This window comes from Labeo rohita, chromosome 16, assembly GCF_022985175.1.
Source record: "Labeo rohita strain BAU-BD-2019 chromosome 16, IGBB_LRoh.1.0, whole genome shotgun sequence".
Lineage (NCBI taxonomy): Eukaryota > Metazoa > Chordata > Actinopteri > Cypriniformes > Cyprinidae > Labeo > Labeo rohita.
The window spans coordinates 5,372,481-5,596,614 of record NC_066884.1 but is presented as its reverse complement, the minus strand read 5'-3'; the positions used below and the strand labels follow the sequence as shown (position 1 = coordinate 5,596,614).

The 224,134-nt window shown below is 36.8% G+C and overlaps 15 protein-coding genes and 3 long non-coding RNA genes across 29 annotated transcripts; 10 read left to right on the top strand and 8 right to left on the bottom strand.

Moving 5' to 3' along the window:
* Window positions 1–21,385: 21,385 nt before the first annotated feature.
* Window positions 21,386–48,990, bottom strand: LOC127179156 (uncharacterized). The gene is made up of 5 exons (XR_007829485.1): window positions 48,649–48,990; window positions 40,483–40,682; window positions 37,363–37,474; window positions 25,245–25,375; window positions 21,386–22,192 (listed from the first exon to the last, which is right to left on the bottom strand). It is a non-coding gene; the product is annotated as an uncharacterized LOC127179156 (long non-coding RNA).
* rpz (rapunzel) lies at window positions 24,916–35,271 on the top strand. Of its 3 annotated transcripts, none has more exons than XM_051132469.1 (3): window positions 24,916–24,985; window positions 27,840–27,889; window positions 30,687–31,829. In XM_051132469.1, the coding sequence occupies exon 3, from the start codon at window positions 30,742–30,744 to the stop codon at window positions 31,420–31,422; it is 681 nt and encodes a 226-aa protein (XP_050988426.1). In that variant the 5' UTR covers window positions 24,916–24,985; window positions 27,840–27,889; window positions 30,687–30,741; the 3' UTR covers window positions 31,423–31,829. The 3 variants fall into 3 exon arrangements, with proteins under 3 accessions (XP_050988426.1, XP_050988423.1, XP_050988424.1); XM_051132466.1 differs by lacking the exon at window positions 30,687–31,829 and adding an exon at window positions 33,601–35,271 and having other exon boundaries at window positions 24,922–24,985; XM_051132467.1 differs by lacking the exons at window positions 24,916–24,985; window positions 27,840–27,889 and adding an exon at window positions 27,911–28,801.
* rpz6 (rapunzel 6) lies at window positions 38,660–43,478 on the top strand. Its single transcript, XM_051132464.1, has 2 exons — window positions 38,660–38,799; window positions 39,545–43,478. Exon 2 carries the CDS (start codon window positions 39,547–39,549, stop codon window positions 40,726–40,728), a length of 1,182 nt encoding a protein of 393 aa, XP_050988421.1. The 5' UTR covers window positions 38,660–38,799; window positions 39,545–39,546; the 3' UTR covers window positions 40,729–43,478.
* Window positions 48,991–49,326: 336 nt separating the features above from the next.
* Window positions 49,327–52,797, top strand: LOC127179155 (protein rapunzel). Of its 2 annotated transcripts, XM_051132470.1 has the most exons (3): window positions 49,338–49,404; window positions 50,100–50,175; window positions 51,569–52,797. In XM_051132470.1, exon 3 carries the CDS (start codon window positions 51,606–51,608, stop codon window positions 52,284–52,286), a length of 681 nt encoding a protein of 226 aa, XP_050988427.1. In that variant the 5' UTR covers window positions 49,338–49,404; window positions 50,100–50,175; window positions 51,569–51,605; the 3' UTR covers window positions 52,287–52,797. The 2 variants fall into 2 exon arrangements, with proteins under 2 accessions (XP_050988428.1, XP_050988427.1); XM_051132471.1 differs by lacking the exon at window positions 50,100–50,175 and having other exon boundaries at window positions 49,327–49,404.
* On the bottom strand, window positions 52,146–55,241 carry LOC127179157 (uncharacterized). Its single transcript, XR_007829486.1, has 4 exons — window positions 55,205–55,241; window positions 54,962–55,124; window positions 53,690–53,772; window positions 52,146–52,211 (listed from the first exon to the last, which is right to left on the bottom strand). It is a non-coding gene; the product is annotated as an uncharacterized LOC127179157 (long non-coding RNA).
* A 13-nt stretch (window positions 55,242–55,254) lies between these two features.
* Window positions 55,255–57,784, top strand: LOC127179153 (protein rapunzel). The gene is made up of 2 exons (XM_051132465.1): window positions 55,255–55,386; window positions 56,496–57,784. Exon 2 carries the CDS (start codon window positions 56,513–56,515, stop codon window positions 57,692–57,694), a length of 1,182 nt encoding a protein of 393 aa, XP_050988422.1. The 5' UTR covers window positions 55,255–55,386; window positions 56,496–56,512; the 3' UTR covers window positions 57,695–57,784.
* An 11,920-nt stretch (window positions 57,785–69,704) lies between these two features.
* On the top strand, window positions 69,705–79,980 carry LOC127179150 (protein rapunzel). 4 transcript variants are annotated; one of them, XR_007829484.1, is made up of 4 exons: window positions 69,731–69,918; window positions 70,428–70,534; window positions 71,528–73,902; window positions 75,878–75,938. XR_007829484.1 is itself a non-coding variant. In XM_051132462.1 (3 exons), exon 3 carries the CDS (start codon window positions 77,157–77,159, stop codon window positions 78,330–78,332), a length of 1,176 nt encoding a protein of 391 aa, XP_050988419.1. In that variant the 5' UTR covers window positions 69,705–69,918; window positions 75,878–75,938; window positions 77,130–77,156; the 3' UTR covers window positions 78,333–79,980. The 4 variants fall into 4 exon arrangements, 2 of the variants coding, with proteins under 2 accessions (XP_050988419.1, XP_050988418.1); XM_051132462.1 differs by lacking the exons at window positions 70,428–70,534; window positions 71,528–73,902 and adding an exon at window positions 77,130–79,980 and having other exon boundaries at window positions 69,705–69,918; XR_007829483.1 differs by lacking the exon at window positions 70,428–70,534 and having other exon boundaries at window positions 69,735–69,918.
* Window positions 79,981–87,354: 7,374 nt separating this feature from the next.
* On the bottom strand, window positions 87,355–93,187 carry tmem176l.1 (transmembrane protein 176l.1). Its single transcript, XM_051132037.1, has 7 exons — window positions 92,933–93,187; window positions 91,350–91,567; window positions 91,125–91,238; window positions 90,347–90,403; window positions 90,052–90,252; window positions 87,995–88,114; window positions 87,355–87,894 (listed from the first exon to the last, which is right to left on the bottom strand). Exons 2-7 carry the CDS (start codon window positions 91,521–91,523, stop codon window positions 87,829–87,831), a joined length of 732 nt encoding a protein of 243 aa, XP_050987994.1. The 5' UTR covers window positions 91,524–91,567; window positions 92,933–93,187; the 3' UTR covers window positions 87,355–87,828.
* A 1,517-nt stretch (window positions 93,188–94,704) lies between these two features.
* On the bottom strand, window positions 94,705–98,415 carry LOC127178961 (1-phosphatidylinositol phosphodiesterase-like). Its single transcript, XM_051132170.1, has 3 exons — window positions 98,378–98,415; window positions 98,189–98,241; window positions 94,705–95,545 (listed from the first exon to the last, which is right to left on the bottom strand). The coding sequence occupies exons 2-3, from the start codon at window positions 98,236–98,238 to the stop codon at window positions 94,705–94,707; spliced, it is 891 nt and encodes a 296-aa protein (XP_050988127.1). The 5' UTR covers window positions 98,239–98,241; window positions 98,378–98,415.
* Window positions 98,416–112,868: 14,453 nt separating this feature from the next.
* tmem176l.3a (transmembrane protein 176l.3a) lies at window positions 112,869–157,557 on the bottom strand. Of its 3 annotated transcripts, none has more exons than XR_007829418.1 (12): window positions 157,247–157,524; window positions 156,800–156,974; window positions 156,582–156,671; window positions 155,548–155,640; window positions 153,739–153,831; window positions 152,293–152,355; window positions 152,114–152,194; window positions 150,487–150,543; window positions 150,195–150,398; window positions 149,987–150,106; window positions 149,725–149,876; window positions 112,869–112,959 (listed from the first exon to the last, which is right to left on the bottom strand). XR_007829418.1 is itself a non-coding variant. In XM_051131686.1 (12 exons), the coding sequence occupies exons 3-12, from the start codon at window positions 156,971–156,973 to the stop codon at window positions 149,820–149,822; spliced, it is 1,032 nt and encodes a 343-aa protein (XP_050987643.1). In that variant the 5' UTR covers window position 156,974; window positions 157,247–157,383; window positions 157,468–157,557; the 3' UTR covers window positions 148,947–149,819. The 3 variants fall into 3 exon arrangements, 2 of the variants coding, with proteins under 2 accessions (XP_050987643.1, XP_050987645.1); XM_051131686.1 differs by lacking the exon at window positions 112,869–112,959 and having other exon boundaries at window positions 148,947–149,876; window positions 157,247–157,383; window positions 157,468–157,557; XM_051131688.1 differs by lacking the exon at window positions 112,869–112,959 and having other exon boundaries at window positions 148,949–149,876; window positions 152,293–152,334.
* A 6,908-nt stretch (window positions 157,558–164,465) lies between these two features.
* Window positions 164,466–165,764, top strand: LOC127178674 (uncharacterized). Of its 2 annotated transcripts, XR_007829420.1 has the most exons (4): window positions 164,466–164,647; window positions 164,741–164,900; window positions 165,305–165,367; window positions 165,459–165,764. It is a non-coding gene; the product is annotated as an uncharacterized LOC127178674 (long non-coding RNA). The 2 variants fall into 2 exon arrangements; XR_007829419.1 differs by having other exon boundaries at window positions 164,466–164,900.
* A 4,189-nt stretch (window positions 165,765–169,953) lies between these two features.
* Window positions 169,954–172,695, bottom strand: LOC127178672 (uncharacterized). The gene is made up of 6 exons (XM_051131689.1): window positions 172,492–172,695; window positions 171,096–171,212; window positions 170,894–170,950; window positions 170,587–170,811; window positions 170,329–170,448; window positions 169,954–170,228 (listed from the first exon to the last, which is right to left on the bottom strand). The coding sequence occupies exons 1-6, from the start codon at window positions 172,666–172,668 to the stop codon at window positions 170,166–170,168; spliced, it is 759 nt and encodes a 252-aa protein (XP_050987646.1). The 5' UTR covers window positions 172,669–172,695; the 3' UTR covers window positions 169,954–170,165.
* Window positions 172,696–178,585: 5,890 nt separating this feature from the next.
* LOC127178564 (uncharacterized) lies at window positions 178,586–180,651 on the bottom strand. Its single transcript, XM_051131521.1, has 7 exons — window positions 180,625–180,651; window positions 180,077–180,297; window positions 179,648–179,758; window positions 179,454–179,510; window positions 179,122–179,322; window positions 178,815–178,871; window positions 178,586–178,651 (listed from the first exon to the last, which is right to left on the bottom strand). Exons 2-7 carry the CDS (start codon window positions 180,248–180,250, stop codon window positions 178,586–178,588), a joined length of 666 nt encoding a protein of 221 aa, XP_050987478.1. The 5' UTR covers window positions 180,251–180,297; window positions 180,625–180,651.
* Window positions 180,652–183,937: 3,286 nt separating this feature from the next.
* tmem176l.4 (transmembrane protein 176l.4) lies at window positions 183,938–187,363 on the bottom strand. Of its 3 annotated transcripts, XM_051131691.1 has the most exons (8): window positions 187,270–187,363; window positions 187,048–187,168; window positions 186,397–186,624; window positions 185,191–185,307; window positions 185,012–185,068; window positions 184,738–184,932; window positions 184,379–184,498; window positions 183,938–184,275 (listed from the first exon to the last, which is right to left on the bottom strand). In XM_051131691.1, the coding sequence occupies exons 3-8, from the start codon at window positions 186,568–186,570 to the stop codon at window positions 184,213–184,215; spliced, it is 726 nt and encodes a 241-aa protein (XP_050987648.1). In that variant the 5' UTR covers window positions 186,571–186,624; window positions 187,048–187,168; window positions 187,270–187,363; the 3' UTR covers window positions 183,938–184,212. The 3 variants fall into 3 exon arrangements, with proteins under 3 accessions (XP_050987648.1, XP_050987647.1, XP_050987649.1); XM_051131690.1 differs by having other exon boundaries at window positions 187,048–187,320; XM_051131692.1 differs by lacking the exons at window positions 187,048–187,168; window positions 187,270–187,363 and adding an exon at window positions 186,893–187,022.
* A 4,109-nt stretch (window positions 187,364–191,472) lies between these two features.
* ubqln4 (ubiquilin 4) lies at window positions 191,473–198,352 on the top strand. The gene is made up of 11 exons (XM_051131289.1): window positions 191,473–191,648; window positions 192,191–192,342; window positions 192,467–192,627; window positions 193,784–194,046; window positions 194,242–194,400; window positions 194,584–194,806; window positions 195,126–195,265; window positions 195,372–195,455; window positions 195,553–195,668; window positions 196,712–196,910; window positions 197,659–198,352. The coding sequence occupies exons 1-11, from the start codon at window positions 191,502–191,504 to the stop codon at window positions 197,809–197,811; spliced, it is 1,797 nt and encodes a 598-aa protein (XP_050987246.1). The 5' UTR covers window positions 191,473–191,501; the 3' UTR covers window positions 197,812–198,352.
* Window positions 198,353–200,252: 1,900 nt separating this feature from the next.
* On the top strand, window positions 200,253–202,108 carry lamtor2 (late endosomal/lysosomal adaptor, MAPK and MTOR activator 2). Its single transcript, XM_051131291.1, has 4 exons — window positions 200,253–200,438; window positions 200,999–201,161; window positions 201,566–201,655; window positions 201,774–202,108. The coding sequence occupies exons 1-4, from the start codon at window positions 200,371–200,373 to the stop codon at window positions 201,828–201,830; spliced, it is 378 nt and encodes a 125-aa protein (XP_050987248.1). The 5' UTR covers window positions 200,253–200,370; the 3' UTR covers window positions 201,831–202,108.
* A 145-nt stretch (window positions 202,109–202,253) lies between these two features.
* rab25b (RAB25, member RAS oncogene family b) lies at window positions 202,254–208,756 on the top strand. Its single transcript, XM_051131290.1, has 6 exons — window positions 202,254–203,109; window positions 203,239–203,401; window positions 205,199–205,394; window positions 206,496–206,689; window positions 207,722–207,802; window positions 207,950–208,756. Exons 2-6 carry the CDS (start codon window positions 203,353–203,355, stop codon window positions 208,075–208,077), a joined length of 648 nt encoding a protein of 215 aa, XP_050987247.1. The 5' UTR covers window positions 202,254–203,109; window positions 203,239–203,352; the 3' UTR covers window positions 208,078–208,756.
* Window positions 208,757–210,427: 1,671 nt separating this feature from the next.
* Window positions 210,428–222,304, top strand: rab11al (RAB11a, member RAS oncogene family, like). Its single transcript, XM_051131145.1, has 5 exons — window positions 210,428–210,827; window positions 213,039–213,234; window positions 215,741–215,934; window positions 217,477–217,557; window positions 219,345–222,304. Exons 1-5 carry the CDS (start codon window positions 210,788–210,790, stop codon window positions 219,482–219,484), a joined length of 651 nt encoding a protein of 216 aa, XP_050987102.1. The 5' UTR covers window positions 210,428–210,787; the 3' UTR covers window positions 219,485–222,304.
* Window positions 222,305–224,134: the final 1,830 nt, after the last annotated feature.

The window sequence follows — 224,134 nt, the reverse complement described above, 5'->3', positions numbered from 1 at the left end:
GCAGCAGACCGACTACAACAGTGAGTAACTTAAGCCATTTTAGGATAATATCAGTTGAAATGGCTGAAAAATCATAAATACAACCAATCGTAATAAAATTTAATGGCTTATCACTTTTGACCAACAGGTGGTGCTGTTTTCAAATTGATGTGACGTGTTCTGTGTGAAATGACAATGACACACACAAAGTTTGCCGTCATTATGTCAAAGCTTTGCAGAGATACAGCCTCAGATGTAGTTTGGCATCTTTCCAGCAAATTTGTTGATGCGCTAAACGAAAACGGTTTCGTATATCGACACGAAATTCATAACTTTTTGCCAGCATAGTCTGAAGATGATCTGAGTCAAATTTGGTGAAGATCGGACTAACAGTCTGGGAGGAGTTCGAAAAAGTAGGTTTTGTACATTAATCAAAATGGCGGACAGGAAGTTTGGCCAATTTCGGCATAATGGGTATCAATGTTCTCGACTTGACCCAAGGAATCTGGCATCAGTTTCATTCCAATAGGCTAATGTAAACAGAAGTTATTAGCATTTTTGTAAATTTCATTATTAATGTTTAGTGAATGGCGTATTACTTCTGACCCATAGGTGGCACTGTTACCAAATTGATGTGGCTTGGTCAGAGTGTGGTGACAATAGCACATATAAAATTTGGTGTCAATATGTCAAAGCTTTGCAGAGATACAGACTCGGATGCAATTTGGCATCTTTCCAGTAAATTCGTTGATGCGCTAAACGAAAACGGTTTCGTGTATCGACACAAAATCCATAACTTTTTGTCAGCATGGTCTGAAGATGATCTGAGTCAAATTTGGTGAAAATTGGACTAACGGTCTAGGAGGAGTTCGAAAAAGTAGGTTTTCAACATGAATCAAAATGGCGGACAGGAAGTTCAGCCAAAATTGGCAAAATTGGTATCGGTGTTCTCAGCATGACCGAAGGAATCTATCAAAATCAGTTTCATTTCAATAGGCTAATGTACGCAAAAGTTATTAGCATTTTTTGAAATTTCGTTATAACTTTTGACCACAAGGTGGCGCTGGCCCCAAAATTTTTATGTACATTCAGGGCATGGTGCCGAACATTTTTGTAATTAATGTCGAAACGATACGCTAATCCGTTCTCAAGATACAGCATTTTAAAGCTAAATTCAAAATGGCCGACACCCAAAATGGCTGACATGGGAAAATTGGATATGGTTCGACTCGGTATGACACACCGAATCTAAAGAGACCAGTTTTGTGATTTTTGGACAAATCATTCAGACGTTATAAAGAAAAATAGCCATTTTTCGTATCTCCTGACCACTACTAGGGGGCACTGCACCGAAACACTGCAGGTAGGCTCAGGTCATGCTTGTTATAACACACACCAAGTTTGGTGTCAATATGACAAACTGTTACGGAGATATAGCCTCACATTGATTTTTGCTAGCTTTTCGTAGAATTCTTTCGCGTGTTATTCGTGAACGGCTGGACGAATCGACTTGAATTCCATAACTTTTTGCCAGCATGGTCTGAAGATGATCTGGATCAATTTTTGTGACAATCGGTGCAACGGCCTAGGACGAGTTCGAAAAAGTAGGTTTTACGAACAATTGAGAATAGCGAAAAAACTAAACCTTACGATTTTTGAATTTTGGTGTCCATTCGACTCGGCATAAGCCAAGGAATCAGAGGAAAAAAGAATTTTTGTTGTGTGGCTTACGGTTCAAACGTTATTAGCATAAATCTTTTGAAAGTTTGGACAAGTGGTGGCGCTAGAGAGTTTGAGTTAGAGACTCCAAACTTGCTATGGTTAATGTTGGGACTGTCCTCTATCAGTGTGCAAAATTATACAACTTTCCCGCAAGCGGTTCTATGGGCTGCCATAGACTTGCGGAAAGAAGAAGAAGAAGAAGAAGAAGAAGAAGAAGAAGAAGAATAATAATAACGGATACAATAGGTGCCACCGCATGTGCTTGCAGCAAGGTGCCAACGGGCAGGTGCCAGGCAGAATCTGGTGCTTGGCCCCTAAATATAGCTGCAAGCAGCAATTGCGGGGCCAAGCACAAAAGAGGCAGAATGAGGAGTTAAGCACGGCAAGGAGCAGCAGACCGACTACAACAGTGAGTAACTTAAGCCATTTTAGGATAATATCAGTTGAAATGGCTGAAAAATCATAAATACAACCAATCGTAATAAAATTTAATGGCTTATCACTTTTGACCAACAGGTGGTGCTGTTTTCAAATTGATGTGACGTGTTCTGTGTGAAATGACAATGACACACACAAAGTTTGCCGTCATTATGTCAAAGCTTTGCAGAGATACAGCCTCAGATGTAGTTTGGCATCTTTCCAGCAAATTTGTTGATGCGCTAAACGAAAACGGTTTCGTATATCGACACGAAATTCATAACTTTTTGCCAGCATAGTCTGAAGATGATCTGAGTCAAATTTGGTGAAGATCGGACTAACAGTCTGGGAGGAGTTCGAAAGTAGGTTTTGTACATTAATCAAAATGGCGGACAGGAAGTTTGGCCAATTTCGGCATAATGGGTATCAATGTTCTCGACTTGACCCAAGGAATCTATTGGCATCAGTTTCATTCCAATAGGCTAATGTAAACAGAAGTTATTAGCATTTTTGTAAATTTCATTATTAATGTTTAGTGAATGGCGTATTACTTCTGACCCATAGGTGGCACTGTTACCAAATTGATGTGGCTTGGTCAGAGTGTGGTGACAATAGCACATATAAAATTTGGTGTCAATATGTCAAAGCTTTGCAGAGATACAGACTCGGATGCAATTTGGCATCTTTCCAGTAAATTCGTTGATGCGCTAAACGAAAACGGTTTCGTGTATCGACACAAAATCCATAACTTTTTGTCAGCATGGTCTGAAGATGATCTGAGTCAAATTTGGTGAAAATTGGACTAACGGTCTAGGAGGAGTTCGAAAAAGTAGGTTTTCAACATGAATCAAAATGGCGGACAGGAAGTTCAGCCAAAATTGGCAAAATTGGTATCGGTGTTCTCAGCATGACCGAAGGAATCTATCAAAATCAGTTTCATTTCAATAGGCTAATGTACGCAAAAGTTATTAGCATTTTTTGAAATTTCGTTATAACTTTTGACCACAAGGTGGCGCTGGCCCCAAAATTTTTATGTACATTCAGGGCATGGTGCCGAACATTTTTGTAATTAATGTCGAAACGATACGCTAATCCGTTCTCAAGATACAGCATTTTAAAGCTAAATTCAAAATGGCCGACACCCAAAATGGCTGACATGGGAAAATTGGATATGGTTCGACTCGGTATGACACACCGAATCTAAAGAGACCAGTTTTGTGATTTTTGGACAAATCATTCAGACGTTATAAAGAAAAATAGCCATTTTTCGTATCTCCTGACCACTAGGGGCACTGCACCGAAACACTGCAGGTAGGCTCAGGTCATGCTTGTTATAACACACACCAAGTTTGGTGTCAATATGACAAACTGTTACGGAGATATAGCCTCACATTGATTTTTGCTAGCTTTTCGTAAACGGCTGGACGAATCGACTTGAATTCCATAACTTTTTGCCAGCATGGTCTGAAGATGATCTGGATCAATTTTTGTGACAATCGGTGCAACGGCCTAGGACGAGTTCGAAAAAGTAGGTTTTACGAACAATTGAGAATAGCGAAAAAAACTAAACCTTACGATTTTTGAATTTTGGTGTCCATTCAACTCGGCATAAGCCAAGGAATCAGAGGAAAAAAGAATTTTTGTTGTGTGGCTTACGGTTCAAACGTTATTAGCATAAATCTTTTGAAAGTTTGGACAAGTGGTGGCGCTAGAGAGTTTGAGTTAGAGACTCCAAACTTGCTATGGTTAATGTTGGGACTGTCCTCTATCAGTGTGCAAAATTATACAACTTTCCCGCAAGCGGTTCTATGAGGAAGAAGAAGAAGAAGAAGAAGAAGAAGAAGAAGAAGCGGAATAATAATAACGCCAACGGATAAGTACAATAACCTCACATGAAACCTCAATCACTCCGTCTTAATAACCAGCTCTTAAATACGTATTTAATTTGACGCATTTTGCACGATTGTAGCATGCAATTCCACACTGAGAGGATCGAGGGGCCCGCCTGCTCATCATAAATTACACATGCACTGAATTCATTAGTCTGTGTGCTGTTTTGTCTTGTGCCCTTAGCGTTTTTCATCGCAGACACGCAGCGATTCCAAGCCGGTGCCACAGAGATTCATTGTGTCTCTGCCAGCCCGTCACAGAAGCCCCATCCAACTTCTCACCTGCAGCATTCTGCTCTGTAGATCTCACTCAAGGGTAATTGGGAACTCACATTCTGGGACCAGCTCTGCCTTTGTTCCCCTGCTCGGATGCACTGACCCGGATGTGTGAGGTCGCAGTCATGTTAATTGGCGCGGGGTGTTGCAGCTGCATGATTCGCTGTGTTTTTCCACGAGTCTGTGTGTGTGGAAATTGCTCATCGGAGTGAATAAATCTGTTTCCAGAGGACAGAGGAACAGTATTAGACACAAACACATGCTGATTTAACACATTTAGGAGTATTTATGAGCAATTACACTTTGGTAGCGCCATCTATTATATGTGTGTTGTGCAAAAGGTTTCTCTGTCATCCTCTTGGAGTGTAAAGCACAAACCTCCGGGCCGTTCGAGGGCTCCCCCACCTGTCCATCTGTCATTAGTCTCTGTGGATCCGCAGTCAGCCGGCTCTGTTCCGGACAGGAATAGTACAGCTGTCCCGGCGGACTCTGGCCTGTCCCGTAGCACCTGTTCTGACCTCAGGGACAGTTGTCTCACCATTTGTTTTTTGCCTTGGCAAGGTGTCCTTGGCTCTGGGCTGCCCTGCTATACAGTAAGAACATAATGATTTCTGAGTTATCAAAGCTTTTTATGGCCGGTGTGATCTGCGTATTGTTTTCTCATATGCACCTGCCATGGCTTTCAAAAAACTATTCAAATATTTACTTTCATCAACACAAAATGGCATTCATAACACATAATTTACATAATGTTATGCATTTTTACAGGGAATTTACAGAAACTGCTTAGTGGTGAGTTTTGTACAGGTGAGCACCACTTGTTTAGTACAATGTCCTGTTGTAGTGCAGGTGATTTTCACTGTAAAGAACACTATTTATGTCACTACTTTACTTCATCAGACATTTTACATGTTTTATATTTTTTAAACTGTGCAGTCATATATATATTTGAAAATGTAAGACAGTAAGGACAGTAAGATTTTTAATGTTTTTTCAAGAAGTTTCTTCTGCACACCAAGCCTGCATTTATTTGATCCAAAGTACAGCAAAAACAGTACAATTTTGAAATATTTTTACTATTTAAAATAACGGTTTTCTATTTGAATATATTTTAAAATGTAATTTATTCCTGTGATTGCAAAGCTGAATTTTTAGCATCATTACTCCAGTCACATGATCCTACAGAAATCATTCTAATATTCTGATTTGCTGCTTAAAAACATGTATTATTATTATTATTATTATTATTATTATGTTGAAAACAGCTGAGTAGAATTTTTTCAGGTTTCTTTGATGAATAGAAAGTTCATAAGAACAGCATTCATCTGAACTAGAATTTTTTTTGTAACATTGTAAATGCCTTTATCATCATTTTTGATCGATTTAAAGCATCCTTGCAAAATAAAAGTATTAATTTCTACAATTTCTTTACTAATTTCTTTATAAATAAATAAATAAATTATACTGACTTCAAGCTTTTGAATGGTATAGTGTATGAAGTTATGAAAGCTTTTTTATTTCAGATAAATGCTGATCTTTGTATCTTTCTATTCATCAAAGAATCCTGAAAAAATGTACTCAACTGTTTTAAAAATTGATAAAAATAATAGAAAATTTTTCTTGAACAGCAAATCAGCATATTAGAATGATTTCTGAAGGATCATGTGATACTGAAGACCGGAGTAATGATGCTGAAAATTTAGCTTCGATCACAGGAATAAATTACATGTTAAAACATATTCAAATAGAAAACAGTTATTTAAAACAGTAAAAATATTTCACATTACTACTTTTGCTCAAATAACCAACTACTTTTTAAAACACACACACATATATATATATATATATATATTTTTCCAATTTTTAAATCTTCCTTCAATCTGCAAATTGCAGATTTTTTTAAATGGTTTAAAAAAAATCTTTATATAACTACAAATAACTAAAAAAAAACTAAAAAAATACAAAAAAAAAAAAAAAAAATTAATTCAGTTCACAGTAGTCAACATTTGAAGTGGATAAAAAAGTTCATCAAATGTGTCCTAAGACCACAACAGGTATTGTTTTGGTTTTAGGACAACTTTGATGAAAGGTTTTGATCCACTTAAAATGTTGACTACTGTATACCTAAAAGGTTTGAAATCCTGACATGGGCAAATTTGACCAAGGAAGACAAAAAAAACAAAACAAAAAAAAACTTAACATTTTAGAATCTCTTTTATTAAAGACAAAATTAATACTGGAATAATCTGATCAAAAGTGACAGTACAGACTTTTATTGTTTTATAAAAAATCTATTTCAAATAAATGTTGTTCTTTTGAACTTTCTATTCATCAAGAAATCCGGAAAAAAATTACAATTGTTTCCACAACAATATTAAGCAATATTAATGTTTCTTGAGCATCAAATCAGCATATTATAATGATTTATGAAGGATCATGTGATACTGAATAAAGTAATGATGCTTTGACATTACAGAAATAACAATATATTAAAAAATAGAAAACAATTATTTTTGAATTATAATAATATTTCATGTTTTACTGTATTTTAATCAAATCAATGCTGCCTTGGTGAGCATAAGAGAAATCTTATTTTGAATAAGCCAAAGGTTAAATCAGTTGAGTCAAGTTATGTAACACCTGAGCTTTCTATGTTAAGCACACTTGTCAGTACTCTTGTACTTGTACTCTGTCCAGTATGTACAGTACATCTCCTATAGGTCTCTGTTCACCCCTGCTTGACACCCTCCAGCTCACATTTGCCCCACTTCACAACACAATGCTGTTACTAATGGGACTCTTACCAGTAATTCAGCTTTCACCTCGGAAAGTGTAGTTTGCGCTGCCTAGCGTCGCAAGTCCCTCCCTTGTGACATTTGCAACAGAATGCCAAACAGAGACAGGAATGGTATGTTCGACACTGACCTGTCCGTGACCCCTGTGCCGCATTTTGCAATTGCCCCGCTGGGCGTGTCGTGTTGGGATGGTTGCGTATGTTGCTGGCATGCATGCACACTATTGCATAGTGTTGCAGGAGATTTAAAGCATGAACTCTGAATGCATCTACCAACATGAATATACACACAGTGAAAAAAATGGTTATTGCTGATTTTCAGCTCTGCCGTTTTGTGTACGGCTGCGGCGAAGGTGTGAGAAAGCAGAAAAAGTGTGTGCGAGATGTGTGTATTAAGTGCTGGTGTGTTGGTCCCAGGGTTGGCTGCCCGTGTTTGTATCTCCCAGGGAGATCTGTGACCGACGCTCCTCAAGTTGAAGGTTCATCCTCAGTTCAGAGGAAGGTTCACCCAGCGGTCAACAGGCTATTCTGCTACCAGGGCACTCTCGCTCTTTCTCACTCTCGTCTCTCCCTCCCTCTCTGGCCTTTTTCTCTTATTTTTCTGGCTGTAAGCAATCAGGCAACACTAACTACTCTATGTATTAAACACTGAGCCTGGGTGGTTTTTACCTTTATTGCTACAATACCAGTAAGAAGGCTTGTTTCAGGTGCTTTTTTTCTGCTTGAGCTGAATGATTGCCATCTCTGAAGTATCATTTAAGTGGCCTTTGCAGGCGGACAGACCTTTTGAACATACTGGTTTGGCATTGCTGTGCAATTTTACAGTCCCTTTGTCTCTCATCAAAATGCAATGACCTATTTCAAGGCTTAATTCACAAACAATGAACTGATATGTTTAAGCACGTCAGCTGCAGCCCCATTCTTTCATATGATGAAAAGGGTGAATAAAACTATTGATGTAACAAATAACAATGTAGAAAATCACAGTGGTCCTCATTTAAATCCTGGGTTGCATAAACTTGAGTAGTGCATTATGAAAAATGTACTATTTAAAACAAACTGACTACTACTCCTAATAATAATAATACAATACATTTTTAATAAATGCATTTACTGAAAACAATAATATTTTATTTTAATAAATTGTGTTAATTTTGCAATATTAAATAGAACATATATATAATATTATATAATAACAATTATAGGAATAATAATAACAAATACGTTTATTTTTAATAAAATAATAAAATTAGTTTAGAATGTAAATGCATTCGCTGAAAACAATACAATTTTACTTGAATAAATTGTATTAATTATATAATGTTATGTAGAACATTTGTAATAAATTGTTGATTATTTTAATAAAATAATAAAATTAGTTTCTAATGTTATTTAAAATATTTTTAATAAAATAATATATATATATATATATATATATATATATATATATATATATACACTTTATATATATCATTTTTAAACATTCAATTTTATTTCTCTCGTTTTTCACTTTTTTCCATTTTATTTTTTTTGTTGCATTTAATAATTATAGTTATGTATTTAACCATGTCCTTTCGTCAATATGTAAATTAATTGAAATATAATAATAAGTATTATTATTGTAAAAATAAAAATAATGATAATAATTATTATTATTATTTAAAAAAAAAAAAAAAAAAAACATTTGTCAGTACAAATGATCTCAACGTTTCTCTGTATATTTTATGTCCAGTAGAAGGAAGAAACTCATACAGGTTTGGAACAACATGAGGGTATAAGTCAATTTTTACATTATTTTCATTAACTCACTAATGAATGCAATGAAACAATGAACCACATAATTCTATTCTATCATAAAATTATGTGAGTTTTGTGTGTAGAGGCCGTTCCATCTTGATTGATTCATTACTATGACTATTTTGACTTAACTGCAAATCATGACTAAACAAACAAATAATCTATAACAAACTGTATCATTTGCAAGTTAGTGGCGATATAATGGTAACTGAACCGTGACTGCTGACACAAAGGTCGAAGGTTCTGTCTCAAACAAATGTGACCCAGCAACCAGAAGCTTATCAGGATCTCAGTTTTACTGTGATCACTGTGGCCTTCAGCACAGCACTTAACCTGCACTGCTGGAGAGGGCGAGTCTCTGCTATCGCTTTGAATGCAAACTACCTGATGACCAAATGACAACTGACAAGTAAATATAAAGATGGATTAACAAAGGAAAGAAATGTGTATTTAATTTGCAGCAAGATTCAGTCAAGAAGGGCTGTTTCATCACTTGTTTGGACAGCTTATATCCCATATTGCTCATATATAAATTTAAAAACAGGATGCATGACTATGAAGAAGGTTATTTTAATACAGTAAGTTACTGTCATTTCTTGAAAAAACTGTTGTTAGGCATGACGCAACACGAAGTGCCTAAAACCCCCTTAGCTGTTATAAATTCACTGTAAACCACGGCTTCACTGGGCTTTATTGCTTTTATAAAACGGTTATTCCATATATGTATTAAGGTTACACAAAATAAAACAGAGCAAATAAAATGTAATGATATTAATAAAAACATTATTCTTCCACCAAACAATTTAGTTCTTCAGAATCGGTTGTGGTTGCAACAAAGTGGTTGCCAAGAAACACACAGACGTAAACAAAGTTGTATGTTTGTAGAGTAATTTACAACAACTTCGAACATGGCTCAACCAATCAGAACCAAGGACCAGAAATATCCATTTTATAATAGCATATTTACTATTTTGCATTTAATCATATGTAAATATGTAAACTATAGTTTTCATATTAACTATATATATACACAATGCTGTTCAAAAGTTTGGGATCAGTAAGATTTTATGTTTTTTAAAAAATTCTCTTACGCTCATCAAGGCTGCATTTACTTGAACAAAAACACAGAAAAACTGTAATATTGTGAAATGTTATTACAGTTTAAAATAATTTTTTCCTATTTTAATATATTTTAAAATATAATTTATTTCTGTGATGCAAAGCTGAATTTTCATCAGACATTACTCCAGTCTTCAGTGTCACATGATCCTTCAGAAATCATTCTAATATACTGATTTATTATCAATGTTGAAAACAACTGTGCTGCTTAATATTTTTTTGGAACCTGGGACTTTTTTGCCACTTTTTGCCAATTTAACAAATCCTTGTTACATAAATAAACATAATTTCTTTTTAAAAAAGGTTTAAAAATTTACTCACCACAAACTTTTAAATGGTATTTTATATTGTTACAAAAGGTTTCTATTTTAAATAAATGGTGTTCTTTTTAACTTTTTATTTATTAAAGAATCCTGAAAAAAGTATCACAGATTCCAACAAAATATTAAGCAGTACAAGTGTTTACAACATTGATAATAAATCAGCATATTATAATGATTTCTGAAGGATCATGTGACACTGAAGACTGGAGTAATCATGCTGAAAAATTCACATTTACATCACAGGAATAAATTAGATTTTATAAGATATTCACATAGAAAACAGTAATTTTACATTGAAATAATATTCTACAAAATTACTGTTTTTTTTTTCTGTATTTTTGATCAAATAAATGCAGCCTTGATGAGCATAAGAAACCTCTTTATATATGTATATATATATATATATATATATATATATTTATATATATAATATATATATTATTATATATAATATTATATTATATTATATTTATTTATTTGTTTCATTTAATCATGCCTGCTGGTCAATATATACATTCTATAAAACTTTTTTTTTTAATATTAACATTTTTTTTAATTTGTTTGTTTGTTTTTTCCATCCAGCTCTGGAGTTAGATGTGAAGTTAAAATAGTTCAGCTTTGACTAATAGTAACACATGGCATATTAAACCATGATAATACACCGTTCAGTTATTCAGCATTACAATTTCTGAGTATTTATAAATACTAATTGCATACACACATTTTTTCTATGAATTCACTAACTTTACCTGAGCTTATTAGTGGTGCAACAGTGATGAAAAAATCCCAAATAAAGAGTAAAATTAGATATGAATATCAAAATTAGATGCAGAGAAATTTCAGTAGTGTTTCTCTCATGCAAAAAAATTGAATCAGTGCCAGAAAACCCAAACTGGTTGACAGTATAAATGTGACCCGTGTATGAACGTTAACACTGCAAGTTGACTGTAATGCATCAAAAATGTCTTATTTGAATAGCAGGCTGCATTGCTGGCTCTCCGCCTGACTGTCTTTGTGTATTGCTGAGTTTCATTTCGCGCAAGAGATCGAAGCTCTTCTTTATGGCTTGAGTGCGACCTTTGTCAACCCCTGTGAATTAGCTAGAAGCGTATCAGCTGCGCCGGGCTTTTTCTCGACCGTCCTATTAGCTGAGTAAAGCAAAGCGGGGGTCACCTTTAAGTAACCTTATCTTGTAATTGGGTTCAAGGTTAAGTGACCTGGGAGCGGAGAGGTCCAGGGTTAAGGTTGGGGTGACGGGGAGGGAGGCAACATTTAATCACATATGGGGGAAGAAATCAAGGAGCAGGATTCAACTGTCTGGGTCAGACCCGATCCGACCGCGGGGGTGAAGGGAAGCTGTCGAGCAGCCCATATTCAAGGCAAGGTCCTCGAAGCTTTTAACCTTAGCGCAAATCGATGTGGCCAGCGACGGGCTAATATTTATCTTACAGATGGGAGTATTAAACGAGGGCTTTGCCAGAGCTTCCCTTGGCGGAGCGGTAGCATCCCGAAGCTCCTCTAATTGAAATGTATGCGGGAAAACGGGCCATGAATGAAAAACAGCCCTGACAGCTTTTCGCTTCAGCGACTGCCCCACATTAGCTGCCCCGCACAGAGATGAATGACCAGCCGCGCGGGTTCAGCCCAAGCGACCCATAGACCCGTCCACTGCCAAGGGCAAGGAAATTGACCAGATTAAAGAGCTTGTAAATAACAAGACATAAACATCTGCCTTATAAGCTTGTCCGGCCACGCGGGTCTCGAAGTGATCATCGAGCTCTGGGATACATTTTTTGGATAAGCTGTACAGCATTACCATAAGGAGAAAAATACATAAATGTATTTTTTTTTTCATATCATGACGTTGAATGTGTTACAGTATATGTTGAATTTTTCAGTTAAACAACTATTTTTTAGTGCTAAAACGACTTTATTAATGATAGTTTCATACTGATTTTTGTTGCCAGTATAAAATTTTGAATATTGCAGTCATCTAAATGTGATTTACAGTAAGTGGATTTTTTCTTCTTTCAAACATTTTAATGATTTTTTTCCTGCAAAGTTTATATAATACACTCATAGCAATACACATAAGTGCCATTTTTAGTTTTACAAAAATATAGGTAAGTTAATACTGCTTTTATGGTTATGTATTGTTATATTGGTACTAGAAGTGCTAGAAAAATACATAGACGAGGTCAATTAATCCCCCTTTTCTTGGCCTTTTATAATAACTGTGCCAGCTGATCAATTTGCACATGCAATAATATATAATATAATATAATATAATATAATATAATATAATATAATATAACAATATTTTAAAATAAAAGTTCAAATATTTTAGTGAATTTTAGGTAAAAGGTTTCTTTGATTTTAAGCAATTTTGTGCCTTAATATTAAATTATATAATGCATATAACAGCATTAAATACCTACTAACTAATATATAAATAACTTAACTCCTATAATAACCAGGATTATTATAGTTAACTACAACTACAACTATAAAACGTTTTCATTACTTGAAATAAAATAAACATTAACTGACATAAAATAAAATATATAAATATAAATAAATATACATATACATAGATATTAATAAATTCTAAGATATAATATTTTTTAATATTATTTCAGCTAGTTGCCAAAGCAACATTTATGAATGACAACCTATGAAATCGGTTTTATTTTTTCCCAAATTTCTTTTTTTTTTCATTTTTTTTTATAAGAATCTGTTTTAATGGTTATGTTAAAAAAAATTATCTTTATATATTAAAAATTAATATTAAACATATTAATTAAAAATCGTGTCTAATTAATTGAAATCATGAAACGTACACAATTTAACTACAATTTATTTTATTACAAGTTTAACAAAAATGTAATTTTTAAGGCCCTATGAAAATTGTTTTTCATTTTTTTCCCCTCAAATTCAGTTTTATTTTTACCAAATTCCATTCATTCATTTTCCATTCATTTTAATGTTTTTATTAGATAATTTAATAATTAAAATCATGTCTAATTAATTTTATTAAATTTATTATTATTTATTTATTTCAGAAATACTTTGTTGTGTATTGTTCTATTATTATTAGTAGTACTATCATTACATTAAGTAATATATTTCTGTCACAGTTTCTTCAAGTTAAACTGAACTTTTATTTTGACGGGCTGCTGACCTTTAAATTAAACAGTAAATTTCATTTTTATATGACTGGACCGCAATTCTGTCTGCGTTTTCCAAATTGTGGAAATCATAGGGCTCTGAACATTTAGCATTTCCATTTATGTACTAAAATATCTAAAATAAAATTAACAAAAAAACTACATAGACATATTTAAACAATAAAAAATACAACAAATTAGTAAAACTAAAATTAAAAGGAAAATATAAAATTAAACACTAATTGAAAATAACAATAAAAACTATAATAGTATATCAATGGTCCTAAAATAACACTGCTATACCATTTAATAAAAAACAGCCAATGCAAACCATGTCTTGATTGTACTTTTGCATTGAACATTTGAAGCAATAATGTTGGTTTGGTCTAAATTACAAATGATTTTACATGTAAATCATTACTGATTTTACAGTATAATATACATGTGTTTGTCGCACCTAATGTCAAGGGATGATATGCATGTCTGGTGTGCTTACTTTGTGTATAAATATATTATACTCACATAGCTGTTGCAAGGCATGCAAAACTGAACGCAAGCTAAGAGCTTTAAGAAAACACTTATTGATTTTATTGAAATTCACACTATTTTAAAGACACATTCCCTATGCGACAGCAATCCTAAATTAATGCACATCTGCAATGCATGTTTACTATGATGCAAAGTTATTGATTGTTGTGTTTAACACACACTTAATTGTAAACTCAATTACATGCTCTAGTTTAATAATTCAGAGCTGTTGTTATGTTTGTGCAAACGCAATACTGTCGATTATTCTGTCCTCTGACAATTTGCTTTAAACATCCTCTCCCTTCTTTTTCCCCTTCAATTTATTGGCTGCCATCTCTGACCCGAAGAGTGACCCCTATCTTAAACACATTTCAATGCAGCCAACAAAATTAATCTGACAAATAAATCACAGTCTTACAAATGGCGAGGACGACAAGGTCAAAGTCACAGAGGGAATATAAAATTAAGCTACAATCAGGGTAGCATTATAAAATCTACTCCATCTAAAAATATCTGAGGCTAAGAAATGAAGATACAGATATTCTGGACTGGTAGTACCGGTTCGCGGTCTGCTGTCCCTGTGCTGTTAATAGGATGGCTCATTTTAAACAGCTAGTACAGCTAGCAGCTGATTTGATTTGTATGACAAGTCAAGCAATCGAGCATATTTTCAATGACCTCTGAACTCCAAGCTTTCCAGTTGGCTGCGTGGGGATGCCACCTTCACTTGACCCTTCACCCAACACAGTCACTTCATGCTCATGTGAGAAAACAGGGCCCACACAGCATGTCAAAAAGAGACTGTGTTTATCTTTAAACCTGCTTATATTCTTTAATACATTTGGCATACACTGTAAAAAAAAAAAAAAAAAAGTGGTACTAGTGAAAATTATTTCATAGTATTTTAGCATTGAATTTTTATTCATACATTAAGAATATTTTTTATTTTTATATTTTCTACTTTCTTTTTAATTGAGGTTTTACTAATTTTTTATGTTTTTTAAAATACGTCTATTTCATTTTTATTATTTTATCAGTTTTTTAGTATTAGTTTTATTTTATTACCAGTTTAGCTTCTATTGTTTATTTTTATTTCATTTTTTGTTTAAGTATAATCAAGTTAAACTACATTAAAACATTGCAACTTTTTATCTCAATTCTGACTCTATAATTTGCAGTTGCAAATTATATATCATGCAATTCAGACTTTTTTCTCACAATTGCGAATATATATCATGCAATTCTGACTTTTTCTTGCAACTGCAATTTTTTATCTCGCAATTCTGAGTTTTTCTCACAAATGTGAATTTATATCAGGCAATTCTGACTTTTTTCTCGCAATTACAACTTTTTTTATCTCAATTCTGACTTTTTTCTTGCAATTGCGACTTTTTAATCTCACAATTCCAATTTTTTAACTTGCAGTTGCGACTTTATATCTCACAACTCTGAGAAAAAAAGTCAGAACTGAGATAAGTGACTTTTTTTTTTACATTTTTTATTGAGTGGAGGAAACAGGCTTCCATAGTGTACATATGTTTATTGCACTAAATATGTAGAAAAATCCTACATCATTTTTTGGTATGCAAAAGGTGAATGCTATCTTCGTTTCATTTGCATTATAAGAGTATTTTGTACAACAATGCTTTTGTGTTTAGAGGTCATATTTTTAGAAATCAAATTTTGAATAAAATTTCACTCTATTTTTTGACAAAGCCATCTTATCTTCATTTTAAGTGAACTACTCCAAGTCTATAAGGTGATGTGCAATGATTAGACAGGACTGTGTGCAGCTACTGTTCAGCAACCCAAGGAATATCCTCCTCACTTTACAGCTGGAGGGATTAAAGGGGCTTCCTGTCCCATGACTGACCTTAAAAGCCAATCCAGATGTCCTACAGCCCTCGAGACAAAGAACTCAGGTGACATGTCTTATCTTGAGGGCACTTGAGCTCCTCTTCTAAAGAGGCGGTTCTTTTAAGTGCTCCGTCATCCTGGCAAATGCCTTTTCAATTATTGCACAAGTTTCTCGCTCGCTTGTCTGCAAACACCATAATTGTTCAGGAGACAGCATTATGCATTCAGAACGGCTTCAGAGGTTTTTCTGGGGTTAAAAGTGACACATCTCTGAATATTAGACAGGCCACACAACTGGAAGCTCAAAGAGCGGTTAATGCTCATGAAGAGATTGAGGGATTAGGTGATCCTCAGGCTCAGATTTTATGCTGAGCTCATAGTGTAGTTCCTAAACCAGCAGAAGACTCATGGCAAAAAAGATAAATATTTAGAAACAAATCTGCAGTCTTTTGGACATCTGATATGTTGCCGTTCAAAGGTTTGTAGTTATTAAGATTTCTGAATGTTTTTGAATGAAGGGGGGATAGAATTGTGAGAAAAAGTACGATTTGCAGGATATAAACTGAGAATTGTGAGAAAAAACTGAAGATTTGTGGGATAACAACTTACAATTGTGAGAAAAAAATCCAGAAGAAAAGTTAGATTTGCGGGATATAAACTCAGAATTGTGAGGAAAAAAAAATGAAGATTTGTGGGATAAAAACTTAGAATTGTGAGATATAAACTCAGGATAGCAAGAAAAAATCCAGAAAAAAAGGAAGATTTGTTGGATAAAAACAGAATTGTGAGAAAAAAAGTCAAGATTTCCAATTAATTCTGTTTTAATATATTTTAAAATGTAATTTATTCCTGTGATACAAAGCTGAATTTTCAGCATCATTACTCCAGTCTTCAATCTCACATGATCCTTCAGAAATCATTCTAATATGCTCATTTGCTGGTCAAACAGCATTTATTAGAAACAGAAACTTTTAGCAACAGTATAAATGTCTTTATTGCACTTTTAATCAGTTTAATGAATCCTTGCTGAATAAACCTATTAATTTCTTTAAAAAAAAAAATCTACTGACCCCAAACTTTTGAACTTTTTTTCCTTTTTAGGTCATTTCCTAGATCAGTGGTTCTAGATGCATGCTTAATGTAAATAATTAAATGCATCTAACCACAGTTCACATATTTTTATTGGATCCGTCAAAAGATGTATGTTCAATTCAATTGATTTTTTATGTGTAAACTCATGGGATATTAACAAGAACAGGTTGTGTGGTTTACCCTTAAAAAACAATCAAACAAAACTAATCAAGAAAAAATACAACCCAAATTACATTAACTTGCAGTGAGGCTAAACAAGTTTGATGCCGACCGCAAGGTTTGTTTAAAGAAACACTTAGAAACCAAAACAGTGTTTTACTCTTCAGTTTATGTTAATGCTATATTTTAATATTTAAATATATATTGTCACAGTTATACTCATATTAGATTTTTTGTTTCAGTGAACAATTTCATTGCTGTTTCGAGTCGCCACTTTGGTTCGAAAGCAAAACAAGTTGACAAGACACTGTAATAGTTACTGTAGTGCTCCCCATCCCACATATTTCCATTTTCCCCGGTCCTTCAAATTCCCCTTGTTCAGTTCATAACATCATTCTACCCCTCCATTTTTCCTCGCTTCTCTTCCTTTCTCAGTATAAGGCTGTCAGAGTTTTTTTGGGATCCAGTGAGCTGTGAAATCGCACAAATTGCTGTTGCTTTACGTCTGGCCCGGTGACAGAAAGAGAAAGAGGAGGAGGAGAGAGAAGAGAGATTTTCTGCTCCAACACTTCTGAACCTTTCCTGCCCCCCGTAATCACACACAGACACAGAAGCACACGCACAGCTGCAAAACTGCATCACCCATAACCCCCCCCCCCCACCTCCATCTCTAATCCACTCTCATCATATAAGCCCCCCTCCACCCCTGTTCCCACTCCACAACACCTCCACCACTTTGCTTTAGAATCCGGGTCACTTCACTGAACAACCACGCAAAGCCTCGAGAGTGATAAAACCTTCTGACATGCTACTGCATCCTCTGATAAAACCAACACTTTCACCAACTACAAGTGTCACTAGCACTAACATTGGGGAAAGTGTGATGTGTCATACTAGCATTTGCGCAAACATTTGTAAATAACGAGACTTCTGGTGTGTTTTGAAACTATATAAGAAATAATTCATTAAATAATAATAAAAAAAAACAATTCTGATATTATTTTATGACAGTCAGGTTGTTTCAAACCAATATAACGTTATACACTACTAGTCAAAAGTTTTTGAACAGTAAATTTTTTTTTAAAGAATTCTCTTCTGCTCACCAAGCCTGCATTTATGTGAAATATTTTTACTATTTAAAATAACTGCTTTCTATTTGAATATATTTTAAAATGTATTTTTTTTCCTAAATGTTCAGCTTCATTACTCCAGTCTTCAGTGTCACATGATCCTTCAGAAATCATTCCAATATGCTGATTTGCTGTTCAAGAAACATTTATTATTATTATTATGTTATAAATATTTAAAACAACTGATTATGTATCTGAAATAAAAAGCTTTTGTAACATTATACACTATACCATTCAAAAATACTTTTATTTAGCAATGATGCTTTAAATTGAGCGCTGATAAAGATGATAAATAATGTTACAAAAGATTTCTATTTCAGATAAATGCTGTTCTTCTGAACTTTCTATTCATCAAAGTAACTGGGAAAAAATCTGATGTTTTCAACATAATAATAATAATAATTAATGTTTTTGAGCAGCAAATCAGAATATTAGAATGATTTCTGAAAGAACATGTGGCTGGAGTAATGATGCTAAAAATTCAGCTTTGAAATCACAGGAATAAATTATATTTTAAAACATATTCAAATAGAAAACAGTCATTTTAAATAGTAAACATATTTCAGAATGTTACTGTTTTGTTGTACTCTGGATCAAATAAATGTAAGCTGGGTGAGCAGAAGAGACTTATTTAAGAAACATTAAAAGTCTTACTGTTCAAAAACGTTTGACTGGTAGTGTACTTCTGCCAAAAAACAAAAATATATGTTTAAAAGTACTATGACATGTTCTTTTGCACAAGACTATAAGACTGCCATAGTGAAGCTGTTAGATATGAGTTCCAATGCAAAAGCCTCTAAAACCCATCTTGGTCAAAAATGAGATAATGATACTGAGTGAATGCTCTCCATAAACAGTATATGTTCATCAAGTACTTTCACTTCAAATGCACTAAATCCCAGCCTCAACCCATTCAGAAATACCACTACTTACATAGAAACCTAGAAAATCTGGCTGAAATAAATGCTAATTTTAAAGAAAAATATCAGACGTACTTAGAGGCTTTTTCAGGTATATTAGAATTACTTATTACCTGCTACAGTAACATACCGCATAATGTACTGGCAAAGTATTTATATCTTTTGTGTGTGTTTGAGTATGTGTTTGGCCTAAGGCAATGCCACACAATCTGAAAGTAATCTGCTTTGACAGCTGTTTCGACGATGCTATCGACACATACACACTCGCACATACGAAATAATCAATATTTGCGAAGGAGGAGGAATGAAGAGTTCAAACCTGAAACAGCTGAATGTCCAATGGTCAGCTTCGTGTTGTTTGGTCAGATGTATACTTCCCTCTTGTGGTGGATTGGCGATACTGCAATTTCACTTTTTATACATTTCCAATAGAATAATTCTGTAGGCTTTTGTTGTTGTTGTTGTTGTTTTTACTTCATTTCTGATTTCTCTTTTGTTGTTGTTTTTTAAAGGACGTGTAGAACACAAGGGTACCGTCACTTAAGCCCACTTATGTACACTTAAGACCGTACATAAGCCCTTTTATGAAAATTAACCACAAATAAAACCAAAAAAACATGGTTACTATAGTTTACTATACTATACTATGGTTTGACTACATTAGCCATAGGTTAACTATAGTAAAACTGTACAAATGGTAATTAATATGCCAAAAAACATGGCTACTGCATTGTTTAATTTTACTTAAAAGATGGTAGTTTTGCTAACTAAGATTTAAATACGTTTTAGATACTCTTATCGTTGTAAATCCACTGTGACGTCTCTCGTTGCTTGTAAGTTTTCGTTAGCATCTTTTTTGAACGATTCCCCTCACCTCAAAAATCGCGGGAACATCTTGGCGCGCAACGGTTTTCACTCTGTTTGAATGTTTATCTACATTTGACGTAGAAATAATCAACTTTAACCGTTCATATTCGTGTGTTTTAATTTACTACTGAAGTTTAAAATATCCAAATGAAGTGATCCTGTCTGGTTGTCGACCGTACAGTACTGTTCTCCACTGGGAGGCGCTGTCTTGTGGACGTAACACTTCATGCGGCTGATCAACGGAAGAAGAGAGAAGTAAGAATACACCATTGAAACGACGAAATCGTAGAAATATACGATTCAGGTTGTTTGTTTGAATACTGCTGCTAATAAAACCACGTATGGAACGAATTACAGCTGTTGGTTATAAACACGGACCACGTAACCTACCGACAAAACCCGCGTTCAAGATTAGTTCGAGTAGATATGCTTCAAGTTGGCGCCTTGTTACCATGAAAACACTTTTAGCTTGATGTGCTACTGGATTTATTTACTTAAAATGGCTTTTTCTTCTTATTCAGGTCCCGGAGAAACAGAGGACGAAACTTTAAGACACAGTTTAAAGTTTGTTAAAGAACACTAAGAAACGTCAGGTGAAAGCTAAGTAGCTAATTAAAAATCAAAACTCAACTTATGCTACAAAAATGTATTCATCCTGATATTTTCTTAAATTAATTAATTTTGTGAAGAGCTCAGAGTTCGTGGGCACTGTTTTGTTCACTAGGTTTCGTCAAAGATTAAGTTCAAGATGTTTTGTTCTTCACTTTTCCATTGTTGCATTGAAAATGTTTTGTCTGTCCAAACATATAATTGTGTTTATCATATAACAGAATGATGGAAAATACAGTAAAACGTGTCTGTGTATACATGAGCTTTGCACTTGTGCATGTTGGCCAGTACTTGATAAAGATGGCTTTTCACTGCAGGTTGGTTCATTTAATTTTTCAGTGAATCTTGTGTGAGGATAAAATAATCAAACTGTAACTTGTTAAGTAGTCTAACAAATATAAAGAAAAACAAACTACATAAACTACTACATCCCCACAAATCCAAGAGAAAAAGATGGAAGTCTCAGAAATCCTACAGCACCATGGACAGTACCCAACACAGAGAAAACTCCCATGATCCGTCTGGAATTTTTCAATTAAGTCACATGCTTCAAGTGTATTATTATACTGTATGAGTGAGTGCTGAAGAAGTCTTTAAAGGCTTTCTACTCTGTTTGAGTAATGTTCGTTACATTCAGCCTCAAAGCACTGAATGGGACATATCATGAGAAGTCAAATGTTCCTTGATATTTTTCCATTGCAGTTATGGTGCAGTCCTGAAAAGTAGGATATATACTTTTTTCTTAAATACCACAAAAACATTATTACTCCAGTTTCTATGTAATATTGCCAAAAGACATATATGGGTAAAGTACACCAAGGGTTTTGATGGAACAGGCATCAACACATATACACTTCTCATATGTGTGATAATTAATGTTACATTTACAACCAACAATATGGCAATTTGTATGTGATTTTATTTTTCATTTCAATGTGGTTATATTTTGTAATCACAACCAGATTAACTTGGACACATTCAATATAGGCGAAGACGAAAACTGCACATAAGGTGAAACAGGTTTTATTTGGCATTTTACAGTACAGTATGTCATTTGTCATAATATATTAAATATATATTTTAACTCAGCATTATATTGACAGTGTTACACAGAGATACATTTTACTCACCTCTATGATTGTTCCTCTAATCTGGTGTTGAAGAAAAAAATTTTATTGACAAGATGGTGTGGGAGAAAAAAATGTCAATTTCAGTGAAGAACTTTGAAGGGTATTCAAAATATTTTCAAAGCCAAGGATTAATAAATTGTTAGACTTGATACTTCACAGAAAAACATTTTAAGACATCTTAATATCTTGCATATCACCCACTGGGATTGTTAATGCACCCTTATATTTTGTTTATCTAGTAATGTCAATACTGTACTTTCGGCAAAACAAAGACAAAATGCACATTAGTCTGCCCAGTATAACGTTTTTGAATTGTTCAAAAATTATTGCACATTCTGTAATAAGGAGAAGCTGTTACAAAAATAAAACATACCTTGAAGAAACCATCAGGATTTCCATTAAATGAAAACACAAAACCTACAAAACAAAGAAATGACTCATAAACAATAAAAAAAAAAAAAAAAAAAAACACCCAATATTGAATGTTATTACGTAGATATACTTCATTCTACTCTTAATTTAAGTTGTAAGCAGTAAAATAATCTTTTATGCAAAACTCTTTTAAATCTACTTACTTGCCTGGACCTGAGGTAGGTCATTTTTATTACATTTATGTGTAAGATTTAACTAATGTCTGACTGATTAAAGTTTCTGTATATTAGGCAAATACACCCAATTCATTATATAAATATTACAGAATAATGACACTATATAATATAGAACACTTTACACCATGTTTACAAAAAAGGACGAGGTTTTGGGAGATTTTGTCAGGTTTTGCTCACTTCTGTATACAACTGATCCCAAAATATGGTAGGTAGCCCACACATAAATGCGTATGAAATTTTCGTATTGCTGCGCTGAAGTCTACCAAAATGACTGACAGACGCGACACAAAACAGAATCTCTGAAAGCAATATATGAACATCAAAACTGTTCGTAAGTCTCGGTTTGACATTTATATTTTTGTCATACCATCCTCGCATCATATCAGAATCAATAAGCATTTCCAGACGATTTTGCAATGTTTGCATTTGATCAGCTAGCTGTTTCCCAGGCCGCGTTGTAACCTACCTGTATTGATGGCGCACTATTGTTTGTTTGGGACATCAACACATGGCGTCGGGCCGTTAACGGATGCCTGTCTAAAAATAATCCTAAACTCGAATGCTGGATAATGTTCACCCTGACACTTGCGCATTTTAAACGTTTTAATGGCATTGTAAATGTTCCCAATTGTTGTTTTTTCAAAACATCTCACCGCCGCTATCTAGTTTGGTTTGGCGCACCTGACATTTTTTCCTTCAGCTTTTGCGCGACGCCGGTAAGTGTTTTTATTATTTAGTTAATTCAGTTTTGTTTCTAAACATGCTTGAAGGTACAATGCACACTGTGCAACTGCACCAATGAATGCTGTAACCACACCAATTTACCCAGTTAAAAACCAGAAACAGGGTAAAATCACTATCACAGGACCACCACCACCCGAACATATGTCATCAGTTTACAGGTTCTTTTGTTTTATTTTGATATATAAAACCCACATAAGGCTTTACACGCTAAAAAATTATGATGACTGAGCAGATTGGAAGGGTTAAGACTTACTAATGTACTTCTTCTAGACTCTAAAATGCAGGACATGAGACAATGTGTAAGTATAGACTTAATATGACTAAATTGTGAGAATGACTACACACTAGTCAGAGCCTTTTTATTTGCTCTACTGAACTGAAATGTATTCTATGTTTAACATTACGAACTAAATTTGTGATGGAATAATAATTATTTTAAAGCAGTACATGCATGCCTACCACAAATGATGTATGCACAAAATTTATTTCAAATACAAACCAACCTGCTATTGGACTAGAATTATAGCACAATCAGTCTCTGTTTTTAACATAATTCAAACTGTCAATTTATAAACTGTATTAATTAGCAGATGTATATGCAAATATTATATTACATGTGGGACACCAAAAAAAAAAAAGTAGGCATATACATATGCCTTTTAATACCCAGATGTCTTTTTTTCTAACAGCTGTGACCTTACATACTCATCCTGTGGCTTCACACCTTTGTGCACTCACAGAAGTTTACTTCTGCTGGAGTTATTTTTAGTTTTAGCAGACATTTTATCTTGAGAGGTCAGAATATTCTAGCCATCACAGTTAAAACACATATCCAGTGTTTGCACCATTTTACAGACAAAATGACCTGCATTTGTCTGTCTGTATGTCTAGAACAAATGCAAAGTCCAGTAGTTACAAGTTACAGCACAATATGATGCATAATCCCTAGAAATTCAACTGATTGTTTATACTTTCTCATTTTATTGGATGGTTATTGTTATTGTATGCTGATTCATGCATTAAAAAAATAATTAAACAGCTAATTTTAGAGCATATTTGTTGTGTTTAAAGGAACAGTAGCTTGGGAATGTCTACCATCAGAAATAATGATACAGACATATTTCATATTGTTATTAAACAATGATTCAACACTGGTTGGACTCAAATCCATACGTATACACCTGTTGATCACTGTACTTTAAAATACATGTTTAATTCCACTGCTAAGACTCATTATAGCTTTTTTAGTAATGCTAGAAACAGGTGTCCTATTTTGAAACACTTTGGCACCATTGGAAAGGTGTCCTTTTTAACTCTTTGCCAGCGTATGCAATAGATGGCTCATATTTCAATCCCCCATTTTAATACGTTTGGTTCATTCTAACCTTTAATTAATTATTTAAAGCTTTATTTTAATAAAAAGTCCCTTATGAATAGCTTCTATCAACTGTAACCAATGGCAGAACTTGGCAGCTGGCCTGTTTGGGAAGTATCTGCGCCCTCAGCTGCCTCCAGAAGTGACAGTCGGCTCTCTGTATAGACTATCTGACTGTTGGAAGCCTGAAATATTTGAATGTCACTGGGGGAGGTCATCTGTGGCTTGAGGAGGGGGCTGGTCAATAAGGGTTCATATATGCCTCTGCAATGGTGCAAGTGGAGACTTGCATTATATGGTGGCCAAAGGGCCCTTTTTGAGGCTCCAGGGCCATCTGTACACCATTTTAAATGGTATAGTCCAATTTGAACACCCCTCCATATTGAGCTAAAATGGAAGAGCCTCTTTTGCAGTGTTTGCTGGGAAGAAGAAGAAGTACAGTCGGGATTGGGACTTTGGAGAGGAAGGTAGCAATCTGAAGAGGTAAGAGGAGCTATGTTCTCCAATGGCCAGGCCACTAATGGATGGATGGGCTCATTGGGATGTACACTGGTCCCAATGCATGCCAGTTATGGATTTTTACAGGCCTTAGCATGGTGTCTGTATAGGGTGAGAATGGATATCATGGCTAGCATAACAAGGAAATATGGAGGGAGCTGCTAGGGGGAGCTATAACAGGGCAGACAGCAGCTGGCTAAAGTGAGCTACTGCAAATGGGCTTCAGACTCTTTAAAATACTCACACTGGCTAAGAAAACTCAGGAAGATGTTGTATTGTTGTGTTTTGGCTTGATAAAGATGGTCTGCAATTGTTGTGTCTTGATCACTTGGCTGCCTGTCCAAGGGAAGTGGCCAATTTGCCACACAGGCAATGCTGTGCAAAAAGAGAGGAAGCATGTTAATAATGGTGCTTGATGAATAAAACACACTTAAATGTGCTATAAGCATGTAAATTATATATATTACTGCGTATTTATGTGATTTTGCAAGATTTTTTTGACAAATTAGCTTCTCTGAGTAAACTGTTAGAGAGCTTTAAAGATGGCCGCTCCTTAGAGTAGTGAATGCTGTTGGGACGGGTTACTTCCTGACTCACTTGACACTCTGTGTTGCTTATCACTGTATTCAAGCATGTATAACTGTTTTCAAATAAAACTGAAGGGAAAATAATTATCTTTACAGTTAAGTAATTAAAAATCAAAGTTATGGTTAGTATTGCTGACTTGAAGGAGCCTTTAAGAGATGAGATGCTGGTCTGAACTAAGTGAGTGTGGAGTGTAAACACTCTAATTGAACTGCTTTTCTAGTTAAGCAAAGAGTGAGGGACTAGTTAAGTGTATAGTATAGACTAGTCACTGATTAGTCTCTTAAGAGGGCCCTCGTTTAAGTTTTGATACGGACTAGTTATTGCAAAGCACAGCTTTTGATTATTTATCCATCCATATAAAACTATATAGATTATAAAACCATAACAACATTTTGCAGTTAAGACTGGTGTTGGTGCAGATGACCTATTAACCCTTTCAGTTATCCTCAAAATAATCAATAATGATTCACCTTTTGATTTGATGTCTCATTCCTGTTGAAAATGGAGGGAAGTTGTGTTATATGTGCACAAGTGAGTAATTTAGTTATATAAATGAACCTAATCGTATTTTTTTTTAACTTAAGATAAAATATAGAGGTATCCTAAAAGGGTTAAATACTGAAAGAATGGAGGATGTAGGTACAACTTTAAACTTTAAATCCTAAAACCATCCAGCATTCAAAGGGTTAAATTTTAGTCCTCTTGGGGGCATCAGAGTCAGTGACACCCTTTTACTTTGTCACTGTCTGTTGTTTTTATCAGAAATCTAAAAAATGTAAATTACTGCCCCCTCTGGATGGATCAGGAACAAGGGTCTGTGTCTATAATGAGAAAATGAGAACGGTAAACATGTGCACTCAATCTCTCATTTAGAGTTGCAACCCTTTTACTTTTGCTTAAAAAAATTGTTCCTCCAAGCTCTCAGTACAGTCCTATCATAACTAACAGTTGGACACTGAATGAGTTTTAATCCCTAAAGGCAACTGCATTATAGCTATCACATTGTAAGACATAATTGTTGTGTTAAGTTTAATTCACACCCTCTTTTCTCATAAACTAGAACCTTTAGAACAGAACTACTATGAAATTTCATCCCATGCATAAGTGTAAATATTAAACTTCTCTGGTTGAGGATAATTGTTCAAGCGAGTGCATGAATTTAACAAATCTTCACACAGAAGTCTCAATGCTGGCCTGTTAAAAAGAAAGTGTTTTTTTTTTTAAGATTTAACATAAATTAACTTTTATGTGTTTATAGGCACTGTACAGTAGCTTCACTTCTGAAGAATTATGACATAATATTCCTGTGAAGTCATATTATTTATTGTTTTATAATGTATGGGCTTTAAAAAAACATTCATGGACATGTGTCCGTTTAATTGCTTTAAGTTGTAGTTCAGACTTGCCGCTTCCTCAAAAAAAAAAAAAAAAAAAAAAAAAAAAAAAAAATCGTACTGTTTTTGTTTTCTGCAGAGTTGTAATGCCATTCTGTTGAACAGATATATCTTTATTATGCCATTAAGTGATATAAAAACTTTGATAACCTGTTGAATTGATACAGTATCTTGTCTTTGTAGCAGAGGATTTTATGTCACACACACAAAATCTTTTCCTGTAAATGCTAGTTTTTTCAGATTTTAAGTAGTTATCCATGTCAGTGGAACTCTTTCACTTGATGACAGATTTATTTTAGATTTCAAAAATCTAAAAATGAAAATCACTGCCCCTTCTGGATAGATAAGGAAAAAAAATATAGGGTAGATGTCTATAGACTTAGTCAAAATTGGGAAATGTGAATCTGAAGTTGCACAGAAGTGGAAATGGCTTCCAGCCTCCATAATACTAACCTGTTGCCTTCCTGAAAGTGTTTTTTGAATTTTAACAAAAATAAACTATAACTCATACTGTTTAGCTTCTAATCATGCCATAATATTCTGATAATATTATTATTAAAAGTCATATAATTTAATAAGCCCGAATGTACTTTGACATCAAAAAACATTGATTATTTGCTGATGTGTCACTGTTTACTGCTCACTGCTCTCACCAAAAAGAAAAGTAAAAAAAAATGCACATCTTTTCTGATAAACGATAGCATTAGGTGTGAAACATCTGATAAAATTCTAACTAATACTACCAAGATAATCGCTAGTCATTCTTACCATTTCAACAGATAACTGACCTGAAACTTTCTAAATATGCTAAGCGAAAAGTTTCTGACTTCTTTCTTTTTTTTTCTCTGTTCTGCCAGGCTCTTGGAAAGAAAAGAAAACAAGATCTCCATTTGGGACTTCCTGCAACGTAAGAGTTCATTTTCCTGTCTTAACTGATTACAGGTGACACTCATTCTCTGTTAAACACTAAAAATGTGACCTTTTCCTCCAAGCATACAATGCATATTATTTTGTTAGCTATTGAAATAAATCTGCCACTCTATTTACCAAACGAACCCACACAAAGCAGCTCACACCACACATCTGTCATGAACTTGACTCTCTTACAGCTGTTTAAATGGCAGCTGACATGCACAGTTGCTCGACAGCCTCTCCTTTCACCGTATATTCTTTCTTTGTTTATGCTTCAGTGGGTTTTTCTTACTTAACCAGAAAAGCCACAACAGGACATACCTGCTTCCTAAATTTTTACACACTAACCGTCTCGTTCATGAAGCACGAGAGGAATGAATAAAACATTCTTATGTAATTGTTGCATTTAATTGACTGTAAAAGTAGTTTTACAATCTATACACAGTGTGTTTGATATCTGAGGCCCATAAACTGTTTTTTTTTTTTCACATACACGTACTATATATTTGTGACTCATGCATTAATATTAGACTAGTCAAAATCAGAATTTCCTCTTTTCTATACAGACAAACCAAATGTTCTCTAATTTACTCATCTGCTCACCCTAGTTATTCATGCTTGTCTACAAGTGACAAGATCCATAACTGAACTTGGCAAAACGCATTGCAGCCATTTTCCATCCAGGGTGTGTGTGCGTTCTTCAGAAAGGGGATTGCGGAAAAGCTGCATACTTTTTTTCCCTCCTAAACCAATCAGCATTGCTTAGGTATGAGTCACTCCCACACCCTACCCTTATATGACAAAGAGGGGAGGGGCTGTTTCTCAGACCGGACAGTGAAATGGTGGCTGCTTGTACAAAACAGCAGCAGCACCATTAGGAACTGAGCAGCTACAGACGCATTTACAGGTAAGATCAGTAGCTTAGAACATTGTCCTGCTTCTCGGGTTTACTAAACATGCATCCTGTTACATGGATATGAAATATAATCGCTGCTTTTTGTTACTGAACAATGCTGTTTGTGTAACCTCCCTCTTGAGCTAATTGTGTTAGCCTGTTTACAAGCCATCCTGTCATTCATTCAGCCTAGAAACCTATTTTACCCAACCGACAAAGATAAACTGAATGTTATAGAATAAACTCTTGCATTTAGATTATATTTTTGTTTACAGTTAGGAAAACTTGAGTAAAATCACAAGTATGACATCATTCATTATGCCATGTGGTTTAATGGGTATGTCAAGCTCAACATGCTTATCAGCTGCATTGTTTTAGTTGTAGAATTACTAGTTTTGTTTGTTTTCCTGTGCATACCGGTTTACTATTAAATAATCTGTCGTTTTGTGAGAATTTGAGTCGATACTTCCTATTAACTTCAATTCTGACAGCACAAAAACTTGTAAATAAAATGAAACGCTGTATATAGGTTTAAATCTTTTACAGTATATAACTTTGTGTAGTTTAACAGTAGTTAGTAATAGTTTCATATCTATTAGGTAAAAAGATACAGTTGAAAATTACCATTCAGGACAGCGCAGATTCAGAACTGGACAGCAACCTTTTACGCTCCAAGAAAGAAAATATAGTCCTATTAGAAAACATACAGCTGTCCTTTAAGGTAAAATCTAACGGTCATTGAACCTCACAAGTGAGCGATTTGGGAAAATCTACATAGGCGACTCAAATAAAACCACACAAGTGACATTTCTCAGATTGACATTAGTATGTTGCTAAGCTAACAGCATGATACTCTTAAAATGCAAAAAAAAAAATACAAAATGTGTGCAAATACACTAGCAGTCAAAAGTTTTTTTTAATGTTTTTTTTTTTTTTTTAAAGAAGTCTCTTCTGCTCATCAAGCCTACACTTATTTGATCTAAAGTACAGCAAAAACTTAAAATAAAAAAAATATATTTTTACTGTTTAAAATAACTGTTTTCTATTTGAATGTTTTTTAAAATGTAATTTATTTCTGTGATTTCAAAGCTGAATTTTTGGCATCATTACTCCAGTCACATGATCTTCCAGAAATCATTCTAATATTTGGATTTGCTGCTCAAAAAACATTTATTATTATTATGTTTTAAATGTCTTTGACATCACTTTTGATCAATTTAAAGCATCCTTGGTAAACAAAAATATTAATTTCTAAAATTAATCTAAAATTAATAAAACAGTACTCAACTGTTTTAAATATTAATAACAATATAATATTTCTTGAACAGCAAACCAGCATATTAGAATTATTATGTATTTTATGTATTTATGTATTATGTAAAATTGTCAGTTTTGAATTGAATTGCACGGAACTGTTTTATAATGTAACACTAAATGAAATGAAAGTTTGCATTTAAATTTATAAATATAAACTTATACTCAATATAATGTATCAGTATAAATTTATACTCAAACAGGGAAAGCAATTCCACAATGCATTTTTCTATTTAGACACTGAAAGTTCAGTGTCAAAACAGTGAATTGCATTGTGGAATTGCCATTTCTGTAATGTCTACATGCAATCCTGAAGGATACTTAGTATCTACATTATAAAACATGATTTTTTTTCAAAGTAGGAATAGATTGCACAAGAAAATACTATTTCATTGTTTAATTTAATGTGTTGCCTGCCACATTTGTGAAGTGTACTATCAATTTCTCAATGAAAATTGTTCTCAAGGAAGCATGCCAGTTTCAAACTTGAATGTTGTTCAGGACAGAAGTGTTAAAGTATCATTATGGTCTGTGCTGTTTTCATAAGATTCGTTAATAAGAACATGTTTTCCTTTCATTTCAGAATCAGCCAAGACTGAAAGCCTAGAAGAACCAAAGTCCAAGATTCAGACCCATCTATGGCAGAAAAACAGCAGATCAAAGAGACTGCGGCCAAAGTGCTGTGCTATGTGGAGAAAATCTCTTCCTTCGCCTCCAGCATAGATCCCCTCTTTGGGATTGTGACTTCAGTAGTCGGGGTGGTCAGGAAAGGCCTCGTGGAGGAGGAGGACAATGAGATGGCAAAGGACTTTAAACAGATCCATGAGAAACTGGAAACCATCTCAGAGAAGAACAAGCAGACCCTGCGACAGATCCGCATCGACGAAATCAACGAGAACTACGGTAAACACGAGGAAATCATCAAGCATCAATACAACGCTTTCAACACCATGGTGGAAAGAGTAAAACTGGACCCTGCGAACTCGGAACGTCACGTGGACGAGTTTGTGAAGATCTACGAGAAGGATGGACAGGACATGAGCTTAGATACATATTACCGCGGTCTGAAAGGTACCACTATGTTTGGGAAGCCCATCCTGCAGGTTTACCTGGAGAACTGCCAAAGAAACAAAAAGGTGATGGAGGCCCGCTGTTCTCACATCGCCCACCTGTTCTACATCGGCCTAATGGCGCTGATGGCCTACTACGCCGCCAGTGAAGATGACGAGGATGAAGTGAGAGACAAATGGGGCCCGAGGGTCATTGAAATTCAAGCCAAGATGCAAGAAGTTCTGGACCAATGCACTGAGGAAAACTAAAGTAGGAACGTTGCACTGAACGATTGCTGAGACAATTCATTTCATATGCTGAAAGTTTAAATGTCGTGAGCAATCTTGAAATAGAAAGTTTAAATAAATCGTGTGGGGTGGAAAATGGGTCATTTTGTTTCCTGCTTGCCAATGGTCTTTTCAATGCAATACCAATGTACTGCAAAGCTCTTAATACTGTATATGGCCGTTTTTCCTTTTTAAATATAAATATATTAAGCATGTTTGGTCATTATTTTGACTGAATATATTGTGAAAAAATATTTCCAATATCATATGAGCCTTTGATGTGAGTTATACGTTATTACAAATTATTATATAATTGTTTGCTTATGTTTTATGTTTTGTGGAACATCTCTGTTTGTTTGCACAATAAATGAATCTATTTTTTCTCTCAATATTATCGCAGTTAGTCTCTTTATTTGTCATTTTATATGAGCAAATGTGATTTCTGCCAAGTCGTTCATGATGTGAACAAACTAAAGGCTTGCAGAATGCAAGTGAATATGGAAATTGCATTGATTTGCATTAAATGCAAACTTGTTGACGTTTCAGAGGCAGACAGCTGTGGTTGGTCAGTCTAATCTGAAAAATATATTAAAAGAAGAATACCAGCTTCAGTACGAGTTAAGCTCAGTCAACAGCATTTATGCCATTGTGTTGATTTGCAATTTCCACTTCTTTCTTTCTTGGTTACATTGAGGCATTTAGTGTACAATGGAAGTGAATGAGGCCAATCCTTAAACATTTGCAGTATATACAATACAGTATAGTATAGCTGCAATACATAACAACATGCATGTTAGCATGATTTTAGTTATATCTATTTGTTTTACTACTTGGTCATCATGAAAAAAAGCCTAAAAACTTAAAATATATGACTTACAATATGTATGTACAAATAATTTACAGAATCAATGTAAGAGCTAAATAAAAAAAAACTTGAAATTTCTGCTTTTAAATAGTTCAAATATTGACCTCATTCACCTCAGTATAAGTGCTTGACTGTAACCTCATTTTTTTTTTTAAGAAAACAAGGAACAAAATTTTTCTTATGATAATCAACATCATGATAGAAATGCTGATTGAGTTTAACCTGTATTAAACCCTGTGTTATCTTAGTATTTTTAATTTTTAATATTTTGAATCAGTTTTCATTTTTATATTTTTGGTTTTCAAATTCATGCAGATTAAGGTTTTAGTCTTTTTTTATTTTATTTTATTTTTTGTCTGTATAGTATTTATTAATTTTTATTTCATATTTTAGTTTCAATACACGAAGTTAAATTAAATTAAAATTAGAAACTAGCTAATATATATATAATATATATTTCAATTAAGTCATTTTTGATGGTTTTAGATTTAGTTTCAGTTTTAAATAAAAAATTGTTTTTTTTTACACTTTTTAGTTTTTTTTCTATACAATCTTTACACAAACTTATAATAAATTAAAATAAATTAAATAAATTGGTGTATAACTATTATTTATACTAAATTAAAAGTTATACACCAACTTGTACTAAATTTTTTATTTATATATATATATATATATATATTTCAGTTTACTTTTATTTTATTTCAGTGGCTTTAGATTTAGTTTCAGTTTTCAAATTTATTTATTTAAATTAAAATTTGTCTGCGTTGTCTATATAGTCTTTATTCATTTTTAGATTTTAGTTATTTTAATACACCAACATAAACTAAATTTATATTTGAAACTAGCTAAAATAAAAAATATATTTTTATTATATTTCAGTTTGTTTATTTTATTTCAAGAAAGTCATTTTTAATAGTTTTATTTTTTAAAATGATTTAAATTAAAGTTTTAGTCATTTTGTGTTTTGACATTTGTTGGTCTATATAGTCTTTATTCTTTTTTATTTCAGAAAAGCTAAAAAAAAAAAAAAGATATATATATTAGGTTAAACTAAATTAAAATTAAAACTAGCTCAAATAAAAATATATTTTATTATATTTCAGTTAACATTTATTTTATTTCAATTAAGTAATTTTTTTATTATTATTATTATTTTTTAGATTTAGTTTAGTTTAGTTTAACTTTAGTAATCCTGATTGAACCCGGAATGTTTGTGTAACAGTGACACATTGTAAATATGTATTTTTCATAGAAATTCTAACTTCAAGATTGTGATCTGTTTCCTTCTTCAGGTGAACTAACCCATAAGACTATCCTACAGTCTTTCTCCGGACACAATGGCTGATAATGAGATATTCGATGACCCAGAAAAGCTGAAGAGGGGTCTAGTGAAGGTTCTTGAATGTGTGGCCACCATCTCTTCTGCAGCAGCGGTGGTCAATCCCATCTTTGGCGTGGCTGGTTCTCTCATCCGGGTGGTGCTGCACCACGTGGACGATGAAGACATCCAGAAACTCAAACGCGAGTTCGGCAGCGTGAATCGAGCCCTGGACGAGATTTCACAGCAGAACCGCCAAGCCCTGCTGCAAATCAGGAAGGAAACGCTGGACAAACAGTACCACGAGGTGGAAGAAAACATTCGCAATCAGTTCCGCAAATTCATGGAGATCGTGGAGGCCAAACCGGAGCACGTGCAACGCAAGAAGGATGATTTTGTGGAGAGTTTCATCAATGATAAAGACGACCAGAACATGTACACGCTTTACGACGGCGTGATGGGCAAGCGCAAGCTCTTCAGCCAGCCCATCCTGGACGTCTACATGAAGCATTCGCAGGGTGACCGGCGCGTCATGGAAAACCTCTGCACCCGACTCGCATACCTGTTCTGCATCGGTTTCATCGCTCTGATGGGCTACTACGGCATCCTGGGGGATGACTTGGAATCACGAAACGAAGAGTGGGAGGAGAACATGAGGAACGTGCAGGAGAAAATGCAGGAGGTGCTGAGGAGATGCAAGTGATCGTGAAAGCTTTCTAGACAACCGACGCTCTTTATTGCCTTCGTGCTTTGCCTTTTCCCCTTATTCTAATAGACTTCATCGACCTGCAGTATCTAATACAGCTTTATCTTCCTGATGACCGCAGGTCATGCTGAAGTGTACACACTCATTTCCTGTAATCTAGTTCTTGTTTTTTTGTTTTTTAATCACACAATCACATTTCTTCATGCCTTGCCTCAGTTTAACACTACATGACCAAAATATTTCACACTAATCTACAGAATGCTGGTTGTGGTTATATAAATACCATACATACCATAAGCATACATAAGCAGTGTCACCTTGAAAATCGTTTTTCAAGACTACATAAACAACTTGTTTCCTGAATAAATACAAAGTATATACAAATATAAAATATATATAATATTAATCTACCTAGCTATATATCATCTATAAACATTGCAAAATAAAGAGCATAAAATGTACTGTCTGTGCATACGAAGATTGAAATTTCATGTTTATGCATCTTTTTGGCACTTTAGTGAAATGTGCATTTAATTGTATCCTGTCTGTCTTAAATTTTTTTTAGAACCATTAGAACAGATTATCAGAGCATATATTTTAATGTGAGAGGTGACATCTGAACTGAAGATTATTTTTTGAATTCCTTTCAGTTTTTTTTCACAGTGTACAGTGCTGTACATTTAGTTTGACACAGCTGAAGTTCATCTAGATAATCGTGTTTGTTTCACGTTTGTTTATCCATAAAGCACTGGAATATACATAAATGTTCCTAAATTCTGTGTTGATGTAGTTTTTGAATGTCAAAGATTGGAACATGTTACCTTCCTAATCATAATTAAAATATTTTCTTTTTAAACTCAAGTCTTTGGAATGCTGTTGCACTTATAACGTTGTACAATATTGTTAAATTTTTCAATAAAGTACAAGAAATGAAAATAACTATTAGAAGTTGCTTTGACTTACAACCACTAAAATTCATACTGTATTTTAATACAATAAATAACTAATCATCTATCTATCTATCTATCTATCTATCTATCTATCTATCTATCTATCTATATATATGATTTCATTTAAAGATATATTTAAAATATAAATATGCCTAAAGGCTTACACATTGACGTAAACAATTTACAGTAGCTGTGGGACTTTTTTTAGATATATTTCTGCCACCAGATGGCAGTAAGAACCATTAATTCAGTTCAGCCTTTAGATCTACAAACATAAACACAAGCATGCTGCTACTGCTTAATGTCCTGTATACTGTGTGAACAGAACCACTAGTTTTAATATATGTAAAAACAACATGCACTATGCAGCTATAATTAGTTTAAACTGCCATATGATCTCACTACGTTCGCATTTGACAACTAAATCTAGTTATATTGCATTTTTAAATGCATTTCATTCATTTTGTGTAAAAAATGTACATACAACCTGATATTGTACTGTACATTTAAAGCATATATGCATCAAATGCAGCAGACAGGAAATATATATACAGTTGAGGTCAAAAGTTTACATACACCTTGCAGAATCTGCAAAATGTTATTTATTTTACCAAAATAAAAAGGATCATACAAACTGCATGTTATTTTTAGTTAGTCCTGACCTGAATAAGATATTTCACATAAAAGATGTTTACATATAGTCCACAAGAGAAAATTCAAATAGTTCAATTTATAAAAATGACCCTGTTTAAACGTTTACATACACTTGATTCTTAAAACTGTGTTGTTATCTGAATGATCCGCAGCTGTTTTTGTTGTTGTTTAGTGACAGTTGTTCCTGATTCTCTTGTTTGTCCTGAACAGTTAAACTGCCTGCTGTTCTTTAGAAAAAGTCCCACAAATTGTTTGTTTTTTCAGCATTTTTGTGTATTTGAACCCTTTCCATACAATGTATGTTTTTGAGATCCATCTTTTCACACTGAGGACAACTAAGGAATCTTCATTCTGTTCAAAAGTTTACACCCTGGGCTCTAAATGGATCACTTTTCCTTCTGGAATATCAGTGAGTGTTTGAACCTTATGTAATAGTTACATATGAGTCCCTCAGTTGTCCTCAGTGTGTAAAGATGGATCTCAAAATCATACAGTCGTTGTTGGAAAGGGTCTAAATAACCAAAAAAAAAAAAAAAAAAAAAAAACTGAAAAACCGAAGAATTTGTGGGACCTGTAGGATTTTTCTGAAGAACAGCAGGCATAACTGTTCAGGACAAACAATTGACTCATGAATAACTATCACTAAACAAACAAACAAAAACACAGCTGTGGATCATTCAGGTAACAACACAGTATTAAAACTCAAGTGTAAGATTGATGTAAACTTCTGAATAGGGTAATTTTTATAAATTCAGCCATTATTTTCTATTGTGGACTATATGTAAATGTCTTTTATGTAAAATGTATTATTCAGGTCAGTAATAAATAAAAAATAACATGCCTTTTGTATGACCCCTCCTATTTTGGTAAAATAACATTTTGCAGATTCTGCAAGGTTTATGTAAACTTTCAGTTAAGTTCAGTCAAATTCAGACTTTTAAATCCTGCACTGTTAGAAAAAAAATGTTTAACTTTTAATGAAAGTCAAAAACGACTTTTTCCTACACAGTAGATTTTAATCAGACGCCATATCGAATTTAAGACGGATGAAAACGAGCCTGTGAGGGATAGTCTTTACAATGGCACACAGTGTATAAAAGGCCTAGATCATGTAATTATCACAACTTTCATAACTGTTATATGAGGTTTTTGTCTACTGCTCTTTTTCCCGGAAAATGATTCGTACAATCAATGGTGTAATTACAGCATCTACCAGCAGGGGCTACCTGGACCACTTGCAAACCTCTCTTTGAATTGTGCAAATCAATGATAATTCACACAGATAATAACTATCTCTACCAAAATGTTTAGGAGTAAACCTAAGTAGTTTAATGGAAAATATTACTTTCTCCTCATTTTCCTGTTGTACTGAACACTATTTTCATTTACGAGTATGCTACATAAATATTAATACGCTTTGCTTTACCTTGTCTGACATCACAGAAGACTTCTTGTTCTGCGTCATTTCACGTCAGCCGCCACAAACGTTTGCAGAGACTCTTACGTCAAGTCGAAGAAGCAATCATATGGACAGGATTCTGCAAGAAAGAAAGAGAAAGAGAAAGTTGTTAATGCTTTTCAGGTGTAGTTATAGCCACAAAAAAAGGAAAGAAACAGCCAAAATGGAAAAGAAAACTGCAATAGTTTAGCATTTTAATCGACGAAAAAGAAAAATGTAATTAATTGGCAAAAATGATGATAGATAGATAGATAGATAGATAGATAGATAGATAGATAGATAGATAGATAGAGTTTGGTTTTATTTGCTATTCTTGTGTGTTTTTTGTAGTATTAGAGGGTTTATGTGATTAAAAGAAAAAAACAATTTATATTAGACTTTTAGACTCAAAACATCAACTGAAATACAACAACTTCGCCATATGATAATCTCTGGTCTCCCCAGTAAAATAATCATAATCAGAAAATGATGTATTAACAATGGGCCTTTTACAATGAAATTACAATTAAATATTTCAGTTGCTCATTTCCTACGTGCCAAACAGTAGGTTGCACGACTGAAAAAAAAACATTAAAATGCAAACACCTCTGTCCTCTGTTGGGTCTCATGGGAATAAGTCATCATGTTCAGCAGTGTCAGCCGTCCATGACGCATTTTCAGACACAAGGTCACACCTGACGTATTTTCAAACGCTTATTTGTAGATTGTTAGAAAATAAATGTATATGCACTAATTAAGTAGCATATGTGTACAAAGATGCATGTGATTTCGTTTTTCCATCCTTTTTATCCGCGTACGACTTCATAATGCATTTGGACCCTCCTTCATCAGCACCCGCTCAGAGAAAAGAACATTAAGCACAGAATAGCTATTAATTACATTTCCCCCTAAAGGAAGGTGGTGTATAAAATGTTATTTTAATATAATATAACATAATACAATATAAAACTCGTTAAGTACTTAAATACACCCGTGGTGTGCGAAATACCTGCTATCCCTGTGTGGAAAATATCTGCGCATGTTTCTTGTGATCCACTGGAGCTGCTCCATGTCGCGCATTGCGCGCAATTTTCCTCTTGATGAACAAACATTACGCGCTATTTTATCTCTAGAAACAGTTCAGAACACTTCTATCTGTTGTCATACTACGAATAAAACGCAAGGTACAGCTAACCACCTCAAAAACAAGACATTTATCCGGCCATTGGCAATGGCTTTCCAAACCAAAATCTTCCTAACGCATTCTCAGTGCGCGCAACTCCCTCTCTGTCGCGCGCGCGCGCTGCCTCTCTGTTCATTTTACACTCACTCAGACCATCACAAATATCCTCCCCGAGCCAATACCTGAGGGAAACCTGAATTTTGGACAGGTGTTTCGGACAGCAGATCGTCAACCTGCCAGACGTGAGAAACCTGTTTGAAATATTTTCTGCTGGGGTAAACTGTGATGCGCATGTAGGATACTTATGAGGGAGACTGCGCTTTAAAATGCTTTTCGAGGTGTGTCCTTTACGGAATAGATGATGGCACATACATGATGCCATATCTACGTAACACGATTCTAAGCGCAAATCGCTTCATTTCTGCTCTGAATGTAATTGTTTAGATGTTTAAAATGTGTCTGGGCTTGGCTTAACATGATTTTTCTCATTAACATGCATGCAGATTTAAAATGGAAGAAAATGCTGATGGCACAGTTGCCTATCGTGTAAAATTAGCAACGTGAGGAGAGATTTATGTATGCTTAATGCTTTTGCTGTGATGGAATCATGCGTAATTATTTAGGTTTGAAAAGGTTTCTAAGAAAAAATATCTTGCATATTTACATCAAAAACATTATAATATATCTGACCGAATGCACTTCAGCATTTTTGTCACTCACAGGCTATTTTGGGCTGTATTGTCTGAGAAAAGTATGACAGGTTTTCTGAGATTTATTTACAACGTCATTGTCTCAACAATGAGAGTACAGAACTAATGGAGACCTTCATGTTTTCTTAAGCAAAAAGTATTCTGAGCTGTCAAAGAATAGCTTCTGAGCAATTAACTTTAATTTTACATTATGCAACTTGAATTAAAACAGACCCATTGTGTTTGAGAATTTGTATCTGATTTTAATCTTTTTATTAATATTTTTGTTTGTTTTTAGAAATGGCCAGTCCACTAGAGCGGGTTGTAGCCCAAAAAAAGGAGGCCATTGAAGCCGTAATGGAGATGTTTGAGAGAGGAGCTGAGGTGCTGGCCAGCGCTGTTGGGGAGCTGTGTCCTCTTTTTGAAGCTTCTGCACCGGTTCTGAGGCTGGTTTTGGACAATGTGGAAAGCAAGGAGGTCACATATGTCAAAGATCAGTTTTTAGTTGTGAGGAGCAAATTGGATGTCCTCTCATCTCAAATAGAAGACATCAACTGTGAGATTAAAAAGGGACGGTTGGATTCTCAATTCTTCTCTGTGGAGGAAAATATATGTAACCAGTTTAGAAAATACATAGACATTCTGGAGGCCAAACCTGAGTACAAAGAGGTTAGAAAACGCTTGTTCTTGCAACATTTTCCCAAAACGGGAGGAGAGAAGAACCTTTACACGCTTTATGACGCTGTGATGGGGAACAGCATATTTGGGGAGCCAATCCTTGATGTTGTGGAACAATACGAGGCTAGAAACAGAAGGGTCTTGGAAGACTTCTGCGTCAGGCTGAAGGAGCTGCTGTGCTTGGGAATCATCTCTCTTCTGGGATATTGTTTCCTTACTCACGGTGAGGAATCAGAGCAGGAGAAGATTCAAGAGTGGAGCACGAAAATCCAAGAAATTGAGACGAAAATGAAGGAAACAATAGAGAAATGTGTGGATTCGTTTTCAGAGCAAGCTGAATTGGACATCAAGAGGCTTGTGAAGGAAAAAGAAGATGGGAACCTTCAGGAAACAGCTAGGGAGCTGTTGGACTTCCTGGTGAAGAAGTACGACTGGGTGAGCTGGTCCATCAGAGTCATTAGTAACTTAGGCAAAATTAGCAACTTGAGAGCCGGACAAAACTTTCAATGTGTGGCCGGACAGAACTATTTTGAAGTATCTCAAGGAAATGACACCAACCTGGTGGTCTCGTTCAGCAGCGACCCTCAGCCTGTGCCTGAAGAGAGCATCAAACAGATGATGGAAGGTCCTGCGAGGAAGGGAGATGCCAAAGCTGTCGTGGAGCTTCTGGAGAATCAGTTAGCCGGGTTTCTGATTCACGCCGTCAGTCGTCACAAGGACAGCTTTGTTCTGTCGAGTTTTCCTGAAGAAAGTCACTACTGGGAGAAACATAAGAACGTGAATGTGTGTGTGCATTCAGAGTAGATTTAGAAAGGCTAATCAGGATCATTATTTAACAGCATTTTAAATTACACTAAATACAAAATATTCTATAACAGCACTTTACTGTATTTATCCATGATCTATGCCTTGAAAAACAGTATTTATGTGGCATTGTTTATTGTCAGCTTACTGTCTCTAACAAAAAGTTATTGCATTTATTGTAATTCTTCTTTTCATTGTTCTAAACTGAAACCAAAGTGATCTTGTTAAGAATAACCAGTTTAACTGCACTTTTATATCCAATTACACCCAATTTATATTATTTTATGGTATAATTATGTATGTATCTGGCTAAAATCATGCCTTTAAACCAGGAATTCTCAACCAGGAAACTGGAAACCACTGGGGGCCTCAGCAAATTTACTCAAAATGACTTAAAATGTTTTAAAATAAGACAAAACAAGCATTAAAAGAAGCTCAAACAATTAAAAATCAACATGTTGTTTATTTTATTTACCCCCTCAACAACTTGAAGAGTTGTCTCTTCATTGAAGTACCAGGATTCCCAAAGAAAAAAGTTATATATATATATTTATATTCATTCTCCGTATATATATATATATATATATATATATATATATATATGTTTTAAGTGTGATTTCTAGACCTTCTATACCTTCTAGACTTTTAGTATTAATATGTTAGCCTTAAGGTTATCTATAAGGTAGTGTGCTCCAAAACAATGTCAAAATTCACATTTAAAATATATAAGCATTCAAAACTCACAGTCTCTAACTTCCACCAGTATAAATCAACAACTGTGATGACATAACTCTGCATTTCATCTTCTCCTCAAACTTTCGGTCCAATCAAATGCTCTCTAGAATCCAAAACGTCCCAAAATGCTATTGGCTATTTAAAAAAAGGGGGCGGGACTGCTTGATATGTCTTCCTGTATCAGTTGAAATGACGTCAACTGCGTGTTTCAAAGCACCTTAGTGGACCTTTAGAATTGCATACAAATAAATTGGAGCAACTCAAATGGCATAAAATTTATTTTAACAGGAGTAAAAAAGATTTTTTAATCAGTCCTAATGTTGTGGACACTGAGGGGGCTTGAAGACACAAATGGTATGGGAACTGCTGCTTTTAACAACATCATGCATAAATTAATGTTTTTGTGAAATGGTTAAAAGCAGGAAAAATGGCTTTTGGACCAAGTACACTGTATTTTACTTGTGCCAGGACTGGCAAGTTGGCCTTTGTGAGAATGACCTACATAAAGCTGACAGAATAAAAATGCCCTACCAACCATGAAAAGAGGCAATGAACACATCTCAGTCTTTTTTGTCTTGTCTCAGCAGCCCATACAAACTGAGCTTTCAGTAAAAGTAAAACAAGGATCTTTTGCATAAGAAATAGTTTCAATATCTGACACCCATTGCTGTGATATACCACCCAAAGCCACATTTAATTAAATTACTGTTTGTGCACACAAGTCAGCATTTTCTCGTGAAGGCCTGCAGAAACATGGTAACATTTCACTTTGTTAATATAAAGCCGACGAGCTCCGAAGTGCTGTGATCAGCTCTCCGGATCCAGTCATTAAAATCACTGAGGTGCCAAGTGAAGGAACAATTCATCATTTAACACTCAGGAGGGAGGATTCATTTCCACTGTATCCTTTTACTCTATTCTGTGTGTTTATTTTAATTAATGCTAAAAATGTGATTGTAAATGCATAATTACAGTTGAGGTAAAAATGTACATACACCTTGCAGAATCTGCAAAATGTTAATTATTTTACCAAAATTAGAGGGATGCTTCAGAAGGAAACACAATGCATTACATTTTTTAATTTAAAGATTAGGGTACATTTCACCTATTTTGTCTTCTCTTGCAAGTATCTTCTGTAGTTTCTATAGGACAGTACTAAATGAAAAAAAATATTATATTTAGGTAAAATAAGAAAAATGTACAAATCTTCATTCTGTTCAAAAGTTTACACCCCTGGCTCTTAATGCGTTGCTTTTTCTTCTGGAGCATCAGTGAGCGTTTAAACCTTCTGTAATAGTTGCATATGAGTCCCTCAGTTGTCCTCAGTGTGAAAAGATGGACCTCAAAATCATACAGTCATTGTTGGAAAGGGTTCAATTACACAAAAATGCTAAAGAAAAACAAAGAATTTGTGGGACCTGAAGGAGTTTTCTGAAGAACAGCAGGCAGCTTAACTGTTCAGGACAAACAAGGGATTCAACTATCACAAAAAAAAAAAAAAAAAAAAAACATTCAGGTAACAACACAGTATTAAAAATCAAGTGTATGTAAACATTTGAATGGGGTCATTTATATAAATTCAACTATTATTTTCTCTTGTGGACTATATGTATAAACCTTTTATGTGAAATATCTTATTCAGGTCAGTACTAAATAAATGCACACATGCATTTTGTATGATCCATCTTATTTTGGCAAAATAATTAACATTTAGTAGATTCTGCAAAGTATATGTAAACTTTTGACCTCAACTGTATATTTAAAACCACAGGAAATCAAAATAATATTTTAAAAACTACATTATTAGAGGACCATTTTGACCCACTGGTGCAAGATCATTAAAAGCCATTTATAACCATTCAAGTTGTGACCTTACAATCAATCTGCCATGGGTGGTGACCTTTGACCCCTACACACATAATCCAGTATGACCGTCCTCTTTATATGTCAATAAGTTTTTGATTAATGACAAAGCAAATCATTATAGTATCTTTTATAGGTTCATAAAAATTGCAGTTGTTGAAAGTTAATGGTTTAAAAAAAAAAGCATTACCAAAGCAATCGTCTCTCATTAAAAAAAACACCATTCTGAAAAAAAAATTACAAAGATTAGATGGTTTTTTCTTGTTCGGAAGCAAAAAGAAATATTATTTCCTCCATATTTTTCCTTTGTGATTAATCATGCATTATTTTTTATCATGCATTATGTTTGTTTATGAAGGTGGCGAGCATCTTATACAAATACTTGTGCATCCTGTAATATTTAAAATTTTTAAAGCAGTTGATCATGCTCCGGTTTCAGAATCTGAATGGAAGTGCATGGCTCAGCCTGTATTTATTAGCGGTTGAGGCTTCTGTCCTGGTTGGAGCTATTGATCCATGTGGCTTTTGTCTCTGAAAAAGGGCTGAACCTTAAACCTGTCTGTTACTTGACCAAAACAAACATCTATCATTCCAGTCTGACACAGCAACATGTTTTGCTGGACTGCTTTAAAACTTTTAAATACAGGCAAATGAAACCGCAACCATCTCCAGAAAAGGGCATCAGTCAATATCAATATTTAATAAATAAATGAGTGATTTCATGAATCTTAACATCGCAGTAGTGCCAAGGCGGTCGATCAGTCTCAGGATACCTCACTCTAGCTGCATCTGCCAATCACAGCCTGGGCTAATGACATTACCTTTTCGTCAGAGTAGACCATCGACCGGCTTCCTGGCCTTAAGTGGCCTGATCTGATAAAAAGCATTAAAACATTTGTACCGTGACACACACCAGCTCACCCTCAGCTTCCACACTGGATTCATCTGTCTGATGTGTCTTATTGTGCCTATAAAACCTTTGCGAAAAGATCTTACTGTTGTTCTCCACAAAATGATGCTGCAAATAAACTTTTTGCACAAACTAAAGACCAGCTTACATTCAATACTCATAAAAAAAATTCTGCATAACATCATGATGATCTGAAATAAAATAACATCACAACTCAAAACTGCATCACACAGAACTGTAAACAAAGCTATAATCATTATTAATTATCAGCAGCAACTAATTAGTCATTATTTTGCCTAGGACACCATAATTAAATATTCATGAGATTATGGCCACACCCCTCAAACACAATGCACAGACAGAACCTTGTTTTTTTCTCATTGTTTTTAATTAATTTAAATATGTTTGTTGAAATTGTGTACATCAGGGTTATTATAGTTAACTAACACTAAAATTAAAACTATAGAAAAAACTACTTTAACTGAAATATAAAAAAACTAACTTTTTATATTAAATTATTTTTTACATGTATTTAATTTTATTTCAGCTAGTTAAAGCATCATTTCTCTTTTTTATTTAACTTGATGTATCAAAATAACTACTAGTACATAGTAGTAAACATAGTACAAAAAAAAAAATAAACTAATAAAAATGACAAAAAGACAGCAGTTTACTAAAATGTTAACTAATTAATTGAAATATGTTTGTTGAAATTGTGTACATCAGGGTTATTTTAGTTAACTAAAACTGAAACTATAGAAAAAACAACTTTAATTGAAATATAAATATAAAAAACTAGATTTTATTTAATTTTATTTCACCTAGTTAAAGCAGCATTTCTCTTTGTCATTTAACTTGATGTATTGAAATAACTATAGACATATTTAAAACAAAAAAAATAAAACTAATATAAATGACAAAGACACAAAATTTTACTGAAATGTTAACTAGAAATGTTATTTTAAATTTATTCAATTTTATTTCAGCTAGTTAAAGCAACATTTCTGTTTTTCATTTAACTTAATCTATTAAAATACCTATAGACATATTTTTTAAAAAACTAAAACTAATAAAAATGGCAAAAAGACATGACAGTTCACTAAAATGTTAACTAATATTAAAATGAAAACAGAAAATATAAAACTATAAAACTAAATATTAATAAAAATATAATAGTATCTTAATAAAACTTGTGTATATACATTAAAACTGTTATTTATGTATGTATTTATTTATTTGTTTGTTAAATACAATTAATTTAATTATGCAGAATTTTTATTTATTTATTTATTTTTCACTATTTTTCAGTTATGAAAGCAGCAACATGCCAAAAAAACTACATGTATTTTAAGATTATGCACACAAAGCAATTATTCATTTAATTATAAAATAATTATTCAATTTTAAATGATTTCATCAGGCAAAGTTTATGTTTAGGTCATATTTGTTGGGGATCCATGGAAACCTCATTTCAATAAAGGGAAGTTGATTTAAAGAAAATAAAGTGTCAGTTTCAGTCTTTGGAAGCAGGAGGTAAATGACGCTCTGATTGCGCTCATGGGTTTATTTCTGTCCACTCGTTCGCCAAACCATTAGCGTATTAAGGTTCTAATCGGTATATTGATCTTGTTTTGGCTCCATCTGCACTCGCTCTAATTTCACACAATGTGTGAGAGCTGAGTAGTGCAATGCTGTTCTCTGTGTTTGTCTCTCCTCTGACCTTTCTGAAGGTCAACAGCATGTGTTTGTGCATATATAGCAGTAATATTGTGATGACAGCAGTGATAGAATCAGCTTGTACCTTTTTTTTCTTTTTTTGCATGTCACACAAAATTCCAGAAAGATTTGTTTGTGTATTCAGATTCAGTGTTTCTTACATGCAAACTAAAACTGATATTATTGACTGTATTGACTGATGATGTCAGCAATTTTCTGATTTAGACAACTAATTTGTATATCCAAATTGACGTCATGATTGTAAGAGAAAATAAAAAACAAAATATCTATGTATTTTAGTAAATTCAGAAGCATTACTAAAATTAATTAGCCCAAATTCTCTTTTCCTTTACTTTTTCCTTTTTTTAAAAAAATAAAAAATTACATCTGAACAAACTTTTAAAAATGCTGTATGTATTGTTTCTACATATTTAAATCTACATATGGCATGTATATATGTTTCTACCTTATTTTCTGACCATTTTCAGTCTAGTACATGGCATTTGTATTCTATTATAATTTTTATCAATATTTTAATTACTTTTTATATTTTCACATTTCATTTTGATTTAATCTTAACTTGTAGTAATTTTGTTCTGCATGTTTCAGTTTTCGTATTAATTTCAGTTCAGTAATATCATTTTTTTTTATTATTATTTCAAATTTACATTTTATTTAAATTTCAAGCTTCAAATTTGGATTTCAAATGTATTTATTTAGTTGCCAAAGCAACATTTCTAATTTTAATTTATTTCAAGTTATTCATTTGATATTTATTATTTCAGCTTTGTTTTAATTAACAAAATGTTTTTAATAGTTTTATTTAATGATAATAGCCCTGGTTTAGAACTAAAGCAACATGACAAACTGGATAAAACATGCTCAACCAAACATAAAGTCAAAGCAGCCACACAGCACAAAGAAAAACTGGAGAGCGCTGGTGTTCACTGTTAATCAGAGACTTGTGGTGCAGGGTTTGGGAATTGAGGTTTCATCTGTCGTTTTTAAGAGCATCAAAAAACACGCTTAGGTAAAATGGACTGCAATCCATATAAAGCCTCCAACAAGCCACTAAACATTTGCCTGCTTCCTGTGATCTAGACGTCTATCGATCGCTTGAGTCTAAAGAATGATCTTAATGTGCAGAGAGCGGCAGGTTGCCTAGTGTCTAGTACTTGGATTAAACAGATCAGGGCTGGAAACAACAATACTTAAGCACAAAAACAGCTAGTGCTATATAAAACAAATAATTATTAGTATTATTACTTTAATTACTAAGAAGTCAAATTGCAAAATATGGCTGCAGGCTGGTCATGTGATCTCAGCATGGAGGCCACTGCAGTGAATTTATTTGAAATATCTGTTTTGGGAACAACGAATTTGACTTCATTAATTCAATTCACCTCCTCCTCTGAAAATCTGCCATGTCAGTCAAGTGCTACTACAAAATAAAACCCAATCTGCCATGATATTTATGAAACAAATGATACAGACACAAAACAAGCTTAGTTAACTGAAAATGTTTTTGTTTCAGTTAACAGGACAAACTAGTCTGATTTTCCATGACCTTACAGGTCCTCATCACACATATTCAGAAATCATGCTGATCATTGTATATTTATTTACTATGAACATCACAGCATTAATTATGAGCTGAAGTGACATCTTGTGGCTACAGGCATACATAAACCATAATAATAAATCAGACCATAAAAAAAAAAAAAAAAAAACTGTATGGAAAATGATTTCATATTAATACAGTACATTATGTCATATTTTAAGGATTTTTTTTAGTGTAGTTTTATATTTAGAATTCGTTTTCATTTTTAGATTTTGTGTTTTTACTTTAATTTTAATGGTATTTTAATGATTTTGTTGTGTTTCTGTCATTTTTATTAGCTTTTGTTTTTAAAAATGTCCATATAGTCTTTATAAGCAGTATTTTTATTTATTTATTTCACTTTAATTTTAATGACATTTTTAGTGATTTTGTTGTGTTTTTGTCATTTTTATTAGTTTTTATTAGTTCATTTAGTGTTAGTTATTTTAGTACTTACATTGACAATCAGCTGAGTGTAGTTTTATATTTAGAATTCGATTTTGTGTTTTCTCTTTAATTTTTATGACATTTTTAGTGATTTTGTTGTGTTGCTGTCATTTTTATTAGTTTTTGTTTTTAAAAATGTCTATATAGTATTTATTAGCAGTATTTTTATTTATTTTTTATTAGTTTTAGTTCATTTAGTGTTAGTTGTTTCAGTACTTCAATGAAATAAGAAATTTTACATTTGCAATCAGCTGAGTGTAGTTTTATATCTGATTTTATTTTTCGATTTTGTGTTTTCACTTTAATTTTGATGACATTTTTAGTGATTTTGTTGTGTTTTTGTCAATTTTATTATTATTATTTTTTTAAATGTCTATATAGTATTTATTAGTAGTATTTTGATTTATTTATGGATTAGTTTTAGTTCATTTAGTGTTAGTACTTACATACATATACATGAAAATGAGACATTTTACATTGACAACCAGCTGAAATAAAATAAGTTTAATGTCAAAACTGAAACTTACTTATCACAATTACAGTGATTGGTTGCATTCTAGACTATTATTAAACAGACTTACTTACTTACTTATATTTATCTTACTCATGGTGTCAAATGAATGAACTAAATGTCAGAAAAATCTCTTACTTTTCAGTCCTTGTCTGTGTCTTTGATGTATAGCCACTTTGGATAGCCATTTACACTTCTTTTCATCAGTTTTAGGAATAATTTCACTCATTGTGGAGAGAATCATCTCACAATAACAGCAGAGAATCAGCATGACTCCAGCATGACAAACTGCTCTTATACAGCGTTGTCTGACCAAATAACAGGAAAAAGATGATGTCTGTCTAACTTTAACTATGCAGTCTGTGTCATAGGGCTGCCAACCACTTCCTCATCATGTCTGTGTTTTGGTGCACAAGTGGGAAAACAGGAACTTTAAGTTTTAGGAACTGGCTACGTGCATTTTGCATTACTCCACCTTTAGAGGATCATACATTACCAGCAATGCAACTGTATAACGTCTAAAGCAGGTCTGCATCCTTTCAGTGTGAAGGATCACATGACACATCTGGAGTCCTGCAGCACCACGGACAGCATCTACACCTCCCATGGATGGATGGATAGATGCATCTGATAGACAGATGCAATGAAATACTGATAATTTTCTGACCAGTACATTCATATTCATAACTGCGACATGTCATTAGTAAACAAATTGATTGCATCAAGAACATTTGAAGGGCAGTGAAAGAGCAAATCTGTTTCATTTACCAGGACCCTGTAAGATAATGGTACAGTCCATCTGTACACCCCTTCACACTGAGCTCAGATGAAACTGCCCATCCTGCAGTGACTGCTGGGAAGACGCGCAGTCAAGGGAGGTACCAAACTGAAGAGGTAAGAATAGAAATATCAGGCAACAAAAAGAGGCAAATGTCAATGGGTAGATTTTTTTTTTAGGTATTGTTTGTTAAAGTTTGAGAATGGTAGAAAGAGGATATGATTCTTAGCATGAACAAGAAATATGAAGCAGCAGCTAGGGGGAGCTATAACAGACTCCAGCAGCTAGATGAAGTCATCTACTCTAGATGCGATGAAGATCTTCCCAATACTCACATTGCTTGAGAAAACTGAGAGATGTTGTATTGTTGTGTTTTGGCTAGACAAAGTTGTAAATATTCTGTCTTGATCCCAATAATGAAAATAAACATCCAGCACTCTGTAAAATGAGAAAGCTTTATACAAGAAAAATTGACCTGAAATATTCAAATAAAATAATAACTTAAGTCCTAAATCTCACTAAAAAGTGTTTAGATGGTTCACAGTCTGTAAAGTGGTGTTAGATCTCTTTGATACTGAAACTAAGGTCTGTAGCAGGTCATTTTTAAACATTTCCAATATTTTCATCTATAGTTTTCTAATATATAACATCAACATATATTGCAAATATAAGCTTGGTTATAATTCATGTGTAGCCTATTTATGCAATAGTGTAACTAAAAATTTGAACTGTTTTTAAACAATTCAGATCAGAATTGTAAACATTACACACTTTAAATGAATGTATATCACAGAATTGTATTTTATCTCAGTTCTAGCAGACTCTTGAAAATACATCTATTTATGATATCAGAAGCAAATCGCCTTCATCCCAGAAGACATTTCAAAGTAAGACCTCATTTTAGCATATTAAGTGTGATACTTAAGGAGCATTTCAATAAAATAAATAAATTAAAATAAAAAACATATGTAATTATTTACTTACCTTTGTGTCTTTCTAAATCTGCATTACTGTTTTTGCAGTTGTTTTTTTCTTCCCCCCCTGTGGAACACAAAAGAAGATTTTAAGAATTCTTCAGCTCTTTTTACATCCTCAATACATTCTCAAAAAACATAGAAAGTTATAAAATGTTCTAAATATATATGTTCCAAACGAGAAAGTGACTAATTCTGCAAGTTACAGAGATATGTAGATATGTCAGTAGGTGGTGACAAGTGACTGTTTTTATGAGTGAATCATTTAGTCAACCGATTCATTCAAAACTGTTTCATTCAAAAAGTAAATAAACAACCGTTCTAAAGAGTGAGACATTAAACTTCCAAATTGCAGTTTCAATGCAGCTTAATTTTCTACAAAAAACACAAATTTATTTACTTTTTAGCCACAAGTACTCATCTTGCACTAGCTTGACCTCAAGCATTACGTAATCGCAAATGTGTGACGTAGGCGGAAGTACCGAACCAGTGTTCACTGAGCGAATGTGCAAATAAAGTCTAACGCCCTTTACAAAATAAGGTAAAACAACAAGTTTTTTGCCCTACTCTACCATTTTGAAATGAAGTACACAAAGAACTAACCATGCATGACTTTTCCAACATAATTATGAAATGTGTGAAGGCGCTCACGCGCATCGCAGAGTTAGTGAAAAATTAGCATTTGTGGTTAACAAGTATATACATTTTTCTTGTTTGTAATAAAATCACTAATCCTTTAAACGTTTCATTCAAAAATGCTTATTTAAAATAAAATGTTTGACTTTTCTGGAACTAAATGTCTTTATGAGTGAGTCATGGAATCATACATTAAAAAAACGCAAATTAATTTCTGAAGGAAACAAGAGAATGATTCATTCAGTCAATTTGTTCAAAAACAACACTCCACTTTTTTTGAAAATAGGCTCATTGTCCAACTCCCCTAGAGTTAAACAGTTGAGTTTTGCCCTTTTTTCGAATCCATTCAGCCGATCTCTGGGTCTGGCGGTAGCACTTTTAGCATAGCTTAGCATAGATCATTGAATCTGATTAGACCGATAGCATCTCGTTCAAAAATGACCATATATAATGGCGATATTTTTCCTATTTAAAACTTGACTCTTCTGTAGTTACATCGTGTACTAAGACGGACGGAAAATGAAAAGTTGTGATTTTCTAGGCTGATATGGCTAGGAACTATACTCTTACTCCGGCGTAATAATCAAGGAAGTTTGCTGCCGTTTAATTTAAAAAAGATGTAATTACCGCATCTTTTGCTCTATTATTATTTTGTATGTTTCTTCTTCAGGTAAACATCACTGGGAAGGGCTCTTCTTCCAGACACAATGGCTGAAAATGATATTTCGGAAGACCAAGACAAGCTGAAGAGGGGTCTAGTAAAGGTTCTCGAATGTGTGGCCACCATCTCATCAGCAGCAGCGGTGGTCAATCCCATCTTCGGCATGGCTGGTTCTCTCATCCGGGTAGTGCTGCATCACGTGGACGATGAAGACATTCAGAAACTCAAACGTGAGTTTGGCAGCGTGAATCGAGCCCTGGACGAAATTTCACAGCAGAACCAGAACGTATTGCTTCAGATCAGGAAGGAGACTGTGGATGGCCTGTACTGTCGTGTAGAAGAAAACATTCGTAATCAGTTTTCCAAATTCATGGACACTGTGGAGGTATCGGCAGCACATGAACAGCGCAAGAAAGAATTTGAAATGAGCTTTGTGATCAATCAGTGTGATCAGAACTTGCACACGCTGTATGGTGGCGTGATGGGCGAATCAAAGCTCTTCAGCCAGCCCATCCTAGAGGTCTACATGAAACATTCACAGGGCGACCAGCGGGTCATGGAAAACCTCTGCACTCGACTCACATACCTGTTCTGCATCGGCCTTATTGCTCTGATGAGTTATGCTGGCATTGTCGGGGATGATGAGGAAGCCCTGCGCATCGAGTGGGAAGAGAAGATGAAAGATGTGGCCAAAAAGATGTCAGAAGTGTTAAACAGTTATGAGTGATTCTACACCATGTGACCCCTTTCCCCTTTCTTTCTGTTTTCTCTATTTTATCTGTCATTGCCTTAGCAACTGCTGTATGTCTATCCATCTAGTTGTCTGTATCACTTAAAACACTGTAGCAGCTACCTTGCAGCTATCCTGAACAACCTATTAACCCATTCCTACTGTTTTTTTGCAAATACTCTGCACTTCTGAAACAAGTTATATTGAACTGTCATAAACTGATGTTTATTTTTTTAAAGTAATGTATTCGTCTTTCTGTACAGTGCACTCATACTGAATCTGCCCAAGCCAAAATCCAAATAATTATTTATCTTTAATGCAAAATAATGTTACAAATCTCTCATTCTAATGATATATAGCCTTAAAATACTTTTCTCATAAATCTCTGTCTCTCTAGAATGTCATTTAATTGTTTTGTTGTTGTTGTTATTGTTGTTTTGGGGTTTTTTTGGCATTGTGTAATGTACTCTACAGTTTTATGAATAAACAAAGATATGATATATACACATATTTTTGATTTCATTTTAAAGACACACAGTTAGTTTAAGCCAGCCACGGTGAGCAATTTTTTGTATTTATTTATTATTTATATAATTATTTATTTACTTATTTAAAAAAAAAAAAATATATATATATATATATATATATATATATATATATATATATATATATATATATATATATATTATATATTACATCCATAGTACATTTTATGACTATTTTAATTATTAAATTATTATTTATTTATTAAATGATATTTAGCTATTTTTTAATGCATAACTGATAAAACTTCATATGTGACCGTGGACCACAAAAGCAGTCATAAGGCTCACTTTTTTTTTTTTTTTTTAACTGAAATTTCTTTCATCTGAATAAATAAGCTTTCCAGTATGGTTTGTTCAGATAGTTAGATAGGTCAATATTTGGTCAAGATACAACTATTTGAAAATCTGGAATCTGAGGGTGCAAAGTTGTCCAAATGAAGTTCTTAGCAATGCATTACTAATCATGAATGTAAATTATTTTTTTGATATATTTATGGTAGGAAATTTACAAACATCTCCAACATGATCTTTACTTAATATCTTAATGATTTTTGGTCTAAAAGAAAAATTGACCATTTTAACCCATACAATGTATTTTTGGCGATTGCTACTATATACCTGTGCTACTTATGACTGGTTTTGTGCTCCAGGGTCGCATATGTCAAGGATATGAAAGATTTTGTCTGTATGCAACTTCTCATCCTGACACTAGATGTCCCAGATTGCATAAGATTTAGCTCAACTAGCTATTCTTCACATAATCACAAATATACACTCTAAAAACAATTATGATCAAGCTAATAATAATAGAAGCTTATTTTTCATTATGATAAAGGAAAAAAAAAAGTACTTTACCCATTGCGACTTTCTTTCAGACAACTCTGCCAAATCCTGAGCCATAACTGGCCAGAGAGAGAGTCCTCCAGCTGGATACACGACTATGAGAAAAAAAAGTATATATATATATATATATATATATAGGACAATGTGCCAAGGTGCAGAAATGCCATTTAAGATTAATGCATTACATTCAACATAATTTTTCCATTTCTAAGTACCAGAGACCAGAACAAGTTGTCATAAAGGCTTTATATAATGACATGAAGCATAATATTGAGTAAAAAATACAATTGTATACATGTTTTATCTAGGAGTGGTTATCTATGTTTTCAAATAATAAGCTCTAAAATCAGGACATTTTTTACTTAAAATTAAAATTACACTATTATAATGTTTTATTGGGTAAACAAGCTGCGAAACAAAAAAGCCATGCTGAAATACATTCAGCCATATAACGAAGCTAGATTTAACTGGCTGTTCTCAAGGTCAGTTTGCACCTTGGGGCAAGTTGTCACATTGATACTCTCTGTATTTCTTAATTTTACTCATATAAACAATTTCTTCTATGTTGCTGCTTTATACGGTATAATTTTATACAGCCATTTTTGTTGGTCAAACCAATTTCATTAATTGTGTTTCTGTCCTTTAAATCAATTAAAATAATTGCAAATGAAAGAAAATTATATTTATAACATATATAAATTATATATAATTCATATATATACGAATACAAATATATTATCATTTATAATTACATAGCAAAATAAAGTATTAAGTATTAAAGTATTAAAGTATTAGCATATTGTAACAATTTACAGCATAAACTCTGCCAGAAGTATAATTTTTCCTGGACAATTATGGTCGAAACGTCAACATTTTTAAAAGTATTTCTCTAAAAACATTCTTTTAAAAACAACCTACTAAAAAAAAAAAAAAAAAAAAAAAAAAAAAAAAAAAAATCTCTAGATGAAAAACTATGACAACTATCTCCAGTCTAATACGTGAATTATATAAGCCTACAAGCTAGTGATGATTAACCTCAACAATAAAAATAAATAAATAAATAAAAATCCAATAAACATTCATATAACAACAGGCTAATTATTAAATATTTTAGCTTCGAAAGTGGCATCTATATAACCTCTGAGCTATCCATTAACACACTTACGCACAACCTATCTATTAGACACACGAGTATCACGTTATCTGTCAAATACAACAAATGTAATATAATGATATTATACTAACTAATATACAATGTGTGATATAAAATAATCTATGAAATACCTTCTTTGTGATAGTGAGATGCGAAAATCCCAAATCTGCGCACGTTCGTGTTAATCCAGTGGCGCGTAAGATGTTGCGCACGACGCAAAATAAACTGCAATTAAACAGTCTCGTGTAAAAATTGATCCCTGAGCTGCACATCACACATCCATCTGTAAACAAACTATAAAAATACACCGCAGTCAAATATAAAACATTGATCCGACAGTCACCAACAGCTTTCCAAAACCACCCCAAACCTACCAGTGCGCGCAACTCTCTCTCACACCGTCTGTCTCTCTCTCTCTATCACACACACACACTCACGCACATCTTTTCCATACAGAGCATATGATCACGACATTCTGCTTTGAAGTCGAACCTGAAACTGTCGGAATAATTTGGAAACTTGGAGGTCACACCAGCAGCTCTTCATCCTGAGAGGCGTGAGAAACCTGTTTTACTATTTTTGCTAGGGATGATGATGTGATGTCAAGGATGCGCATAATTAGGACACGTCCATGAAGCAGACTGCGTTAGAGCTTTAGACAGATTAGCAAGGTGTGTCCTGAACTCTGGATTTACGAATAAAGCCTAAATGATTCATTTTGTGTTTTATTGAACAACATTATTTTAAAATCATCTAACTCCTCAGTTATTTATCCTTACTGTGCATGGCTGATCTTTTACAGCTTTAACCATTTAAGGGTAATGTTAGATTCAAATCTTAAACATGTTCTCATAATTTTTTTTAGAACTGTCCTTTGTACTTTATATGTCATTGTGTTTTTAATTTATGATAACACCTATACCTACTATAAAATACTTATAGATAGATAGATAGATAGACAGATAGACATATATGCATTAAAAGGGTTCATTGGGCCTTTTTAAATGTCTTATGATGCTGCAGTCCCATCGTTTAATTTGAAGAAAACTGAACAAAACTATTTGTCTGCATACTAGACTGTTTTTTTCTCTAACTCAGTTAAATCACATGACCTTTTGCATTTTTGTGAACATAAACCAAACTAAATCAAATAATTTGCATTTGTCATGTACCTGATTCAGTGCATTATGAAGTCAAATGTAGCCTAATGCAAATGTAGCCTAAATAATTCATTATGTATTTGTGTATTTTATTTTTAACATTTAAGGCAGTAAAGGGTCCATTTGGCTATTTTAAAAGTCTCAGTCCCATCAATTAATTTGAAGAAGAGAGCTAAACAAAAACTTGACTATCAAATTGAATTAAAACACATCCATTTATGTGAACATAAAACAATGATTCAGTGCATTTTGAAATCAAAAAGAACAAAATGTACATGCAAAATGCATACGTGTTATGAAAACTAGTGGGCTGTACTAAGATATAAGAAATTAAGATAGAATATACTGCATCACATGCTTATAACTACATCCCTGTTGTGTTTTCTTAAAATATGTTTAAAACATAATTAAATATAATTTAATGCAAACTGCATACATCATTTAAAAATTTACCTCAAGTGCATTTTAAATCAAATTACTGTTGCTTTTCTTTGTGTGTGTTGAGGTTTTGCTTTTAAAGAAATGTCCAGTCCACTAGAGCGGGTTGTAGCCCAGAAGAAGGAGGCCATTGAAGCCGTAATGGAGATGTTTGAGAGAGGAGCCGAGGTGCTGGCCAGCGCTGTTGGGGAGCTGTGTCCTCTTTTTGAAGCTTCTGCACCGGTTTTGAGGCTGGTTTTGGACAATGTGGAAAGCAAGGAGGTCACATACGTCAAAGATCAGTTTCTAGTTGTGCGGAGCAAATTGGACGTCCTCTCATGCCAGCTACAGGACATTGACTCTGAGATCAGAAGGAGGCGTTTGGATTCCCAGTTCTTTTCTGTGGAGGAAAATGTGCGGAACCAGTTCAGAAAATACATAGACATTCTGGAGGCCAAACCTGAGTATAAAGAGGTCAAAAAACGCTTGTTCTTAGAGCATTTCTTCATAACCGGTGGGGAGAAAAACCTTTGTGCACTATATGACGCTGTGATGGGGAACAGCACATTTGGGGAGCCAATCTTGGATGTTGTGGAACAATACGAGGCTAGAAACAGAAGGGTTCTGGAAGACTTCTGCGTCAGGCTGAAGGAGCTGCTGTGCTTGGGAATCATCGCTCTGCTGGGATATTGTTTCCTTACTCAGGGAGAGGAATCGGAACAGGAGAAGATTCGCGAGTGGAGCACGAAAATCCAAGAAATCGAGACGAAAATGAAGGAAATGATAGAGAGATGTGTGGATTCATTTCCAGAGCAAGCTGAAATGGACATCAAGAGGCTTGTGAAGGAAAAAGAAAATGGGAACCTTCAGGAAATGGCCAGGGAGCTGCTGGACTTCCTGGTGAAGAAGTACGACTGGGTGAGCTGGTCCATCAGAGTCATTAGTAACTTGGGCAAAATCAGGAACTTGAGAGCCGGACAAAACTTTCAGTGTGTGGCCGGGCAGAATTATTTCGAAGTATCTCAAGGAAATGACACCAACCTGCTGGTCTCGTTCAGCAGCAATCCTCAGCCTGTGCCCGACGAGAGTGTCAAACAGATGATGGAAGGTCCTGCGAGGAAGGGAGACGCCAAAGCCGTCGTGGAGCTTCTGGAGAAGCAGTTAGCCGGGTTTCTGGTTCATGCCATCAGTCGTCACAAGGACAGCTTTGCTCTGTCGAGTTTTCCTGCAGAAAGTCACTACTGGGAGAAACATAAGAACGTGAATGTGTGTGTGCATTCAGAGTAGATTTAGACATAAACATACAATTACTATTATTATATATTTGACATTTTGCAACTGTAGCACTTTACTTTATTAAAGGAGAGGTCCATTTCCAGAACAAAAATGTACAGATAATGTACTCACCCCCTTGTCATCCAAGATGTTCATGTCTTTCTTTCTGTGGTCGTAAAGAAATAGTTTTTTGAGGAAAACATTTCAGCATTTTTTCCATATAGTGGACTTTTATGGTGCCCTGAGTTTGAACTTCCAAAATGCAGTTTAAATGCGGCTTCAAACAATCCCAAATGCAGTTGTAAATGACCCCAGCCGAGGAAGAACGGTCTTATCTAGCAAAACAATTGGTTATTTTCATTAAAAAAATATGATTTACATACTTCTTAATCTTAAACGCTCGTCTTGTCTTACTCTGCCTGAACTATGCCTATTCTGGTTCAAGACAGTTATGGTATGTCGAAAATCTCCCATCGTATTTTCTTTAAAATACGATAATTTTACGAGTATTTTCTGTAAAATCATTTCAAAATCATCCTACATCGCTGCAGAAGTACCAACCCAGTCTTTGCAAAGTGAACATGTAAAGAAGATCTAACACGCTTAACAGAAAAGGTAAAACAGCGATATAGGACGATTTTGAAGTTGAGGGAGAACATGAGATGGGAGTTTTTCGACATACCCTAACAGTCATGAACTGGAAAAAAACAGTTCAGGCAGAGTAAGACAAGACGAGCATTTGAAATTGTATTATTTTTATGAAAATAACTGATCGTTTCGCTAGATAAGACACTTCTTCCTCGGCTGGGATTGTTTGAAGCCACATTTAAACTGCATTTTGGAAGTTCAAACTCAGGGCACCATAGAAGTCCACTATATGGACAAAAATGCTGAAATGTTTTCCTAAAAAAACATAACTTCTTTATGACTGAAGAAAGAAAGACATGAACATCTTGAATGACAAGGGGGTGAGTACATCATCTGTACATTTTTGTTCTGGAAGTAAACTTCTTTAATGATCTATATGCCTTGATAAAAATATAATTTTAACAATTTCTTTTTACTCTATAAAATAAAATGAATACACTGTGCATTTTAAAGGAATAGTTCACCTAAAAATCCTAGATGTTCCATGAAAAAAGGTATTTGTTTAGAACTGTTTTGGCTTAAAAAAGGTGCTTGATCTGTGCATATTTCTCTCCTGATTCAGACAAGATGACTGAAAAAAAGAAGAAAGCAATGTTAGACTCATATTTTAACTGGAAGCAATGGTTTGAAGTCAAAAACATCTTAATGATAAATTTGTTTTCTACAAAAACACACTTTTTGGGTTTAAAGGACATTCATTGATGGACTGGAGTGCTGTGGATTACTTGTGGATTATTGTGATGTTTTTATCAGCTCACTCTCATTTTGATGGCACCCATTCACTGCAGAGGATCTACCTGTGAGCAGTGATGTAATGTTAAATTTATCCAAAGAATTTCTCCAAGAAACTCATCTAAATATTGGACGACTTTTGGGTGAACTATTCCTTTGAACATATTAAACACTACCATGTAAATTCAACTGCCATATGGCTGAATATTTGTGCTTTGTTACTGGGCATGTTTGCTTCATAATGTTAAATGCACTAGGCAGAAAACATATTAATGCTGTGGTGTTATGTAAACAAATGCTTTGTAGTAATAAAAACTGAAGCAATGAGACTGGACAGTACTGGCAAAGAAAAGTGCTTCCCCATTTAGCCTGCATGATAATAACATGAGCTGACAGTATCTGTTCCTCATCAGCCATAAAAAAAACCTACGGCAAGACGTCTCAGGAAACTAATGCATGTCATGCACAGCAGAGAGCACATGATGGACTAAAATGCACCCTTTAAAAATTCATGTTGGTTCAAAGTTGAATTTATACATTGGCAAGAAACAACAGAGGTTCAGTTGTTTACTGATTTAGCTTTTTTCTAAATTATAGGCAATAATAAATCTAATTTCAGTTTTCTGTTCCGTATGGCATGTTTCACATTAACATGACTTACAAGCTATTGTTGACATTCATTGCTATTAACTCTCTGAAGTGGACACATATAGCACTCAAAGCCACATCTAATTAAATTACTGCTTTTGTACATAAGTCAGCAGTTTCTGGCCAGGGGCTGCAGAAATAAAGGGTGAGTAACCTTTCGCTGTTAATATACCGACGACGAGCTCCAGAGTGCTGTGATCAGCTGTCCAGATCCACTCATTAAGATCACTGAAGTGCGGAAACAAGGAACAATCCATCATTTTACACTCAGGAGGGCCTTAAGCTAGTATGTGATCATATTATATGCTGCTGTTATAAGAAATTGTGCTTTTTAAAGCAGATCAGCTGTTAGTGACTTAACATCAAGACTGAAAAATAGCATTAATAATTCATTGTGAAAATACATGACGTTTTTTTCTGACATTTGTTAGTATTTTTCCCCACTCATTTTTACCATACAGAAAATAAATGAGAAAAAAACAGTTCAATATCATGATCCAAAACAGCTGTGAGATGATTGAAAACATTACAAACTTTACAAAACAGTATAGCTACAAGTTAAATTGTAATTGTAAATTGTTAAATTTATTAAGAACTTCTCATCCCATGAAGCACTGCAAAATAGCGTGAATCAAAAACAACGACATAACATTAAAATTTTGATTTACACCAGTGTTTTTAGTATATAAATATAGTATTATATTTTTGTTGATATTTTGAATTAGATTTTTTATATTTTCTGCTTTCATTTTAATTTTAGTACCTTGTGTTTTTGTCATTATTAGTTTTTTAATCTTTTTATTGTTTTTTATTATCTTTATATTTTATATTAAATTATTAATTTTATTTTAGCTATTTTAGAACCTCATCTTAAGCTAAATAAAAATGTTGGTTTGGCAACTAGCTGAAATAAAAGAAGTTTGCAGTTTTTTAATATTTCATTTTATTTCAAGTAATAGGATTTTTAATGGTTGATTTATGATGATAACCCTGATTTGCACTGACTGGTTGTTAAAACTATACATTTTTAGGTCATTGCAAAATATTTAATACATTAGTACATATGTACTTAATATTTAAAGAACTACTATAGTAAAGTTTAAAAGGCACTTTTACGTCACTTGGATTTTGAATTTAACAGATTTTAAACTTGAATGTGCGTGGCTTCCGGTGTCAGTTGCTTTCAGTTATTTTAGACGTACAGACAGACCATGTTGCTTGATACTGCAGTATTTGTTATCATGTTATTTCAATTGATGAACATAAATCATATTGATTTGTAGCGCAAATACCTTTACCATTTACTGCACTTCGTTATTCTTCTAGTCAATTAATGGATCTGAATGTTAGCGCATTAAAGGAAAACAGTTTACCCTGCAATTATTTACTTACGTTGCAAAAAAAGGTGGGTAGAAACTCCTGTAGCCTATTTATTAGCGGCTGAGGCTTCTGTCCTGGTTGGAGCTATTGATCCATGTGGCTTCCATCTCTGCTAAAGTTTTTTAGTTACACCAGCCTGTTACTGAATCAAAACAAATGTATTTTAATTTGGTATGACATAGTGATCCTGCTTTATTTAGCCAATCACACTTGAAATACAGCCCTTGTTTACACTAAATAAAAAGAAGTATTGTGTGTCCTTATGCACATTCTGCTGGCAGGTGGCGCTAAAAACACACTGGAACTAATTGTTGATGTTCAGTATCACCAAACATGTCGCTATAATGATGACTGAATAGTGAACCACAGAAAAAAAAAGAGAAAAAAACCTTCAAAATGTTGGTATTTAGTGTTTAAAACAGTTCAGATATATACTTTAACATATATTTTACCACAAACTGCTTCTGACTTTGTTGTCATATATTGAAAATAAAAGCCTGACCTACTCTAGGAAAGTCAATATCAATATTTAATAAACCAATAAGTGATTTTATGAAGCTCAACATCATAGTACTGCCAGGGGTGGTGCGTCAATCCCAAGATACCTCACTCTAGCTGCATCTGCCAATCACAGCCTGAGCTAATGACATTACCTATTCATCAGAGTGGACCATCGACCAGCCTTCTGCCTTTAAGTGGCCTGATCTGATAAAAAGCATTAAAACATTTGTACTGTGACACACAGCAGCCCACCCTCAGCCTCTGCACTGGACTCACCCTTCTGATGTGTCTGACTGTGCCTACAAAACACAGAATGGTAATGGTAACTGAGGAATTACATGCATTCCTTCTCCACAGAACCTGCATGTAAATGCTTAGTAATTTCAAGCTCATTGCTGTACAGCACATCACTCACTGTCTGTCTCTAGAGACACGTCAGCACTCTGGAATCTCTCTCTGTCTCAGTGATTTCTCTCTGGTGGTGAGATAAGCTCAACTCCTCCGCTTTGTTGACTCTAAGCAGTGTGAGTGTCTCCTCAGCACTGCAGTCTATCAGACTGTCAATAAACCTCCCTCCTTTCTGCCTGATTCATTCCCACAACACTTTGACAGTAAGTATCTGCTTCGCTTCCATGACAGAGTGTCACTTTCATGCCAGTAATAATAATAAAAAAAGTGTTACAATCTATTTGAATGAACTGCACTGTAGATATAGACCATTTTTGATGAAACCATTTCTGATTAGCTGTTGATACTCGCACTTTTTAACTATGGATTATTGGTTATTTAAAATGAGTTCTGCAGATTGATGCCACCTAGTGGGTTTTTACAGAAAAACACCCAAGGACAGCTTTCCACAATCAGTCTAAAAAGTTCAGTTAATTTATATGATATAATTAATTATGATTATATTCATAGTTTTTGGACAGTTAATGTTTTTAAAAAACTATATTCTGCTCACCAAGCCTGGATTTCTGAAGGATCATGTGACTGGAGTAATGATGCTAAAAATTCAGCTCTGAAATCACAGAAATTACATTTTACAATATATTCAAATAGAAAACAGTTATTTTAAATAGTAAAAATATTTCTTATTTATTTTTTTAAAAGATTTATTATTTGGATCAAATAAATGCAGGCTTGGTGAGCAGAAGAGACTTCTTTAAAAACATTAAAAATCATACTGTTCAAAAACTTTTGACTGGTAGTGTAAATCATTAAACCGGGATCTGGAAATCAGTCCAGGATAAACTGCATGGTAATCATATAACACATAAAAGCCTTTAATAAACCATTTACAGTCCAGAGATAAAGTTTGCTGCACTGTAAAATCTAATTAGTTGGGCTTACTTAAAAAAAGTAATGTGAAATAGGAATAGTATGTTGTATTGACAAATGCTTAGTATAGTTTACTTACATGAGAGTTCTAGTAACTAAAAAAGAACTGTAGGGGGTACTCAATCATTTACTTTAGGCTTACGCTTGACTTAGTATAGCTACTCACTGACTCCCAGAGTACATTGCGGCATGAATAAATTATGCAATTGCTTTGTTTTACTGTTGTTGTTTTTATTTGCTAATTTTATTTACTGACTTGTGTCAGTAGTAGCACAACAAAAAGAGAAAATAAAATAATATAATGGTTATTGTCACAATTAATAAAAATAAACAAAATTGAATTGTTACCATTGTTGTGATTCACGTGCTGAATGTTGAAGTCTGTGACTTCAGCACATTACCATAAATATTAAAGGATTGTTTCAACCCAAGAAAGTTTCTCAAGGTGTTTATGAAAAAACAATGAAATTGTAAAAGATCATTAATAAACATAAAGAATGCATCACCTAAAAAATTAAAAAGTCTAGCTAATTAGAAGATCAGAATTAGAAGGTTACTTTCTAATAGCAACCTACTTATTACTTTCCTTTCCTTGATATCAAAAAGACTTCATGTTGCATTGCTGCATCAATAGGAAGAAAATTATAAAAAGAAAAACAAAGCTCCAAGTGCCCACACAAACGACATTTTATGAAAATCAACATCAATTTATGAAGTCAACTTATGTGATGTTCTCTCAAATATATAGTTGTATTGAAACAACTTTCAAAATGACTTCAGGAAATGAGTGAATGTAACTAGTGAAAAATAACTGCAGATTAACAATTAATTACTTTGCAAATTAGCAACATATTAGTGCACTGCTGCCTCTCACTCGTTTATTAATGTCATTGGTTCCTTTGTGGCTACTTGAATATTTTAAGTAAACATCACTCAAAGCAGTAAGTAAATTGTTTTACTTGCTTGAAAGTAGCTGTAACTTAATAAAACCTAGTAAGTATAGCAATTAAGTAAAGATAACTAATTATATCTAAGTAAGGTAAACTATTGGATTTTACAGTGTGGAATCCACACCATATCTGTCCTCACCTCCCATATGACTCTGTTTGTTTGGCCAAAAACATTACATAAAAAATACAAAAATAAAATTAATGCTATTTTGAATGCTTTTAATTTAACGGTGTATTATAAACAGAGTATTCTAAACTCTAAACCAACTCTTTCTCCTGTTTCAGAGACTTCAGTTTTAATTTATTTATTATTATTATTTTATTTATGCAAAGAAGCAGTAATATGTACACAACCTTTTTTTGTTTGTTTGTTTGTTTGTTTTTTGCGGGGAAAAAAAAAATCACTATATACTAAGCAGGCCTCTGACTTAGTTGGGGACACTTTATCTTCACACAATATTGTATTTTATTTTATTGTATTTGATTAACTACCTTTACCTGAAAATTGCCCTTGGCATTGTTAATGTACTATTTCCTATTTAATACTGTACAGCCGCCTTGATACAATTCTGTATGGTTAAAGGCGGTATATAAATAAAGGTGACTTGAATTGACTTATGTGCACAATAACTTTAATAATTGTAATCAGAATAATTTTTGGCATAAATTAATTTATGTAACAGCAAATCATGTCCAATAAATGTTCTGCATATTGGTTATACAGCATTAGCTGTAAAAAAAAAAAAAAAAAAAAAAAAAAGAAAAAAAAAAAAGATCTTTCTTGCAGTCCTCAAACTGCTGAAAAAAAGAGAAACAAATCATCTCATGAGATGTGATTAATCTTTGTTGTGCTCTCTGTGGTTATTTATTTTGGGATGTGAGTTTAGTTTCATCTGAATGTGACGGGGTCAAGAGCGTGAGAAAGTAGAGGAAAGAAATAAACATCAATGCAAACTGAAACATGCAGGAGGAAATTGCTGGGATTAACAAATGGCAGAATAAAATGAACTTTATAAGTAACTCCCTGTGCACTGCAAAGTTACTTTGCAAAAATACTTTGTGAAAGCATCCACAAAAATGGCTGGTGCATTGAAACTGTAAATGGCGTGTTGATCTTTCTTTATGAGTGCAGACAGCTGAATGTTTTCTTATGGATTTCATAACTTTTTTTTACCCAGTTCATATAAACACTGTACTGGACAGCATTTCACAATACGTACAGATGTCTCATACAAAATATCCCTATGATGCACTTAATATTTGTCTTTCAAACTACCACAAACATACTGTATGTGAAATTTGAAACCAACGACCCTTTTGGCTAAAGCACACAGTGAAAACTTGTCTGACAGGAACTGGCCAAACACACATGGGAGTCATATGGGAGGTGAGGGCAGATCTGGTGTGGATTCCAGCGAACTTTATCTCTGGACTGTAAATGGCTTATTAAAGACTTTTATCTGTCAAGTGATTACCATGCAATTAATCCTGGACTGTCTTCCAGATCCCAGATGCTATTCATCTCTTTGTTTAAGGTTTAATGATTTATACACTTATTCAAATCTGTAAATAAAACAAGCATCATTGGAATATGTTTTACAAGAAAATACTTGTTTACATGTTTAATTCAAAGTGTTACTTGACATTTTTTCCTTATACACAAGATGTATTTTTTAAGTGTACTAAAGTAATATTTTAACGGGTAACAGGGCGGGGAATTTTAGACCTGACATTTAAACGTTAAGTAATATTTAATCAGCTGGCAATGAACAACCTGCTTTTTTTAGCTTCTTTCCTGACAAAACCACAAGAGTCATCTGTAATGCACAGCCTTCCTCTAGTTTTCTATCTGTCTGTTGCAGTGCTGACAGTCTAACGTTCATGCCGATGCGTTTTATCTCTGAGTTCTTGGTGGAGCACCACATGATCACCAAAGTGACCTTGTACTGTGATAAAACCCAAACAAAGTGGATGACAATAAACATCCTTCAGGCAATAACATTGGATTCACATAACAATTTCTGTACAAATAGTTAGACGTCATATTTTAAATTCACAGCTATGAATCATATCTGTTTCATGAGGACAAGCAGAATGAGATGACAAACTAAGGTTAAATAAGAAATGATCATAAATTAACTCCAATGGCCTTCACAGGACAAAACAGCCACGCATTAATGAAGAACCGCAAAGCGGTGACCTTCTCTTTTTCATTGCCGTCTGGGCTGTAATCGCATTTCCCATTTGCATAAGGTAGAGGTTTTTAAAGGGCAGAGAGATGCTTTAAGAAATGCAAATCAATACAGACATACATAAAGTCAGTCAAAACACTGCTAAACAACCTGGGATCCCATGGTCAAGTAGTTTAGCCTGGTTTAATGCATCCTGCTTTATTTAGCCATATTGTTATTATAGCTGATGTAAAATAAAATAAAATAAAATAAAATAAAAACAAAAGCTGTGTTTTAAAGAAAAATATCTATTTTATGTGGAATAAAGTGGCATTATATGAGATTTTTACTGCAGTCACTGCCATTTCCTATGAAACTTGTCCTGACCAGAGGAAGCAGAGATATTCAGGTCTGTCTTTAAAGCAGTGTTCATCCTTTGCCTTAAGCGAAATGACAGTAAATTTTTTCCATAATTCACTGAAAGCTCTCTGCTCATGTCCTGTGATCCGGAAGCAGCTGTTCCCTGACACTGCTTGTTAAAGAAGGAAAGGATGGACAAAGAATTAAACCAAAAAAAAAAAATTAGTCTGTCAAAAAAAAAAAAAGAGAGAGAGAGAAATAAATAAATAAATAAATAAGTATTACAGACGGTTCAATTGCTTACTTCATTAGGAAACACAATATACTAAGAGCCAGTGGGTGAAAACTTTTTAAATTTGAAGATCAGGGTAAATTTAGCTTATTTTTTCTTCTGGGAAACATGTAAGTATCTTCTGTAGCTTCTGAAGGTCATTATTAAGTGAAATAAGTATGATATTTAGGCAAAAATGTGCACATCTTCATATGGTTCAAAAGTTTTCACCCCATGGCTCTTCATGCATTGTTTGCTTCTGAAGCATCAGTGAGTGTTTGAACCTTCAGTAATAGTTGCATATGAGTCCCTCAGTTGCCCTCAGTGTGAAAAGATGGATCTCAAAATCATACAGTCGTTGGAAAGGCACACAAGGTACACAAAAAGGCTGAAAAAACAAAGAATTTGTGGGAGTTTTCTGAAGAAGGAAAGGAAAGGAAGGAAAGGATGTGACGTGTGGCCAAGTGCACACACACAGTAGTGAGAAGTGATCAAACACGCACACACACACCGTGAACACACACCCGGAACAGCGGGCAGTTTAACTGTGGATCATTCAGGTAAGAACACAGTATTAAGAATCAAGTGCATGTAAACTTTTGAACAGGGTCATTTTTATAAATTCAACTATTATTTTCTCTTACAGACTATATGTAAATGTCTTTTGTGTAAAATATCTTAGTCAGGTCAGTACTAAATAAAAAATAACATGCATTTTGTATGATCCCTCTTATTTCAACAAAAATGACAGCTGTTGTGAAGAGACCAGTGCTAAAAAATTTAACACAACACAATAATATACAGGAGCTCGTTTGCATTAGATATTTCCTCTTTTGTAAATACAGTACATCTTGTTTGTCTCACATGACAGACGTTGGCACATTTACAACGAAGTACGCACTGAATCTATTCCAACAAAACATTCAGAATGCACTTCAGTTTGGTAGCCAAGACAAACCACGATTACGTTTTGATGATACTTGGAAGACCAACCTCAATGATCCTTTAGTTTCAGTTAAGAAGACAAACCTGTCTGAATAATTTCTGCTTAACAGTTAGTCAACATGGCCTGCAGCTAATTCCCACATAAAATAATTCCCACAATTTACTCTTACACCTTCCCAACAGGCATGCTAATACTTGTTTACTCCTAGAAAAAAAATCTGCATCACTGTCTACTAGTACAGATTCATAAAATGAAAATGAAAAAGCCAAATATTTTTAATACTAAATCAGATTTTGCTTAATGCAAACAAGATCTATGTGAACCAAAGTGACATCTTGTGGCTGCATACATAAGCACTAGTCATAGTAACACATATTCTGAAAACAAGATGCACTATCATTACCGGTTTTATATTTAAGATCAGGATAAGAAAAAAAAACGTCATATGCCATAATAAAGCTAATGCTGTGGCGAATGCTGAGGCAAGCAACACCAGTACTATTGCTCATATTTGTTTTTCAAAACCCCTAAGCGTAAGCAATAAACTTGTGTCGCTCATAAATCACATCTAAGTTTTTCCATTTACTTTAATTAAACGCTAATAATAAATATTATCGATGATAAATTCATGCACTGAACTATACTCCCCCTTTCTGCACATTTTGCATAACTGTCAAATTGACAGATTTGTTGTTGTTGTTCTGACCAAAGTAAAAACTTAATCCACTTTTTTAAAACTTGACATCATGACTCATGATAAATTTGAAAAAAAAAAAAAAAAAAAAGCATGGGCAGGGATGTCAAATACTGAGAATGGCTATTCAGAAGACACGCCTAACAAGATATTAAAGCTGTTTTCAATCATTTCTTCAGTATTTCAGACCATCTTTGCCTTATAGTGTATGAACAACTCATGTGTTTTAGACAAAGAGACCACTGACAATTCAAACTATATTGTGTTTAAAAAATGTAAGCCTATGTAAACCACCAAGTGGTTTCTAAGTCATAGGTGAAAAATAATAGTACTCTTGTCAACAAGCAATGTAATCTGAGGTGTCATTCATGCCTGTAGGACAAACATTATACTTCTACTGGAAAGAATAGATCCTAAATCTGCCACAGCACACTCCAGGCCCTTTCTACCGTTTCTCATGCATGTGCACCAGCGGTCACACCCTGCATTACTGTTTACGTCACTGTTTATGAGCACAACTGATTTGCATAGTGCGAGATCTAACAGTGACATGCAGATTTGAAATGCTAAAGGCAGACCCTCTGTGATCCACAACAGCCCCCTACTGTTCTTCTACAGACGAGTCAATGCATGCCAGCGTGTCCCAGCGACCGCTTCAGCACAAAGGCTATGGGTTTGTCCGCCTGGCATGCTGAAAACAGTAGAGTCTTTCTTTGGCATGTAAAGCAGGGTGAAGGAAGTGACCTAGAAGCATCGGGCCCGCAAGGGCTGTTTTCACGCAAATTTCAGATTGCCTTGCTCGTCAAAGTTTCTACAGACTACAGCTTATTGATTTGCATAAAAAACAATGAATTTAACCCTTGATGCATGTGTCCGCTACAGTTTGAGCTATTCTGAGTGTGATATTACATGCAAATTTATTATCTTTGACATACATGCAATTCTGGTACATTTTTATGTCATTATGATTTTTATGACAGCATAAATTGCATTGGACAAATATGTAATGGAAATAAGTATATTCATATTTTGATGAAAGAAAAAACAATATATGCATGAGAGGGTTTATATTATATATAAAGTTATATAAATTCTAATGCTTTTTATAGTCTTTCATGCTCACCAAGGCTGTATTTTTTTGTTTCAAAAAACAGTAAAAATAGTAATATTCTATTAATTCTATTAATTCAAAAAACTGTTTGTTTCAGTTTATTTTAAGATTAATTTATTCAGTTTAGCATATTGTCGCACACAGAAGCCACAGTAAGTGTCTGTACCCATGACAACCCACGTAGAAGGGCAGAGCATGCAGGATGTTTGAAATGGAAAGACGCTTCTAAGCATTTCTGGCACTATAACACTGCATGCTGAATTTTCTCAAAGAAGGCATGTTTACAGGATGTTATCTGTCTGTGTGCCTGTCCCTCGTCTCTTCTAGTGGGCTCAGAGGAATGCTGGCAGGGGATGGAGTTAATCTGAAGGGGGAGTGCCGCAGGAGAGAGTCTATATATACATGTGGACCCTGGGAGGCTGGTGCTTTCAGTTGGACTCTGTTGGAACACTAGAGAACACCTCTGTACATTTCACCAGACTAACGGTGAGTTTTCTTTTTTTTTGGTCTTTGTCCATTTCCATTTATCATCCTTAGCTTTTTTCTTTTTTCATCTTTTGTTATTTTATTGGTGTAACTTCAAAAACTTGCTAGAGCATTGAGTAAAAAGTCATATAGATAAAAAAAAACTGACCTTTAAAATAGCTGGCCTGTGATCTATGGTTTTTGTTACGAACATTTGGAGAAAACACTGTGGGAATCTTTGTGATGTAGATGTCAGTCAATATTGACTTAAGGACAACATCCTGCCATATTATGACCAAATAATACTGGATGTTGTGCTTAAGTCAATATACTGAGTGCCACGAAGCTCTAAGCAGCATTTGGATAGAAATAAGGGATGTGGCTCTGAACTTGAACAGTTCCTCTTTTTTAGAATCAGTTGGTTGGTTCCTTTCCTTTTTTTACACGGAGTAGAAGCATCAAAAACTGTGTTTTCTTTTACAAATTATTAGATTGAACTTCTTTTATACTTTTTTCCCTACATTTTGAAGTCATTTTCCTTTTCAAATCGGACACATCCTGGAGTTTTAATTTCAAAGCCATCTTAATTATTCTTACAAAGGAGGACTTGAAACAATCAGGATCATTGTATTGTTCAGTAAGTATTGTTTTGCTCCTAATTCCATTGAGATCTGAATGCTCTTCTAAAAGATGCATTGTTGAGTCATAAATTCCAAATACGAGTTCTACATGCTTATCATTCATAATAATAGCTACTGAATTACCATGATTGTTCACCTAATCCACTAAATCATTACGTGAGGCATAATGCCAGATTAAGTCTTTGATCTTTGAAATATGTTTATCAAATGTCAAGTTTAGTCTTGTATTTTTATTTGTGTTTACTTTGCATGTAAAAATCTGAGTCATATGGTATAGAATATGGTTTCACCGCAGGACAAGTGTATTGGTTACAGATTTTCTCAGATCTGGGTGTGCCTTTTTTTCTGTATATTGAGTCTTGGGAAATTAGATACGAGTGTGAGATCATCTCCCTTGTGTAATCGAAGTGCCCAGAAATGTCCTGAAATGCTTAACAGCTAAAGCCGTCAAATATATTTTCCCAGCAACCCCTGCTGAAAACATCTGCTTTGCTATACATCTGGGTTTAAATGCTGAATTATTCCCCAAAGAAGGGGAGTGAACAGCTCTCCAATTCATGACGACTGTGTGCTCATAGTACTATAATAAAGTGTGCTTTGAAACACAAAAAACTTTGTTTGCTCATGTTTGCTTTTAATTCCAGTCAAAATTCTTACACCTGATCTCACTGATCTGTCTTTATTGTTGTATAATTTGCTGAGACTTAGCTGGCGGGGTGTAAGGTGGAACAGGACATGCCCGAACAAGACCAGAAATTTTTCTTTTTCTTTTTTTCAAATGGCTCGAGCCCATGGAAAACATGTATAAATGTACAAACACTCTGGTATTTCTGCCCCTGTGGTCTGGCTGTCCAATTCATCTCAGGTTGCTGTTAAGGTCCCATCCTGAGCAAACAAATATGACCCTTAGAAATGTCTCCATTGATTTTAGTATTGATTTTTATGTTGTGGCTTCCACTTTATGATACATATGCCTTGATCTGTTACAGACAAGGGTAAGAAGGATAAGACGGCCTCTCTGCTTTGAACCACAATGAATCGGGTGGAAGAATGGGTTTTGGAGAACAAGGACAAGATCGAGAAAGGAGTGGAAATCATGGGCCAAGGCTGCGAGGTTTTAGCAGCCACTGTGGGACAGTTCCACCCCATCCTGGAGGCCGTGTTTTTGGCCTCGGCTGAGCTCCTCGGTAACCCAGAAGGCAAAGAGGCCAAGTTCCTTGCTGAGCAGTTTGAAAAGATCAACCAGAAACTTGAAGGTATTCAAGATGAAATCGACCAAATCGCTTTGGAGTTGCAGCGGACGACCATGAACAAGCAGAACTTTGACCGTGAGGCGAAGATAATCAGTCAGTACGAGAAGTTTCAAGACTTTGTCAATGCTAAGCCCAAGTTCAAGGAGAAGAAGAAGGAGAAGTTTATAACCCAGTATGAGAACACTGGTGGTGATCTGAACATTGACTCCTTGTACAATGCTGTAACTGGAGAGAACATCTCTGGAGATGCCATGTTGGACACGGTGGTGACCACAGAGCAAAGGAGCAGGAAGCCAGTGGAGGAGTTCTGTGCCAGACTGAAGAAGCTATTTGTCATGGGAATTATAGCAGTCATGGGTCACGCCGCCCTAAAAGAGGGAGCGGTAGGCGAGGCCATGGTGAAGAAATGGCAAGATCGCATGGAAGATGTAGAGACACGCATGAAAGCGGCGGTGGATGACTGCATTCAGAATTTCCCTCTGCAGGCCAAGACGGATGTGGAGCATGAGCTTCTGGAGCACCAAGCCAACGTTGACCCAGAATTCACGGGATTTATACTGGATATCCTTGCGAAGAAATACTACTGGGTTTCCTGGTCCGTCCGGGTCTTCAACCACAGTGGCATATTCTTCTGGAATTGGCTCGCTGGCAAGAAGTACCATGGAAGTGGTGGAGGTGGCAACTTTTTTGATCTTCTGACCCCGAACAACATCAGAATCGTTGTGTCTTTCAGTGCCAACCCAAAACCGATTAACAAGAGCCAGATTGTAGATCAGATAGAGATGCAAAAGTTGAAGGGGAACATGCAGTCTGTCGCTCAGACGCTGTATAAGACGCTTCCCGATACTGTGGTCCATGCCATTAGCTGCTATAAGAAAGTAGAAGAGAAAAACAACTTCCAGCCAGAATGTTTCTACTTTGGGAGGCACAAACGGGCATACCTGTGCATTCATTCTGAATAGACATGCGAAACACTAAATTGGCAATCTACGTATACTTCTGTTTTAGAAATTGTGATTGTATTACATAGTTGAGCATTATAAAGCAAACGCTGACTGAATTCTTACTGCGCACCTACAAATGAGAAAGTATATTATCGCTGGTTCACTTTATTTTTGCATGTCAATGCATAAAAGGACCATATGTGTGTGACCAAACATAAATGCGTACATTTTAGATAAAAAATTATATGTTTTGTAGTTTAGAATACATTTGAAAGAGCCGTCGTGTGGATAAATCTTCAACGATCAACAGACTCATGGGGGTTTTATTGTTAGTCGTGGTGTTTACAATCAAACAGCATTTCATTTAAACTTTAGATTGTAGTAAAATTCCTCACTGGAAATTTTTTTTTATTTTCAAATGAAATATAATGAGCTTTCAAGTAACTAGCTATATATACTCTGTAACCCAAAAATCATGTCCATTTCTTGTTTATGATGATATGTATTCACAAATAAAACAAGTATAATCTAGAAATGTGTTTCAAAGTATCAACAGCCATTCAGATGCGTTTAAGTTATGGATCTTATTCAACATACTTTTTAACTGTAATTTGATGTATGTCAATCCATCACAGCCTTGCAAGGTTAATATAAGGTTCATATCTTAAAGGAAAAGTATAAGAGGCTAAGAGATATTTTAGAGAGATGATTTCCCGTTACAAAACATATTATGGTAACCATTAATGTAAATAATTAAAGGGCAAGACTTACATTCTTGAACATGCACTATGGTATTTTTGTGAAAACTGTGGTTACTACGGTAAATAAGAGGTAGAGGACAATACCTAAGTCATTCTCCTTCACAATAGCAACAAAAGATGTACTATGATAATTTGGTGCAAACCATCGTACATTTTGTACTTTTTATACTTAAATATTTATTTTACACCAGACACATAAACCATACTATCCTATTCAGGTGGAAACTGTTACAGTTGTACATTCTGTAATGGATAAAGGTCAATACTTAAAATTCCTTCAGAGTGTAGTAGAAGGGTGTGCCACACGCTTTAGAGAAGAACCAGCGCATGATCAGACGTTGTGCGAGACAGATCAGCGTGAACTTTTGCTTTATTTTATTCAAAGCCATTCGTGATCGATTGGAAGGTGAGTTTGGTTCATAACAGAACGTATTTGCTCTCTAAACGTCAGTAACATGACGATTTCGTTGGTCTGTGCACTGTAGTTTCAGTTTTTACTCATGAAAACTTTTTGGGCGTTTCTCTTCACAGTCTGATGTCCTCCTGTGACATTTTCTTCAGCTCGCAACGTCGATGTGTTTTAAACACGAGTGAGCTGCATACCGGATCGATTTTTCACGCTAAAATGAACTTCTTTGTAATTTAATTGCATTTGTTATCGTTCTGAAGAACACTGAGGGTTTGTTTAACTATTATCGGTGGGGTGCAGTCTCAACCAGGAAGTGTTTATGTCAACAGGCATTGTAATAACTTTTCCAGCCTGATATGTAAACTAAATCCTATCTGAAGGGAACATTTATTCGCTTCACTTTCTTAAGTGTCGGTGGATATGTTGTTATGAACTAATCTGTATGCTGAGGAAACCAAGGACTGATTAACCTACCTCTGCGTCAGTGGGGTGCAGGTACGGGGCAACGTAGAGTCAGTCGGTCGTTATCGTAAAATAAACCGGTCTTTTGTCTCTCTGAAGCTGTTTGTTTTGCAAAAATTACCAACGGACATTTTGACTGTATGATGTCCCACGTATTATACAACGACTGCTTAACAAACAAACACAAAATTAAATAAAAAACACACATATTTACATGTGAAAGAGTATTCAGTTTAAATAATTTGTAAAAACCGCGAAGGTTTTTAAAAAAAGTTTTCTGGACTAACGGTCAGTTGCCCTGGACAACGGTTATGGAAATATTTGACGCCCGCCTGAGATTGACCAATCAGATTCAAGTATTCGAGACAGCTTCTTTAATGCCGTTAAATTACCATGAATTTATCCCAGTTACATCATATATGTTTGGATATTTACTTGTTCAGCAACATTAACTATAGCTAAAATTGTAACCACATAATTTTATTTGAAATTGTGCTATGTTGGATTGTAACCCATAGGAGAGCTGACGTCTTAATATGTGTTTGTTATGAATTCAGGCTATAAGCTAATGGGTCCACTTAGTGTATTAAATGAGTCATTCATTTTGCATGATCCATGCCAACAGATCTTTACAATGGTCAGCATTTCAAATATGCATTCAGGTCTATTTTGGCTGAGTGGTGAACACTGCAAAATTAGTGAGATTTCATCTTGTAACAGTGGAATGTAGCTACTGCCCAGTGAAAAAAGCATAATGTGAGTGTCTGGAGAGAAGCTGACATGGTGTTTTCCTTGTCTAGTTTCCATGGTTACTGAGGTGCTTTGGAAAAAAAGGTTCTTGCTCAGCTAGTTGAACTAGCCTGCTAATCATTTCCACACCTGTGTTGGCACCAGCTAGAAACGTTAATGGAAAATCATCAGTTGTTTAGGTGAATGTTATCATGATTGTATATGGTATATTGTAAGCATTTATTCAGACATCTTACGTAAGAGTATAGAATCTCATTCTATTTAATATTACACTACCAGTCAAAAGTTTGCACACGCCTACACAAAACTTTATCGTAAGACATTAATGTCTAGATCACAAGATGTTAAGTCAGTCATATGTCCAAACTTTGGTCTGGTAGTGCATATGACCTTCTAGGAAGTTTTAAAAAGACCCAGCACACTATTTTGTTCTCTTAACAAAAAAAGCAAAGCTTTGTTTAGGCCTACTGTGTGTTGCATCATTAACATTTGTAAAAGGGGAAATCCATGTAAACCATTAAAATTGAAATGTCTTGTTTTATTTTACTGTGTGACTAAGTGTTCAAACATGATTTGACAATTCTTTTAGTGAATGTTTGAATTGAATGAATGCATCTGGCCCATTTCTTTCATGAATGTGTAGGTGTGGTTTTCAGGACGAGCGAGCCTCTGTTAGCATGTGCACATACACCTGGTGTATATTGTTTCTGCTTTTATGGTTTTGAAAAACACATTTCTCATTTCCTTTATCTTTTTACAGCAAGCCCACCCTGACTCACACTGACCACTCAAAGGTTGAGAGGAAACAAGGACTGACACATGTAAGTTTCTTTCATATACCACTCTCAGAAGACAAAGGCCTCATTTACTAAAGGATAGCTGACTGGATAGCTATTTTGTGTATTTTTACAAAATTAAGTATGCTGAAATGCACTAACATTTGGTATTACAACATGTAAAAGCCTCCTTTAAATATGGGTGTGGTTTTGGTTATTTTGTAGTAAATCACCTGCAATATGGCCTTGAAGCCCTATGCAATTTGTTAGATTGCACAAGCAAATTAGTAGCCTTAGTAAATCAGAGCCTTAGAGAAATAGTTCACTGAAAAAAAAATGCTGGAAATGTACTTAGCCTCAGGCCTTTCAATGAGTTTATTGCTTTTGAGAAATGTAGCATTACATCACTTGCTCATCAATGGATCCTCTGCAGTGAATGGGTGCCGTCAGAATGAGTGTCCAAACAGTTGATTACAACATCACAATAATCCACAAGTAATCCACATGACTCCAGTCTATCAGTTAATGTCTTGTGAAGCAAAAAGCTGCATATTTGTAAACGATTCCATTAATAACATGTTTTTACTTCAAACTGTTGTTTCTGGTTTGTTGTTGTTTTTATCAGCTTTATGTTATTTATATTTATATTATTTAGCAGTTTGTCATTGCATGCTGGTTTCTGGTTTGCTGGATCTCAGCATGGGATGCTGGTTTGCTGGATCCCAGCATTTGATGATGGTTGCTGGTCCACCAGCTAGACCAGCTCTATACCAGCACTAATCAGCATAAACTAGCACTATATCAGCATAAATCAGCCTGGACCAGCATTATTCCAGCACTATACCAGCATAAACCAGCCTGGACCAGCACTAACTAGCATAAACTAGCACTATATCAGCATAAATCAGCCTGGACCAGCATTATTCCAGCACTATACAAGCATGAACTAGCACTATACCAGCATAAACCAGCCTGGACCAGCACTAACTGGTTTATGCTGGATTTTTCAGCAGGGTGGTCTCTCATTCTGACAACACCCATTCACTGCAGAGGATCCATTGATGTAATGCTAAATTTCTCCAAATCTGTTCCGATGAAGAAATGAACTCATTTACATTTTGGTTAGCCTGAGGGTGAGTACATTTTTAGCAAATTGGCATTTTTGAGTGAACTATTCCTTTAAATGATGGTGTTTTTTAAGTATTTTTAATAATGTAATGATCTTATTTTACACAGAGATATTTTTGCTGTTGAAACTGAAAGATGGCCGAACAACTGCAGAAACTTGTTGCACAGAAGAAGGATGTTGTCGAGACGGTCATGGAAGTGTTTGAGCAGGGGGCGGAAGTGGTGGCCAGCATCGCTGGAGATCTGTTCCCCGTGTTCTCCATCGCAGCTCCGATCGTAAAGCTGGCTCTGGATAACGTGGAAAGCAAAGAGGCGGAGTACATGAAGGAGCAGTTCCAGAAAGTCCGAGATCGTCTAGAAGTCGTCTCTGAAGAAGTCCAGCAAATAAACCAGGAGATCAAGAAGAGCGGTGTAGATGCCACCTATTTCTCCGTGGAGGAAAATCTGACCAACCAATTCCGCAAATTCATGGACGTCCTGAATGCGAAACCTAAATTCAGGGAGGTCAGAAAGAAAACGTTCCTGGATCACTTCAACAGGACAGGCAGTGATAAAAATCTGCACACTTTATATAATGCCGTAACCGGAGATAACTTCTCAGGAGAGTCTGTGCTGGAAATCACTCTGAACTATGAGCAAAAGAGCCGTAGGGCAGTGGAGGAGTTTTGTGCTACCCTCAAAAAGTTGTTCTGCGTCGGTTTGATTGCTTTACTGGGACATGCAGCGTTGAAAGGCAATGATGATGAGGAGAAGCTGCTTCAAGAGTGGAGCGAGAAGATGAAAGTGGTGCAGGATAAAATGAATGTCGTGATCGAAGACTGCATCAATAGCTTTCCGACGCAGGCCGAGCTGGATGCCAAACGCATAGTGAGAGACCAAAGCGACAAAAGCAACCAGCAACTGGCCGACTTGCTGGTAGAGCACCTGAAAAAGAAGTACGACTGGGTTTGCTGGTCAGTCCGCGTCTTTAGCTCCCCCACCGGCTTGTTCACCAACAAGAAAGACTTCCACGGTTTAACGGGAAAGAGTCGCTTTCAAGTGCCGTCGTCAGATGACAAGCTAAACGTTGTGGTCTCCTACAGCGCCTCACCTGAACCTGTTGATAAAGCCCGGATACAGAGCCTGATTTTGGAGCAGAAGAAGATCATGATGACGCCGTTGGCTGAACTGCTTTTTGAGACAATCCCTGTCAGTGTGGTTCACACAATCAAGACCTCATGCAAAGAGCTGGGCTTCTCCAGCAGCTTCTCGGACGAGCTGCACTTCTTTGAGGAGTTCAAGAACTACTGTGTCTTTCTTCATTCTGCTTAAACAAAGAGGGGAAATAGGAATAGTATGATTAACAGAAATACTATGATTAAATCACTATAATTAGACTATGACCAAAATCAACTATTGTACTCTACACTCTTTCTTTTTTCATCTTTTTTCCTAGTTTTTTGACCTTTATCTCTGCTTGTTTTAAAGCTGTAAATGAACACTTTATTATATCATATTTGTGTTTTAATATACCAAGTGTGTCATACTCCCTTATTAGTGTATTTTTTGGGTGATAGTAGGGTTTTAGGGACAAGGCTGGTAAAATAGGTCAGGCAGCTCACCAACAGACCGTCCACGTTCACTGATTGTATGCAAAATGTTTACACAGTTGTGGTTAAAAGTTAAGAGGAAAAGTTTTCACATTTTTAACATTTAACATTTTTGACAGAAATATTTCTAGGTCTTTAGATATTCTCAAGCAAAAGTTTTTCCCCCCTTTTTTTTAAATAGTTACTATTTTACTATTATACTATTTAAAATAGTTTAAAAAGTTCTTACCTTAATATATGCATAAAGTAAGGAGTAAGAATAAATAAATAAATAATACATAAAACCAACAAAATTAAAGAACAAAGCATAGCAAAGCATAGAAAATAGGTCTCATTTTTTTTTTCGCTTTATTAGTTTGTCTGACCTATTAATACTTTTAATATTTGGATGGACTTTTGATTACAAAGTCTGTGCACATTTTTCAACTGTGTTTTCTGTGTGTTAGCAGGGATTGCTGCATCTTTTTTCTGCGCCAATCTATTATTGTGCTTTAATCTATATCAGATTTTACTTGCCCATAAATGGCATGGCAAAACAACACTTTACCAGTCAGTCAGGTCTCTTTCTGTCTAAGTAGGCAGTTCTTGCCTGTAATTTACAAGTAAACTAGACTGTCTGGTAAGATTACTCTAGAACAAATTTCACTACCATCAAAGGTTTAGACAAAAAACCTGCACAAGTGACCACTATAGATTCTGACTGAGCACTCTGAGTACTCTATTGTTCCTTAATTAAATACATGCATTTAGCAAGGATGCAATAAACTGATCAAAACTGACAGTTTAGACATTTATAATGTTATAAAAGATTTCTATTTCAAATAAATATTCATTTAAAAATCAACAGTGGTAATAAATGTTTCTTGAGCAGCAAATCAGCATATTAGAATGATTTCTGAATGATCATGCGATACTGGAGATAAATAACGATGCTGAAAATTCAGCTTTGCATCACAGGAATAAATTACATGTTAAAATAGATTCAAATGTAAAACAGTTATTTTAAATTGCAATAATATTTACAATATTACTGTTTTTACTGTACTTTTGTGTCAAATATGCAGCCTTAGTGATCATAAGAAATTTTCAGAAACATTAAAAAATCATACCAACCTCAAACGTTTGAATGGTTGAATGTTAAGTAATCATATTAGCACATTCCTGAAGTGTATTAAAGTCCCTTCTACACATCATAGATGACACAACATCGAAATTTACGCTATTTACTTTACTAAAGGATCATTCTAAGTGAAACTATCAAAGTAGAATCTGTCAAATCTGCCTGTTATTATCAGACATACAGATGTGGTAAAGAAGTATGCAACCTACATTTTCTCTTGCTATTGTTTAATAAAACAATCCATAAATCAGTCTAACGTTTCTTATATATACATATACATGTTTTTGTGTCTGTGTTTAACATTATCACTGTTCAAGCGCTCATGGTAGAGATATAGAATCCCCTACCACCACATTATTGGATTTAGACACTTCAAAGATTCTGTTACAGACTGTTTCAGATGAAATCTGATAACTTGAGCTCTCGGGGAAAACATTTCCACACATGATCTGTTCTGCACTTCTTACAGTCTTTGAAAGGCAGGACTGCACTGATATGACTTAAACATTTTAAGGGTTTGTTCTGATCATTTAAGCCTTAAAGTCTTGCACAGAATGTTCAGCATTAAAAATGTAACCAACAGAGTCATCATGACATTTGCATATATATGCATACTGAAAAGAGATTGGTATTGTCTTCCATGCATACTATTTATATCCATCCTTACACTGCACACTGACCGTTGATTCTCGTGTGCAGCTGACTGATGATGTGAAACGATTTGGCATTTCATTTACACAGAGCCAAGGCTGAAATGCAAGCTTACCGAAAATGTCATCACTATTCTTTTGCTGCCTTGCAAGCAGTGATATTTCCTTCATAAAATAACAATCCAATAATTTCATCACTTGTTATATATGGTGCAAAATATGAACAAAACTTCATTTTTTCCATTATGGAGTTCTTCCTAAAGCATCTTTAGACAACAAACTAGTTGTTGCTGGACAGCTGTAATGTTGTACCTTCTCCTACACTCCATGTTTCACTGGGTGTAGAAATAGATTTACTGCGAAACACCCATCAAACCCTGTAATTATGCACAAGAGCCACAAACGGATCTATTATTATCTTAGGATTTGTCCCACCCAATGACAGTGGCCAAAAACAAACCTAGAATAGAAAACAAAAATGCCAGCACTTTACATTTAAAAGCAAAGACAACAATATTATAATTGAACACTACAGATTCATATAAAATCACTGCTATACTGTATAAAAAATTCGTAAAAACAGGGCGAAATGTACTGTAAGAAAATGTGATTAATGTGTTTTACCTGTATTTTAATTTTTGAAATGTGGACAAAAATGCTTAAAAATTACTATATTTCTTGCTTAAAATGAACCCAAAATAGGTTGGAAATTAACATTTATTAGTAGTAATTATGTGTCTGATTTACAACCTATTTTAGGTTCATTTTAAGCCAGCCATATAGTAATTTTTAAACAATAGTTGAGTTACATAAAACTACCCAGAATGCAGGGTTAAACATTTAACCCAACCGCTGGGTAAAAACAAACCAGTCGCTGGGTTTGTCCATATTTCACCCAGCACTGGGTTGTTTTTAACCTAGAATATTTAGAGTGTACTTTTAAAAAACTTAATGTTTAATATGTGCTATTTGTCATTTCTTTATAATTAATAACTAGCAATTTCTGAGTGGAAACTGTTTCTACACTTTTTTTCAGTGTAGATGGGAATGTTCTAAAATACATTATTAATTGTAGAATGATGATTGCAAAGCAAATCATGACAAAGCATAAGCTATAAACAAATGAATTTAGATGAAGAGAACTTAAATTAAGGCAATAATTATGATGATCTTCATCTATTATGCACATTATATTGGTGAAGTCTCATTCAAAAGATGACGGCCCTTCCCTATTGCACAATTGCTTCATCGGTCACTAAGGAAGAAAACTGGCATTTTGGTACTTTCCACATCCAGCAGCTCCTCATCAGTGCATCTGTACAGAGTAAATACTGCAGCAGCTGTGCCTGTCTGTAGTATATTATAGCCAAAAGCCTTTAGCTTACGTCACAGCCCAGCAAAACCACATCTGACAGGACAAAAGCTATGAAGACACTTTCAAAATCAATAAATTCAATCCATTTCCTTTACAGCAAACTAACTGATGGTTGGGAAAGTGCCACTAAAATGCACCAACAAACCATGATTTGCCATTTATAATTGCTTGCCAGAAACAAGTCACTAAAGCTCATCAATGACAAATCTGAAAGATTCTGGATTTGAGGATACAACTCCACAGCACTCTGTACTTCCTCACAACTGAATTCAGTGGAGTTTAGGTGTGATCACGCCATGTTGTAATTACCGTAATTACAAGATTCCAACTTGTAAAAAGCGTTACTCGTAATTACACCTGATAAACTAGGAATTCTCTGAAAGGTACGAGTTATTATGCTGCGTTCACGCCATACTGTAATTACCGTAATTTCAAGATGACAACATGTGACGTTCTACTCAGAGCTGTTCACGTCCTCAGACTCAGAATTACGCTTTTCTATGGCAACACTATCAATGCTTAAACCAGGGGTCACCAAACTTGTTCCTGGAGGGACGGTGTCATGCAGAGTTTACCTCCAACCTCCAACACACCTGCTTGGAAGTTTCAAGTATACCTAGTAAGACCTTGATTAGCTGGTTCAGGTGTGTTTGATTAGGGTTGGAGCTAATCTCTGCAGGGACACCGGCCCTCCAGGTCCGGGTCTGGTGACCCCTAGCCTAAAGAGAGCCTACGTTGTTCAGGTGGTACAGTGGTCATGTGGTACAAGTCGTAGGTAGTGCTGCGTTCACGGCATATCGTAATTATCATAATTTCGAGACGGCAACATGTGACGTTCTACTCTGAGCTGTTCTATGGCAACGCTATCAATGCCTAAACAGGGTCTACGTTGGTCAGGTGGTACAGCAGTCATGTGGTACAATTCATAGCTCTCAGAAGACTCCCAGTTCACAAGTTGTAATTAGAGTTCTATGAGGACGTGAACGCTTTTTACAAGTTGGAATTTCGTAATTACTGGAATTCCGATATGGCGTGAACGCACCTTTCACCTACAAATTGTATCAAAGACTGTAGAATACCCTATAAAGTATGTATAGAATATATACTTTGACTTGTATCACCTGACTGCCGCAGATTCTGCCTATTTAGGCGATGACATAAACAGCACGAGTAGAACATCATGTTGTCATCTTGAAATTACGGTAATTACAACATGGCATGAATGTGGCATTTAACACTAGCATGTTGCTATAAGCTATCATTATTACTCTAGTAAGCATACAAATACATAGCCCACAAACAAATACTGGGCAGTTTAATAGGACTGATGTTATCTGTCCTGTTTTAGTACTGAATGGAATGTAAACGTAAAGAAGTTCAGTTCCAGAACAAAAATTTACAGATAATTTACTCACCCCCTTGTCATGCAAGATGTTCATGTCTTTCCTTCTTATGTTGTAAAGAAATTGTTTTTTGATGGAAAAAAAACCTCTTTCCATATAGTGGACTTAAATGTTGCCCACGTGAACTTCCAAAATGCAGTTTTAACGCAGCTTTTTAAGGGCTCTAAATGATCCCAGCTGAGGAAGAAGGATCTTATATAGCAAAGTGATTGGTCATTTTCTAAAAAAATATAATTTATATACCTTTTAACCTCAAATGCTTATCTTGTCTAGCTCTGCGTGAACTCTGTGTATTTAGGTTCAAGATAGAGTAGGTAAAAAAACTCCCATCTCATTTTCTTCCCCAACTTAAAAATCTACATCACTGTTTTACCTTTTTTTGTAAAGGGCATTTGATTATCTTTGCATGTTCACTTTGTAAACTCTGGGTTTGTACTTTTGCAGCAATTTTGAAGTTGGATAAGAAAATGAGATGGGAGTTTTTCGACATACCCTAACTGTCTTGAGCCGAAATACACCGGAGTACAAGCAGAGCTAGACAAGACGAGCACTTGAGGTTAAAATGTATATAAATTTTCAATTTTAGTTCAGAAAATAACTGATTGTTTTGCTAGATAAGACCCTTTTTGGCTGGGATCGTTTAAAGCAGTGGTTTCCAACCACGTTCCTGGAGGCCCCCCAATGCTGCATGTTTTCCATGTCTCCTTAATCAAACACACCTGATTCAGATCATTAGTAGAGGCTTCAAGACCTGAAATGGGCGTGTCAGACAAAAGGAGAGATGTTCCAGAAACGTGGTTGGGAACCATTGGTTTAGAGCATTTTGAAGCTGCATTTAAACTGCATTTTGAAATTTCAAATTTGCAGGCACCATAGAAGTCCACTATATGGAGAGAAATCCTGAAATGTTTTCCTCAAAAAACACAATTTATTTACGACTGAAGAAAGAAAGACATCTTGGATGTCAATGGGGTGAGTACATTATCTTAAATTTTTGTTCTGGAAGTGAACGTCTCCTTTAAAATCAACATTATAATTCTTTGACCTTTTTGGGTTTCATTTTGAATTTTCTGTAAAGGTTCTCTCAAAGTTCTGAAAAGTAATATTGACACAATGTTCATTCAAAGTTATCTGGTCTTTAATAACATTATTAAAGTGTTTGCACAAAAACGTAATTTATACATTGTTCATGGAATGCTTTTCTGAAACATTTTGGTCTAATGTTACTAGTTACTACTTGTTTCGGATGATCCAGAGAACATTCAAAAGTAAGGTTTTCATGTTTTCAAAATTATAAAACGATGTTTTCTCTGCAGTCACTTAACCAAGAATAAAAATATTCAGAAATCATTTTAAAAAAAAAAATTGTGCATTTTTATGTTGTCTAGTTAGCTGAGAAGGTCTTAGAATAGAGCTACAGTTTTGTACATCTCTGTATTTAAAATGAATTTGTGTGCAGTTTTTTCACGGAGAAAATGTGACATTTAAGATTTTTGCCTTCAACGTCCTTTCACTTCTCATCTGAAGGCTTTATGTGGGATCTCCAAGGGACTTTTGGCTGTCTGGATTTATTTCTGTGCAGTCTTGCATCATGATGCAGGCTTAGTAAGCGTGACTTGCTTTGTTTCCAGGCTTACCATTGGCGAAGCCACAGGGCCTCAAAATGACCTAATGCTACAGAATGGCAGCAGACAACAGTATAAAAAGTTACATTCAGGATTTATTTGAGTCAAATAAGTGAGATGTAATATAGAATTTGGGACTTTAAATGACAATTTACCTATTAGCAAAGTTCTCTCCTCTAGAAATGTTCCCAACTAATCACACAGAAACTGCACTCTGCTCAACTTCGGGACGAGCACAAACTTAGTCTGCTTGTAAATAGCTTAAGAGATTCTTTTAATCAGACTAAAATGACTTTTCCATGAATATGATTTGGCCACAGTGGCTCACATTGAGTCCGGCCCCATCAGGTGACCTTAGGAACGCAGAAAAACATCACGTGCGTCAGGACGGTTTCGCTTGAGATGCAAAAATACATTGTGCAGCCATTTATTGCCTCAATGTTACCTTGGTTCTTCCTTAATGCAGTCTCCATTGAAATAATTTCATTTTGGGCCAATTTCAGCCTGAAAAAGATCCAATAAATGTTTATTAAGTGAGTGGCTCCAGTAACGCACAAGCTCACCCAACCGGATTGGATGCTGATGTGTAAAATCCTCAGTATCCTGAGGTTCTTCCTGGTCTAACAAGCTGAATACAAAAAGTATAACTGTCTACATAAAGAGTAAATTTGTTTTTTCTTGAGAGGAACATATGGCTCTTGATCAGAAGATCTGGAAATGACCAAACTTAAGAGGTAATATAGCATATGCATGACAAAAAGCAAACAGATTTGCCACATAATTAAAAAAAAAAAATCAATAATGGCTAATGTCAGTGGTTTCATTTATTTTACTATGGAATATCAAGTTTACCGTCAGTAGGCCCACAGTCAATAACTAATCCATCCACACAAAATCTTAAAGGGATAGTTCACCCAAAATTAAAATGCTGGTATTATTTACACGCTCATTTTGTTCTAAATGGAACATTTTATAGGTTTCCATCCAGATATGAGAACATTTTTCATGAGCACCGTGCTGTTAAAAATATATTTTACTTTGTAAATTCATATTTACTTATTTTTTTATAGTATATAAACATGCTAATTGCTTCGAAACTCACAGTACATGCTATTCTGCGTCCTTTTAACTGTAATTATGTCATTCTGTGTTTATAATTTCTGTGTTTCCAAGTGATGACGTTTCTGGCACCAACGGCAGAAGCTGATTCTGATTAACCGAGAGGAAAAACGCCTATTAAAACACAAGAAAAACTATTAGTTTCTTGATGCAAAACTTCAACAACTTCAAATCCATCTGGACTGTGTAAATAAGATCACAGAGCACATAGACAGTGTAAATCATCACATAAATATCAAGCATCAGGCAGCTGTGAATGAACTAAGCACGAAACTCCATCACAGCAAGGATAAATGCCTTTGTATGCATATGAAGATAGTACAATTTGAAGCTCTGACTCTTGCTGATGGTTCCAGCTGCTTTAAATTACTGAATCTCCTGCAAGGAACAAAAGTGGCACCCAGTGATTCAGCATCACTGTAATCCCACTGAAGTTCGACCACAGACATACCTGTGGTATGAAATCTAAAAACAGCTACCTTGATATGTTTGTTCCTGATCAAGACAACTGACCTCCCAGAAACAGTAATTAATGACTGTGAAAGGAAGCATGGGTAACTGAGCTGGTTTACAGTTTCATGCATTTTATATCATTTCACATTATCTTCTCACAAAAATAATTTCAACTCAGATCAGTTTTTTTTTTTTTTTGTCTTTATTTAATAAATTCTCTCGTGATAGTGACAGTGGGACAGTCATTACAGCAAAATTAATGTCAGTGTATTTTGTAATGCTATATATAAGGTGCTGTGATACAATAAAAATTATTTTTTGGCATATTAATCTTGTCAGTATCAGAAGTGGTAGCAAAGGTTGAGAAATGTAAGCCCGGCCATCAAGGAATGCTTACATTTACACATGGTAACACCACAGAAATTTAGACAGAAAGAGAAATAATGGGCACATGTATAGAAAATTAGATCCTATGTTGTGAAATGTTTTTTTAATTCAATATTTAGAGTTTTGAGTGTGAATGGAGGAATTTCTCCTACTTCTGATAAAGTTTAACTCTGAATTCTGTCTGGTAGCCTTGGCAAAGTTATATATCTTTCAAAGGCAAATGATTTGCATAAAACTCAAGCTTCTTTACACCACCTGGTGGTGAAATCGTGCAAACAGCCACAAAAAGATAATACTAGTGAAGTCGTTATGAAATGTTTTTTTAGTCAAAATGATTTTTGATGATATTTTCACTATATTAAGGCTCAGTTTTATAAAGGCAGATTCTGAATTGTAGAACTGTGTTCTTAGGACGCACTTTACTCAAAGGAACAGTTCACTCAAAAATGAAAATTTCCTTAAATTGAATCACCCTATTAGGCCATTTAAGATGTAGGCCTTAATGATGGGTATGTTTCTGACAAACATGCAGTTTTTCACTTCACAAGATATTAATTGATGGACTGGAGTGTGTGCATTACTTGTGGATTATTGTGATGTTTTTATCAGCTGTTTGGACTCATTCTGACGGCACCCATTCACTGCAGAGGATCCATTGGTGAGCAAGTGATGTAATGCTCAATTTCTCTATTGCTAAAAAAAAAACTGTTCATATGAAGAAACAAACTCATCTACATCTTGGATAGCCTGAGGGTGAGTAAATGTTCAGTAAATGTCAGATTGGTGTGAAAACATTGTTCATTTAAGATCAGTTTTGAACGGAGACAAATAATATAAATGTGTACACAAACTTAATACAAAAAATACTATAGTCAGAAGGTGCTATCTTTATATATGTACATAAAAAGGGATAGTGCCAAAAAGTGCTCAAGACATTCATTTCAAAAAGCAGCCCTCATATTCTAGCAGTAACCAAAAGTTTAAGGAAAACACCTGATTAGAATAAACATATTGGAAATCATCTCATTACTATATAGAGTGGTGTTGTATGTACTGTATATATTTGTTGCTTTATATCTCGTCTCTCTAACATGCAGGACCAGCAGTGGCATCTTCCATAAGGGGCTTGTGAAGTTCTGGATCCTCCACCAACTGCAAACAAACATAAAGACACAGAACAGTTCTCTGAAACTCTCTTAATGATGGTGGGTTTGACTAATTGATTGTTGTAATAGTGCTGATAATACAGTACCTTGGCATCGTCATCCTTCTTGCACAAAGCTTTCCCAGTCAAAACACAGAAACTGATCGTCACACAGAGCAGAAGGACCGACAGGACTATCATCATGATATCTAGTCCTCCGAGGATCATCTAGAGGTGGGTAAAGATCAGAGTGTCATTTGAGGAAAGTAATGGTCGATAAGGCCTATAAGAAATACAGTACGAACTTCAGCTCTAATTCAATCTGAAATAATATAATTCAAGAAGCCTCAATGTTTTTGATTGAGGTTAAGGTCAAAAGTTCACATACACCTTGCAGAATCTGCTAAATGTTAATTATTTTACCAAAATAAGAGGGATCATACAAAATGCTTTTTTTTTTTTTTTTTTACTTAGTACTGACCTGAATAAGATATTTCACATAAAAGACATTTACATATAAATGTAAATGAGTCCTTTGGTTGTCCTGAACACTTAAACTGCATTATAATCTTCAGAAAAATCCTTCAGGTCCCACAATTCTTTGGTTTTTCAGCATTTATGTATATTTTAACCCTTTCCAACAATGACTGTATGATTGTGAGATCCATCTTTTCACACTGAAGACAACTGAGGGCCTCATATGCAACTATTACAGAAGGTTCAAACACTCACTAATGCTTCAGAAGGAAAAACGATGCATTAAGAGCCAGGGGTGTAAACTTTTGAACAGAATGTGCACACTTGTCTTATTTTGTCTAAATATCATATTTTTTCATTTAGTACTGCTCTTCAGAAGCTACAGAAGATACGTACATGTTTCCTAGAGGACAAAATAAGTTAAATTTACCCTGATCTTTAAATTCCAAAAGTTTTCACCCCCCGACTTAATGTACTTAATGCATCATTGAAAGGGTTCAAATACACAAAAATGCTGAAAAAGAATTTGTGGGACCTGAAGGACTTTTCTAAAGAACAGCTGGCAATTTAATTGGAACTCATAAACAACTATCACCCATTTTTATTTATATAAATTCAACTATTATTTTCTCTTGTGGACTACATATAAATATCTATTATGTGAAATATCTTATTCAGGCCAGTACTAAGTAAAAAATAACATGCAATTTCTATGATCCCTCTTATTTTGATAAAATAATTAACAATTTGCAGATTCTACAAGGTATAGACCAATTATTTGTTTGTAAACATTCGGGATGCACACGCATCATGGTTGCAGAAAACCCGGGAGAGATAGCCTTTATGGCTAGAGAATTAAAATGGATATGGTACAAAATGATAGATTATATTGATTAGATGTCATTTTCAAAATGTTCTGCCCATATTACAAGAGCTTGTCACCCAGCAATACGCATGGTTATTCAACGAAATTGACCTTAAATAGTGGGACAGTCTTACAGATCCGAAATAGGGATGATGGGTTTGTGGGCGGTTCAAGTAGCAGTCTATGGAGCCAGGAAATAAAAGGGAATAATAATATTTCATGCTGTAACTGTAGGGATAATACAATACGTTCCCTATGAACAGTACATGTTAATATTATGTAGACCTATTGTTTAAATCCAATTTATGCTTTAAAAGTAGAGTAATGATAGCAGATTTCATCCATAGTCTGTTTAAACATCTGCGTTTAGCTTCAAATGGCGTCTTTGACGGCAGTATTCTATAAAAATGATCTGCATTCCAATTTTGACATCAAAAGGCACAAAAATATATTTTTTTCCTTTATTCCATGGATTTTACCCATTTGCCTGGTAACCACTTGTTACCAGTGTTTTTCTGCAACAACTATGCACACATCTGCATGTGACGTAACTGTGACGTCTATTCCAAATTGGTCTATATGTAAACTTTTGACCTCAACTGTATATAAACCTGTAGTTACATATTTTTCAAATTTGTTACCTCCTAACCCACTTTAAGTATGATACTTTTACAAAAGATTAGATTTATGCAATAACTCTGAATTACAGATAGCTTGTGAAACCACAAACTAAACTAAACTAAACTAAACTAAAATAGCTTCACCAACTTTGGTCTTTTACTCATACACAATCTAATAAATAAAACGAAAAAAAAAAAATTACCTTATTTAGATACTTGTACTGCATACAGAGCTCGGTGTTCCTCATCTGTTCAGGGGAAGGTGTTACCTCATAGCCGTAAGGCGAGTAATAACTTCTGTCGCAGTATAAGCTATTTCCAAGTGCCAGGTCCACTGAATACAGTACAATAGCAGTGATAGCCAGTGCAGCACTGGCTACATTCAGAACCACTGTGATGACCAGCTGTCAAACACAAACAATATAAACTGGTGATACTCAACATAACTTCTAAAAACACAGATAAATTGTACATAATATGGCGTTGATAGACACGTACCAGAAAAGGACTGGGAAACTTAGCTGCAAGAATAGTCATGATTCCAATTACAAGGACCTAAAAAGAAAACAATTAAAAACCTCTGTGCATCCAAACATAGTCATTGAAAAGAAAAGTGTAAGTTAGGTTTTGTATCCCATCAGATCTTCATGTCCTAAACAAAATGATCAAAACGCATGGCATCCATCACAACTGATGACATACAACACTAGCAAATCAATTTCAATGAAAATACATGAATAAAAAGTCATAAACGCTACCCGCCCCCCCCCAAAATAAAAGCAATTTATCGGTCAATAACGCAACACTAATTTATTAATAGGATCTATGTTCTTTATAAGTAAAATTCATTTTGATGCTTTTGTGCTACTTGCTCAGGTGGTGTAAATAAAGGAAAAAATAACCTTATTAAAAATGCCTCCCCAAACCATTACACTAAGAAAACATTATTTTTAAAAAAATGTTTTTTTTTTTTGTTTTTTTTTTAAAATATTGTTAATGTTTGGTGAAGAAACGTTCACTACTAATATGTGTGCGTGCATTTTACTCTCTCTCTCTTTTTTTAAAATGATTATGTCATGTAAGGAAAGTGTTAATTAAATTAACCAATTTGAATATAAACATGACAAATTTGCATATGCAATTTACAGAAGATTTCTCCCTTCTCATCCTCTCAAACATATTTATTTGTTACTGATAAATTTAAATTATAGACTCATGCATTACTCATAAAATGGTTGAGAAAAATAAGAACAGGCAGAATGAGACAATTTCTTACCGTACCACCGATCCAGAAAGCAACCCCATAATCTGTAATGTTGTTGAATATCCAAGTGCTTTTAAGCAAAATCCCCAACACAATATTGATGACTCCAACTATTATCTGCATAGTCTATGCAATAAAAAACAAGATTTTTGTTCATACACCTCAAAAATGGAAAAGCAACTTAAAATGTTAGAAGTCTTTTAATGAAAGCATTAAAAAGAGAGTTGTTTAATTTACCCCAAGAGCTGTGTGGATGTTCGTCATCTTCTTTTTCTTATTCAGAGACACAGAACACACTGGACTGCAGCAGAGAATACCCAGAATCTGACACAGTGCGGGCCATTTGCTCTTTGGGTTTGAGGCGATGGTGATGACCGTCAAACCCTCACCTCGAGACACTGTCAGAGACATGCTGCAGACCTCAGCCTTCCAACAGGTGATAAAGGCCAAACGTCCTGTGTAAAGACAAGTAAATTATCATTCCAGTACATCACAATTTCTTTAAATATAGTAAGTCATTAAATCTAGCTTTAGAGGAGAAACAAACAAAGCTTGTGTACCAAAAAGCCTTGACACTGCTATTGCCAAGGACGAAAAGATACAGTTCAGTTAACAAATGATGACAGCAGGGCATGCCACAATGATATTTACAGACACTTTTAAATACTCTGTTAAAAAAGACATATTTTACTACATATTTGTCTTTTTCAAGCAAAATGTAAACAAAAAAAAAAGATATGCTACAATTCAGTCAACTGCAAAAATGAAACAGGTACTTTGTCCAACATTTCTTTTTATTTATAAGCTACATTACTAGTCAAAAGTTTCTGAACAGTAAGATTTTTTGCTTTTTAAAGAAGTCTCTTCTGCCACCAAACCTGCATTTATTTCATCTGAAGTCCAGCAAAAGCAGTAACATTTTGAAATATTTTTACTATTTAAAATAACTGTTTTCAATTTGAATATATTTTAAAATGTAATTTATTCCTGTGATTTCAAAGCTGAATTTTTAGCATAATTACTCCAGTTATATGATCCTTCAGAAATCATTCTAATATTCTAATTTGCTGCTCAAAAAACATTTATTATTATGATTATATTGAAAACAAATGAGTACTTTTTTCATTAAAAGTCTGAAATAGAAATTTCTGTAACATTATAAATGTCTTTATCATCACTTTTGATCAATTTAAAGCATCCTTGCTAAATAAAAGTATTAATTTCTATAATTATTCTATAATTTCTACTTTTGACAGGTAGTGTATTTCACTACATATTTGTTTTTGGAAAAAAAATTGTTTGAAAAAAAAAAAAGCAAAAGTTCTTATAAAACTCAGTCAAATGCAAAAATTAAATTGTTAACCACTACTTGTCTTAAAAAGGTCAAACCTTTTTTTAATTTATAAATTATATTCAGTTACAACATTTAAAGCACATATGACAACCTGCTAGAAACGAAAAGAATTTGGGTGATTATATTTTTTAATTCAAATGTGACAATTTGACCCAGTCTTAATACAAATCCTTCACGAACATTCTAGGTTAAATTTGAAAACTGACAGGTTATTGATGGCGGAAGTTGTACGTTCGACCAAAATAGAAAGAAAACTGCGCCTGCATCCCAATGTGCATAATATTCATCCTAAGTTCTGTGTGATAGTAGTCATTTTCAATACTATTTAGGGCAGACAGGGTAGATAGTATGCACATTGGGACGCATAGGTGCGTATAAACATCCACAGGTGACGTCGAATTTATACTTTGCTCTTTTACATATTTCAAAAAAGCTCTTAAACTCTTAAGAAACAACTCAGACTTACCCTGTGACTAACAGTCCAGAATGCAGTCACTAGATTTTAGGAAAACGTCGAACTTTGGGAACAAAACACCGATGTTAGTTAATAAATTGTTCTTTTGTTCCGGATATTTTCAAAGAATCTTCTGATCCAGTTCACAAAATGGCCAAAGATTCATTCACGAATCAGACTGAATCGTCTCAAGCGTTTCTCACAAAAGTGACTCACTGAACCTAAACCGTTTCCTTCAGATAGTCTGATTAGTCATATTATTTTAACAACAAACGAAGCTTTTTAGCCAAGAGATGTACATTAATTTTAACATTGTGAATGCATATATTTATGCAGGATGTCACGAACTTTGGTGACGTATTGCGCGATGACGTAAAGCAATCACTGAATCGATTTTGTGAACCGGTGCTTTAAAATGAATTGTTCAAAAGGAATGAATCAACTTCTCCATTCGATCCGGAAAGCCTCGTTTTCCCGTCAAGAGGGGGAGTTGTTTTCCTGGCAGTGTTGTTAAACAGATACCCTTCTTGCTTATACAGAGGTGGTCTAGTCTACACTAACATTAAAAGCACAATATTGGTAACAACAAACATTACACCTGAAAATAATAATAAAACAATTAGAGCACATAATGTTTTATGTGGATTTTAAAGGATTCTTAGAAACCCACTTACCTTTACCTGCCTTTGAACACTTTAGCTCAAGCTTCTGTGTGGCAGCACTTTAATTTATTAAGCATTTTAATTAATTAAGCATTTATCTGGTGGCTTTGTTCTGCTTTTACACTTTCGACAGCAGCTGACTTGTATGTGATTGGCTACATGCCATCTGGTGGTGAAATCATGAAAACTTCTTTAGACATTATTTATTTATTTATTTTTAGATTGACTCTTATTTAAACTTAAAAACATAAGAAGAAGATCCTTGATTTTCATGTCCATTTTAAAAAATAAAACAAAAACAAAAACTAGAAATAGTAACAAATTAATCAGAGTATTTAAACATTTTGTTAATTGAAATAAAGTTAAAATAAAATTACAAAAAGAAAAAATAAAACAATCAAATTAAAATATTATGTTAGACTAAATAAAATAAGCTTAAGTTGAAGCACTAAAATGAGCTGTAGCCTAATAGAAAAAAACAAACAAAACTGAATTAAAACTGAAATAAAAATTAATCAAACCTTATTAGTAGTATAAAAAATAATTAAAAAAAAGATAATACAAAATGTATAATATAATAAGACGTATAAAAGTATATAAATAATACTAAGATTAGACTGGGAGGTTATCTAGTCTATTCTACACAGTGTGTCCAAAAAGGTAGACAGTACAGAAAAAAAAAAAAAAAACTTGAAAGCCAGTGATGCCAGTAAAGCCATGTATTGGCACAAGCCAAAAGTTATTTATTTTTATTTATTTATTTTTTATTTTTTTGCATTTTACAATTTGATTTAAAGGAAAAGACAAGAATAAAGATGTAATTATGGTATTACAGTTACAGATGATGGCATAATTTCACTTTAAAAATGAGAGACAAAATCCCATTCCTTTGCCAGGAAAAAGAATATCTGTGAATATATTTTATGTTTATCTTGTTCAGCATACAGGACCAGCAGTAGCATATGTTGTGACAAAACCATAAACAAACATGAACAGAGCATCTCTATAAAAGCTCAGATCAGTTGCACATCTTGATTTATAACTAAATTAAAAAGTATGTAAGGAACAGAATCAGTCAGAAGCTGGGCATATTAATTTGATAATAACAGCCTGAAACATCTGCTAATTAAATTCGGTGACCTTTCTAATCAAATCCAAGCCTGGAAAGTCCATAGCTATCACCCCAAAACAAGGCTTGGGATTGGTTTTCTTAGATTCGTTATTGAGATATTCATATAGCCAAGGGTTGATATTCTTTGCCAGACTTTTGGGGTTTCTATGAAGCATCAATCTAGGTATGCCTGTGCCACTTGAATAGTTCAAAACAATATGATTAAGTCTATTCTTTTTGTCTGCAGAGTACTTTAGATGGGAAATAATTTTTTCTTTTTTATTTTTAACACTAACTACTATATAGTCATTAGGCTTATCAGTTCCATGTGAAGAGATACCCAGCTTAAAGGCATCTTTCTGAACAAATACAGTCTTTCCTCGTACTTCACCAATCTTTGGTATTTTATCTGAAACCCAGCAATCAGGGACCTTTTTAATCTCCTCTGCAACTAAATTTGGGACTTTATCTTTCGATTTACCCCCAGGCTTAACTCTGACCAACACTGTCTCTGATTTATATTCAGATAAAAATTTCCTAATTGTGTTGAAAGCAATAGGGAAAGTTGTACGTTGGTCAAACGGTCCATGCTTAATTTTCAATTCGGCCCCAAACACTCTCAAGTCGAAGTAGCGTATCCCGGCCTTTAGCTGGTCCTCTAGTGACCATGCCTGACATTTTGCTAAGAATCCTCCATAAAGGGCCAAGCTGTCATGGGTACCAGGAATAGTGATGTCAGAAATAAGTTTGTTGTCATCCAGAGATTCCATCCAGCCAATTTTATAATTTGCAGGGAGACTGAGTGTTTTTATATCATTAAACACTTGCTGTTGCTGAATACTGTTGTGCAGTCTGTGGAACAGAATCAGAATATCAGGTCAACAAAAATGTATTGCTTGAATGCACTGTTGCTTTGAATAAATGTCTGCCAAATGAATAAATGCAATGAAAAATGGGAATGCAATGGGAATTTAGTTTGGTAGGCAGGCACTTCCAAAACTTTTATTAAATGGACATCAGTGGAGAAAGCAGGCAGAAATTCTGACTTTTATGTGCAATCCTGATATTTTTACAACATTTTTTTTCAACACATAGGGAAGTGTGCACATATAAATGGAGTGAACCTCAGCTGTACAGGGTAAGGACATCATAACATCATCACCCTGCCCACAGGACAAACACAAATGGATTAAACTAACAACATTGTTTATGTGTTGTTATGACTTTGTAAAAGAGCATAAAAGGACCCCTTTAAACATATATTTTTTAATTATGCCTTCTTTCCTCAAAACTCTAAACACAAATCTCACCCAATTTTCCAAACTTCCTATTTTCAGATCAAAATAAAACTCTCCACTCAAAACCATTCAATCTGGCTGAAAACAACAACAACAACAACAACAACAACAACAAACTTTGCCCTCAAACATGACACACAAGCCCTCAAAAACACACACACTACAACATAGTCTTACACACCGGTAAGCAGGCAGGAAAACTTTGAGTTATTGGTAAACCAGTCACAAAACACCATGTGCACTTGTCTAGTCTTATGTGTCGTTTTTGTTGTCTTTTTGTTTTCATTTTGAGCCCATTAAAGACCCATTGCTCTCTGGGTTTGAGTCCTTGCCTCATCCATCAAACCACACTTGACCCTGAAGTTATATCCTGTGTGAACGTATATGTCAGCTTATAGGGTGTGTGTATGTGCTAAACAAACTGTGTGACATATGGTCCCCAAAGATTTTTCTAAATCATTCATTCTTTTCTTTCTGTAATTTTACAAAACCTACTTGTCATTCTAGTCTAGTGACCACACGGTCTTAGCATGTATTTTTCGACCACTATGATTCACTAATACAGTGAATCACAAAGCGTGTGGCTTCTTTCCTTCTTTAACTTCTGTTACAGGCAGCGTAACACATAGAAACCCCATAAGGCTGTTTCTCTTGAATTACGGGAAGTCAAGTGTCAATAACACACTGAAAATAATTCTAGCAAATAAATGGTTTACTTTCATTCTTAAGTTTATGGAGTTCCATATAAAGGCAATAAGAAAGTAGGAAAGCAGTGAGTCAATCACAAAGCAAGTGATTCCTTCCCTATAGTTAAAGGCAGTTTTTTTTTTAGGAAAGTCATTACCAAGTTGAATTTAAGTTAATCATTCTCCCCAGAGACTGTGGCTATAGCAGAGAATAAAGCAATACAAATGGTAAAGGTTTTAGCTGTAACTTTTAAAAATACTGTACATTCAAGTGAAAACAGTCAATTATAAGTTCACTCTATACTCAAATCTTTAGTTCAGCTGGAATGTGATTATACAGTAATTGACGAACAAATGTATTTGTTCTGTGTGTTGGTAATGTTTTGTTGAACAAAATGTGACCCTGGACCACAAAACCAGTCATAAGTGTAAATTTTTCAAAATTGAGATTTATACATCACTTGAAAGCTGAATAAATAAGCTTTCCATTGATGTATGGTTACATTGTTAGGAAAGGACAATATCGGGTCGAGATACAACTATTTGAAAATCTGGAATCTGAGGGTGCCAAAAAATCAAAATATTGAGAAAATTGCCTTTAAAGATGTCCAAATGAAGTTCATAGCAATGTATATTACTAATCAAAAATTACGTTTTGGTATATTTACAGTAGGAAATTTACAAAATATCTTCATAGAACATGATCTTTACTTAATATCCTAATGATTTTTGGCATAAAAGAAAAATCTATAAATTTGACCCATCCAATGTATTTTTGGCTATTGCTACAAATATACCCGTGCAACAAAAGAATGGTTTTGTGGTCCAGGGTCATAAATATATCTGTAAAAACAGTTAATTATAGAGAAAAAAAAATTAAATGAATATCTCATGAATCCTGATAGACATCCAGAAACCACTTTTTGTTAGCTGAATGCAGAACTGTTTTTAGTTCTGATATCACTGAAGAGAAAGGCATTTTATAGTACATTTAGAGAAGCTTGCACACATTCTATATTTTGTGAAGGTTAATTATATTGGAGATACTGAATCTGCTTCAGCTGTGAGCTGTACATTTGTAGGGCCATTCTGTGATTTATTTAAAGTAAATCATTTTAGATTTATTAATTGCCAAATATACACTCTTAAAAATGCTGGGTTCAGCCTGTAGGGTCATTTTACCTTGGTACTGCCATTTGATAATTATCAAGCATTTATCTGGTGGCTCTGTTTTGCCTTCACACTTTCCACAGCAGCTGACTTATATGTGATACATGCCACCTCTTGGTGAAATTACCAGGGCTGCATTTCCCAAATGCATCTAAATCTAAGTTGATCCAAGCTCCACTGGTGACAGTGGTTCTACATTCAATAAAGGCGTAAATATATAGCTTTATATTAAATTCCTTATTCAGAGATCAGTAGCAGTTTTTTTTATCCAAAGCCCAATAACCCAAGCAATTCTGGCATGAATTAATTTCATGCCATTAATTTAATGATTTCATACTCACAGCAGCATCAGGACACACAGAATTTTCCCAGGAACTCCCATCTTCTTCATTGTCTAAAAGTAGCACAGTATATTTCATTATTATATTTAAGCTTTTTCAACATTTTTTATGACATTTAGTTGACATCATTACATTTTGTTGACCTTTTTAAACAATTCTGACTGGTACAAAAAAAGATTTAAAAAACACCTCAAACTACACCTCAAACTTTCTGATGGACATCCAAGTGTCGATCACAGCAGTGTTTTTAGTTCTGGTTCTGTCTGGGAGCTATAAAAACTCATTGGTAGCATGTGATTGGCTATTAGCTTGATGTGTATTTGCATATAATACAGTTAAACCACACTTTATATTATATGAATTTCTATGGAGCCTCGGAAGGGACATGATGGTGGAAAAATTTGGGGTGGGAGGAAAAAATATTTTTTTCAGATTTTTTTGCATTCAATCACAAAAGTTTTGCATTCCCTCAAGAGACTTTGTGTTCTTTGTGTTATGTCACTTAATGTAAAACACTGGAGGACCAAATTCAGTACACACCTTATTAATAAAGCATACAGACAAGCAGAATAGCCCAGTATATGAATGTAAGCCGCTCCCCCATAAAAAGAAAACAATTAATGAACTAATACAGTGGTGTAAAAAGGCTGAATTCTGTATACAGTTTATTAATACATTTTAAATACAGGAAAGCAGGTAAGCCCCAAATACGAACAGAAAGCACTAAATTGCATGTTAAGCGTTTTCCTTCCACACTGTAAAATCTAATTAGTCGGGCTTACTTAAAAAAGGATGCAAACCAATTGTCTTAAAAAAAACTAAGTAAAGTGAAATAGGAATAGTATGTTGTACTGACAAATGCTTAGTATAGTTTACTTACACAAGAGTTCTAGTAACTAAAAAAGAACTACAGGGGGTACTTGATCCTTTACTTTAGGTTTACTCTTGACTTAGTATAGCTACTTACTGACTCCCAGAGTGCACTGCGGCATGAATAAATTAAGTAATTGCTTTGTTTTACTGTTGTTGTTTTTATTTGGCAATTTTATTTGCTGTCTTGTGTCAGTAGTAGCATAACAAAAAAAGCTAATAAAATGGTTATCGTTACAGTTAATAAAAGTAAAATTGAGTTGTCACCATTGTTGTGATTCACTTGCTGAATGTTTAAGTCTGTGTGTGACTCAAGCATGTTACCCAAAATATTAAAGGATTATAACTATCCAATTAAAAGCTTCTCAAGGCGTCTATGAAAAAACAATAAAATTGTTAAATAATCAACCTGAAAAATTCTGGTATTTTAAACATGAAAAACACTAACTCGCACATGTTAGTGTAGAAATAGAATGTTAGTGTATAATAGAAAGTTTTTATATTTTAGCTATTTGATCGTGTCAGCGCCTCATGCGCACATATTCATTGCGAACAGCGCAGCCTGTTCATTATTAAAATAAAACACAGATTCACCCAGATAAAAAGTTACACTAGTCAGTTTAAATGATGTTTGATAACAAAGTTCGGGAGGAGCGCGATCAGATAATCAACTAATTTGGCACAGGTGCAACTCGTCTAGCCAATCATCCAAACTAGCACAAGTCAGATACATGCACACAGCTGACTTACCTCCGTCATTCGACTGTTTTTCGGCATCCCCCCTCCACCCCAACTCCTCACTCTTAATCTATCCTCATCCTATACTTGGGATGGGGGAGGTTCTCTGGGTTCGGGCCATATTCCGGGCTCGGAGCCCTCCCCCAGGACAGCACGCCAAAATATGCTTACTGTTTATTCAACCAGATTAGATGTAAGGGTGAACTTGTGAAATAGTCTGTATTAGTCTGTGCCGTACAGTGTGATCACCGGTCCACTACACTGCGGCACTTTTTTGTTTACTATGACTTATTTCCGTCGATATTGGAACGTACAAAGCCCAGTTAATTTCATAAATAATGGTTTAGCTTTAAATACATTGCGACTATGGAAACATTTGGATTTGGGCAGAATGAGAGCGATATGTGAGCCCATACTTTCAGTTTCGCTTTAAATTGTTGTGCCTTGTTTATAGCTGTGCTTATATTATTATATAATATACTGCATTATATTATATTTGGTCCTTAGAAATAAATAAGTTATAGATTTTTTTTTATCTTTGGTCTTTTTTGAATACGGTTAAATTTAAAGGATTTATTGTGGAGTGCGGGGAACTAAAAAAGGCTATGTGTGTTTATAATGTTGGTATTATAACACGTTGTAGGCCTGTGTAACGCGGTCAGTGACTGATCCGGAGACGTGGGATCCATGTGCGACAACTTTATTGGACAAAATAGAAGTACAACAGGCAGAGTTAAATCCACAGCAGACAGGGGCAACACAGGTAATCCACAGAGTAAACGATAGTCCAGGCGAAAGGTCGGGGCAGGCAGCAATGAATCAAACAAACAGTCCGGTAGGCAACAGGTAGGCAAACACAAGAAAAACGCTCAGGATTGAATAGTCAGACTAACCAAAACTTCGCAAAGAGTCCCGCCAACCTGGCGGTCTATAAATGGCCGACAAGGGGAAGTGAACCCGGGGTTGTGGGAGATGTAGTGACTTAAAAGTCCGGTGATGGTTCCCGCTGACGGCAGTCGGAGGGAGCCACAGAGACTGCGTTTGTGACAGAGCCCCCCTAATTTTTGCAGGGCAGGCGTAATCTGAGGTCCCGGGTCGAAAGCCACACCCATTGTCCGGGCTCGTCAGGGGGGTTGGGTCGCGCCTGCGGTTGGCCTGGTCTCAGTGCAACGTATGGCAACGTATGTCTTCTCACTCTGTTGGAACCAGGAGTTGACCGCTGGAAGTTCTGAGGGTTCCCCTGACCAGGGGAACAGGGGCGGCTGGAAACCTAAAACACCAGAACCCGGGGGCGGAGAGAGAGAGGAACGTAGATGAGGTTATCTGGGCAGTCAGCTGGGGGCGGATCCTGGGTCTGGGCCTCGGATATCTCGGTCATAATGTCCCATGAGACGGGTGCCACAATCATGGAGGTGGGCAGAATGGTTTCAGAGGAGCTGGGAGGAAGGTCGGGCTCATGCATGCGTGAGAGTTGGTGAGCGATTACGCGTTGCAGCACGGCTCGGACATGTTTAACGTGTTCAGTGTATGAGTTGGAATAAATGAGAATATCGTCGATGTAAACGATTACCCAACGGTTCAGCATGTCTCGAAATACCTCGTTGATGAAGGCCTGGAAGAAGGACGGACTGTTGGCCAGACCGAAGGGCATCACCCGGTATTCATAGCGACCCGAGGTGGTGGAGAAAGCGGTCTTCCACTCGTCCCCTGAGCGAATCCTGATGAGGTTGTAGGCAGAGCGCAGGTTCAGCTTGGTAAATATCTTGGCCGTGCGTAGTTGCTCCAGGGCGGAAGGTACTAGCGGGAGTGGGTAGCGATACTTGACTGTGATTTCATTGAATCCACGGTAGTCGATGCACGGACGAAAGCCGCCGTCCTTTTGCTTAACGAAGAAGAAACCTGCCGACGTCGGTGAGGTGGAAGGCCGGATGAAGCCCTTGGCCAGCTCCTCCTGAATGTAGGTGTTCATGGCCGCTGACTCAGCTTGGGACAGTGGGAAAACGCGCCCCCTGGGTGGAGTGGCCCCAGGGATAAGGTCGATAGCGCAGTCTCCTGGACGATGCGGCGGTAACTGGGTGGCTTTAAGGTGGCTGAAGGCCTCGAGCAGGTCCTGATATTCGGTGGGTATGACATTCTTGGTTGAGTGGATCATGGGAGGGGCTTCTGACCTGATCTTGGGTTGGAGACAGTGTTCTTGGCAGCGGGAAGACCAGCGAGTGATGGTGCAGTCAGCCCAGGCGATGGTTGGTCCATGTAGATTGAGCCACGGGTAGCCCAAGATGATGGGTGAGTGAGGTGATGAGATGACAAAGAACCGGATAGTCTCGAGATGGCAGGGTCCGATCCGGAGGGTGAGGTCGTTGGTGGTATGGCGAATCTTTCCTGATCCTAGCGGTCGCCCGTCGAGGGCGGCCACTGTGACATGTGAAGAACAAGAAACAACAGGCAAGCGATTAGCAGTGACGAAGTCCACGTCAATAAAGTTCCCAGCCGCGCCAGAGTCAATTAAAGCAGTAGCTTCGACCAATACATCCCCTGAGCCCAAAATTACTGGTATTTCACATCGATTGGAAGAAAATTCGTCACAACTCACCGACGTTGACGGGCATGGTGGTCGAGTAGGGCAGTTAGCCCTGATGTGTCCTGGTTGACCACAGTACAGGCACAGGTTGCCCCGGAGCCTTCTCTCTCTCCTCCATGGATAACTTAGTGGTACCGATCTGCATCGGCTCGGGCGCTGCTTCGGAGGTGGGTGTGGTCTGAGGCACAGAAGTGAGCAGCCGACTAGACTTGCGGGCTCGCAAGACGTTATCTACCCGGATGGAGAGGTCGATATACTGTTCCAGAGTGAGGCCCTCATCCCGGCAGGCCAGCTCCACCTGTAGATCCGGGTTCAGCCCCTTGCGAAAGTGGAGCTTGAGAGGTCCGTCGTTCCATCCACTCTGGGCTGCTAGCGTGCAAAAACTGAGTGCGTAATCCGCGGCGGTCCTCCTGCCCTGCCGCAAGGCCATAATCTGTTCTCCCGCCTCACCGTTTTCCGTGCTGGGCTGAAATACCTCCTTAAAGCGTTGTTGGAAAGCAGGAAATGGTGGGACGATCTAAACGCTAGACCGCGGTGGCCCACTCTAACGCTCTCCCGGAGAGAAGTGAACACACAAACGCAATCTTGCATTCATCCGTGGGGTACAGATGTGGTTGTTGGTTAACGAAAAGCGAGCATTGTAGGAGAAACCCCTTACATTTGGCTGGCGAACCGTTGAATTTCTCCGGGAATGCGAGCCGTGGGCTGGCGGCAACAGATGCAGCTCCCGGCGGTGGCGTGGTCGCGGGAGGCGGTGCGGCTGGAGGAGTTAGCTGTAAGCCTTGCAACACCCTCACTAGCTGTCCCGTGAGATCGGTAAGACGATCCAGTTGTTGCTGGTGCATCAGAAGCGTTGAGGCTTGTGCGGACTACTCCGATGTTATCTGGAGTACCGTCGTGGGTTCCGTCGCGGAAGATGCCGGAGTTGTCGCTGGATCCGAAGGTGGCGAAGTTTTCTGTAACGCGGTCAGTGACTGATCCGGAGACGTGGGATCCATGTGCGATAACTTTATTGGACAAAATAGAAGTACAACAGGCAGAGTTAAATCCACAGCAGACAGGGGCAACACAGGTAATCCACAGAGTAAACGATAGTCCAGGCGAAAGGTCGGGGCAGGCAGCAATGAATCAAACACGATAAACAAACAGTCCGGTAGGCAACAGGTAGGCAAACACAAGAAAAACGCTCAGGATTGAATAGTCAGACTAACCAAAACTTCGCAAAGAGTCCCGCCAACCTGGCGGTCTACAAATGGCCGACAAGGGGAAGTGAACCCGGGGGGGGACCCGGAAGTGGAGATCCCAGGTACGGGGTTGTGGGAGATGTAGTGACTTAAAAGTCCGGTGATGGTTCCCACTGACGGGGGTCGGAGGGAGCCACAGAGACCGCGTTTGTGACAGCCTGCTGGTAGTATTATTTCTGAACGTAATAAAATGCAACTAGGCTATGTTACTTATTTGTTTTATTTTTCCTTTCAAAAACTTAAATGTATGTTTATGTTTTAAAACATGCAGCAAACAAATTAACCATGGTTTTACTAGGCCTACAAATAAAACAAAAAAAAATCCATGGTTACTGTACTTAGAACATGGTAACTACATCTTCGTCCATTAGCCTCCCTTAAGCGTTTTCTGTAGTCTAACAGTTTTCTATGGGGAAGAAAAAGCTTAACGTTCATTAGCACATTGCATTCATGGCTATCTGCTTTATTGAGAGTAATGCTATTAATAAGAGTATTAATATAAAAATTGTTATTAGTATTAATAGTATTTATTAATACCGAATTGGACCGCCACTGTCACTGTTTTAGCCACATTAAGTGTTTTAGAATGTTCCAAAACTGTGCCTTAAACTACAAGCAAAGCACTGTGTTTCTATACTAGGGGCTACTTGAGTCCAAGTTCAAAATAAAACTCTATTAACCGCTCCATTGTGAACATACGGAGCTGTATGAACCACTAACTTACAAGCTGTAAAGTAAACAGGAAGTGTTTGTCCGAACTCAATTCAAATATCTTTGCGAGAGAATACGCAAAAGTTTTGCGGGGGAACGCAAAGTTTCTCGAGGGAACTAAAAAGTTTTGCAAGAGAAGCCAATTTTTTCCCCCACCACCAAGGCTCCGTATGATGCAGACACACAATGCATGAGCAGAAAAGAAAAAAAGATTGTATTTCCATATTTCACATGGTTAATTTGTAATCATGATTAAGATAATCATGGTTATTTTTGATGTTTTAATATTTTAATGATTGATACGGCAGAGGGAATGTGTGTCAGTCAGTAATTATCTGGGCTTCTCATTAAAGCTGTTTAATGGTTTAGATAAGTGCACAAATTGTATGGCATATTTTTACAGTGAATTATGACAATTTACATATTTGAGTAATCAATATATTGCAATATAGATCACTACACTTTACTACAGTCTGCAAAGAACGTTAGTAAGAATCAATAGATCCAATACAAGAACAATACTCCACTGTGTTACAGTGTCAGACTTTTTATCATGTCACTGACTATTCATCTGCTTTCCAAATTATATGCAAAAATGAAGGCAATAAAATGTTTTATAATACTACAGAAGAGAAATGTCGTTGGACATGCTCAGATAACATTCAGTATTTACAAAAAAGTGTTCTACAGTCATGTACACCCCAAAAACATGTTTTTGAATTACATATAAAATTTCCATTTGGATTACAGTTTTAACATAAACAAAGAAATAAACCTAATGTGATGAACATGTCAGCCATACATGAAACAGGTAAGAAACAGCCCTGTTCCCTTTCGAGGAACTCAAACTGCGTCCTCCAAGGGTCACTATGGGGAACGCTTCTCTGTGACTCATATCTGAAGCCTACATACAAAAACGGAGGATCAACAGCAACAGCCTATAAAGTCACCTCCGACATGACTTGTTGCTGCCAGTGGGTCACTACCGGTGTGATCACAGTATAAAAGGACACCAGTAGAACACAACATTCTCTTCTTCGTCTTCACTGACCTTATGTCTGTAACTAAGCACGAATTGAGTGCATGTTCCCTCACCAGAAGTTTTAAGAATGGCTCAAGTGTGACAATGTGTGGTAAAGAGCAAGCACTTTCTGCTCCTGAGGGAGTTTATTGTGCTCATTATATTCTTTACTTGTCTTTTGTGAGAGGCAAGCACGCTCTGATACCCGCAGCTTTCATACGACTCATGGACTGTACATGTATGGTGAGGAATAAGCGAAAATCAGCTCTCGAGGAAGTTGAATGAGATTGTTGCATTCATTGCTCGTTTCTTGCGAGAGACAGGCATGCTCTCATACCCGCTTTCACAAGCTTGCGGGCTGTGTGTGTGTGGTGAAGAGCAGCGTGTTCAGCTCTTGGTGCTGATTGCGGTGCATTCGCAAAGAAGATGGGTGAGTCTTCACTGTATACCCGAATTTGCCGAGTTCGGGGCCGGCGTTGCTGCTGGGATGCGTGTGGTGGTCGCGTCCCATTGTTTGCATAGCCCTAGTTCTAGCTAAGTCCCTTGTTTGGTGTTCTTAATAGCAGCTTCCTGGAGCCTGCCCAGAAGGTGCTGTCTTCTCTTATCGGGTTTATAGTTTAACAGCCCACTGTTGGTGGTCTCGGCAGTTGCATAGTCCCCTTTCCTAGAGCCAGCTATCTAAAGATAGCCATGTGCTAGCTCTGTGATCATTCCCCTTCCTAGGGTTTTTAGGTAGCCCTTGAGCCCTCACCTAGACAATGTTGTCACCCCTCTTTGGAATATAGGTAGACAGCCTACTCTCTGTAGTCTGGGTGGTTTCATTCAGTTCTACCTCTGGTAGCCCTTCTTACACACATAGGTATCCAAGGATATCTATGTACCAGCTCAGTGATTGCTCCCCTTCCTAGGGTTTCTAAATAGCGGTCTCTTTGAGCTCTTACCCAGACAGTGCTGTCTCCCCTGATAGGGTTGTAAGTAGACAGCCTACTCTTTGTGGTCAGGTTAATCTCAGCTTGTTCCCTTCTGGTAGCCTTCCTAGGCACATTGACTATCTGAAGATACCCTTTGGCTAACTCTGTTTTGGCTGACAATGGGCTTCCGGTCCCGTGTTGCAGAGTGGTATGCGTTTGTAGCTCCCTGGAGTTTCGTTTTTCTGTAGAAATCTCTATTTTACTATTACTTTCTGTTGTTTAAAGTGATAAAATATAGCTTTTTCCCACCAGATTTCTGAAATTATCCATCAAACTAATCCGATCGTTCGCTTTTATTCTATAACCGTGAGTGCAACGCCATGCTGTGCGTTAGCATTCCGTTTGCTGGTTAGCCTGCCATTCGCGTTCCCACTCACGTCTCTATTCACGTCTACTACCGCTTTCCTTTTTTGCCTCGCTCTTGTTGATCGCTTGTTTTTATTCTACAACCGCGAGTGCAGCGTGCCTGCAGTGTGTTAGCCGGTTAGCTTGCCATTCACTTTTACTTTTTCTATCCGCCTCTACAACCGTTGTTGCTTTCTCCCCCTGCTTTCTCTTCACAAGTTCATCAAACAACAGTGGTGAGTTGAAATCGTTCTACAACTATGGTAAGTAATGGCTTCTCCTTTTCTGGTAACCTGCAGCACCTGTCATATGCATAGCTTATCAATCTCTATCGGCAGTGAGGGATTCACATGTGATAAATGCAGGGAAATAGTTAGGCTGACAGAGAAGATTTCAGAACTAGAGACACGCATCCAAACTTTAATCGAGGATAGTAAGAATGTGAGGGCCTCAGATACGGCTTTGGATGCGACTAGCTCAGGAAGTCCCGTACATTGTTCGGTTCCGGTAACTTCGCCTTTGCAGCAGGGCAACTGGGTGACTGTGAGACGCGGGTCAAAACACCGCTCTTCCGTTCTGATCAGAACATCAAACAGGTTCTCCCCACTCAGTGACGCACCCACTGAGAAACCTGATGAAAGTGCTCTAGTTATTGGCGATTCTATTGTACAGAACGTGAAAATAGAGACACCAGCCACCATAGTCCAATGTTTACCGGGAGCCAGAGCGCCTGACATCTTGGCAAATTTAAAAGTGCTGGCTAATGCTAAACGTAAATTCAGTAAGATCGTTATTCACGTCGGCACAAATGATGTTCGACTTCGCCAGTCGGAGATCACTAAAAATAATGTTAAAGAGGTGTGTGAACTTGCAAGTATGATGTCAGACACTGTAATTTGCTCTGGCCCCCTCCCTGCGCATCGTGGTGATGAGATACATAGCAGACTGTCGTCACTAAATGGCTGGATGTCTAAGTGGTGCCCGCAGAATAACATAGGTTTCATAGACAATTGGAAAAAAAGTTTTTGGGGCAGACCTGACCTGTTGAAAAGAGATGGTCTTCATCCCTCCAGGGGTGGTGCCGCTCTTCTCTCTAGTAATATGGCATATAGTCTTAGAGTTTGCACTTGACTAACTGGGGCCCAGGTCAGGAAGCAGACAGACTGGCAAATCCGACCGTCTGCTAGCTGCCTCGCGTCACCAAAAGCCAAAACCAAAAGAGACCCTTTCACCTAGATATCATGCTATAGAGACTGTGTCTGTTCCCCGAGCTAGACAATACAAAAGACGTCCAAACCAATTTAAGAATAACAATCTAATCAACGTTCAACAAATAAAAAATGTACATAATACAGAGAAACAAATGATAAAACTTGGCCTTTTGAATATCACGTCCCTCTCTACAAAAGCGCTTTTTGTAAATGATATGATTATTGATCATAACCTAGATGTGCTATGTTTGACAGAAACCTGGCTAAAACCAGATGATTACATTATCTTAAACGAGTCTACCCCTCATGATTACTGTTATAAACATGAGCCATGTCTAAAAGGTAAAGGGGGAGGTGTTTCTACAATTTATAGCAATATTTTCAGTGTTTTTTTTAGAGAGCGGGCTTCAAGTATAACTCGTTTGAAGTAATGGTGCTTTATGTAACATTATCCAGAGAGACAAGTGTTAGCGGTAAATCCCCCATGACGTTTGTACTTGCTACTGTATACAGGCCACCAGGGCACCATACAGATTTTCTTAAAGAATTTGCTGATTTTATATCTGAGCTGGTGTTAGCTACAGATAAGGTCATAATAGTAGGTGACTTTAACATCCATGTTGATAATGAAAACGATGCACTGGCAGCAGCATTTACAGACATTCTAAATTCTATTGGAGTTAGACAACAGGTGTCCGGTCCCACTTATTGTCGAAATCATACTCTAGACTTAATACTGTCACATGGAATTGATGTCAATGCCATTGAGATTCTGCAGCAAAGTGATGATATCTCTGATCATTATCTAGTCTCGTGTATACTCCAGATAACTAAAACTGTAAATTCAACTCTTTATTACAAGTATGGTAGAACCATCACTTCTACTACAAAATATTGCTTTCCAAGTAATCTTCCTGACTTATCCGAGTTCCTCAGCATGTCCAATAGCTCAGAAAATCTTGATGATGTAACAGAAACTATTGACTCTCTCTTTTCCAGGACTCTAGATACGGTCGCTCCTCTGCGCCTAAGGAAGATTAAGGAAAACAGTCTGACCCCGTGGTATAACGAGCACACTCGCGCCCTAAAGAGAGCAGTCCGGAAAATGGAGCGTAGCTGGAGAAAAACAAAATTAGAGGTTTTTCGTACTGCTTGGCGTGAATGTACCCTATTGTATAGAAAAGCATTAAAATCTGCAAGATCTGATTACTTTTTGACTCTTTAAGAAGATAACAAACATAACTCTAGGTATTTATTCAATACAGTGGCTAAGTTAACAAAAAATAAAGAACCAACAGATACTGACTATGCCCATCAGCATAGCAGTAATGACTTTATGATCCAAGATCGATACTATTAGAAACAAAATTGTCACCATGCAGCCGTCAATTATAGTATTGCATCAGATAGTGCACTATAGATCTCCTGGGGAGATCCACAATTCCACTCATTCTCTACTATAGGTCAGGATGAATTGTATAAACTTGTTAAAGCATCTAAACCAACAACTTGTATGCTAGACCCCATTCCATCCAAGCTACTAAAAGACTTGCTTCCAGATCTCATAGATCCTCTGCTAAATATTATTAATTCATCACTGTCATTAGGATATGTCCCCAAAACCTTCAAACTGGCTGCTATTAAGCCTCTCATTAAAAAACCACAACTTGACCCCAACGAATTAATTAATTACAGATCTCAAATCTCCCATTTCTGTCAAAAATATTAGAAAAGGTTGTATCCTCACAATTATCTTCCTTCCTACAGAAAAATGATATCTGTGAGGATTTCCAGTCAGGTTTTAGACTGTACCATAGTACTGAGACTGCTCTTATTAGAGTTACAAATGATCTACTCTTGTCATCCGATCGTGGTTGTATCTCTCTGTTAGTGCAACTGGATCTTAGTGCTGCGTTCGATACTGTTGACCACAACATTCTCTTGAACAGACTTGAAAATTATGTTGGCATTAGGGGTAGTGCGTTGACATGGTTCAAATCATACTTATCTGACCGCTATCAATTTGTGGCAGTAAATGAAGAGGTATCATATCGGTCACAAGTGCAGTATGGAGTACTGCAAGGCTCAGTGCTAGGGCCATTACTTTTTATGCTTTACATGTTACTCTTGGGTGATATCATCAGGAAATATGGTGTTAGCTTTCACTGTTACGCTGATGATACTCAGCTCTATATTTCTTTGCGGCCCAGCGAAACATACCAATTTGAAAAACTAACGGATTGTGTAGTTGAGTTAAAAAATTTCTATGACAAGTAATTTCTTACTGCTAAATTTTGAAAAAACAGAGGTGTTAATTATTGGACCTAAGACCTCAGCGTGCAATAACCTAAAACACTGTCTAATACTTGATGGCTGCTCTGTCAATTCTTCGTCATCAGTTAGGAACCTAGGTGTGCTATTTGATGGCAATCTTTCCTTTGAAAACCACATCTCTGGTGTTTGCAAAACTGCATTTTTCCATCTCAAAAATATATCTAAATTACGACCTATGCTCTCAATGTCAAATGCTAAAACATTAATTCATGCGTTTATGACCTCAAGATTAGATTATTGTAATGCTTTATTGGGTGGTTGTTCTGCTCGCTTAATAAACAAACTCCAGCTGTTCCAAAATGCAGCAGCTACAGTTCTTACTAGAACCAAAAAGTATGATCATATTAGCCCAGTTCTGTCAACACTGCACTGGCTCCCTGAATGGTTTAGCTCCTCAGTACCTCCATTATAGTACCTCACGTCCACTGCGTTCTCAAAACTCTGGCAATTTGATAATACCTAGAATATCAAAATCAACCGCGGGCGGCAGATCATTTTCTTATTTAGCACCCAAACTTTGGAACAATCTACCCAACACTGTTCGGGACGCAGACACACTTTGTCAGTTTAAATCTAGATTAAAGACCCATCTCTTTAACCTGGCTTACACATAACACATTAACACATTTCTATAATTCAAATCCGTTAAAGGATTGTTAGGCTGAATTAATTAGGTCAACCGGAACCTGGAACACTTCCCATAACACCCGATGTACTCAGTGCATTGTCAGAAGAATGGCATCTACGCTAATATTAGTCTGTTTCTTTCTTATTCCGAGGCCACCTTAACCACCAGATCCAGTCCGTATCCAGATCAGATGGTCACTGCAGTCCCCCGGATCCAGTCCGTACCCAGCCCAGATGGTGGATGAGCACCTAGAGACGACCTGTACAGCACTGAATGTCAGCGGAGACCACATCGACTAGATGAGCCCCAGAGACGGATCCCCAGTGAAGACCTCGTCACCTAGACAGGACCACGGGAACCTGGTGAGTCCTCTGTGTCTGGCCAGAGGAGAACTGGCCCCCCGACTGAGCCTCGTTTCTCCCAAGGTTTTTTTCTCCATTTGTCACAGATGGAGTTTTGGTTCCTTGCCGCTGTCACCTCTGGCTTGCTTAGTTGGGGCACTTTATCTTCACACAATATTGTATTTTATTTTATTGTATGTGATTAACTACCTTTACCTGAAAATTGAGTGTTTACTGTTGCCCTTGGCATTGTTGATGTACTATTTCCTATTTAATACTGTACAGCTGCCTTGTCACAATTCTGTATTGTTAAAGGCGGTATATAAATAAAGGTGACTTGACTTGACTTGACTCTGTGATTGCTCCCCTTCTTAGGGTTTTTAAGCAGCGGTCTCCCTGTGCCCCTACCTAAATTATGCTATCTCCCCTGCTAGGGTTGTAAGTAGATGGCCCACTATGGTGGTCTGGGCAGCTTCACAAGAAGGTCTCCCTGGCCTAACTGGAGTCATGCGCAGGAACCACGATGTATGAGTACGACCCTGTTATTATCTAGGCCTTTGTTCTTGAGGTTCTGCAGGCCTTGCAAGAATGGGGCGCATGCTTTCTATTGAGATAGTAAACAGAGGTCTGCTTGGGTTGGTAGTGGCTTATGCCCCCTCAAGAGAATACCCACAACACAGCCCGAGGGCTGGGTATGCTGCTGCTCTCTACACAGCCATACTGAGTTGATGGATTCGTCTCTGCTATATATCTGATATCCTGTGATCAGATCACATTCCAAGGCCTCTTTGGCAGGGCATGACGATGCTCCCCTCACTGCAGGAGGGTCTCTTAGAGCTTGTCACCCCTGGGCGGATCAGGTGTTCCTCCTGTCTCTCGGGAGTTAGAAGCCTGTCCCGAAGCACTGACTTCTGACGTTGGTCAAGTGTACTTGCTCCATGGCAGTATTATCAGACAGCTAGCTGCAGCTAATTGTCTGTTTAACGATGCTCCCCTCACTTTGAGGGTTGGTTCTGAGCATTGTCCCAACCGGGAAACTGAGGTTTGCCCTTACTGCCTTCCCCTTGGAGCCTTATTTGAAATGCCTAGCAGTGCCCCCCTCATCCTGAGGGTCATCTACTAGCACACTGCTTCTAATAAGCGGTATTTCTTAAATCCATGTTATGGTAAGTGCCCACACGAACCTTTGGGCACTTTCTTAAATCCATGTTTATGGTAAGTGCACACGCAAGTCTTTGGGCACTTTTCTTAAATCTACACTGGTATGGAATGCACCTACGTTTTGTTTCCATTCTAGAATCCTATATGGTAGGGATTCACGCGCTTCGGCCCGTACCCTTCTTGAGTTGCTTCAGACCCTGGCCACCTTGGGTCCCACTCCCTGAATGTATCCTTCCCGATACCCTGTGAGCATCTGCTAGGCTAAATCCCCAAGTAACGGTAATACACGCGCTAGTCCCTGCGCACTCTCTATATATGGGTTACACGCTCAATCTCATGCCCGTTCTCTGAGTTGGTTGTCCCTGGTCACTTTGGGCCCCACGCTACTTACGCATCCTTGAGCAGGGGGTAGCTACCGATGTTCTGTAGGATGGTTCCTGAGGGAACCTAAGAGAGCCCGCAGTAGCCCCCTGAGTGACAGGCCAAACCTAGGCAAAACCCTAGGCACTTGGCCAAATCCCAAGATTTTCAAGATGCATTATGCTCTTGAAAACAGCCCTTTTCTTTCTAAAAGTAACAAAACATTTATGAAAAGACTACATGTAACTTATTTACCTGTATATATGGTGTTGCAGATGGCAACATAAATCACCTTCTATTACCAAAACAAAGAAAATGTGTTAAAACAGAACTATGTTTTTAAGTGTTCATCTTGTCATGCAGCACCAGCAGTGTCATCTTCCAAGAGGGGCTAGTAAAGTTCTGAATCCTCCACCAAGCGCAAAACCACAAATAACCTTGTACACACAGTGCAGCTCTCTGAAACTGCTTTTTTCTTCTGCTACTAATTTATGGTGTTCTTTGTCTGTTTGATTATGTCATTAATTGATCTTTACCATACATCTCTGCCATATGTACATCAACTTGACATAGTCACCACTAGTAAGCTACTACTACATATATTGTAAAAACGTTAATTTGGTGTAAAGTTGCTTTGCAACGATATGTATCGTGAAAAGTGCTATACAAATAAATTTGAATTGAATTGAAACTCTTATGATCACAGCGAATTGTTGTGATGATACAGTGCTGATGATACAGTACCATTTCATCTTCATCCTTCTTGCACAAAGCTTTCCCAGTCAAAACGCAGAAAGTGATGGTCACACAGAGCTGAAGGACCGACAGCAATATCATCATGATATCAAATCCTCAGAGGATCATCTAGAGGTGGAAAAACATCAGTGTATTATTAAATAATAATAAAATACACAAATATGCTTTTACAAAACAGTATCCAAATCAAATCATTACCTCACTTAGATTTTTGTAGTAAAAACAGGACTCAAAGTTGCTGTTTTTACGGTTAGGCCTTATAAAGTCATTATCAGATGAATAATAATAAGGTTCTCTGTAACAGCTTAAACTGCTTCCCACTGCCAGGTCCCTTTAATACAGCACAGCAGCTGTGTTTGCCAGTGCAGCACTGACTACATTCAGAATCACTCTGATGGCCAACTGTAAAATGTAAATAATATAAATGCACATACATACATAAAAAATAAAATAAAAATGATTGATTCATACCTACCAGCTTAGGATGTGGAAACTGCACTGCAACAGCACATATAATTCCAACAACAAGGAACTAAAAGGCAAAGCAAAAAAATAAAAACATTTGTTCATCCAAACACGCTTGTTCAAACTAAAAGTGTAAATACAAACCACTAGATTACACATTATTCCACATCATTCTGATTTTGTTAAATGTGACTTTGGACTAATTAGTTTTCTGGAATTTGAGGGAAAAAAAAATCTAAATATTAAGAAAATCATTTAAAGTTGTCCAAATGAAGTTCTTAGCAATGCATATTACTAATCAAAACATAAGTTTTGATATATTTACAGTAGGAAATTTACAAAATATTGCCATGGAACGTCATCTGTAGTTTATATCCTAATAATTTTTGGCATAAAAGTTATAAAAAATTTAATAAATTTTTTTTACCATACAACATGCAGTGTATTGTTGGCTATTGCTACAAATATACCTGTGCTACTTACGACTGGTTTTGTGGTCCAGGGTCACAAATTATATAACATATGAAAATAAATACAGGGTATTCTAATAGGGTATTCTCAAAGCCAGATCAATGTCATAAATAATTTACTCATTCATTGTAATGCATGAAATCATTTAGAAACATAATGATGAGAATAAGTAACAACTCTTACCACACCACCAATCCAAAAAGCAAAGGCAAAGCCAAAAGAACCCATTGTGATATTCATGACACCAACCATTATTTGTACAGTCTATGAAATAAGAAAACAATAGTAAGAGAACACCTAGTAAAAATGTAAAGCTGATAATATCAAAAAGTATCCAACTCACACATAAGCAAGTAAGTATTACTTGCTCACCAATGGATCCTCTGTAGTAAATGGGTGCTGTCAGAGAGTCCAAACAGATGATAAAAACATCATAATAACTGATATGACTCCAGTCCATCAACTCATGTCTTGTGAAGCGAAAAGCTGCATGTTTAAACTTTTGGCCAAAATACCAGTCGACAAATCCATAAACATTCTTTCACCAGTGAAAAAAACTCTCACATCAAAATGAAGCTTAATGATGATAATATCTTAATGATGTTAATAATGGATTTGTTTCTTGCAAACATGCAGCTTTTCACTTCATATGACGCTAACTGATGGACTGGAGTGGTGTGGATTACTTGTGGATTTTTGTGATGTTTTTATCAGCTGACTCTCATTCTGACGGCACCCATTCACTGCAGTGGATCCATTGGTGGGCAAGTGCTGTTAAATTTCTCCAAATCTATTCTGATGAAGAAACAAACTCATCTACATCTTGGATGGCCTCAAGGTGAGTATATTTTTAGAAAATTCTAATTTTTGGGTGATGACACTGAACTGCAACATCAAAAACAAACATAAACACACAGAGAAGTGTGTTGTACGATATGCCGGTACTAAAAAAAGTATTGCTTTACCCTGCTTTTAAAAACAGTACGATTCCACATTTTACTAGTACTTTAAGAAGAGACACTGCAGGCAAAAACAGTTTTTTCATGCACCTGTCAAGTTTGAGATTTCAGGCTTTTTGGTTTTTCATAAAGTGTTTTTTCAGACTAGTGGAAAGAAAACATCCAAAAAAACACTGTTCAGTGTTTCTTTTGTAGCACTTTATCTATGCGTGTCAATAGATTTAAATTAAAATCCATACTTTTAAAGACTTGTCGCGATTTAGCTTAAAGGGAAATGTATATAAATAATTACAATTAATTGTGATTAATTACAATTATTTATATCAGCTGCCAGTAGTAACTGTAGCAGAATCAATTTTCCATCAACTAATCTGTTATATCAACGCTAAGAAATGATATTTTCTTGGCCACAGAAATTAACTTTCTTGAAGTACCATTGCATTAGAGCATGTAGCTCGAATCGGAATCGTAAAGGGACATTAATTTGCAAGGCAGAATCAGAAACAAAACTCATGTAATTTGTGCACAATAGTTTATTAATCCTCCACACGGGCAGCAATCGGAAGATGTTGCAGACGAGTGAAGAGAGTGAAGAGGAAGAGAGAGGGAGGTGATGCCTTTAAGCTCTCTGGAGGCTGCGCCTCCAGGAGGTCCGCAAACCAATGGTAGCTTTCACCTTTGGAGGGGAAAGTTTACGAATCTTTGTCTGTGAGCATGGTATTTTGCATATGTAATTCGATTGGGTGTTGATGCAAAAACTACTAAGGTTTCTTAAAACACTAATATATTGCATAGGTATCAACATCTAATTTACACCATCTTTTAGATCATCAACATACGAATTAAAAGAGTCCAAACATGGCATAGGTGGGTTATGCAACTAGTCATCTATCATAATGCATGCATAAAACAGTAGAAAGACAAATACAAATACAACAGACAAAATTAAAATACAATGCAGTAATACTGTACACAATGACCTGGGCCATGTGTGATAGGAAGGTCAAAGAAAGGTTTGTTTGTGAATGAATAGGAAAGAGTCTATATCTATAGGCATTGTGTCTTTCCTATGGCAAATGTAGCATGGGCAGATGTGCATTCCTTTGGGCAATAAAACCTCTAATCAGATCGTTGTCCTGGCAACTGAGGCCTTTTGGGGTGTTAGTTGCTTTGGGGGGGGGGTTGTCTCCAGAGCTCCAGCATGAGCATGTAGCTGGCTTGTTGTGTTTAAAGACTACTTGTTAAATGTAACAATTAATGTATGTCTGATTGGTCCAGATGCTACAGACTATTTTCTTAAAGTTAATTTTTTCTCCTACACTGGGCCATAAATCTCCACTTCAGTAGCACACACCAAACTTTACATTTTTATTTCTGCTTATATCCTGAAAGTTTTTACAGAATGTTGTTATGTTGCACAGTAGCAACATATTAGTGCACTGCTGCCTCTCACTGGTTTATTAATGTCATTGGTTCCTTTGTCGCTTAGTAAGTAAATTGTTTTATTTGCCTTAAAGGTAGCTGTAACGTAATAAAACCTAGTAAGTATAGCATCTAAGTAAACTAATTATATCTAAGTGAGGTAAACTATTGGATTTTACAGTGCATAAAGAAAATGCGGCTTAATGAAGATGGTGATCGAAAAAGACCAAATATTCTATAGAAATTATAAAAAATATATTCTGGGTACATGCAAGCAGATGAGCCCAGAATATACGCTGAATTGCATGATAAAAATTTTCTTCCCCACAGAAAACCGCACTTAACGTGGCTTAAAAGAAGACAGTGATATAAAAATAAATAAAGCAATAGCCTAAATAATGGCAAAACAAAGTGATAACTGTAGATTCAATACTAACATCGCCAGTAGGTGGCGGCAAGTTACTGTCTTAATGAGCAACGCCTCGTGTCATTCATTAAAGGAGAAGTCCACTTCGAGAACAACAATTTACAAATAATTTACTCACCCCCTTGTCATTCAAGATGTTCATGTCTTTCTGTCTTCAGTCGTAAAGAAATTAGGAAAAATTAGGAAAAATAGGGCCTCCATGGCCATGACAGGAAGGGCAAAGAAATCGTAGGAGGATGCCACCCCCTTAGGAGGTTCTGCAGCCGGCACTGCCACCTCTGGGGGCACTGGCACATAACTCATGGACAGACTTGTGGACAGACGAGACCTCTGGAGCAGACAAGTGGACAGACAAGACAGTGAGTTCATGAATGGACGCCGCCTCCTTGAGAGGTTCTACAGCGTAAGCTGACACCTCTGGAGGCACTGGTGCAAATTCGTGGACAGGAGAGGCCTCTGGCACAGACTCGTGGATAAACGAGGACTCTGGAGTGCAGTGTGTAGCCCACACGCTCAAAATGGCAACCGCCATTACAGGCAGCACAGGAACATCAGCTGTAACTTGACTTGACTCAGAAACAACAGCTGTAACGTGACTTGACTCAAGAACATCAGCTGTAACTTGACTTGACTCATGTAGGTCAACTGTCACTTGACTTGACTCAGGAAGATCAGCTGTAGCTTGACTTGGCTTGGGAACAACAGCAGTAACTTGACTTGGCTCGTGAAGATCAGCTCTGGCTTGACTTGACTCGTGAAGAACAGCTGTGACTTGACTTCACACAGGAAACACAGCTGTAACTTGACTTGACTCAGGAACAAAAGCCGTAACTTGACTTGGCACTGAAAGTGCAGCTCTGACTTGACACCAGAGGATCAGATATCACTTGACTTGCTTTGGGTATGGCAGCCATGTCGGGACAAGATTCTGGTAGGATGACCTTGGCATAGCAAGGCTCAGGCATGGCAGCCATCTTGGCCATCTTGTGAACTGGCTTAGGGATGGCGGCCATCTTGTGAACTGGCGTAGGGATGGCAGCCATGACAGGTGCAGACTCTGGAAGGGCGGCCATGACAGGTGCAGACTCTGGAAGGGCGGCCATGACAGGTGCAGACTCTGGAAGGGCAGCCATGACGAGCGCAGGCTGGGGCTTGGCAGACGTGACGAGCGAAGGCTGGGGCTTGGCAGACGTGACGAGCGAAGGCTGGGGCTTGGCAGACCTGACGAGCACAGGCGCTGGCTTGGCAGACGTGACAAGCGCAGGCGCTGGCATGGCAGACGTGACGAGCGCAGGCGCCGGCTTGGCAGATGTGAAGAGCACAGGCGCTGGCTTGGCAGACGTGATGAGTGCAGGCCATGGAGTGGCAGTTGTGATGAGTGCAGGCCCTGGAGCAGCAGGTGTGGCGTGAGCAGGCATGGCGTGAGCAGACTTTGGCTTGACAGGCATGACGTGGGAAGGCTTTGGCTTGGCGTGAGAGGGCTCTGAAGCAGCAGACATGGTGTGAGACAATGAGAGACGAATCTGACCATTCTGATAACGGTATATAACTGTCTTAAAGCATTCCCTTTCTGCATTTCTATTCGACATCTTGCTTGGACAGTGTAAACGCTTGGAAATACTTAACGTCTTTAATTCCTCTCAGCATTTGCAGCATTCTTGCCATCCAATAATCGCAGTAGGTTTTGTGTTTACTTTTTAATCAGAAAAAAAGTATCAGCTCTCAAATTTGGTCAATTCTGTCACAAACTCTTCAATTTATAAATGTGGGTTTTCAGCCACAGAAAGACTTAAAGAGGCTAAAATGCACAATTATCATGTTCACATTTACCTCAGGAAAGACATTTATTGTACTTAAATTTGATAGCTAGAAAAAAATAACTCTAGAGAGAAGCATTGTAGTACATTCATTATATTTTACCTAACCTGTCGCCTTTATTTTTAGTGTTAGTCTGAAGAATTATGTCATAGGAATGTGCAGGGAGACCTCAGATACAAAAACGTGGACATGCTAGGAAATATTTAGTTAATTAAATTATTTCGCGGTGGCTTCACTTGTTATGATGTCTTGAGCAATTCAGTCTTATATTAGTAGTTGTAGCCATTGCAGCGTGGGTGTCATCTCAGCTATCACTGCGGGAAAATGTGTTTGCGTGGACGTGCATTGTCTACGCCGGGCGTAGTTACGCCTGGTCGTAGTTTTGCAACGGGTGTAAATATTTACCGTAAAGTTGGACGTTACAAAGCCCAGCGTAGGGCTTACGCCCAGCTTTTTTACGTCTAGCTGGTGCAACCGGCCCCAGTGAATTTTCCCTCCAGTTAGTCAGGAACGAATGGGTTCATTTAATTCATGGCGAAAAATTTCCTTAAGCGTCACATCATTGAAAGCCACCAAGTGGCACAGTCCACAAAAGTACTTGATTACCTTGATAGAGGCGGAAGAGGCGTGATGCAGGATCCATGGTTGATCTGTATTCTAGAAGCCGCTGGATTTATGGGTGACGAAGAATTTTGTAACGGACTCGACAAAGAGCGTGGATAGATCCAAGTGTGAGCTTTATTGTACAGATTGTGGTCAAAACAGGCAGGGTCAGACACCAACAAAGAGTACCATCCAAGGACGAGACAAAAGCATAATCCAAAAAACAGGCAAATAGGTCAAAATACTAGTGATCATTCTAAAGTAGCAAATGAAACAAGGCTATGAAACTAGACAGAGACAATGAAACAAGAAAATGGAAAAACAAGAAACTAGGCAATGAAAACAGGGAAAAACGCTTAGTAGAGTCCGCTACGGCAAAACAATACCTGTTTGGTATGGCCCTCCTTAAATGGCTGCCAAACAGGAAGTCACCATAGTAGCAGCAGAGGGAGCAGTAACAGTCCGAACATGGGCAAAGGCTCCCTCTGCTGGCGTGGTGTTACAGGCTCTAAATGATCCCAGCCAAGGAAGAAGGGTCTTCTCTAGCAGAACAATCGGTCATTTTCGGAAAATAAAAATGTGTATACTTTTTAAGCACAAAAGCTTGTGTAGCACAGGTTCTGGCATGCGCATTCACGACTTACTATTGAATCATGTCGAAAGGTCACGCCAAACGTAGGCGGATCTACAGACCCAGTGTTTACAAAGCGAACGCGCAAAGACTAAGAAAGTGCAAGTAAGTCAAACACTGTTTACAAACAAAAAGGAACAACATGTCGGATGATTCTGAAGTTGTAGGAGAAAATAAGATTAAGTTTTTCGCCATACTCTATCTTTTTAGCCGGAGTACACAGACGATGAACTTAAACGTGATTCATAGTAGTGATGGGAAGTTCAGATCATTTTACCGACTTGGACCTTTGAGTCTCGTTCAGCAAAATGAACAAATCTTTTTTCGAGTCATTTTGTTAATTTTAGCAAAATCAGCGTCACATGACAGCCCCATAAGATGAACGAACGATTTGAAAAACCTGAAGACTCAAAACAGGTGAACTAATTCCAGTACAGAACCTAATAGGATGTTGCGCATGTGCGACTGAACGAATCACTCCTCGAGACGACTCGTTCTTCACAAGTCACATTAAAGATTCGTTCAAAATAAACTAATAGTTCAAGAACGATCCGTGGATGCGCATCCGAGAGCTTGTCCTATGCGAGCTTTTGTGCTTAAAAAGTATACAAATTTTTTTGCTATTGTTTCGCTAGATAAGACCCTTCTTCATCAGCTGGGATCATTCAGACCCCTTTGAAGCTGCATTTAAACTACATTTTGGAAGTTCAAAATTGGGGGCACAATCGAAGTCCAATATATGAAGAAAAATCCTGAAATGCTTTCCTCAAAAACCATAATTTCTTTACGACTGAAGACAGAAAGACATGAACATCTTGGATGACAAGGGGGTGAGTAAATTATTTGTGAATTGTTGTCTTAGAAGTGGACTTCTCCTTTAATTCATTTGATAACGAAGCAAATTGTTGTGATGGTTATTAATCACTGACTCTCCGAATGGTTCAAAGCTGCAGATTCATTCAGTAATGAAGCACGGCTGTTGCTTGGAGACACACCAGTTCTGTTGTGGATTTCTTCGTTATAAAATATAACAAACAATATTGACAGTGTTGTGTTTAAAATGTAAGCTACGTTTAAAATGTAAAATGTACACTTAATATTACCTTTTTTTGGAGGGAACGGAGACGTTGTGTCCAGTGTACAACACTAGGGGTCGCTCTTGGGAGCCCAAACACCTCTGATAGTTTGAAAAAAGGCCAATGAAATTGGGTGAGCAGAATTTGCATAGCTGGCCACGCCCGAGATATCCGGGTATAAACAGGGTAGCGTATGCACTGCTCACTCATTCTGTTCTGAGGGGTAGAAGCGTCTCAACTCACTCAGAGGCGGTCCAGAGTTGTGGCATGAAGGACGTCATCAGGGAACGAGGGTTACCATACGTAACCGAGACGTTCCCTATCTGTCGTACACTCCGAGTTGTGTCCAGTGTACGACACTAGGGGTCCCTATATAAACACGCCACAAGTCTGGCCGCGTCACGAGTGATCAGGCGCAGATAGTAACAAGCCAAGGTGTTAACATAAGTGCAGCTCACCTATTCGTGACCTTCCAACATCCAAGAACTGACCTGTCACAGGCAGGGTTACCTGCAGCCGGGCCTTCCTCAGTGGAGCGGCTGAGCATCTTGAGAATGCTGGGAAAGTGCCTGCTTCCCGTAGGAAAAAAGGCACTACGGAGATCACAACCTGCCTAGAGGGGGGGTATAAAGTGAATAACATTAGTGAAGGAACCTGAGGTGGGCCTCACCATAGGGGAGGACTACCAAACTCAGGACCTAGAGACAGGCATGTCTCAGGGGAAACACCGCACCACAGAGAGTTATAGGTGGAAATTACACACATGGGGCCATGTGAGGAGCCACTACATATGGGGCACAAATCCAACAAAGAGTTAAAGTAGCCTTACCTTGTGTTGGATTTTTTGTAGCGAGTTCCTCCGCCAAACTTCGCCACATCCAGAAGTGCCAAATGATGGAGAGATGTCCAGGGTTCATGTCAGGGAACCTACTGAAACTTAGAAGCGTAATCACTGTGAGGGGAAGCGCTTAAGCAAGCACTACACCAAACCAGAGTGCTGAGTTGAAGGGCTTGCGTTCAAGACTCTCAGCAGATTAGTATTAGGTATTAGCCCAACCTGCAGCTCTGTAGACGTCTGTTAACGAGGCACCATCCGGCAGGGTAAGCCTCTGGCCCAGTAGGCCGTATGGATTGCATCCACAGCAAGTGGGAGATCCTTATTTGGAGACAGCTTCCCCCTTCTGCTGTGCTCCATAACAGGCAAGAGCTGACCGGAACGTCTGAATGCTGAGCACGTTCCAGGTAAATGCGTAGGACACGGACCGGGCATAATAAGGTCAGGTTGGGGGCATCTTTCTGGGTAGGAATTGCTTGCAGGGTGACCACCTGATCCCCGAAGGGAGTGGTGGTTACCGTGGGTACGTAGTCAGGCCGGGCTCTCAGAACAATGTGAGAGTTACTGGTCCGATTTGCATGCACGAAAGCTGAAGAAGAGGGATTCCCCGCTCTTAACAGAGGTGAGCGCAGTCGGGGAGGCCATCTCCATGGGAAGGGCACAGAACCACCCGACTGAAGGCTCAGCGGATCTTACTGTAGGCCAAAGGGACCACAGATAGATCGGGAGGGGATGTGGTGCAATCAGGCAGGGTTCAACTCCCAAGCACCTCAGATAACAAATCGTGCCCCACCGTTCTGCCTTCTACCAAGTCATGGTAGCTGTACCTGGACTTGATGTGGAAGCAGAAGGGTGCCTATCGAGGCCTCCTTGGAGGAGGGATAGCACAGATTTGATGCCGCAACTCCGTGGGTTCTACCCTGAGGAAGAATGTCTGCGCCATTTCCAGGACATGCCACCGCCTAGTGGAGGGGGCTCAATCCTGTATAAGGTGCTTGCCACTGCAGGTGGACGGTTTCTGAAGGCTTCCCGGTCGCATCAGGGACCACAGAAGTTCCAGAGATCTGGGCACGGTGCCCAGATGACATGCGAAAGTAGCATACACGAATCTGTGGTTGATGTATGTCACAGTCACTGTGTTGTCGGAGCGGACAAACACATGCTCGCCCTGAACAGGGCCGAAACCCCTTCAGGGCCCTAAGCTTTGTCAACAACTTCTGGCAATTGAATGCCGAGCTGCCGAGGGACTAGCCAGACCCCGAGGCTGCATACCCATTTCACATGGCGCCGCAGCTTGACTTGGAAGCAACTGTTGACACAGTGCGTCTAGACACTTGTCCCAGGGGCACCCTTGCCCGCAAAACCAAAGTGTCCCCAAGGGCTGAAGGTTGCAACACAATGTATGATGTACACACAATGTGTGTCTCGGTGCCATGCCCACCTCAGGACTCGGTATGAAGTCAGTGCTACAGCGGCTCCATATGCATCGGGTCCAGCAGCGTGACCGCAGCTGAAGATGCGACATGTCACAGAACCCTGGTACATGAAAGGAGCTACTATACTGAGTCTAGGCGTTCTCACGCGTTGCAGTCCTGGCAAGACGTGAAGAACAGCGACCGAGTCCATACAGAGAAGAGAAAACCCCGTACTGAGGAGAGTTTACTCTTTTCCCAGACGACCTGAAGTCCCAGTCGGGCCGGGTGGTTGAGAACCACATCCCTGAGAGTGCAAACCGGACCTCGTGAATGTGCTAGTGTCAGCCAGTCACCGAGATAACTGAGAAATGCAAACGCCCATTCCTGTGAGGGGGTAAGGGCAGCCTCCGTGACCTTCAAGAAGGTGCAGGGCGACAGGGATAGGCCCAGAGGTGTGGACTCGAGTCATGTGACTTGGACTCGAGTCAGACTCGAGTCATGAATTTGATGACTTTAGACTCGACTTGACAAAATATAAAACGACTTGCAACTCGACTTGGACTTTAACATAAATAACTTGTGACTTTCACTTGGACTTGCGCCTATTGACTTGTAAAGACTTGCTACTTCCCATAAAAAGCCCAAAGATAAAAAGTATGTTGACACGGACCGCTCTATCTCTGTTTATGTGTCTGTGCGCGTGTGTGACAGAGAGCATGCGCGCATTCAGCACGTCATCCAATCAAAGTACCGTAGATTCTTTTGATTCGACAGTGTCCAACGTGACAGCAACGTGAACGCGCCAGTTTGCGAAATGATACCGAAGGTAGTTTCATTTGGCTATAAAAATTACGAGGTGGTCAACAAAAAACGAATTGCAGTATGTAAAACATGCGGGTCGAAGATTACAGACGGAGATGCCACAACTTCCAACTTTGTTCGACACTTGAAGTTGCACAAAGAAAGGTAAGTTTTGAATGAATGTCAAGACTACCTTATCAGCTAAGTAATTTATTAGCTGCATGTTTATATCAATGAGACTGTACATTTCCTCAACATCACCTTTCAAACACTATAATCTGCAAACCCCTGCTGGTTCATACTGATCGGGATTTTGAAAGCCGGATTGTTTGTATGAGGTAGCCTACGTGAGTGTATCACACAAGGTAGAGAGCAAAGTTCTTTCAACATTATGTGAAGAAAACAACGTTGTTGTTTGTATGAAGTAGCCTACTTCATTGAGAATATGTGCTACCATTTTACATTGCTGCTAGACGGATTTGCATCTCAATCTCTCCAGCACACACGAGATTCAATTGACAAAATACCAATTTCACTCAATTTTACTTTGCAGCATACAGGAGTTGTTGGTCTACTGCTGCCTCATTGAGGTCGTTTATGTAATTTTGGTTAATCACAAGTTGATCACCGAAGACATAACATAGCACAACTAAACTTAATGAATTAGACAGCAGTAGACCTGCAATTTCTGTGTGATGCAAAGCAAAATGGAATCTAGTGTGGTGGAGAGTGAACTAAAAAGCATTTGACTTCAGTTTCCTGAGGGGATGGCAAGTTAAAGCAGTGAAAATATTCTTAATATTGCACACACTGAAACTGAAATGTATTATATAGTATACATTATATAATACAATTAATATTAACAAAGTGACATTGATATGAGTAAAGAGTAGTTTCAAATACAACGTGTGGCTATAAGGGATTTTCTGACAGTTGTTTCGTATGATTACCTGTTACAGATATGAAGAATACCAGATGAACAGAACCATCTTAAATTAACCACAACAGCCCTCAATCTCTCAATTTCTGGACACTGTTGTAAGGCATTACAGCATGAGTCACCCTCAGCAGAAAGCCATCACCAATACCATATTGTCTGATTTGATTATTGATTGCAACATTCCCCTGTCCATTGTGGAAAAAAAGAGTTTTCGTCACTTTCTGTCAGTGCTGGACAGTAAGTATAGCCCAGTGTGTCGCAGAACACTGACCGCAAAAACAGAAAGCCTCACTGAGGAGAAACGTTTAAAATTAAAAACTCAGTTGAGCAACACTGACCATGTTTCAGTCACTGTGGACATCTGGTCCTACCGAAAGAATAGGGGATTCCTTGGCGTCACTGTGCACTGGGTAGAGAAAGACGCAGAGAGGGTACAGCTAAAGACTAATCTCTTGGCCTGCAACCGCTTCAAAGGCTCTCACACTGCTGAACGTATCTGTGACCAATTTGAGGCAATATGTGATGAATATGACATCAAAGCTAAATTGGACTATATTATTAGCGACAATGCTGCTAACATGCGAAAGGCATTCACTGTGTGCTTCCCCAGTGAACAAGAGGATGATGGTGATGACGGAGATCATCTTGATGACCCTGAGCTGTGGTGTGACTTAACCCTGGAAGATCAGCAAACAGTAGACGCTGCAGTGTTTTGCACATGCGCTGCAGCTGGTTGTGGGGGATGGTTTGAAAGAAACAAAAGTAGTATGTCCTTCTCTTTCCAAATTATCAAAACTTAGCTCACTGCTGCACACTAGCACAACGTTCAAAGATCTTTTTGATGATGAATTTGGGGAGCAGAAAGGCATCCCTGCTGCAGTGAAAACGAGATGGAACTCAACACTGAGGCAAGTAAAAGCAGTCCTTCAGTGTGATCACCTAAAGCTCTGTTCTGTTCTTGAAAAGGCCGGGCATAAGGAGCTGTCATTCTCACCACGAGAGTGGAATCTGTTGAAGGAGTTGGTGGACACCTTGAAACCGTTTGGGGAAGCAACTGATTTAACGCAGGGGGAGAAGGTCATCACAATCAGTGCAGTTGTTCCATCTGTCTTGTCCCTCAATCACCACCTCGAGAAGCTGAAGCCTCAAGTTCGTTTCCTGAGCGGCCTGGTCAGAAGTCTCCAGACGTCCCTGAAAAAAAGATTTCTTGGGATTTTCATTAATGTGAAAATGGCCCAGTCTCAGGAAGGAATCACTGCCCTGTTTTCAGACACAATCTACCTGAAAGCAGCGGCCTTGGATCCAGCCTTTGCTCTGCTGTGGGTGGAGCACCATGTGCTGGTCAGTCGTGACATCAAGGCAGAGGTGGCACAACGAGTTAATGGTAAATATTATTGACTTTAATGCAACTTTTTAATAATTTGATCTTAATCTGATCTAACTGACTAACAATAATTACATCTTTCAGTCTAACACTGTCACCAACATCAGTGTAATAAGGGCTCTCTTGTTTCTGCTGTCACTGTTACATGTATTTCCAGAATTGATCCTGCAAGATGCTGCAGAGACTGAGCCACCTGTGCCTCTGCCTGATGAAGAAGAGCAAGAGGACATTGGAGAAGGTGAGAGACTGTTTGCTGCATACCATATGAGGCAGAAAAGGGATGTAGGGACCACGCCAGGAGTACAGCTAAGTCACTACATTGACATTGCAGAAGGACAGAACGCCCTTTTGTTCTGGCCACTGAACATGAAAACTCTTCCGAGTAGCCATCAGAGTCTTGGCAGTGCCTGCATCTAGTGCTCCAGTGGAGCGAGTTTTCAGCCATGGTGGCATCATTCTGCGTCCCCATCGCGCAATAATGACTGACAGACTTTTGGCCAATCTGATCTTTTGCAAATGCAATGCAGTGAAGGGCGTTGACAGAAAAGCATGTTATGTTCATGTATTTGCCTCCCCCACCCCCTCCTCTAATCTCTCTTTCTCTCTCTCTTTCACTCTCTCTCTCTCTACCCCTACCCACTCTGCCTTTCTAATAAAGACCTGATATTTTTTGGAGCCCAGGCTTCTGTACGATCACACTGTACGACCCACACTGTACGACCCAAGAGATTGTTTGAAACAATCATTTCAGGTGAAGACAATTTCAGAAAGTTGGTTCAGTTTTTCAGACCCGTTTTGCAATACAAGGTCAACTCGTTCTTGTGCAATATGCTGTGGAGACGAGACACAGCACTGTTCAGCACTTTTTTAGAAAATGACATTTGTATTTTTATGTATCTGAGCAATGTTCTTTCATAAAAAAAGGTTTGTTTAATAAATACAGATCTTACAACCATACATAATCTGTATACATTTTATTTTTCTGTTAAAAAGACTTGAAAAGACTCGAAAGTCAAACCGTAGGACTTTGGACTTGACTTGACTTGTGACTTGCCAAACAATGACTTTGTCCCACCTCTGGATAGGCCGCAGGCGGAACTCTGTACTGATGAGCCCGACCTCGAAGACAAAGTCTTGGAAGGATCGAGACATGACAGTACGCATCCTTCAGGTCCAATGCCACAAACCAATCTGAACCCTGACACACAGGAATGTGTATTCTAGGGTTAATATTTGAATGGGAGCTTAACAGGGCCCTATTCAAAAAACCTCAGTTCTAAGATTGTTATGAGTCCACCACGCTTCCTGGGTACAATGAAGTAGGGGCTGACAAACTCCTACTTACATTTTGGCTGAGAAGATAGGCTTTATCGCACCCTTTCCCGGGAGGCTTGCGATTTCCGCTTGTAGAACCATAGCATTCCTGCCCTGAGCCGATTTGTAAGGGAATGCCATAGACTTTGGTGGGTTCCTGAGTTGCGTAGCCAAGTCGGTTAGTTCTGAGCGCTAAGAGGAGGGAATAGCGCCCGACCTTTTGGGACTCTGTTAGCAGTCTCAGGGTACTACAGCCGACGTAGCTGGAGTGGGGATGTTGTGGCTGAACAAGGCAATGGGTGCCGTGTCTGGAGATGAAAAGCCCCAAGAACACGGCGTGCCCTTTGCCAACATGCAGAGAACCAGGTAAGTGCCCAACATGTCCTGGTCTGCAGGCTCAGCATCTGGCCGTCTATGGAGGGCCATTGCTGAAGGCAACTGCAAGGGGGGACACTTTCACTGACCAGCAGTGACTGTCTGCGGAAAGGCAGACAGTCGAAATGGTTGTGCCGAGTCCATCTCTCATCCCCGGGTCGAGAGTGGATCTGGGTAGGTCAGTTAGCCGGCTCCTCTGGGTTACTCATCTGAGGAAAACTAGAAGCCTATTGAGGGTTCTAGAAAACCTGCTGACGAGCTGATATTGCCACCTTCCTGCAAGAACCCAGCTGTTGCGGGGCCTCTGGAGTTCTGCAGGGGGCCGTCCGTGGTGACACGCAGACAGAGGTAGTAGGGGGTACAGGGCCGGAGTCCGACCCATGGTTGAAACAGGACACATAATGGCACTTGTCTGCTACCGTGAAGAACTGGCATGCAGTTGTATCACGGTGTCGCCAGAGGGACCAACCTGAGAAATGGGGAAACAAGAAGCGAACTTCTTCCGCATTTCTAACAGGTTAAGCCAGAGGTGGCGCTCCTGGACCAACAAAGTGGACACCGCCCCACCCAGTGCCTGCGTTACAACTTTCATAGCTCAGAGAGCGTAATCGGTCATTATACGCAGTTCCTGTAGCTCTAGGTTGGCACCACCCTCGCACCGATCTCTTAACGCCTTGGCCTGAACGCTCACAGAATGGCCGCGGCGTGCAGAGCAGACGCAGCTTGTTCAGAAGCTGTGTAAGCCTCGCCCGGAGAGAACTTACAGGCCCTGGACGGGAGCTATGGAAAGAACCCGTCAAGTGGCGGCGTCTTGCGGGGAGTACCCCACAATCACCTCTTCGCCTGGAGAACCTCCGAAGCCCCCTCGCTGGACCCCCATCGAGGGTGGTGAAGGAGGAGGAGTTGGTATATCGCATTCCGGCGTTTTTTGTTTTTTTTTAAAAGGGCTTTCCGTGATTTCATCAACTTCTCGTGCATTTCCGGCATGAAACAGGCACTGTAAACGAGCGTAAGGTTGTTATCCAGATGTCTATTAATCAGCCCTCCTTGGCTGCCCATTTTAAGCACGGCCACCATTTTAGCGTCCACCTCAAGCTGAGAATCAGCCCCCCCGCAGAGGTTTGCTCAGCTGAAGCTTCAGCTACAGACAGCACACACCCTCCGCTAACCATACCGCCTGTTTAGGAACTCCAAAATAAGAAAGTCAGCCGTACTAGAACGAACTAACAAACTCATCTGGAAGTTCGATCGCAGGACGCGAGGAGCGAGAGTTTCGCAGGGTTTCACCCGGAGGAACCTTTCTCGCTTCCAATTGCTCCCCATTGACGCACATCGTAGTGGCCTCGTACATGGAAGTAGAAGGACTGGAACGGAGCAGTCGAGGTGAGCCACAGCTTCACGTAAAAGCACAGGGCTCGTGAGCAAGACGCGCCCAGAAGCAACAACAAGCTCTGCATCAGCGTGAGAATCTCAACACTGAATACAACGGTCGTGTCGATCGTTCGGGAGGTAGCCGCAACCAGAAGAACACGGAGGGAAAGGTATGTTAACCAACACACAATCCCAACCATGCCAGCTCTTTCAGAGAATTTATTCTTTTAGGAGGAAGACTGCTCTTCAAGATCGCCGTCGAAGCACCCAGGGGAACTCTCACAAAACTTACGTGTATGAGAAGGGAGAGACCGCTGCTTGCGCTATGAATCCAACGACAAAGAGGTGAATATTTTTTTATTTTTATTTTTTTTAATTAATTTATAAAATATTGGGTACAGAAACTAAAAGAATGTGTATAATGTTAGTTGGTTAAGTTCATTTAGGTATGTAATGGATTACAACAGCCAAAAATTATTTAGACAACTGTTAGTATGACAATATTTACACAGCTATCGATACCTTTTTGGACCACCCTTAGCCTCAATGACAGCCCTTAGTCTTCTGGGCATGCTATCAACCAGGTTCATGCAAGATAGAACTTTTAATCAATTGGACTACCAATGGTAGTCCACTACCAGTGGACTACCAGTAAAAATCAATTTTACTGGTAGTCCACTGTATGAAGAATTTTTGGGTATAATACTGTATGTCACACTTTACTTTACTGACTTACATAAATGAACTATAGTTTCCTGCACCCATTAATAATAATAATAAAATATATATATATATATATATATATATATATATGGTGTCTGAATAATTTTTGGTTCGACTGTATATCCTTCAGTTATTTCTACACTTAATTTTCGCTTAACACTTACACTTTTTTTGTTACTTTCACTGTTAACTTTATGCTCTATGGTACATCATCTTTAATTCAGCTACTGTAATCACGCGTTCTGTTGTAATAATGCAGGGAACTACTCGTTATAAATCTTCTAAAGGTGATATTTTCAAAAATATAAATCGTGTTGTTGTTTTTTTATCTGAAACATGCTGCGATTGCTATAATCCAAAGAGACAGATATAATGCACAAATACTCATGAAGCCTGCAAAACATGCGCAACACATGCATGTATTTGTATTAGTGCAGAATGAGAGGGAGAAGTACAGTAGGCTAGCCTAGCGCGTTTCACACAGGCTGCTAGTTTCATTTTCGCCACAAAGTCGTGTATGCTTAAGGCTGAAAAATAAATGATGTTTATAGTGAATGCCCCTATAAATTTTGTTTTATATTTACGAATTTGTTTTAATCCAGATGATGCGTGTGCTAAGTGAGCGAACATCAATAAAGATCACGCAACAGAATTGAGCTCCCCCTCTCTCTCGCTCTCTCCCTACCATAAGATAACTTGTGAATTGTTTTACTTACTTGTTTTTGACATATCTGACCAAACTACAAACTTTGGAGTAATGTCTGTGAGAAAGGGATATTAACTCGTCAAGCTCGTACATATACCAGTATCGGTGCATCCCTAGTGAATACATTATCTGTAATTTTTTGTTCTGGAAGTTTTTCTTCTCCTTTAAGTGATATCTATCTAGCTATGAGTAAATTGGGAAATCCAACCCTGTGGATTACCTGTCTCTCCTCCTGAGCATTTTGTCGTGTGGATCCAGGAAGGCTGCTTGTATGTCTGGATATCGCTGCACAACTCTTTCAACCATGAGAAATGCAGTTCCAGCGTGTCTTCACATCCAGGGCAACAGAATGGTCAGGCAGGCCTGAAATATAAACATATAAGCCACTAATATCAATTTAAATCTATAGTTGTGTCTGAGTGACACTGAAACAATCAGGTTTAGTTTTTCACCCAGGTTTCACTGATTCCTGTGAAACACAGTCTTCATGATGGATTATCTCTTGATCCTGGATCCTTGCTGCCATTCACTTGGAGATGGTTTGGATGATATGCAGTTATATCTAAAGAGGAAAGAATGACAATGTCTGACACAGACATTGATGATTGTGAAGGGGCAACAGCAAAGCTTAGGCCATTGAGAGTAAACATCAAGAAAGGGAAAAAAACGAACTGAGGTTTATCTTCAGAAAACAAAGAAAGGGAATGTGTTAATGGATCGTGAGGTCAGATATTCAGATGTTATGCAGTACAAATATACACCCCCGACTTCTAAAGAGGTGTATGAGTGGTCAAAGGAGGTAGGAAATATCAGAAAAGACCCGAGATCAGCTTTAGCTCGATTGGAAGCTTTGAAAGAGATTTTTTCTCTGTCAGTCAGAGATGGTTTCAGCATTGTCTCAGTCAACCTGTCATCAGCAGACAGGAAAGAAGCTCTTGGTGAATCTTTAAGTAGTGAACGTCTGATTGATGACAGGGCTGAAAGAGAAGGGTGGAAGAAACTTAAGGCTTGGTGTAGGAAAGCACAACAGCAAAAGGTTGATTGGAATGAAATTACAAGATGTAAACAAAAGACAGATGAAAGTGTTGAGGATTACACTGAACGATTGTGTGAGACCTTTTCACTTTACTCTGGCTTGGATGTTGGCTGTGAGCCATCAAGTTTTATCAAAACTCCGGGCAAAGAGGGGCCTTTCCTATCAGTTTGGCTGAATGGGTTAATTCCTGAAATTAGGAAAGGAGTGTGTACCAGGAAGGAGGGCTTAGGCTTCCCGACTGACACCAATTTTACTGTTGAAGAATTGTTAATAACTGCAAGAGATGTGGCACGAGCAGAAAACCAGGCTTCAAAGTTGGTGCGTGTTTTGATTACAAATCCTAACAGCTTTAACAACATTTTGAAAAAATGTGGAGTGGTGCCAAAAGTAAACCAAGCAAACCAAATTTTGAGGCCAAACCAAATTTTGAGGCCAGATATCTGTTGGAAGTGTGGCAGAGGTGGTCACTGGTTAAAAGATTGTAAAGCTAAAAGGAGACAGACCACAAAGTCAGAGATTTGAAGCCTTTCTCCCTCTTCCTCCTCCGCCCTCCCCTCCTTCAGACCCGGTTGTTCAGTTCAGTCAACTTCCGCTTGAAACACAGCAAAAGCTGTTGAGTGCTGTCTCTGCACACAACAGTTACAGGGAAACTAGATAAGCCACCCCCCCTTTCTCAGGGCCTTGGAGGGAGCGGTCCCAGTAACAGCCCTGTATGGCCAGTAAGAAAATCAGATGGATCATGGAGACTCACAGTTGATTATAGGGTGGCAAATCAGTATATAGATAAGATTAGCCCTCTTGTGACCGACCCATCAACAATTTTCAGACTAATTAAACCAGAACACAAATGGTTTTCAGTAACAGATATGGCTAATGGATTTTGGTCTGTGCCAGTTGTGAAGGAGATCCAATCATGGTTCTCATTTACAATTAAAGGTCAACAATACACCTCCACAAGGTTGCCGCAAGGCCTACATAATTCGCCTACAAACTATCATCAGTCTTTGCAAAAATATTTGAAAGATTTTGATTCAACATCAGTTATCATTCAATATATTGATGATATTTTGATTTGTTCAGTAGATAAAACCGAACATGAAAGAGAAATCAAGAGGCTGCTTGATTTCCTGTACAGCAAAGGTCACAGAGCAAACCTGAAAAAAGCTCAACTGTGTCAGACAGAAGTAATTTATTTGGGTCAAAGTATATCACAGGGTGAAAGGCGTATAACACCTAATCGCTGTGAGGCTGTTAAATCACATCCAGTTCCTCAAACCATTTGAGAGCTGAGATCCTTTTTGGGCCTATGCAATTACAGTCGTAGTCGGATTAAGGGATATGCAGAAAAATCACAACCCCTAAACAATTTGTTAAAGGGAAATCCAAGAGCCCAAGATCCAGTTAACTGGACTTCTGAAGCTAAAATGGCTTTTGAGGAACTAAAACATGCCTTATGCGAAGAATGCCCGATCACAGAAAGTCTTTTACATTGCATGTGAAAGAACAAAAAGGCTACATGACATCTGTTTTAACTCAGGAATGGGGGGGATCAAAATAAACCTGTAAGGTATTATTCACAGCAGCTTGACGCTGTCTCTCAAGGCTGGGGGCGTGTTTACGAGCAGTTCAGGCAGTCTATTTGGCCTTGCAATGCACAACAGCCGTAGTGCTTGACCAAAAGATAACCATTCGTTGCCCACACTCTGTGCATGCACTGTTATCTCTAGGGAGAGCTGCTCGTGTAACACTTCCTAGATGGATTAAATGGTCCACTGCACTAGAGATGCCAAACATAACTATGCCACTCAATCAAATCCAGCCACTAGGGTTGTCAAAAGGTACCGGGTTCGGTACTTTCGGTACTGAAATTTTAAAAATTGTGATTGGCTACAACAATAAGTGCTTCACGCTCCTCACCGAGCGCTCGCATATAAGCACAATGGAAGCGCTTGAAAGCCGTGTCTGTCAGGGGATCAGTCTATATGCAGATGTATTAGGGATCCGCTGACACACGCGGCTTTAAAACACTCTCGTTATGCATATATGTGAGCGTTCGGTGAGGAGCGTGAAGCGCTTATCATTGTAGCCAATCACAGTCATGTCTGTTGAGCGTGTGAACACTATGGCCAATCAGCGATGTTTAAAAATCTGCTCAACAGCGCTCAAATGTGAGCAGGAAATGGACGTTTTTAAAATTTCAGTACCGAAAGTACCGAACCCGGTACCATTTGACAATCCTACCAGCCACATTGCTTGCTCCATCTGAAGCCATTCCCGACAGCAATTACTGTGTAAAGATTGTACAAATGTTAAGTGTGGATGAGCACTTAGATAATTTACCACTCCAAAATCCTGATTTGATTCTATACACTGATGGTTCATCTTTTGTGGACAAAGGGGAACGCAAGGCAGGTTGGGCAGTAACCACAGACTCAGAAGTTTTAGCTTCTGGTGCCCTATCACCGGGAACGTCAGCTCAGCAAGCTGAATTGATCGCGCTCGCAAAAGCATGTGAATTGGCTGAAAATAAAACGGCTAACATTTATACTGACTCTCGTTATGCCTTTGGTGCTGTGCATGACTTCCAAGCAGGTTGGCAGCAGAGAGGTTTCCTCACGTCTGCAGGAACCCCCATTAAGAATGGTTGGGAGGTGGAAGGTTGCGGTGCTGAAGGTAAAAGCCCACCTGAGGGGAGGTTCCAGTGAGGTTAAAGGAAATACCCTTGCTGACCAGGCATCTGCGGCTGCCGCCGCAAGAGTGGCAAAAACTCCTACTGCTCAAACATGTCATCTGCGTGTGACACACTACTCACAGCTTAAAGACACAGCTGAGATGCAGGATCAATGCTCTAGAGAGGAGAAATGGGAATGGATTGAAAATGGTTGTAAATTGGCAGATGACAAAATTTGGAAATGTCAACAGCGAATCGTAGCTCCAAAAGCCTTGATTCCTTATTTGGCCACACAGATACACAGTGTCGGACACTTAGGCGTTTTTCAAATGTGTTCACGTTTTAACACAATTTGGTGGGCGAGGGGTTTTAGGAATCATGTGGAAGAAGTGGTTCGCGGATGTGTGACTTGCCAAAAACACAATTCGGCACCCCCAATTCCATCAGTTGCAAGCAGAACACCTGTACCCTCAGGGCCGTTTCATGAATTGCAATGTGACTTTATAACTCTACCAAAATGCAAGGGTTATCAAGATGTCTTAGTCATAGTTGACAAATTCTCAAGGTGGGTAGAAGCTTTTCCCACAAAAAAAGGCACTGCTGCCTACACAGCTAAAGTACTGGCTCGAGACATCATTCCCAGATGGGGAAAGCCACACACTATTGATTCTAATCAGGGCACACACTTTACTGGTCAGGTATGTCAGGAGGTCTGCAGACTTCTGGGGATTCAATGGCACTTCTACTGTCCAGGGCATCCTCAGTCTTCAGGTATGGCCGAACGACTTAATCACACACTAAAAACACAACTAGCTAAATACGGAGCGACAGGATTAACGTGGGTGGATGCCCTTCCGTTGGTTCTGTGTAGTATCTGTTCATCAGCTAACAAAGAAACTGGGCTAAGCCCTTTTGAGGTGATCACAGGTCGACCAATGTCACCACCAGGCACTCCAGATCTTGCTGAGGCAGATGTACATTTAGTGTCAGATTCTCTTTTGACACATTGTATGGCTTTGACTGAAGCAATACAAAAGGCACAAAAACAGGTTCAGGATGCGTGGAAAATGCCTCCAGAGGGGGGACACAGTATTGTACCAGGGCAAATGGTTTATGTAAAAAAAATTACAACATTCAGGTCTAGAACCACGATGGGATGGTCCTTATATGGTTTTATTAGTTACCCCTTCAGCAGTAAAGTTGCTAGGTAAAGCTAGATGGACACATATTAGTCATTGTAAATTAGCTCATACTCCCAAATCTTAAACAACCTGGCAAAATGCTGTAGGATGGAGTCATGAGGAAGAACCTTGTCTTTTAGTGACTTGGGGGCCACCCTCATGATGAAGATATGGTGGGTGGGGGCTCATGGGTAGCTTACACCAACTGCAGTCTAGTCGCCAGATAATCTTATGGGAGTCAAAACAAAATTAAATTGTTTAAAACAAAGTTGTTTTTATGGCCATGAGCTCTCTTGTTTTCCATTTTTGTGTTTATATTTTCACAGATTTATGTCAGCGGCCTTCAAGAACTTCGCTGAAAGATTCAGGCCTTATCATACTGAGAACTCTCCTTGGCGACAACCACCAGCAGACAGAATAGCTGGAACCTCACTACATTTCCAGCCTCGGGATTCTACCGAAAGGACAGACTGGCAAGAGTTTGTGAATTCCGGTTGGGTGTCTTCATTCCACGAGCAGAAACATTCTGAGCTTCAAGAATCACAACTGGAACAGTTGCAAGTGTTGTCACATGACAGAGCTATACTAGCTGTAGGTTTTACATCTGTTCGGGATGATTCATGGATACACCACCCTGAAAATCGACCAAGCTGGACTCTAACTGTATGCACTCAATATCTATTTTGGCCTTCAATCAACATATATACAGGGGTATTGAAATTTAAACCACATAACTGTCATACAAGGTTTTCTCCAGAATCTAAGTTAAAACCAGGCTAGTGGTTCATTTTTAATTATTACACTAAAGAGTGTGTTTTCACTATGATCTTTGGAGATTCTAATTGTACCAAATCACAAGGTGAAGCTTGTGCCAAGTGCACGATCATGAAACCACTGATAATGTCAAACCCTTACAGATGTGTTTTTAAAGTTGTAGATTATCCATGGGAAAGTAGATGGCTGTTCACAAACAGTGTATGTCACTACAGAAATTGTTCTCATCCCATTTTTAATTCGTGGTATTTGCCAACATACAGCAGTACTAGTACTGAGTCTAGCCATCAATTTGCTCTTAGTATAATATTCGAAGGGAATTTATCCTGGTGCATAGAAGGGAACGGTTCAACCAATTCCAAGCTAAATGTGCCTTTCCAATTTTCCAGATGTGACAAAACTCTTCTGATAATGACAAATGAAACACTTATTGCTCCTAATGGTACACACTTTGTTTGTGGTGACAAGGCTTATCCATTCCTTCCTAAGGGATGGGTGGGTAGATGTTTTTTGGCCTATCTCTTACCAGCAATGCGAGTAGTGCCAGAGGATTATGTGAAACACCATTTAATCATGACACATACTAAACGTTCAATTTCTGAGACTGAAAAATGGTTAGGAAGATTATTTCCATTCTTAGGAGTAACTGATTTACAAAATGAACTATAAGCATTACATGAAGCATTTGAAGCTACAGCCAATATCACCCTCATTTCAATTGCTAATATTTCAGACGAAATACACGCAATGAGAAAGGTTGTTTTGCAAAATCGAATGGCTCTTGACACAGTCATAACTTCCCAAGGCGGGACTTGCAAAGTGATTGCAACTGAATGTTGCTCATACATTCCAGACAATGCCAGAAAGACAGTCCGTGATTTAGCTAAGGTCCTGCATGAGCAAGCAACTAAACTTAAAGAAGACAACGGCCTTTTCTCATCTGATTGGGACAATTGGTTTAAATCGATATTGGGACCACTTTGGGATCATTTAAAAGCACCTGTAGTAGTGGTAATTTCAGCTTTAATCATCATATTGTTCTTATGCATTACTATTAAGGTGTTGTTTTGTCTTATCAGACGTTTGATTGTCACAAGGCCTTTCACATTCAGGCCATCGTCCAATGTTAACTAACTGACGCTGGTACGCGGGATAACGGAAATTACCTGTTCTTTTAAGAACATGTAGAAGGGAAAAGTATGGACTGGCCATCCAAACTTTTTAAAGATATGTTTGATAAAGATTATGAAAGTTCGCTTGCAATAATCATTTAATTCAATCATATATGATTAAGAGGGGGGAGTGAAGGATCCATAGATCCTTCCATGCAAATTATTGTGTTGTGTTTAAATTTTATGTTTGTTTTTAATTTATAATCATTTATTTATATAATTATTCGTAATCATTTTACAATCATTAGTCATTCACATAATTCATATTAAATTATTTATTTGATTAAGTATTTATCATTTATTCATATATATTACTCATTTATATGTTTTTATATTTTATATTTCTTATTATTTTCCTTGCTTATGCATTTTCATTATTGTTCAGTTCCATGATTGTGGGATTTCATTAATTGTTTGGTCTAAGAAACAGATAACGGGGATGTTTATGGAAATTCAAGGTTTATGGGATGTTGAATCCATTTGATATATCATTGTTCTTTGAGCTGTACTCCCCAGACGAAGTCTGAGCATTGAGACATACCCAACTAAGACTATTCAATAAACTCTGCTCCTTTTTATCATCATTACTTCGTCTCCTGCTTCTGCTCTTTTCTGGCTTCCATCGGTCAACTTCATAACTGACAGAAACCTGCTGTTAGTGGGGTTGGGGTAACTACAGCTTGGTGACTAGTTGTCCTGTTACTGAAAGACTGATATTTTCTGACGGGATCTGGTGTCCGGGGCTGGACCCTAATTGTCTGGCGTGGGGACCTGATCTAACACAACGTTACAAAAAACACCAATAGCAGCACTATTGGTCCTGTAGCTTATATCAGTTTTTCAATACTAAACAAGTCAGGAGCCAAATCAGTACCTGTTCTCGATAATCATCCCTACACATAATCATAGTTGTCTGCTTGGTGCTACCCAGACTATTTCTCCACCTGCTGATAAAAAAGTATGTTAGTTTTACAACAATGAGTAAAACATTTAATCTACTAGGTAGTAACAAATGAGCATCTTATTTTATAAGCAACTCACTGAATCATTGACTGGTTCATTGGCAGTCAGAACCTAAAGAAAGCTAACCATTTGTTTATATATGATTTGTTAAAACGAACATATCAGATCTATTTGTGAATGAAAGGTTAACTAGCATAAAAAGCATGTGAAAAACATGATTAACACCAATAGTGAGCAAATGACACCATTTACAGGTCTGTTGCTTGAGGGGAAAATGCGGAAATTATTCCCACATACACTTAATGTGATTTCAGTAGCCTCTGTCTAATTAACGTTTATACAGTAGCTTATATTCAAGCTTATGACTAGCATGAGAATCATAAAGCGAGAGGGGCAGGCAGTCAAACTATTACAGTTTAAATTTATGTAATTTGACACTGAATACTGTATCGTTTATTGTGATACATTTCAAACTAAACTAAAAAGAAGGAATACAATTTTATCTCAGGATTTTAAAGGGGTCATAGGATGCTAAGTTCACTTTTTCATGTTGTTTGAACATTAATGTGTGTTGGCAGTGTATGTACAAATCTACCCTATAATGATAAAAATCCATGCAGTGGTTTTTAATTAATCTGTAAAAATAATATCCCCTTTTTCGAATCGAGCCGTTCTCAGATGCCTGTCGGTGTGGCGTCACACCCACAGAGGCCGCTCCCCTGATAGTTGATTGACATGAGCTCTTACCTTGGACCAGCTATCACAGTCCAGTAACTTTCCTTGTTTCGATACCGAAGCAGGGATGTAAATTAGACAAGAATATCTCAGATTGAGCGACTGAGATGTTGTGTTGCTGGATGTAATAATGAACATAGTGGTCGTCGTTTACTCCTGACATATGAGCTGCTGAAGATGCAGTAGATTACGTTTGTTTGTGAAGGGAATGCGCCTCCCGATCTACATATATCCGTCTATGTTCACGCGAATCATTCATGATCCAGCTTCACTTACAACAGAAGTGTGTATAAGCGCTTTTTTATGAATCTTTGAGTAAACAGTAAGCATATTTTGGCGTGCTGTCCTGGGGGAGGGCTCCGAGCCCGGAATATGGCCCTAACCCAGAGACCTATTTACTCCTGGAGCCATATTCAAATTCCAATATCTCTGGAACTGAATCTCATAGGGCATTAAAAAGATGCCACAATGATAGTTTGTTAAGACCCAATATCTAAAAGGGCATTCGAATATCTTTAATACTTCTTGGGTTACAGGCATGCAGACTTTGGAGAAAACCTTAAAAGTGCTGTTTCCCATTTTTGAATGGTTACCATTGGCATTGAACTACCAATCTCTGTGTAAAAATAAGATAATGATGCTGCAATCTTTCTGAAGTCATGTATACCGCCTGTAACTTGACTTGAATCTAAAGATAAAATTGCCTCCCTCTACAAAATAGTGGATTACTCAGTAAATATTCATCAATGACATTTAATATTTTGGCTTTTAATATATATATATATATATTAGCAGGGAAAAATCACAAACTCCATACTTTTTTTTTTCAAACTCTAGATTCGTTCTTACATGGGACCTAACTACAAATGATCTGACAATGCACTTTCCGCTTGACCAAGTAGTCCTGTTCCATTCGATTTTTAGATTGGATTTTTTTTTCACATAATATCATATCATATCATATCAAATCATATCATATCATATCATCACATGTCATTGTTCGTGGCTGAAAACAAGCGTTTGTTTAAATGTATAACTAAAGATTTTATAAATTCGAACAAAAGGAATTCCCGCTCTGGCGCAAGGATACAGTCTCTTCTAAGCACGGCCGGTTACTACTTTTAACAGTTAACGCAGACGAGTCGGAGCGGAAACAAGCAGGTAAAATGCATATTTTCTGGAAATTCATGGATTGTAAGTTACAACTTTTCTCTAAGTGATGCTGTTTGGGGTTAGGAGCTATACTATAGCAAAAACACATTATTTTGTTTAAAACTAAATGTATATGGCTGTGAGTGACATTTTAGATAACAGTAAAATTTCACAATTCAAATTTTTTAATACAAATAATAATAATTATAATAATAATACTAGACAAATTAAAAATTTCATGCTCTTCAGACCGTCATTTCACGTTCTGTGTGAAAGCACATTCGTCAGCGATTCACGTTGCTTTTTCGCATCGCGCCCAGTGTGAAATGGCCTTAAATCTGTAGATATATTGTAGTTCTGTTCATATCTTGCTCAGGCTTGTATTGTTAGCGAGACATAAAGCATCAGTTTGTTAATATTTGGCTTGTTATTCTCTTTTGTACAGCAGTAAATATTAACAAATATGGGTAACACTATTTTACAGTGTTCATGTTACATTTTACATGTACTTATTATAGAAATACACTGTATATTAATTTATGCAACTAATCTAAACCAATCTCTAATCCAGACCCTAAAGGTATTGTTCACCCCATGAAAACGGTCATCATATACTTAGCCTCATGTCAGCACAAACCCATAAGAAATTCATTCCAGTGGGGGGACATAAATCTCTCACATTTCATTAAAAATATCTTTCATTGTGTTTAGAAGACAAACAAGTTTTATGGGTTTTGAAAAACATGAGGGTGAGAGTTCTCATTTTGAGGTGAACTAACCTTTTAACCCTATAGTAACTAAATGTTGTTAAATAATAATACTGAGTACATAAATGTATCTACACTGTGACATGGACACTATAAAATAAATTGTAACTGAAGTATGTGGCTGGACGTTTCAGATGATTATATGTAAACTTTTGTTTTTATAGGTGGATTGAAGAAGAATGCAATGACCAAGACCGTGAACCAGAAAGACATCAAAATGGTTCACGGGAGTTAGAGACGGGGCAGAAGAGAGCAATCAGGTCACAGCAGTCTTTAGGACTGTGATCAACTTTGTGTGTGTCCATCTGTACAAAATGTGTTGAAACCAAGTATTTTATTACTGTATTGTAAGTTAAACCAGGGTTCCCTATCTGTCGTACACTCCGAGTTGTGTCGAGTAGTGTACGACACTAGGGGTCGCCCTTGAGAGCCCAAACACCTCTGACAGTTTTGAGAAAGGCCAATGAAAATTGGGTGTGCAGATTTGCATAGCTGGCCACGCCCCGGACATCCGGGTATAATAGGGCAGCGTGTGCATCTGCTCACTCGTTCTGTTCTTCGGAGCCGAATGCAGCGTCTCTGTGTGAGAAGCGGCAACATTCACCTCTCTCGTCGTTGGATCTACGGCACAGACAGCGGTCTCTCCCTCTCTGACACGGCTCGTGTTGTGAGAGTTCCCCTGGGTGCGTCGACGGCGATCTTCAGGAGAAGATTTTCCTCTAATTGAGCAAATTTTCTCTAAAAGAGCTCCACGGGTGGATTGTGTGTTTCACTATGCCTTTCCGTCCGTGTCCAACTGGTTGCGGATTCTACCTTTCCCCTAACGATCGGCACGATCGCTGTGTTCAGTTCTTGGGGTGTGAGCATGCTGAAGCAGCGTTCGCTGAGGGAGGTTGTCGGAACTGCGAGGACATGCCCTTGGGCACGCTCCGCTCACGAGCCGCGTTCTTTTCGAAGAAGCCGCAGCGCCATTCAACTGCTTCCCGCTCCGGTCCTTCTACTTCCGGGTACGAGGCCGCAGCGATGTGCGTTGAAGAAGAGCGGCAGGGTTTGAACGACGCTTTGCCGGGTACGTCCTCGCAAACCGTTCACCCTGTGTGTCCACCGATGGAGTCTCAGGACGATTTTGAAAGCTCGTCTCAGTATGGGCTGGATCTTTTGTTCGGGGCTCCTGCTGAGGAAAAGGCAGGGTCTGTAGCATCGGAGGGAGAGCCGTCAGAGGCTGACATCACGGCTGAACTTACCGCTCCGGCGGGAGAGTCTCAGTCTGTGGCGGATGCCGAAATGGCCGCCGCATTAAAACGGGCAGCCAAGGAGATTGGGGTTGTGTGGGTTCCCCCGCCCAGCCCTGAGCCTTCAGGTCCCCCAGGTGGAGAGAGCGATTGCGATGCACTTGTGCCCGCAAAACGCCGCCTCCTGGAGGGGCCGCCCGAGACTCCCGTCCAGGGCTTGTAAGTTTTCGTCTGAGCTTGTAGCGAAGGCTTATGCGGCCTCTGGGCAAGCTGCGTCCGCCTTACACGCTATGGCGATTTTGCAGGTCTATCAGGCTAAGGTTCTCAAAGACCTGCACGAGGGTGTTCCTGACCCAGAGCTGTTACACGAGCTGCGCTCTGCGACCGACTATGCTCTTCGAGCTACGAAGGTTACGGCGCAGGCTCTGGGGAGGGCGATGTCCACTATGGTGGTCCAGGAGCGCCACCTATGGCTAAACCTGGCCGAGATGCGAGACGCCGAGAAAGCACGCTTTCTTGACGCTCCCATTTCCCAGACTGGTCTCTTCGGCGAAACCGTGGAAGAATTTGCCCAGCAGTTCTCCACGGTGAAGCAGCAGACGGAGGCCATTAAACACATCCTGCCTCGGCGTGCAGCGAGCGCTGGCCCAGCTCAGCCAACGCAGCAACCTCCGCCTGCCCCCGCCGAGGAAGACCCCCTACGAGGGTGGCTCAGGCCCCGCAACCTGCCGGTCCTGCAGCCAGACCCGCCCAACGGTCCAGCACTCGTAGGAAGGTGGCACCGCCAGCCCGTCCTCAGGCTACTAAGAACCCACGTCAGGCTTCGAAGCGTTCCTGAGACGGGCAGCCCAGGGAAGGAGGATCATCCACACTGACGAGGGGACGAGCGCTGGATTCGGCTTCTACCCGGCTGTCTGCCACACGGCAGACGGCCACCACATGGTCAATAAAAGAGCAATTTCCTTCTTCTCTGGGCACAGTATACAGCACCTCCGACCCTCTACTCGACGGTCGGATGCTGTTTCCATTATCAGAAACATACGGTCGCACAACACCTGTGCCCCCGTATGCTCTGAAACAACGAGCTCGTTCAGACGATCTCCCCTCTCGGGCGGATCATCCGCACAGCTCTCACGGATCGGACTCCCTGGGCAGAGCAGCCAGTGTGGTTCGGGGCTTCTCACCTTCGGCCATACACTGCTTTCCCAGCGACGGTACCCCCACCCTTGGTACACCGAATGTAATTCCTCTGAGACCCTTAGCGGAGAACTTTTCGGATTGGTTAAATCTCCCCAATCCTTCCCGCTGGCTCCTCAGGACCATTCGGCTCGGCTATGCCATCCAGTTTGCACGGCGTCCACCCAAGTTCCGTGGTGTTCTCACTACGTCGGTTCAGGGCCCCAACACCGCGGTTCTTCGGGCGGAAATCGCAGTCCTTCTGGCGAAGGGTGCGATAGAAACTGTCCCCTCAGCCGAAATGAAGAAAGGGTTCATTGTACCCAAGAAGGGTGGCGGTCTCAGACCAATCTTGGATCTGAGGGTCTTGAATCGGGCCCTGCTCAAGCTCCCGTTCAAGATGTTAACCCTCAAGCACATTCTCACGTGTGTCAGAGTTCAAGATTGGTTTGTGGCCATAGACCTGAAGGACGCGTACTTTCATGTCTCAATCCTCCCAAGACACAGGCCGTTCTTGCGGTTTGCCTTCGAAGGACGGGCATATCAGTACAAGGTTCTCCCCTTCGGCCTCTCCCTGTCGCCCAGGGTCTTTACGAAGGTAGCGGAGGCCGCCCTTTCCCCCCCTCAGGGAAATGGGCATACGCATTCTCAATTATCTCGACGACTGGCTGATCCTAGCTCACTCGTGGGATTTGGGTTTGCGTACACAGGGACATGGTTCTCAACCATTTGGCTCAGTTGGGGCTTCGGGTCAACTGGGAAAAGAGCAAACTCTCCCCGGCACAGAGGATCTCTTTTCTCGGTGTAGAGCTGGACTCGGTCAGTATGTCTGCGCGTCTCTCCCCGGAGCGTGCACAGTCAGTTCTGAGGTGTGTGGCAACACTCAGATGCGGGTCAGCGGTCCCCCTAAAACAGGTTCAGAGGCTCCTAGGGCACATGGCATCCTCAGCCGCGGTCACGCCACTGGGTTTGATGCACATGAGACCGCTGCAGCACTGGCTTCATACTCGAGTCCCCAGGTGGGCGTGGCATCGAGGCACATTTCGAGTAAACATCACACCATCGTGTCGCCAGACACTCAGCCCTTGGACAGACATTATGTTCCTACGGTCAGGAGTTCCCCTGGAACAGGTGTCCAGACGCATCGTTGTCACCACAGATGCTTCCAAGACAGGCTGGGGTGCCACCTGCAACGGGCAGGCAGCTTCCGGGGTCTGGACAGGCCCCCGACTGTTTTGGCACATAAATTGTCTGGAGTTGTTGGCAGTGCTCCTGGCCCTGAGGAGGTTCCGACCTATGATTCAGGGCAAGCACGTGTTGGTCAGGTCCGACAACACTGCGACTGTGGCCTACATCAACCACCAGGGCGGTGTACGCTCCTTTCGCATGTCACAACTAGCCCGCCACCTGCTGCTCTGGAGTCAACACAGACTCAAGTCTCTACGAGCCACTCACATTCCGGGCGAAGCCAATCGTATGGCCGATTCCCTGTCACGACAGGTTTCGCTCGGAGGCGAGTGGAGGCTCCACCCCCAGTCGGTCCAACTGATTTGGGATCGATTCGGCCAGGCACAGGTAGACCTCTTTGCCTCACCGGAATCCACCCACTGCCAGCTATGGTACGGTCTAACCGAGGCCCCCCTCGGTATAGACGCACTGGCACACAGTTGGCCGAGGGGCCGGCTCAAGTATGCGTTTCCCCCAGTGAGCCTCATCGCACAAACCTTGTGCAAAGTCAGGGAGGACAAGGAACAGATTCTCTTGGTGGCCCCCTTCTGGCCCAACAGAACCTGGTTCTCGGACCTGGTGCTCCTGGCATCAGCCCCTCCCTGGCGCATTCCTCTGAGGAAGGACCTCCTTTCTCAGGGGAAGGGCACAATTTGGCACCCGCGCCCCGATCTTTGGAACCTCCACCTTTGGTCCCTGGACGCGACCAGGAGGACTTCAGAGACCTTTCACCTTCAGTGGTAAACACACTTCTACAGGCAAGAGCCCCCTCTACCAGACGGCTGTATGACCTAAAATGGCGCATCTTTGTGAACTGGTGTTCTTCTCACGGGAAGGACCCACGGAGTTGTGGCATCAAATCAGTGTTATCCTTCCTTCAAGAAGGCCTGGACAGGCACCTGTCTGCCTCAACACTCAAGGTTCATGTCGCAGCTATATCAGCTAACCATGACTTGGTGGGGGGCAGATCGGTGGGGAAACACGATTTGATAATCAGGTTTCTTAGAGGAGCCCGGAGGCTGAACCCTCCTCGGTCGCATCTCATCCCCTCTTGGGATCTTGCTGTGGTTCTCCAAGGTCTACAACAAGATCCATTCGAGCCCCTTCAGTCAGTCGAACTCGATGCTCTCTCCTTCAAGACGGCTCTTTTGACTGCGCTCACTTCCATCAAAAGAGTGGGAGACCTCCAAGCCCTCTCCGTGAACAGTTCGTGCCTGGAATTCGGACCAGCGGATTCTCACGTTGTCTTGAGACCCCGGCCTGGATATGTGCCCAAGGTCCCTACCACTCCTTTCAGAGATCAGGTAGTGACTTTGCAAGCTCTCTCTTCCCAGGAAGATGACCCCAACCTGACCTTGTTATGCCCAGTCCGTGCCCTGCGCATCTACATGGAACGAACGCAGCCCTTCAGACGTTCGGAGCAGCTCTTTGTTTGTTACGGAGGTCAGCAGAAGGGGAAAGCTGTCTCCAAGCAGAGGATCTCCCATTGGCTGGTAAACGCGATCCGTATGGCCTACCTGGCCAGAGGCCTACCCTGCCCTCTGGAGGTAAGAGCCCACTCAACCAGGGGCATCGCTGCCTCAGCAGCCCTGGCGAATGGGGCCTCATTAACAGACATCTGTAGAGCTGCGGGTTGGGCTACACCTAACACATTTGCCAGATTTTATAATTTGCGCACAGAACCAGTGTCAGCTAGAGTCTTGATTGCTAACTCTTGACTCAGCACACTGGTTGGTGTAGAGCTTGCATAAAGCGCTTCCCCTAATGGTGATTACGCTTCTGAGTTTCAGTAGGTTTCCTGATGCGAACCCTGGACACCATCTCCATCTTTGGCACTTCTGCACATGGCGGAGTTTAGCGGAGAAACTCGCTATGGAATCCCTTCACAAGGTATGAATACCCTTATTTTGATTGGATTGTGCCCCATATGTAGTGGCCCCTTATGTGGCCCCATATGTGTATTTCCACCTATAACTCTTGTGGTGCGGTGTTTTCCCCTGAAAACAGGTTCTCTAGGATCTGAGTCTGGCTGTCTTCCCGGGTGTGAGACCCACCTCAGGTCCCATGTCTAACTATGTCACTCTAACCCCCCCTGTCGGGCAGGTTGTGAACTCCGTAATGTCTTTCCTTCGGGAGCAGGCATTTTTCCCAACGATCTCAAGACACTCAGCCGCCCTTGAGGGAGGCCCGGCTGCAGGACCCCGCTGTACAGGTCAGTCCTTGGACGTTGGATGGTCACAGAGGAGGTGAGCTGCACTTACGTTAACACGTTGCCCTGTTACTTCTGCACTTGTCTCTCGTGACGCGGTCAGACATGTGGCGTGTTTTTACGGGGACCCCTAGTGTCGTACACTACTCGACACAACTCGGAGTGTACGACAGATAGGGAACGTCTCGGTTACGTATGGTAACCCTCGTTCCCTGATGGAGGGAACGGAGACGTTGTGTCTCCCATGCCACATCTCTGGTCCGCCTCTGAGTGAGCTGAGACGCTCGGCTCCTCAGAATCAGAACGAGTGAGCAGATGCACACGCTGCCCTATTTATACCCGGATGTCCGGGGCGTGGCCAGCTATGCAAATCTGCACACCCAATTTTCATTGGCCTTTCTCAAAACTGTCAGAGGTGTTTGGGCTCTCTGAAGAGGGCACAGCCCCTAGTGTCTTATTAAAAGTATCCAGCTAATCAAGTCATTCAGGCTTATTTGAAAACTAGGTGGTATGTGTGTTGGAACAGGGTTGGAACTCCAGGGCTGTGGCCCCATCCTGCTTTCATAAGACTTTCATTTGTCTCTGAAACACAAATTATGTTTTCAAGAAATTAAGACATTTTTGTCTCTCCATTTTCATGTCATGTATATTTTGTAGATGAATGGATGAATGGCTTCAAACTGGGACCAATATGGGTCTTAAGTATATTGCCCAGTTGGGGCCCATCCAGGTACTATATGAGATTTATATGGGCTAATTCATATAGGGCCCAAGTGGAACCCGTGGACAAACCTATCTTGGGCCCATATTGGCCCCACCTTGGATTGTTGGCTGGGTTATAAGTGGGACCAATATGGGTCTTGTATGTGTTGCCCAGTTGGGCCCCACATTAGCCCCATTCAGGCCCCATATGATATTCATATAGGCTAATTCAGATGGGGCCCACATGGAACCCATGGACAAAGCCATGTAGGGCCCATATGTACAGCCCATATGGGGCCCCATGATAGAATGTTGGCTGGGTTACCACGACGTCCTTGCGACGTTGTCATAAAATATTGTCACGCTGACCAAATGACGACCAACTGGCGACGTCCTCACAACTGTGTTTGCTGAGAAGTAACTTACTGAAATCTGCTTTGTACCTTTGTAATTACAATGATAACCACAAAAAGCAGGTAATGATGACAAAACCACATGATGAATCAAAGCCTTTCACAAACAGCTTTCAAATGCATACATACAAGATGCACAGTGTCATGGTAACGCACATAAAACTGAAATAATGCAATACACATTATTTTTACAACATTAGATGTAACATACAACCTGTACAAAATTAATAAGAAAAAACTAAGAAGAAAGAAGAAAGAGTTATTTTTTTTTTAAAAAAAAACCATCAAATTAAAAAAAAAAAGTAACACAGGGAATTCTGGGAATGTCAATTTATGGTTATTCACTGTAAATTTTACTGTCTTTTACCGATGACTATTTGACGGGTTTTTACTGTAGCATTTTTACAGTTTTTTTTACCGTTAGATTCACTGTAATTTTTTACAGTGTTGATATGGCAGAGGGGATGTGTGTCAGTCAATAATTATTTGGGCTTCTCATCAAAGCTATCTTATGGGTTTAGAAGAGTGCACAAACTGTATGGCATACTTTTATGGCAAATTATGACAATTTACATATTTGAGTAATCAATATATTGCAATATAGATTGTTTATTATTATTACTACAATCTGCAAAGAACATTAGAAAGAAACAATACTCCAACTGTGTTACAGTGCCAGACATTTGATCATATCTGTATGTTCAATGCAAAACTTAACTGACTATACATCTGCTTTCCAATTTATATGCAAAAATGAAGGCAATAAAACTTACAAGAAGCTTTTTATAGTACTACAGGAGAGAACCGTCGTCGGACAAACTCAGATAACATTCAGTATTTACAGAAAAGTGTTCTACAGTCATGTACACCCCAAAAACATGTATTTGAATTACATATAAAATTTCTATTTGGATTACAGTTTTAATAAACCTAATGTGATGAACATGTCAGCCATACATGAAACAGGTAAGAAACAGGCAAGATTTCTGTACTCTTAGCATAATTTATTACCTGTTTGCATCTTTTTTTTTTATTAAATAATAATATTTTTAAGATGCACTGTTTTCTTTCTAAAAGTACCAAAACATTTATGAAAAGACTACATGTAACTTATGTACCTTCATGTCTATGGTGTTGCAGATGGCAACATGAATCATTTTGCCTTCCATTACCAAAACATGTTAAAACAAAAGTACTTTAATTGTTCATCTGGTCATGCAGCACCAGCAGTGTCATCTTCCAAAAGCGGCTTGTAAAGTTCTGGATCCAACTGCAAAACCACAAATAATCATGAACACACAGAGCAGCTCTCTGAAACTCTCATGATCACAGTGAATTTAGAGTGATTGTTGTGATGATACAGCGCTGATGATACAGTACCTTTTCATCTTCATCCTTCTTGCACAAAGCTTTCCCAGTCAAAACGCAGAAAGTGATGGTCACACAGAGCTGAACGACCGACAGCACTATCATCATGATATCAAGTCCTCCGAGGATTATCTAGAGGTGGAAAAACCTCTGTATTATTAAATAATAATAAAATACACAAATATGCTTTTACAAAACAATATATAAATCAAATCATTACCTCACTTAGATTTTTGTAGTAAAAACAGGACTCAAAGTTACTGCTTTTACGGTTAAGCCTTATAAACTCATTATCGGATGAATAATAATAAGGTTCTCTGTAACAGCTTAAACTGCTTCCCACTGCCAGGTCCACTGAATACAGCACAGCAGCTGTGATTGCCAGTGCAGCACTGACTACATTCAGAATCACTCTGATGACCAGCTGTAAAATGTAAATAATATAAACGCTCATACATAAATACATACATAAAGAAATAAAAATGAAATAAAAATGATTGATTCATACCTACCAGCTTAGGATGGGGAAAATGCACTGCAACAGCACATATAATTCCAACAACAAGGAACTAAAAGGCAAAACAAACAAAAACATTGGTCCATCCAAACACGCTTGTTCAAACTGAAAGTGTAAATACAAACCACTAGATTTCACATTATTCCACCTCATTCTGATTTTGTTAAATGTGACCCTGGACTAATGAGTTTTTTTGGAATCTGAGGGTGCAAAACTAAATATTCTAAATATTAAGAAAATCGTCTTTAAAGTTGTCCAAGTTCTTAGCAATGCATATTACTACTCAAAAATTAAGTTTTGATATATTTACAGTAGGAAATTTACAAAATATCTTCATGGAACATGATCTGTACTTAATATCCTAATGATTTTTGCCATAAAAGAAAAATAAATAATTTTTACCATACAACATACAACGGCCGGTGGCCTTCGGTCCGCTTACCACCAGATGTCGCCCTCTCGTTCCATTGACATTCACATTACACAGACTGTTTTTTTTTTATTAACATTTTGCAAACAGCATCTGACTTTACAAAACAGATTATTAAGATACAGTTACAATTGGAACAGTGAGTAAAACAATCTATTGGGAGGGATTAAGTGTATTAACAAGTTAAACATAAAATAAATGAATAAATAACTAAAATAAAATAAATAAAAATACAATGCAAATACAATGCAAAAATAATTAAATAAAAATGAAATAATGATAAGAAAATAAAAAAAAAAGTGGGGGTTAGGAAACCTCATCTAAACATTGTATATCTGTTCACAGATGATTCAATGATTACACAAACTGTTGCACCACACCCCGGACTATGTTCCCCATCATCCATTGCGCTGATTACACACACACAGCTGCATCCAATCAGACACTCTATATAAGCCTTGGACTTCCTCTTGCTATTTGCTGAGTACTGTATTGCGTTTAGCACTCTCATTGTGTTAGCAACTGTACGGAGCCACTTTGTTTATTCTTAAGTTAGTTCAATTGTGTTTCTAGTCTGTTCAACCCTGTCTAGTCTGTTTCGCTGCCTGCCCTGGATCTCTCGCATGTTTATCAGATTACCCTTTTTCCTAGCCCCTGGATTACATTTGCCGTTGATCGACCCTCGCCTGTGTCACGGATTACTCTTGTGTCATGTCCTAATATATCTATTTGCCGATGTTTGATTCTGCCTGCTGTTTTGACCCTTTTTCATTTCTATAAAGGCTTTGCATATGGATCCACCCGCTTCACGCGTCTGTCACTCTGTTATAGAATTTCAGCGCAATGGATAATGGGGAACATAGTCTGGGGTTTGGTGCAACAGTCTGTGTAATGTGAATGTCAATGGAATGAGAGGGCGACATCTGATGGTAAGCGGACTGAAAGCCACCGGCCAGATTCGTGACAGTATTGTTGGCTATTGCTACAAATATACCCGTGCTACTTACGACTGGTTTTGCGGTCCAGGGTCACAAATCATATAACATATTTAAAATAAATTCACGGTATTCTAATAGGGTATTCTAAAAGCCAGATCAATGTCAGAAATAATTTACTTTTTGAATGAACTCATTCATTGTACTGCATGAACCCATTTAGAAACATAATAATGAGAATGAGTAACAACTCTTACCACACTACCGATCCAAAAAGCAAAGACGAAGCCAAAAAAACCCATTGCGATATTCATGACACCAACCATTATTTGTAGCGTCTATGAAATGAAGAGAACAATAGTTGTACCAGGTTTACAGATGACAAAACACCTAGTAAAAATGTGAAGCTGATAATATCAAAAAGTATCTGACTCACCAAAAGTTCTGTGCGAGTGTCTGTCAGCACATCTTTCATATTCTGAAATACAAACACACTGGACTGTCGCAAAAAAGTACAATGTGACATATGATCCATTTGCTCTTTAGGTTTAATGAAATTGTTCACTTAAAAATTGAAATTTTATGAAAATTTACTCAACTTGGGGTCATCAAAGATGTAGATGAGTTTGTTTCTTCATCAGAAAAGATCAGGGGTGCGTTTCCCGTACAACAACGTAACTAGCTGATTAACCTCTATAGTACGATGCATTGCTGTGGAAATGAACTAGCAAGTCACGACTGTTTCCTGAACAAGGTCGCATCTCCGTCGTTTGAACCACATTAGTTTAACAATGTAGGGCCGCTGTTAATGACGTCACCGAGTAATAATTTATGCTATTTAACTTATTAGAGATCTCTAAAATGCAGTTATATTAAACATTGCACGTGATGACTAATTTACTATTTTTTTGTTGCGTGTCATTTCGCTTTACTTGATGTTTGATTAATCGTGGGTTCCCTCTTAAGTCATACTCCGGGGTTCCCGTAGACATTTATGCGCATGCGCATTATTCAAAAACGTTGCTTGCAGAGGAAGCTTAAAAATACATAGATTAAAATGCATTTATATTTAGATCGAGTGAAAGATATAGATTGTACTGCATGTTTGCTTGCTTATTGTGCCCAATAGCATATGAGCCCATATGTCTTACTAACAAGGAACTATGCTTCTAACCACAGGACGAGAGGTGTAGTTCCAACCACATAAGTTTGCGAATGTTCGTTTAAACTATGGTTTTGGGAAACACTGAATCATTAAAATTTGTTGATAATGACGGAACTTGCGACCATAGTTGGCTAATGATGCTTTTGGGAAACGCAACCCAAATTTGTAGAAAAGAGCAAGTAAGCATCACTTGCTCACTTGATCCTCTGCAGTGAATGGGTGCCGTCAGAGAGTCCAAACAGATGATAAAAACATCACAATAATCCACATGACTCCAGTCCATCAACTCATGTCTTGTGAAGCGAAAAGCTGCATGTTTTAACTTTAAACTGTCACTTGTGGCCAAAATGTGAAAAAAAATCTGTCCCAATGTCCTCTCACATCGAAATTTTAATATTTTAATATCTTAATGATCTTAACATTTTAATATCTTAATGATCTTAATGATGAATTTGTTTCTTACAAACATGCAGCTTTTCACTTTACATGACGTTATGATGGACTGGAGTGGTGTGGATTACTTGTTGTTTTTATCAGCTGTTTGGACTCTCATTCTGATGGCACCCATTCACTGCAAGCGATGCAAAATTTCTCCAAATCTTTTCTGATGAAGAAACAAACTCATCTACATCTTGGATGGCCTTAAGGTGAATATATTTTTAAAAAATTTTCATTTTTAGGTGAACTATTTTTGGGTGATAACAGTCAGTCCCTCACCTGAGACAATGCAGGAGTCATGCTATCTGTCATGCTATCTTTGGTATTATGGCTTATTCCACTTTTAGTTTCCAAAGTTGTTTTCTCCACCAACTGCAACACCAAAAACAAACATGAAAACACAGAGAAGCTCTCTGAAACGGTCATAATCACAGTAGAGAATTATTAGTGTTGCACGATATACCAGTACTAAGAAAGTATCACGATACCCTGCTTTTAAAAACGGTACGACTCCGCATTTTACTAGTACTTTAAGAAGAGACACTGCAGGCAAAAACACTTTTTTCATGCACCTGTCAAGTTTGAGATTTTGGGCTTTCTGGTTTATCATAAAGTGTTTTTTCAGACTAGTGGAAAGAAAACCTCCAAAAAAACACTGTTAAGCGTTTCTTTTATAGCACTTTATCTATTTGTGTCATATTTTTAAAGGCTGTTTTCTCAAAATTATTTTTTTCTCTTACACTAGGCCATAAATCTCCACTTCAGTAGCACTTAGACACACCAAACTTTACATTTTTATTACTGCTTATATTCTGAAAATGTTTACAGAGGGATTTGTTCATATATAATTTGCTTGTACATATGTACAACATTGTATTCCTCCCAAAATGTGAAAATATGTTGTTTTCTGTGTTCTAAGTATTTTCTGTACTAGCTGCAAAATACTTAAGCATGAATCCTGCATGTACTGCGTGTTTCTGTGTTAGTGATTGGCGCAGACGTGCAGTTTTGTTTTTTTAGCCTCTGCCGCCTCCATATATGACTACATGAACACATGAACATGATCTCTAGAATTGCTCCTAGAGTCACTTCATGAGCATTTTAACGTTTCTGAATACTATCATCATATGGTACACAAACAGATCTCTACTACTAATAAAAATATAATTAAAACAATATTTAAGGAATATTTACCAGAAAAAAAAAATATTTACCAGAATTTATTTACCAGAAAATTGTAAATATACAACACAGTATTTCTGAAAAAAAAGAGAAATAAATAGCCTATAATAAATTAATTCTTTAAATCTAATTATCCTTTATAAATTTATTAGACACGCTTTTGATTATAAAAATGTAACGAAACGATTAAAATAGAATCCAGAAAATTAATGCAAAACACAGATTCACAAAAACAAAACTGAATTTGAACAAAAATAAAATAAAACGTATTTCATAGGGCCTTAAAAACATGTAATTTTTGTTAAAAACATGTAACTTTTAATAAATTGCTGTTAAATTGTGAAAGTTTCGTGATTTCAGTTAATTAGATATGCTTTTTGATAATTATTTTTAATGTAACCATTTTTATTTTAATGTAACCCTATTTATTTAATTTCCTTTTTTTTATTGTAGTTGTCCTTTAGTTTGTTACTTGCATCTAGGTTCTTATTATTAATAACAAAGATAATATAACAAAAATGACTATATCATGATATAAATTGTTATTGTGAAAAAAAATTACTATATCATTAAATAAGATTTGGCTTTGTCCTTTTAGCTAACTTACCAATATAGCAAAGATCTCTACATACCTGTTGGCTCGATAGTTGATCATTATAATCCTGTGTAGTGGCACTGGCATGTGATTATTATTTTATTTTATTTTTTAAAGGGGGGGGATGAAAGTTTTTTGTTTTAATAGATAAAATATCTATGATCTCCATTTGGATCATATGTTATTCAGTTACTTTTCCTGTTGTTCTATGTTTTTGTCATAGTATCAGTTTTAGTCAGGTATCGCATCATAGTCAAAATTTTGGTATCGTGACAACACTAGAAAGGATAGCTATAAAGACAATACTGTACCTTTGTATTCCCTCCCGTACCCTTCTTGCACAAAGACTTTAAGGTTAAAACACAGAAACTGACAACCACACAGATTTGAAGAACCGAAAACACCTAGAGAAAAAGATCAGTGGATGAATTTTTGAATTTTACAGAAGCAAAGTAAAGGAGAATTTGTAAAACATATGTGTGTGTATATATATATAAGGAAACACGATGCATTGAGAGCCAGTGGGTGAAATTTTTTTACATTTAAAGATCAGGGAAAATTTTACTTATTTTGTCTTCTGGGAAACATTTTTTGTAGCTTCTGAAGGGCAGTACTAAATGAAAAAATATGATATTTAGGCAAATTAAGAAAAATGTACACATCTTCATTCTGTTCAAAAGTTTTCACCCCCAGCTCTTAATGCATCATGTTTCCTTCTGAAGCATCACTGAGCATTTAAACCTTTCGTAATAGTTGCATATGAGTCCCTCAGTTGTCCTCAGTGTGGAAACATGGATCTTAAAATCATGCAGTCATTGTTGGAAAGGGTTCAACACGCAGAAATACTGAAAAACCAAAAAATTTGTGGGACCTGAAGGGTTTTTCAGAAGAACAGTGGGCAGTTTAACTGTTCGGAACAAACAAGGGACTCGTGAACAACTATCACTGAACAAAAAACAAAGCTGTGGATCATTCAGGTAACAACACAGTATTAAGAATCAAGTGTATGTAAACTTTTGAACTATTATTTTCTCTTGTTGACTGTATGTAAATGTCTTTTATTAGAAATATCTTATTCAGGTCAGTACTAAATAAAAATAACATGCATGTTGTATGATCCCTCTTATTTTGGTAAAATAATTACCATTTTGCAGATTCTGAAAGATGTATGTAAACATTTGACCTCAACTGTATATATATGTATATGTGTGTGTGTGTGTGCAAAAATATTCAGAACCCATTGTTTTTGTTATGTTGCAGCCTTATGCTACATACTGTACACATTAATTTTACTGCATAATCTGATTTAGAAAAATAAACATGAACAGAACGAAGAAACTCTTACCAAACTGCTGACGGAAGAGGTAGCAAGAAAGTAGATGATGCCAAAACAACCCAACACAAGGTTCATGACTGCAACTACTATCTGTATCATCTATAAAAATAAGAGAACAATATTTGTTGATAGTTGATAGTCCTCCAGCTTTTAAATTTGATATAAAAAAATGAACATACCTAAGCATCTTAATTTTTTTTTTCAATCAGTCCAAGTCTCTCACTCACCCCAATAACTCTCTGGGTGTCTGTCAGCTTTTCTTTCATATCCTCAGATGCAAAACACACCGGACCGTAGCACAGAGAACTCAGAATCTGACAAAGAGCAGGCCATTTGCTCTTTGGGTTTGAGGTGATGGTGACGACCATCATTCCCTCACTCTGAGACATCGTCAGAGGCATGCTGCAATCACAAATGACCCAGATTGTTCTCATGATAGTTATGTAAATTCATAAGTTTGTTTTTCCTTCCCAAACTAGTTCTATGTGCATAATTATTGAAACGACATTGCTGACTGTCGGTTTTTTCGTCGAAAACGACATCGTCCCTGTAAAAGGAAGTGAATATTCACCTGCTCACGTGTGCCATAAAGACAGATTGTTGCTATTCTAGTCACACCTTTTTTACTATTAAATTTGTTACTTTTTTTTATTAGTAAGTGCATTTAGACTCACCTTATGAGTAATTGTATGTATTTTAATGTCCAAACTGCGTGATTAGATCTTTCCTGATGTGTTGAAGGTGGAGCTATTTTGTCCCTGATTCCTGTACGTTATTACATTTCATATTTCCTTGTTTCACTTGATCTCAGCTGTAATCGAGATGTCATTTGAGACATAAGTTACTGTTCACACAGTTAACAAATATGAAACCACAACACTGAAGACAATCTTACATATATGACACAGAGGCTTGTGAATTAAGTAAGCAGCGCAGTTTTCAATGAGGCTCCGCACTGTTGTAAAAATCACATGATCAAAACTTTCTCTTGCACAATCATTTGAAACTTCCGCTGCGGGTCTGAACTTTCCAAGTACGTCGGCAGTGGTTGGTTTTCTGATAGCTGGTTGAATTATTAAGAATGCGGTACCCTGTACTTTTTGGGTAATTCTTTGAACTTTTGGCTGAGGGTTTATTACTCCCCTAAGAGGACATGGTTATGGAAAAGAGAGAGAGGGGGATAGATGGAAAATATATTTCAGTGTTTTGCGTTTTCCGCAGAACATTTATCGGGTTAATGAAAAAACATTGAAATGTTTTGGTTTTTCTTCCATCTTTTTATTTTTTAAAGGAAAAGTTTATCACAGGAAGGCGGGAATTTTCGTGAGTGAACGCAAAGCGTTCGTATGATTTTTCCTCCCATTTGCTATAAAAAAGTTACTCTATTTAGGTTTGTTTATTTTATTCTAATTAAGAATAAATGCATTAAATTTCCAGGCTGTATGGCTGTTGTAAGTTTTATGTGACAGCAGATAGCGTTGTTGCCAATGCTCCAAGGCTTTAATCTTTTTGTTGTTGTTGTTGTTGTTGTTGTTTTACGGTACAAATCATTGCAAAGCAGCTTTACATAAAATTAAAGTTTTGAATCTTAATTAGCTTTGAATCTTTTGCTTGTGCAGTCAGAGCTTCATGAGGCGTAATTTCTCCACGCCTATACAAAACCAGTCCTGGATTTTAAATTACTTTTAAGAGTATAAACCTACACAACCACTTTTAGGCATGTTTACCATTAAAAAAAATCTACTCATCTTTATTTTCCATAGAAATGGGCGTCCTGTTGTAACTTTAACTTGGTTATCATCAGCTGCTATTAGATTATCATGATGATGTTAATGAAATAATTCTCTGTTTTATGTTTTAGGGGAAGAGAATATATGTGACCCTGAACCACAAAACCGTCTCGGTTACTAGTGATGGGTCGTTCTTGAACGATTCGTTCATTTTGAACGAATCTTTAATGTGACTCGGGACGAACGAGTCGCCTCGGGGAGTGATTCGTTCAGTCGCGCATGCGCAACATCCTATTAGGTTCTGTACTGGAATTAGTTCACCTGTTTTAGAGTCGTTCGTTCACCTTATGGGGCTGTCACGTGATGAACGAACGACTCAAACCCGAAGACTCAAAAGATGAACTAATCAATTCTCCTGGGCTGTCACGTGATGAACGAACAACTCAAACCCGAAAACTTGTCAGATAAGAGGCGAGGTGAGCGAATCATAGACTAAAGACCCAGGTAAACAATGAATGAATCTTTTCTGTTTCTTATAGCATAATAGTTTTGTTTTGTTTGTAGTGTGATCAACGTTTGTGTAAGCAGTAGATGTGTTAGGGAGGTAAAACGTAACATTTTAATTATATTTTGCTAAAATGAACGAAATGACTCGAAAAAGATTCGTTCATTTTGCTGAACGAGACTCAAAGGACCGAGTCGGTAAAATGATCCGAACTTCCCATCACTATCGGTTACATGTGTAACCCTCGTTTCCCTGAAGGAGGAAACGGAGACGTTACGTCATAACTGACCTATTTGGGACCCGAAATACATCAGTTATGACGTAACGTCGTAGAGTACGACTGAAGGGGAACCAGTCTTAAGTAGCACAGGTATATTTGTAGCCAAAAATACATTGTATGGTTTTAAAATTATAGATTTTTCTTTTACGCCAAAAATCATTAGGATATTAAGTAAAAATCATGTTCCATGAAGATATTTTGTAAATTTCCTATCGTAATTATATTAAAACTCAATTTTTTAATTAGTAATATGCATTGCTAAGGACTTCATTTGAACAACTTTAAAGCGATTTTCGCAATATTTCAGATTCCAGATTTTCAAATAGTTGTATCTCAGCCAAATATTGTCAATTCTAACAAACCATACATCAATGGAACGCTTATTTATTCAGAAAGCTCAAATCATCACCCTTATGACTGGGCTTGTGGTCCAGGGTCACATAATTTGAAAGAAATATCCTTATTTCTTATCTATACAATAAAAGATAGTGGGGTCCAAACCAACATGTTAGAGATGGTTGACTTTTATTGCAGTTCATTTAAAAATATCATGGTTTAATATATTTAAAAAACAAATACACAAAAAGGGTTGATGCCAAAGTGCTCTAGCCATTTATTTATTTATTTGCTTACTTAAAAAAAAAAAAAAAACAGCCCCAAAGATCACAACAAAATTGGTAATAAAAGGTAACACCATCTAATCTGTATCTAGCCTATATAAAGAGCTGAAATATTATATATATATATATATATATTTGCAAAAAAAAAAAAAAAATTACAGAAAAAAGCCTCTTTTGGCCTTAAAAAAACTACTGCCAGGATTTACTAAGGGCATGCAGTGAAAATTTGCGATGAAAATGCATGTACACAAATGTAGGATTTACTTAGGTTTTAACATCAGGAAAGATTTACTAAGGTTTGCTATTTGTGTTATTATCTACATAATGAATTATTTTCGTTCATGCAGCACCAGCAGTGTCATCTTCCATGAGTGGCTTGATAAGTTCTGGATCCTCCAATGACTACGCAACCACAAAAACAAACACACATAGCAGCTCTTTTAAACTCTTATGATCACAATGGATTTTGAGTGATTGATTGTTGTAACTGTGATGATGATATGGTACCTTTGCCTTTTTATCCTTCTTGCAAAGAACTTTTCTGGTCAAAACACAGAAACTGATCGTCACACAGAGCTGAAGGACTGACAGCAATATAATTATGATATCTAGTCCTCCAACGATCATCTAGGTGAGTGAAGAGTAAAGTTATTTAAAGAGAAATGATATCATTGTTTGTTTTAGTGAGCTATCAAAATATTTGTTGTAGCTTGTCTTACATTGTCTAAACAGATTTTGGTCCTTTGATCCTTTATTGCGGAAGGCAAATCACTGTAACCAGTCTGTGAATGATAACTGTAGGAGTTGCAACTTACAGATGCAAAACTATTTTCTATTATCAGGTCGACTGAATATAGCACTACAGCTGTGATAGCCAGTACAGCATTGACTACATTTAAAAGCACTGTGATGACCAGCTGTAAAACACAGACAAAATTTAAAACAAAACAGAACAGAACCAAAAATAGCACAAACACAGATATAATGTAAGACATCACTTTTATAGACACTTACCAGACGGGTTCTGGGAAATTTAGCATGAAGAATGCATGCTATTCCAACTACTAGGAACTAAGAGGCAAAAGAAAAACATATCTGTGCTTTCAAAATTTAAGAAAATATCAAATGAAATGTCAAATATTATTAAATCAAAATGAGATGCAAGTCTTACCACACCACCAAACCAAAAGGGTCCCAGATGTAGTTTATACAGACTATAGAACTTATGCCATGCAAACAAATTCTCCACTGTAATACTGATGACACTAAAGAATAATCTGTGGAACGAGAGCAATTTAGTGTTACACCACAAGCTGTCAGTAATAAAAAATAAATATATAAATCAAGATATAAATATGTGACCCTGGACCACAAAACCAGTCTTAAGTAGCACGGTTATATTTGTAGCAATACAGCCAAAAATACATTGTATGGGTCAAAATTATAAATTTTTCTTTTATGCCAAAAAAAAAAAAAATAGGATATTAAGTAAAGATCATGTTCCATGAAGATATTTTGTAAATTTCCTACTGTAAATATATCAAAACTTAAATTTTGATTAGTATATGCATTGCTAAGAACTTCATTTGGACAACTTTAAAGGTGATTTTCTCAATATTTTAATTTTTAATTTAAATTTTTTTGCACTCTCAGATTCATGATTTTCAAATATTTTCCTATCCTAACAAACCATACATCAATGGAAAACTTACTTATTCAGCTTTCAGATTATTTATTCAGCTTTTCAGATTTAAACTCTTAAACTCTCAGATTTAAAATTATGACTGGTTTTGTGGTACATGGTCACATACTACTAATCATTTTTGAGGATCCAAATACATAAATTGCATGTCATGTTTTCAGCACATAGGTGTTTTAAAAACACACAACAAATACATTGCACTGCATCATGACCTTACTGTGAAAAATATTTTAAGCATCTTAAATCTTATCTTTTTTTAAATGTTTAAATCAAATCTATCTGAAGCATATTAAAATCAGAAGGCCTGATCAAAAAAAAAAAAAAGTGTCTGACTCACTCCAAGAGCTGTGTGGATGTACGTCAGCTTTCTTTTCATATTCTGAGAAACAGAACACACCAGACTGTAGTACAGAGAACCCTTAAATATTTAAATCAAATCTATCCAAAGCATATTAAAATCAGAAGGCCTGAAAATATATTTTAAAAAATGTATTTTGCAATTAATTTAAGTGTCTGACTCACTCCAAGAGCTGTGTGGATGTACGTCAGCTTTCTTTTCATATCCTGAGATACAGAACACACCAGACTGTAGTACAGAGAACCCAGAATCTGACACAGTACGGGCCATTTGCTCTTCACGTTTGAGGTGATGGTGATGACGGTCAAACCCTCATCATGAGACACTGTCAGAGACATGCTGTAGACAGGAGTGATGGACTTCAATCTTCCCACAAGCTAAAGACAAGAGAAAGTGCATTTTTATAGATCTTAAGAAACACAGTAAACTCAGACTCACCATATGAGTAACTGACTGTATGTAAGTTAGAGTGCAGACTGAAGGTTGACTATGATCTGATCCTGATCTGTTGAAGGTGGAGCTGTTTTGTCCCTGGCACTGAGTCTCATGTTTCATTTTTGTTCCTTTTGAAATTTAAAGAACCCAAGTCTATAGTCAGGATGTAACTGAAGACATATTAAACACTGCTGATATTAAAGAATAAGCCCAGTTCCAGAACAAAAATGTACAGATAATTTACTTACCCCCTTGTCATCCAAGATGTTTGTGTCATTCTTTCTTCAGTCAATAAAAAAATCAAGTTTCTTGAGAAAAAAAAAATCAGGAATTATCTCCATATAATGGACTTCAATGGTTGCCCCAAGTTTTAACATCCAAAATGCAGTTTAAATGCAGCTTCAAATTACTCTAAATGCTGCTAGCTGAGGAAAGGAGTCTTATCTAGCAAAACGATCAGTCGTTTTAGAAACAAATTGACAATTTATATACTTTTTAACCTCAAATGCTCATCTTGTCTCGTCTCTGCGATGTGAAAATACATTCACCCCCTTATCATCCAAGATGTTCATGTCTTTCTGTCTTCAGTCGTGAAGAAATTATGGTTTTTGAGGAAAGCATTTCAAGATTTTTCTCCATATAATGGACTTCACTGGTGCCCGATTTTGAACTTCCAAAATGTAGTTTAAATGCAGCTTCACAGGGCTCTAAACGATCGGCCATTTTGTTCGAAAAATAAAAATTTGTTTACTTTTTAAATTGTTGTTCTGGAAGTGGACTTCTCCTTTAATGCTCCAAGGCATTGAAGTTTAGCAGTTCATCCCTAGCTAATTGTATCTATTCCCCAAATTTCTGCTTCAGTAGACAATATGACACAGTCTGTAGGTGGGGTCATCACAAGAAATCAAATTTTCTTTGAAAATAAATTTTTAAGGTAAGAGTTTTTATTCAAATTCATTTTGAACTATGGCAACGCCATAAACTATTTAAACATTCTTTCACATTTACACCCCTACCCAGCTTGGTTCCTCTGATTGAAGATGGTACTTGGCCTGAAAAGTTTGTGAAGCACTACTTGCTATATTAATAAATATGTTTTTAGATGTTCTACAGATGAGAATGTAAAACATAAATAAAAAACACAAAAAGGGTCGATGTCAAGGTGATCTACTCATCTCAGCAGCGCCAACAAAACTGAAAAGGTTAATGAAAGGTAACACCCAGATTAGCAGGAAATAACACCGGAAATGAGTGCAAGTTAATCATGCCATTTAATTGCTTCATTGTTTCAGATGGAGCAGAAATAACAATATGTTTTTGTGTTTATCTTGTCTCTTTAGCATCCTGGACCAGCAGTTGCATCTTCAATAAGCAGCTTGTGAGGCTCTGGATCCTCCACCAGCTGCAAAACCAAAAACAAACGAACAGAGCAGTTCTCTGAAACTCTCATGATCACAGATGGTTTGACTGATTGGTTAATGTAATAGTTCTGATGATACAGTACCTTTGCATCCTTCTTGCACAAAGCTTCCCCAGTCCAAACACAGAAGCTGATGGTCACACAGAGCTGAATGACTGTCAGCACTACTATCATGATATCTAGTTCTCTGAAGATTATCTAGAGGTGGGTAAAGTGCAGAATGCTTACTTGTTAAAGAGAAAGGTATAAAAAATTCGAAAAAAAATGTTATAGCTCCCCTTAATGTTGCTCTCTGTCTCTTCTATCAGAAGATTCTAGTGAATCATGTTAATCATTTTTATGGTGATTTTTGTCAGTGTCACTTCTATTGTATTAAAGGGGTCATCGGATGCCCACTTTCCACAAGTTGATATGATTCTTTAGGGTCTTAATGAAAAGTCTATAATATACTTTGGTTAAAAATTCTCAATGGTTGTGTAAAACAACACCCTTTTTACCTTGCCAAAATTAGCTCTGCAAAAATCATCTCATTCTGGTCGAGGCTGCTTTAAATGCAAATGAGCTCTGCTCACCCCGCCCCTCTCTTCTCTCTGTGGAGTGACGAGCCTGTTTACCTTAGTCGCATTTAGCTGCTAAACTTGCTAACTACACTGTTTTTCTCTAATTTCTACAGTTATTAACTGTATATCACCCAGTATAATGCTGCAGATTCCCTTTGCAGTAAATAACTGTAATAACCATTGCATTATGGGAATTTTCTGTGACTTCAGACCCCAAATACAGAGACTTACTGTATTTTTTAAAATTGCTGTATACTACTGTATTTGCTGTAACGTTCTCATTGGCGGCGTTCTATGGAGGCCGTTTTATTGTCCTCATTTATTATATTTGGATTGACAAGATTTGCCCTACACCATGTCTACAACGCCGCAACAGCTTGGGACGGACTACACCGGATGTGTTGCATTGCTTGTAATGGCTGGAAAATACGTTTGTCCTTCATGTCAGACACATCTGTTACATCTGTAAGTCAGAAATATACCGGGGCATTACTGTACTATAAGCATCCACTGTAGATTGTATATTTCATGAGTTCTATATTGTCTTCTTTTGTCGAGTCGCGCTGCGCCGCGCCACTCGTGTCCGAGGAAGACGCTGATGCAGCGGGCAGCGTCGCGGCGTTTGCCCGGGGATGAACCCGCGAGAGCGGAAGAGTTCCGGAGAACGTCCGCGCTGTGTGTCGATGCAATTTACGAGAGATTAAGACCAGCAAGTAAGGTAAAAATATATATACGTTTGTCTGAGTGTCAGATTTTTGCACACCAGTTTAACCTAGTAATATTTACTCGTCAGCATGGCGGTTACAAACTTTACTATAGTAAACTGCGCTGTCCTTTCAAACGGCTTTTGTCAGCTTATTAAATTAAGTTACTGAATTAAAATAATTTTCAACGCGCAACGCTTATCTTATATTAACATTAGGTTAACTGATGTGAAATTTTGTTCAGGTGTTAGTATAATGTTGGCCAGTAGCCTACTGAGAAAAAAAAAATCCTATGTTAGCTAGGTTAGACAAGTTATATGGCTAACTGTTAGCTGTCTTTCTAGTTTTAGAATTAGTTTGTTATAATTATTAATGGAATTTAAGATTTGCTGCATTTTGTTGTGTTTGTGTTTTAAAGGCAACTGCAGTGAAGCATCAAGAAAGACGAGCATGCCAACCACACTGAAACTGATAGTTCATGGTAAGAGAACAACTATGGTTTTGAGATGATTGTGTATTCTGTGTGGGGTTTTCCTTTTAAAAGTGTGCCATTTCTTCTACTTGTTTTTCAGAGAAGACATTTCTGGCACTAACAAAGTGGATGGTGAGCAAAGGTGGTAGCCACGTTTTGGAGCAGCACCTGGGTTTTGCAGATGACTGTGTATTTTTTGGCTGCATGTCTTTTTCTCCATTATGTTTCTGTTGCCTATAGATTCTTTTGAGGATACAACATAATGCACTGCAAAACGTCCTAAGACAGGGGAAATGGTGAAGATGCACTGTTCCAGCAGTTTAAGACTGTATTTTTAAGTGTTATACATGCATTGTTTTAAATAAAGTATTTGATATTTTGTAATTATTGTGTTGTTTTAATTGAATGTCAGTAGTACCTATGTAGAGTAAAAATAAAATAAATTTAAATGAATTATATATAAATTTATAAAATCTACTGAAATCTATATTAAAATGAATGAATTACAGTAGTATACTGTTGAATTTGATCTTTTTAATAGTATTTGGCTGTAAAACAGCTACAGTTTGTAACTGTAAATTAAATACAGTTTGTTACTTCTGCTGTAAGTGAAGCTGGATCATGAATGATTCGCGCAAACATAGACGGATATACCTGTATGTAGATCGGGAGGCGATTCACAAACAAATGTAATCTACTGCATCTTCAGCCGCTCAGATGTCGGGAGTAAATGACAGCCACTACGTTCATTATTACATCCAGCAACACCAACACCTCATTCGCTCAATCAGAGATATTCTTGTCTAACTTACATCCCTGCTCCGGCAATGAAACAAAGAGGTCGGACTGTTGCAGCTGATCTGAGGTAAAACGCTCATGTCAATCAACTATGGTGGGAGCGGCCTCTGTGGGTGTGACGCCACAACGACAGGCATCTGAGATGGCTTGATTTGAAAAAAAGGGAATATTATTTTTACAGATTAATTAAAACCACTGCATGGATTTTTATCATTATAGGGTAGATTTGTACATACACTCCCAACACACATTAATGTTCAAACAACATGTAAAAGTGAACTTAGCATCCGATGACCCCTTTAAAAAAGTGACCAAGAAATTAACTTTTCACACAATACACTACATGCATGCATGGTTAACTCAAGTGTTCCATAAAAGAAATAGAGGCATACAGATTTGGAATGCTACAAAGTTCAGTATGACATAATTAATGGTTTTCAGTAAACTAATTTGCCTTACACAGAATCATTACCTCACCGAGATGCTTGTAGTACAGACAGGTTTCTACCTTCCGTTTTTCTATTGGGGAAGGAGACTCACTGTAATCATATCATGAATAATAATTGTAGCTAATGCTGCAATGTAGGCTATTTGCAGGGTTCGGGGTTGGCAGGTTCGTTGAATACAGCATTACAGCTATAAAAGCTAATGCAGCACTGAATACCTTCAGAATCATTGTGACGACCAGCTGCAAAACACAAACAGTATTTTAAAAACGTACACCGGAACTGTTAAAACCTCAAATATAATGTAAGATATGCTTTTGACAGACACTTACTAGACAAGAATATGGAAACTTGGCTCCAGGAATACACACTATTCCAACTAGGAACTAAAAGACAAAAAAATCTGACATATTTAAAGAACACTGTACAATATTAACTGATTAAGAAATGTGATTATCAAAATGAGACAAAAGTCTTACCGCAGTGCTGAGCCAAAAGGGTCCCTGGAAACTCGGATCCAGGCTGTAGCAGAATCCAAAGCTTAAAAACACAATCCCCACCACAATATTAGTGACACCAACTATTATCTGCACAGTCTATGGAACAAGAGAACAAAATAGTTACAGTTAAGCCTATACCCAGCTAGCACAATGATGTTGTAAGTCAACTGATCAAAGTGAGGACAGACAAATGATTTAAGTGTTGTATATACAGTTTTATGTGAAAGTTTGGGAACCCCTTGCAGAATGTGTGAAAATGTGAATAATTTTAACAAAATAAGAGATCATACATGTTATTTTTTATTATTATTGTCCTGAGTAAGATATTTTACATGAAAGATGTTTACATATAGTCCACAAGACCAAAACATCGCTGAAATATTAAAATAACCCCCTTCAAAAGGTTCTTAATACTGTGTGGGTTTTTTTTGTTTGTTTGTTTTGTGATGGTTGTTAATGAGTCCCTTGTTTGTTCTGAACAGCTAAACTGATTTTTCTTCAGAAAAATCCTCCAGGTCCTGCAGATTCTTTAGTTTAGCAGCATCTTTTGCATATTTGAACCCTTTCCAGCAGTGACTGTATGGTTTTGAGATCCATCTTTTCACAATGAGGACAACTGAGGAACTCAAACACAACTATTAAAAAAAGGTTCAAACATTCACTGATGCTCCAGATGGAAACATGATGCATTAAGAGCTGGGGGGTGAAAACTTTTGAACAGGATGAATTTCTTGTTTTGTTCAAATATCATCTTTTTCCATTTAGTAGTGCCCTACGGAAGCAACAGAAGATACTTGTATGTTTCCTGGAAGACAAATTAAGTACAATTTACCTTGATCTTCAGCAATTTTTTGGTTTTGCGGATTTTATGTAAACTTTTATGTAAAATATCTTACTCAGAATCAGGACAGTACTAATTAAAAAAATAACATGCATTTTGCATGTTCATTAAGTATCATTAAACTTATTCACATTTTCACAAATTCTGCAAGGGGTTCCCAAACTTTCGCATAAAACTGTATGTATTTGCATAGCATTTCCAAAATGTTTTATATAGTTTGAACACATTTACCTTGGTTGTAAACAACAATGTAACATTTCTAAGAGTTGCAGATTTCTGCTAGTAAATTACTAATGCACAGTGCTGGGTAGTAACTGATTACAGTAAATTTTGGATTACGTAATCAGATTGCAAAAATTAAGTGCTTTTAATTAGAGTAAGTTACATTTTAAAATACTTGTAATCAAACGACAGTTACTTTTTTTTATGGATTACATGAATACGACTGAAGACAGAAAGACATGAACATCTTGGATGACAAGGGGGTGAGTAAATTATTTGTAAACTGTTTTTCTGGAAGTGGACTTCTCCTTTAATAACAATGAAAGGAATGTTTTCTCACTATCTGTATTTTTATATCAATACGGTACAAGATCATTGTGTTTAAATCAATGTGATAAACGAGTTAGGTCAAAAGTAATCTAAAAGTAATCAAAGAGTAATCTGATTATATTACCAAAAATGTGTCATGTAATGGATTACGACTACATTTTTTTTAATGTAACATTTTTTAAAATCAGTAACGGATTACAATTTGTAAGTAATCTACCCAGCTCTGGTAATCAGTAATTTAATTACATTTCCAGAGTAACTTGCCCAACACTGGTAGATTTCCTTCAGCTTCCCATTCATACCCTCAGATACAGAAGGCACTGTACCGCAGCACAGAAGAATCTGACACAGTACGGGCCATTTGCTCTTTGGGTCTGAGTTGATGGTGATGACCGTTATTCCTTCATCACAAGACACTGTTAGAGACATGCTGCAGATGGAAGTGATGGACTTCAACCATCCCACAAGATAAAAACAAGAGAAACAAGTAAGGCTCATACACCAGAAAATCCCAATGACTCAAATGATAGTTACGAAAATTCCTAACATTTTGCTCCCCTTAACAAACAAGATCTTAAGAAACACAGTAAACTCAGACTCACCTTATGTGTAATTGACTGTATGTACAGTAGGTTGAAGTGAAGACTGAAGGTCGACTCTGATATGATCCTGATCTGTTGAAGGTGGAGCTGTTTTGGCCCTGGCACTGAATCTCATATATCCTTTTTGTCCCTCTTGAAATTTAAAGAACCTGAGTCTATAGTCGGGATGTAACTGAAGACATAATAAAAACTGCTTGTATTATCAAAACAGCATAATGTGGTAGATCTCACATCTGCAACTAAATATTCGTCTTAAGTTTTTAAGTTTTTTTTTTATTTGTATTTTTACTTCTTATGAACCTTTTTAGGATTACTATTTCTTCCTAATTAATTTTTCTGCAAAGCACTTTGCATAATATTTATCTAAATAGACTTGACTTGCATTATCTACAGATTCATTAAAAACAAAAAGTAAATTGTCACAGTCTAGTTGGTTGAACTGCAAAAAGTGCAGTGTCATTTTCTGACCAATATGTAGTTTTTACTTTCTCATTAACTATTTTTCCTTCTGCTTTTTGGTGAATTTTTGGACTTTTGATTGGAGTGTAAAAAATTGCATCTGATATAAAAAGTAAACGTTCATGTTTAGGAGCATTTTAGTTGATAGAAATATGGCTAATCTCAGAAAAAATCATAAACTATAAATTAATAATGGTCCAACTTTATTTCTTTGATTTGAATCAAGATGATACTTGGCCTGAAAAGCTTGCAAACCACTGCTTTATATAAAAATGTTCACTAAGTGTTTCATTGTACAAAGGAAGATTCAGTAGGGAAGCTGTAAAAAATGAAAACATGAAAAGGGTTGATGTCAAGTGCTCCAGTCATTTATTTTAGAAAGCAGCCCCAAAGATCACAACAAAATTGAAAAAGGTAATAATCTTTATATAGAGAGAGATCAAAGGTAACACCACTTTTGTAAAAGGAAAAAATAAGTGTAGCTTAATAAAACATGTAATTTAACAGGTGCATGAAATTTGTTTTAAATCATTCCAATATAATATTGAGAGACAAAATATCATTGCATTACAAGCACAAAGAACAACTTTGTTTTGAGTTTTTATCTTGTCATGCAGCACCAGCAATGGCGTCTTCCAGGAGCGGCTTGTAAAGTTCTTGATACTCATCCGACTGCAAAACCACAAACAAACATAAGCACACAGATCAGCCCTCTCATGATTACAGTGATTCTGACTGATTGATTGTTGTAATATTGATTATGACACAGTACCTTTGCATCTTCATCCTTCTTGCACAAAGCTTTTCCAGTCAAAACACAGAAACTGATGGTCACACAGAGCTGAAGGACCGACAGCACTATCATCATGATATCAAGTCCTTTGAAGATAGTCTACAAGTTCAGAATGCCACTTTATTAAAGGGAAAATCAAGTCTGTAAGACATTTACATTAATAAAACTATTCCTGTGAACATGTTTGGAGTATGTGCAGTATCTACAACATCTAAAGAAAAGAAAGATAATCATTACCTCAATGAGGTTTCTGTAATACTGACAGATGTCCTGTCTCCTACTGATTTCAGAGGAAGGCGTTCCATAACCATAACCATAACCATAATCATAACGTGAATAATAATAAGAATTGTAACTTTCACAGTATCCAGTATGATCATTTGCAAGGTCCACTGAATACAGCACAACAGCTGTGATAGCCAGTGCAGTACCGACTATGTTCAAAATCATCCCAGTTATCACCTGTAAAACACAAACAATATGTACAAAGCTTGCAAAATTGGACCTGTTGAAAAAAAAACAAATGCCTTTGCTGGACACTTACCAGACAAAAACTGGGAAACCTAGCTGCAAGAATACACACGATTCCAGCTACAAGGAACTATAACAAACAAGAGCAAACAAAAACATTTAAACAAATCAAAAGAATCAATGATACTTTATCAAAATGACGCTTTTCGAGATGCACTGCACAACAATATTTGATTGAGAAACATAAAAGTTATCGAAAAGAAACCAAGTCTTACCACACTACCGATCCAAAAGGGTCCCTGGGCTATTCTATCCATGGTATACCACGAACTGAGGCATGTAAACGCAATCCCCACCGCAATATTGAGGATGCCAATTACCATCTGCACAATCTATGGAACAAGAGAACAATATACTTAGGAATATAACAAGTTGAGACTTTAAGTCAACCAATCAAATGTTTACTTTCAGTGTGGACAGGCAAACATTTTTTAATGTTATGAATAAGTATTTTTTACAAGGTTTTTAAAATGTTTTATATTGTTTTAAGAAAAGGTTGCATAGCCCTAAATTAATTTGCAACTAAAACTTACATTTTGTAAAATTAATACTTTTTACTATTCAAAAAACTGCACAACATGTTTACATGGAGACCCTAAGGGACATTTATTGGGGAAAAATATGAGATTGGAGGAAAAAACTTATATTTCAATAATTTTGCATTCTCTCACAAAAGCACTGTGTTCAACTAAAAGCACTGAAATTGTTTTTAATAAATAAACCAAAATAAAGAAAGAAAATAAAGAAAGAAAAAAGGCACTTTTTATCTCACAATTTTTAATTTTTTTAGAAGTTAAGTTTTCAAACAAACAAACAAACAAAAACCTCCTCCTTTCCTTCTCAGAATTGTGGGGGTTATATCTCGCATTAGGTATGAAAATAAAAAAGGTAATTGTGACTTTTTAACTCACCTTTGAAATATAAGATATAAAATGAGAGTAAAAAAAAATCTGAATTGTGCGATTAAAATTTGTGATTGTTTAACTCTAACCCTAACCCATTTTAACAACACCATGTCCCAATAGGGGCTCTGTGGTTTTGTAACATTTACACTGCCAGTCAAAAGATTTTTAATGTTTTAAAAGAAACAAGTCTCTTCTGCTCACCAAGCCTGCATTTATTTTAAATTTTGAAATATTTTTACTATTTAAAATAACTGTTTTCTTTTTGAATATATTTTAAAATGTAATTTATTCCTGTGATTTCAGAGCTGAATTTTTAGCATCATTACTCCAGTCACATTATCTTTAAGAAACCATACTAATATTCTGATTTGATGCCCAAAAAACATTTATTATTATTATTATGTTGAAAACAGCTGAGTAGAATTTTTTCAAATAAATGATCAAATAAATGCGGGCTAGGTGAGCAGAAGACAATTCTTTACAAACATTAAAAAAATTTTGACTGGTAGTGTAGGTGATTTTTAAAAATGTTCTTAATGCATCCATACTGACATAATCTAAGTGTAACCAAATTGCTGCATCATAATGTTTTTAAAGTTCTGTCCAAAAAGTTTACCTAAAGTATTCTAAAATCACAAGACCTAAAATGTTACATTAAAAAAGACCTAGAAATTTCAGAAAGAAATTTCGCAAGTGTCTGACTCACCCCAAAAGCTGTGTGGATGTCCTTCAGTTTCCCTTTTTTAACAACCTGAGATACAGAACACATTGGACTGTAGCAGAGAAAACCCAGAATCTGACACAGTACAGGCCATTTGCTCTTTGGGTTTGAGTTGACAGTGATGACCGTCAAACTCTCATCATGAGACACCGTCAGAGTCATGCTGCAGCGCTGAACAGATGCAGTAGGTAACAATGGCCAAACCTTGTGTTTGTTAACTGGACGAAACAAGAACATCAGTTGATTACCAGAATCAGTTTTTCAGTACATATATTCATTATATCAGAAAAAACCCCAACTTGAACACTTTAAATGGATTCAAATATTTTTAGATATTTCGATAATAAACAAATTAAATATTCTACACAGTATAAATATGCTTGATTATCAAAGCAGCATTGCTAACAGAAGTTTTGTCCCCTACATAACAGTCTTCGTTGAAGGAAATCCACCTGTTATACAATTTTCTGTAAGGAAGTTGTGGTGAGCAGTTTAACCACAGTTTATTCATTATCTTTAACATTCTTATCCTTTAATTTTTGTTTTAAGTTCAGTAGGCCTTTAATATTGTTAATAATCTTAAAAAAGCACGGTGTTAACTTAAACTCACCTTGTGTGGCACCTCTATGAGTCTCAGTAAAGATGTGCGTAGATGGCACAACTCTCTTTGTGGGTTTTTCTTCTCTGTGGGAGTTTTGAATTTTCCCGGCAGTGACTTGACTGTAAAATTTCAACCAGTTCACACGCTCTCACGCCACACCTTGTATTTCTCACGCTAAAAAGTGTTTACTAAAAACTAACAAAATAAATGCAGTAGGGAACCTTCTCACAGGCAAGTGACGGTTAACTTTACAGTAGCACTCAACACTAATTACTGTCAGACTTACAAAATCCTTCATCACTTGAATTAAGATTATAATAAATTAATTTTAAAGCACAGCCACCACAAAATCAGACTTTAGCACCTAGGTTAGGTTAGGTTAAATACAAGATTTAAAATCAGAAGATATAGTTTAGTAGCTACCATTTTATAATCAAATCCTTGCATAGCTGTGACTGGAAACACTGGCATCTAACAATTAATCTTAAAATCAACAGTTAATCTTAAAAAATAAAGCATATAGATAAACCCAAATATGGAAATAAATCCGTTATTGAATAAGCATGTTTTGTGTCCTAAACCTCTGAAACATTTTGTCTTACATTTTAGAGCAGTCAATGCAATTTGGGAAAGAAATTAATCAAATCTGTGTGAAAATACTAAGATGCAACCTTTTTGTAATTTTCATAAATAACTGTAATTTAACTATACATTGTTTCTCAGCAACTGTAACCAATTAGTTACAACTATTTTTGTAATTAAATTATGTAATTCCATTACATGTAACTAGTTGCTAGTTAAGTCTGAGACCCTACCACTGTCATCAAAGCATCAATATGTGTAACAAACACTTGCAATACAAAATGCCATTCATAAGATGAAATATGTACTTTCTCTCTCACACACACACACACAGCTTGATATGCTCAGGGCAAGTTCTGCAATACTGTATGTGTAGGCCTACAGTATGTACTTTGAGCACTGCTGTTCATTGGCTCATTTGGGGCCAACTTTCTTTTGATTTTTGACACATTTGTATTTTTGAAATATATAATTTCTTACGAATTTTACTTTAATCAAACTTACCAGTTGTTATAGTTTCTATTTTGTGCTGCTCAATTATGAACAATAGATAAAATTTAATTTTTAGCAAAAACTGGAGAGAATTGCATGGGGAGAGAGGCTCCTGTCCTAACAGATATAATCTCACTCCAAACTTTTTCTAGAACTTGAGAGACCTGTTTTCATAACTTGATTTACCATTTAGTAACTGAAGATGTAGGTTGTTTATAATAACAAATGTTATTCTTATCTTAACTCCACAATGTTGAAAATCATTTGAAAGCAAGATTTTAAAAGGTTTCACGGCGAAATCTAAAATGTAGCTTCTGTAAATGATTGATTACTGTAGACATGTAACCAGCGCCATCTATCTTTTGTATATTGGTATTACAGTAGTAGAGCGAAAGTGGGTTATTATAGGCCTACATGTAATATTAAGTCAAAATAGCTTAAATATACACTACTACACAGTAAATGATTTGGCCGAGAACATGTTAAGTTTTTTGTTTGTTTGTTTGTTTGTTTTTTGTCATCAAATTTTTTTATATTTAAGAAATTGAAGTCTGCACCTAAACAACATATTGTTGTGCGTATCAGCTTTCAAAAACCAATACTAAAAAACACTAAAGATTCGTGTAAACAACAAAACCCGCCCAATTGCTACTCAAAACTAGCTCATAACTAGCCCAGTTGCGTTTTGTAGGGGGGTCTCTCGGTAAAAAAAAATCGCATTCAGGAGGGTAAAATACACGGGTTTTGACAGGGTTTCCCTGGTACAATTCGCGTTCCAGGGGCTAAATATCACGTTATTATGGTTGCTTTAACCTCCGGATATAAAAACAATCTGCAGCAACCATTTTAAAGTAGCCCAATTCCGTGGGAAAACTGTGCACTTGGCAACACTGGTAAAACTTTTTGGTAAGCATCTGTAACTCACAGAATTTTTTTTAAGTGCTCAAACATTTGACTACAAAAGGCACCAATTCAAACCTCTGCAAGAATATCACAGCCCTTATAAACTGATGTAAAATACATGGAGTGCCTTTGTTAAAATCTACCTCACTGCAAGGGTAGGTTGTAACACATGTTAGACAAAATAAGCAAAAACAGCAGCCACCCTGTGAAGTATGCTTCAAAAAGAGTTTTAATGAAACATTCTAAAAGAACAATATAAAACAATGTCTCACTATCTGTGACTAACCACAGCTCAAATCCACATTCTGTTTAACGCAGGTGTGTGTGTAAATTAGACTACTAGAACAAACTTCCTAAATAGTATTTATGCTTTATGAACACTCAACTCCAGTGTACAAAAGAAGAGAACATGTTGTGTATGAGATTGTTTGTCTATGTATGAATGTTCTCAATCAGAGTCACAATGGTGACAAATCAATGTTTTTAAGCAGGCTTGGTGGATCCAGAGACTGCCTAGGGTACATTTTACCAACGCTTTCTTTGGCTTTGAGCTGCCAAAAAGCTCCATATGACAACATGAAAATTCTCAGTTCTATGTAAGGGGGTGTTATAATGTGACCTTGGACCACACAACCTAAGGGTCATAAGGGTCAATTTTTGGAAACTGAGATTTATACATCTGAAAGCTGAATAAATAAGCTTTGCACTGATGTATGGTAGGATAGGTTAGGATAGGACTATTTTTGGCCAAGATACAACTGTTTGAACATCTGGAATCTGAGGGTGTGTCATGCCTTTTGGACTGTTTTGTATGTGTTTTCCCCTTGTGTTATCCATATTTGGTCGTCCTGTTCCTGTTCTCATTAGTTATGTCATTGTCTAATCATTTGCACCTGTCTTGTTTTTGATTGGTTTGTTCTGTGTATTTAAGTTTGGTTGTCCCCAGTGTCTTTTTGGTAATTGCATTGTCTTCCCTTGCTGTTCGTCTGAGTTTATGTTTGTTTTGAATTACCCTGCCGTTCCTGTCTGTTCCTGCCTCCTTGTGGATTTTCTAAATAAAGTGTGTGCATTGGACTCTCTCGTATGCTCCTTGTTCCTCGCACACCACGACAGCGTGACAGGGTGCAAAACAATCAATAAAAAAATCGCCTTCAAAGTGGTCTAAATGTCAGAGTGTCAGAATGTCCAAATACCAAAGTTCTTAGCAATGCATATTATTAATCAGAAATTAAGTTTTGATGTATTTACGGTAGGAAATGTACAAAAAAATCTTAATAGAACATGATTTTTGGCATAAAAGAAAAATCAATAATTTTGACCCATACAATTTTGGCTACTGCTACAGATATACTTGTGCTACTTATGACTGGTTTTGTGGTCCAGAGTCACAAATGTGTTACAGTTTACCCCACCCCTGTCTTCCAGTGTTTATCTAGCTGTATTTGCACAATGATTTGAAATGATCAGTTTAAAATGCATCACATTTTGCGTGAGAATCTAAAATTGATTCTAATGTTATATGATTTTATCTGCAAAAGTACTAAACAAAATATTGTTTTGGTAAAAAAAAAAAAAAAAACATTCTTACCTCAGATTGCTTTTTTCTTTATAAAATCTGCATGTACCAATTTACAGCCTTGACAAACACTCGTAAAAGTTCTAGGAGGAAGTGGATATATAATGGAATTATTATAGGACTCCTAGCTTATCCCTGATTGGTGGAACCGGTGTTGTTACAACTCTCCCCATGTTACAACCATACCCGATCTCGCCCTACTGTAGTAGTCCATTGCGTTAGTCACTGCTTGCGCCATTATCTAATTGCAGTAAAAGTAAAAAACAGTAAAATTGCAGTTAAGTAAAAGGCTAATAAAAGGTAACACCCAGGGGCTTTAAATATATAGAGATCAACAGTAACACCACATTTGAAAACGGAAATAAGTGTAAGCATAGCTGCGAGCAGCAATTACAGGGCCAAGCACTACAGAAGCAAGTAAGGCAGCAAGCATCAGACCAACTGCAGCAATGTGTAATTAAATGCATTTTAAGGTGATTTCAGTCCAAATGGTTATAAAATACAACCATTAGTAATATAATTTAATGGTTTATCATTTTTGACCAATAGGTGGCGCTGTTATCAAATTGATGTGGTGTGTTCAATGTGAGGTGACAATGGCACAAAGTTTAGTGGCAATATGTCAAACTTTGCCGAGATACAGTCCCAGATGCACTTTAGCATTATGCCAGCAAATTCATTGATGCGTTAAAGAAAAAACGTTTTGTCTGCTGACACAAAATTCATAACTGGAGATGAATTGAGTCCAATTTGGTAAAAATCGGTAGGTTTTCAAAGAAAATCAAAATGGTGGACTGGAAATGGTCAATTATGGCATAATTGGTATTGATGTATCATTAGGCAAAACTAATAATAAAAAAAAGCTACTTATCATTTTTTATTTGGTTATAATTTTTAAACACAAGGTGGCACTGCCTCGAAAGTTTTTGAGTACCTTCAGGGCATGGTGCCCATGACACATATCAAGTTTCGTAATAATATGCCAATGCATTCGTAAAATACAGCATTTTACAATGACGTTCACAATGGCTGACGCCCAAAATGGCTGACGCCCAAAATGGCTGACATGGGGAAACTGGATATCGTTCAACTTGATATGTCGCACTGAATCTAAAGAAACCAGTCAAAGTGGTTTGAAGATGATATGATTCATCGGACATGAAAATTGAGCCCCTTTCACACAGCGCGGAAAATACTGGAATATCGCCGGAGTGCCTTCTGTGTGAACGGAATGATCCCTGGTTGGGGACCTAGTAACATTGCCGGGATCAGTCCTGGAACGAGCGCTGTGTGAACAAAAGCCAGAACTAATACTGTAAAGGCTTGTAGTGATGATGCACGTTATCGTGCGACTGTTTTACCTTGTGTTTTGAAGGCAGATAAATATTCACAAAAAATCTTTACGGGTTGTGTGTGAACACACTTACAGATTCCAGAAAATCACTGGCAGTGTGAATGAACCAAAATCAAAAGATTCCGGGACATATCACGGGACACATTATCCGTGTATTTTCGCTATGTGAAAGAGGCTTTGGACAAACAGTCTAGGAGGAGTTTAAAAAAGTAGGTTTTCGGAAAACTTTTCAGCCCTTATGGTTCAAAAGATGAACCATATGTGAGTGCAAATTTGGAAAAGTGGTGGCGCTATAAGGTTTGAGTTAGAGACTCCAAATTTGCTATGAGTTTAGTTAAAAATATTCTGTATGTTTGTGCCAAATTTCTCTATTTTCACTATATGGTTCAGTGGGCTGATATTGGACTTCTGAAGTGGAAGAAGAAAAACATTAACAGATACAATAGGTGCCTACGCAACTTTGATGCTTGGCCCTAATTAAAACGTAATTTATTTACTACAGTGTTACAATTAGAAGAGATCTGTTTTAAATAATTTCAAAACAATATGCTTTTGTGTTTTTCATATCTCTCTAACTTGCTGCACCAGCAATGGCATCCTCCAGGAGCAGCTTGTGAAGTTCTGGATCCTCCACCAACTGCAAGCAAACATGAAGACACAGAGCAGTTCTCTGAAACTCTCATGATCACAGTGGATTTGACTTATTGATTGTTGTAATAGTGCTGATAATACAGTACCATTACATCTTCAACATTTCTGAACAAAACTTTTCTATTCAAAACACAGAAAATGATCGTCACACAGAGCTGAAGGACCGACAACATCATCATCATGATTTCTAGTCCGCTGACGATAATCTACAGGTGGGTAAAGAGCAGAGTGTCATCTTATTAAAAGGAAAATCATCATTTAAATTAATAAAACACAACAGCTCCCCTTCATGTTTTCCCTGTCCCTATTGGGAAGACCTGGAATGAAGCGAATCATATGGACGACTTTTTGTGGTGCTTTTTGTACAGAAACTCTTTCTTAAACTGTGAATATGTTTAGAAGATTTAATATCCAGTAGTTTTACACCATCTAATGAAAATAAAAGATAATCATTACCCCATTCTTGTAGGACAGACACATCTCTTTTCTCCTACTTTCTTCAGGGGAAGGCGTTCCATAACCATAATCATAACGTGAATAATAATCACAGGTTCCTCTGTATTCATTATGACCATTTGTAAGGTCCACTGTATACACCACCATAGTTATGAAAACCAGTGCAACATTGACTCCATTCATGATTATCCCCATTATCAACTGTAAAACACAAACAATATATAAAATAATTGTATGCGTGTGTGTGTATGTATGGAAAAAAAACTTCCAAAACTGAAATTGGACCTCTTTTGACCCTGTCAAAAACACAAATGCCTTTAAAAGACACTTACCAGAGAAGAAGTGGGAAACTTAACTGCAAGAATACACAGAATTCCAGATAAAAGGAACTATAATAAGCAAAACCAAACAAACAAAAACATATGTGCATCCCTTTTTTTCAGATTTTTAACATAACTTTTTGACATGCGCTGTACTACATGATTTAGAAACATAAAAGAGGATCGAAATGAGAACCAAGTCTTACCAAACTTCCAAGCCAAAAGGGACCCTGGGCTGTTATATACATGGAAAATCCAGTGCATGTAAACATAATCCCCATTGCAATATTGAGGACACCAATACACATCTGCACAATCTATGGAACAAGAGAAAAACAGTTAAGAAAATACCAAGTTGGCACAATGACATTTGTGCTTCAATGGACAAAAACACAAAAAATTGTCAAAATGCCCATTTTGGTCATAAACAGCTTCAAAGAACTGGGAGAAAATCATATCAAGTCTGCGTAATGTGCATCAGGTTTTAAAGAGAGACAACACTGCTTTTAAAGTGAAACCTGCTGTAGTCTGTCATTGATGTAAATCAGGGGTAGTAATGTAAAAAGTCTTTGAATATTTATATTTTTTCAAATATCCAAAAGGTATTTTGCAATTAATGTAAGTGTCAGACTCACTCCAAGAGCTGTGAGGAGATCCTTCAGCTTCCCTTTCATACCCTGAGATAAAGAACACACTGGACTGTAACACAGAAAACCCAGAATCTCACACAGTACGGGCCATTTGCTCTTTGGGTTTGAGGTGACGGTGATGACAGTCAAACCTTCACCCCGAGACACTGTCAGAGTCATGCTGCAGCTAACAGATGTGGTAGGTAACAAAGGCCAAACCTTCTAGACTGCAAGAAACAAGAAGAACAGCAAATTATTACCACTGCAGAAGAATCATTTTTTATGTACATATATTCATATTCATATATTAAAGAGAAAAAGTACATTTTTAACTTTTATGACAGAATGTTAATTACATTTTACACACAATTTGAATATATTTGATTATCAAAACAGCGTGTATAAGGAAATAGTTAAGGTAATATAGGCAGTTTGACCACATTTTGTTAATTATCCTTAATATTCTTGTCTTTTTTTATTTTTGTTTTGTTTTTAAGTTCATTCAATTATTAATAAACTTAAAAAAAAAAAACACTGTGTTAGTTTAAACTCACCTTGTGTGGCACGTCTGTGAGTCTCAGTCCAGATGAGTGAAGATGGCACAACTCTGTGGGATTATTTTTTTTAAGGTGGAGTTTTGATTTTTCCCAGCAGTGACTTCCTTAAATCTGTAGACAAGTATAACAGGAATGTTCTCCCTGATTTAATTACTGTTTAGTAACGGAAGATTTAAGCCATGTTATATAATATTAATATTACATATTAATAATATTAAATGTTAGGCTACTTACATTTACTCTACAATATTGAAAATCATACAAACAAAAGATTTTTTAAAAGGTTTTAGGGTAAATCTAAAATTTAGCTTCTGTAAATTAATGCTTATGGTTATTAAGATATTATTTATTAAGTCTTTACCTATTTTGTGCCTGTGTTGTTATTATCATATAAGTGCATCTATGATCATTAATTTGCAAACTATTGCATTATCAGTAGATCATCCGCAAAACTTTCCACTCACATTAAAGCTTTTATGTGATTCCACTCTGTATTTGTCCTTTTTTAGTAATTTCCAGAACAACAATTTACAAATAATGTACTCACCCCCTTGTCATCCAAGATGTTCATGTCTTTCTTTCTTCAGTTGTAAAGAAAACATTCCAGGATTTTTCTCCATATAATGGACTGCTATGGTGCCCTGAGTTTGAACCTCCAAAATGCAGTTTAAATGCGGCTTCAAACGATCCCAAATGCAGTTGTAAACAGTCCCAGCCGAGGAAGAAGGGTCTTATCAAGCGAAGCGATCGGTTATTTTCAAAAAATAATACAATTTATATACTTTTTAATGTCAAACGCTCGTCTTGTCTTACTCTCCCTGAACTTTGTGTATTCTAGCTCAAGACTGTATTTTCTTCTTCAACTTCAAAATCGTCCAATATAAGGTGTTTGATCTTCTTTGCATGTTCACTTTGCAAAGACTGAGTCTGAACTTCTGCAGCGATGTAGGATGATTTTGAAATGATTTGCCTCAAAGTATTTTAGATCTGCTTTAAAGTATTTCACTATAATACTGAGAGACAAAATGTCATTCTATTACAAGCAAAACTCATAATTTGATTATTGATCTTCTTGTTATGCAGCACTGGCAGTGTGGTCTTCATAGAGCGTCCTTCTTAAGTTCTGGCTTCTTCACTAACTGCAAAACCACGAACAAACATGACACACAAAGCAGCTCTGAATTTGACTGATTGATTGTTTGTGCTTTGCGCAAAGCTTTTCCAGTCCAAACACAGAGCTGAAGGACCAAAAGCTCTATCATCATGATATATACATATACAGACTCTAGAACTTGAGCCATGCAAACAAATTCTCCGCCATAATATTGATGATGCTAATTATAATTTGCACAGCCTATAAAACGAGAAAAATGTACTGATATATAAATATAGTTTTCAAATGTTCAAATCAAATCTGTCCAAAGCATTTTAAAATCAGAAGGCCTGAAAATATCAAAAAGGTGTTTTGCGATTAATGTAAATATCTGACTCACTTCAAGAGCTGTGTGGACGTGCATAAAAGAATATATATATTTGGGGTTGAATAATTTTGATTGCAACTGTATATATATACTTAATATATGTGTATCAGGGATATATGTTATGTTTGTGTTTAATACATTCTGAAAACTGCTGTGATTAGTTGGTGTCACAGTGAACCTTTGTGGCTAGAGACTTTTTATTATGAAAGTCATATTTTACTATGACTTTTATTACTTTGACATAGAACTGTGGTCATAGCACAAACTTCCCTATCTGTTTTGAGCAAACTGAGCAGCAGTTAACATAGATAAGGTGGTGACACTGGTCACATGTTTATGTAATGTTGTTCCTGTCCTCATGTCATTTCTTTCTTGATATTGAGTTTGATATTGAATGATTCATAAACTTCACTGTGTTGATATATGGATTGTGTTGTGTTAAGAAGTAAGGCAAGACCGGTAATCAGGTTAAATGTCTATAGTTTCTATATATCAACTTACATATTGTAAATAGACATACTGATGTAGTGAAACATTTTCCCATCCCAAACAAACAAAACCGATCACAGAAAATGCCCACCATTTTGAAAATATCATTCCCGCCAATAGATGGCACAGTTCATTGTTCTCATGCATGAGGGGGGGGGCTGGTGAGCTGTTTAATTAATTATTAATAATTAATTGAGTTTGTTTTGTTCCAAATTTTTATGTTGTGTATTGTCATATTAAGTGTCTTTCCTAAGTTTCTTTATTACCTTTAATTACTGAATGGTTTAGTCCAAGTAGGAGGGGCTTAGTCTTTTAAAGGGTTACTCAACCCCAAAATGAAAGTTTTGTCAGTAATCACTTAACGTTACCCCCATGTCGTTCCAAACCCGTAAAAGCTTTGTTCGTCTTCGGAACACAATTTAAGATATTTTGGATGAAAACCGGGAGGTTTGTGGCTGTCCCACTGACTGCCACGTAAATACCATTGTCAAGACCCAGAAAAGACATCGTCAAAATAGTCCATCTGCCATCAGTGGTTCAATCAGAATTTTCTGAAGCAACGAGAACGGCGGATACGCCGTTTTCGTTCAAATCAGAGCGTAAATATGCGTGGAAAACGTATCCATGTGGTGCGACTTTACACTGAACGGCGTACGCAGTTTCTGCGCACAAAAGTATTCTCGTCGCTTCAGAAAATTTAACCACTGATGGCAGATGGACTATTTTGATGATGTCTTTCATACTTTTCTGGGTCTTGACAATGGTATTTAACCTGGCAGTCAATGGAACAGTCACAAACCTCCCGTTTTTTATCCAAAATATCTTACATTGTGTTCCCGAAGACGACCGAAGCTTTTACGAGTTCGGAACGACGTGGTGGTAAATGATTACTGACAAAATTTTCATTTTGGGGTGGAGTAACCCTTAAAGATGGTCTCTCAGATTTGTTTGAAGACTCTGAGTGCTTTGTGGAACGGTTATGGAGCGGAACTGCTGTCATTTGGGTCAATTTGGTTTTTTTTTGTATTTGTATGTATTTCTTAACTTTCATTGTGGCACACCTGCAGGAAACCGTTATTTTTGCACTCCTAGGAATGAACACTGAACTTTTGAGTCCATGTCATGTCACCTCATTTTTTCGCCTCCATCTGCTTGTACATTTACAACAGTGGTTTTTATACTGTTCAAAACAACTTTGGGGCACTTTTTCTGCAGTTGACACACTGCTGTTTCTCTTACAGTTGGGAACTTTATGTATCTATATTAGTTTTAGTTTTTTCATTGTTGTACAAAGGATGACTTAGTAGGGAAGCAGTAAAAAAAATGAAACACGAAAAGGGTTGATGTCAAAATGCTGCAGTAATTTATTTTTAAGTAAGTAGTCCCAAAGATCACAATGAAATTAAAAAAGGTGATAAAAGGTAACACCCACTAATCTACATGTTTAGAGAAAAAGATCAGTGATGACACTTTTATAAAAAGAAAAAAAAACGTGTAAGTAAACATGTAATATAATAGTGTTGCGGATTGAGGAGATCTGCTTTAAATCATTTCACTACAAAATGCCATTGTATTACAAGCACAAAGAACAACTTTGTTTTCAGTGTTTATCTTGTCATGCAGCACCAACAGTGGCGTCTTCCAGGAGCGGCTTGTAACGTTCTGGATCCTCCACCGACTGCAAAACCACAACAAACATGAGCACACAGAGCAGCTCTCTGAAACTCTTACGATCACAGTGGATTTGACTGATTGATTATCGATTGATTATGATACAGTACCTTTTCATCTTCATCCTTCTTGCACAGAGCTTTTCCAGTCAAAACACTGAAACTGATGGTCACACAGAGCTGAAGGACCGACAGCACTATCATCATGATATCTAGTCCTCTGAAGATGATCTGGGTGGGTAAAGAGCATGTCAACTTATTAAAGGAAAATCATCCATAAAGCTTTTCAAACAACCACACTTAAATCAAAACACAACAGCTTTCATGTTTTCCCTATTCCTATTCAGAAAACCTGGAAAAAAGCACATCATACCGACAACTTTTATGGGGCTTTTTGTATAAGAACCTGAACACGATTCGATATGCAGTAGCTAGTCTTAACATCATCTAAATAAAAGAAAGGCAATTACCTCACTGAGATTCTGGTAATACAGACATGTCTCTTTTTTCCAATTATCTTCAGCTGAATCCGTGTTATAATATGAATAATAGTAGCCTTTACAGGAATTATATGTATGATCATTTGCAAGGTCCACTGAATACAGTACAACAGCTGTAATTGCCAACGCAGCACTGACTACATTCAGAATCATCCCGATCACCATCTGTAAACACAAACAAAATATGTATAAAATGGAACTGTCAAAAACACTAAAAACACAAATGCCTTTGATAAACACTTACCAGACAAGAAGTGGGAAACTTCGCTGTAAGAATGCACACAATTCCAACTACAAGGAACTATAATAGAAAAGTGCTTATGATTTTGAACACATCAAAAGAATGATACTTTTTGACAGGCACTACACAACGTTAACTGATTTTTAAATTTAAAAATAACCAAAATGAGACCTGAGTCTTACCACACTTCCGAGCCAAAAGGGTCCATTGGCTATTCTCATCATGGTATACCACGCCCCGAGGCATGTAAACACAATCCCCACCGCTATATTGAGGACACCAATTATCATCTGCACAATCTATGGAACAAGAGAACAATGTAGTTTAGAAAATACCAAATTGGTACAATGACATTGTAAGTCAACCAATTAAATTTTTGCTGTCAGTGTAGACAAGCAAATATTTTTAATGGTAAAATAAATAAGTATTTGCGCAAAGTTCCTAAAAATGCTTCATATTGTTTTAATAAATTACATTTAGCTGCACAGGCAAAACATTGCAACTAAAATGTAAATTTTCCAAAACAAATACTCTTAACAAATTCAAAAAACTACACATAATGTGATATGGTTATTGGGGGAAAAAATATGAGATAAGAGAAAAAATTATATTTCAAACTTTCAAAAAAAAAAAAAGGATACTTTGGTCTTTCATCACAAATGATGGAAGCTTGTTTCCGCCATGGAATAAAACAGGGAACAAAAAGTTTTTTATCTTACAATTCTGACTTTTTTTCTCACAATTTATGTCACAATTTGTAATTTTTTTCTCACAATTCTGAGGAAAAAGTCTAAATTGCAAGATATAAACTGACTTTCTTACAATTCCAAGGTTCTTTTTTTATTTTTGTTTATGCTACAAAAGAAAAAATAAAAATAATTAAGAAAAACATTGCAAGACAAACTCACAGATATAAACTAAAAAGCCTTAACTATGAGATATAAATTCAGAATTGAGAGGGGGAAAAAACTAAACTGTGAGGTAAAAAGTCACTTTTTTTACCTTGTTTTATTATTTTTTATTTTTATCCTCTAGTGGAAACACTGAAAAGTTTCTTGGGTGAATGCAGAAGTTTGGTGAGTAAATGCAAAGTTTTTCAATAACAAACAACAGTTTAGCAAGTGAATGCAAAAGCACTGAAATATAATTTTTCCCATTTCACCAACACCATGTCCCTATAAGGTTTTTTTTTTTTTAATACATTGTACTAACATAATCTAACTCTCCAATCCTGCTCCTGAAAATCGCAACATTATGAAGCGTAAAAACGTTGTAAGCATCTTATATGGAATTTTTATTTTTAAGTTCTATCCAAAAAAACTATCCAAATCACAAGACCTGAAAATATCAGAAAGGTATTTTTCAGTTAATGTAAATGTCAGACTCACTCCAAAAGCTGTGTGGACGTCCTTCAGCTTCCCTTTCATACCCTGAGATACAGAACACACTGGACTGTAGCACAGAAAACCCAGAATCTGACACAGTACGGGCCATTTGCTCTTTGGGTTTGAGGTGACGGTGATGACCGTCAAACCTTCACCCTGAGACACTGTCAGAGTCATGCTGCAGATGGAAGTGAAGTACTTCAACCTTCCAGTAGGTAACAATGGCCAAACCTGTTTGTTAATAACATGAAATAAGAACAGCAAATGAGTACTATTGCAGGAGAATCAGTTTTCATATCATATCAGTACATATCATAATATCAGGAAGAAAAAAATAACTTTAACACTTTAAATAGACTTTTTATGATAGTATGCAAATGTAATGTTCTACCCGGTAAGTTTGATTATCAAAACAGCATTGCTGACTTCAGTTCTGCTGTCTACATGAAAGTTTTTATATAGGTGCCCACATAAAAGATCAATGCAAAAATCCACCTACCTATGTTTCCTATAAGGAAGTTGTGGTGTAGACTGTTTAACCACGGTCTGTTCCATTATCTTTAACGCACTTGTTTTTTTATTTTTTAGTTTTGTTTTTAATTATATGCAATTATTGTTATTCTAAACTTAAGAAACACCATAACTTAAACTTACCTTGTGTGGTACGTCTATGATTCTCAGTACAGTTGAGTTAAAATGTCACTACTTTCTGTGGGTTTTTTTTCTTTTGAAGGAGGAGTCCTTCAATTTTTCCCGGCAGTGACTTCCTTATAAACTGTAAACAAGTATAGCAGGAATATTGTTCATGGCTTCATTTAACGTTTAGTATGCCTAATTGAATATGTAAGCTGTTATTGATACAAAATGTTACTTAACTTCACTCAACAACGTTGAAAATCACTTAAAAAGAAAGATTTCAAAAGGTTTCAGTCAGGACGAATCTAAAGCTTCTGTAAATGATTGACTACTGTACACATGTAAACAGCGCCATCTATCTTTTCTATATTGGTTTTACTGTAGTTGAGCGAGTTTAAAAATAGCTTAAATATACATTTCTACACAGCAAATAATTTGGCTGTGAACATGTTAAGAAGTTATTGTTTTGTTTTTGTCATTGAATGCAGAGGAATAGCTCTATTGTAGCTTGTCAGACACAAAAAATAAGATATGTGAGAATTGTAATAACTGTAATAATGTAATAATAATAACTGTAACAATTCACTTCAATTTTTATAGAAATAATATTTTATATAACATATTTTTATAGAATAAAATGTATTTATCTTGCTTATTTTCAGTGCTGCAACAGAAACAGCCTTTGACAGTACTGTAAAAACTCATCTAGATAAAGATGATTCAGAAGGCAAGTCTCAATTTCCAGTAAACTTTAAGTCTCAACTTTCAGAAGTTTTCATGTATGTCATATTAACAAGTATTGCTGTTGTTTAACAAGGTTTTCTGTTGTTGGTGTTGTTTTCTATCATACAAATGTTGATTTTTTTTTTTTTTTTTTTTTTTTTTTACAAATGGCATGGAAAGCAATGGGGTCAATGCTTTTCTATACAACTTTGACAAAACTTTGTACAGATTTTGTAAAAAAATAATAATAATAATAATAAATTGTACAGACTTTCTAAAACACATCTATGTGTTGAAACTTTGCATGCTCATAAATGACCCTAAATTAGAAATATTCACAAAAATTCATTAAGAAACAAATAGTTTAACCAGCATTTCCAGCAGTTTAAAAATCACATGGGGAGACTGACCCCAACACAAAATAAAGTGGTGGAAATTAATACTAAGAGCATCAAAAAGTCATTCATTCTGATTTCTTGATTTTGTCACCTTCACAAATAAGCTAAATTATCCACTTACTATTAGTGTTTTGTGGTCTGGCTGCAGCACATTAATTAAATGGTTTATTTTGTGGTTTATTTGCCTTCTCCAGCGTCTTGTATGTCATCGTATGCTTGTTCTGGTATTTGCCCACTTTTCTTGAGCAGCCTGTTGAACAAAACCAAAAAAAAACATTTGAATCTTGTGTTTAATGTTTTAAATGCTTAATGTAATGTATTCTGACTACTTTTTAGATTACTTTATGATAACTTTGTCTCAAACTTGTTTTAAATTGACCATAAAATGTACCAAAGTGATATAAAATAGTGTGACAAAAAAAAAAGAGAAATGTATTCCATTTTTTCATAAACTGCATTAAACATTACATTAAACCAGGGTTTCCCAAACTTGGCATAATATAAGAACTGCAGTGGGTTTGTGAGTTGATAAAAAGGGAATGAGTAATTAAATCATTGAAATGTAAAATAAAATTATTTGAACTCTTGAACGCTAAACAGAAATATTTTATTTCCATTGTGTTTATATGTAATCATGTCATTTGTAAACAAGTAACTGTAATCTGATTATGAGCGTTAAAATTGTAATATACTCTAATTACTTAATTTTTGGAATCTGATTACATAATCCAGATTACATGTAATTAGTTACTACCCAGCTATACAGGTGCTGGTCATATAATTAGAATATCTTCAAAAACTTGATTTATTTCACTAATTCCATTCAAGAAGTGAAACTTGTATAATGTATACATTCATTCCACACAGACTGATATATTTCAAGTGTTTATTTCTTTTAATTTTGATGAATATAACTGACAACTAATGAAAACCCTAAATTCAGTATCTCAAAAAAATTAGAATATTACTTAAGACCAATACAAAGAAAGGATTTTTAGAAATCTTGGCCAACTGAAAACTATGAACATGAAAAGTATGAGCATGTACAGCACTCAATACTTAGTTGGGGCTCCTTTTGCCTGAATTACTGCAGCAATGCGGTGTGGCATGAAGTCAATCAGTCTGTGGCACTGCTCAGGTGTTATGAGAGCCCAGGTTGCTCTGATAGTGGCCTTCAGCTCTTCTGCATTGTTGGGTCTGGCATATCGCATCTTCCTCTTCACAATACCCCATAGATTTTCTATGGGGTTAAGGTCAGGAGAGTTTGCTGGCCAATTAAGAACAGGGATACCATGGTCCTTAAACCAGGTACTGGTAGCTTTGGCACTGTGTGCAGGTGCCAAGTCCTGTTGGAAAATGAAATCTGCATCTCCATAAAGTTGGTCAGCAGCAGGAAGCATGAAGTGCTCTAAAACGTCCTGGCATACAGCTGCGTTGACCTTGGACCTCAGAAAACACAGTGGACCAACACCAGCAGATGAAGTGGCACCCCAAACCATCACTGACTGTGGAAACTTTACACTGGACCTCAAGCAACGTGGATTCTGTGCCTCTCCTCTCTTCCTCCAGACTCTGGGACCCTGATTTCCAAAGGAAATACAAAATTTACTTTCATCAGAGAACATAACTTCGGACCAGTCAGCAGCAGTCCAGTCCTTAGCCCAGGCGAGACGCTTCTGACGCTGTCTGTTGTTAAAGAGTGGCTTGACACAAGGAATGCGACGGCTGAAACCCATGTCTTGCATACGTCTGTGCGTAGTGGTTCTTGAAGCACCGACTCCAGCTACAGTCCACTCTTTGTGAATCTCCCCCACATTTTTGAATGGGTTTTGTTTCACAATTCTCTCCAGTCGTTGCAAAGCAGCTTTACACCAAATTGACATTTTTACAATATATGTAGTAGTAGCTTGATGTACATATGGCAGAGATGTGTGGTAAAGATCAATTAATGACGTAATCAAACAGACAAAGAACACTATAAATTAGTAGCAGAATTCGTATGTTTTCAGGGTTGGCATCATCTGAAGTCCTCTGTGGGATTGGCATCATCTCTTCTTAAGTGTTCTGGATCCACACTGGAGCTTGTGAATTCCTAGTTACCATGGGATGTCAATCCCATGGCAAAAACAGAGAACAAACAGGAACATAACTAGCGTAGCTGCTGTTCAAACTAGGAAAAGGAAGGTTTGTTAAACCAGAGCTAAAAGATTAATAATGAACATTTGATCAGATATAGCTGCAGGAAAAGTTTATGAGATGCATTATTTGAACGCTTGGCTAAAAAGATGTGTCTTTAATCTAGATTTAAACAGAGAGAGTGTGTCTGAACCCCGAACGTTATCAGGAAGGCTGTTCCAGAGTTTGGGTGTTTGGGTGCTTGGCAATATTTCTAATATGGAAGAATGCTGTTTTTGTAACATGAGAAATATGATTTTCAAAAGACAAGCTGCTGTCTAATATAACACCCAGGCTTTTGACTGTAGTGGAAGTAACAGTACATCCGTCTAGTTGTAAATTGTAAGTCAAAAGATTCTGTGTATTGTTTTTAGGTCCAAAAAGTAATATCTCTGTCTTATCTGAATTTAATAGCAGAAAATTGTTGGTCATCCAATCTTTTACATGTTTAACACACTCTGTTAACTTCGATAATTCAGAAGTGTCATCTGGTCTTGTTGAGATATATAGTTGAGTATCATCAGCATAACAATGGAAACTAATCCCGTGTTTTCTAATAATATTACCAAGGGGCAGCATGTATATTGAAAATTAATGTGCTTGGACACAGAGCTCTGTGAACAGCCAGCCTCTTTTGCAATGACCTTTTGTGTCTTGCCCTCCTTGTGCAAGGTGTCAACGATCGTCTTTTGGACAACTGTCAAATCAGCAGTCTTCCCCATGATTGTGTAACCTGCAGAACTAGACTGAGAGACCATTTAAAGGCCTTTGCAGGTGTTTTGAGTTAATTAGCTGATTAGAGTGTGGCACCAGGTGTCTTCAATACTGAACCTTTTCACAATATTCTAATTTTCTGAGATACTGAATTTGGGGTTTTCATTAGTTGTCAGTTATAGTCATCAAAATGAAAAGAAATTAACACTTGAAATACATCAGTCTGTGTGGAATGAATGTATACATTATACAAGTTTCACTTCTCGAATGGAATTAGTGAAATAAATCAACTTTTTGAAGATATTCTAATTATATGACCAGCACCTGTATACAGTGAGAGCAGTAAGTGACGTCGATGACACTCCACGCTGCCAGATGGCGCTGTGGAACAATCGGCGTTTGCACCACTTTTCCCCGCTGCTTGTTGGTGCGATGATGTAATGAAGTAAAAGAAGAGTAAAGATGGCGGAGAATAGCGGCACGGATCCTGCCGTGGAGACGAACACTGAGGAAAATGCCGCCGCTAGCGCGACTATCATTAAGGTCACCGTCAAAACACCGAAGGATAAAGAAGAAATAGCCATCGCTGAGGATTCATCTGTCGCACAGGTGATTTATTCGCGGTTTCTTGTTGTTTGTATCACCCGAGCGTTCGTTACACCAGCGGCTAACAGCTTTAGCCGGAGAGCTAACGATTGACGACGAACAGTCCAAAGCCGAAATTCATCGCTGGGGGTGTTTAGAAAGACTCCCACTTTTGTTATTACTTAAATGAGGTTATTTTGAGCATCTTATTCACTGTTTGAGGTTTTTAAAACGCGTGTGAAGTGAGGGTTTCTTACTCGTTGTTGTCGTTAAAGAAACGGCCTGCTCTGGTAGAAGATTCTAGTGTGTCATCTTAGGTCGCGCTCTTTCTGTTTTGCTTTGTATTGATGATTTTAAAAATATACAGATAAATTAAACAACATGTTAGATAGCATTTCCTTTAAAGATGATGCTAGCAGTACTTATGTCAGTTCGTTTGACTAGTTGCTGGTTAATGGTGATGTTTACGAGATCAGATTTAATAAAAGGCGCTGTGATGTTGCACACAAGTAAGGTTTTATTGATCGGATTTCACCACAACTCGGATGTTTTTGCCCTCTTAACAGTTTAAAGAGGAAATTTCCAAAAGATTTAAGGCGAAGCAGGACCAGTTGGTTCTGATTTTTGCTGGTAAGATCCTGAAGGATGGAGACACGCTTGGTCAGCATGGCATTAAAGACGGGCTCACGGTTCACCTGGTCATCAAAACAGCACAAAAGTAAGAGGACCTGCTTTTAGGGTCAAAACACAACTGGTGTTTTAATATGCAAAGCCATTATGTGTTGTAGGATAAAGCAGGTTTATTATGGATGGCTCACTTATAAAGTGGTTTGTGTTTGTAGGACTTCAGGTGGTGGTAGTTCGCAGACCTCTGCCTCTTCTGGCCCTGGACCATCGCAGGGCAACGCCACTGGAACCGCTAACCCCAGCCCGGCCGGTAACCTGGGCACACCCCAGGGCAGTGGGCCGTCCCCAACCCCGACACAGCCACCTAATATACTAGGTGAGTAATGTTTTTAAGTTTGTTTATATTAGATGTCAGCCCATTGTCTCATATTCCAAAATATTGTTGGTGTTTTGTGTTGCAACCAGTTTTGTTGTTGTTAACTACAACTAACTTTTTTTTTCTTTTTTTGATAATTGAACTAAAATTTTATATATATATATATATATATATATATATATATATATATATTATGCCAGAAACTTAAATGAAGATAAATGTTGCTGTACTGAAGTATATTGAAAAGTAAAACTGAAATATTTATGATAAAATAAATATTAAAAAACAAACTAAAAAAAATGATGACAACTTGTGACAATGTACCTAAAATTAAACAAAACTTTCAAAATATTATATATATACATTGTGGTTTGACACATTGTCTGCTTTTCAATGTAGTTTTACAATATTTTGTTGTGTTGCAATGTTGCCATGCAGTATTTAAGTTTACTGGTTAATTTTAGTTTTCTAAATTGGTTCTTCTACAAATAATTGTTTGAAAGACAAACGTTGTTAATCCTAATATAGTATTTTGTTATTTTTAAAACGTTTCTGTCATTTTATTTCAGTGTCTATTTACAGTAAGTGCAAATAGCCCGTCTTGTTGGCAGAGGCTATTTACTCTATTTCTGTCCACCAATGTGCGATTGGCCTAGTCAACATTACAAAATACGATCATAAAATATCAGCTTCTTTGGGAAGATGGTAAAATGTGTGCCATAGTAATTTTGACGCGATTGACCCGAGTTTGAATCCGCGTTTGGACAAACGTTTTTTCCCTCTCTTTTTAAATGTCTTATCACATTGGCAAGGCATTTATTTTTGATCAAATTGAAGGAAATGATCAACAAGTAAAAAATTAAGTGTCAGTTAGGGTAGGGAGTGCTTTATTGTCTTAATAAGGTGGCATCCATTTAATAATTTGAATTAAAGTTATAATTCACACTCAATACGTTATTGAATACTGTTTTATAATGTACTACAATACTAAGGTACAAATAATTGTCACTGTTTGCAATTAGTATAAACAGCAGAAAACTGATATTATAACAAAGTGTAAAAAGAATTCATCTATCGCTATTTACACTTAGTGCGAATAGCTGCTGCTATTTTATTTTGCTTTTGTCTTATGCTGCTTCTCCTTGTGTGTTTTCAGCTGGGTTTGGTGACCTCTCGGGCCTGGCTAACCTTGGTATGGGATCTGCCAACTTCATGGAGCTTCAGCAACAGATGCAGCGGCAGCTCATGTCCAACCCTGAGATGCTGTCTCAGATCATGGAGAACCCGCTTGTGCAGAGCATGATGTCTAACCCTGACCTGATGAGGCAGATGATAGTGGCCAACCCACAGATGCAGCAACTAATGGAGCGCAACCCAGAGATTTCACACATGCTCAATAACCCAGAGCTCATGAGACAGGTATGTTCTTGTATATTTTCATGCTGTAGTACACGTCCAAGTTAATTTCGCTTGATTTGTTTGCAGTAGTAAAATGCTTGAGTGAGTGTGCTGTTATATTTTGTCTTCGGAAAGTTCTAACTAGCCCCTTTAAAAGTTGTGCATTATTTAAGGAACTGATTTGTTTTTATTAACATTCTTTTTTTGCTTGTTAAGACAATGGAGTTGGCACGAAACCCAGCCATGATGCAAGAGATGATGCGTAACCAGGACCGGGCGCTTAGCAACCTCGAGAGTATTCCCGGGGGTTACAATGCTCTTCGGAGGATGTACACAGATATTCAAGAGCCCATGTTTAGTGCTGCACGTGAACAGGTTAGATAAATTAATTGATTAGAGAGATGTATTTATTTTGAAATATGTATAATTTATATTTATAATTTGAAAATATTGTAATTTTAACAAAAATGTTACTGAATTGGTCAAATCCAAAGCCTAGCCTTAAAACTTATTTAAATTGGCAACATTAAATGTTATATTGCATCATCTTTTGCACAGTTTGGAAATAACCCCTTCTCGGCATTGGGTGGAAATACTGATAACCCTGGAACGCAGCCCTCCAGGACAGAAAACCGAGAGCCCCTGCCAAATCCCTGGGGTCCCCCTGACACTGCCGCCACCACCACCTCTGGGACGGCTACCACCACCAGCTCCACCACAAGCTCAACCACACCCAGTGTGTCCAACCCTCTGGGCATCAGCTCCTCTAGCCTTGGAAACGGTAATGGCCTTTTATGTAAACATTTGTAAACCAGGTCCATTGTTGTTTTTTTTGTTGTTTTTTTTTTGGATGATATTTTCTAGCAGAAGCAAGCGGGTAGTTTAAGTGCACAGATTATTTGTTTAGTTAATATATATAGTGTGTGTGTGTGTGTGTATATATATATATATATATATATATATATGTATATGTATATGTATGTATGTGTGCGTTCTAGTTAAATACTGCATAAAAGGGTTTATATCTCGGTGTAGAATTACTTAAGGTCTCAGATTTATGTATTTTATTTATTTACTATTTTTTTCTGGTTTGCGTTTAGGTATGTTTAACAGTCCTGGCATGCAGAGCCTAATGCAACAGATCTCTGAAAACCCTCAGCTCATGCAGAACATGCTTTCTGCACCTTATATGCGCACCATGATGCAGTCCCTGGCCCAGAATCCTGATATTGCCTCACAGGTAGCAATACCATCATTCCCAAAAGTTCATTATTCATAGAAGTTTTAATTTACTTAATTTAATTGTTGCGTTATTAATATGTTCTAAAATCGAAACATTTTTTCAGGTATTGATGAACAACCCTCTCTTTGCCGGAAATCCACAGCTGCAGGAGCAAATGAGAGCGCAGTTACCTGTGTTTTTACAGCAGGTGTGTCTAGTTGGAATTGTTGTAGGTTATGTTTTTGGGATATAGGTTTCATTTATTTTTATGTGCTAACTGACTTGTTTTTCTGATTCACTTGCAGATGCAGAACCCGGAAGCCCTTTCTGTCATGACAAATCCTCGAGCCATGCGAGCCCTAATGCAGATCCAGGAGGGACTGCAAACCCTTCAAACCGAAGCCCCTGGTCTCATGCCCAGGTGCAGTTCTGTTTGTCAACCACCATGTACACACACACACAAATTTCGAATAATTTGAGATATATATATATATATACATATATGGAGAGTTTATTTGAAAAAAAAAATTATATTTTTTATCATTTTCAAAAATCATGTTTTTTTTTTTTTGAGTTAGCTGTATTTTTGAGTTATTTTTAATTAATTAAAATGACCCAACTGCCGTTTGATTGAGATTCATTGAAATGCACAATGAAAAATGTCTTTTTTTTGTAAATGAATTCCTCATTCATATATTTATATTAGTTCCTTATGCTTGCCAAGGCTCAATTTATTTAATGGAAAATGTAGTAAATGAAGAATAAATATTTTTAAATAATATTACAATTTAAAAGAAGGGTTTTCTATTTGTGAGATGTATATATATATATATTTTTTTTTTTTTTTTTTTTTTTTTCATTAGTTACTGCAGTCTTCAGTGGTTCATTCAGAAATCATTCTAAACATTTCTTATTACCAGTGTTGAAAAACACTATAATAGTTTTGCTGCAAATGCTTTTTTTTTTTTTTTCTCTCAGGATTTTTTGAATAGAAAGTTCAAAAGAACTGTTTATTTGAAATAATTGTATCATTTAAAATAACTTTTTTGTAACATTACAAAAGTCTTTACTGTCACTTTTGGTCAGTTTAATGCATCTTTGCTTCATTTAAGTTTTGAATGGTAATGTATCATGCTTTCTGTAAGAATTAGCAGCACTGTTATGTTTTTAATTTTGAAATGGATATTTTGAAGCATTTTAAGCATTTGAAGTTTTGAGTTTATTGTGAGGTTTATATTGCTTAGCTACTTCGTTCTCTACAGAGTGATAAACCCTAAAGAACACATCCTCTTTCTACTAGTTATTTCCCTCTTGGCTTTGTCGTCAAGTAAACACAGCTTCCTCTAGATTAGTGCACACATGCTTAAATGGATTTGTCTTATCGTTTTGTAAATTATTTGACAGATCCCATAATCAAAACAACATCTGCACTTTCCCAATTAAATGTGTCTTGTCTCTTCCTAGTCTGATACCTGGTGGGATGGCTGCTGGTATCCCTGGTGCCCCACTGCCCACAGGGGTGAATGTGACCCCTGAGAACCCTCCGCCCTCAGGCCAGGGCCCCGCCCCCACCCCCATCCCCACCCCTGCTGCTGGAACAAACACCGCCCAGCAGCAGCTCATGCAACAGATGCTACAGATGTTTGCTGGAGGGAATGCATCGGTACTTAAGTTTGTTTTTTTTTTTTTTTTTTTTTTTTTTTTTTTGGTTATAACACATTCTATATTCTATATTGATCTGTCCCAGCACATTTTCTTAAAGACACACAAATATTTTGCATTCTCATGACCACAAAATGTTATTGACAGTGTGCTTTGTGCCATTCCTTTGGCAAAGCATCTGTCAAGTGAATTAAAAATCAAATGCAGAATATGTCATAGTGCCCATATGAAATTGCAAAAGGCAGAAGTGTTTCAAACCAAGTCATGCAGTTTGCTCATGATCAGCTTGTGATCCACATTTTTTGTGGCCAGATGATTACAGCATTTCACCAGATTTGTAATGAGACTCATTTGTGAACCTGTTTTGACCGAACTGGCAGGTTTACACCAAGATGACTGCTCAAGGGTTTCGCTGTTGTAAAGTAAAATATGCTTATTACAGATAATGATTTTTCACTTGTTTAACAGTGCAATTGTAATACAATAATATATTACTAACTTTCTACTACTAATAATAAAACTATTAGAGTATAACAACAATAAATACCAGTGAAAACCAGTGAGTGATACACTATAACAACTAAAAAGAGGTTTCGAGTCCAGCTACAAGTCAGTGCAGAGACTTTTTGGAGCAGAATTTAAAATGTGCAACATTTTATTCTGGAAGGTGTATCACCAAATATTGTGGGAAACACTTAGTATGCTTTGTATATTTGATTATACTCACTTCTTTTCACCTCGCTTTGCAGACTCAGACTCCGGAAGTGCGTTTCCAGCAACAGCTGGAGCAGCTGAGTGCCATGGGCTTCATCAACAGGGAAGCCAACCTTCAGGCCCTCATCGCCACCGGGGGTGACATCAACGCCGCCATCGAAAGACTGCTCGGCTCTCAGCCTTCCTAATTCCATCAACTGAGAGCGTGTGAAGGGAGACAAGAAGCAAACATAGTCCTCATCACATAAAATCTGACAAGCCCTACATAGACAGAATTCCAATTACTCCAATCGTGTTTTTTTTTTTTTTTTTTTTTTTTTTTTTTTTTTTTTGTTTTGTTTTGTTTTGTTGCTTCGATCAGTCGATCTGTGAATCATAAGCAATGAGGGTTTCAAATTTGTTTCCTTGAACCAAAAAAATAACAAACAAACCAGAATCGCCGTGGAATGACGTCACACTAACCCCTCATCACTAGTAAGATGGGACAAAGCTTACATTTGCTGAACCAAGTTTAAGTTACCATTCCTTACAATTAGAACACACTCACCTGAGGCACTACTCGGTGGTTAGGGGAATAAAATCCATACGCTTGAATTCCGAGGCCCAGAGGGATTCTTGTCTTCTGTGAAAAATGCTTGGTTTCCTTAATTTCTCTCTGTTTCTCCTAATTCATGCCTGATCGAACCAGTATTTATTGCAGAAACGTAGAGCTTACCCTTTACTCCCTTTCCGCCCTCCTCAGTTGACGTTGATTTGAGCGTTCCTTGACATTTTGATGTGTTAATCGAAATCTAATAGACATGAACATGTTGGAGCACTATAACACCTTGACTCTGATCGCTTACACTTCAGCTATTTTAGAAAGGAATGAGTTGTGGAGATGAGATTTGGAAAAGATTAAGTCATCTCTTTAGTCGTTTGCCTTTGTGAGGAGTGTACATGAATTGACAGTAAAGGCTTGTCATATGGGTAAGGTTGTAACAAAGCATCAATAAAATATTTCTCAGCTTAACAAGCAGTGGCGAACGCAAACACCATTTGTTTCGACCATATCTTTATGCTTTGACATAGAAGTACTCTAGTGCCTGGAACCAGTTGTATTGTGTAATGAATACATCATCCTCAACTTGCTCTGGCAACAAAAAACAAAAACGGGTTACAGCATGATAGTGATGTTAGCTTCTCTCATTGCTAACCAACAGCCGTCTAATGGAACTAACCGAGTTTTATTGTGAATTTAAAATGTGTTAAACTTTTTTTTTTTGCTGCACGTCCATAATCTATTCTTTATTCTACTTGAATTACATTACAGAAACCTACATTCATCTTGGTTTGTAGTTCCTTCTAACATCTGATTTTGTCTTTAAATCAATTGTTTTTTTGATCTTTGCATTATTGAGCTGCATGACCAGGCAATTTTAGTTTAAGAAGTTTTGCATGATCAAATTATCTTATCACTGCAACATTTTTAATTATTGTCTAATTAACGTGGAGGTCTCACACAAGTCAATTGTTTTTGTTGATAAGTTACATAACCATTTAGTTCCGCAACCACAAAGCTTTAGACATTAGGATTGCTTTAGCTAGATACCTTAACTTTTTAAAACATAATTTATTGGTCATTTGCTTGAGAGTGCATAATATGAGATTTGAAAACCAGGATTGGAAACATGGTGAATCCTGTAGTTGGTTTTGATATGCTCAGTTGTAAAATTTGCTTTTTGTTGGTGCAATTACTATAAACAACTCTTTAAAAAAAAGATTCTTTTAAAAATTATGGGACTGACTTGGTTAAAGTCTGGAAATTTTTTTAAAAATCAAGGTTCAAAAGGGAGGCCAGGTGTAGAAATCCCATTATGGGTTCCTCAAAAAAGCTTTCAGTTAACAATTCTTAAAATAAACAGTTTTTTTCTGTTGTAAAGAACATTCTATCATTTGAAGAACCTTTTTTTCCAAAATAAGATTTAGTGCATTGGAAAGGTTCTATGGACATTAAAGGATACATATAAAACAAAAAAAAAAGCCAGTAAATGTAATTTATATATAATAGTGCATATTGTAAACAGGAATTGACTTAGGAGGGTGAACGAGTTGAAAATTGAAGTTAAGCTTCCTTAACCTAAGGGTTGTTGTCCTTACCTCCCAAACGAAGGTCAAAACAAAAGGTGGTTAAGTCTCAAAAGTTTTTTTTTTTTGTTTCTACATACATTTATAAATATGTAAACATGGTTAAAAAATAAATTAACAGTAACATTAAAAAGACGCTATCAACACTAGCGGTTTATACTGTAGAAATCGTGTCGGACCGACAAAACAGAAGTACTATTAAGTAGCGTTATTTGTGGTTTTATAACGCATTTATGTATCTCTAGTATATAAGAGAGAAGCTTTAAAGGTATTAGTTTGCGCTCCAAAACGTAAAAGTAGCCTATAAGTTTTGTTTCCGCCTCAAAATGACAAATGAGAACTTTTTTAATTTCTTATCCAACAAATATAACGCTGGTTTTGTACTTCTTTTGTTTTAATGATTCCAAAAAACAAATCAATAAATCATCCATGTTACGTTCATTGATCTAGGCCACGTTTTTGTAGTTCGTAGGCACTTCCGTGACACTACATTTCCCATGAATCATCAGAGCGGAAGTTAGAAGTCAGCTGATGTTCTTGTTGGGCTGCTGGAAGTTCTTGCTATAATCTCGCGTAAATTTTAAACTTGTATTAATATAATCGTAGTTTTCCTTTAAATTATGTTGCGTCCTAAAGCATTAACACAAGTACTCAGTCAAGCAAACACCAGTGGCGTACAAAGCACGCTGTGAGTATACGAAATTCAGTCTTTGTTCATCAGTAGCTTTAGCTGACAGATAAATTGGTAAACAATATGTTGTACGTTTGTTATTAACATGCTCTGTTCAATTAAAATTAAGGTATTTGGGTTTTGATGAGTAACGTTATCTTGCATGTTAAATCATTAACAATGTCATATTCAAACAGAAGCTCCAAACGTGATTAGTCACTTGAGCCAAACTTAAAAGTATCGAAATGTCTTCCCGTTATATTACAAAACAAATCAAATGTCATTATTTTAAAGAAATATAGCACACATACACCTTTCAAGCAAATAATGACACAAAAATAAGTTTGTTGTTTAATGTTTATCTGAGTGAACTCAAGGAGAACTGGCCTCATCAGCTAAAAATCACCCAAATACCAGTTCACTTTTAATAAACTAGTGTGCATTGAGTAAAAATGATGAAAACTGTAAGATTATTTCTGACAAATTTAGTTCGCATATGCCATTTGTTATTGATTTTAATTTTTTGGCCACTTCACAGCTCAAAGACATATATATAAAGTGTTTTTGTTGTATTTTAGGTTATTAAATAATGAAGGCTCTCTATTGGCATATTCTGGATATGGAGACACCGATGCAAGAGTCACTGCAGCCATTGCCAGCAACATCTGGGCGGCTTACGACAAAAACGGACACCAGGCCTTTAATGAGGACAAACTGAAATTCATTCTGATGGACTGTATGGTAGGAATGAAATTGTACAGTTGTGTTATAGTAAATGATTGTGTATGCTAATCTTTGACATGTGATAACATATGCATTATACAAGATATGCACAAATTCATCACAGCAGATGCTATAGGCCAGAGGTGGCTAAGTCAGTCCTGGAGAGATGCAGCCCTGCAGAGTTTTGCTTTAACCCTAATCAAAGTCTGAAGGGTTACTAGAAAGCTACAGACAGGTGAGTTTTAATTAGGGTTGGAGTTGAACTCTGCAGGGCTGCAGCTCTCCAGGACCGGAGTTCGCCACGCCTGCTATAGGCCATGTGTGGATTTACAAAGCATGTCAGAAATAATACTAGCGTGATGAACTACTTTATTGTTCTACAATAGTTTTTCTTTATAACATGCTGCATTTTCTCATTGCAGGAGGGCAGGGTGGCCATTACACGTGTTGCAAATTTGTTGCTTTGCATGTATGCCAAGGAGACAGTAGGCTTCGGGATGCTTAAAGCCAAGGTGGGATGTGGTGTATACCTTTATATTAAATTATATTAAATTAAATTACAAAGAGAAAAATTCACATAGCATTTACATGACAAATCATCATCATCATAATTGTTTGTTGTGTTCACAGGCTGAAGCTTTAGTGCAGTACCTTGAGGAGCCACTAACGCAAGTGGCGGCGTCGTAGGATGTACTTTTGTGTATTTGTGTACATTGAAACTTCTGAAGATCTTGGCCTTTATAATATATTATCTCTGGCTTTATTTATTTGCGTACTCTGTATGATTCCTATATCAAATTGTGTGGCTATTAGACCCAAAATAATGCTTTGCATAAACATTAATAATTACATTTGAACTGCATTTCCCCTTTTTATTATCTTTTCTTTATGTCTCAGGATTTTTGCAGTCAGTGATCAGGCTGTATCAAGTGTCAACAATATAAAATAAATTTCTCTTTTTGTTACACGTTGTTGTTTTACCTTTGAAGCACAAAAATTGATGCTTTAATGAAAACAGCTGAAAATTGTGTGAAATATCACTTGGTCTTAGTTATAATCAGGGTTTCTGTATCGTTTTAAATAGGTCTTAAAGTCACGCTATAACAAATTAAAGCCATAAAAGATCTTAAATCAGAGCAGAAAATCTTGAATTCATAAACTCTTGGCATTAAATGTTGCATGCAATGTAAAAAAAAAAAAAAAAAATCTTCCTTTTGTATTGTTTTTGTTTTCCAGTACAAATACATCTACCTTAGATGCAAAAAAGATGAAGTAAATTAAGTGAGTTTATGCTTAAAACAAGAACAGATTAGTTTTCCTCTTTGAATTAAGTTGCTTTTTAAAGCCTGTTAGCAGATGTTTGTTCTTGTTTTAATCAAAAACTCGCTATATTTTGATCCATTTGTCATAAAAAAGACTTCTTATTTTTATGTCATTTTGCTTATAAAGTAAATGCATCTTGATTTAAAACTCATTAAACATTTGTACTGGAAAACAGACAAAAATACTAATGAAGAACATCACTTTTTATAGTGTGATGGTACAGTAAAAGTTATTTTCATACACTAGAGGTTGGAAGCGAAAGCATTTACATTTAGAGACTGCAATGATGTTTTGTTTTCCATTCAGTTTATTCCTTATATTTTGTTTACTTGGTCTTAAAATGCCTTAACTTTATCTATCTTTCTAAAACCTGCAGAAACTCTGAATAATGTTTGTGTTTAAGCAATAATTAACCATGTAATCCAAAATATGCACCACGGGAGGGGCTCTTCCATGGCAAACGCCTTCCTGATCTTGGTCGAAACTGCTTAAAAAACGATTGGTTGCATATGGTGTGTATGTCGTCTTTTCATTGGCTGAACAGGTGCACTATTGCACCTAGTTTCATATGACTGCACCTGCGCTTGCCCTACCTGTTTGACCTGACTTGAGCGCACCTAAAGTCACGCCCACCTTCCCCCAGGTATGGCACATTTGATAGCGGAACTGCCAGGCTAAATAACAGGGCTAGTTCCTTGTACAAACATCTGAACTGTCCACAATAAACGGTGGGGTTTCATTTATACTACTTAGTATTTTTCTGCTATTTCAGGTCAGCCGCTGTAGCACAGAGAGGGAGAACTTTCATTCTTGGTTCTCCTTGGAATTTTTTGGGATTTTGACTCATGCAGCACTAATCTAGATTAGTAAAGGAAGATCTGCTTACATGAGAGACAGTATGGGGTCTGATGAGGCCTACAACTTTGTTTTCAAAGGTAAGATTTGACACTTCTATATAGATTGAGTTATCATGCATATTAAACGATCTCTGATAGAGCTTTAAAGTATTTTAGATGGTGTTTAGTTAGCAAGCATTCATTGTACTGTTTGCAGTAGTTATAGAGGAATGGTTGGTATTTTCTCATTAAAGTCATTAAAGAAATTGTTATACAAAAATATATAAAGCGTTAATTTATTAAAAGTTACTTGTGCAATTAAATTCCTCCTTTTGTAAAGCTCTGAGTTTAACAAAAAAGAATTTGAGTCCTATAGGTTGGTTAAAATCTGATTTCCATGACAACAAGGGTTTGTTTACACAAGATTACATTAAGTTACTAAGTAGGGGAGGGGAAATAGTTGTACCTGTTGAAGGCCATTGTGAAACTATGATCCGTTAGAGCATTCCTCAAACAACACCAAACCACAAAGACTACTTAAAATGACCTGTGTTTTGTGTTTGGTTTCATAACAGTTTAACTGAAGCAATAAGTACAGGAAGTCTTTTAAGTGAACAATTTAAAGCATCCAAGATCATAATCATTTAAAGGGCCAGCTTTAATATGTTTACCACCTGTGCTGGTGCTTTATTCGGATATTACATTAAAATATCAAACATTGCACACAGATATTTGTTCATGAGGTAAACGGATGAACATTTACTCACACTCAGGCCATCCAAGATGTAGATGACTTTGTTTCTTCATCTGAACAGATTTGGAGAAACTTAGCATCACATCCCTCGCTCACCAATGGAGTGAATGGGTGCCGTCAGAATGGGAGTCCAAACAGCTGATAAAAACATCACAATAATCCACAAGCAATCCACACCACTCCAGTCCATCAGTTGACATCTTGGGAAGTGAAAAGCAGTGTTTTTTTTTGTTTGTTTTTTTAACTTAAAACAGTTGCTTCTGGCTAAAATATTTAGTTTTCCATCCATAATATTGCTTTCTTCAGTGAAAAAGTTGCCTTGTCTGAATCAGAAGACAAATATGCACAGATCAAGCATCGTGTACAAGTGAGAACGGTCCTAAACCGTTGTAGACATATATGTGGGTGGATTTTGAGACAAAAGAAGATGGAAGTATTCACTGGAGGAAAAGTTATTATGGATTATAGACTTGTATTTTAGCCAGAAGCAAAGGTTTAACGTTTAAAACGCCTTGATGGATTTGTTTCTACCAAACACGCTGCTTGCACTTCACATGATGGCAGCTGATCTAGTTGTGTGGATTTTTTGTAATGTTTTTAGTGTTCAGCTGTTTGGACTCTTATTCTGCCGGCACCCATTCACTGCAAAGGATCTATTTATGAGCAAGTGATGTAATGCTAAAATTTCTCTCTGAAATGTTTATTTTTTGGGTGAGCTATTTCTTTAATACTTCTTATAGGCTTCCCTATTACCCCCCTCTCCTGACATAATATGATAAATTATCTCCAATCCTAGAAATGTCATAACAGTCCTGCATGGGTGGAGTGTTGTTTTTACTCCTGACATGTTTGAGTCATTCTTGTTTGCACCTGCAATTACTTGGGTTTTCATAAGGAGTGTTGTACTGGGACGTACTGTTCATCCACTGTTGGTTTGTTTTGACAGAATATTAGGATTAGACCTGCTCCTGTCTTGAGTTGCAATAAACAACAAGACAGTTTTGTAATAAGGATGCAGATTTGTGATTGTATAGAACATGTTTCGTCTTTATGCTGTTGTTGAAGAGTTACTTGCCACAAAAGTCCAAGACAACAAACATGACATTGTAGCCAATTGCATAATGGGTTTTGTTTTGTTGCAGTGGTTCTTATTGGAGAATCTGGCGTTGGCAAGAGCAACTTGCTGTCACGGTTCACCAAGAATGAGTTTAATCATGACAGCCGGACAACCATCGGAGTGGAGTTCAGCACAAGAACTGTGCAGCTAAACGGTCTCACCATCAAAGCTCAGATCTGGGACACTGCCGGACTGGAGCGGTACCGGGCCATCACTTCTGCGTGAGTTTTACTTGGTGTGAAGTACCTGACAAATGGTGGTGCTAAACAAGCAAATATGCCAGTAGTTCCCCAAAAATGTCAATTACTTAGTTAGATGTTGTGTTTTTATTGCTTCTGTGGAACATAACGTCTCTTTTATAAAAGGGAATGGTTACTATAGCTGTGAGCTCAAATAAAAATAAATGTATTTTATCTAATTTATTTTACTGTAGTTAATTATTTTTATTTCTTAGTTACATTATATACACTGCTGTTGGGGTTGGTATGTTTTTTTTTTTTTTTATATATATATATATATTTTTGAAAGAAGCCTCTGATGCTCACCAAGGCTGCATTTATTTGGTCAAGAAATTTTAAAATAAGAACAGTAAAATTGCAAAATATTATTACAATTTAAAATAACTGTTTTGTATTTGAATATAACTTATTATGTAATATATTCCTCTGATGCAAAGCTGAATTTTCAGCATCATTACTCCAGTCTTCAGTGTCACATGATCCTTCAGAAATCATTCTAATATGCTGATTTGAAACATTTCCTATTATATATTTTTTTAGGATTCTTTCCTGAATAGAAAGTTAAAAAAATACATCTTACAGCATCATTGCTGAATAAAAATATTGCTTTCTTTCAAAACACCGTACTGACCCCAAACTTTCAAATGTAAGTGTGTTATATAATTACATCAGCCATGCAGTGGATTTATGTGAGGAACCGATCAATATTTAAGTCATAATTCTCTGTAAAATCATGGCCACCATCCACTTCCATTATATGTAGCAGAGCAGCCGGGTGATGAGATGATGACAGAATTTTAGATGATTTGTCCCTTTAAGTGGCTCACTTCGAACATGTTTACATGCAAGTACATTACTGACTGTATGTAAATTGTCATTCATCTATTCGTTAGCAAATTGAGAAATGTAGCACATCATGTTTCACCACCCGTTGCTATACAATTCATTTCTCAACTATTGTTCTAAATCTTCATTACGTAATCTTGCTTATGACATCATGTTTTATGACACTGTTCCGTTCACTCGAAAAAGAAAGTAAATGGAGTCATCTGATCTGGTGTGATCTGTTTCCCTGTATTTCAGATATTATCGAGGAGCGGTTGGAGCTCTACTAGTCTATGACATTTCAAAGCACTTGACGTATGAAAGTGCCGAGCGCTGGCTGAAGGAGCTCTACGATCACGCAGATCCGCATATCGTAGTGATGCTTGTGGGCAACAAAACAGACCTGGCAGCGGTTCGGTCTGTTCCCATGGAGGATGCGAAGGACTTTGCAGGTCATTACTGAAGACAGTTTTATACCAGTTTTCACAAAATTTACACAGAAATTCAAAAGTCTTCATGACAAACCTTCAAAATAAAAGTTACGCCTAACTTGAACAAATTGTAACAATATTGTATTACAGTAGCATGTACGTTTTTAAGTAATAATAATGCCAACAACATTTAAGAATACTACTACTAATAATAATAATACAATTTATTAAAACAAAAACTCAAAGGTTTTCACTACAATCTGCCAAAATAAATGTTATTTCTAACCTGAGAAATTATGAAAATTATATGTATTACTATTGCACAGCAGAACGCACTTCTTAAAGTAATAATAATAACATTATTTTTAAGGAATATTAAAATGCTTCATCCATGTTTTAATTGAAAAATAATGTTTATTTATTAAAAATAAAAGTAATTATTACATTTTTGTTTGACTACATTTTAAAAGGTTAACTAAACTGTTAGTTTTCATCATTTCTTAGTTAGTTTCATATCATTTTTGATAGTAAATTTATGTTTTACATTAATTTGTTTTTATAATCTATGTACTTGTGACAGTAAAACAAGCCACTATAAACCCATATAAACATCCAGACATGAAAATAAAAAATTACCTTCACTCTAACGAAAATCAATAAAAATGACTGTAAATCAGGCATAATGTACGGTATTATTATGAGGGAACTTTGAAGGTGTTTCACCTGTATTTTGATTTTTGCAGTCCATTGCATCGTTTTAAAGTTAACAAAAATGTAAATGAATATACATTTTACATTTCCAGTCTATTTATAGAGAAACTGCATTGCAAGAAAAAAACATTTTCATTTCCTTACACCCCGAAACAGTACACAATACAAGGCATAATTCAAAATAAGGGTTAAACACCTGAAAACAAAAATGAGTACAGAATGTCCCTTCATAGTACACGGCAGTATTTTTACAAATGTCTCTTAGAGTGTATACAGTGTGTATCATTTAGCAAAATGCTGATTTCATCAAAGTTAATCCTGATTTAACATCTTTTTTTATAGAAAAGAATGGTCTTCTGTTTATGGAAACCTCTGCTTTGGAGTCAATAAATGTTGAGGCAGCGTTCAACACTGTGCTTACAGGTCTGTTTATTCTGAACACATCAAACTGTATTTACATGTACTTTACATGTGTTCCTGCCCTCTGGGTTTCTCCTCTTCAGTCAGGCTTGTAAGCACTTGGCTTCATTATCATAATAAGGCTGTCATTATTTGATCTCTTTCTTTCAGAAATCCATAAAAAGGTAAGCAGCAAAGAAGTGACCCGAGGCTCTATCAATGCTGTGACATTATCCCAGCCTAAAGCTTCAGCAGAAGACGCACAGGAAGAAAAGAAGGCCTGCTGTAAGAACCTGTGAAAGAACATTCTGGATTGAAGGACTTCACAAGGGGCCTAATAGAGTTGTGAATTCAGCTTGTACAATAGGGCTATCATTAAGAAAGAAAATTAAAAGGAAATCCATTTCATTGACTGACATAACCATATTTGTATTGTTAAATATTATGTAACAATTAAAAGGCATTTTAATGTTTGTCAGGTTTGACAAGGATTAATGTCAATTTTAATTAACTTTAATGTCAAATGTTCCATCTCAGTAGGAGATTTTTGTTTGTGCTATTTATGAAATGTCATGCCAAACTTTCCTTTTTTTTTTTTAATTCATTTAACATACACTTTGGTCCAATGAAGAATACAACAAGCTAGAAATAACTTCTTCATTTTATTTGCATAAGATGGTGGAAAGAACATTTTTTGATTTACATGTTCATCCACACTTGGTTTTTAATTTGATTTATTCAACATGCCTAATAAAGATATGGCAAAGAACTTATTGTTATTATTTAAGACTAATCAGCACTAATTTAATATTTTGTGCTATTAAAATCTATATATAAAGCATTTGTAAGAAATGTGTTGATTTGTATTTTCATAAATGAATGCTGATGCTGCAGGTATTATCAGTTGGTGCTGTTACCACAATATTAAAAATATAGAGCATGTCATTTTCCAATAAGAATTAAAGCTTTTTTCAACTATGTATGGAAAATGTCTAAATTGTTTTTTTTTTTTCCACAATGAATTTCAAATGCAGTTTGCAAAATGTCTAACAACAACAACAACAACAACAAAAAAGGAAATAAAACTGTATTAACATCAGAGTTTGAAAATGCACAGGGAACATTTATGAATCATCATTATTCAATAAACAATATAATAAATATGAATTTAATGATTAGCTTTTGATTTATGACTTGGAATATTAATTGATGTGTCCAGCTTGGCTTTTTGCAATCATATATGAATTATATATATGCTTACATGAGAGACAATATGGGGTCTGATGAGGCCTACAACTTTGTTTTCAAAGGTAATATTTGACACTTACATATGTGACCCTGGACCACAAAACCAGTCTTAAGTCGCTGGGGTAAATTTGTAGCAATAGCCAAAAATACATAGTATGGGTCAAAATTATAGATTTTTCTTTTATGCCAAAAATCATTAGGAAATTAAGTAACGATCATATTCCATGAAGATATTTTGTAAAATTCCTACTGTAAATATATCAAAACTTAATTTTTGATTAGTAATATCCATTATTAGGAACTTCATTTGGACAACTTTAAAGGCGATTTTCTCAATATTTAGATTTTTTTGCACCCTCAGATTCCACATATTCAAATATTTGTATCTCGACCAAATATTGTCCTATCCTAAAAAAACATACATCGATGGAAAGCTTATTTATTCAGCTTTCAGATGATGTATAAATCTCAATTTCGAAAAAAATTGACCCTTATGACTGGTTTTGTGGTCCAGGGTCACATATAGATTGAGTTATTGTGCATATTAAACAACCTCTGATAGAGCTTTAAAATATTTTAGATGGTGTTTAGTTAGCAAGCATTCATTGCAGTAGTTATAGAGGAATGGATGGTATTCATCCACTATATTTATAAAAAATATTAATTATAACTTTTAAAAAAGTCTCTAATGCTCACCAAGGCTGCATTTTTTTTTGATAAAAAATACTTTGAAAATAGTAATATTGTCAAATATTATCACAATTTGGAAAATAATTTCTTTCTATGTTAAAATATAATTTATAATGGCAATTTATGATGTGTGTGTACTGCTAGACATTTTTTTTTTTTTTTTTTTAATATATGAAATTAAATTTCATCTAATATTGGTAATTCACACCCGTAAATATTAAAAGATCTATTAATGATCTATGCAATTTCAGGTTAAATTCAGTCATCAAAATGGAATTGAATCGGCATTTCCAGTTCAGTCGCTGAATGGTGCACAGCCCTGCCTCCTCATTGCCTCCTACGTGGCATTTCCAGGTCCCATCATCCTCTGTAAAGCATGAGTGAAGTCACGCTGTGGAATGTGGAAGTGCTCACCTGAAACACACCTGTTTCGCTCTGCTTTCTTTCACGCTATTTTCTAAAGCACTGACTAGCTACCTCGTGTTTCATCATAGCTTGTATTTTCATTCCAAGACGTATATTGATTATATTTTAATATCATAATACTCTGTATTTATATCGCCTGACAACTATGAAAGACACACCTGTGACGTTACACACCTGTACGGAAGCCCTTTCGCCATTTCATTGGGTCTCAGAAGTACACGCGCGTGATAGACAGGATTGTTAGCCAATAGGATTATCGCAAAGGCGGGGCTACATCTCACCACGATGACGTAAGTGTTTGCCTTAAGATGAGACAGCAGGGCGAAACTTGGTTGACGTAGCCCAGCAACATCGTATCAAAGTTGATTAGCTGTAATTTTGGGATTTGTATTTTCTTAACCGTTAGTTCATATATAACCGTTGACGGAAGGAGATATATTGTGTGTTTTTATTTTTTGATTCTAAGAGTCTTTAACGCGTGTAGTAATGAAGCGCGTGTGATCAACTGATGCGTCTCATAAACAAAGTTTACTTGACTTCGTAGTAAATATAGTCTAACAGCACCTTGTGCTTCTCCAGAAGAGCATAACGTCTTTATATCTGAAAACACGGACTTGTTATTAAGCCGGTAAGAAGATTAAAGCCATGACGGGTAGAGAGGACGAGTATGACTATCTCTTTAAAGGTGAGCACACGTTATTTACTACTGTACTTGCACAACAGCTGACTTTCAGATGAGCTCCTCCATGTGTTGCTTGTCTCTCTTGTCATAGGGTGTCTTCTTTTTCTATTCTAATGCGGAGATTACATATTAAAACTATAGACTGCAACATGATAACTGCTTCAAGCTGGTCCAGTAGTTGGTAGACCACCTTGGACCAGCAAAAAACCAGCTGGTCATACTGGCTTAAGCTGGACAAGCTGGTTTTTGGAAACATGGTGGCAGGTCAAACAGCTAATGATCATCTTAAAGCAGGTAGAAGCAAGTGTCATGTTCCAAAACACAGCTGTAGTCTTAATATGGAATTTCCAACATTTTTCCAAATTGTACATTTTAATAACATCTAAATGTCATTGCCTGGTTATGTAAAACATAACACAGTTGGCTTCTCCTGAGGTGTCTTGTTTCGTTTTATAATTCCTATTTAGATCACACCTTTGAACTTATGATATGGAAACAAATAATTTGGAAATTTAATGCACTTGTCACATTTAAAGTTGATTTTGAGGTTTCCTCCAATAAGTGAGGTTTCCAGCAATATAAGCACAGTTAAACCGGTAAGACCTGTATAAATCAGGTCTTTTTCAGGATGGGTTTGCGTTCAGGAGGTTTTAAAACTCTCCTTTGATGTAATAAATCAAATCTCTTTTAATTCAGATCATTCATTTGCTCTATTTTGATGCATAACCAATTATTCAAGATTGAAGAAGATCAAATGAAAACGTTTGAGAATTTCCCTTACTAATGTGAATACTAATGATATTATCCTTACTAATCTGATATCTGCGGCGGTTATGTCCATGAATTTGACACTTCCATTAGTCATAGTTCTGCCCTTGACCCCCATGTGTTTAAGCTGTCCGTGCACCTTTCGTTGTTTGACCATGAGTCAATCAGTGCTGTTCAATCACCGCTTTGCTTTTTAAACATGCCCGTCCACCAGCCTTAAAACAAGCAGATGTTTTTGTCATAGTGCATTCCTGCATGCCTAACATATAACTGTGCCTAGCTGAGACGTCTGTTTTAGATTTAATTCTTTTATGTTGACGAGTTGGCAACATTAACCCAGTTTGTTTCAGGTTTAGGCTGAATCAAAATTTTAATTGTTATTGTTTAATCACCTTCATGTCATATTCTAAATCATCTTCTGAAGTCAAACAACATCTTTGCATGATGGATAGACTGGAATTGAAGCCATTCACTAATAATCCTTCCCTCCATGAAAGCTTTGAAATCATCTTCACTTTCACATTAAAAAAAATTCAAAAGAAATAAGATTTGATGTCCTTGAAGTCTCTTTTATTATTTTACATGAAAGCCTTGCTCTTATCTCATACAGTATGCCTACCTAGGCTACACTGATTCCATCCAAAAAAAAAAGTAAAAATAAAAAATGAATAACCAATTCAAACACTACCGTTCAAAAGTGTGGGGTCAGTAGGATTTTTTTTTTTTTTGTTTAAGTCTTTTATGTTCACCAAGGCTGCATTTATTTGATCAAGAATACAGTAAAAACGTAACATTGTTTTTCTTTTTGAATATATTTAATTTATTCCTGTGATGCAAAGCTGCAATATCACATGATCTTTTACAGATCACTCTAATATGGTGATTTGCTGCTCAAGAAAACTTTGTTATTATTGTTAGGAATATTGAAAATTGTTTAATGTTGCTTAATATTTCTGTGGAAACCATGCTACATTTTTTTCAGGATACTTTTATGAATAGAAGGTTCAAAAGAACAATTTGAAATGTGTTTTTTACACAATTAAAAAAAAATTACTGACCCTAAAATACCTGAATGGTAGTGTAACTGTCAATATAATTTCTCTGTAATATCTATTAGCCTCTGTCAGTGGGAGACAGACGTTCCCAGTATTTCGTAAGTCTACCTGTGTGGGTGAAAAAGGGAGTTGCTCTTCAGTCATGCCCTTTTCACTCATTGTTAAAAGCTTTGTGGAAACACACCCATTGTGTGTGAAATATTCAAATCTAATTGCTGTTGTGCGGTGGAGGGAGGCCGGTTCCTGCAAGTGCACAAATGGAATCTGCTTGAAAGAGCTCTCGCAGTGTCATGTGTGTCTCCAGGGACAATAGCACACACACAATAGCGTTTAAAAGCACTATAAAGTAGAGCCGGTTGATCTCACGCACCCGTGTCCTCTTCATTCGCAGTGGTTTTGATTGGTGACTCGGGTGTGGGCAAGAGTAACCTGCTCTCTCGCTTCACTCGCAATGAGTTCAACCTGGAGAGCAAGAGCACGATTGGGGTGGAGTTTGCTACACGCAGTATCCACGTGGAGGGCAAAACCGTCAAGGCCCAGATCTGGGATACGGCTGGGCAGGAGAGATACAGGGCCATCACATCAGCGTAAGTGTCTTCATAAAATCTATCAAGACATCAACTAATTTAAAAAGTTCTTTTCCTTTTGTTTTGTGCACCAATTAAAAAATTGCAATTGCAGAATGACTAATTGCGATTAATTGATTCAAAATAAAACTTTGTTTACATACTTTATGTGTATATTTATTATGTATATAAAAACACACAAATGTATATATTTTTTATATGTATATATGTAAACACTTGTATATAATTTATATTATATATAAATATAAATATTTTACATGTAAATCTAACATATTTTCACCTATAGACGTTTTTCCTGAACGCGGAAGCCAGCTTGACTTTTAACCTAAAGAATGCTTTGCATTTCCAGTGTCCAGTGTTTCTAGTCAAATTCGTGTATATTCCAAGTTGGTAATCTAATGACAAACCTATTAAAATGTTTTCAAAAAGCACATGGCTTCATAGCGCCATCACTTTGCAATGTCGCAATGACTGTCATTTGTCAGTGCCTCGCTCCTCAAAGTTTAATGAGTGTGTAGATGACATGAAGACATTATCTACATTAAAAACAGATGGGCTCTATTTGAATGGGTTCCTATGGAGCCCGGAACAGAAGAGCATCCATTCGGAAGTTAGAATTTGTAATGGCGGCACTCATCGTTTACTCAGGAAAAAGGTTGTTTTGTTATTTAGTATCTAACGCACACACAAACACACACACACAACAAAACTACAGTGCACGCATAATTATTAGGCAAGTCAGTTTTCTGATCATATTGTTTTTTTACACATATTGTGTAACAATGTAAATCTTAATAACTACCATTCATTCTGTATGTAATCATTTATAAGTGATGCATAGTTGTTAAAGAGGGCTAGAAGTGAAACCGGCTTATATTCATAGTTATTAAGCAGGTTTTATTTTACAGGTACAATTATTAAGATTGATGTGATTGGAATTGGTAAAATGTGCTTGGGAAAAAAAAATTAATCAGAATAATTTAAATTATTGTTTTAAACAAAATAATTTAGTTTGTACTAGGCCTGTCGGTTAAAAAAGAGATATATTAGGCATGCAAAAAATACACTTGTGTTAGGATTTGATAGACGATAATAGTAAGTTACAATGGTAAGTTTTAAATTATTTATAAGATATTTTAAAGAAATAGAGCAAAGAATCGGATTAATTGAAAATTATGACTGACCTAAAAAAACAGTGAATTTTTCTTTTCTTTTCTTTTCTTTTCTTTTCTTTTCTTTTCTTTTCTTTTCTTTTCTTTTCAAGTTATATATCTATTTTATATATGACACTTCTTGACAGTTTTTGTGAGATTCCAGGGTGCTCACAATGCTTTAAACAAAGCCAAAATAGAGTTAAAATAATGTTTTTTAATTGTTCTTCTAATTCTTTTAATTGGTCTTCTAAGACGTATGATAAACAGTTAACAAAAAGTAGTAGTAGTACAGGGTACAAATATTCATGATTCTGCTTAGTTAAAAATACAGAATTATGTTTGCATTCTGTCCCTGACTACCCTAGTGAAGAATAAATATACTAAAATGTATTTAACATACATTTGTTTCATGCTAAGTATACTACAAATACATTTTCATATTATGTACTTAACAAAAATACCCTACAGTTGTACTTTTTGTATACTAAACTGGTATATTTATGCTAAATTGGAACAGCTGATTTCATACATAATGCACTTTAATTGTGTGGAAGCAGTGCTGAAGTCCAACTAAAGATATACTTAAGTATATTTGATTGTGCTAAAGTGGAACTATTGCAAGTATACTTTAGGTGCACTTTAAATATTTTGCATTTAAAGACCGATATTATTCAAAGAGCATACAGTGCTCATCAATCGTGCCATTAAAAAACATTTTAGGCTTTGTATTAAAAAATATAAAAAAATGTGCTTTGTGCGCCAACTAAAGTTAAATTACAATTTTTATATTAGTAAGTCTCGAGTGATATGTCAGTAAATATGTTCATAGACTTGAACTATAAATAGTATATATACTATACATAAATGCATATTAAATCTATTACTTTTTTACTAGGGTAGAAGTGTGTAAAAAGTTTTAAATATTGTATTTTATTAAAATGATAATTAATAAACATGGAAGCTTAAATGTGTGATAGCCAAATGCAGTAAATTTTAAAACTCTTTGTGTTTCAAATAAAGATTGTTTTTGCATAGCTGGAATAACTGGAAGCGAGTAACTAGAAACTGTGCATATTCAAGCTAAAAATTGCCATGCCCGCTCTTATGTTAAAAATGATAATTGTGGCTTTGAATAATAAGAAAACCAACACAGTTTGGTGCCTAATAATGTTCACTCGGATAGGAAGAAAGCTGTTTTATTTCACATAAGTGATCACATGACCAGCCAAATATTCCTTAGTAATCGCACTATTATTAAGCAGCTTAAATTGTGGAATAAATGTGTTATTTGTGTATCTTTTAGTAGCTAGATAATGAATGCATCTTTCAAATGTCTGTGTGTGCGTTCACAGGTATTACAGAGGTGCCGTAGGAGCCCTGCTGGTGTATGACATTGCCAAGCATCTGACCTATGAGAACGCCGAGCGCTGGCTGAAGGAGCTGCAGGATCATGCTGACAGCAATATTGTCATCATGTTAGTAGGGAACAAAAGCGACCTGCGCCATCTGAGGGCCGTTCCTATGGATGAAGCCAAAGCATTTGCAGGTTAGTGATATGAGGACTTTATTAGCTAGTTTTTTGAAATGTAATTACTTTCTGGCAAACCAAACTTATAAACTGACACTAGACTTGTTTATATAATTTACCCAGATTTATATAAAGTAGTCAGAAGTATTTAACTACCTATTTTTACTTTTTTGTAAAAATAAGACCCAATATGTAACGTTTGTGAAGACACCTTGTAGGGTTGACAGTTGAAGGAGAAGTCCACTTCCAAAACAAAGATTCACATATAATGTACTCACCCCCTTGTCATCCAAGATGTTCATGTCTTTCTTTCTTTCTCCAATCGTATTTTCTCCCTCAACTTCAAAAATCATTTCAAAATCATCCTACATCGCTGCAGAAGTACCGACCCAGTCTTTGCAAAGTGAACATGCAAAGAAGATCAAACACCCTTAATAAAAAAGGAAAAACAGCGATATAGGACGATTATGAAGTTGAGGGAGAACATGAGATGGGAGTTTTTCGATGTACCCTAACTGTCACGAACAGAAAAAAAACAGTGCAGGCAGAGTAAGACAAGACAAGCTTTTGGCATTAAAAAGTATATCAATTGTATTATTTTTATTAAAATAATGATCGTTACACTAGATAGGACCATTCTTTCTAGGCTGGGATAGTTTACAACCACATTCGGGATCATTTGAAGCCGCATTTAAACTGCATTTTGGAAGTACAAAATCGAGGCACCATACCAGTCCATTATATGGAGAAAAATGCTGAAATGTTTTGCTCAAAACAGTAGTTTAATTGAGTAATTTATTTGTAAATGGTTGTTCTGGAAGTGGACTTCTTTAACTAAATAATTGGTCAAAACCAAAAAGGTCAATTGGAATACCTTTAAAGGTCACAGAGGTGCTGATAGTGTTCTAGGTCTTTTGGTTGAAGTGTTTATAAATTACAGGTCTTGTTGCTGATTGGTCAGTTGAATGCTACTTGATTGTAACCTAAAGCAGTACTGATGATACAATGATGTGGCATCTTGTAAACTATTTTTAAGCAGTGTCGATTTAGCATTAGTCATTTATGTGTAATGCATTCCATTAACAATATAATCACAATGCTTTCCGCATATTTTGCTGTCTTCATTGTTGTATTAGTAATAGAGGTGTGGTGATTGGCAAATATATCTTCATACTGAGATGCTGTTATACTTCACGTTTATACATTTGACATGCTTTAATCCTAAGTGATTTACAGCACATTCAAGATATAACTTGCCTTTGATACATCATGACTTTGGTGTTGCTGGCGCTGTGCTCTGCTGTTTGTGATATCTTCTGTTAACCTTTTTCTTAAAGGTTACCTTGAGTAGTGAATGCTGTAATGATTTTTGTTTATATTGCATGCTACTTGTTTATCTGGTGTTTGCTAGCTCTCTTAATATTTATACCATTTCTGTTTATGATAAATAATGTATTTGGGAAGCTAGATATATGTAAAACGTCTTTTAAATTTTTCTGTGTGTAGGAGATGTCAGGTACTCTGTTGAATTGTGTGTGTGTGTGTGTGTGTGTTTTACAGAGAAGCATGGACTTTCTTTCCTGGAGACCTCAGCGCTGGACTCTTCTAATGTTGAACTTGCCTTCCAGACCATTCTTACAGGTCAGTCCTGAGCAAATCAGGTTTCGGAGGTGAAGAACATGTACCAGTCATTTTTTATTAAGAACATTCTCATTCTCATTACTGTAATAAGAAGAATAGTATTTAAATAGCATTTAAATAGCAAAGTATTTATGCATAGTTTAGTATATTCACTTAGTATATAAAACATTTTCAAATGTTGTGAAATTTAATTTAGAGGTAAATGTGGCCTGGATGTTTTGTTATTAACTGGACATTTCTGATACTTAATTCTGCTCATCTTATGCATTCTTAATCTGTGCTATTTTATGCATAATAAAATATGCATAAAATGTACAACATTCAGGCATAGTTCAGGCACGTGATTTGTTTCCCACCGTTAAAAAGTGGAATGCACCATTTGTGGTAGAACCGTCACTTCTGTGATGCCTTCCAAAAACAAAATTCTTATTTAGTTGTTGTTATGCGTGATTCATTTATGATTTTAATAATTTCAGACCAGACTTGTAAGGGTAAAGAATGGAATATAATTTAAGGAACCAGAATCATAAAGGAATAGTAAATCCAAAAATCAAAATTAGCAGATCATTTACTCAAGTCATGCAAATTATGGCAGTTTTTTTTATTTTGTCTGAGCTATTCCTTTAAATACTTACATTTAGTCATTTAGCAGATGCGTTTATCCAAAATTGTATTACATTTAAATTATTATTACTGTATTAAATTCACTTTCGTTCAAATATTTGAAAAAATAGTCATGTGAAAAAAAAGCCCATTCTCATTGCAATACAGTAATAAAAATCACCCAGAAAAGATTTTAGCGAAGAAGTAAAGCATAATAAATACAATTACTTTATAAATGTCATTTACAGCTTAAATAATAGCATTATTGTGTCACATTACAGTAATGAGAGTTTGGGGTTGTGAGAATGTCCTTAATAAAACACAGGGTACATTTTCCTTTCTTTTTATTTTTTAAATCATATATCTATTTTACATATGTGACCCTGGATGACAAAACCAGTCATAAGGGTCAGTTTTTTGAAACTGAGATGAGTACATCATCTGAAAGCTGAATAAATAAGCTTTCCAAAGATGTATGGTTGTTAGGATAGGACAGTATTTGGCGGAGATAAATCTATTTGAAAATCTGGAATCTGAGGGTGCAAAGAAAATCAAAATACTGCGAAAATCACCTTTAAAGTTGTCCAGATGAAGTTCTTAGCAATGCATATTACTGATCAAAACTTAAGTTGTGATATATTAATGGTAGGGAATTTACAAAATATCTTCATGGAACATGATCTTTACTTAATATCTTAAAGATTTTTGGCATAAAAGAAAAAGCGATAGTATTGTTGTATTGTTGGCTATTGCTACTAATATACCCATGCTATTTATGACTGGTTTTGTGGTCCAGGGTCACAATTATGCCATTTCTTGACATTTTTTTGCAAATCCGTAGTGCTTTTGTATTGTTTTTAAGTATTACCTCTAGATGGCGTCAAACTCCATGCCACAGATGCCCTCTGCTTTTCCTGTGAATGAATGAAACTGTGTTTTGAGGTCAAACTTTAAAAGTTTGCCACGCGTAAATAGTGACTTGCTTTTTTATTTTTTAATTTATTTATTTATTTTTGTTTGGCCTGGGAAATACCTCTCTTCAGCCACACCGTGTTACACAGTTACACTGTTCATTTCTATGTGTCATAATGAGCCGCAGCTGAAGTTGTTCCACTGTCAATAACATACCTGGAAGTTCACATTTATCAGACAACCCTTCATAATCCCGACTCTCTCTCACACAGAAATCTACCGTATCGTGTCCCAGAGGCAGATGTCAGGGCGTGGCGATGACGGCTTCTCCCCCAGCTCCAAAGTGGTTCCCATTACCGTGCAGCCCACACAGAATTCGGGCAAGCAGGGTGCCTGCTGTCAGAATAACTGAGCTGCCACAGCGCCACCATGGGACCCGGGGAAAATCGTCAACTTTGATGGGCTGGGCTGCAAGGTTGACCATGACCGTTGTATTCTCTGCGCGTGGTGTGCTTAACGTATATAACGGACTTGCTTAGTTATGCCCAGAATAAGTGAGTAATAAACTGAAGAACAACAGATGTTGAAATTGAATGGATCAAGGATTTTTTCTCAGAAATGAGAGGCCATGCTTCTTATTTCAGACTAATTAGAAATGAGCAGTTAGCTGGGACGCTCAGACGTGGCTGCTCTTTTGATTTTTATCCCTGCACTTTTGCCACAGACAGTCTGCTTACAAACAATTGGCTGAAGAATGAGGAAAAAGTGCTTAGAATGTCTAATGCTTCTTTTAAGTAACTCTTGAATGCTTTCTGATCACAATAGGGATTCAGTTGTGAAATCAAAATGTTTTTGTTTCCTTTAGTGTGCCAGCGCAGAAGTAGTCTGACATCTTTTCCATGCATCTCAACACCTGAGAAATTCACACTGTGGTCATCATAGCCGCCCGTTCGCTCGGTTCTTCCACCTCTCGTGTATTTATTGAATGCAAATATGATCTTGTTATTCTGTGGTGCTTTTTGTCATGCTTTTATCCATCGCTAGATTATTGATCGCAATTTCTCAAGGGTTTCTCCTTCCAGTCATGGCACTCATTTGTACAAGCGCTGGGAGTGTTTTCTGTGGCTCAGAGTAATGTTAATAGGTTAAGTTAATGGCTGTATGTGCTGTAGTGTTTAATAAGAGTGTACTATATTCAGATTTAGGGTTGGGAATCGTTGACTAGTTCTAAAATCATCAGATTATTTTTATGACACTTGATTTGGTTAACGGTTCTTGAATTTATGCATTCTAAATCTATGCTATTTTATGCATAATAAAATATACAATATAGAACCGAGTTAAAGTTTGTGTTGTCTTGATGATCAATACGTATCTTATTTACTCTTAGCTGTGCGTTAAAATCAGCAATACCTTTCAGGCATGCTATTTTTGTTTCCAAACATTTAAGGCGAGACACTGCAGGTGAATAAAAAAAAAAGAGCTAATAGTTATCACCAGTTAACACAGTTGATTGATTACATTGATAATTGCAAACATTTCTTGTATTAGAAGTTTGTAAAATGTTAAGTTATAATGTGCAAATGAGACACTATTTAATGAAATGCACTAATTTGCATACATTTCTAGTACAATAAATCTAAACACTGGAAAAGGTCTAGAATTTTTTTTGACATATTAGAGTCAAAATACTTAGAACTGACAGAAAACAATATCTTTCACAATGATTGGCGGAATAAAATGTATATAATCAAGCAAATTATATATAAACAAATCCCTCTGTAAAAATGTTCAGGATATAGACAGAGATGAAAATGTAAAGTCTGATGTGTGTAAGCGGCTCGGTGTAGGAGAAAAAAACTAATTTTGAGAATACAGCCTTTAAAAATATGTATTGTGATTGAAATCTATTGGCACACATAGTTAAAGTGCTATAAAGGAAACACTTAACAGTGTCTTTTGGATGTTTTCTTTCCACTTGTCTGAAAAAACACTTTATGAAAAACCAAAAAGCCCAAAATCTCTGACTTGACGTGCATGAAAAAACTGTTTTTGCCTGCAGTGTTTCCCCTTTAAAGTATGAAAATACACCATTATTAATGTGTACAAATACAGCATTATTATTAATTGTTTACCTTAAAATGACTAAAAATGAATTAAGGTGCCAGAATCATAAAGAAATAGTTCATCCAGTCATCATATTATCATAGAATTCATTCAAATTGTGGCTTAATTTTTGTTTTTGTTTGAACTGTTCCTTTAAATCCCCACGATTCCCATCCCTACTGCGGGTCAGATGTTTTTTCTGCTTTATGACTTTATGATGTTGGGAATTTGCATGATTAGTTTTGCTTTTGCTGGTTTCTGGGTGTCGACTAATAGCTTTTTTCTGCTTGGAAAATGAGCGGCAGGTGGGATGCAGTTCTCGAAGAGGAGCTTCTGTGATTGGGTACATTGACCATATTATATTGCAAGGCAGGGGAACTGATGGCTTGTGATGTACTGCTGAGGTTTTCTTACTGGAAGCGAATTCCTCGCTGGCCACCCTTGTTATCTCTACATGTAACCCGAAGAGCAGCAGGTCTCTTGAGATCTCACTCACTGTCCTGGCTTTTCTGTCTTTTGGTGTGGTTTTATCTGCGCATATGTGTGCGGCGGCGCTCAAATCCTCAGGACGGGACCTTTTGTGTGCAGTCTTGTCGTTTGTTTAAAGACACGAGGTGCTTCCCTAAATGCCTTGCCTGTAAGATTTATGCTAATGCCATCAATCTGTTATGCTGAATATCAGCCGTTTAACTGGAGTCGTTGATAATTACTGCTTTGGGAAGATTCTGTCATTGTGCCTGTTCTTTTCCCAGTGGGACTCCTGAACAAAGGCTGTGAATACTGCAAATACGTTTGTGTGTTTTCAGTGAGCATGGATGTTGGGGTTTTTTTTTTTTAAAACTTGGGTGTATAGATTTCACATAGGGTGAAAGTTAAAAACTTGTGTATTTGAAAGGGTTCCCACGTCTTTTGTCCAGTGACTTCCACATGACCTTTCCAGTCATTCCTGAATAGCGGATAAGGAAATTCATCGTATAGAGATTGCACTCACAAGAGCAATTTCTAGTTGATGAAATATTTATGAGCTTTTTGAGATGTTATTAATTTCTGTGACTTTTCCAGGCGATTCTTAAAATTCCCTGATACTTCCTTGACCGTGGGAACCCGTGAGCTAATTTTTGGTGATTGTTGATCCTTTTTTTTTTTGTACCATTTTCTGTGTAATGACACATGTGAATAAAATCAGTTTTGTTTCAAATCATCAGGTGTGCGAGCGACAGAATTCAGGCTGGCAGTGACGGATTATTCAGTTTGTTTTATTAGAAACATTTACAATACAATTTCTCGAAAATAACCCAAAAATCAAAACTAGTATGGCATAGATACATTGATCAAATATCAAAAAATGAAAGTCACAAAGAACATGTTCTAAGGAAAAAAACCTGCAGTTTGCGTGCCCCCGTGTAGACACGATACTGAATTATGAAATTAAAACGACTCGTGGAGTATCGGCTAGCCTCGTCTATGATATGGCAAACCCCTCGTTTATCAACAATAAATTGAACACTAGTACCAGGAGATGCTTGACCAAACTAATGCACTAAGACCACTATGAGAGCTGTATGAAACACTTCTACTGTGCTGGAAGCTACCAAATACAGACTGTCGGACCGGAGTAACTCATCCCAAGCGAGGTCACGTCGGTGACCGTCCTAAACCCCCCCCACCCCATGTTCCTGTCTGACTGAAATTGAAACCACTACACAACTATCATTGCCACCACAGAGCCAAAACAAAGTCGAGATGCGTGTTCACCATGAAGTAAAGATTGAGACTATGCTTCTCCGTGTAATCTTGTAAACAACAGTTCACCGCTTTGACATGTTTGAGACACTCTCGGTAATAATGAAACTGAATCATCAGCCCTTGAGTGTAGTTTGTACATAAGCCTCATTTGTATGTGACAAAACAGGTTGATAGAAGCTACATGCAATTAACGGTATTACTGTGAATGTGCTCGAAATCTGCATTCCGTTTACATATCTGCAAACAAATATGATAACGGAACATCTGATTCGCTGAAAAAAAGTGTTTGCTGTTTTTTTTTGTTTTTTTTTTTAACGTTTTGTCATGCATATTTTTAAACGATTGGAAATCGGAACGACGTTACATGTAATTGATTTTTGCTTGTGTTATTACTACTGTATGCGTGTACTATGCACAATCATTTTTCTGTTTAACCCTGTTATACTTCAGCCTGTTATCGCTTCATAACAATTGCATTTAAAAACAAAGCAATTTAATATTACAAAAAAAGGAAGGGACCCTTCACTCATCTATGAGGTGTTAAAGGACAAGTACACGACACTTCTGAGCGCTTCTAGTATGCAAAAACGCGGTATTGAGGCACAAAGTTGAAGTGACTAAAATACCCCCCGAATGCTATAAAATATTTCTGGCGTTAATGCACACGTTACGTATCTGACGTTTTAAAATATAAGCCTTTGAAACCCCTCCCCACTGTTTTTTTTATTATGCTGTCAGAAGTGTGGATTTTTTTTTTCTTCTAACTTTCATAAATAAAAATTCTATAGTTTTAATCATTTTAGTAGAAATCAACTTCATGCGTTTTAGAAATATATTAACTTTTTAATTTATTAATTAAAAAACAAAACGTCTTGAAGTTACTTATAAATATGTTTGCTTCATTAAAGATATTCATAAATAACATCCAGATACTGACCTCTTCCTCTATGAAATAATAATGCATGTTAGCAAAATAGAATCTTACGAAACAGCTATAAGACATTTTAAGTTCCCTTTTAAGTTGCTTTGTATAAATGCTGTGAGGAAGAACCTAAACAGATATGGTGGTATTTCTCTAGCCATGAAATAATTCAACTTAAAGCTCACTTTGATAAAGAAACAAAAGGCAAAATCACACATTGGTTGGGTGGCCATTTTTACATTCAAATACATTATTTGCCCTTTGTACTATACTGAAAGGCATTATAAT

What these genes read in the sequence shown, in the direction of transcription:
- rpz6 (XM_051132464.1), top strand. Translation starts at nt 39,547, where the DNA reads ATGGCCAGTCCACTAGAGCGGGTTGTAGCCCAAAAAAAGGAGGCCATT.
- lamtor2 (XM_051131291.1), top strand. Translation starts at nt 200,371, where the DNA reads ATGTTGCGTCCTAAAGCATTAACACAAGTACTCAGTCAAGCAAACACC. An exon ending in AGTGGCGTACAAAGCACGCT is followed by an intron (nt 200,439 to 200,998) that starts GTGAGTATACGA and finishes GTTGTATTTTAG; the next exon opens with GTTATTAAATAATGAAGGCT. An exon ending in TCATTCTGATGGACTGTATG is followed by an intron (nt 201,162 to 201,565) that starts GTAGGAATGAAA and finishes TTCTCATTGCAG; the next exon opens with GAGGGCAGGGTGGCCATTAC.
- rab25b (XM_051131290.1), top strand. Translation starts at nt 203,353, where the DNA reads ATGAGAGACAGTATGGGGTCTGATGAGGCCTACAACTTTGTTTTCAAA. An exon ending in TACCGGGCCATCACTTCTGC is followed by an intron (nt 205,395 to 206,495) that starts GTGAGTTTTACT and finishes CCTGTATTTCAG; the next exon opens with ATATTATCGAGGAGCGGTTG. An exon ending in GGATGCGAAGGACTTTGCAG is followed by an intron (nt 206,690 to 207,721) that starts GTCATTACTGAA and finishes CTTTTTTTATAG; the next exon opens with AAAAGAATGGTCTTCTGTTT.
- LOC127178672 (XM_051131689.1), bottom strand. Translation starts at nt 172,668, where the DNA reads ATGACTCTGACGGTGTCTCATGATGAGAGTTTGACGGTCATCACTGTC. An exon ending in ATTACAGAAACCTCATTGAG is followed by an intron (nt 170,449 to 170,586) that starts GTAATGATTATC and finishes CTGAACTTGTAG; the next exon opens with ACTATCTTCAAAGGACTTGA. An exon ending in AGAAGGATGAAGATGCAAAG is followed by an intron (nt 170,229 to 170,328) that starts GTACTGTGTCAT and finishes GTGGTTTTGCAG; the next exon opens with TCGGATGAGTATCAAGAACT.
- tmem176l.1 (XM_051132037.1), bottom strand. Translation starts at nt 91,523, where the DNA reads ATGTCTCTGACAGTGTCTCGAGGTGAGGGTTTGACGGTCATCACCATC. An exon ending in CTTTCTGGATCGGTGGTACG is followed by an intron (nt 90,404 to 91,124) that starts GTAAGAAATTGT and finishes TTTTCTTTTTAG; the next exon opens with GTCCTTGTAATTGGAATCAT. An exon ending in AGTACAAGTATCTAAATAAG is followed by an intron (nt 88,115 to 90,051) that starts GTAATTTTTTTT and finishes ACCCACCTCTAG; the next exon opens with ATGATCCTCGGAGGACTAGA.
- rpz (XM_051132466.1), top strand. Translation starts at nt 33,646, where the DNA reads ATGGCTGATAATGAGATATTCGATGACCCAGAAAAGCTGAAGAGGGGT.
- tmem176l.3a (XM_051131686.1), bottom strand. Translation starts at nt 156,973, where the DNA reads ATGCCTCTGACGATGTCTCAGAGTGAGGGAATGATGGTCGTCACCATC. An exon ending in ATTTTCCCCATCCTAAGCTG is followed by an intron (nt 150,399 to 150,486) that starts GTAGGTATGAAT and finishes TACATTTTACAG; the next exon opens with CTGGTCATCAGAGTGATTCT. An exon ending in AGAAGGATGAAGATGAAAAG is followed by an intron (nt 149,877 to 149,986) that starts GTACTGTATCAT and finishes GTGGTTTTGCAG; the next exon opens with TTGGATCCAGAACTTTACAA.
- LOC127179153 (XM_051132465.1), top strand. Translation starts at nt 56,513, where the DNA reads ATGTCCAGTCCACTAGAGCGGGTTGTAGCCCAGAAGAAGGAGGCCATT.
- rab11al (XM_051131145.1), top strand. Translation starts at nt 210,788, where the DNA reads ATGACGGGTAGAGAGGACGAGTATGACTATCTCTTTAAAG. An exon ending in GTATGACTATCTCTTTAAAG is followed by an intron (nt 210,828 to 213,038) that starts GTGAGCACACGT and finishes CTTCATTCGCAG; the next exon opens with TGGTTTTGATTGGTGACTCG. An exon ending in TGAAGCCAAAGCATTTGCAG is followed by an intron (nt 215,935 to 217,476) that starts GTTAGTGATATG and finishes TGTGTTTTACAG; the next exon opens with AGAAGCATGGACTTTCTTTC.
- LOC127178564 (XM_051131521.1), bottom strand. Translation starts at nt 180,250, where the DNA reads ATGACTCTGACAGTGTCTCGGGGTGAAGGTTTGACTGTCATCACCGTC. An exon ending in ATCTCCTCACAGCTCTTGGA is followed by an intron (nt 179,759 to 180,076) that starts GTGAGTCTGACA and finishes CTTGTTCCATAG; the next exon opens with ATTGTGCAGATGTGTATTGG. An exon ending in TGTCGGTCCTTCAGCTCTGT is followed by an intron (nt 178,652 to 178,814) that starts GTGACGATCATT and finishes GTTTGCTTGCAG; the next exon opens with TTGGTGGAGGATCCAGAACT.
- LOC127179150 (XM_051132462.1), top strand. Translation starts at nt 77,157, where the DNA reads ATGGCCGAACAACTGCAGAAACTTGTTGCACAGAAGAAGGATGTTGTC.
- tmem176l.4 (XM_051131691.1), bottom strand. Translation starts at nt 186,570, where the DNA reads ATGACTCTGACAGTGTCTCAGGGTGAAGGTTTGACGGTCATCACCGTC. An exon ending in AGTTTCCCACTTCTTGTCTG is followed by an intron (nt 184,933 to 185,011) that starts GTAAGTGTTTAT and finishes TTGTGTTTACAG; the next exon opens with ATGGTGATCGGGATGATTCT. An exon ending in ATTACCAGAATCTCAGTGAG is followed by an intron (nt 184,499 to 184,737) that starts GTAATTGCCTTT and finishes TTACCCACCCAG; the next exon opens with ATCATCTTCAGAGGACTAGA.
- ubqln4 (XM_051131289.1), top strand. Translation starts at nt 191,502, where the DNA reads ATGGCGGAGAATAGCGGCACGGATCCTGCCGTGGAGACGAACACTGAG. An exon ending in ACAGCCACCTAATATACTAG is followed by an intron (nt 192,628 to 193,783) that starts GTGAGTAATGTT and finishes GTGTGTTTTCAG; the next exon opens with CTGGGTTTGGTGACCTCTCG. An exon ending in TTAGTGCTGCACGTGAACAG is followed by an intron (nt 194,401 to 194,583) that starts GTTAGATAAATT and finishes TCTTTTGCACAG; the next exon opens with TTTGGAAATAACCCCTTCTC.
- LOC127178961 (XM_051132170.1), bottom strand. Translation starts at nt 98,238, where the DNA reads ATGAAGAAGATGGGAGTTCCTGGGAAAATTCTGTGTGTCCTGATGCTG. An exon ending in CTGTGTGTCCTGATGCTGCT is followed by an intron (nt 95,546 to 98,188) that starts GTGAGTATGAAA and finishes TCTGTTCCACAG; the next exon opens with ACTGCACAACAGTATTCAGC.
- LOC127179155 (XM_051132471.1), top strand. Translation starts at nt 51,606, where the DNA reads ATGGCTGAAAATGATATTTCGGAAGACCAAGACAAGCTGAAGAGGGGT.